We start from the raw sequence: 288358 nt of genomic DNA, 5'->3' as shown, positions 1-288358 counted from the left end.
TGTGCCCCAGTGCTGTCCTCCCTCCTGTGTATCCAGTGCTGTCCTCCCTCCTGTGTGCCCCAGTGCTGTCCTCCCTCTTGTGTGACCCAGTGCTGTCCTCCCTCCTGTGTGCCCAGTGCTGTCCTCTCTCCTGCATGATCCAGTGCTGTCCTCCCTCCTGTGTGCCCCAGTGCTGTCCTCCCTCTTGTGTGACCCAGTGCTGTCCTCCCTCCTGTGTGCCCAGTGCTGTCCTCTCTCCTGCATGATCCAGTGCTGTCCTCCCTCTTGTGTGCCCCAGTGCTGTCCTCCCTCTTGTGTGCCCCAGTGCTGTCCTCCCTCTTGTGTGCCCCAGTGCTGTCCTCCCTCTTGTGTGCCCCAGTGCTGTCCTCCCTCCTGTGTGCCCAGTGCTGTCCTCCCTCCTGTGTGCCCAGTGCTGTCCTCTCTCCTGCATGATCCAGTGCTGTCCTCTCTCCTGCATGATCCAGTGCTGTCCTCCCTCCTGTGTGCCCCAGTGCTGTCCTCCCTCCTGTGTGCCCCAGTGCTGTCCTCTCTCCTGCATGATCCAGTGCTGTCCTCCCTCCTGTGTGCCCAGTGCTCTCCTCCCTCTTGTGTGCCCCAGTGCAGTCCTCCCTCTTGTGTGCCCCAGTGCTGTCCTCCCTCCTGTGTGTCCAGTGCTGTCCTCCCTCCTGTGTGACCCAGTGCTGTCCTCCCTCCTGTGTGACCCAGTGCTGTCCTCCCTCCTGTGTGACCCAGTGCTGTCCTCCCTCCTGTGTGACCCAGTGCTGTCCTCTCTCCTGTGTGCCCAGTGCTGTCCTCCCTCCTGTGTGCCCAGTGCTGTCCTCCCTCCTGTGTGCCCCAGTGCTGTCCTCCCTCCTGTGTGCCCAGTGCTGTCCTCCCTCCTGTGTGCCCAGTGCTGTCCTCTCTCCTGCATGATCCAGTGCTGTCCTCCCTCCTGTGTGCCCCAGTGCTGTCCTCCCTCCTGTGTGCCCAGTGCTGTCCTCCCTCCTGCATGATCCAGTGCTGTCCTCCCTCCTGCATGATCCAGTGCTGTCCTCCCTCCTGTGTGCCCCAGTGCTGTCCTCCCTCTTGTGTGCCCCAGTGCTGTCCTCCCTCCTGTGTGTCCAGTGCTGTCCTCCCTCCTGTGTACCCCAGTGCTGTCCTCCCTCCTGTGTGCCCCAGTGCTGTCCTCCCTCCTGTGTGCCCCAGTGCTCTCCTCCCTCCTGCATGATCCAGTGCTCTCCTCCCTCCTGTGTGCCCAGTGCTCTCCTCCCTCTTGTGTGCCCCAGTGCAGTCCTCCCTCTTGTGTGCCCCAGTGCTGTCCTCCCTCCTGTGTGTCCAGTGCTGTCCTCCCTCCTGTGTGCCCCAGTGCTGTCCTCCCTCCTGTGTGCCCCAGTGCTGTCCTCCCTCCTGTGTGCCCCAGTGCTGTCCTCCCTCCTGTGTGCCCCAGTGCTGTCCTCCCTCCTGTGTGCCCCAGTGCTGTCCTCCCTCCTGTGTGCCCAGTGCTGTCCTCTCTCCTGCATGATCCAGTGCTGTCCTCCCTCCTGTGTGCCCAGTGCTGTCCTCTCTCCTGCATGATCCAGTGCTGTCCTCCCTCCTGTGTGCCCCAGTGCTGTCCTCCCTCCTGTGTGCCCCAGTGCTGTCCTCCCTCCTGTGTGCCCAGTGCTGTCCTCTCTCCTGCATGATCCAGTGCTGTCCTCCCTCCTGTGTGCCCAGTGCTGTCCTCTCTCCTGCGTGTCCAGTGCTGTCCTCCCTCTTGTGTGCCCCAGTGCTGTCCTCCCTCCTGTGTGTCCAGTGCTGTCCTCCCTCCTGTGTGCCCCAGTGCTGTCCTCCTTCCTGTGTGCTCCAGTACTGTCCTCCCTCCTGTGTGCCCAGTGCTGTCCTCTCTCCTGCATGATCCAGTGTTGTCCTCCCTCCTGTGTGCCCAGTGCTCTCCTCCCTCTTGTGTGCCCCAGTGCAGTCCTCCCTCTTGTGTGCCCCAGTGCTGTCCTCCCTCCTGTGTGTCCAGTGCTGTCCTCCCTCCTGTGTGTCCAGTGCTGTCCTCCCTCCTGTGTGACCCAGTGCTGTCCTCCCTCTTGTGTGACCCAGTGCTGTCCTCCCTCCTGTGTGCCCAGTGCTGTCCTCCTTCCTTTGTGCTCCAGTGCTGTCCTCCCTCCTGTGTGCCCAGTGCTGTCCTCTCTCCTGCATGATCCAGTGCTGTCCTCCCTCCTGTGTGCCCCAGTGCTGTCCTCCCTCCTGTGTGCCCCAGTGCTGTCCTCTCTCCTGCATGATCCAGTGCTGTCCTCCCTCCTGTGTGCCCAGTGCTCTCCTCCCTCTTGTGTGCCCCAGTGCAGTCCTCCCTCTTGTGTGCCCCAGTGCTGTCCTCCCTCCTGTGTATCCAGTGCTGTCCTCCCTCCTGTGTGCCCCAGTGCTGTCCTCCCTCTTGTGTGACCCAGTGCTGTCCTCCCTCCTGTGTGCCCAGTGCTGTCCTCTCTCCTGCATGATCCAGTGCTGTCCTCCCTCCTGTGTGCCCCAGTGCTGTCCTCCCTCCTGTGTGCCCCAGTGCTGTCCTCCCTCCTGTGTGCCCCAGTGCTGTCCTCTCTCCTGCATGATCCAGTGCTGTCCTCCCTCCTGTGTGCCCAGTGCTCTCCTCCCTCTTGTGTGCCCCAGTGCAGTCCTCCCTCCTGTGTGTCCAGTGCTGTCCTCCCTCCTGTGTGACCCAGTGCTGTCCTCCCTCCTGTGTGACCCAGTGCTGTCCTCCCTCCTGTGTGACCCAGTGCTGTCCTCCCTCCTGTGTGACCCAGTGCTGTCCTCCCTCCTGTGTGACCCAGTGCTGTCCTCTCTCCTGTGTGCCCAGTGCTGTCCTCCCTCCTGTGTGCCCAGTGCTGTCCTCCCTCCTGTGTGCCCCAGTGCTGTCCTCCCTCCTGTGTGCCCAGTGCTGTCCTCCCTCCTGTGTGCCCAGTGCTGTCCTCTCTCCTGCATGATCCAGTGCTGTCCTCCCTCCTGTGTGCCCCAGTGCTGTCCTCCCTCCTGTGTGCCCAGTGCTGTCCTCCCTCCTGCATGATCCAGTGCTGTCCTCCCTCCTGTGTGCCCCAGTGCTGTCCTCCCTCTTGTGTGCCCCAGTGCTGTCCTCCCTCCTGTGTGTCCAGTGCTGTCCTCCCTCCTGTGTACCCCAGTGCTGTCCTCCCTCCTGTGTGCCCCAGTGCTGTCCTCCCTCCTGTGTGCCCCAGTGCTCTCCTCCCTCCTGCATGATCCAGTGCTCTCCTCCCTCCTGTGTGCCCAGTGCTCTCCTCCCTCTTGTGTGCCCCAGTGCAGTCCTCCCTCTTGTGTGCCCCAGTGCTGTCCTCCCTCCTGTGTGTCCAGTGCTGTCCTCCCTCCTGTGTGCCCCAGTGCTGTCCTCCCTCCTGTGTGACCCAGTGCTGTCCTCCCTCCTGTGTGACCCAGTGCTGTCCTCCCTCCTGTGTGCCCCAGTGCTGTCCTCCCTCCTGTGTGCCCCAGTGCTGTCCTCCCTCCTGTGTGCCCAGTGCTGTCCTCTCTCCTGCATGATCCAGTGCTGTCCTCCCTCCTGTGTGCCCAGTGCTGTCCTCCCTCCTGCATGATCCAGTGCTGTCCTCCCTCCTGTGTGCCCCAGTGCTGTCCTCCCTCCTGTGTGCCCAGTGCTGTCCTCTCTCCTGCATGATCCAGTGCTGTCCTCCCTCCTGTGTGCCCAGTGCTGTCCTCTCTCCTGCGTGTCCAGTGCTGTCCTCCCTCTTGTGTGCCCCAGTGCTGTCCTCCCTCCTGTGTGTCCAGTGCTGTCCTCCCTCTTGTGTGCCCCAGTGCTGTCCTCCCTCTTGTGTGCTCCAGTGCTGTCCTCCCTCCTGTGTGCCCAGTGCTGTCCTCTCTCCTGCATGATCCAGTGTTGTCCTCCCTCCTGTGTGCCCAGTGCTCTCCTCCCTCTTGTGTGCCCCAGTGCAGTCCTCCCTCTTGTGTGCCCCAGTGCTGTCCTCCCTCCTGTGTGTCCAGTGCTGTCCTCCCTCCTGTGTGTCCAGTGCTGTCCTCCCTCCTGTGTGTCCAGTGCTGTCCTCCCTCCTGTGTGTCCAGTGCTGTCCTCCCTCCTGTGTGTCCAGTGCTGTCCTCCCTCCTGTGTGACCCAGTGCTGTCCTCCCTCTTGTGTGACCCAGTGCTGTCCTCCCTCCTGTGTGCCCAGTGCTGTCCTCCTTCCTTTGTGCTCCAGTGCTGTCCTCCCTCCTGTGTGCCCAGTGCTGTCCTCTCTCCTGCATGATCCAGTGCTGTCCTCCCTCCTGTGTGCCCCAGTGCTGTCCTCCCTCCTGTGTGCCCCAGTGCTGTCCTCTCTCCTGCATGATCCAGTGCTGTCCTCCCTCCTGTGTGCCCAGTGCTCTCCTCCCTCTTGTGTGCCCCAGTGCAGTCCTCCCTCTTGTGTGCCCCAGTGCTGTCCTCCCTCCTGTGTATCCAGTGCTGTCCTCCCTCCTGTGTGCCCCAGTGCTGTCCTCCCTCTTGTGTGACCCAGTGCTGTCCTCCCTCCTGTGTGCCCAGTGCTGTCCTCTCTCCTGCATGATCCAGTGCTGTCCTCCCTCCTGTGTGCCCCAGTGCTGTCCTCCCTCTTGTGTGACCCAGTGCTGTCCTCCCTCCTGTGTGCCCAGTGCTGTCCTCTCTCCTGCATGATCCAGTGCTGTCCTCCCTCCTGTGTGCCCCAGTGCTGTCCTCCCTCCTGTGTGCCCAGTGCTGTCCTCTCTTCTGCATAATCCAGTGCTGTCCTCCCTCTTGTGTGTCCAGTGCTGTCCTCCCTCTTGTGTGCCCCAGTGCTGTCCTCCCTCTTGTGTGCCCCAGTGCTGTCCTCCTTCCTGTGTGCTCCAGTGCTGTCCTCCCTCCTGTGTGCCCAGTGCTGTCCTCTCTCCTGCATGATCCAGTGCTGTCCTCCCTCCTGTGTGCCCAGTGCTGTCCTCCCTCCTGTGTGCCCAGTGCTGTCCTCTCTCCTGTGTGTCCAGTGCTGTCCTCCCTCTTGTGTGCCCCAGTGCTGTCCTCCCTCCTGTGTGTCCAGTGCTGTCCTCCCTCTTGTGTGCCCCAGTGCTGTCCTCCCTCTTGTGTGCCCCAGTGCTGTCCTCCCTCTTGTGTGCCCCAGTGCTGTCCTCCCTCTTGTGTGACCCAGTGCTGTCCTCCCTCCTGTGTGCCCAGTGCTGTCCTCCCTCCTGTGTGCCCAGTGCTGTCCTCTCTCCTGCATGATCCAGTGCTGTCCTCCCTCCTGTGTGCCCCAGTGCTGTCCTCCCTCCTGTGTGCCCCAGTGCTGTCCTCCCTCCTGTGTGCCCCAGTGCTGTCCTCTCTCCTGCATGATCCAGTGCTGTCCTACCTCCTGTGTGCCCAGTGCTCTCCTCCCTCGTGTGCCCCAGTGAAGTCCTCCCTCTTGTGTGCCCCAGTGCTGTCCTCCCTCCTGTGTGTCCAGTGCTGTCCTCCCTCCTGTGTGACCCAGTGCTGTCCTCTCTCCTGTGTGACCCAGTGCTGTCCTCCCTCCTGTGTGCCCCAGTGCTGTCCTCCCTCCTGTGTGTCCAGTGCTGTCCTCCCTCCTGTGTGTCCAGTGCTGTCCTCCCTCCTGTGTGCCCCAGTGCTGTCCTCCCTCTTGTGTGACCCAGTGCTGTCCTCCCTCCTGTGTGCCCAGTGCTGTCCTCTCTCCTGCATGATCCAGTGCTGTCCTCCCTCCTGTGTGACCCAGTGCTGTCCTCCCTCCTGTGTGCCCAGTGCTGTCCTCTCTCCTGCATGATCCAGTGCTGTCCTCCCTCTTGTGTGACCCAGTGCTGTCCTCCCTCCTGTGTGTCCAGTGCTGTCCTCCCTCCTGTGTGCCCCAGTGCTGTCCTCCCTCCTGTGTGCCCCAGTGCTGTCCTCCCTCCTGTGTGCCCAGTGCTGTCCTCCCTCCTGTGTGCCCAGTGCTGTCCTCCCTCCTGTGTGCCCAGTGCTGTCCTCTCTCCTGCATGATCCAGTGTTGTCCTCCCTCTTGTGTTTCCAGTGCTGTCCTCCCTCTTGTGTGCCCCAGTGCTGTCCTCCTTCCTGTGTGCTCCAGTGCTGTCTTCCCTCCTGTGTGCCCAGTGCTGTCCTCTCTCCTGCATGATCCAGTGCTGTCCTCCCTCCTGTGTGCGCAGTGCTGTCCTCTCTCCTGTGTGTCCAGTGCTGTCCTCCCTCTTGTGTGCCCCAGTGCTGTCCTCCCTCCTGTGTGTCCAGTGCTGTCCTCCCTCCTGTGTGTCCAGTGCTGTCCTCCCTATTGTGTGCCCCAGTGCTGTCCTCCTTCCTGTGTGCTCCAGTGCTGTCCTCCCTCCTGTGTGCCCAGTGCTGTCCTCCCTCCTGCATGATCCAGTGCTGTCCTCCCTCTTGTGTGACCCAGTGCTGTCCTCCCTCCTGTGTGTCCAGTGCTGTCCTCCCTCCTGTGTGCCCAGTGCTGTCCTCCTTCCTGTGTGCCCCAGTGCTGTCCTCCCTCCTGTGTGCCCAGTGCTGTCCTCTCTTCTGCATAATCCAGTGCTGTCCTCCCTCTTGTGTGTCCAGTGCTGTCCTCCCTCTTGTGTGCCCCAGTGCTGTCCTCCCTCTTGTGTGCCCCAGTGCTGTCCTCCTTCCTGTGTGCTCCAGTGCTGTCCTCCCTCCTGTGTGCCCAGTGCTGTCCTCTCTCCTGCATGATCCAGTGCTGTCCTCCCTCTTGTGTGACCCAGTGCTGTCCTCCCTCCTGTGTGTCCAGTGCTGTCCTCCCTCCTGTGTGCCCAGTGCTGTCCTCCTTCCTGTGTGCCCCAGTGCTGTCCTCCCTCCTGTGTGCCCAGTGCTGTCCTCTCTTCTGCATAATCCAGTGCTGTCCTCCCTCTTGTGTGTCCAGTGCTGTCCTCCCTCTTGTGTGCCCCAGTGCTGTCCTCCCTCTTGTGTGCCCCAGTGCTGTCCTCCTTCCTGTGTGCTCCAGTGCTGTCCTCCCTCCTGTGTGCCCAGTGCTGTCCTCTCTCCTGCATGATCCAGTGCTGTCCTCCCTCCTGTGTGCCCAGTGCTGTCCTCCCTCCTGTGTGCCCAGTGCTGTCCTCTCTCCTGTGTGTCCAGTGCTGTCCTCCCTCTTGTGTGCCCCAGTGCTGTCCTCCCTCCTGTGTGTCCAGTGCTGTCCTCCCTCTTGTGTGCCCCAGTGCTGTCCTCCATCCTGTGTGCCCAGTGCTGTCCTCTCTCCTGCACGATCCAGTGCTGTCCTCCCTCCTGTGTGCCCAGTGCTGTCCTCCCTCCTGTGTGACCCAGTGCTGTCCTCCCTCCTGTGTGACCCAGTGCTGTCCTCCCTCCTGTGTGCCCAGTGCTGTCCTCTCTCCTGCATGATCCAGTGCTGTCCTCCCTCCTGTGTGCCCCAGTGCTGTCCTCCCTCTTGTGTGACCCAGTGCTGTCCTCCCTCCTGTGTGCCCAGTGCTGTCCTCCTTCCTGTGTGCCCCAGTGCTGTCCTCCCTCCTGTGTGTCCAGTGCTGTCCTCCCTCCTGTGTGCCCCAGGGCTGTCCTCCCTCCTGTGTGACCCAGTGCTGTCCTCCCTCCTGTGTGTCCAGTGCTGTCCTCTCTCCTGCATGATCCAGTGCTGTCCTCCCTCCTGTGTGACCCAGTGCTGTCCTCCCTCCTGTGTGCCCAGTGCTGTCCTCTCTCCTGCATGATCCAGTGCTGTCCTCCCTCCTGTGTCCAGTGCTGTCCTCCCTCCTGTGTGCCCAGTGCTGTCCTCCTTCCTGTGTGCCCAGTGCTGTCCTCTCTCCTGTATGATCCAGTGCTGTCCTCCCTCTTGTGTGACCCAGTGCTGTCCTCCCTCCTGTGTGTCCAGTGCTGTCCTCCTTCCTGTGTGCCCAGTGCTGTCCTCCCTCCTGTGTGCCCAGTGCTGTCCTCCCTCCTGTGTGCCCAGTGCTGTCCTCTCTCCTGTGTGTCCAGTGCTGTCCTCCCTTGTGTGCCCCAGTGCTGTCCTCCCTCCTGTGTGCCCCAGTGCTGTCCTCCCTCTTGTGTGCCCCAGTGCTGTCCTCCCTCCTGCGTGTCAAGTGCTGTCCTCCCTCCTGTGTGCCCCAGTGCTGTCCTCCCTCCTGTGTGCCCCAGTGCTGTCCTCCCTCTTGTGTGACCCAGTGCTGTCCTCTCTCCTGCATGATCCAGTGCTGTTCTCCCTCCTGTGTGACCCAGTGCTGTCCTCCCTCCTGTGTGCCCAGTGCTGTCCTCTCTCCTGCATGATCCAGTGCTGTCCTCCCTCTTGTGTGACCCAGTGCTGTCCTCCCTCCTGTGTGTCCAGTGCTGTCCTCCCTCCTGTGTGCCCAGTGCTGTCCTACTTCCTGTGTGCCCCAGTGCTGTCCTCCCTCCTGTGTGCCCAGTGCTGTCCTCTCTCCTGCATGATCCAGTGCTGTCCTCCCTCTTGTGTGCCCCAGTGCTTTTCTCCTTCCTGTGTGCTCCAGTGCTGTTCTCCTTCCTGTGTGCTCCAGTGCTGTCCTCCCTCCTGTGTGCCCAGTGCTGTCCTCCCTCCTGCATGATCCAGTGCTGTCCTCCCTCCTGTGTGCCCAGTGCTGTCCTCTCTCCTGTGTGTCCAGTGCTGTCCTCCCTCTTGTGTGCCCCAGTACTGTCCTCCCTCCTGTGTGACCCAGTGCTGTCCTCCCTCCTGTGTGTCCAGTGCTGTCCTCCCTCTTGTGTGCCCCAGTGCTGTCCTCCTTCCTGTGTGCCCAGTGCTGTCCTCCCTCCTGTGTGCCCAGTGCTGTCCTCTCTCCTGCATCATCCAGTGCTGTCCTCCCTCCTTTGTGCCCAGTGCTGTCCTCTCTCCTGTGTGTCCAGTGCTGTCCTCCCTCGTGTGCCCCAGTGCTGTCCTCCCTCCTGTGTGCCCCAGTGCTGTCCTCCCTCTTGTGTGCCCCAGTGCTGTCCTCCCTCCTGCGTGTTAAGTGCTGTCCTCCCTCCTGTGTGCCCCAGTGCTGTCCTCCCTCCTGTGTGCCCCAGTGCTGTCCTCCCTCTTGTGTGACCCAGTGCTGTCCTCCCTCCTGTGTGCCCAGTGCTGTCCTCTCTCCTGCATGATCCAGTGCTGTTCTCTCTCCTGTGTGACCCAGTGCTGTCCTCCCTCCTGTGTGCCCAGTGCTGTCCTCTCTCCTGCATGATCCAGTGCTGTCCTCCCTCTTGTGTGACCCAGTGCTGTCCTCCCTCCTGCATGATCCAGTGCTGTCCTCCCTCCTGTGTGTCCAGTGCTGTCCTCCCTCCTGTGTGCCCAGTGCTGTCCTCCTTCCTGTGTGCCCCAGTGCTGTCCTCCCTCCTGTGTGCCCAGTGCTGTCCTCTCTCCTGCATGATCCAGTGCTGTCCTCCCTCTTGTGTGTCCAGTGCTGTCCTCCCTCTTGTGTGCCCCAGTGCTGTCCTCCTTCCTGTGTGCTCCAGTGCTGTCCTCCCTCCTGTGTGCCCAGTGCTGTCCTCTCTCCTGCATGATCCAGTGCTGTCCTCCCTCCTGTGTGCCCAGTGCTGTCCTCTCTCCTGTGTGTCCAGTGCTGTCCTCCCTCTTGTGTGCCCCAGTGCTGTCCTCCCTCCTGTGTGCCCCAGTGCTGTCCTCCCTCTTGTGTGACCCAGTGCTGTCCTCCCTCTTGTGTGACCCAGTGCTGTCCTCCCTCCTGTGTGCCCAGTGCTGTCCTCCTTCCTTTGTGCTCCAGTGCTGTCCTCCCTCCTGTGTGCCCAGTGCTGTCCTCTCTCCTGCATGATCCAGTGCTGTCCTCCCTCCTGTGTGCCCCAGTGCTGTCCTCCCTCCTGTGTGCCCCAGTGCTGTCCTCTCTCCTGCATGATCCAGTGCTGTCCTCCCTCCTGTGTGCCCAGTGCTCTCCTTCCTCTTGTGTGCCCCAGTGCAGTCCTCCCTCTTGTGTGCCCCAGTGCTGTCCTCCCTCCTGTGTATCCAGTGCTGTCCTCCCTCCTGTGTGCCCCAGTGCTGTCCTCCCTCTTGTGTGACCCAGTGCTGTCCTCCCTCCTGTGTGCCCAGTGCTGTCCTCTCTCCTGCATGATCCAGTGCTGTCCTCCCTCCTGTGTGCCCCAGTGCTGTCCTCCCTCTTGTGTGACCCAGTGCTGTCCTCCCTCCTGTGTGCCCAGTGCTGTCCTCTCTCCTGCATGATCCAGTGCTGTCCTCCCTCCTGTGTGCCCCAGTGCTGTCCTCCCTCTTGTGTGCCCCAGTGCTGTCCTCCCTCTTGTGTGCCCCAGTGCTGTCCTCCCTCTTGTGTGACCCAGTGCTGTCCTCCCTCCTGTGTGCCCAGTGCTGTCCTCCCTCCTGTGTGCCCAGTGCTGTCCTCTCTCCTGCATGATCCAGTGCTGTCCTCCCTCCTGTGTGCCCCAGTGCTGTCCTCCCTCCTGTGTGCCCCAGTGCTGTCCTCCCTCCTGTGTGCCCCAGTGCTGTCCTCTCTCCTGCATGATCCAGTGCTGTCCTACCTCCTGTGTGCCCAGTGCTCTCCTCCCTCGTGTGCCCCAGTGAAGTCCTCCCTCTTGTGTGCCCCAGTGCTGTCCTCCCTCCTGTGTGTCCAGTGCTGTCCTCCCTCCTGTGTGACCCAGTGCTGTCCTCTCTCCTGTGTGACCCAGTGCTGTCCTCCCTCCTGTGTGACCCAGTGCTGTCCTCCCTCCTGTGTGCCCAGTGCTGTCCTCTCTCCTGCATGATCCAGTGCTGTCCTCCCTCCTGTGTGCCCCAGTGCTGTCCTCCCTCCTGTGTGCCCAGTGCTGTCCTCCCTCCTGTGTGCCCAGTGCTGTCCTCCCTCCTGTGTGCCCCAGTGCTGTCCTCCCTCTTGTGTGCCCCAGTGCTGTCCTCCCTCCTGTGTGTCCAGTGCTGTCCTCCCACCTGTGTACCCCAGTGCTGTCCTCCCTCTTATGTGACCCAGTGCTGTCCTCCCTCCTGTGTGCCCAGTGCTGTCCTCTCTCCTGCATGATCCAGTGCTGTCCTCCCTCCTGTGTGACCCAGTGCTGTCCTCTCTCCTGCATTATCCAGTGCTGTCCTCCCTCTTGTGTGACCCAGTGCTGTCCTCCCTCCTCTGTGCCCAGTACTGTCCTCCTTCCTGTGTGCCCCAGTGCTGTCCTCCCTCCTGTGTGCCCAGTGCTATCCTCTCTCCTGTGTGCCCAGTGCTGTCCTCTCTCCTGCATGATCCAGTGCTGTCATCCCTCTTGTGTGACCCAGTGCTGTCCTCCCTCCTGTGTCCAGTGCTGTCCTCCCTCCTGTGTGCCCAGTGCTGTCCTCCTTCCTGTGTGCCCCAGTGCTGTCCTCCCTCCTATGTGCCCAGTGCTGTCCTCTCTCCTGCATGATCCAGTGCTGTCCTCCCTCTTGTGTGACCCAGTGCTGTCCTCCCTCCTGTGTGTCCAGTGCTGTCCTCCCTCTTGTGTGCCCCAGTGCTGTCCTCCTTCCTGTGTGCTCCAGTGCTGTCCTCCCTCCTGTGTGCCCAGTGCTGTCCTCTCTCCTGCATGATCCAGTGCTGTCCTCTCTCCTGTGTGTCCAGTGCTGTCCTCCCTCTTGTGTGCCCCAGTGCTGTCCTCCCTCCTGTGTGTCCGGTGCTGTCCTCCCTTTTGTGTGCCCCAGTGCTGTCCTCCCTCCTGTGTGTCCAGTGCTGTCCTCCCTCCTGTGTGTCCAGTGCTGTCCTCCCTCCTGTGTGCCCCAGTGCTGTCCTCCCTCTTGTGTGACCCAGTGCTGTCCTCCCTCCTGTGTGCCCAGTGCTGTCCTCTCTCCTGCATGATCCAGTGCTGTCCTCCCTCCTGTGTGACCCAGTGCTGTCCTCCCTCCTGTGTGCCCAGTGCTGTCCTCTCTCCTGCATGATCCAGTGCTGTCCTCCCTCTTGTGTGACCCAGTGCTGTCCTCCCTCCTGTGTGTCCAGTGCTGTCCTCCCTCCTGTGTGCCCCAGTGCCGTCCTCCCTCCTGTGTGCCCCAGTGCTGTCCTCCCTCCTGTGTGCCCAGTGCTGTCCTCCCTCCTGTGTGCCCAGTGCTGTCCTCCCTCCTGTGTGCCCAGTGCTGTCCTCTCTCCTGCATGATCCAGTGTTGTCCTCCCTCTTGTGTTTCCAGTGCTGTCCTCCCTCTTGTGTGCCCCAGTGCTGTCCTCCTTCCTGTGTGCTCCAGTGCTGTCTTCCCTCCTGTGTGCCCAGTGCTGTCCTCTCTCCTGTGTGTCCAGTGCTGTCCTCCCTCTTGTGTGCCCCAGTGCTGTCCTCCCTCCTGTGTGTCCAGTGCTGTCCTCCCTATTGTGTGCCCCAGTGCTGTCCTCCTTCCTGTGTGCTCCAGTGCTGTCCTCCCTCCTGTGTGCCCAGTGCTGTCCTCCCTCCTGCATGATCCAGTGCTGTCCTCCCTCTTGTGTGACCCAGTGCTGTCCTCCCTCCTGTGTGTCCAGTGCTGTCCTCCCTCCTGTGTGCCCAGTGCTGTCCTCCTTCCTGTGTGCCCCAGTGCTGTCCTCCCTCCTGTGTGCCCAGTGCTGTCCTCTCTTCTGCATAATCCAGTGCTGTCCTCCCTCTTGTGTGTCCAGTGCTGTCCTCCCTCTTGTGTGCCCCAGTGCTGTCCTCCCTCTTGTGTGCCCCAGTGCTGTCCTCCTTCCTGTGTGCTCCAGTGCTGTCCTCCCTCCTGTGTGCCCAGTGCTGTCCTCTCTCCTGCATGATCCAGTGCTGTCCTCCCTCTTGTGTGACCCAGTGCTGTCCTCCCTCCTGTGTGTCCAGTGCTGTCCTCCCTCCTGTGTGCCCAGTGCTGTCCTCCTTCCTGTGTGCCCCAGTGCTGTCCTCCCTCCTGTGTGCCCAGTGCTGTCCTCTCTTCTGCATAATCCAGTGCTGTCCTCCCTCTTGTGTGTCCAGTGCTGTCCTCCCTCTTGTGTGCCCCAGTGCTGTCCTCCCTCTTGTGTGCCCCAGTGCTGTCCTCCTTCCTGTGTGCTCCAGTGCTGTCCTCCCTCCTGTGTGCCCAGTGCTGTCCTCTCTCCTGCATGATCCAGTGCTGTCCTCCCTCCTGTGTGCCCAGTGCTGTCCTCCCTCCTGTGTGCCCAGTGCTGTCCTCTCTCCTGTGTGTCCAGTGCTGTCCTCCCTCTTGTGTGCCCCAGTGCTGTCCTCCCTCCTGTGTGTCCAGTGCTGTCCTCCCTCTTGTGTGCCCCAGTGCTGTCCTCCATCCTGTGTGCCCAGTGCTGTCCTCTCTCCTGCACGATCCAGTGCTGTCCTCCCTCCTGTGTGCCCAGTGCTGTCCTCCCTCCTGTGTGCCCCAGTGCTGTCCTCCCTCCTGTGTGACCCAGTGCTGTCCTCCCTCCTGTGTGCCCAGTGCTGTCCTCTCTCCTGCATGATCCAGTGCTGTCCTCCCTCCTGTGTGCCCCAGTGCTGTCCTCCCTCTTGTGTGACCCAGTGCTGTCCTCCCTCCTGTGTGCCCAGTGCTGTCCTCCTTCCTGTGTGCCCCAGTGCTGTCCTCCCTCCTGTGTGTCCAGTGCTGTCCTCCCTCCTGTGTGCCCCAGGGCTGTCCTCCCTCCTGTGTGACCCAGTGCTGTCCTCCCTCCTGTGTGCCCAGTGCTGTCCTCTCTCCTGCATGATCCAGTGCTGTCCTCCCTCCTGTGTGACCCAGTGCTGTCCTCCCTCCTGTGTGCCCAGTGCTGTCCTCTCTCCTGCATGATCCAGTGCTGTCCTCCCTCCTGTGTCCAGTGCTGTCCTCCCTCCTGTGTGCCCAGTGCTGTCCTCCTTCCTGTGTGCCCAGTGCTGTCCTCTCTCCTGTATGATCCAGTGCTGTCCTCCCTCTTGTGTGACCCAGTGCTGTCCTCCCTCCTGTGTGTCCAGTGCTGTCCTCCTTCCTGTGTGCCCAGTGCTGTCCTCCCTCCTGTGTGCCCAGTGCTGTCCTCCCTCCTTTGTGCCCAGTGCTGTCCTCTCTCCTGTGTGTCCAGTGCTGTCCTCCCTTGTGTGCCCCAGTGCTGTCCTCCCTCCTGTGTGCCCCAGTGCTGTCCTCCCTCTTGTGTGCCCCAGTGCTGTCCTCCCTCCTGCGTGTCAAGTGCTGTCCTCCCTCCTGTGTGCCCCAGTGCTGTCCTCCCTCCTGTGTGCCCCAGTGCTGTCCTCCCTCTTGTGTGACCCAGTGCTGTCCTCTCTCCTGCATGATCCAGTGCTGTTCTCCCTCCTGTGTGACCCAGTGCTGTCCTCCCTCCTGTGTGCCCAGTGCTGTCCTCTCTCCTGCATGATCCAGTGCTGTCCTCCCTCTTGTGTGACCCAGTGCTGTCCTCCCTCCTGTGTGTCCAGTGCTGTCCTCCCTCCTGTGTGCCCAGTGCTGTCCTACTTCCTGTGTGCCCCAGTGCTGTCCTCCCTCCTGTGTGCCCAGTGCTGTCCTCTCTCCTGCATGATCCAGTGCTGTCCTCCCTCTTGTGTGCCCCAGTGCTTTTCTCCTTCCTGTGTGCTCCAGTGCTGTTCTCCTTCCTGTGTGCTCCAGTGCTGTCCTCCCTCCTGTGTGCCCAGTGCTGTCCTCCCTCCTGCATGATCCAGTGCTGTCCTCCCTCCTGTGTGCCCAGTGCTGTCCTCTCTCCTGTGTGTCCAGTGCTGTCCTCCCTCTTGTGTGCCCCAGTACTGTCCTCCCTCCTGTGTGCCCCAGTGCTGTACTCCCTCTTGTGTGACCCAGTGCTGTCCTCCCTCCTGTGTGTCCAGTGCTGTCCTCCCTCTTGTGTGCCCCAGTGCTGTCCTCCTTCCTGTGTGCCCAGTGCTGTCCTCCCTCCTGTGTGCCCAGTGCTGTCCTCTCTCCTGCATCATCCAGTGCTGTCCTCCCTCCTTTGTGCCCAGTGCTGTCCTCTCTCCTGTGTGTCCAGTGCTGTCCTCCCTCGTGTGCCCCAGTGCTGTCCTCCCTCCTGTGTGCCCCAGTGCTGTCCTCCCTCTTGTGTGCCCCAGTGCTGTCCTCCCTCCTGCGTGTTAAGTGCTGTCCTCCCTCCTGTGTGCCCCAGTGCTGTCCTCCCTCCTGTGTGCCCCAGTGCTGTCCTCCCTCTTGTGTGACCCAGTGCTGTCCTCCCTCCTGTGTGCCCAGTGCTGTCCTCTCTCCTGCATGATCCAGTGCTGTTCTCTCTCCTGTGTGACCCAGTGCTGTCCTCCCTCCTGTGTGCCCAGTGCTGTCCTCTCTCCTGCATGATCCAGTGCTGTCCTCCCTCTTGTGTGACCCAGTGCTGTCCTCCCTCCTGCATGATCCAGTGCTGTCCTCCCTCCTGTGTGTCCAGTGCTGTCCTCCCTCCTGTGTGCCCAGTGCTGTCCTCCTTCCTGTGTGCCCCAGTGCTGTCCTCCCTCCTGTGTGCCCAGTGCTGTCCTCTCTCCTGCATGATCCAGTGCTGTCCTCCCTCTTGTGTGTCCAGTGCTGTCCTCCCTCTTGTGTGCCCCAGTGCTGTCCTCCATCCTGTGTGCTCCAGTGCTGTCCTCCCTCCTGTGTGCCCAGTGCTGTCCTCTCTCCTGCATGATCCAGTGCTGTCCTCCCTCCTGTGTGCCCAGTGCTGTCCTCTCTCCTGTGTGTCCAGTGCTGTCCTCCCTCTTGTGTGCCCCAGTGCTGTCCTCCCTCCTGTGTGCCCCAGTGCTGTCCTCCCTCTTGTGTGCCCAGTGCTGTCCTCCCTCCTGTGTGCCCAGTGCTGTCCTCCTTCCTGTGTGCCCCAGTGCTGTCCTCCCTCCTGTGTGCCCAGTGCTGTCCTCTCTCCTGCATGATCCAGTGCTGTCCTCCCTCCTGTGTGTCCCAGTGCTGTCCTCCCTCCTGTGTGCCCAGTGCTGTCCCCTCTCCTGCATGATCCAGTGCTGTCCTCCCTCCTGTGTGCCCCAGTGCTGTCCTCCCTCTTGTGTGACCCAGTGCTGTCCTCCCTCCTGTGTGCCCAGTGCTGTCCTCCCTCCTGTGTGCCCCAGTGCTGTCCTCCCTCTTGTGTGCCCCAGTGCTGTCCTCCCTCCTGTGTGTCCAGTGCTGTCCTCCCTCCTGTGTGCCCCAGTGCTGTCCTCCCTCCTGTGTGACCCAGTGCTGTCCTCCCTCCTGTGTGCCCAGTGCTGTCCTCTCTCCTGCATGATCCAGTGCTGTCCTCCCTCCTGTGTGACCCAGTGCTGTCCTCCCTCCTGTGTGCCCAGTGCTGTCCTCTCTCCTGCATGATCCAGTGCTGTCCTCCCTCCTGTGTCCAGTGCTGTCCTCCCTCCTGTGTGCCCAGTGCTGTCCTCCTTCCTGTGTGCCCAGTGCTGTCCTCTCTCCTGTATGATCCAGTGCTGTCCTCCCTCTTGTGACCCAGTGCTGTCCTCCCTCCTGTGTGTCCAGTGCTGTCCTCCTTCCTGTGTGCCCAGTGCTGTCCTCCCTCCTGTGTGCCCAGTGCTGTCCTCTCTCCTGCATCATCCAGTGCTGTCCTCCCTCCTTTGTGCCCAGTGCTGTCCTCTCTCCTGTGTGTCCAGTGCTGTCCTCCCTTGTGTGCCCCAGTGCTGTCCTCCCTCCTGTGTGCCCCAGTGCTGTCCTCCCTCTTGTGTGCCCCAGTGCTGTCCTCCCTCCTGCGTGTCAAGTGCTGTCCTCCCTCCTGTGTGCCCCAGTGCTGTCCTCCCTCCTGTGTGCCCCAGTGCTGTCCTCCCTCTTGTGTGCCCCAGTGCTGTCCTCCCTCCTGTGTGCCCAGTGCTGTCCTCTCTCCTGCATGATCCAGTGCTGTTCTCCCTCCTGTGTGACCCAGTGCTGTCCTCCCTCCTGTGTGCCCAGTGCTGTCCTCTCTCCTGCATGATCCAGTGCTGTCCTCCCTCTTGTGTGACCCAGTGCTGTCCTCCCTCCTGTGTGTCCAGTGCTGTCCTCCTTCCTGTGTGCCCCAGTGCTGTCCTCCCTCCTGTGTGCCCAGTGCTGTCCTCTCTCCTGCATGATCCAGTGCTGTCCTCCCTCTTGTGTGCCCCAGTGCTGTTCTCCTTCCTGTGTGCTCCAGTGCTGTCCTCCCTCCTGTGTGCCCAGTGCTGTCCTCTCTCCTGCATGATCCAGTGCTGTCCTCCCTCCAGTGTGCCCAGTGCTGTCCTCTCTCCTGTGTGTCCAGTGCTGTCCTCCCTCTTGTGTGCCCCAGTACTGTCCTCCCTCCTGTGTGCCCCAGTGCTGTCCTCCCTCTTGTGTGACCCAGTGCTGTCCTCCCTCCTGTGTGTCCAGTGCTGTCCTCCCTCTTGTGTGCCCCAGTGCTGTCCTCCTTCCTGTGTGCCCAGTGCTGTCCTCCCTCCTGTGTGCCCAGTGCTGTCCTCTCTCCTGCATCATCCAGTGCTGTCCTCCCTCCTTTGTGCCCAGTGCTGTCCTCTCTCCTGTGTGTCCAGTGCTGTCCTCCCTCGTGTGCCCCAGTGCTGTCCTCCCTCCTGTGTGCCCCAGTGCTGTCCTCCCTCTTGTGTGCCCCAGTGCTGTCCTCCCTCCTGCGTGTCAAGTGCTGTCCTCCCTCCTGTGTGCCCCAGTGCTGTCCTCCCTCCTGTGTGCCCCAGTGCTGTCCTCCCTCTTGTGTGACCCAGTGCTGTCCTCCCTCCTGTGTGCCCAGTGCTGTCCTCTCTCCTGCATGATCCAGTGCTGTTCTCTCTCCTGTGTGACCCAGTGCTGTCCTCCCTCCTGTGTGCCCAGTGCTGTCCTCTCTCCTGCATGATCCAGTGCTGTCCTCCCTCTTGTGTGACCCAGTGCTGTCCTCCCTCCTGTGTGTCCAGTGCTGTCCTCCCTCCTGTGTGCCCAGTGCTGTCCTCCCTCCTGTGTGCCCCAGTGCTGTCCTCCCTCCTGTGTGCCCAGTGCTGTCCTCTCTCCTGCATGATCCAGTGCTGTCCTCCCTCTTGTGTGTCCAGTGCTGTCCTCCCTCTTGTGTGCCCCAGTGCTGTCCTCCTTCCTGTGTGCCCAGTGCTGTCCTCTCTCCTGCATGATCCAGTGCTGTCCTCCCTCCTGTGTGCCCAGTGCTGTCCTCTCTCCTGTGTGTCCAGTGCTGTCCTCCCTCTTGTGTGCCCCAGTGCTGTCCTCCCTCCTGTGTGCCCCAGTGCTGTCCTCCCTCCTGTGTGCCCAGTGCTGTCCTCCCTCCTGTGTGCCCAGTGCTGTCCTCCTTCCTGTGTGCCCCAGTGCTGTCCTCCCTCCTGTGTGCCCAGTGCTGTCCTCTCTCCTGCATGATCCAGTGCTGTCCTCCCTCCTGTGTGTCCCAGTGCTGTCCTCCCTCTTGTGTGACCCAGTGCTGTCCTCCCTCCTGTGTGCCCAGTGCTGTCCTCTCTCCTGCATGATCCAGTGCTGTCCTCCCTCCTGTGTGCCCAGTGCTGTCCTCTCTCCTGCATGATCCAGTGCTGTCCTCCCTCCTGTGTGACCCAGTGCTGTCCTCCCTCCTGTGTGCCCAGTGCTGTCCTCCCTCCTGTGTGCCCAGTGCTGTCCTCCCTCTTGTGTGACCCAGTGCTGTCCTCCCTCCTGTGTGTCCAGTGCTGTCCTCCCTCTTGTGTGCCCCAGTGCTGTCCTCTCTCCTGCATGATCCAGTGCTGTCCTCCCTCCTGTGTGCCCTAGTGCTGTCCTCCCTCCTGTGTGTCCAGTGCTGTCCTCTCTCCTGCATGATCCAGTGCTGTCCTCCCCCCTGTGTGCCCTAGGGCTGTCCTCCCTCCTGTGTGCCCCAGTGCTGTCCTCCCTCCTGTGTGCCCCAGTGCTGTCCTCCCTCCTGCATGATCCAGTGCTGTCCTCCCTCCTGTGTGCCCAGTGCTGTCCTCCTTCCTGTGTGCTCCAGTGCTGTCCTCCCTCCTGTGTGCCCAGTGCTGTCCTCCTTCCTGTGTGCTCCAGTGCTGTCCTCCCTCCTGTGTGCCCAGTGCTGTCCTCTCTCCTGCATGATCCAGTGCTGTCCTCCCTCCTGTGTGCCCAGTGCTGTCCTCTCTCCTGCATGATCCAGTGCTGTCCTCCCTCCTGTGTGCCCAGTGCTGTCCTCTCTCCTGCATGATCCAGTGCTGTCCTCCCTCCTGTGTGCCCAGTGCTGTCCTCTCTCCTGCATGATCCAGTGCTGTCCTCCCTCCTGTGTGTCCAGTGCTGTCCTCCCTCCTGTATGCCCACTGCTGTCCTCCCTCCTGTGTGCCCAGTGCTGTCCTCCCTCCTGTGTGCCCAGTGCTGTCCTCCCTCCTGTGTGCCCCAGTGCTGTCCTCCCTCCTGTGTGCCCTAGTGCTGTCCTCCCTCTTGTGTGCCCAGTGCTGTCCTCCCTCCTGTGTGCCCCAGTGCTGTCCTCCCTCCTGTGTGACCAGTGCTGTCCTCTCTCCTGCATGATCCAGTGCTGTCCTCCCTCCTGTGTGCCCCAGTGCTCTCCTCCCTCCTGTGTGCCCCAGTGCTGTCCTCCCTCCTGTGTGCCCCAGTGCTGTCCTCCCTCCTGTGTGCCCAGTGCTGTCCTCCCTCCTGTGTGCCCAGTGCTGTCCTCCCTCCTGTGTGCCCAGTGCTGTCCTCTCTCCTGCATGATCCAGTGCTGTCCTCCCTCCTGTGTGACCCAGTGCTCTCCTCCCTCCTGTGTGACCCAGTGCTCTCCTCCCTCTTGTGTGCCCCAGTGTTCTCCTCCCTCTTGTGTGCCCCAGTGCTCTCCTCCCTCCTGTGTGTCCAGTGCTGTCCTCCCTCCTGTGTGCCCCAGTGCTGTCCTCCCTCCTGTGTGCCCCAGTGCTGTCCTCCCTCCTGTGTGCCCCAGTGCTGTCCTCCCTCCTGTGTGCCCCAATGCTGTCCTCCCTCCTGTGTGCCCCAATGCTGTCCTCCCTCCTGTGTGCCCCAATGCTGTCCTCCCTCCTGTGTGCCCCAGTGCTGTCCTCCCTCCTGTGTGCCCAGTGCTGTCCTCTCTCCTGCATGATCCAGTGCTGTCCTCCCTCCTGTGTGCCCCAGTGTTGTCCTCCCTCCTGCGTACCCGTGCTGTCCTCCCTACTGTGTGCTCCAGTGTTGTCCTCCCTCCTGTGTGCTCCAGTGTTGTCCTCCCTCCTGTGTGCTCCAGTGTTGTCCTCCCTCCTGTGTGCTCGTGTTGTCCTCCCTCCTGTGTGCCCCAGTGCTGTCCTCCCTCTTGTGTGCCCCAGTGCTGTCCTCCCTCCTGTGTGTCCAGTGCTGTCCTCCCTCCTGTGTGACCCAGTGCTGTCCTCCCTCCTGTGTGACCCAGTGCTGTCCTCCCTCCTGTGTGACCCAGTGCTGTCCTCCCTCCTGTGTGACCCAGTGCTGTCCTCCCTCCTGTGTGACCCAGTGCTGTCCTCTCTCCTGCATGATCCAGTGCTGTCCTCCCTCCTGTGTGCCCTAGTGCTGCCCTCCCTCGTGTGCCCCAGTGCTGTCTTCCCTCCTGTGTGCCCCAGTGCTGTCCTCCCTCCTGTGTGCCCAGTGCTGTCCTCCCTCCTGCATGATCCAGTGCTGTCCTCCCTCCTGTGTGCCCAGTGCTGTCCTCTCTCCTGCATGATCCAGTGCTGTCCTCCCTCCAGTGTGCCCCAGTGTTGTCCTCCCTCCTGCGTACCCCAGTGCTGTCCTCCCTCTTGTGTGCCCCAATGCTGTCCTCTCTCCTGTGTGCCCCAATGCTGTCCTCTCTCCTGTGTGCTCCAGTGTTGTCCTCCCTCCTGTGTGCCCCAGTGCTGTCCTCCCTCCTGTGTGCCCCAGTGCTGTCCTCCCTCCTGTGTGTCCAGTGCAGTCCTCCCTCCTGTGTGCCCCAGTGCTGTCCTCCCTCATGTGTGACCCAGTGCTGTCCTCCCTCCTGTGTGCCCAGTGCTGTCCTCTCTCCTGCATGATCCAGTGCTGTCCTCCCTCCTGTGTGCCCTAGTGCTGTCCTCCCTCTTGTGTGCCCCAGTGCTGTCCTCCCTCCTGTGTGCCCCAGTGCTGTCCTCCCTCCTGTGTGCCCAGTGCTGTCCTCTCTCCTGCATGATCCAGTGCTGTCCTCCCTCCAGTGTGCCCCAGTGTTGTCCTCCCTCCTGCGTACCCCAGTGCTGTCCTCCCTCTTGTGTGCCCCAATGCTGTCCTCTCTCCTGTGTGCTCCAGTGTTGTCCTCCCTCCTGTGTGCCCCAGTGCTGTCCTCCCTCCTGTGTGCCCCAGTGCTGTCCTCCCTCCTGTGTGTCCAGTGCAGTCCTCCCTCCTGTGTGCCCCAGTGCTGTCCTCCCTCATGTGTGACCCAGTGCTGTCCTCCCTCCTGTGTGCCCAGTGCTGTCCTCCCTCCTGTGTGCCCTAGTGCTGTCCTCCCTCTTGTGTGCCCCAGTGCTGTCCTCCCTCCTGTGTGCCCCAGTGCTGTCCTCCCTCCTGTGTGCCCAGTGCTGTCCTCTCTCCTGCATGATCCAGTGCTGTCCTCCCTCCTGTGTGCCCAGTGCTGTCCTCCTTCCTGTGTGCTCCAGTGCTGTCCTCCCTCCTGTGTGCCCAGTGCTGTCCTCCCTCCTGTGTGCCCAGTGCTGTCCTCTCTCCTGCATGATCCAGTGCTGTCCTCCCTCCTGTGTGCCCAGTGCTGTCCTCTCTCCTGCATGATCCAGTGCTGTCCTCCCTCCTGTGTGCCCAGTGCTGTCCTCCTTCCTGTGTGCTCCAGTGCTGTCCTCCCTCCTGTGTGCCCAGTGCTGTCCTCCCTCCTGTGTGCCCAGTGCTGTCCTCCCTCTTGTGTGACCCAGTGCTGTCCTCCCTCCTGTGTGCCCAGTGCTGTCCTCTCTCCTGCATGATCCAGTGCTGTTCTCTCTCCTGTGTGACCCAGTGCTGTCCTCCCTCCTGTGTGCCCAGTGCTGTCCTCTCTCCTGCATGATCCAGTGCTGTCCTCCCTCTTGTGTGACCCAGTGCTGTCCTCCCTCCTGTGTGTCCAGTGCTGTCCTCCCTCCTGTGTGCCCAGTGCTGTCCTCCCTCCTGTGTGCCCCAGTGCTGTCCTCCCTCCTGTGTGCCCAGTGCTGTCCTCTCTCCTGCATGATCCAGTGCTGTCCTCCCTCTTGTGTGTCCAGTGCTGTCCTCCCTCTTGTGTGCCCCAGTGCTGTCCTCCTTCCTGTGTGCCCAGTGCTGTCCTCTCTCCTGCATGATCCAGTGCTGTCCTCCCTCCTGTGTGCCCAGTGCTGTCCTCTCTCCTGTGTGTCCAGTGCTGTCCTCCCTCTTGTGTGCCCCAGTGCTGTCCTCCCTCCTGTGTGCCCCAGTGCTGTCCTCCCTCCTGTGTGCCCAGTGCTGTCCTCCCTCCTGTGTGCCCAGTGCTGTCCTCCTTCCTGTGTGCCCCAGTGCTGTCCTCCCTCCTGTGTGCCCAGTGCTGTCCTCTCTCCTGCATGATCCAGTGCTGTCCTCCCTCCTGTGTGTCCCAGTGCTGTCCTCCCTCTTGTGTGACCCAGTGCTGTCCTCCCTCCTGTGTGCCCAGTGCTGTCCTCTCTCCTGCATGATCCAGTGCTGTCCTCCCTCCTGTGTGCCCAGTGCTGTCCTCTCTCCTGCATGATCCAGTGCTGTCCTCCCTCCTGTGTGACCCAGTGCTGTCCTCCCTCCTGTGTGCCCAGTGCTGTCCTCCCTCCTGTGTGCCCAGTGCTGTCCTCCCTCTTGTGTGACCCAGTGCTGTCCTCCCTCCTGTGTGTCCAGTGCTGTCCTCCCTCTTGTGTGCCCCAGTGCTGTCCTCTCTCCTGCATGATCCAGTGCTGTCCTCCCTCCTGTGTGCCCTAGTGCTGTCCTCCCTCCTGTGTGTCCAGTGCTGTCCTCCCTCCTGCATGATCCAGTGCTGTCCTCCCCCCTGTGTGCCCTAGGGCTGTCCTCCCTCCTGTGTGCCCCAGTGCTGTCCTCCCTCCTGTGTGCCCCAGTGCTGTCCTCCCTCCTGCATGATCCAGTGCTGTCCTCCCTCCTGTGTGCCCAGTGCTGTCCTCCTTCCTGTGTGCTCCAGTGCTGTCCTCCCTCCTGTGTGCCCAGTGCTGTCCTCCTTCCTGTGTGCTCCAGTGCTGTCCTCCCTCCTGTGTGCCCAGTGCTGTCCTCTCTCCTGCATGATCCAGTGCTGTCCTCCCTCCTGTGTGCCCAGTGCTGTCCTCTCTCCTGCATGATCCAGTGCTGTCCTCCCTCCTGTGTGCCCAGTGCTGTCCTCTCTCCTGCATGATCCAGTGCTGTCCTCCCTCCTGTGTGCCCAGTGCTGTCCTCTCTCCTGCATGATCCAGTGCTGTCCTCCCTCCTGTGTGTCCAGTGCTGTCCTCCCTCCTGTATGCCCACTGCTGTCCTCCCTCCTGTGTGCCCAGTGCTGTCCTCCCTCCTGTGTGCCCAGTGCTGTCCTCCCTCCTGTGTGCCCCAGTGCTGTCCTCCCTCCTGTGTGCCCTAGTGCTGTCCTCCCTCTTGTGTGCCCAGTGCTGTCCTCCCTCCTGTGTGCCCCAGTGCTGTCCTCCCTCCTGTGTGACCAGTGCTGTCCTCTCTCCTGCATGATCCAGTGCTGTCCTCCCTCCTGTGTGCCCCAGTGCTCTCCTCCCTCCTGTGTGCCCCAGTGCTGTCCTCCCTCCTGTGTGCCCAGTGCTGTCCTCCCTCCTGTGTGCCCAGTGCTGTCCTCCCTCCTGTGTGCCCAGTGCTGTCCTCTCTCCTGCATGATCCAGTGCTGTCCTCCCTCCTGTGTGACCCAGTGCTCTCCTCCCTCCTGTGTGACCCAGTGCTCTCCTCCCTCTTGTGTGCCCCAGTGTTCTCCTCCCTCTTGTGTGCCCCAGTGCTCTCCTCCCTCCTGTGTGTCCAGTGCTGTCCTCCCTCCTGTGTGCCCCAGTGCTGTCCTCCCTCCTGTGTGCCCCAGTGCTGTCCTCCCTCCTGTGTGCCCCAGTGCTGTCCTCCCTCCTGTGTGCCCCAATGCTGTCCTCCCTCCTGTGTGCCCCAATGCTGTCCTCCCTCCTGTGTGCCCCAATGCTGTCCTCCCTCCTGTGTGCCCCAGTGCTGTCCTCCCTCCTGTGTGCCCAGTGCTGTCCTCTCTCCTGCATGATCCAGTGCTGTCCTCCCTCCTGTGTGCCCCAGTGTTGTCCTCCCTCCTGCGTACCCGTGCTGTCCTCCCTACTGTGTGCTCCAGTGTTGTCCTCCCTCCTGTGTGCTCCAGTGTTGTCCTCCCTCCTGTGTGCTCCAGTGTTGTCCTCCCTCCTGTGTGCTCGTGTTGTCCTCCCTCCTGTGTGCCCCAGTGCTGTCCTCCCTCTTGTGTGCCCCAGTGCTGTCCTCCCTCCTGTGTGTCCAGTGCTGTCCTCCCTCCTGTGTGACCCAGTGCTGTCCTCCCTCCTGTGTGACCCAGTGCTGTCCTCCCTCCTGTGTGACCCAGTGCTGTCCTCCCTCCTGTGTGACCCAGTGCTGTCCTCCCTCCTGTGTGACCCAGTGCTGTCCTCTCTCCTGCATGATCCAGTGCTGTCCTCCCTCCTGTGTGCCCTAGTGCTGCCCTCCCTCGTGTGCCCCAGTGCTGTCTTCCCTCCTGTGTGCCCCAGTGCTGTCCTCCCTCCTGTGTGCCCAGTGCTGTCCTCCCTCCTGCATGATCCAGTGCTGTCCTCCCTCCTGTGTGCCCAGTGCTGTCCTCTCTCCTGCATGATCCAGTGCTGTCCTCCCTCCAGTGTGCCCCAGTGTTGTCCTCCCTCCTGCGTACCCCAGTGCTGTCCTCCCTCTTGTGTGCCCCAATGCTGTCCTCTCTCCTGTGTGCCCCAATGCTGTCCTCTCTCCTGTGTGCTCCAGTGTTGTCCTCCCTCCTGTGTGCCCCAGTGCTGTCCTCCCTCCTGTGTGCCCCAGTGCTGTCCTCCCTCCTGTGTGTCCAGTGCAGTCCTCCCTCCTGTGTGCCCCAGTGCTGTCCTCCCTCATGTGTGACCCAGTGCTGTCCTCCCTCCTGTGTGCCCAGTGCTGTCCTCTCTCCTGCATGATCCAGTGCTGTCCTCCCTCCTGTGTGCCCTAGTGCTGTCCTCCCTCTTGTGTGCCCCAGTGCTGTCCTCCCTCCTGTGTGCCCCAGTGCTGTCCTCCCTCCTGTGTGCCCAGTGCTGTCCTCTCTCCTGCATGATCCAGTGCTGTCCTCCCTCCAGTGTGCCCCAGTGTTGTCCTCCCTCCTGCGTACCCCAGTGCTGTCCTCCCTCTTGTGTGCCCCAATGCTGTCCTCTCTCCTGTGTGCTCCAGTGTTGTCCTCCCTCCTGTGTGCCCCAGTGCTGTCCTCCCTCCTGTGTGCCCCAGTGCTGTCCTCCCTCCTGTGTGTCCAGTGCAGTCCTCCCTCCTGTGTGTCCAGTGCAGTCCTCCCTCCTGTGTGCCCCAGTGCTGTCCTCCCTCATGTGTGACCCAGTGCTGTCCTCCCTCCTGTGTGCCCAGTGCTGTCCTCCCTCCTGTGTGCCCTAGTGCTGTCCTCCCTCTTGTGTGCCCCAGTGCTGTCCTCCCTCCTGTGTGCCCCAGTGCTGTCCTCCCTCCTGTGTGCCCAGTGCTGTCCTCTCTCCTGCATGATCCAGTGCTGTCCTCCCTCCTGTGTGCCCAGTGCTGTCCTCCTTCCTGTGTGCTCCAGTGCTGTCCTCCCTCCTGTGTGCCCAGTGCTGTCCTCCCTCCTGTGTGCCCAGTGCTGTCCTCTCTCCTGCATGATCCAGTGCTGTCCTCCCTCCTGTGTGCCCAGTGCTGTCCTCTCTCCTGCATGATCCAGTGCTGTCCTCCCTCCTGTGTGTCCAGTGCTGTCCTCCCTCCTGTGTGCCCCAGTGTTCTCCTCCCTCCTGTGTGTCCACTGCTGTCCTCCCTCCTGTGTGCCCAGTGCTGTCCTCTCTCCTGCATGATCCAGTGCTGTCCTCCCTCCTGTGTGCTCCAGTGCTGTCCTCCCTCCTGTGTGTCCAGTGCTGTCATCCCTCCTGTGTGCCCAGTGCTGTCCTCTCTCCTGCATGATCCAGTGCTGTCCTCCCTCCTGCGTGATCCAGTGCTGTCCTCCCTCCTGTGTGCCCCAGTGCTGTCCTCCCTCCTGTGTGCCCAGTGCTGTCCTCCCTCCTGTGTGCCCAGTGCTGTCCTCCCTCCTGTGTGCCCAGTGCTGTCCTCCCTCCTGTGTGCCCAGTACTGTCCTCTCTCCTGCATGATCCAGTGCTGTCCTCCCTCCTGTGTGCCCAGTGCTGTCCTCCTTCCTGTGTGCTCCAGTGCTGTCCTCCCTCCTGTGTGCCCAGTGCTGTCCTCCCTCCTGTGTGCCCTAGTGCTGTCCTCCCTCCTGTGTGCCCTAGTGCTGTCCTCCCTCTTGTGTGCCCCAGTGCTGTCCTCCCTCCTGTGTGCCCCAGTGCTGTCCTCCCTCCTGTGTGCCCAGTGCTGTCCTCCCTCCTGTGTGCCCAGTGCTGTCCTCTCTCCTGCATGATCCAGTGCTGTCCTCCCTCCTGTGTGCCCAGTGCTGTCCTCCTTCCTGTGTGCTCCAGTGCTGTCCTCCCTCCTGTGTGCCCAGTGCTGTCCTCTCTCCTGCATGATCCAGTGCTGTCCTCCCTCCTGTGTGTCCAGTGTTGTCCTCCCTCCTGTGTGCCCCAGTGTTCTCTTCCCTCCTGTGTGTCCAGTGCTGTCCTCCCTCCTGTGTGCCCAGTGCTCTCCTCTCTCCTGCATGATCCAGTGCCGTCCTCCCTCCTGTGTGCTCCAGTGCTGTCCTCCCTCCTGTGTGCCCCAGTGCTGTCCTCCCTCCTGTGTGCCCTAGTGCTGTCCTCCCTCTTGTGTGCCCAGTGCTGTCCTCCCTGCTGTGTGCCCCAGTGCTGTCCTCCCTCCTGTGTGCCCAGTGCTGTCCTCTCTCCTGCATGATCCAGTGCTGTCCTCCCTCCTGTGTGCCCAGTGCTGTCCTCTCTCCTGCATGATCCAGTGCTGTCCTCCCTCCTGTGTGCCCAGTGCTCTCCTCCCTCCTGTGTGCCCAGTGCTGTCCTCCTTCCTGTGTGCTCCAGTGCTGTCCTCCCTCCTGTGTGCCCAGTGCTGTCCTCCCTCCTGTGTGCCCTAGTGCTGTCCTCCCTCCTGTGTGCCCTAGTGCTGTCCTCCCTCTTGTGTGCCCCAGTGCTGTCCTCCCTCCTGTGTGCCCCAGTGCTGTCCTCCCTCCTGTGTGCCCAGTGCTGTCCTCCCTCCTGTGTGCCCAGTGCTGTCCTCTCTCCTGCATGATCCAGTGCTGTCCTCCCTCCTGTGTGCCCAGTGCTGTCCTCCTTCCTGTGTGCTCCAGTGCTGTCCTCCCTCCTGTGTGCCCAGTGCTGTCCTCTCTCCTGCATGATCCAGTGCTGTCCTCCCTCCTGTGTGTCCAGTGTTGTCCTCCCTCCTGTGTGCCCCAGTGTTCTCTTCCCTCCTGTGTGTCCAGTGCTGTCCTCCCTCCTGTGTGCCCAGTGCTCTCCTCTCTCCTGCATGATCCAGTGCCGTCCTCCCTCCTGTGTGCTCCAGTGCTGTCCTCCCTCCTGTGTGCCCCAGTGCTGTCCTCCCTCCTGTGTGCCCTAGTGCTGTCCTCCCTCTTGTGTGCCCAGTGCTGTCCTCCCTGCTGTGTGCCCCAGTGCTGTCCTCCCTCCTGTGTGCCCAGTGCTGTCCTCTCTCCTGCATGATCCAGTGCTGTCCTCCCTCCTGTGTGCCCAGTGCTGTCCTCTCTCCTGCATGATCCAGTGCTGTCCTCCCTCCTGTGTGCCCAGTGCTCTCCTCCCTCTTGTGTGCCCCAGTGCAGTTCTCCCTCTTGTGTGCCCCAGTGCTGTCCTCCCTCCTGTGTGTCCAGTGCTGTCCTCCCTCCTGTGTGCCCCAGTGCTGTCCTCCCTCTTGTGTGACCCAGTGCTGTCCTCCCTCTTGTGTGACCCAGTGCTGTCCTCCCTCCTGTGTGCCCAGTGCTGTCCTCCCTCCTGTGTCCCAGTGCTGTCCTCTCTCCTGCATGATCCAGTGCTGTCCTCCCTCCTGTGTGCCCAGTGCTGTCCTCTCTCCTGCATGATCCAGTGCTGTCCTCCCTCCAGTGTGCCCCAGTGTTGTCCTCCCTCCTGCGTACCCCAGTGCTGTCCTCCCTCTTGTGTGCCGCAATGCTGTCCTCTCTCCTGTGTGCCCCAATGCTGTCCTCTCTCCTGTGTGCTCCAATGTTGTCCTCCCTCCTGTGTGCCCCAGTGCTGTCCTCCCTCCTGTGTGTCCAGTGCAGTCCTCCCTCCTGTGTGCCCCAGTGCTGTCCTCTATCGTGTGACCCAGTGCTGTCCTCCCTCTTGTGTGCCCCAATGCTGTCCTCTCTCCTGTGTGCCCCAATGCTGTCCTCTCTCCTGTGTGCTCCAGTGTTGTCCTCCCTCCTGTGTGCCCCAGTGCTGTCCTCCCTCCTGTGTGCCCCAGTGCTGTCCTCCCTCCTGTGTGTCCAGTGCAGTCCTCCCTCCTGTGTACCCCAGTGCTGTCCTCTCTCTTGTGTGACCCAGTGCTGTCCTCCCTCCTGTGTGTCCAGTGCTGTCCTCCCTCCTGTGTGCCCAGTGCTGTCCTCTCTCCTGCATGATCCAGTGCTGTCCTCCCTCCTGTGTGCCCTAGAGCTGTCCTCCCTCTTGTGTGCCCCAGTGCTGTCCTCCCTCCTGTGTGCCCAGTGCTGTCCTCTCTCCTGCATGATCCAGTGCTGTCCTCCCTCCTGTGTGCCCTAGTGCTGTCCTCCCTCTTGTGTGCCCCAGTGCTGTCCTCTCTCCTGCATGATCCAGTGCTGTCCTCCTTCCTGTGTGCTCCAGTGCTGTCCTCTCTCCTGCATGATCCAGTGCTGTCCTCCCTCCTGTGTGCCCAGTGCTGTCCTCTCTCCTGCATGATCCAGTGCTGTCCTCCCTCCTGTGTGTCCAGTGCTGTCCTCCCTCCTGTGTGCCCCAGTGTTCTCCTCCCTCCTGTGTGCCCAGTGCTGTCCTCCCTCCTGCATGATCCAGTGCTGTCCTCCCTCCTGTGTGCTCCAGTGCTGTCCTCCCTCCTGTGTGTCCAGTGCTGTCCTCCCTCCTGTGTGTCCAGTGCTGTCCTCCCTCCTGTGTGTCCAGTGCTGTCCTCCCTCCTGTGTGCCCAGTGCTGTCCTCCCTCCTGTGTGCCCAGTGCTGTCCTCCCTCCTGCATGATCCAGTGCTGTCCTCCCTCCTGTGTTCCCCAGTGCTGTCCTCCCTCCTGTGTGCCCAGTGCTGTCCTCCCTCCTGTGTGCCCAGTGCTGTCCTCTCTCCTGCATGATCCAGTGCTGTCCTCCCTCCTGTGTGCCCAGTGCTGTCCTCCCTCCTGTGTGCCCCAGTGCTGTCCTCCCTCCTGTGTGCCCCAGTGCTGTCCTCCCTCCTGTGTGCCCCAGTGCTGTCCTCCCTCCTGTGTGCCCCAGTGCTGTCCTCCCTCCTGTGTGCCCCAGTGCTGTCCTCCCTCCTGTGTGCCCCAGTGCTGTCCTCCCTCCTGTGTGCCCCAGTGCTGTCCTCCATCCTGTGTGCCCCAGTGCTGTCCTCCCTCCTGTGTGCCCCAGTGCTGTCCTCCCTCCTGTGTGCCCCAGTGCTGTCCTCCCTCCTGTGTGCCCCAGTGCTGTCCTCCCTCCTGTGTGCCCCAGTGCTGTCCTCCCTCCTGTGTGCCCCAGTGCTGTCCTCCCTCCTGTGTGCCCAGTGCTGTCCGCTCTCCTGCATGATCCAGTGCTGTCCTCCCTCCTGTGTGCCCCAGTGTTGTCCTCCCTCCTGCGTACCCCAGTGCTGTCCTCCCTCTTGTGTGCCCCAATGCTGTCCTCTCTCCTGTGTGCTCCAGTGTTGTTCTCCCTCCTGTGTGCCCCAGTGCTGTCCTCCCTCCTGTGTGCCCCAGTGCTGTCCTCCCTCCTGTGTGCCCCAGTGCTGTCCTCCCTCCTGTGTGACCCAGTGCTGTCCTCCCTCCTGTGTGACCCAGTGCTGTCCTCCCTCCTGTGTGACCCAGTGCTGTCCTTCCTCCTGTGTGCCCAGTGCTGTCCTCCCTCCTGTGTGCCCAGTATTGTCCTCTCTCCTGCATGATCCAGTGCTGTCCTCCCTCCTGTGTGCCCTAGTGCTGTCCTCCCTCTTGTGTGCCCCAGTGCTGTCCCCCTCCTGTGTGCCCCAGTGCTGTCCTCCCTCCTGTGTGTCCAGTGCTGTCCTCCCTCCTGTGTGCCCCAGTGCTCTCCTCCCTCTTGTGTGCCCCAGTGCAGTTCTCCCTCTTGTGTGCCCCAGTGCTGTCCTCCCTCCTGTGTGTCCAGTGCTGTCCTCCCTCCTGTGTGCCCCAGTGCTGTCCTCCCTCTTGTGTGACCCAGTGCTGTCCTCCCTCTTGTGTGACCCAGTGCTGTCCTCCCTCCTGTGTGCCCAGTGCTGTCCGCTCTCCTGCATGATCCAGTGCTGTCCTCCCTCCTGTGTGCCCCAGTGCTGTCCTCTCTCCTGCATGATCCAGTGCTGTCCTCCCTCCTGTGTGCCCCAGTGCTGTCCTCCCTCCTGTGTGCCCAGTGCTGTCCTCCCTGCTGTGTGCCCCAGTGCTGTCCTCCCTCCTGTATGCCCAGTGCTGTCCTCTCTCCTGCATGATCCAGTGCTGTCCTCCCTCCTGTGTGCCCAGTGCTGTCCTCTCTCCTGCATGATCCAGTGATGTCCTCCCTCCTGTGTGCCCAGTGCTCTCCTCCCTCTTGTGTGCCCCAGTGCAGTCCTCCCTCTTGTGTGCCCCAGTGCTGTCCTCCCTCCTGTGTGTCCAGTGCTGTCCTCCCTCCTGTGTGCCCCAGTGCTGTCCTCCCTCTTGTGTGACCCAGTGCTGTCCTCCCTCCTGTGTCCCAGTGCTGTCCTCTCTCCTGCATGATCCAGTGCTGTCCTCCCTCCTGTGTGCCCAGTGCTGTCCTCTCTCCTGCATGATCCAGTGCTGTCCTCCCTCCAGTGTGCCCCAGTGTTGTCCTCCCTCCTGCGTACCCCAGTGCTGTCCTCCATCTTGTGTGCCCCAATGCTGTCCTCTCTCCTGTGTGCCCCAATGCTGTCCTCTCTCCTGTGTGCCCCAGTGTTGTCCTCCCTCCTGTGTGCCCCAGTGCTGTCCTCCCTCCTGTGTGCCCCAGTGCTGTCCTCCCTCCTGTGTGCCCCAGTGCTGTCCTCCCTCCTGTGTGCCCCAGTGCAGTCCTCCCTCCTGTGTGCCCCAGTGCTGTCCTCTCTCTTGTGTGACCCAGTGCTGTCCTCCCTCCTGTGTGTCCAGTGCTGTCCTCCCTCCTGTGTGCCCAGTGCTGTCCTCTCTCCTGCATGATCCAGTGCTGTCCTCCCTCCTGTGTGCCCTAGTACTGTCCTCCCTCTTGTGTGCCCCAGTGCTGTCCTCCCTCCTGTGTGCCCAGTGCTGTCCTCCCTCCTGTGTGCCCAGTGCTGTCCTCTCTCCTGCATGATCCAGTGCTGTCCTCCCTCCTGTGTGCCCAGTGCTGTCCTTCTTCCTGTGTGCTCCAGTGCTGTCCTCCCTCCTGTGTGCCCAGTGCTGTCCTTCTTCCTGTGTGCTCCAGTGCTGTCCTCCCTCCTGTGTGCCCAGTGCTGTCCTCTCTCCTGCATGATCCAGTGCTGTCCTCCCTCCTGTGTGCCCAGTGCTGTCCTCCTTCCTGTGTGCTCCAGTGCTGTCCTCCTTCCTGTGTGCTCCAGTGCTGTCCTCCCTCCTGTGTGCCCAGTGCTGTCCTCCCTCCTGCATGATCCAGTGCTGTCCTCCCTCCTGTGTGTCCAGTGCTGTCCTCCCTCCTGTGTGCCCCAGTGTTCTCCTCCCTCCTGTGTCCACTGCTGTCCTCCCTCCTGTGTGCCCAGTGCTGTCCTCTCTCCTGCATGATCCAGTGCTGTCCTCCCTACTGTGTGCCACAGTGCTGTCCTCCCTCCTGTGTGCCACAGTGCTGTCCTCCCTCCTGTGTGCCACAGTGCTGTCCTCCCTCCTGTGTGCCACAGTGCTGTCCTCCCTCCTGTGTGCCACAGTGCTGTCCTCCCTCCTGTGTGACCCAGTGCTGTCCTCCCTACTGTGTGACCCAGTGCTGTCCTCCCTCCTGTGTGACCCAGTGCTGTCCTCCCTCCTGTGTGACCCAGTGCTGTCCTCTCTCCTGCATGATCCAGTGCTGTCCTCCCTCCTGTGTGCCCTAGTGCTGTCCTCCCTCTTGTGTGCCCCAGTGCTGTCCTCCCTCCTGTATGCCCCAGTGCTGTCCTCCCTCCTGTGTGCCCAGTGCTGTCCTCCCTCCTGTGTGCCCAGTGCTGTCCTCTCTCCTGCATGATCCAGTGCTGTCCTCCCTCCTGTGTGCCCAGTGCTGTCCTCCTTTCTGTGTGCTCCAGTGCTGTCCTCCCTCCTGTGTGCCCAGTGCGGTCCTCTCTCCTGCATGATCCAGTGCTGTCCTCCCTCCTGTGTGCCCAGTGCTGTCCTCTCTCCTGCATGATCCAGTGCTGTCCTCCCTCCTGTGTGTCCAGTGCTGTCCTCCCTCCTGTGTGCCCAAGTGTTCTCTTCCCTCCTGTGTGTCCACTGCTGTCCTCCCTCCTGTGTGCCCAGTGCTCTCCTCTCTCTTGCATGATCCAGTGCCGTCCTCCCTCCTGTGTGCTCCAGTGCTGTCCTCCCTCCTGTGTGCCCCAGTGCTGTCCTCCCTCCTGTGTGCCCTAGTGCTGTCCTCCCTCCTGTGTGCCCAGTGCTGTCCTCCCTGCTGTGTGCCCCAGTGCTGTCCTCCCTCCTGTGTGCCCAGTGCTGTCCTCTCTCCTGCATGATCCAGTGCAGTCCTCCCTCCTGTGTGTCCAGTGCAGTCCTCCCTCCGGTGTGCCCCAGTGCTGTCCTCTCTCTTGTGTGCCCCAGTGCTGTCCTCCCTCCTGTGTGTCCAGTGCTGTCCTCCCTCCTGTGTGCCCCAGTGCTGTCCTCCCTCCTGTGTGCCCCAGTGCTGTCCTCCCTCCTGTGTGCCCCAGTGCTGTCCTCCCTCCTGTGTTCCCCAGTGCTGTCCTCCCTCCTGTGTGCCCAGTGCTGTCCTCCCTCCTGTGTGCCCCAGTGCTGTCCTCCCTCCTGTGTGCCCAGTGCTGTCCTCCCTCCTGTGTGCCCAGTGCTGTCCTCCCTCCTGTGTGTCCACTGCTGTCCTCCCTCCTGTGTGCCCAGTGCTGTCCTCTCTCCTGCATGATCCAGTGCTGTCCTCCCTACTGTGTGCCCCAGTGCTGTCCTCCCTCCTGTGTGCACCAGTGCTGTCCTCCCTCCTGTGTGCCCCAGTGCTGTCCTCCCTCCTGTGTGCCCCAGTGCTGTCCTCCCTCCTGTGTGCCCAGTGCTCTCCTCCCTCTTGTGTGCCCCAGTGCTGTCCTCCCTCCTGTGTGTCCAGTGCTGTCCTCCCTCCTGTGTCTCCAGTGCTGTCCTCCCTCCTGTGTGTCCAGTGCTGTCCTCCCTCCTGTGTGTCCATTGCTGTCCTCCCTCCTGTGTGCCCCATTGCTGTCCTCCCTCCTGTGTGCCCCAGTGCTGTCCTCCCTCGTGTGTGACCCAGTGCTGTCCTCCCTCTTGTGTGACCCAGTGCTGTCCTCTCTCCTGCATGATCCAGTGCTGTCCTCCCTCCTGTGTGCCCCAGTGCTGTCCTCCCTCCTGTGTGCCCCAGTGCTGTCCTCCCTCCTGTGTGCCCCAGTGCTGTCCTCCCTCCTGTGTGCCCCAGTGCTGTCCTCCCTCCTGTGTGCCCCAGTGCTGTCCTATCTCCTCCATGATCCAGTGCTGTCCTCCCTCCTGTGTGCCCAGTGCTCTCCTCCCTCTTGTGTGCCCCAGTGCAGTCCTCCCTCTTGTGTGCCCCAGTGCTGTCCTCCCTCCTGTGTGTCCAGTGCTGTCCTCCCTCCTGTGTGTCCAGTGCTGTCCTCCCTCCTGTGTGCCCCAGTGCTGTCCTCCCTCTTGTGTGACCCAGTGCTGTCCTCCCTCTTGTGTGACCCAGTGCTGTCCTCCATCCTGTGTGCCCAGTGCTGTCCTCCCTCCTGTGTGACCCAGTGCTGTCCTCCCTCCTGTGTGATCCAGTGCTGTCCTCCCTCCTGTGTGCCCAGTGCTGTCCTCCTTCCTGTGTGCTCCAGTGCTGTCCTCCCTCCTGTGTGCCCAGTGCTGTCCTCTCTCCTGCATGATCCAGTGCTGTCCTCCCTCCTGTGTGCCCCAGTGCTGTCCTCCCTCCTGTGTGCCCCAGTGCTGTCCTCTCTCCTGCATGATCCAGTGCTGTCCTCCCTCCTGTGTGCCCAGTGCTCTCCTCCCTCTTGTGTGCCCCAGTGCAGTCCTCCCTCCTGTGTATCCAGTGCTGTCCTCCCTCCTGTGTGCCCCAGTGCTGTCCTCCCTCCTGTGTGACCCAGTGCTGTCCTCCCTCCTGTGTGCCCAGTGCTGTCCTCTCTCCTGCATGATCCAGTGCTGTCCTCCCTCTTGTGTGACCCAGTGCTGTCCTCCCTCCTGTGTGCCCAGTGCTGTCCTCTCTCCTGCATGATCCAGTGCTGTCCTCCCTCTTGTGTGCCCCAGTGCTGTCCTCCCTCTTGTGTGCCCCAGTGCTGTCCTCCCTCCTGTGTGCCCCAGTGCTGTCCTCCCTCCTGTGTGCCCCAGTGCTGTCCTCCCTCTTGTGTGACCCAGTGCTGTCCTCCCTCTTGTGTGACCCAGTGGTGTCCTCCCTCCTGTGTGCCCAGTGCTGTCCTCTCTCCTGCATGATCCAGTGCTGTCCTCCCTCCTGTGTGCCCCAGTGTTGTCCTCCCTCCTGCGTGCCCCAGTGCTGTCCTCTCTCCTGCATGATCCAGTGCTGTCCTCCCTCCTGTGTGCCCCAGTGCTGTCCTCCCTCCTGTGTGCCCCAGTGCAGTCCACCCTCCTGTGTGCCCCAGTGCAGTCCTCCCTCTTGTGTGCTCCAGTGCTGTCCTCCCTCCTGTGTGACCCAGTGTTGTCCTCCGTCCTGTGTGACCCAGTGCTGTCCTCCCTGCTGTGTGACCCAGTGCTGTCCTCCCTCCTGTGTGACCCAGTGCTGTCCTCCCTCCTGTGTGACCCAGTGCTGTCCTCCCTCCTGTGTGCCCAGTGCTGTCCTCCCTCCTGCATGATCCAGTGCTGTCCTCCCTCCTGTGTGCCCCAGTGCTGTCCTCCCTCTTGTGTGACCCAGTGCTGTCCTCCCTCCTGTGTGCCCAGTGCTGTCCTCCCTCCTGCATGATCCAGTGCTGTCCTCCCTCCTGTGTGCCCCAGTGCTGTCCTCCCTCTTGTGTGCCCCAGTGCTGTCCTCCCTCCTATGTCCAGTGCTGTCCTCCCTCCTGTGTACCCCAGTGCTGTCCTCCCTCTTGTGTGACCCAGTGCTGTCCTCCCTCCTGTGTGCCCAGTGCTGTCCTCCCTCCTGCATGATCCAGTGCTGTCCTCCCTCCTGTGTGCCCAGTGCTGTCCTCTCTCCTGCATGATCCAGTGCTGTCCCTCTTGTGTGACCCAGTGCTGTCCTCCCTCCTGTGTGCCCAGTGCTGTCCTCCCTCCTGTGTGCCCCAGTGCTGTCCTCCCTCCTGTGTGCCCCAGTGCTGTCCTCTCTCCCGCATGATCCAGTGCTGTCCTCCCTCTTGTGTGACCCAGTGCTGTCCTCCCTCCTGTGTGTCCAGTGCTGTCCTCCCTCTTGTGTGCCCCAGTGCTGTCCTCCTTCCTGTGTGCTCCAGTGCTGTCCTCCCTCCTGTGTGTCCAGTGCTGTCCTCCCTCTTGTGTGCCCCAGTGCTGTCCTCCTTCCTGTGTGCTCCAGTGCTGTCCTCCCTCCTGTGTGCCCAGTGCTGTCCTCCCTCCTGTGTGCCCCAGTGCTGTCCTCCCTCGTGTGTGACCCAGTGCTGTCCTCTCTCCTGCATGATCCAGTGCTGTCCTCCCTCCTGTGTGCCCCAGTGCTGTCCTCCCTCCTGTGTGCCCAGTGCTGTCCTCCCGCCTGTGTGCCCAGTGCTGTCCTCCCTCCTGTGTGCCCCAGTGCTGTCCTCCCTCTTGTGTGCCCCAGTGCTGTCCTCCCTCTTGTGTGCCCCAGTGCTGTCCTCCCTCCTGCATGATCCAGTGCTGTCCTCCCTCCTGTGTGCCCCAGTGCTGTCCTCCCTCGTGTGACCCAGTGCTGTCCTCCCTCCTGTGTGCCCAGTGCTGTCCTCCCTCCTGTGTGCCCCAGTGCTGTCCTCCCTCCTGTGTGCCCCAGTGCTGTCCTCCCTCTTGTGTGCCCAGTGCTGTCCTCTCTCCTGCATAATCCAGTGCTGTCCTCCCTCCTGCGTGACCCAGTGCTGTCCTCTCTCCTGCATGATCCAGTGCTGTCCTCCCTCTTGTGTGACCCAGTGTTGTCCTCCTTCCTGTGTCCAGTGCTGTCTTCCCTCCTGTGTGCCCAGTGCTGTCCTCCTTCCTGTGTGCCCAGTGCTGTCCTCTCTCCTGCATGATCCAGTGCTGTCCTCCCTCTTGTGTGACCCAGTGCTCTCCTCCCTCCTGTGTGTCCAGTGCTGTCCTCCCTCTTGTGTGCCCCAGTGCTGTCCTCCTTCCTGTGTGCTCCAGTGCTGTCCTCCCTCCTGTGTGCCCAGTGCTGTCCTCTCTCCTGCATGATCCAGTGCTGTCCTCCCTCCTGTGTGCCCAGTGCTGTCCTCTCTCCTGTGTCCAGTGCTGTCCTCCCTCGTGTGCCCCAGTGCTGTCCTCCCTCCTGTGTGTCCAGTGCTGTCCTCCCTCTTGTGTGCCCCAGTGCTGTCCTCCCTCCTGTGTGTCCAGTGCTGTCCTCCCTCCTGTGTGCCCCAGTGCTGTCCTCCCTCCTGTGTGCCCCAGTGCTGTCCTCCCTCCTGTGTGCCCAGTGCTGTCCTCTCTCCTGCATGATCCAGTGTTGTCCTCCCTCCTGTGTGACCCAGTGCTGTCCTCCCTCCTGTGTGCCCAGTGCTGTCCTCTCTCCTGCATGATCCAGTGCTGTCCTCCCTCTTGTGTGACCCAGTGCTGTCCTCCCTCCTGTGTGCCCAGTGCTGTCCTCCCTCCTGTGTGCCCAGTGCTGTACTCCCTCCTGTGTGCCCAGTGCTGTACTCCTTCCTGTGTGCCCCAGTGCTGTCCTCCCTCCTGTGTGCCCAGTGCTGTCCTCTCTCCTGCATGATCCAGTGCTGTCCTCTCTCCTGCATGATCCAGTGCTGTCCTCTCTCCTGCATGATCCAGTGCTGTCCTCCCTCTTGTGTGCCCCAGTGCTGTCCTCCTTCCTGTGTGCTCCAGTGCTGTCCTCCCTCCTGTGTGCCCAGTGCTGTCCTCTCTCCTGCATGATCCAGTGCTGTCCTCCCTCCTGTGTGCCCAGAGCTGTCCTCTCTCCTGCATGATCCAGTGCTGTCCTCCCTCCTGCGTGCCCCAGTGCTGTCCTCCCTCCTGCGTGCCCCAGTGCTGTCCTCCCTCCTGTGTGTCCAGTGCTGTCCTCCCTCCTGTGTGACCCAGTGCTGTCCTCCCTCTTGTGTGACCCAGTGCTGTCCTCCCTCTTGTGTGACCCAGTGCTGTCCTCCCTCTTGTGTGACCCAGTGCTGTCCTCCCTCCTGTGTGCCCAGTGCTGTCCTCCCTCCTGTGTGCCCAGTGCTGTCCTCTCTCCTGCATGATCCAGTGCTGTCCTCCCTCCTGTGTGACCCAGTGCTGTCCTCCCTCCTGTGTGACCCAGTGCTGTCCTCCCTCCTGCATGATCCAGTGCTGTCCTCCCTCTTGTGTGACCCAGTGCTGTCCTCCCTCCTGTGTCCAGTGCTGTCCTCCCTCCTGTGTGCCCAGTGCTGTCCTCCCTCCTGTGTGCCCAGTGCTGTCCTCCCTCCTACATGATCCAGTGCTGTCCTCCCTCTTGTGTGACCCAGTGCTGTGCTCCCTCTTGTGTGCCCCAGTGCTGTCCTCCTTCTTGTGTGCTCCAGTGCTGTCCTCTCTCCTGCATGATCCAGTGCTGTCCTCCCTCCTGGTTGCCCAGTGCTGTCCTCCCTCTTGTGTGCCCCAGTGCTGTCCTCCCTCCTGTGTTCCCCAGTGCTGTCCTCCCTCTTGTGTGACCCAGTGCTGTCCTCCCTCCTGTGTGCCCAGTGCTGTCCTCTCTCCTGCATGATCCAGTGCTGTCCTCCCTCCTGTGTGACCCAGTGCTGTCCTCCCTCCTGTGTGCCCAGTGCTGTCCTCCCTCCTGTGTGCCCAGTGCTGTCCTCTCTCCTGCATGATCCAGTGCTGTCCTCCCTCTTGTGTGACCCAGTGCTGTCCTCCCTCCTGTGTGCCCAGTGCTGTCCTCCTTCCTGTGTGCCCAGTGCTGTCCTCTCTCTTGTGTGACCCAGTGCTGTCCTCCCTCTTGTGTGCCCCAGTGCTGTCCTCCTTCCTGTGTGCTCCAGTGCTGTCCTCCCTCCTGTGTGCCCAGTGCTGTCCTCTCTCCTGCATGATCCCGTGCTGTCCTCCCTCCTGTGTGCCCAGTGCTGTCCTCCCTCTTGTGTGCCCCAGTGCTGTCCTCCCTCCTGTGTGTCCAGTGCTGTCCTCCCTCCTGTGTTCCCCAGTGCTGTCCTCCCTCTTGTGTGACCCAGTGCTGTCCTCCCTCCTGTGTGCCCAGTGCTGTCCTCCCTCCTGCATGATCCAGTGCTGTCCTCCCTCCTGTGTGACCCAGTGCTGTCCTCCCTCCTGTGTGCCCAGTGCTGTCCTCTCTCCTGCATGATCCAGTGCTGTCCTCCCTCTTGTGTGACCCAGTGCTGTCCTCCCTCCTGTGTGCCCAGTGCTGTCCTCCTTCCTGTGTGCCCAGTGCTGTCCTCTCTCTTGTGTGACCCAGTGCTGTCCTCCCTCTTGTGTGCCCCAGTGCTGTCCTCCTTCCTGTGTGCTCCAGTGCTGTCCTCCCTCCTGTGTGCCCAGTGCTGTCCTCTCTCCTGCATGATCCCGTGCTGTCCTCCCTCCTGTGTGCCCAGTGCTGTCCTCTCTCTTGTGTGCCCCAGTGCTGTCCTCCCTCCTGTGTGCCCCAGTGCTGTCCTCCCTCTTGTGTGCCCCAGTGCTGTCCTCCCTCTTGTGTGACCCAGTGCTGTCCTCCCTCCTGTGTGCCCAGTGCTGTCCTCTCTCCTGCATGATCCAGTGCTGTCCTCCCTCTTGTGTGACCAAGTGCTGTCCTCACTCTTGTGTGACCCAGTGCTGTCCTCCCTCCTGTGTGTCCAGTGCTGTCCTCTCTCCTGCATGATCCAGTGCTGTCCTCCCTCCTGTGTGCCCTAGTGCTGTCCTCCCTCTTGTGTGCCCCAGTGCTGTCCTCCCTCCTGTGTGCCCCAGTGCTGTCCTCCCTCCTGTGTGCCCAGTGCTGTCCTCCCTCCTGTGTGCCCAGTGCTGTCCTCTCTCCTGCATGATCCAGTGCTGTCCTCGCTCCTGTGTGCCCAGTGCTGTCCTCCCTCTTGTGTGCCCAGTGCTGTCCTCCCTCCTGCATGATCCAGTGCTGTCCTCCCTCCTGCATGATCCAGTGCTGTCCTCCCTCCTGTGTGCCCAGTGCTGTCCTCCCCCTCCTGTGTGCCCCAGTGCCGTCCTCCCTCGTGTGTGACCAGTGCTGTGGTCTCTCCTGCATGATCCAGTGCTGTCCTCCCTCCTGTGTGCCCCAGTGCTGTCCTCCCTCTTGTGTGACCCAGTGCTGTCCTCCCTCCTGTGTGCCCAGTGCTGTCCTCTCTCCTGCATGATCCAGTGCTGTCCTCCCTCCTGTGTGCCCCAGTGCTGTCCTCCCTCTTGTGTACCCCAGTGCTGTCCTCCCTCCTGTGTGTCCCAGTGCTGTCCTCCCTCTTGTGTGACCCAGTGCTGTCCTCCCTCCTGTGTGCCCAGTGCTGTCCTCTCTCCTGCGTGACCCAGTGCTGTCCTCCCTCCTGTGTGCCCAGTGCTGTCCTCTCTCCTGCATGATCCAGTGCTGTCCTCCCTCTTGTGTGACCCAGTGCTGTCCTCCCTCCTGTGTGCCCAGTGCTGTCCTCCCTCCTGTGTGCCCAGTGCTGTCCTCCCTCCTGTGTGCCCAGTGCTGTCCTCCCTCCTGTGTGCCCAGTGCTGTCCTCTCTCCTGCATGATCCAGTGCTGTCCTCCCTCTTGTGTGACCCAGTGCTGTCCTCCCTCCTGTGTGTCCAGTGCTGTCCTCCCTCTTGTGTGCCCCAGTGCTGTCCTCCCTCCTGTGTGCTCCAGTGCTGTCCTCCCTCCTGTGTGCCCAGTGCTGTCCTCTCTCCTGCATGATCCAGTGCTGTCCTCCCTCCTGTGTGCCCAGTGCTGTCCTCTCTCCTGTGTGTCCAGTGCTGTCCTCCCTCGTGTGCCCCAGTGCTGTCCTCCCTCCTGTGTGCCCCAGTGCTGTCCTCCCTCCTGTGTGTCCAGTGCTGTCCTCCCTCCTGTGTGCCCCTGTGCTGTCCTCCCTCCTGTGTGCCCAGTGCTGTCCTCCCTCCTGCGTGACCCAGTGCTGTCCTCCCTCCTGTGTGACCCAGTGCTGTCCTCCCTCCTGTGTGACCCAGTGCTGTCCTCTCTCCTGCATGATCCAGTGCTGTCCTCCCTCCTGTGTGTCCAGTGCTGTCCTCCCTCTTGTGTGCCCCAGTGCTGTCCTCCTTCCTGTGTGCTCCAGTGCTGTCCTCCCTCCTGTGTGCCCAGTGCTGTCCTCTCTCCTGCATGATCCAGTGCTGTCCTCCCTCCTGTGTGCCCAGTGCTGTCCTCTCTCCTGTGTGTCCAGTGCTGTCCTCCCTCGTGTGCCCCAGTGCTGTCCTCCCTCCTGTGTCCAGTGCTGTCCTCCCTCTTGTGTGCCCCAGTGCTGTCCTCCCTCCTGTGTGTCCAGTGCTGTCCTCCCTCCTGTGTGCCCCTGTGCTGTCCTCCCTCCTGTGTGCCCAGTGCTGTCCTCTCTCCTGCGTGATCCAGTGCTGTCCTCCCTCCTGTGTGACCCAGTGCTGTCCTCCCTCCTGTGTGACCCAGTGCTGTCCTCTCTCCTGCATGATCCAGTGCTGTCCTCCCTCTTGTGTGACCCAGTGCTGTCCTCCCTCCTGTGTCCAGTGCTGTCCTCCCTCCTGTGTGCCCAGTGCTGTCCTCTCTCCTGCATGATCCAGTGCTGTCCTCCCTCTTGTGTGACCCAGTGCTGTCCTCCTTCCTGTGTGCTCCAGTGCTGTCCTCCCTCCTGTGTGCTCCAGTGCTGTCCTCTCTCCTGCATGATCCAGTGCTGTCCTCCCTCCTGTGTGCCCAGTGCTGTCCTCCCTCTTGTGTGCCCCAGTGCTGTCCTCCCTCCTGTGTGTCCAGTGCTGTCCTCCCTCCTGTGTGCCCCAGTGCTGTCCTCCCTCTTGTGTGACCCAGTGCTGTCCTCCCTCCTGTGTGCCCAGTGCTGTCCTCTCTCCTGCATGATCCAGTGCTGTCCTCCCTCCTGCGTGACCCAGTGCTGTCCTCCCTCCTGTGTGCCCAGTGCTGTCCTCCCTCTTGTGTGACCCAGTGCTGTCCTCCCTCCTGTGTGTCCAGTGCTGTCCTCTCTCCTGCATGATCCAGTGCTGTCCTCCCTCCTGTGTGCCCTAGTGCTGTCCTCCCTCTTGTGTGCCCCAGTGCTGTCCTCCCTCCTGTGTGCCCCAGTGCTGTCCTCCCTCCTGTGTGCCCAAGTGCTGTCCTCCCTCCTGTGTAACCCAGTGCTGTCCTCCCTCCTGCATGATCCAGTGCTGTCCTCCCTCCTGTGTGCCCAGTGCTGTCCTCCCTCTTGTGTGCCCCAGTGCTGTCCTCCCTCTTGTGTGACCCAGTGCTGTCCTCCCTCCTGTGTGCCCAGTGCTGTCCTCTCTCCTGCATGATCCAGTGCTGTCCTCCCTCCTGTGTGACCCAGTGCTGTCCTCCCTCCTGTGTGCCCAGTGCTGTCCTCTCTCCTGCATGATCCAGTGCTGTCCTCCCTCCTGTGTGCCCAGTGCTGTCCTCCCTCTTGTGTGCCCCAGTGCTGTCCTCCCTCTTGTGTGACCCAGTGCTGTCCTCCCTCCTGTGTGCCCAGTGCTGTCCTCTCTCCTGCATGATCCAGTGCTGTCCTCCCTCCTGTGTGACCCAGTGCTGTCCTCCCTCCTGTGTGCCCAGTGCTGTCCTCTCTCCTGCATGATCCAGTGCTGTCCTCCCTCTTGAGTGACCCAGTGCTGTCCTCCCTCCTGTGTCCAGTGCTGTCCTCCCTCCTGTGTGCCCAGTGCTGTCCTCCTTCCTGTGTGCCCAGTGCTGTCCTCCTTCCTGTGTGCCCAGTGCTGTCCTCTCTCCTGCATGATCCAGTGCTGTCCTCCCTCTTGTGTGACCAAGTGCTGTCCTCCCTCTTGTGTGACCAAGTGCTGTCCTCCCTCTTGTGTGCTCCAGTGCTGTCCTCCCTCCTGTGTGCCCAGTGCTGTCCTCTCTCCTGCATGATCCAGTGCTGTCCTCCCTCCTGTGTGCCCAGTGCTGTCCTCCCTCTTGTGTGCCCCAGTGCTGTCCTCCCCCCTGTGTGTCCAGTGCTGTCCTCCCTCCTGTGTGCCCCAGTGCTGTCCTCCCTCTTGTGTGACCCAGTGCTGTCCTCCCTCCTGTGTGACCCAGTGCTGTCCTCCCTCCTGTGTGACCCAGTGCTGTCCTCCCTCCTGTGTGACCCAGTGCTGTCCTCCCTCCTGTGTGACCAGTGCTGTCCTCCCTCTTGTGTGACCCAGTGCTGTCCTCCCTCTTGTGTGCCCCAGTGCTGTCCTCTCTCCTGCATGATCCAGTGCTGTCCTCCCTCCTGTGTGACCCAGTGCTGTCCTCCCTCCTGTGTGCCCAGTGCTGTCCTCCCTCTTGTGTGACCCAGTGCTGTCCTCCCTCTTGTGTGACCCAGTGCTGTCCTCCCTCCTGTGTGTCCAGTGCTGTCCTCCCTCTTGTGTGCCCCAGTGCTGTCCTTTCTCCTGCATGAAACAGTGCTGTCCTCCCTCATGTGTGCCCTAGTGCTGTCCTCCCTCTTGTGTGCCCCAGTGCTGTCCTCCCTCCTGTGTGCCCCAGTGCTGTCCTCCCTCCTGTGTGCCCCAGTGCTGTCCTCCCTCCTGTGTGCCCCAGTGCTGTCCTCCCTCCTGTGTGCCCCAGTGCTGTCCTCCCTCCTGTGTGCCCCAGTGCTGTCCTCCCTCCTGTGTGCCCAGTGCTGTCCTCTCTCCTGCATGATCCAGTGCTGTCCTCCCTCCTGTGTGCCCAGTGCTGTCCTCCCTCTTGTGTGCCCCAGTGCTGTCCTCCCTCCTGTGTGTCCAGTGCTGTCCTCCCTCCTGTGTGCCCCAGTGCTGTCCTCCCTCCTGTGTGCCCAGTGCTGTCCTCTCTCCTGCATGATCCAGTGCTGTCCTCCCTCCTGTGTGCCCCAGTGCTGTCCTCCCTCCTGTGTGCCCCAGTGCTGTCCTCCCTCCTGTGTGCCCCAGTGCTGTCCTCCCTCCTGTGTGTCCAGTGCTGTCCTCCCTCCTGTGTGCCCCTGTGCTGTCCTCCCTCCTGTGTGCCCAGTGCTGTCCTCTCTCCTGCGTGATCCAGTGCTGTCCTCCCTCCTGTGTGACCCAGTGCTGTCCTCCCTCCTGTGTGACCCAGTGCTGTCCTCCCTCCTGTGTGACCCAGTGCTGTCCTCCCTCTTGTGTGACCCAGTGCTGTCCTCCCTCCTGTGTCCAGTGCTGTCCTCCCTCCTGTGTGCCCAGTGCTGTCCTCTCTCCTGCATGATCCAGTGCTGTCCTCCCTCTTGTGTGACCCAGTGCTGTCCTCCTTCCTGTGTGCTCCAGTGCTGTCCTCCCTCCTGTGTGCTCCAGTGCTGTCCTCTCTCCTGCATGATCCAGTGCTGTCCTCCCTCCTGTGTGCCCAGTGCTGTCCTCCCTCTTGTGTGCCCCAGTGCTGTCCTCCCTCCTGTGTGTCCAGTGCTGTCCTCCCTCCTGTGTGCCCCAGTGCTGTCCTCCCTCTTGTGTGACCCAGTGCTGTCCTCCCTCCTGTGTGCCCAGTGCTGTCCTCTCTCCTGCATGATCCAGTGCTGTCCTCCCTCCTGTGTGACCCAGTGCTGTCCTCCCTCCTGTGTGCCCAGTGCTGTCCTCCCTCTTGTGTGACCCAGTGCTGTCCTCCCTCCTGTGTGTCCAGTGCTGTCCTCTCTCCTGCATGATCCAGTGCTGTCCTCCCTCCTGTGTGCCCTAGTGCTGTCCTCCCTCTTGTGTGCCCCAGTGCTGTCCTCCCTCCTGTGTGCCCCAGTGCTGTCCTCCCTCCTGTGTGCCCAAGTGCTGTCCTCCCTCCTGTGTAACCCAGTGCTGTCCTCCCTCCTGCATGATCCAGTGCTGTCCTCCCTCCTGTGTGCCCAGTGCTGTCCTCCCTCTTGTGTGCCCCAGTGCTGTCCTCCCTCTTGTGTGACCCAGTGCTGTCCTCCCTCCTGTGTGCCCAGTGCTGTCCTCTCTCCTGCATGATCCAGTGCTGTCCTCCCTCCTGTGTGACCCAGTGCTGTCCTCCCTCCTGTGTGCCCAGTGCTGTCCTCTCTCCTGCATGATCCAGTGCTGTCCTCCCTCTTGAGTGACCCAGTGCTGTCCTCCCTCCTGTGTCCAGTGCTGTCCTCCCTCCTGTGTGCCCAGTGCTGTCCTCCCTCCTGTGTGCCCAGTGCTGTCCTCCTTCCTGTGTGCCCAGTGCTGTCCTCCTTCCTGTGTGCCCAGTGCTGTCCTCTCTCCTGCATGATCCAGTGCTGTCCTCCCTCTTGTGTGACCAAGTGCTGTCCTCCCTCTTGTGTGACCAAGTGCTGTCCTCCCTCTTGTGTGCTCCAGTGCTGTCCTCCCTCCTGTGTGCCCAGTGCTGTCCTCTCTCCTGCATGATCCAGTGCTGTCCTCCCTCCTGTGTGCCCAGTGCTGTCCTCCCTCTTGTGTGCCCCAGTGCTGTCCTCCCCCCTGTGTGTCCAGTGCTGTCCTCCCTCCTGTGTGCCCCAGTGCTGTCCTCCCTCTTGTGTGACCCAGTGCTGTCCTCCCTCCTGTGTGACCCAGTGCTGTCCTCCCTCCTGTGTGACCCAGTGCTGTCCTCCCTCCTGTGTGACCCAGTGCTGTCCTCCCTCCTGTGTGACCAGTGCTGTCCTCCCTCTTGTGTGACCCAGTGCTGTCCTCCCTCTTGTGTGCCCCAGTGCTGTCCTCTCTCCTGCATGATCCAGTGCTGTCCTCCCTCCTGTGTGACCCAGTGCTGTCCTCCCTCCTGTGTGCCCAGTGCTGTCCTCCCTCTTGTGTGACCCAGTGCTGTCCTCCCTCTTGTGTGACCCAGTGCTGTCCTCCCTCCTCTGTGTCCAGTGCTGTCCTCCCTCTTGTGTGCCCCAGTGCTGTCCTTTCTCCTGCATGAAACAGTGCTGTCCTCCCTCATGTGTGCCCTAGTGCTGTCCTCCCTCTTGTGTGCCCCAGTGCTGTCCTCCCTCCTGTGTGCCCCAGTGCTGTCCTCCCTCCTGTGTGCCCCAGTGCTGTCCTCCCTCCTGTGTGCCCCAGTGCTGTCCTCCCTCCTGTGTGCCCCAGTGCTGTCCTCCCTCCTGTGTGCCCCAGTGCTGTCCTCCCTCCTGTGTGCCCCAGTGCTGTCCTCCCTCCTGTGTGCCCAGTGCTGTCCTCTCTCCTGCATGATCCAGTGCTGTCCTCCCTCCTGTGTGCCCAGTGCTGTCCTCCCTCTTGTGTGCCCCAGTGCTGTCCTCCCTCCTGTGTGTCCAGTGCTGTCCTCCCTCCTGTGTGCCCCAGTGCTGTCCTCCCTCCTGTGTGCCCAGTGCTGTCCTCTCTCCTGCATGATCCAGTGCTGTCCTCCCTCCTGTGTGACCCAGTGCTGTCCTCCCTCCTGTGTGCCCAGTGCTGTCCTCTCTCCTGCATGATCCAGTGCTGTCCTCCCTCTTGTGTGACCCAGTGCTGTCCTCCCTCCTTTGTCCAGTGCTGTCCTCCCTCCTGTGTGCCCAGTGCTGTCCTCCTTCCTGTGTGCCCAGTGCTGTCCTCTCTCCTGCATGATCCAGTGCTGTCCTCCCTCTTGTGTGACCCAGTGCTGTCCTCCCTCTTGTGTGACCCAGTGCTGTCCTCCCTCTTGTGTGACCCAGTGCTGTCCTCCTTCCTGTGTGCTCCAGTGCTGTCCTCCCTCCTGTGTGCCCAGTGCTGTCCTCCCTCCTGTGTGCCCAGTGCTGTCCTCCCTCTTGTGTGCCCTAGTGCTGTCCTCCCTCCTGTGTGTCCAGTGCTGTCCTCCCTCCTGTGTGCCCCAGTGCTGTCCTCCCTCTTGTGTGACCCAGTGCTGTCCTCCCTCCTGTGTGCCCAGTGCTGTCCTCTCTCCTGCGTGATCCAGTGCTGTCCTCCCTCCTGTGTGACCCAGTGCTGTCCTCCCTCCTGTGTGCCCAGTGCTGTCCTCCCTCTTGTGTGACCCAGTGCTGTCCTCCCTCTTGTGTGACCCAGTGCTGTCCTCCCTCTTGTGTGCCCCAGTGCTGTCCTCTCTCCTGCATGATCCAGTGCTGTCCTCCCTCCTGTGTGCCCTAGTGCTGTCCTCCCTCTTGTGTGCCCCAGTGCTGTCCTCCCTCTTGTGTGACCCAGTGCTGTCCTCCCTCTTGTGTGACCCAGTGCTGTCCTCCCTCTTGTGTGACCCAGTGCTGTTCTCTCTCCTGCATGATCCAGTGCTGTCCTCCCTCCTGCGTGCCCCAGTGCTGTCCTCCCTCCTGTGTGCCCCAGTGCTGTCCTCCCTCCTGTGTGCCCAGTGCTGTCCTCTCTCCTGCATGATCCAGTGCTGTCCTCCCTCCTGTGTGCCCAGTGCTGTCCTCCCTCCTGTGTGCCCCAGTGCTGTCCTCTCTCCTGCATGATCCAGTGCTGTCCTCCCTCCTGTGTGCCCCAGTGCTGTCCTCCCTCCTGTGTGCCCCAGTGCTGTCCTCCCTCCTGTGTGCCCCAGTGCTGTCCTCCCTCCTGTGTGCCCAGTGCTGTCCTCTCTCCTGCATGATCCAGTGCTGTCCTCCCTCTTGTGTGACCCAGTGCTGTCCTCCCTCCTGTGTGTCCAGTGCTGTCCTCCCTCCTGTGTGCCCAGTGCTGTCCTCTCTCCTGCATGATCCAGTGCTGTCCTCCCTCTTGTGTGTCCAGTGCTGTCCTCCCTCTTGTGTGCCCCAGTGCTGTCCTCCTTCCTGTGTGCTCCACTACTGTCCTCCCTCCTGTGTGCCCAGTGCTGTCCTCTCTCCTGCATGATCCAGTGCTGTCCTCCCTCCTGTGTGCCCAGTGCTGTCCTCTCTCCTGTGTGCCCAGTGCTGTCCTCCCTCTTGTGTGCCCCAGTGCTGTCCTCCCTCCTGTGTGTCCAGTGCTGTCCTCCCTCTTGTGTGCCCCAGTGCTGTCCTCCTTCCTGTGTGCCCAGTGCTGTCCTCCCTCCTGTGTGTCCAGTGCTGTCCTCCCTCCTGTGTGCCCCAGTGCTGTCCTCCCTCCTGTGTGCCCCAGTGCTGTCCTCCCTCCTGTGTGCCCCAGTGCTGTCCTCCCTCCTGTGTGCCCCAGTGCTGTCCTCTCTCCTGTGTGCCCTAGTGCTGTCCTCCCTCCTGTGTGCCCCAGTGCTGTCCTCCCTCCTTTGTGCCCCAGTGCTGTCCTCTCTCCTGCATGATCCAGTGCTGTCCTCCCTCCTGTGTGTCCAGTGCTGTCCTCCCTCCTGTGTGTCCAGTGCTGTCCTCCCTCCTGTGTGTCCAGTGCTGTCCTCCCTCCTGTGTGTCCAGTGCTGTCCTCCCTCCTGTGTGCCCAGTGCTGTCCTCCCTCCTGCATGATCCAGTGCTGTCCTCCCTCCTGTGTTCCCCAGTGCTGTCCTCCCTCCTGTGTGCCCAGTGCTGTCCTCCCTCCTGCATGATCCAGTGCTGTCCTCCCTCCTGTGTGCCCCAGTGCTGTCCTCCCTCCTGTGTGACCCAGTGCTGTCCTCCCTCCTGTGTGACCCAGTGCTGTCCTCCCTCCTGTGTGCCCCAGTGCTGTCCTCCCTCCTGTGTGACCCAGTGCTGTCCTCCCTCCTGTGTGCCCCAGTGCTGTCCTCCCTCCTGTGTGACCCAGTGCTGTCCTCCCTCCTGTGTGTCCAGTGCTGTCCTCTCTCCTGCATGATCCAGTGCTGTCCTCCCTCCTGTGTGCCCCAGTGCTGTCCTCCCTCCTGTGTGCCCCAGTGCTGTCCTCTCTCCTGCATGATCCAGTGCTGTCCTCTCTCCTGTGTGCCCAGTGCTGTCCTCCCTCCTGTGTGCCCCAGTGCTGTCCTCCCTCCTGTGTGCCCCAGTGCTGTCCTCCCTCCTGTGTGCCCCAGTGCTGTCCTCCCTCCTGTGTGCCCCAGTGCTGTCCTCCCTCCTGTGTGCCCCAGTGCTGTCCTCCCTCCTGTGTGCCCCAGTGCTGTCCTCCCTCCTGTGTGCCCCAGTGCTGTCCTCCCTCCTGTGTGCCCCAGTGCTGTCCTCCCTCTTGTGTGCCCAGTGCTGTCCTCTCTCCTGCATAATCCAGTGCTGTCCTCCCTCCTGCGTGACCCAGTGCTGTCCTCTCTCCTGCATGATCCAGTGCTGTCCTCCCTCTTGTGTGACCCAGTGTTGTCCTCCTTCCTGTGTCCAGTGCTGTCTTCCCTCCTGTGTGCCCAGTGCTGTCCTCCTTCCTGTGTGCCCAGTGCTGTCCTCTCTCCTGCATGATCCAGTGCTGTCCTCCCTCTTGTGTGACCCAGTGCTCTCCTCCCTCCTGTGTGTCCAGTGCTGTCCTCCCTCTTGTGTGCCCCAGTGCTGTCCTCCTTCCTGTGTGCTCCAGTGCTGTCCTCCCTCCTGTGTGCCCAGTGCTGTCCTCTCTCCTGCATGATCCAGTGCTGTCCTCCCTCCTGTGTGCCCAGTGCTGTCCTCTCTCCTGTGTCCAGTGCTGTCCTCCCTCGTGTGCCCCAGTGCTGTCCTCCCTCCTGTGTGTCCAGTGCTGTCCTCCCTCTTGTGTGCCCCAGTGCTGTCCTCCCTCCTGTGTGTCCAGTGCTGTCCTCCCTCCTGTGTGCCCCAGTGCTGTCCTCCCTCTTGTGTGACCCAGTGCTGTCCTCCCTCCTGTGTGCCCAGTGCTGTCCTCTCTCCTGCATGATCCAGTGTTGTCCTCCCTCCTGTGTGACCCAGTGCTGTCCTCCCTCCTGTGTGCCCAGTGCTGTCCTCTCTCCTGCATGATCCAGTGCTGTCCTCCCTCTTGTGTGACCCAGTGCTGTCCTCCCTCCTGTGTGTCCAGTGCTGTCCTCCCTCCTGTGTGCCCAGTGCTGTACTCCTTCCTGTGTGCCCCAGTGCTGTCCTCCCTCCTGTGTGCCCAGTGCTGTCCTCTCTCCTGCATGATCCAGTGCTGTCCTCTCTCCTGCATGATCCAGTGCTGTCCTCTCTCCTGCATGATCCAGTGCTGTCCTCCCTCTTGTGTGCCCCAGTGCTGTCCTCCTTCCTGTGTGCTCCAGTGCTGTCCTCCCTCCTGTGTGCCCAGTGCTGTCCTCTCTCCTGCATGATCCAGTGCTGTCCTCCCTCCTGTGTGCCCAGAGCTGTCCTCTCTCCTGCATGATCCAGTGCTGTCCTCCCTCCTGCGTGCCCCAGTGCTGTCCTCCCTCCTGCGTGCCCCAGTGCTGTCCTCCCTCCTGTGTGTCCAGTGCTGTCCTCCCTCCTGTGTGACCCAGTGCTGTCCTCCCTCTTGTGTGACCCAGTGCTGTCCTCCCTCTTGTGTGACCCAGTGCTGTCCTCCCTCTTGTGTGACCCAGTGCTGTCCTCCCTCCTGTGTGCCCAGTGCTGTCCTCCCTCCTGTGTGCCCAGTGCTGTCCTCTCTCCTGCATGATCCAGTGCTGTCCTCCCTCCTGTGTGACCCAGTGCTGTCCTCCCTCCTGTGTGCCCAGTGCTGTCCTCTCTCCTGCATGATCCAGTGCTGTCCTCCCTCTTGTGTGACCCAGTGCTGTCCTCCCTCCTGTGTCCAGTGCTGTCCTCCCTCCTGTGTGCCCAGTGCTGTCCTCCCTCCTGTGTGCCCAGTGCTGTCCTCCCTCCTACATGATCCAGTGCTGTCCTCCCTCTTGTGTGACCCAGTGCTGTGCTCCCTCTTGTGTGCCCCAGTGCTGTCCTCCTTCTTGTGTGCTCCAGTGCTGTCCTCTCTCCTGCATGATCCAGTGCTGTCCTCCCTCCTGGTTGCCCAGTGCTGTCCTCCCTCTTGTGTGCCCCAGTGCTGTCCTCCCTCCTGTGTTCCCCAGTGCTGTCCTCCCTCTTGTGTGACCCAGTGCTGTCCTCCCTCCTGTGTGCCCAGTGCTGTCCTCTCTCCTGCATGATCCAGTGCTGTCCTCCCTCCTGTGTGACCCAGTGCTGTCCTCCCTCCTGTGTGCCCAGTGCTGTCCTCCCTCCTGTGTGCCCAGTGCTGTCCTCTCTCCTGCATGATCCAGTGCTGTCCTCCCTCTTGTGTGACCCAGTGCTGTCCTCCCTCCTGTGTGCCCAGTGCTGTCCTCCTTCCTGTGTGCCCAGTGCTGTCCTCTCTCTTGTGTGACCCAGTGCTGTCCTCCCTCTTGTGTGCCCCAGTGCTGTCCTCCTTCCTGTGTGCTCCAGTGCTGTCCTCCCTCCTGTGTGCCCAGTGCTGTCCTCTCTCCTGCATGATCCCGTGCTGTCCTCCCTCCTGTGTGCCCAGTGCTGTCCTCCCTCTTGTGTGCCCCAGTGCTGTCCTCCCTCCTGTGTGTCCAGTGCTGTCCTCCCTCCTGTGTTCCCCAGTGCTGTCCTCCCTCTTGTGTGACCCAGTGCTGTCCTCCCTCCTGTGTGCCCAGTGCTGTCCTCCCTCCTGCATGATCCAGTGCTGTCCTCCCTCCTGTGTGACCCAGTGCTGTCCTCCCTCCTGTGTGCCCAGTGCTGTCCTCTCTCCTGCATGATCCAGTGCTGTCCTCCCTCTTGTGTGACCCAGTGCTGTCCTCCCTCCTGTGTGCCCAGTGCTGTCCTCCTTCCTGTGTGCCCAGTGCTGTCCTCTCTCTTGTGTGACCCAGTGCTGTCCTCCCTCTTGTGTGCCCCAGTGCTGTCCTCCTTCCTGTGTGCTCCAGTGCTGTCCTCCCTCCTGTGTGCCCAGTGCTGTCCTCTCTCCTGCATGATCCCGTGCTGTCCTCCCTCCTGTGTGCCCAGTGCTGTCCTCTCTCTTGTGTGCCCCAGTGCTGTCCTCCCTCCTGTGTGCCCCAGTGCTGTCCTCCCTCCTGTGTGCCCCAGTGCTGTCCTCCCTCTTGTGTGCCCCAGTGCTGTCCTCCCTCTTGTGTGACCCAGTGCTGTCCTCCCTCCTGTGTGCCCAGTGCTGTCCTCTCTCCTGCATGATCCAGTGCTGTCCTCCCTCTTGTGTGACCAAGTGCTGTCCTCACTCTTGTGTGACCCAGTGCTGTCCTCCCTCCTGTGTGTCCAGTGCTGTCCTCTCTCCTGCATGATCCAGTGCTGTCCTCCCTCCTGTGTGCCCTAGTGCTGTCCTCCCTCTTGTGTGCCCCAGTGCTGTCCTCCCTCCTGTGTGCCCCAGTGCTGTCCTCCCTCCTGTGTGCCCAGTGCTGTCCTCCCTCCTGTGTGCCCAGTGCTGTCCTCTCTCCTGCATGATCCAGTGCTGTCCTCGCTCCTGTGTGCCCAGTGCTGTCCTCCCTCTTGTGTGCCCAGTGCTGTCCTCCCTCCTGCATGATCCAGTGCTGTCCTCCCTCCTGCATGATCCAGTGCTGTCCTCCCTCCTGTGTGCCCAGTGCTGTCCTCCCCCTCCTGTGTGCCCCAGTGCCGTCCTCCCTCGTGTGTGACCAGTGCTGTGGTCTCTCCTGCATGATCCAGTGCTGTCCTCCCTCCTGTGTGCCCCAGTGCTGTCCTCCCTCTTGTGTGACCCAGTGCTGTCCTCCCTCCTGTGTGCCCAGTGCTGTCCTCTCTCCTGCATGATCCAGTGCTGTCCTCCCTCCTGTGTGCCCCAGTGCTGTCCTCCCTCTTGTGTACCCCAGTGCTGTCCTCCCTCCTGTGTGTCCCAGTGCTGTCCTCCCTCTTGTGTGACCCAGTGCTGTCCTCCCTCCTGTGTGCCCAGTGCTGTCCTCTCTCCTGCGTGACCCAGTGCTGTCCTCCCTCCTGTGTGCCCAGTGCTGTCCTCTCTCCTGCATGATCCAGTGCTGTCCTCCCTCTTGTGTGACCCAGTGCTGTCCTCCCTCCTGTGTGCCCAGTGCTGTCCTCCCTCCTGTGTGCCCAGTGCTGTCCTCCCTCCTGTGTGCCCAGTGCTGTCCTCCTTCCTGTGTGCCCAGTGCTGTCCTCTCTCCTGCATGATCCAGTGCTGTCCTCCCTCTTGTGTGACCCAGTGCTGTCCTCCCTCCTGTGTGTCCAGTGCTGTCCTCCCTCTTGTGTGCCCCAGTGCTGTCCTCCCTCCTGTGTGCTCCAGTGCTGTCCTCCCTCCTGTGTGCCCAGTGCTGTCCTCTCTCCTGCATGATCCAGTGCTGTCCTCCCTCCTGTGTGCCCAGTGCTGTCCTCTCTCCTGTGTGTCCAGTGCTGTCCTCCCTCGTGTGCCCCAGTGCTGTCCTCCCTCCTGTGTGCCCCAGTGCTGTCCTCCCTCCTGTGTGTCCAGTGCTGTCCTCCCTCCTGTGTGCCCCTGTGCTGTCCTCCCTCCTGTGTGCCCAGTGCTGTCCTCCCTCCTGCGTGACCCAGTGCTGTCCTCCCTCCTGTGTGACCCAGTGCTGTCCTCCCTCCTGTGTGACCCAGTGCTGTCCTCTCTCCTGCATGATCCAGTGCTGTCCTCCCTCCTGTGTGTCCAGTGCTGTCCTCCCTCTTGTGTGCCCCAGTGCTGTCCTCCTTCCTGTGTGCTCCAGTGCTGTCCTCCCTCCTGTGTGCCCAGTGCTGTCCTCTCTCCTGCATGATCCAGTGCTGTCCTCCCTCCTGTGTGCCCAGTGCTGTCCTCTCTCCTGTGTGTCCAGTGCTGTCCTCCCTCGTGTGCCCCAGTGCTGTCCTCCCTCCTGTGTCCAGTGCTGTCCTCCCTCTTGTGTGCCCCAGTGCTGTCCTCCCTCCTGTGTGTCCAGTGCTGTCCTCCCTCCTGTGTGCCCCTGTGCTGTCCTCCCTCCTGTGTGCCCAGTGCTGTCCTCTCTCCTGCGTGATCCAGTGCTGTCCTCCCTCCTGTGTGACCCAGTGCTGTCCTCCCTCCTGTGTGACCCAGTGCTGTCCTCTCTCCTGCATGATCCAGTGCTGTCCTCCCTCTTGTGTGACCCAGTGCTGTCCTCCCTCCTGTGTCCAGTGCTGTCCTCCCTCCTGTGTGCCCAGTGCTGTCCTCTCTCCTGCATGATCCAGTGCTGTCCTCCCTCTTGTGTGACCCAGTGCTGTCCTCCTTCCTGTGTGCTCCAGTGCTGTCCTCCCTCCTGTGTGCTCCAGTGCTGTCCTCTCTCCTGCATGATCCAGTGCTGTCCTCCCTCCTGTGTGCCCAGTGCTGTCCTCCCTCTTGTGTGCCCCAGTGCTGTCCTCCCTCCTGTGTGTCCAGTGCTGTCCTCCCTCCTGTGTGCCCCAGTGCTGTCCTCCCTCTTGTGTGACCCAGTGCTGTCCTCCCTCCTGTGTGCCCAGTGCTGTCCTCTCTCCTGCATGATCCAGTGCTGTCCTCCCTCCTGTGTGACCCAGTGCTGTCCTCCCTCCTGTGTGCCCAGTGCTGTCCTCCCTCTTGTGTGACCCAGTGCTGTCCTCCCTCCTGTGTGTCCAGTGCTGTCCTCTCTCCTGCATGATCCAGTGCTGTCCTCCCTCCTGTGTGCCCTAGTGCTGTCCTCCCTCCTGTGTGCCCCAGTGCTGTCCTCCCTCCTGTGTGCCCAAGTGCTGTCCTCCCTCCTGTGTAACCCAGTGCTGTCCTCCCTCCTGCATGATCCAGTGCTGTCCTCCCTCCTGTGTGCCCAGTGCTGTCCTCCCTCTTGTGTGCCCCAGTGCTGTCCTCCCTCTTGTGTGACCCAGTGCTGTCCTCCCTCCTGTGTGCCCAGTGCTGTCCTCTCTCCTGCATGATCCAGTGCTGTCCTCCCTCCTGTGTGACCCAGTGCTGTCCTCCCTCCTGTGTGCCCAGTGCTGTCCTCTCTCCTGCATGATCCAGTGCTGTCCTCCCTCCTGTGTGCCCAGTGCTGTCCTCCCTCTTGTGTGCCCCAGTGCTGTCCTCCCTCTTGTGTGACCCAGTGCTGTCCTCCCTCCTGTGTGCCCAGTGCTGTCCTCTCTCCTGCATGATCCAGTGCTGTCCTCCCTCCTGTGTGACCCAGTGCTGTCCTCCCTCCTGTGTGCCCAGTGCTGTCCTCTCTCCTGCATGATCCAGTGCTGTCCTCCCTCTTGAGTGACCCAGTGCTGTCCTCCCTCCTGTGTCCAGTGCTGTCCTCCCTCCTGTGTGCCCAGTGCTGTCCTCCTTCCTGTGTGCCCAGTGCTGTCCTCTCTCCTGCATGATCCAGTGCTGTCCTCCCTCTTGTGTGACCAAGTGCTGTCCTCCCTCTTGTGTGACCAAGTGCTGTCCTCCCTCTTGTGTGCTCCAGTGCTGTCCTCCCTCCTGTGTGCCCAGTGCTGTCCTCTCTCCTGCATGATCCAGTGCTGTCCTCCCTCCTGTGTGCCCAGTGCTGTCCTCCCTCTTGTGTGCCCCAGTGCTGTCCTCCCCCCTGTGTGTCCAGTGCTGTCCTCCCTCCTGTGTGCCCCAGTGCTGTCCTCCCTCTTGTGTGACCCAGTGCTGTCCTCCCTCCTGTGTGACCCAGTGCTGTCCTCCCTCCTGTGTGACCCAGTGCTGTCCTCCCTCCTGTGTGACCCAGTGCTGTCCTCCCTCCTGTGTGACCAGTGCTGTCCTCCCTCTTGTGTGACCCAGTGCTGTCCTCCCTCTTGTGTGCCCCAGTGCTGTCCTCTCTCCTGCATGATCCAGTGCTGTCCTCCCTCCTGTGTGACCCAGTGCTGTCCTCCCTCCTGTGTGCCCAGTGCTGTCCTCCCTCTTGTGTGACCCAGTGCTGTCCTCCCTCTTGTGTGACCCAGTGCTGTCCTCCCTCCTGTGTGTCCAGTGCTGTCCTCCCTCTTGTGTGCCCCAGTGCTGTCCTTTCTCCTGCATGAAACAGTGCTGTCCTCCCTCATGTGTGCCCTAGTGCTGTCCTCCCTCTTGTGTGCCCCAGTGCTGTCCTCCCTCCTGTGTGCCCCAGTGCTGTCCTCCCTCCTGTGTGCCCCAGTGCTGTCCTCCCTCCTGTGTGCCCCAGTGCTGTCCTCCCTCCTGTGTGCCCCAGTGCTGTCCTCCCTCCTGTGTGCCCCAGTGCTGTCCTCCCTCCTGTGTGCCCAGTGCTGTCCTCTCTCCTGCATGATCCAGTGCTGTCCTCCCTCCTGTGTGCCCAGTGCTGTCCTCCCTCTTGTGTGCCCCAGTGCTGTCCTCCCTCCTGTGTGTCCAGTGCTGTCCTCCCTCCTGTGTGCCCCAGTGCTGTCCTCCCTCCTGTGTGCCCAGTGCTGTCCTCTCTCCTGCATGATCCAGTGCTGTCCTCCCTCCTGTGTGCCCCAGTGCTGTCCTCCCTCCTGTGTGCCCCAGTGCTGTCCTCCCTCCTGTGTGCCCCAGTGCTGTCCTCCCTCCTGTGTGTCCAGTGCTGTCCTCCCTCCTGTGTGCCCCTGTGCTGTCCTCCCTCCTGTGTGCCCAGTGCTGTCCTCTCTCCTGCGTGATCCAGTGCTGTCCTCCCTCCTGTGTGACCCAGTGCTGTCCTCCCTCCTGTGTGACCCAGTGCTGTCCTCCCTCTTGTGTGACCCAGTGCTGTCCTCCCTCCTGTGTCCAGTGCTGTCCTCCCTCCTGTGTGCCCAGTGCTGTCCTCTCTCCTGCATGATCCAGTGCTGTCCTCCCTCTTGTGTGACCCAGTGCTGTCCTCCTTCCTGTGTGCTCCAGTGCTGTCCTCCCTCCTGTGTGCTCCAGTGCTGTCCTCTCTCCTGCATGATCCAGTGCTGTCCTCCCTCCTGTGTGCCCAGTGCTGTCCTCCCTCTTGTGTGCCCCAGTGCTGTCCTCCCTCCTGTGTGTCCAGTGCTGTCCTCCCTCCTGTGTGCCCCAGTGCTGTCCTCCCTCTTGTGTGACCCAGTGCTGTCCTCCCTCCTGTGTGCCCAGTGCTGTCCTCTCTCCTGCATGATCCAGTGCTGTCCTCCCTCCTGTGTGACCCAGTGCTGTCCTCCCTCCTGTGTGCCCAGTGCTGTCCTCCCTCTTGTGTGACCCAGTGCTGTCCTCCCTCCTGTGTGTCCAGTGCTGTCCTCTCTCCTGCATGATCCAGTGCTGTCCTCCCTCCTGTGTGCCCTAGTGCTGTCCTCCCTCTTGTGTGCCCCAGTGCTGTCCTCCCTCCTGTGTGCCCCAGTGCTGTCCTCCCTCCTGTGTGCCCAAGTGCTGTCCTCCCTCCTGTGTAACCCAGTGCTGTCCTCCCTCCTGCATGATCCAGTGCTGTCCTCCCTCCTGTGTGCCCAGTGCTGTCCTCCCTCTTGTGTGCCCCAGTGCTGTCCTCCCTCTTGTGTGACCCAGTGCTGTCCTCCCTCCTGTGTGCCCAGTGCTGTCCTCTCTCCTGCATGATCCAGTGCTGTCCTCCCTCCTGTGTGACCCAGTGCTGTCCTCCCTCCTGTGTGCCCAGTGCTGTCCTCTCTCCTGCATGATCCAGTGCTGTCCTCCCTCTTGAGTGACCCAGTGCTGTCCTCCCTCCTGTGTCCAGTGCTGTCCTCCCTCCTGTGTGCCCAGTGCTGTCCTCCCTCCTGTGTGCCCAGTGCTGTCCTCCTTCCTGTGTGCCCAGTGCTGTCCTCCTTCCTGTGTGCCCAGTGCTGTCCTCTCTCCTGCATGATCCAGTGCTGTCCTCCCTCTTGTGTGACCAAGTGCTGTCCTCCCTCTTGTGTGACCAAGTGCTGTCCTCCCTCTTGTGTGCTCCAGTGCTGTCCTCCCTCCTGTGTGCCCAGTGCTGTCCTCTCTCCTGCATGATCCAGTGCTGTCCTCCCTCCTGTGTGCCCAGTGCTGTCCTCCCTCTTGTGTGCCCCAGTGCTGTCCTCCCCCCTGTGTGTCCAGTGCTGTCCTCCCTCCTGTGTGCCCCAGTGCTGTCCTCCCTCTTGTGTGACCCAGTGCTGTCCTCCCTCCTGTGTGACCCAGTGCTGTCCTCCCTCCTGTGTGACCCAGTGCTGTCCTCCCTCCTGTGTGACCCAGTGCTGTCCTCCCTCCTGTGTGACCAGTGCTGTCCTCCCTCTTGTGTGACCCAGTGCTGTCCTCCCTCTTGTGTGCCCCAGTGCTGTCCTCTCTCCTGCATGATCCAGTGCTGTCCTCCCTCCTGTGTGACCCAGTGCTGTCCTCCCTCCTGTGTGCCCAGTGCTGTCCTCCCTCTTGTGTGACCCAGTGCTGTCCTCCCTCTTGTGTGACCCAGTGCTGTCCTCCCTCCTCTGTGTCCAGTGCTGTCCTCCCTCTTGTGTGCCCCAGTGCTGTCCTTTCTCCTGCATGAAACAGTGCTGTCCTCCCTCATGTGTGCCCTAGTGCTGTCCTCCCTCTTGTGTGCCCCAGTGCTGTCCTCCCTCCTGTGTGCCCCAGTGCTGTCCTCCCTCCTGTGTGCCCCAGTGCTGTCCTCCCTCCTGTGTGCCCCAGTGCTGTCCTCCCTCCTGTGTGCCCCAGTGCTGTCCTCCCTCCTGTGTGCCCCAGTGCTGTCCTCCCTCCTGTGTGCCCCAGTGCTGTCCTCCCTCCTGTGTGCCCAGTGCTGTCCTCTCTCCTGCATGATCCAGTGCTGTCCTCCCTCCTGTGTGCCCAGTGCTGTCCTCCCTCTTGTGTGCCCCAGTGCTGTCCTCCCTCCTGTGTGTCCAGTGCTGTCCTCCCTCCTGTGTGCCCCAGTGCTGTCCTCCCTCCTGTGTGCCCAGTGCTGTCCTCTCTCCTGCATGATCCAGTGCTGTCCTCCCTCCTGTGTGACCCAGTGCTGTCCTCCCTCCTGTGTGCCCAGTGCTGTCCTCTCTCCTGCATGATCCAGTGCTGTCCTCCCTCTTGTGTGACCCAGTGCTGTCCTCCCTCCTTTGTCCAGTGCTGTCCTCCCTCCTGTGTGCCCAGTGCTGTCCTCCTTCCTGTGTGCCCAGTGCTGTCCTCTCTCCTGCATGATCCAGTGCTGTCCTCCCTCTTGTGTGACCCAGTGCTGTCCTCCCTCTTGTGTGACCCAGTGCTGTCCTCCCTCTTGTGTGACCCAGTGCTGTCCTCCTTCCTGTGTGCTCCAGTGCTGTCCTCCCTCCTGTGTGCCCAGTGCTGTCCTCCCTCCTGTGTGCCCAGTGCTGTCCTCCCTCTTGTGTGCCCTAGTGCTGTCCTCCCTCCTGTGTGTCCAGTGCTGTCCTCCCTCCTGTGTGCCCCAGTGCTGTCCTCCCTCTTGTGTGACCCAGTGCTGTCCTCCCTCCTGTGTGCCCAGTGCTGTCCTCTCTCCTGCGTGATCCAGTGCTGTCCTCCCTCCTGTGTGACCCAGTGCTGTCCTCCCTCCTGTGTGCCCAGTGCTGTCCTCCCTCTTGTGTGACCCAGTGCTGTCCTCCCTCTTGTGTGACCCAGTGCTGTCCTCCCTCTTGTGTGCCCCAGTGCTGTCCTCTCTCCTGCATGATCCAGTGCTGTCCTCCCTCCTGTGTGCCCTAGTGCTGTCCTCCCTCTTGTGTGCCCCAGTGCTGTCCTCCCTCTTGTGTGCCCCAGTGCTGTCCTCCCTCTTGTGTGACCCAGTGCTGTCCTCCCTCTTGTGTGACCCAGTGCTGTCCTCCCTCTTGTGTGACCCAGTGCTGTTCTCTCTCCTGCATGATCCAGTGCTGTCCTCCCTCCTGCGTGCCCCAGTGCTGTCCTCCCTCCTGTGTGCCCCAGTGCTGTCCTCCCTCCTGTGTGCCCAGTGCTGTCCTCTCTCCTGCATGATCCAGTGCTGTCCTCCCTCCTGTGTGCCCAGTGCTGTCCTCCCTCCTGTGTGCCCCAGTGCTGTCCTCTCTCCTGCATGATCCAGTGCTGTCCTCCCTCCTGTGTGCCCCAGTGCTGTCCTCCCTCCTGTGTGCCCCAGTGCTGTCCTCCCTCCTGTGTGCCCAGTGCTGTCCTCTCTCCTGCATGATCCAGTGCTGTCCTCCCTCTTGTGTGACCCAGTGCTGTCCTCCCTCCTGTGTGTCCAGTGCTGTCCTCCCTCCTGTGTGCCCAGTGCTGTCCTCTCTCCTGCATGATCCAGTGCTGTCCTCCCTCTTGTGTGTCCAGTGCTGTCCTCCCTCTTGTGTGCCCCAGTGCTGTCCTCCTTCCTGTGTGCTCCACTACTGTCCTCCCTCCTGTGTGCCCAGTGCTGTCCTCTCTCCTGCATGATCCAGTGCTGTCCTCCCTCCTGTGTGCCCAGTGCTGTCCTCTCTCCTGTGTGCCCAGTGCTGTCCTCCCTCTTGTGTGCCCCAGTGCTGTCCTCCCTCCTGTGTGTCCAGTGCTGTCCTCCCTCTTGTGTGCCCCAGTGCTGTCCTCCTTCCTGTGTGCCCAGTGCTGTCCTCCCTCCTGTGTGTCCAGTGCTGTCCTCCCTCCTGTGTGCCCCAGTGCTGTCCTCCCTCCTGTGTGCCCCAGTGCTGTCCTCCCTCCTGTGTGCCCCAGTGCTGTCCTCTCTCCTGTGTGCCCTAGTGCTGTCCTCCCTCCTGTGTGCCCCAGTGCTGTCCTCCCTCCTTTGTGCCCCAGTGCTGTCCTCTCTCCTGCATGATCCAGTGCTGTCCTCCCTCCTGTGTGTCCAGTGCTGTCCTCTCTCCTGCATGATCCAGTGCTGTCCTCTCTCCTGTGTGCCCAGTGCTGTCCTCCCTCTTGTGTGCCCCAGTGCTGTCCTCCCTCCTGTGTGCCCCAGTGCTGTCCTCTCTCCTGTGTGCCCTAGTGCTGTCCTCCCTCCTGTGTGCCCCAGTGCTGTCCTCCCTCCTTTGTGCCCCAGTGCTGTCCTCTCTCCTGCATGATCCAGTGCTGTCCTCCCTCCTGTGTGCCCAGTGCTGTCCTCCCTCCTGTGTGCCCCAGTGCTGTCCTCTCTCCTGTGTGCCCTAGTGCTGTCCTCCCTCCTGTGTGCCCCAGTGCTGTCCTCCCTCCTTTGTGCCCCAGTGCTGTCCTCTCTCCTGCATGATCCAGTGCTGTCCTCCCTCCTGTGTGTCCAGTGCTGTCCTCCCTCCTGTGTGTCCAGTGCTGTCCTCCCTCCTGTGTGTCCAGTGCTGTCCTCCCTCCTGTGTGCCCAGTGCTGTCCTCCCTCCTGCATGATCCAGTGCTGTCCTCCCTCCTGTGTTCCCCAGTGCTGTCCTCCCTCCTGTGTGCCCAGTGCTGTCCTCCCTCCTGCATGATCCAGTGCTGTCCTCCCTCCTGTGTGCCCCAGTGCTGTCCTCCCTCCTGTGTGACCCAGTGCTGTCCTCCCTCCTGTGTGACCCAGTGCTGTCCTCCCTCCTGTGTGCCCCAGTGCTGTCCTCCCTCCTGTGTGACCCAGTGCTGTCCTCCCTCCTGTGTGCCCCAGTGCTGTCCTCCCTCCTGTGTGACCCAGTGCTGTCCTCTCTCCTGCATGATCCAGTGCTGTCCTCCCTCCTGTGTGCCCCAGTGCTGTCCTCCCTCCTGTGTGCCCCAGTGCTGTCCTCTCTCCTGCATGATCCAGTGCTGTCCTCTCTCCTGTGTGCCCAGTGCTGTCCTCCCTCCTGTGTGCCCCAGTGCTGTCCTCCCTCCTGTGTGCCCCAGTGCTGTCCTCCCTCCTGTGTGCCCCAGTGCTGTCCTCCCTCCTGTGTGCCCCAGTGCTGTCCTCCCTCCTGTGTGCCCCAGTGCTGTCCTCCCTCCTGTGTGCCCCAGTGCTGTCCTCCCTCCTGTGTGCCCCAGTGCTGTCCTCCCTCCTGTGTGCCCAGTGCTGTCCTCCCTCCTGTGTGTCCAGTGCTGTCCTCCCTCCTGTGTGCCCCAGTGCTGTCCTCCCTCTTGTGTGTCCAGTGCTGTCCTCCCTCCTGTGTGCCCCAGTGCTGTCCTCCCTCCTGTGTGCCCCAGTGCTGTCCTCCCTCCTGTGTGCCCCAGTGCTGTCCTCCCTCCTGTGTGCCCCAGTGCTGTCCTCCCTCCTGTGTGCTTCAGTGCTGTCCTCCCTCTGCTGCGGCTGCCGTGGACACAGCACACGTCTGCACACTGCCACAGGCTGCAGCTCTCTCACACCGCACAGTAAACCAGGAAGGACATGTTGCCTCCCATCGCACAGAGAGCCGCCTCGTCTGCGCAGCTTCCCGCCCATTCTGGTACTGAGACGCCGCCCACGGGCTGGGCAGTGCCTGCCTGTGTGAGACAGAGCTGCTGACGCCCGGTGGGTGAAGAGCTGGTGACTGTGCCCCTCACCATCCCACACCATTTCCTCTTCTCTTTGGGCTGTGGCTTGTAAGCTGCGCGGCTGGCTCTGCTGCACGCACGGTAAGTGGCCGCGGGGCAGCCGCATGGTGTGCACGGTGCACTCGTACAGGTAGTGGCGCTTCGGCTCCCCGTCTTGCTGCGCGGAACATTGCGCCATGGCTGGCGGTGCCGGACGGGGAGAACTTCCGAGTCTTCTGCTCAGTAACTTCCATCGCCGGTGACCGTGAAGTACTGCACTGCATTGGGCATGGGCGTGCGCTCCACAGACCCCACAAGTGTTACATCATGGGGGCCCCGTACACGGAGGGTGGGGGCTGTGTCAGCAGTGCCCCCCAGCGGCTGGAAGGCTCGGGGTTTCCCTGCCCCAGATCTGCTTCCAGTGGCCATTTGCCCCCCTCTCCCTGCAGCTGTGAGTAGTGCAGCACTGATCCCATCTCCATATTGGCTGGGATATCTAGGGCAGCCCCCATAATGAAATACCGCCTGGATTGTGACTCACTGTGGGGAAACCATTGCAGTGTATGCCCACCGCAGACCTATCAGTGACTGTAGTCATCCCCATCCATTTCACCTTGGAGAAACCTTTAACCAGGGCCGTCCCGCCTGGGCTAGCCTAAAGCCCAGCGAGAGAATGTGTTAGTGTTTACTGCTGTCCCTGAAATTCAGTCCTTCATTCTTTCCCACCCCATTAAGATGCATGAAACAGCCCTAGAAATGTCTGCAATGGATGACCACGTGTGACCAAGTGTCCTCATCCATCCTGTGCACCAGAGCAGTGTGCATCTGGCGCTGCTAACCCCTTCATTGCCACCTCTCATCTGCTATTACTACGTGGTGCTGTCTGCCAGGGAACTCCTTGGTAGATTCCTAGGAACGCCAGGAAACAGCGCCTGTAGGCTGATATGTTAATGCCCTTTGGAATTATGACCATGCAACAAATTCTGCTGATCCATCCTTTTTTTTTTTGAAAATCCTCAATTTTAAGGATTAATAAAATTCTTCTAGCATTAATATTGAGCAATTTGTTGCTATAAATCCTTAATACTTTTGTGAACGACCTGTTACTGCACCATAATCTGTACTACAATTGTGACCTTGGCAGGGGATACTGTTAGAGAGGGGTTATTTTAATATTCAGACACCACGTTCTTGCTGTTCTACTGCATACGTGAATTAGGGGCTTTCTGTATATTCACAGGTGCAATCTGCAAAGTGGAACTGCAGTAAAGTCCAATGCCCTCTACACTCCATTGTACTGTGCTGGCAGTTATGGAGGATCGGTAGATATTGGCAGGACGAACCTGTGCTTTAAAAGCAGTGGAGATTAACAAATGACCCAGGGTATAAGAGTAAGGGTTAAAGATGTCACATGAAAACACCTCCCCACCACAAACCTAAAAAGCTGATTGATGTACATGTATTTCCTGAAGCCCTAGTGACCAGCTGCAAGGAAATGTCATGTAATGAATGAGCCCCCATGTGGTAGGTGGACAGGACTGGTCAGCCAGAGCAGGAGCCACTTACACTATTATTATTATTCACTAATGAGCTCCTCTCTCGGGGTCAGCAAAATAACTACTTCAGACCGCTTTAAAGTAATGTGAATAGGGACCTTAAGCCACTTTACATTTTGTCATGTTTACTTTTCACTCCTAGAAAGGAATAGAAAGAACTCTATCATTCCTATTGAGCACAGCAGATTATGCAGCCACTGCCTGGTCCTGGTGTTCAGGGGTCACCAATGGTTCCCACATCTGAGACCTAGGCATGTGTTCTCTGCAGTCAAAGGGCAAAAACTTGGGGGTGCTGACTGTATCAAGGTAGATATGACGTACTTGGAAAGTGTAAAGTCACTAGTAAATAGGGTTATTTCTCGATAAAAGCAAGATACAGATTTTATAGCTTTGCCCCTTCATCAGATCGGAAACTTTGTAGAAACCGATCTATTTAGTTTTACATTTTAATTCTGATAGTCCATGGTAAAGGGTCTGTTCCAGCGTTAAAAGATGTAATAGGTTTTCATGATCATCCAGAGATTTCTTCTGCCGTATGACGGCATTTTTACGTGACTCTAAGGTCAGTGCTGTGTGTAGAATGTACTCATTGCTATCATTTCTCATGTCATGATTATAAAATCACAGCGTGTAAGACGCTGGTAATGTGTTCTCAGGGTCGTCCACCCGCACTGTGCCTCCAGTGTAGTGGGTGACTGCGCTGCCCTCCACAAGGGCACTGGAATCCTGCATAGTCATTTGTTGCCTCCCGCCCTTGTTGCTAGGAAACAAACAGAACAAATGTCACCTAGTAAACAATGTGTATACAAATATTCACTAGTCTGTTTTTCAAAAAGAAAGATTGCAATTTATTCTTATGTATTTTGTATTTGCGAAATCCTACTGTTAAGGGAAACCTGTCACTAGATTTATGCTGCCCAAGCCATGTCTACCATGACTTAGTGCCAGGTATTTTTACTCTGAAACACTTCAACATTAGTTTCAAAAACCAGGCAGAGATTATAGGGAGAGGCCTGAGTAGATGAGTGTGGCCCCTGGCCAGCTTCTCCGCCCCCCGCTCTAGGGACACACATGGGAAAGACCTGTCAATCAGCTAGAGCAATACAGGGAGAAGCTGACCGGTGGCTGCGTCACACTAGATGGGTCTCTTCCTATGGGCCCCGACCGACTTTTCAGATGGTTATCTCTGAAACGCCGCAGTATTTCAGAGAAAGACCACTTTGGCTGCAGTCACACAGCCAGGCTCTGATTCATACCTCCTGGTGTTCAGGCAGCATGAATCTAATGCCAGGTGATGAACTGTGACTCCCCCTGACCAAGCAACACGCGTCAGTACTGGGCAGTGTGAGTCATATGGCCACTAACTATGGCATGCGGTGGTACTTAAGTTGTCCTCTTTGTGGGCTGTTTATGGGGTATTGGTAGTGGTGTGGTTAACCCCCCCATACCGTGTTTCGGACAGCATGAATTTAGCGACAGGTTCCCTGTAAAACGCCCACCCAAACTGGCGCCATTTTGGAGTGTTCTATGCATTCACATGTTGGGACCCCATTTGTATCCAGAAGTGGCTGTTATGAGAACGTCTTGTAGGGCACAGTGGGCTTGTAATTAATATCGTTAGTTATAAATCCTTAGGAGTGTGCTGCCTGCATTTTTGATCTCTTTGAAATCCATGTGTATACGAATAAGCGGATAAATCTCATTGAGCTGTTTTACTGGTAGGATAAAACGGGTCATCCAAAGCTGTACTAATGCTGGTGATCCTAATTATATCAGCTATCAACACGCATATAAGAACAGTATTGCCAGTGTTGTATGGGGGAACAAAGACAACCTTGTTTAGTTTAAAAAGGGGACTCCAAATGATGATTATGGCTTGTCATGTGCTTCAAGAGACATTGCTACTTACACTCATGTAAATCACCACTTCAGTTACAATGTGTGTACAGTGCCTTGTGAAAGTATTTGGCCCCCTTGAACTTTTTTTACCTTTTGCCACATTTCTGGCTTCAAACATAAAGATATAAAATTCTAATTTTTTGGGGAAGAATCAACAAGTGGGACAGAATCGTGAAGTGGAACGAAATTTATTGGATATTTTAAACTTTATTAACAAATTAAAAACTGAAAAGTGGGGCGTGCAATATTATTCGGCCCCTATACTTTCAGTGCAGCAAACTCACTCCAGAAGTTCAGTGAGGATCTCTGAATGATCCATTGTTGTCCTAAATGACTGGTAATGATAAATAGAATCCACCTGTGTCAAGTCTCCGTATAAATGCACCTGCTCTGTGATAGTCTCAGGGTTCTGTTTCAAGTGCAGAGAGCATCATGAAGACCAAGGAACACACCAGGCAGGTCCGAGATACTGTTGTGGCGAAGTTTAAAACCGGATTTGGATACAAAAAGATTTCCCACGTTTTAAACATCTCAAGGAGCACTGTGCAAATGATCATATTGAAATGGAAGGAGTATCAGACCACTGCAAATCTACCAAGACCCGGAAGTCCCTCTAAACTTTCATCTCGAACAAGGAGAAGACTGATCAGAGATGCAGCCAAAAGGCCCATGATCACTCTGGATGAACTGCAGAGATCTACAGCTGAGGTGGGAGTGTCTGTCCATAGGACAACAATCAGTCGTACACTGCACAAAACTGTCCTTTATGGAAGAATGGCAAGAAGAAAGTCATTTCTCAAAGATATCTATAAAAAGTCTTGTCTGAAAGTTGCCACAAGCCACCTAGGAGACACACCAAACATGTGGAATAAGGTGATGTGGTCAGATGAAACCAAAATCTAACTTTTTGGCCACAATGCAAAACGATATGTTTGGTGTAAAAGCAGCACAGCTCATCACCCTCAAAACACCATCCCCGCTGTCAAACATGGTGGTGGCAGCATCATGGTTTGGGCCTGCTTTTCTTCAGCTGGGACAGGGAAGATGGTTAAAATTGATGGGAAGATGGACGGAGCCAAATACAGGACCGTTCTGGAAGAAAACCTGTTGGAGTCTGCAAAAGACCTGAGACTGGGACGGAGATTTATCTTCCAACAAGACAATGATCCCAAACATAAAGCAAAATCTACAATGGAATGGTTCAAAAATAAACGTATCCAGGTGTTAGAATGGCCAAGTCAAAGTCCAGACCTGAATCCAATCGAGGATCTGTGGAAAGAGCTGAAAGCTGCTGTTCACAAACGCCCTCCATCCAACCTCAATGAGCTTGAGCTGTTTGGCAAGGAAGAATAGGCAAGAATTTCAGCCTCTCGATGTGCAAAACTGATAGAGACATACCCCAAGCGACTTGCAGCTGTAATCGCAGCATAAGGTGGCGCTACAAAGTATTAACTCAAGGGGGGCGAATAATATTGCACGCCCCACTTGTCATTTTTTATTTTTTTTTAAAAAAAGTTTAAAATATCTAATAAATTTCGTTCCACTTCACGATTGTGTCCCACTTGTTGTTGATTCTTCCCAAAAAAATTGAATTTTATATCTTTGTTTGAAGCCAGAAATGTGGCAAAAGGTAGAAAAGTTCAAGGGGGGCAAATACTTTCATAAGGCACTGTATGTATTTATATACACACACACATATGACATGTCCAAGTCCTCAAAGGACCCCTTTTTGACGCAGAGAAAAAATGTTTTTTTTACATGTTAGTGGCTACCTTTTAATTTCAGTTCTGAATTTTTAATTCCTTCATTCATTTTCAGACCACCAGATATGCAGCTTCCAGCATGATCCAAGTTTCAGATTTTTCTCTTGTGGAGTGTCCCTCCTGGCAATAAAGTCTACTGAGGCCTGTGCTTAACCAAGGTGCTGCTATCTTCATTAGCTCATGTATCAACATAGCATCTGTCTTCGTTTTATTTAATCTTTGTCCTTTCGGCCACGGCCCTTCTATCAGTATTTGGTCAGTATTTGGTCAGTATTTTTTCTCAGGACTTGGAGAAAAAACCAGGTGAGGAACAATCAGAGAAAAAGTATAATAGAAACAAGTCACCAATTCTGCATTTATCACCCACTCCTGATTTTGTCTCCCACTCCTGAGAAAAAATACTGCCCAAATACTGATAGTGGCCTTACTGCCTTATCTTTAGCCTGTTTTTTTCTGTCTGTAGATTCTTTTCCCTCTCATCAAATTATGGAAATTTGTGTGCAAACCCAGCCCACTCTATGCAGTTATCTCTACAACTGAGATAAGAGATGGGGAGAACAGGGAGTGCTGTTAGGAGCTTGGCACTTCACCCCGGGCCATTTTCCGTTTTTGTGTTTTGCTCCCCTTCTTCCCAGAGCCATAACTTTTTTTATTTTTCAGTAAATATGGCCGAGTGAGGGCTTATTTTTTGCAGGACAAGTTGTACTTTTGAACAACATCACTGGTTTTACCATATTGTGTACTGGAAAACGGAAAAAAACTCCCAAGTGCGGTGAAATTGCAAAAAAGTGCAGTTCCATTGTTTGTTTTTTTTTGTTTTTTGTTTTTTAACCATGTTCTCGAAAACTGACCTGCCATTATGATTCTCCAGGTCATTACAAGTTTGTAGATATCAAACATATATAGGTTCTTTTCTATTTAAGTGGAGAAAAAAATCCAAAGTTTTTTATTTTTTTTTAAACAAAGTCGCTATTTTCTGACACCCTTAGTGTCTCCATTTTTTGGGATCTGGGGCCGGGTGAGGGCTTATTTTTTGCGTGCTGAGCTGACGTTTTTATTGATACCATTTTGGGGTAGATACGATGTTTTGATCGCCCGTTATTGCATTTCATTGCAATGTTGCAGCGACGAAAAAAACCCCCATAATTCTGGCGTTTTTTATTTATTTATTTTTTTTTCTTGTTATGTCGTTTACCCATTGGATTAATTCTTTTTATATTGATTGGGTGATTCTGAACTAGTCTTCCTGCTGGTACTACTCGGACCCATGTGTACCTTGAGAAAAGGCCACACATGTGGTTCTCCTTATTTAAGATGACCTTTCACCAGTTTGAGCATGGTAAACTGGCCACATCATGGAATAGTGGCTGCAGAACACAGTAAAACATACTTTTTTATTTTCTCCTCTCCACAGCTCTGCCGTGAAGTCAGTGAGTAGCTTAGACTGTCAGTCAATACATGTCTCTATCAGGAGAATACCTGTTCTAAGCTATTGTTGGGGTGTGGTCTTTCTTTAGAAGAGTTTCCTGAGATGAATCTCCGGTAACGCCCGGTTGGACTTATCGTAAATTATAACCTAAACATTATTATCTCCACATCAGAGAGGAGACATTTGAGAGAAAATCTGTTCCATCCAGCTTTACAGCCCCTATTCCATGGTATGGCCAGATTAACATGCTCAAACTGGTAAAGACCCGCTTTAATTTTTTTCAAGAGCGCAGAAAATTGGCTACATGGACAATAGATAGCAATAGTCTATAGCTGTTCGTTGACTTTAATAGGAGAGTTTTGTAGGCATTCTTTGGGCAAAGGCCATTGTACAACAAGAGAGAGGAGTGGACCTGTGATTATCACCCTATTGTGAATAGTGTTATCCATTTATAGATGGTATTTCATCACAGGCTGGACTTCAATGTCTGTTGAGGGGACTGCTGAACAGAAAGTGTCCCTTCTATTAAGTGGAAAAGTAACCAGTGAATTATTAATCTTTTTTACCAACTTGAGCTGATGCCTAAAAATGTATGAAATGAATTTTTGTAAAATCTCTTTCCTTTCCAATGTTCTCTTGTTGCCCTTGAGGTCACGGTTGGATAGCTGGTGTCACCTGTGTGTGGCAGATGTCCCATCACCTGCTCTGCTTTTCATGGTCCCTGTCACTGCGAAAGCATTCAAGCAAAGCCAACTAATACAGATTACCACTGTAAAAAATGAAACTTACATTTAGATAAGCTTTACCGTATGGCTAAATGTATAGTAAAATGCTACACGCCCTTTAACTGCTATGAGAAACACACAAAAAAAGAATTTAATAGGGACAAATTGTACTGTGTGCTCATGCCACTATATTTTCCTACAGACACCAACCACATTGTGAAAATTCTGTTTAGGATTCTATGATCATGGGTGCCGGTGCCATCACTAACTGTAGCTTTAAAGGAAATGTTTACCCCATCTGAGAGCTGTAGGGGCAGAGACGGATTCCAGCAATGTGTCACTTATTAGGTTTCTTGCTACAGTTTGATAAATCTGCCAGAAATATCTGATTGATATAAAACTGATAGGTCAGCAATAGTGTTTTGATATGCTGAGCCCTATATAACCCTGCCCACACCACTGATTGGCAGCTTTCTGTGTACACTGCATAGGCAGAAAGCTGCCAATCAGTGGTGGGGGTGGAGTCATAAAGAGATCATGAATATGGAGGAATACATGGCAGTAGGTTTACTAGTCCTCAAGTTATTATCTCTCTGATTTTATCAAAATGACACTAAGCAAACCAGAGACACATTGTTGGAATTGGAGTTTTTGTCTCTACATTATGCTGCTTTCAGATTAGGCAGCACATACCTGGTGACAGATGCCCATTTTGTAATAAATACATGAAAAGAGATGTGGTGCCGACATTTCATTTATTATGCAAGCCTAAATATCAGCTGACAAATGAGCATGTACCTGCCTAGCCACCTGGTGTAGAAAAAAACTGGTAAAAATGTATTTTGCTTAATGGTCCAGTTCTGATGCTCACAGGCATATTGGTAAGCACTTTTTGGAGGGTGGACTGGGGTCGGGATGGGCACTCGAAGGGTATGTGCCAACGATCAGGGCGGGAATAGCAGCGATTTAGACGCATCTCACCTGCGCTGCATCCAAAACACTGCGTTCTATAGTACATGCACAGTACCCGTTGTTCTTCTGTTTGACGCTGCGTAAACTCACCCGCAGGGCGGGTTTACGAGCCGCAGCATTTTAATTATCTGCAGCGGAGACAAACTTGTAGTCATTCATTACATTAGTTAAATCCGCATGGTTCGATGAACACATGCAGATTTAACTGCGTGATTAGAACGCAGCATTTTGGAAGCAGCGAAAATACGCTGCTATTTCCTGATCGTGGGCACATAGCCTTACTGGTCAATGGCTGTGCAACAAGATGATGAATTGATGGGCGCACCTAGGGCCCTGTCAACCTTTCACCAGTTTTTTTTTTTTTTTTTTTTTCTTGGATCAGTTTTTGCATGTACCAACCACTGCATTTCTGAACCAGTCAAGAAGTTTTGGATATGCTTTCACTCAGTTGTCCAACCATCAAAAATAAGCCCTTTGTAGTTTCTCAGATCTCTAAGGGCTTGTTCACTGGTTGCAAATTTGATGTAGATTTCTTATTACGGATTTGGGGACAGATTTCAAAACTTTCATCCATATGCTGCAAAAAAAACCTGTGAGGAAAATGATTTGTGCTGTAGATTTTTAAATGAATATTCACTTGTATTGTGTGGCATCTAGCAAACTTTGGATGCAGTACCCCTCCAAAATTGTGGCAGAATGTAGTTATGAGCTCTGGCCCTTAATCGCTGAGAGGACTGTCCTCATGTAGCAGCCCAGGTCTCAACCATTCTGTTTGCCAAGTCTAACTTCTGAGCCCGGAGCAGCTTGCATCTGTATTATTTCAAATATGTTCTACATAAACTGTACCATATACTGTCTGTGGGATTACATTTTTTCCCATTAACATGCTAGGGCATTCCTCAGAAGGAGAGGAAAGGGAGATCCGGCTGAATAGGGAATTGTCCACCAAGCTCTGAACTTACAACTCCATAAGCAGGCAGAGAAAGAAAGTCTAAAAACAAGCAGAATGAACAATATAGTGCAACTTAAACTTCTTAAAGGGAACCTGTCATGTCCTTTGTTCTATGTAAACTGCCCCCATTGCGTTGTTAGTGATGCAATGTGCATCATTAACATGCTTTTTTCATTAAATTGCGCGGCTCCCAGATCGACAAGCGTGGCTGGCCAATTTACACACTGCGCAAGCATGGCTGGACATGACATACTGCTCAAGCGTGGCATTTAAACGCCAATACTAGTGATGTCAGCACAAATCGCGACCAGTATTCAAATGGTGTGGGCGGCGACAAGCCAGACTGAATGCGATGAATCACACCCCTATGACTAAACGAGCAAGTATGATGTCACGCGTGATTAGACCCAGGGCTGTGGAGTCGGTAAGCCAAACCTGACTCCTCAATTTCCACGACTCCCTCATACATGGCTCATGTTTAAGTGATAAATGTACTGTATCACAGATCCATCTCAGCTAAAAGTCTAGATCCTTAGATCAGGAATAGGACAGACATTTATAGGACACTTCATAACTTTCCCAAATTCTTATGAAAAAATATTCCCCACAAATTGCATTGAATTACTGTATCCAATTTTAGGAGTCGGTCCATTTTATACAGTCTCCAACTCCACTAAAATGGGCTCCGATTCCGACTCCACTGCCCTTAGACCACCGATTTTAATGCAAAAAGCATGTTAGGGCATCACTAACAACGCAATGGGGGCAGTTTAGATACTACAAAGGACATGACAGGTTCCCTTTAATTGCGACTGCAAGAGCATGCATGCTTCTACTATGGAAAAATAGATCCCTCTGGTTTACTAAAATAAATGAGATGATGTTAATGGAGGAGCTCACTTCTACGCTTAATAACTCTTATGGTCGTTTTTACAAAACCTGGTATTATTTTCTGGAGTGTAGATCTTCGGCTGACTATCTGGCCCTTATTGGAGAAATCTGAATGTGCATTCCTTGGGCCCCACCTTTGAACACCTTTCCCTATTGCTTTATCTACCTCCCCTTCACTTTTTCTCTTATTGCTTCATTTGCTTTTCTCTCTTTTCTGCATTCTTTCTTTTTTTCATCTACTCTTTGGACTGGATCACTCCATAGAGATTTTGGCTATGTATGTTCTCATTCTGCTCCTTTTAAAGAAGTTGCTGAGTTCTTTTTTTCAATTGCCACAATGTATTCAGCATGTGCCCATAAGTATTTTTGTAATTACCTTTAGTTGTATGTATTGCCTGTGAGCGGCGCTATCGCTGGCCACTCACAGGCATCACGTGACCCCCGGCTGCAGCCGACTGACAAGTGAGGCATGACATCAGTGACGCGCTCCCCGCGGTGGATGCTGGACTGTGGGCGGGGTTACCCCGCGAGTTACACCCAGCATCCACTGCGTGCTTTCCCGATGAATGAGGAGAGGGAGAGCGCGCGGTGGATGCCGGGTGTGACGTGCGGGGTAACCCTGCCCACAGCCGAGCATCCACCATGGAGCGCAGCACTGGGTGACACCCGACTGCAGCCGGCTCGCACATCCGCTGATGTCACGTCAAGTTCCGGCTGCAGCCATGTGTCACTCAGGCCACGTGACGCCTGTGAGCAACCAGCGATAGCGCCGCTCACAGGCAATACATACAACTAAAAGTAATTACAAAAACACTTATGGGTACAAGTTAAATACATTGGGGCAATTCAAAAAAGTAGTGGACAACTCCTTTAATGCTCATTTTGTGTTATTGTTCTTTCAGGATTTTAGTAGCAAGTTAATAACTATGTTATATCCCTTCCCTCAGTGATTGTTTCTATTTCCCGCCATGGCTAGTGTCTTATGATTTGTACCTTTTCTTCTTTTTATAAATGTAATAAATAAAGACAGACTTTTTTTTTTTTATAATTACTTTAATTGATTAAACTTTTTTTTTTTTTTTTTTTTTAGGGGATATTTCCCCCTATAAGGCTAAATGCTTAATTTATACAGTCCGTTTGGGCTGACAATCTCCCTTTAGTGCTTCTGTCTCAATTTCAGTACAGATAAGCAACTTTGCATTTTACCTATTTATAAAACTCATTGAAGGGATTTTTAATTTAGTGTATAACTCGTTACCTAGGTAAGGAGCTGGATCTGTGCTTTAGCGCCTTGTGCTGCTCTAAAGCTTGCCATATCACAGGATCCGACCAGCCCCAGTGCCCCTGTGCTTCTTCCATTCTGCAAAGCTGCCTCTGCTAGCAGTCTGGGAGAGCTTGGTTTGGATCAGTGGTGGAAGCATGCCTCAGGTCTGAGTCTTCAGGGCCACTCCCAGCAACCAGGAAGGCCAGAGGCGCACTGCTGAAGAAACAGCAGGGGACAATTTCCTACTCTACACAGATGTACACCTTCACATGATAGTTCTGTGGCAGAGGTGTACGTGCACACAAATTCATTGCACAAGGATAAAATCTGTCTTGCATGTGAAGACATTGGTCACTAGATTTTGAAATGACTGCAACTGATGGAACATATTTTCTTGATTTTTCACTTCTTAGGGAAGTGCCCCCAGCTAAGAAAAGTGTAGAGTTGTGTGTCAAATAAATAAAAACTTGTACTTATGATTAGTATTCTCTTCTGAGAAATGTCATCAATGGATGAAGACCACTAAGTTTTTCCCAAAAGAGAAGCCATGGATTTGAGTGATATTAATGACACACCATGACTGGATAGCCAAGGGGTAGGTATGTGAATGAATGAGAACATGCACAAGGTTACTGAATGAGAGTGGATCAAACAGACAGTTTGTGAGCATGAACTGCTAACAGTATCTCCAAAGCTTGGAGCACAATGTCCATCTAAAGGCAGACATGCTTTGACAGCTGCTCAGAACTCCTCCCTGTAAAACTGAGCATTGATCTTTTTCTCTCCCTCTTCTTTCCTCTGTCCCAGATCCACCCTTTCCTTCTTTTCCTGGTATCTCTCAGGGCCAGGAGCCAGCACCCTCTTGTAATTGATTGTTTAGTAACTGTTGCCTAGCATGGTAGATTTAAAAGGAGGAATGGGGGAAAATGAAATGAGAACTGAGGTGGGGAGTGGCTGATAGGACAAGGGGCGCAGTCAGTTTAGACATTTTCCATTAACTGTTTGCTGCTTGGCTTCTCATAAAAAGATTCTGCTGTAAGCAGGACTGTAGCAATTCTCCGGCAGCCTGCCCTGTTCTTTCTACCTTACTTTCTCTGGTTACATTGTATGGCCCCCTCTGTTGTATTGTCTCATGTAGACACATTTATGCTTTAGTCTGCTGTCTCTTCTCTTTCTCTCTCCCTCTCTCCTGTCTCTGACACTGGACCCACTTACAGCATGGAACAGTTTATAAATGGAACACTGCCCCCTCATTCTCAGGAGCAAGGCATGCTGGGAGCTCTGCTTTATGTTTTCCAGACTGTGGTTTGTTTTTTAACTCTTGCAGCACAGAAGAGTAGGGTGTGGTGCAGGCGTAGGAGGCTGAAACCAGCTGGGCAAGTGGCTGGTTCTTTCTGTGCCCTCTTTTCTTGACAGTCTCTTCTTCTCTTCGTATAGGCTGCATTCTGCATGCCTGTCTGATCGTCTTTTCTTATTCTGGTGCAGTTATTCTTGGTTTATCTCTGCACTCTTCCTTGACTCTCCCTTTAGTGTAAACTGTTTTTCTTGAGATCCCTGCTCAAGTAGGACTTACAGGGTGGAAGCAAACTAGGTTCTGTAGAGCATGCTGTGTGAATGATGTTATGCAGCTCATAAATTGTGTGATTTCATCTGGTGCCTTCACTGCTATAGTGCTACAGCTCTACCTCTATTAAATGTAGAGTGTGTGGGCGGCCTTGTGTTCTTACCACAAGAACTTGGGGACAGCGGAGGGCTGGAAATTCAAAATAAATGAGGCTAATCTTTTTCAGATGTGTATCTTTAGATACCTCTCACTTATTCTGTTATTACATTGATCTTCATGGCTGATCATCTATAGGTTTTTAGTGGGAATTCTGCCATTTCCTTAAGTGGTTCCCATTAGAAAAGCCCTTCACAGCATGTCTGGAATAGACTATGCCTTTTCTGGCATGTTTCCACCACTTCTTCTGGGGCAGCAGGGCAGGATTCCCCCTTCTCTTTCTGGCACAGCACTAAAAATAGCACAAAGACCTTCTCAGTGTGTTGCACCCAGACTGAGGGAGGAGGGGGTGTGTTATTAAAGGCATAGACATTAGAAACTTTCTGAGGCCAGCACATTGATGTATAAAGAAAATACATTCCATGATGCTGTGCGTGCTCTGGTTCAAAAGGCTAGGTCAACGCAGCGCCATTGAAATCGCTATGTCATATTGCGACATTGCATCTAATGATTTCCTATAGTGTTGCATTGCGACAGCCTGCGCCTTGGTCACAAATGTTTCCGAATGAGTTGTATTTTTTATTGCCAGCAACTTGTTTGCCTTAGACTTCAATGCAGGTCACTTGCAACTTGGCTGTTTCATTTTACAGCAAAATCAGAACTCTAAAATAGTTGCAAGTTTCACAAATCTTTTTTTGGTGCAACCTTTTTTGAGAATCGCTGCCATGTGACAACTGTCACCTTGTAGCCCTAGCTATAGACCATAAAACTTGGGAAATGCTTTGCAAAAATGTAACCTTCGACTAGGCAACTACAAACTACTAGTTTCAGACAGTCATTGAAGTGATCATGATAACTTTTGTTTTTTAACCATCTAAACAAAAGCAATGCTAAATTAAAGCTAAAGAAATGAATATTCAAATGTTTATCTGGCTTGCTCTGTCAGGTAACGTCCCCACATTGTGACTGCTGCATGCGCCAACCGGAAGGTGGGAGTATACCCAGGATCCTCTTACACGTGAGGATTAATTGGTAGACAGGTGTGCCAATTGACAATATAACTAGTTAAAGCGCACCTGTCAGCAGGATTGTGCTCAGTAAACTACATACACTGTCAGGTGGGAGACATTGCACTGATTAATATGATGCCTTGGTTGATGAAATTCGTCCTGTGGTTCTTTTGTAATTTTTACTTTCAGTTTGGAGATAATGATATGCTCGTGCTTCAGGGCGGCCTGTAGGGGGCGCTCTATCTGGTGCTCTGCTTATATATTCATCTGTATGCTCTTATGGCCGCTCACTGTGCCTTTACTGACTTGCCCCACACTACTAGATGCATTATGTGTATGAGGGGAGCTTTAGACTTTGATCTATGGCACATCCCAAAGCTATTTGGCACCTCATTATCGTTTTACAGGGAGTCGATGAAGTGACAGAGGGAGTGACCTTGCTCTTTCTCCTTGCAAGCAGTGGTCGCTATTGACCATAACATGTAAAGGGTTGATTGAACTGCTGCAAACACTTGATAGTGCTCAATTCCCTCTGTAATGTCTTTGCAAGCTGGAGGAGTTGAATGTTGTTGGGCAGCTGTACCCCTAGCATCATGATCTCCAGGGGAAGATTCACTGGCTTTTCATATTTTGGTGCCTGCCTGAAGTCCTGGCACCTGCGCACAAGATTGCTGTTGGAAAAAATGTAGCCGGGAGAAAAAAAAAGTGCGCTTTGTGGTATAGGTGATTTGCGCATGCGCGGGATCTTTAAGCCTAGACTGCACGTCACTGGGCATGCAGGGGAGGGGAGGACCATTGAAATTGGCAAAGTAGGCGGGGATTTCCTCCCATCCCCCACCCACAAGAATGACAAAACGGACTGAATAAAAACACATTTCACACCAACAAGACCTCTAATATGAGGCATACAGGTATGTGTAGATTTACATTTCTATCACCTGTATGCCCATATTAGAGGTCAGATAAGTGCCAGGGGGGGGGCAGATTCCCTTTAACTATTGGCATTTACGTTGTTCTGTAATCCATGTGAGTAGGGCACAATATGCATTGCTAACCTCTACAGGACAGAAATGATAAAAGGTTGAAAAACGTGCTGAACAGAGCTCCCTTCTGTCTTTATATGTCATGTAGTCATGTATCGCCTCCTTCTGTCACACAGATGGTCATGTGTGCTGACCTCTATATTGCTAGCTCAGTGCCGTGTGTTACCGCCTTCATGGCAGACCCCTGACAGAATATATAATATATATACGCTTCCTACTGCCTCCAAGGTTTGTGAGCGGGAGCAATCAGTCTTCATGGGATTGAATCAATGAGGCCGCTGCTGCCGTGATGTGTTCGGATAATAACAAAAGGTATATGAGAAGCGTTCACAGATGTAGACCTAAATATTAATGGTCACAAAAGGAGTCCTTCCTGCTGCAAAATGTTTCACTGTAGCAAACTAAACTATTTGCTGTTCCCATTCAATGGCAAGATTTAGAGGGGGGCAATGTAAAATCTGGGTATAGATCCAGAAGCAGGCAGAAATTGTGTGCATTAGGGACTGCGGTGTAAAATACAAGGTGCCACCTGCTTGTCCTGATGCCAACCAATGGTTAATAGAAAATGTTATCTCCTTGCTAAAGGCACAGGATGGATTTTGTGACTTCTGGCGTTTTTATACCAGTCCCAGCCAGCTCCGCCAACTTTTAGAAAAGCTTGTGGAACTGGCGGGATGGCGCGGCAGCAAGCATGAACAACTAACTTGTGAGCATTGACACCACTCCCTGAGCACAGTAACATTTCTGGTGGTGGCACATGATGGCTAAAAATGCACCAAATTCTTTAAGAGGTGGATGTTACACCCAGTTCATCAAGGCTGCTGTACACAACGCCAGTTTTGATAAAATGGGTCCAAAATGGCTGAGGAAAACTTGTGTAAAGTTTGTCTCTAGTTTAATTTAGTGTATGTATTCAATGCCTGTTTTACAACTTTAGTATTTTTAGTATACTGCAGTATTTTAAGCACATGCTTCTTAGTCTTTCATATATTTTTGATATTATTTATTAGTAATGTACAGAATATATTAATTTTTTATATATATATATATATATAACAAAAAGGTGGAGGGGAAAAAAATCAGTTTTTTAATAAACCTCTTCCTTATTGTAAAACTTGTTGCAATGCTTGAAATGCTGACCTTGCTGCACAGCTGCTGTTGGCACAATTAGTAGCGCTGTTGTGTGGCAAAAGCACAGAAGACCACAAACATTTCAGAAAGACAGATCTACATCTGATTGTATGCAGCAGTATATGTGGGATTCTGGAGACTCATCGGCTTTGTGTGATATCTGTAACTCTGGATGGGGTTGTCGTCACTGGCTAGCTGCCTCTAGAATCTGGCAGTGCTAATATTGTAGTAATAGGTGTAATTCAAGCTCCTGTTTCTAGATGGCTGATCAGTTTCCTCCTGTGTGGAGTGTGGGGTTGTCAGGAGCCGGAGATCCCTTTTGCAGGGTTTAATATTCTGGGCAGGTTTATCTGCAGTGCTGGTTGAAGCCTCTCCCTCCCCATTAATCACCCCACACCCTCCCTCCTGCTCTTTTTTCTCCACCCACACCCATTGTCTCAGTGTCTCTCTCCTGCACTGACTCATTCACTCACTTCTTACTTTCAAGGAGTTGGGAGGGGGTGCACGGCTGCACAGAAAAATGGAGGCTACGTGCGGATCATAACTTTAGGGTGCAATAAAAAGCCACAAGTCCTTCTGAAATGTACTGTAGCAACTGACAGTTCACTGTTTAAAGCCGAAAGCTTTGTTTCTTTTTTTATTTATGACAATAACACATAAGGGTGTCCCTATGGCAGAAAGCCATGTTGCATGTGTAGTAATTCAGTATACTTCATACAGGGTTTTCCCCTCCTTCTCTCCATCTCACTTTAATTAATGACTCAGCAGTCCAAATATTAATTAATGATCTGCAGAAGCCTCCTATTCAGTCCCTGGGAACTGCTCACAAAGATATTATTTGCCATTTAGCACAAGTCTGGAAGGCAGCACTCATCTCGCACACCAATAATCAGACCCCAGCACCCCTAATTACTGCTCCCGACCCTTTTCTGCAGAAGAACTTTGAGTAGAGATGAAGATATGATGTTATTGTTTTTCTATGAAGCTAATCAGAAATGTTCGGACTATTCTGGTGCTCTGATATCTCCCAAGTCCTCATGTTGCATTAATTGTCCTGTGACTCCATTCTTGTGGACTTTGTATAGGTTTGGAAACTATCATTAGGTTTTATTTACGTTCACCCATTAATTCACTTGTACGCCTGCCTATATGTGACAGATTGAAGCTAAACTCCGATTAGGTTAGAGCAGATTTATTGGTGATTAGCATGCTGACATTTTGGCTGCGGCTGCTTAGGAGCTGCAGGAAGTCGCAGACTATTTTCTCCGCTTTCTCACATCTTCCGGTGCTGAATGCACAGGAAAGACAATGCTTGGCAAAATGGTATGGCCACAGTTATCTTTTTCCTGTTTGATAGAGAATGTTTGTATGTGTAATACCTTCTCACCTCCGCTCCTGTAAATATCCTTCCCCTGACTGAAGGGCTGTATGCACATCACTCTTTATATAATGTATATTAAATGCACATACATTATTTATGTGCAGCGGTCAGAGGGGAGAAGTCATCCGAGCAAATCACTTTGTGCATGCAGGCTGGGCAGAAAGAGATCGAAGGACAAACAAGGACAAATGAATACGAAATATTACTTTTACACCGTGTTTAAAGTAGGTGCTGCAAAGTCTGTGTTTAATGGATGTCAATTAGTAGCACCCACTGAACATGTACATCTGAGGTTTCCAACTGAGAAAGCGCTCTGGAAACCTTGGACAATGCAGAGACAATGTGAAGGAGCCCATGGAATATAAAGAGAATCGACATGTGAACATGAAGCAAGAAACGTGAAATAAAAAAAAGCACATAATTCATACGGTAATCGGATGCATAGCCCTTCCATCGCCAGATGGAGTCCAAAACATTGCCTTTTTAGACTCCATCTGGCTGATGTACATCAGGATATCTGTTTTTTTTGGCTGCATAAAATAGCACGACAGACTGTAAAGAAAAATGTCTTTGTGATGGATGACTCCTTCGGGGAGACTTCGGAAGCATACTTTCAGGCACAGTGTGAAAGGAGCCTGAGGATCATAATAAACATAGAAATCTGACCGTAAGAAAAGCAAAAATGTCATACACAATAGGATGTGAGGTGCTGGAGGCCGATGTAGGCCTAACCCGGCCTTATGGACCTCTGACAGCTCTATTACTGCTTCAACAAAAATAGTGCTGTAATGGGAAAATGAAAGCTCGCTTTCCATCACTGTACACCCCATTCTCCATTACTTGATGGTCTATCGCTCTCTGCGCCTCTGCTGGGGAGGACACTGAGATTCCTCCCCTCTATATTCTCCTAAAAAAGCTAAGGGGACAGAAGTCTGTAGTGAGAAAGTCTGAACTGCAATCTCCTTCATTATAACTGTGAATGGAATCTTTCTAATTCTCATTAGTCAACCCCGTCCCCTCCCATCTTCCTTGATGATCTTGTGTACAATAGTTTAATCATACTGGAAGTTTTGGAGAATTCATGTGCGACCTATAGACACCAATAGACTTAATTGAAAAAGTGTGTCACTGAAGCCTTACCTTTTAAAAAATAAATAAATAAATAATAAATATAATATATATATGTACACAAGAGTTTCTCACTATAAAATGTCATCAAAAAGTTAATTTATTTCCGTTCTTCAATACAAAAAGTGAAACTCCTATATTATATAGAGTCATTACAAACAGAGTGATCTATTTCAAGTGTTTATTTCTGTTAATGTTGATGATTATGGCTTACAGCCAATGAAAACACAAAAGTCATTATCTCAGTAAATTAGAATACTTTATAACACCAGCTTGAAAAATGTTTTTAAAATCCAAATTGTTGGCCTACTGAAAAGTATGTGCAGTAAATGCACTCAATACTTGGTCAGGGCTCCTTTTGCATCAATTACTGCATCAATGCGGCGTGGCATGGAAGCGATCAGCCTGTGGCACTGCTGAGGTGTTATGGAAGCCCAGGGTGCTTTGATAGCAGCCTTCAGCTAGTCTGCATTGTTGGGTCTGGTGTCTCATCTTCCTCTTGACAATACCCCATAGATTCCCTATGGGGTTAAGATCAGGAGAGTTTGCTGCCAATCAAGCACAGTGATACTGTTGTTTTTGAACCAGGTATTGGTACTTTTGGCAGTGTGGACAGGTGCCAAGTCCTGCTGGAGAATGAAATTTCCATCTCCAAAAAGCTTGTCTGCAGAGGGAAGCATGAAGGGCTCTAAAATTTCCTGGTAGACGGCTGCGCTGACTTTGGTCTTGATAAAACACAATGGACCTACACCAGCAGATGACATGGCTCCCCAAACCATCACTGATTGTGGAAACTTCACACTAGACCTCAAGCAGCTTGGATTGTGTGCCTCTCCACTCTTCCTCCAGACTCTGGGACCTTGATTTCCAAATGAAATGCATAATGTACTTTAATCTGAAAACAACACCTTGGACAACAATCAGTCCAGGTCTTTTTCTCCTTGGCCCAGGTAGGACGCTTCTGGCATTGTCTATTGGTCATGAGTGGCTTGACACAAGGAATGCGACACGTGTAGCCCATGTCCTGGATACGTCTGTGTGTGGTGGCTCTTGAAGCAATGACTCCAGCAGCAGTCCGCTCCTTGTGAATCTCCCCCAAATTTTTGAATGGCCTTTTCTTAACAATCCTTTCAAGGCTGCGGTTATCCCAGTTGCTTGTGCACCTTTTTCTACCACACTTTTTCCTTCCACTCAACTTTACATTAATATGCTTGGATACAGCACTCTGTAAACAGCCAGCATCTTTAGCAATGACCTTTTGTGGCTTACCTTCCTTGTGGAGTGTGTCAATGACTGCCTTCTGGACATCTGTCAAGTCAGCAGTCTTCCCCATGATTGTGGAGCCTACTGAAACAGACTAAGGGACCTTTTTCAACACTTTGGAAGCCTTTGCAGGTGTTTTTTGTTAATTATTATAATTTACTGAGATAATGACTTTTGTGTTTTTTATGGTTTGTCACACTCCCTTTAAAAGGAATCTGTTGGCAGGTTCTTGCTATGTAATGTGAATGCCCCATGATGTAAGGATAGAGACACTGATTACAGCGATGTGTTACTTACTGGGCTGGGCTGTGTTTTGATAAAATCAGTGTTTTAGCAGCAGGAGGTTATAACTACAGGACCAGGTGTCTTGTGGCTCCTAGTCCTCTTGCTCTGGGTAACTCCACTCCCACCACTGATTGGCAGCTTTCTGTGTACACTGTGCGTAGAACAGTGCTAATCAGTGGTATTCTGACCCCTCTGCAGCAGAGAAAGCACTGATGCTTTTAAAATGACAGCATACATACCAGTAAGTCATGCATTACTGGAATCAGGGTCTCTAGCCATACGTAGCGCTGCTCTCACAGTACATATCAAAAACCTGCTGACAGATTCCTTTTAAACTGCATATATAAGACAAGAGAAACTGACATGTGGAAAGCTGTAATATGACACAGGAATATTCAGTCGTGATTGGATTTTCCCTTTTAAAGGATATGGACACCGGGTGCTTTTTTCCAAAGATTTTTTTAAGGCAGTTCAGTTAAATTTAAGAAATGTTTGTACAGTTTCTTTTATAGCCTCTGTGCACTGTCTGTTGCAGGCTGCAGAATGAGGCTCTGTGCCCACCATCAGGCTGTAGCAGTGCTTTGGACGTGGTGTATTTTCGCTGCGTCCGATCCCCCAGGTAAATCCGCATGTGTTCATTGAACATAGAGTTACTGCATCTTATCCATTCTATTGTGGAAATTTCTGTTGCGAAGACTAGTGTCTCCACAGCAGAAATTGACATGCTGTGGCTCTTAAAGCCGCGCCGCCGGTGAGTTTACGCGGCTTCAAACAGAAGTACAGGGGGCATAGGATTTCTCTAAATCCCACCACTGTGCTTGTAATGTACATTGCAGTTCTGTAATATAGAAAACTGAAAATTGTCCTGTAAATGATTAATGGCTGCTGCTGTGAAATAACTGATTGCATATGGACTGTGCATGGATGCCAAGTGAGAAAAAAATCATCGCAATTTTCTGGATGAAACTCTGACCAAATTTTTTTTTTTATTATTTTTAAAAATAAATACGCTTGAGTGAACCTAACAGAAGGGTAATTCCAATCTTCAAACATGGATATTGTAAGGAAGGACAAGCACTTTTGTACTGCTTATTAGAATTTTCATCCTTTCTTTAGATATTAACATTCTTCTCTTGTTTCGTTTGCAACTCATTGCCTAGAAGACCGACCAGCGCTGCGATCTATCCTGTAAACACTGTGTTGAAGCTGGTTGGGATTGGGAGGTAACGGCGTTCTCCAGCGGTCATGGCCAGCTTTAAACAATAAAAGTGCTTGTAACACTATTGGCTCTGATGTCTGGCAAGGGTGGTTGGTTTCTAAGGCAACAAGCTGTATAGAAAAGTGTTAAAATGTCAAGAACATCCGAAACCTTTAAGTAATGAAACGCAAAATTGCTTATATTTATAGGCATCATCCAACAACACCCATTAATGAAGATGAGAATAACCCTTTAGCTCATTCTGCAATCAGTAATGTGCTGGGGAAGAACGAGGGTGCAAAAACAAATCAATGCTACATTTTTATAGGTGGTCTAAGGTTATGTGCACACAGTGCATTTTTTCAGCGCGGAAATGGGTAAAAAATGCATTGCTTACTGTGCACATGATCAGGAATCAGCGGATTTCATGCGCAAAAAAAAAATGCAGCATGTCCACTGTGCACTTCTGCATGCGTTTTTGCCTATACAATGCATTGGAAAAAAACGCACAAAAAACGCATGTAAAAAGCTGTGGATTTTCCGCAGCGGTTTGGCTGCCAAGAGGTGCAGAAATGCTGCCGAAATTTCTGCAAGCAGTTCCTGAATGTGCGCACATCGCCTTAGGCAGTGTTCCCCAACTCCAGTCCTCAAGTCCCACCAACAGGTCATGTTTTCAGGATTTCCTTAGTATTGCGCAGGTGATGGAATTATTGCCTGTGCAGGTGATGGAATTATCATCTGTGCAATACTAAGGAAATCCTGAAAATATGACTTGGTGGGTCTTGAGGACTGCAGTTGAGGAACTCTGGTCTAAGGGGTAAAGATTCTCCTTGTGGAGAGTGCTAAGCCAGCATACAGAGACTTGTCTGCCATGAAATGCTCCTCTGGAAATTTAAATATGCAAATATCCACTTCAGAAAGTAAGAGGACCAGAACTCTAGTGCCATTTATTGGAAGTAGCAATCCTTAATGTCAATATCGACCCTTTAAAAAGCCTTGTCACATAACTTAAGATAAGAAGCCAAACTAGAAACTTCATCAGGTGGGAAGGTGCACTTTAAGGCTAAGTTCACACGATGCGTTTTTGATGCGAAAACGCTTGTAATAGGTCTGCCAGGTATTGCAATGCGAATCCATATGTGCTGTGCACATGATGCCGAAATTTCCGCTTCAGATTCGCATTGCGGTAAAAACCGCAGCATGACCATTGTTTTGGCATTTCCGCCGCGAATTCGCGCCCATTGACTTGCACTGAATCACAGTAAACCCGCAGTTATAATATCTATACCTGCGGATATGCTGCGTTTCAATGAAAGTCAATGGGCACAAAATCGCACCGGAAATGCACTGCGGGTGGTACCCGGGTCGGGAGAGACGAGGACAACAACTCCTCTCATCCGACCACTGCTCTCGCTGATAACAGCGGGAATGTCGTGGATGGGAGGAGCAGTAGTTTGCTCTGCCCAGCCCGTGTGCCCACGGTCAAAAAAAGTAAAAAATAAACCTTTCATACTCACCTGTCCGGCGGCCCCCGGTGTCCTCCTGGTCCCCGGCGATACCGTCTCCCCGGCGGGCAGCGGTACACTGCGGGGAGCAGGCGCGCTCCCTGCAGTGTACCGAGCTGCCAGGACCTGCGCTGACTTCACTGATCAGCTGATCGTCACGCAACCATCAGCTGATTGGTGACGCCCGCGATCATTCGCAATTCTATTGAACGCAGGTAAATTCACATGTGTTCACTGAACCATGTGTATTTACCACATTCTATACATTCTAGTGACCAAATTTCTGTTGCAGAGACTAGCGACTCCGCAAGAGAATTTGACGTGCTGCGGTCCTGAAAGATGTGCGGCATGTCAGTGTCCACGGGTGATACGCAACCTCTGATGCACACATAGTGGACATGGAATTTCTAGAGATCCCATCCACTTTACTGTAACATCTGGACACTGCGAGTTTGACGCTGTATAAACGCGCAGCGTCAAACTTGCAGCAGCTCCTGACAAAGGCCACGTACCCAAACCCACCCACAGCATGTCAATTTCTGTAGCGGACACGCCAGTTTCCGCTGCAGATTTTGACCGATTGAAGTGTCATTATATGCGGTTGATTCACATGTACCGACAACTAAAGTGTGGCATTAGAACACTACATTTTGGACGCAAAAAAAATGCGCTGTGTCCAAATCGGTGCTGAGTGCTGATCTGGGGGACGTAACGGCTAACGAACCAGCTGTGAGATGTTATTTAATGGCCAGTGACCATGTTTGCAAATGGCACCTTCCCAGGCTGAAAATAGCAGCTCACAGTAGTCGCATAAATTACATGAATGGAAATACTAATAAAGATTGGGTGAATGGGACTAGCTGACACCCAAGCTCTTTTGTTTGGTGATGACAAGGTGTCAGTCAGACCTAATTAAAGTAAAATATAGAGTTAAATAAACACACAGACACAGAGCAAACACTTTATTTGAAATACAACAGACACATTCTTTAATCATTTAAATTAACCCATAGACTCACCCAGTTCTGAAGGTAATCAGAGGGTTTAAGCAATGTCTCACCAAATAACTTTATTTAGCTCCAAAAAGCATTCATTGATGTACAAAAACGCTTCAAAAACGCTCAGCTTTTTTTTTTTTTGCCAAGGAGATGCAGAAATGCCCAGGAAATTTCTGCTTCAAACCCTGATCGTGCACACATAGCCTAAAGGTTTGGCCATCTGAACAGGATGTGGAACCCTGCCTCTTCTAGTGAGAGAATTGAAGGGGCTGTCCGGGACTTAAGAATTAATGACCCATTCGTTGGATAGGTTATCATTGTGAGAAGAGTAGGGGTCTGGCGCCTGCACTGATCTGCTGAAACTTGCTTCTACAATGGCCAGATATAAGCAGACTCCCACTGATTTCATGTTGATCATCTATCCTGTAGATGGTTTGCCACCCAATTAATGTACTATATTATAGAGGACGTCCATTTGATCAGCAGTAAGGCTATGTTCCCACAATTAACTTTTGGTGAGTTTTGAAGCTACAGAATTTCTGCGCCATATTTGCACCTATTATTTAAATTTGGTTACGTGCATTTTTTTATCGCATTTTACATTGTGTTTTTTGTCTCTTTGTAATGCTTTAAATAAAGCTGCTTTGTTTTTGGTGTATCCTGGTATTTGGCTTTGACAAAACTTAATACTAAGGTGCAAACTACACGTGTTTTTGATGGCAACGCACTAAAAACGCATGAGCGTTTTTTACCTGTGGATTTTCCGTATCTAATGCAAGTCTATGGGGAAAATCCCCACAGAAAACTCAGCTCACTTGCAAGAGAAATTGACCTGGTGCTGATATGAAACACACACCGCATGTCAGTTTACGCTGAGTGAAATAAGCACAGTGGGCAGGAGATTTCTAGAAATCCCATTCACTTTGCTGGAACTGAAAGATGCTTCGTTTTTGGCGCAGCATCAAAAACGCACCAAAAGCTCTTTGTGGGAACATAGCCTAAATGTAATCATTAAGGCTGAGTTCACACAATGCGTTTTTAATGCGTTTCCGCAGTTGCGTAAACGCCACGGAAACGCATTAAAAACGCATGATAGAAGGGCAGCAATGTTCCCCAATTGAAATCTGCATGTGCTGTGCCCATGATGCGGATTTTTCCGCAGCGTAAACGCTGCGCTCAAAAATCCGCAACATGTCAATTAATTTTGCGTAATTGCGGCATTTTCACCGCCAATGACTTGCATTAGAACGCGCCAATTCCGCAAGACTGCATTTGTACTTGCGTTATTGGCGCGTTCTAATGTGCGGATGGTACCCGGGTGTGGAGGAGAGGAGAGTCTCATCCACACCCAGGTACCATTAAAAAATCTGTAAAAAAAAGAATAAAATAAAAAGTAAATGTATATTTACCTTCTGTCGGCCCGCGCACCGCTCCTGCTTGGTTCCCGGCACTTGAGTTGAAGGACCTGCGCTGACGTCAGAGTCATGTGATGGGTCACGTGACGCTGACGTCGGCAGGTCTTTCAATTCAAAGTTGCCGGCGAGGGAGAACGGATTGAGCTGGACAGCGCGGATCATCGGAGGTAAGTATATACACTCTCTCGGGTCACACTGTATAAATCCATGCCGGTTACATGGATTTATATATTGTGACCTAGGTGTCAAGCACTTTCCAGGTGATGCTAAAATCGCCTGGAAAGCGCTTGTCAATCCACATGTATTCTGCAGGAAAAACGCATGCACAATCTGCATGCGTTTTTTCTGCCAGGGAGATGCAGAAATTTTCTGCTTCATTTCTGCATCGTGGGCACATACCCTAAGTCCGGTTTTCTTATGTACGGTAACTCTTGTGTCTGAAGTCACTCTGTTTAAACAAAGATCCATTATGCACAAGAAAGATTTGGAATGACATCCTATGTTGCTTTGTACAGATCATTACCACCATCAACATTGCAGTTTAAGTCATTACAATACTTCTATTAGTCTGTGTCCACCTAGGGTAGGATCACACCGTAAATTCGGGGTCCTTTTTTTGTTTCATGATTATCCAAAATCTCAGTAAAAAAAAGCACCATTTTTGCCACTTTTCAAAGAAAAAAAGTGGGGTGAACATGGTAAGTTTCTACCACGTTTTCAGAAAATTGCAGGGAAAAAACACCTCATTTGTATGGAATGAGCCCAATGATACTTATGGGAGGAGGTGGGGGGAGGGAGGCGAGCAGGGGACAAAGAGCATTTCTGTTGTGAATCCTGCAGTCCAGTAATGTGCGTAAACTTTCCCATACATAGATTAGTGTTTGTCCACACAAAATTGTGGCAAAATGTATGCGTTTTTTTTACCACAATTTCTGAAAATCACTGCAAAAGATGCAATGCAAACGCATCGTCCGAACATGGGGTTGTCAGAAGGGCACTTAGATTCTTGAAACACCCTCCATTTACACAGGTTTGTAAGCAAGGGTTTGTAAAAACACTTGTTCCTAATCATTGGCTTGGTGCCATGCTAAACACTTGTTTGATAGGTGATTTGGGTATTTTGACGTGTAACTCAAGCTGTGCTACTGACAAAATGATGTGAGGACAATCATACTGACCAATCATTCTATGCCCATACAGGGTACTGGCTATTAAAGGGAATCTGTCCCCCCTGGCACTTATATGACCTCTAATATGGTCATACAATTGATAGAAATGTAAATCTATGCATGTGACGCGCCCCCTGGGCCATGTTGTTAGGGATACCCGGAGCCGGATCAGATGGGGGTTGTAGTCTCCGAGTGGCGGTGACCCGGTCCGTGCCCAGGGTGTCAAGCTCAGTGTGTGGCAGTCCTTATAGATGTTACTAGATGTTCTTTTGTGTCGACTACGCCACCCGTTGATTTGCGGTCAATACGGCCGCCGCTGCAGCAGGGTCCACTGAGGCTGGTGGTATGTGTGCAGCTTCGGGTAGTATAACCCCCAATGGGAGGGGTATAGCCTCAGGGGGTCAGGTGTAGAGGATGGTGGTAGTGGTGGTGCAGTGTGGATGTTAAGAAGACTCCGAGCCGGGCTGTGCAGTTCAGGGTTTTTACTTACTGCTGTTCTTGTGGTCACTCTGGCCTTAAGTGACCGCCCGAGCCGTGCTGCGTCCACCAGGTCTTGGACTCGGCCAACCCCCAGGTGATTCTGGAGCGTGGTCCTGAGCTCCCTTTCTGACTTGTCCTTCTCTCTGGCCTTCCCCACCAGGGATCCACCTAAGTCCGGCTCCCTCGGGCCTCTTGTTGGTAAACCCTTGTCTCTGGGTTCCCTGACCCTATTCTTGGTTTGCCTTCCGGGTGGATTTAGTGGGTGGTCGTGGCAAATCCTGCCCACGACCTCCGGTCTCTGGCTAAGGTGTGCTGTAGCCTCCACCAGCTTGGGATCCGGTACCCTGTTGCCAACTCTTCACCCTCTGATCTAATTTTGGGTTCTTGGAGTTCCCTCTTCTCCCCCTTCTGGGTCCTTCTTTCTCCTCTCTCTCTGCTTCTCAGGCTCTCTCAGACTGACCAAACCTCTACAAAAGACTGACGTCTCACAGACTGACCCTGATCTAAGATGGTTCCCACCTTATATACTCCCTCTATGTGTGAGCTCAGGTGACCAGCACCCAATGAGCTCCTAGCTTTACCCAGGCTGCTCCCCCTATCTGCCCCTACACTACTGGGATGTTCCACCCCCCTCCCACTCCAGCCAGGAACAGACACTGTCGTACCTGCACATTTCTCTAGTGGGAGTACCATCGGTCTGTCCCTCGGAAATGGGATGTGTGTAGTGCATGCAGCTTACTGAGCTCAGTTCCACACTCCATCCTTACCCGGGAGTGGAATATCACACCTCTGGGTTGAGGTGCAATACCCCTGTAGCAGCCGAATCCTCAGGGTGCTACACATGCCTGTATGCCTCATATTAGAGGACTTATTGGTGTGAAATGTCTTTTTATTCATTCTGGTTTCTGATGTGATCCTATCTTGGGGCCCACAAGAAATCCCGCATGTTTCCCCCCTCCCAAGACCTCTAATATGGGCCATACAGGTATGTGTAGATTTACATTTCTATCACTTGTATTCCCATATTAGAGGTCAGATAAGTGCCAGGGGGTGACAGATTCCCTTTAAACAACTTGTATATAGTCTCTGCTCATCTATGGCACTGGCCCCTAACATTTCTTACCGTAAGTGCTACTACATTCAGCTCTGACTATGGTCACAAGCCACATGCAAAAAGCCCTCTGTAGTGACACCCAGAACCGCCCTCCAGAAACCCAGAGAATTGTGTTGCCCTGCCTTATAGGCAGCATACTTAAAGGGAATCTGTCACCTCCTGGGAGATATCAGACCTCTACTATGGGCATACAGGGTATAGAAGAGTAAATCTATACCTACCTGTATGGCCCATAGCAAAGGCCTGATTGCAGAGATAAGTGTTTTTATCCACTCTCGTTTTCCACAGGCTTGGTGTCCCCTGGACTCCAAGAAATCCCCGCCTATGTGCGCGCTTTGCTTCATCCCGGCCCCATCTACCTGTGCTCTGCGCCGCAGGGTTCTATTGTGCAGGCGCCGGGAAGTGACAGTGACATTTAGGCAGGGATTTCTAGGCGTCCAGGGGACACCAAGCCTGTGGAAAATAGAGTGGATAAAAACACTTTTCTCTGCAATCAGACCTCTACTATGGGCCATACAGGTAGGTATAGATTCAAATTTCTATCACCTGTATGCCCATATTAGAGGTCTGATATCTCCCAGGGGGGGACAGATTCCCTTTAAATCAAGGTATTCCCAGATTAATTACCACCGTTTGGTATTCTCCCATCAAGCTTTTCCAATACACGATTGCATCCAGCTTCAAGCACTCCTCTGACTGGCCGTACCATCCTACCTCTCCACCGTCATGTCCAGTATACGCACATCCAGATTTGCTCTTCTGGATGGCTATTCAGAGATGTCACCATTTGGAGACCTGCTCTTCATAGCCTCTCTCCACACATCATAGGCTCACGAGGAACATGTGGTTCCCAAGCCACAGGTTGGGCAACCCCTGATTTATAGGTACAAACTGGCCTGTGTGAATACACCTTTTTAAGCCTCATTCAGATGTCAGTGATTTTTCTTGTATGTTATTTGACTGTTTTCCATCAGAACCCTGGATGAGATTTTCGTCAGTGTTTGGTCCGTGTGTCTGTTTTACCGTAAATATTTTTATCAGCGATTTTCTTGTATGCTTAAAAAAATTGATCCAATTCCCCCCACCTATTGCAATATTAAAAACAAACATCACATGAATGGCACCCATGTTCTGTCTGATTGTCACAGACTTAGACTTGTATGGATGATTTTAATTTGTGAGTTGAATAAAAACTGGCAGATGAGAGATGTGCCTAATTCATGAAGTTGTGTGCACCTCTTCTTCATTTATGCGCTTTGTACTCTGCTGGGCCTGTTTATTGACTGGCGTGCGTAACTCCAGTTTTATACGACGGCCCTCTGCCTGCAAAAAAAAAAAATCAGACATGTACCGCTCCATCGAGTACAATTGGTACGTCTTCTAACTGTGAGAAAAAAACAGATTGAACAAGTACATGAATAATGGAAGTCTAAATGAGGCAAAGTGTGTAAAATGTGCTTATACACACAAATTAAGGGCATTATACAGCTATGAACAAAACTGGAGCTGTTTCATTGGGAATCCTAAGGCTGCGTGCCCACGTAGCGTTTTTCAAGCGTATATGCTGTGGAATTTCCGCAGCATAAACGCTTGTGAAACGCTTGGTAATCCGCTCCCCATGGTCCCCAATGACAAGCCGCACTGTCAATGCCCATGCTGCGGATTTTTCCGCAGCGTTTATGCTGTGCTCAAAAATCCGCAGCATGTCCATTAATTTTGTGTTTCCGCAAGCAGAATTGTCTTTGTGCAATGCATTAAAAAACGCAAGGCAATTCCGCATGTGGAAAACGCGCGATAAACGCACGTAAAACACGCAATAAACGCGTGCCGAATTCCGCATGCGTTTTTCCGGGAGAGGACTTGCAGAAATTTTCTGCTTCATTTCTGCAACGTGGGCACATAGCCTAAGTGTGGAAAATTAACACTGTTAAGACCTCATTCCATACGTCAGGATTTTGCATCAGTATTTTTGATCAGTATTTGTATGCCAAAACCAGGAGTGTCTCCAAAACACAGAACAGGTGTCCATCTTTCAGTTCTAGGTTTTCCCCTGTAATTTCCATTCCTGGTTTTGGCCTTAGGGCTCATTCAGACGTCAATGATTTTTCTCCTTTGCAAAAAATCGTTCGCGTTTCATCAGTGTTTTCGATCATAGTATCGTCAGCGTTTAATCGGGAGGGCAGTTTTTACCACCAGAGTTTGGTTGGAGGGTCATCAGTTTTAAGACTCAGACTTCCTTTTTGCTCATACAACTACTATACAGCCATGGCTCTCAGTACCTCTTGATTACTTATACGTCCGAAGGCTAGGACAGTGGTGCCAGCACTGATTGGGCGCAGGGCTCACATGAGCCCCGGGGGCCGAGCGGGACCAAGACCCCGACTAATGGACACTCAACCATGGGGAGCCCCACAAGGGGAAGTAGAATCCTAGACGGTTAGAGTTGGAAAAGACCTCCAGCGTCATCGTGTTCAACCTCCTGCTCAATGCAGGATTCACTAAACCATCTCGGACAAATGTCTGTCCAGCCTCTTTGAAGACTGCCATTGAAGGAGAACTCACCAACTCTCGTGGCAGCCTGTTCCACAAATATGTAATGATGGCCCCATAGTTTCACAATCTCTACTATATGTGGCAATAAACTACATATGACTGTACAGTACTATTTGGTCACACGGCAGGGCTCAGGAGAAAAGGAGCTATTTTATTTTGGAGGCTGGGACTCAGTTTGCAGAGCTCTCCCACGTGTCAAAACAACAGAAACCCTCCTCAAACCCTTACTGGAAATTACACCACTCTGTGTATTCATCTACAGATGTACTGACCATGTGTGTTTTCCAGAAACAAGTATGCAGTGGAAGTTGCAAATCAAATCTACCATTGCAATGCCCGTACATTGTGCCGAGCTTATACTTCTGGAGACATGTACCCCGTAACGTAAGCGAGCTCTCTACAGTAATGCCAAATATGTGCGCACTAACTGCGGTTTAGGCACACCTCAGAAGGGAGGGGGCTTTTGTATTTGGAATTGCAGATGTCACTGGATTTCTTTTAGTGGGAGCCATGTCGCTTTTCCAGAGTTTTTGTGCTACCAGTAACGTGGAAATTCCCTATATTTCTGTTAACAGATGACGACCTGAGTGTGGATTTGCTTTTTGTAGGTTGCGTTGAAGCTCTTAATGGTAGCATTTTGGGATACATAACATTTTGGATAAGTTCAAATTTATTCTGTGCTCTAGGCTGAACACTTACATCCAGGCTTTCTATCTAAATCTTTGAATTACGTTATTTAAATGAAACCCCCGATGGATCCATTCACTAATGAGGCAGCAGAGTTACTCTGGACTCTGCCTGGCCTCTGTTCAGCGATGTCCGTCTTTTCAGAGGACCACAAAATTGCGGCCAACCGTGCTTTTGTGCACGCCTGAAAAGACGGACACCGTCAGGTCATAGGTAAGATGAAGTCCAAAATGACTCCTTCTGCCTCATAGGGAAATGTTCTGTTGGGGATTTTATGTGAACCACGTGTTTCAGAAATTTACACACAAACCCCAGTGTAAGCGCTCAGTGCAGAGTGCAGGATAAATGTGCGCCAAGCTTTAATGCGATCTTTGGGAGGCAGAATGAACAAATCAGCAGCAGGTGAAGAATCGTTCTATTTATTTTTTTACGTCGTTCACCTTGCGCTATAAGGGTTAAGACGACTTTATTCTTTGGGCTACTACGATTACAGCGATACCAGATTTATATAGTTTTTCAGGCTCTCCTTCTATCACATATTAAAGGGAATCTGTCCCCCCCCCTGGCACTTACTTGACCTCTAATATGGGCATACAAGTGATAGAAATGTAAATCTATACCTACCTGTATGCCTCATATTAGAGGTCTTGTTGCTGTGAAATGTATTTTTATTCCTACAAGTTTCTGATGTGTTCCAGTCCCAGGGACTGGAAGAAATCCCCGTCTCCTGTGGTAATTATAATGTTCCCCCCATCCAATGGACGTCACAGTGCCCTGTGCTGTGCAGTTGCAGCAGCCAAGTCCAGGTATTGTGATGTGCAGGGGAGGGGGGAAGCATTATAATTCACACAGTAGGCAAGATTTCTTCCAGTCCTCAGGCCTGCAAGCATCAGAAACTTGTAGGAATAAAAAGACATTTCACAGCAACAAGACCTCTAATATGAGGCATACAGGCATGCATAGATTTACATTTCTATCACTAGAGGTCAGATAAGTCCCAGGGGGTGACAGATACTCTTTCAAACACCTTTTTTAAAAAATAAAAAAAATAAAGTTTTTGCTTCACAATATTTTGAGTTATAATTTTTTTTATTTATTCTGCTGACAGTGTTATGTGAGGGCTTGTCTTTTGTGGGCTGAGTTGGAGTTTTTATTGGTACCATTTTTGGGCACGTGACATTTTTTGATCACTTTCTATTCCGATTTTTGGGAAGCCGAATTAGCAAAAAAAAATCAAGTTAGGACTTGTGTTTTTGTTTTTTTTTTCATGCTGTTCAACCTGGTGTAAAATGTGTGCTTTTTCCATTTTTTTCGGTGCGGGCACTGGCCATGGCTGTGACTGCCGGGGCTTGGCTATCACTTAAGGTGAGCTTATGTGCCAGCATAATCACCATGACATAACTACACGAATTTGTGGGAACCCCTTCCCAGTCATGAAGTACAGCTACATCATATGTCGGGGAGGGGTTATTTTTCCCAAGATGCCAGGCAGATAAACTGACCTGACTATTCTTCAGCCATCTTTCGCTATGGACACTTCATACTTACAATACAAGTGAATGGGTAGGCTCAGAAAATGCTTGGGCCTTTTTGTCAGCATCTTTACTTCAAAAACTGCTAATGGATTCTTCATTCTTCAATGGAGTTGAAAAAAATTGGCAAAGAACACCGGAATAACACTCAGTAAAAACCACTGTTGGTCAAATACTGTATAAAAAAAAAAAAACCCTAAATAGAAAAGTACTTCAGGTCTACAAGACTCCGGAGTAAAGGAGCGATTCCTGAAGCATCTCCTGCTTGAAAAACAGATGTTTTTGGCTGCCTGAAAACGACGTTGTGTGCCCCTTACCAATGCTGTAAAGACAAATAAGTAAAATCTGTGTGGCCATATTAGGCCCAGACCACTGTGTGTATGGTCTTCAGACATAGTCTCAGTTGACTCCACTAAAGGCCTTTTTGGTTCACATCGGGCACATATTAAGTGCAGAGGTTGTGGTGTAATACATTAGCTTAGTAGCCCTGGTTATGTAACCTCACATTGGCATGAAGCTCCCTGTGCCTGCTATGAATCATGTGTGGGAGAAATAATAAAAGGCCTGTTATTTTGGCATTGGGAAAATTTTTAGCAAAATAGAAATGTGGGACTCTGAAGTGTACAATGGTTCCTTTTTGGTTATAATTAAAAGAGTTAACGGCGTTTATTTAAAACAAACAAAACACAAAGTATAGTAGGTGGTATCTGCTTCTCTCAATGGCAGCCAGACTTGGTTTTTGAATACTGATTGAATCGGTGTCTGAGCCTAGTAATCAGGGCTGTGGGGTCAGTAAGCCAAACCTCCAACTCCTCAATTTCCATGACACCGACTCCACAGCCCTGCTAGCAATGTTTATCCTGTAAAAGGGAACCTGTCACCAGTTTTGTCATATACTAAAACGATGACCTTATTCAGTGCCAGTGCTGCATTCCATAAACACTTATATAATTGCCTGACTGCCCCTGTATATCCCCAAAAACCTTTAACTTCTCCCACACTGTATGGAAATTAGGTCGGTCCAGTCCGATGGGCATGGCTTCGGGCCTCTCCTTCCCTCCCCTGACTGCTGCTGGCTGTTTTCCTTTTTTAATGACTCCTGCGCACTATGCTTTGCCCTACTGCGGGCGCATGCGCACTTATGTTTTCGGCTGTGCCCGCAGTAGGGCAAAGCATAGTGCACAGACTTGCACCTGCACACAGTTATCGCAGCTCAAGATCTTGCCCGGCAATGTGGATGGCACGAGGTGTCATCCACGTCAATTAAAGGAGGAGGACGGCCTGCAGCAGCCGGGAGGATGGATGGAGAGGTCCGAAACCATGCCCATCACACTGGAGCGACCCGATTTCCATACGGCGCGGGAGAACTTAAAAAAGTTTTGGGGGAGTCAGGGGTTTATAGAAGCCTTTATGAAATGCAGCACTGGCGCTGAATAAGGTCATCGTTTTGGTTGTTACATGACAAAACTGGTGACAGGTTCCCTTTTAAGTCTGGAGTGTTCTTTTTGTGGTCTATAAGGTTAAGTTCCTACAGTGAGATTTTGATGTTGTGTATTTTCATTGTGCAACAAGCGGCTTACAGCAAAGTGGATGGGATTTATAGAAATCTCATGGCTACCGTGCTTTTTATTTACTCAGCATCAGTTCTGTTCAGCATCAGTTTTGTCTGAGCCAAATACCAGGAAATATCAAAAACAAAGCCGCTTTATTTTATACATGGCAAAAGGAGACAAAAAAGCGCATCGTCAAAAATGCATGTAACTTAATTTAGCTAACGGGCGCAGACATGTTGTAGAAAATTAGCAACATCAAAAACTCTCAATACTCATTGTGGGAACAGAGCCTAAAAGTCATATTCTATTACACTGTAACCTTATGGGTAAAATGTTTACAGTCTGTTCATGCTACTGACTGCTCTTTTATTTTTGCTTCCTCAGCACCTGCTGTCCTCTGTTTTGGGGTCTTCAGGAACACCAGGATTACCTACTAGCAGGTCCCCCGCTGCACCGCCATAACATGTGCATCCTGTTTGTATTGTCGATCCTAAAGCACGCATTGGCAATGTGTGAAAGGAGAGTGGTATAGACTCTAAGGAAGACTTCACATAGAACGCGGGAATACAAGAATATTACAAAAGAAAATAACTAAGCCTAAAAGAAACAGTTAGGTGGTCCACACTCCTGTGGAATCCTATCCACAAAATGGCAAACAATTCCACGGATCATCACCCTTCTAATTCTGTCAATGATGGCAGCTATGAAGGGGACTTTGGGTGCAGTGTGCAGGAACTGCGGGACCTTATGGAGTTGCGGAGTGGAGAAGCAGTGAATCGGATAAGGGACAGCTATGGTGGAGTGAGCAGCATCTGCAGAAGACTAAAGACCTCTCCAGTAGAAGGTATAGTACATGTGTTTTTTTTTTTTTTTCTTCGTAGACAAAATTAACATTAAATGAACTGATTTTTTTTGTTTGTTTGTTTCTTTTTTCTTTTTACCTCGGAAAAAATTGGACCTGTGCACAGCTCCATAGAATAATAGGGGTATGACTGTGATCCATCAAAACCTCAGATTGCACGCGAACGATTTTAAAGCGTCGTGTGCACGAACCCAAAGGCAAATAATTCTAGAATATAGCAAATGGATCTTTGATTATTTGCCTCATCGCTCCAGCACCTACGGACCTGGAGATATTTGTGGAGTTTAGAAGTTATGGTGTCCTGTGGTGGTGGTGGGTTGTTTCTTTCTTTTTTTAGTCACCTGACTTCTGAGGCCACTGATTGGTTGCAGTGGTCAGGTGACTGGAATGGTACTTCATAAAGGGTATGAAGTGACATCTGTATACTAATTGTAGGAGCGAACCTGGAAACAGTGCATCCGCGTGCCTTGTGTGTAGAATGATCTATTGAAGCTTCGGCACATAACAGAACTAATGTAAAGAGAATAAAACTCAAATAATTGTCTGTTAGATATTGGGACTAAATTTACTTTATCCTAGGGAGATCATATTTACTATTTCTGTAATCCCAAACTTTACATATAGATCAATAACCTGCTCTCTTAGCAGTAAAGATGCTGCTTGCTAAAAGTTTTTGCTGCTTTTTTGGTGCGTTTTTTGCAGGGGTTTTTTTGTTTGTTTTTTTTCTTTTTATTTTGTGCGGATTATACGTGTCATTTATCTACAATACTTGTTTAAGAAAGTTAGTTGTATTTACCAAAAATGCATGATTGTGGTTTTAGCAGCATATTTAGCCTTACTCATTGCTTTCTTTGGGGAAAAAACGCTGGAAAAACTCTGAAAGAATTGACATGCTGCAGATTTTAAAAAAACGTAGCAGTTTTTCAATTCAGTCAGGAAAAAAAGTGACATTTCTCAAATCTTACAACTTTTGCTAGTATTGTAAAAAGCAGCTTTAATTTGCATTAAAAACGCATAAAAAAAGCAACGTATGAACGTAGCCTAAGACTACATTCCCATGATGAATATTTTGAGTTTTTGATGCAGATTTTCTGCACTGTTGGTGCACTTATTGTCCATTTTGGTGGAGTCAGAGTCGGTATAAAATGGACCAACTCTTAAAATATATAATAAATTGGGTAGAGAAGTTCAATGCAGTTTTTTTGGGGAATATTTTTTCATAAGAATTTGGGAAAGTTATGAAATGTCCTATAAATGTCTGTCCTATTCCTGATCTAAGGGTCTAGACTTTTAGCTGAGATGAATCTGTTCTACAGTAAATTTATCACATGAACATGAGCCATGTATGAGGGAGTCGATGTCATGGAAATTGAGGAGTCGGAGGTTTGGCTTACCAACTCCACAGCCCTGCTTGTTATTAAGTTACTTGTGTTTTTTTCACTGTGTTTTTAAGTGCGTATTTTCTAAATACTTTTTTTTATCTCGTTTTTCACTGCTGATTTTGTCTCTTGTTTGGGTGTCATGGCTTAAATAAAGCTGCTTTTATTATTTGACTTTGACAAAACTTCATTGATCTAGTCATGTGCAGACCACATGTGTTTTTTAGTGCATTTCTGAAGCAGAAACGCACTAAAAACACATATGAATTTTTTTTAACTTGAGGATTTTTCGCATCTAATGCAATTCTTTGGGGAAAATCTGCAGATAAAACTCAGCGTAACCGCAAGAGAAATTAACATGTTGGGAATTTGAAACACGCACCACAGGTCAGTTTATTCAAAGTTAAAAAGGTATGCTGCGTTTTACTGCGACACAGTGAAAATACTCAGCGTCAAAAACTCATTGTGGGAACGCAGCCTTACTGCAAGTGGACAAGAGCACCCGCTTTGCAGGAAAGAAATATAAACCTCATTCATTCTAGGGATTAGTCACACCTCCAATTTGAGTTTTATATCCCCTTCTTCAAAGAGTCATAATTTTTTTATATTTTTCTCGTGTATTATGCCTTGATTTTTGAGGGATGAGTTGGAGATTTGAATGACACCATTCATTTTACCATGCAATGTACTGAAAAACTGGAATAAGATTTCCAAGTGCATTGAAATGGCAAAAAGAAAACCCTGCAATTTTGCCATTTGTTTTTTGGGTTCTGTTTTTACTGTATTTTTTAAGCAGTAAAAATGACCAGTACAATTATAACAATTCCAAATTTGAGTAGTTTTTCACTTGATTTTAGTGATCGGAAAATTTAAAAAAAAAAAAATTATTTTTCAGTCAGTAGAACTGTATGAAGGCCATTTTTACGACCTTTTTATCACTTTTTATTGCATTTTTTGCGGGGGAGGTCCAGCACCTGAAAGAACATTGTGGCATTTTTCTTTTTTATATATTATGTATTACATTTTTCATTTATAAAAGGAGGAAAGGGTGATATGACTTATTTTTAAACTTTATTCTCTTTAAGTCATTATAGGGGACTTGAATCTGCGACCATCCAATCACTTAACATGAGTACCAACATGACAACAATGGGGACCTTTAGCAAGCGCCCAGCTTGCCATGGCAACCCATCAGCACTCAATTGCCTCATCAGGAAGGCTGATAGGGACAAGCTGATAGGGACCACTGTTCAGAGTACCTGAGATTGCATGTCTTAAAGGGGTATTCCCATCTCCAAGATCCTATCTTAATATGTAGTAGGTGTAATAATAATAATATTAGCAAATACCTCCAGTTAGAAATTTAGTATAGTTCTTCTGTTTTGCTATGTTGCGTACCTCATGAAGGGCATTGCAGTAGCTTAGGCATCCATGGTTACGACCACTAATAGCTATAACTGTCACTATATGAGGGGTCATAACCATCGATTCCAAAGCTAATGCTATGCCCTATGTGAGGTAAGCAACATAGCAAATCAGAAGAACTATGTTAACTTTCTCATTGTAGGTATTTGCTAATATTATTATTATTATTACACCTACTACATATTGGCACTTTTCTGCTCCATGACATGGAGAGCGGTTTAGACTTCAGGAGCATCATTGTTGAAAATTCCCCCTAACAAGTATACTTCCCTGATGACCTCTTTATACTGAGAAAAGAAATGCGTCCAGAGGGATTTTTGATGGGGCATACTTGGGTACTGCCCTTGTCAGGGCGGGAGCACTTGCCGAGGACCCGACAGGGAGGATAGACCTGAACATCTGCCCCAGAGTATCCAGAAGATTCTGTCCTACATGGCAACCCTCTATGGACCAAATGGGTGAGATTGACACTTTTTTGCACTTCTTTATGCACGGTGACACTTTATTATTTGTCCTACTTATTTGTGGTACTTATTGTTAAGGTGACCTCATTCTGTAAGCAGGATTGTCTGCTAGATGTTGTGTGAAGTAGGAGTTTCTATACTTTACAATTAGTACCTATAGGTCAGTTTGACTGTGAATGTGGGCCTTTGAAATCCATTTGTGGACCTAGTAGAATCTCTTTTCTAATGTGTCAATATAATTAGTGATTAGAGCATCCGAGATGTCTTTTGGCTGATGTGTAAGTAAAGAAGCACATTCAATGCATATTGCACAGTTTTTGTTCCCTGTTTATTTTCACAGCTAAATGGCTTTTATAGTGTTACAGTGGAATGTAAAAGTTTGGTCAGAATTACTACTATTGTGAACAGTTAAGCTAGTTGAAGATTAAATGATCTCTTAAAGGCTGAAGTTAAAGATGACACATCTCCCTTGTATTTTAGGCAAAAAAATAATACATGTGTGTATGTATATATATGTGTGTGTATATATACACTGCTCAAAAAAATAAAAGGAACACTTAAACAGCAGAATGTAACTCCAAGTAAATCAAACTTCTGTGAAATTGAACTGTCCACTTAGGAAGCAACATTGATTGACAATCAATTTCACATGCTCTTGTGCAAATGGAATAGACAATAGATGGAAATGATTGGCAATTATCAAGACACCCTCAATAAAGGAGTGATTCTGCAGGTGGGGACCACAGACCACATCTCAGTACCAATGCTTTCTGGCTGATGTTTTGGTCACTTGAATGTGGTAGCATGAGACGGACTCTACAACCCACAGAAGTTGCTCAGGTAGTGCAGCTCATCCAGGATGGCACATCAATGCGAGCTGTGGTAAGAAGGTTTGCTGTGTCTGTCAGCGTAGTGTCCAGAGGCTGGAGGTGCTACCAGCAGACAGGCCAGTACACCAAGAGATGTGGAGCTGGCCATAGGAGGGCAACAACCCAGCAGCAGGACCACTACCTCCGCCTTTGTGCAAGGAGGAGCCCTGCCAGAGCCCTGTAAAATGACCTCCAGCTGGCCACAAATGTGCATGTGTCTGCAAAAATGGTTAGAAACCGACTCCATGAGGGTGGTATGAGGGCCCGACGTCAACAGATGGGGGTTGTGCTCACAGGACGCTTGGCATTTGCCACAGAACACCAGGATTGGCAAAGTCGCCACTGGCGCCCTGTGATTTTCACAAATGAAAGCAGGTTCACACTGAGCACATGTGACAGATGTGACCGAGTCTGGAGACTCCGTGGAGAGCGATCTGCTGCCTGCAACATCCTTCAGCATGACTGGTTTGGCAGTGGGTCAGTAATGGTGTGGGGTGGCATTTCTTTGGAGGGCCGCACAGCCCTCCATGTGCTCACCATAGGTACCCTGACTGCCATTAGGTACTGAGATGAGATCCTCAGACCCCTTGTGAGACCATATGCTGGTGCGGTTGGCCCTGGGTTCCTCCTAATGCAGGACAATGCCAGACCTCATGTGGCTGGAGTGTGTCAGCAGTTCCTGCAAGATGAAGGCATTGAAGCTATGGACTGGCCTACCCGTTCCCCAGACCCGAATTGAGCACATCTGGGACATCATTTCTTGCTCCATCCCCCAACGTCACGTTGCACCACAGACTGTCCAGGAGTTGGCGGATGCTTTAGTGCAGATCTGGGAGGAGATCCCACAGGAGACCATCCGCAACCTCATCAGGAGCATGCCCAGACATTGTAGGGAGGTCATACAGGCACGTGGAGGCCACACACAATACTGAGACTCATTTTGACTTGTTTTAAGGACATTACATCAAAGTTGGATCAGCCTGTAGTGTGTTTTTCCACTTTAATTTTGGGGGTGACCCCAAATCCAGGCCTCCATTGGTTAATAAATTTGATTTCCATTGATGATTTTTGTGTGATTTTGTTAGCACATTCAACTTTGTACAGAACAAAGTATTCAATGAGAATATTTCATTCATTCAGATCTAGGATGTGTTATTCGAGTGTTTCCTTTATTTTTTTGAGCAGTGTGTATATGTGTGTGTATGTATGTATGTATATGTATGTGTGTATATATATATGTATGTGTGTGTATATATATATATATATATATATATATATATATATATATATATATAATATAATATAATTCTCACTCTTTACATTTTAAAAATTACAAAAAGGAAAACTGGCCTATGCAAAAGTTTGGGCACCCTTGGAGATTTGTGTGCTCCGATAACTTTGACCAAGGTTTCAGACCTTAATTAGACTGTTAGAGTTATGGATTGTTCACAATCCGCGTTAGGAAAGGCCAGGTGAGGCAAATTTACCCAGTTTATAAAAACCCAGCCCCCTCTAACCTTGTGCCAAAAAAACAGCAGGTATGGGTTCGTCTAAGCAGCTCCCTAGCACTCTGAAAATGAAAATGGTGGAGGCCCACAAAGCAAGAGAAGGCTATAAGAAGTTAGCATAGCGTTTTCAAGTTGCCCTTTCCTTAGTTTGAAATGTAATTAAGAAAAGGCAGTTAACAGGAATAGTGGAGGTCAAGATAAGGTCTGTAAGACCAAGCCAAATTTCAGTGAGAGCTGCTCGTAGGATTGCTGGAGAGGCAAATCAGAACCCTCACTTGACAGCAGAAGACCTTCACAAAGATTTAGCAGTCTCTGGCGTTGTGGTACATTGTTCTACTGTTCAGAGACACCTGTACAAATATGGCCTTCATGGAAGAGTCATCAGAAGAAAACCTCTCCTGCGTCCTCACCATAAAATTCAGCATCAGAAGTATACAAAAGAACATCTAAACAAGCCTGATGAATTTTGGAAACAAGTTCTGTGGACCAATGAGGTTAAAATAGAACTCTTTGGCCACAATGATCAAACGTATGTGTGGAGAAAGAAGGTGCACAGAATTTCAGGAAAATAACATTTCCCCAACCATTAACCCCTTTACCCCCCAAGGTGGTTTGCACGTTAATGACCATGCCAATTTTTACAATTCTGACCACTGTCACTTTATGAGGTAATTACTCTGGAACGCTTCAACGGATCCCCCTGATTCTGAAATTGTTTTCTCGTGACATATTGTACTTCATGATTGTGGTAAAATTTCTTCGATGTCACTTGCGTTTATTAGTGAAAAAAATGGAAATTTGGAGAAAATTTGGCAATTTTCAAAATCTTAATTTTTATGCCCTTAAATCAGAAATATACAGTACAGACCAAAAGTTTGGACACACCTTCTCATTTAAAGATTTTTCTGTATTTTCATCACTATGAAAATTGTACATTCACACTGAAGGCATCAAAACTATGAATTAACACATGTGGAATTATATACTTAACAAAAAAGTGTGAAACAACTGAAAATATGTCTTATGTTCTAGGTTCTTCAAAGTAGCCACCTTTTGCTTTGATGACTGCTTTGTACACTCTTGGCATTCTCTTGATGAGCTTCAAGAGGTAGACACAGGAAATGGTTTTCACTTCACAGGTGTGCCCTGTCAGGTTTAATAAGTGGGATTTCTTGCCTTATAAATGGGGTTGGGACCATCAGTTGTGTTGTGCAGAAGTCTGGTGGATACACAGCTGATAGTCCTACTGAATAGACTGTTAGCTGCTTTTTTCTTGCCATAATACAAATTCTAAGTAAAGAAAAACGAGTGGCCATCAGTCAGTCAGTCCGAAAAATTGGGAAAACTTTGAAAGTGTCCCCAAGTGCAGTTGCAAAAACCATCAAGCGCTACAAATAAACTGGCTCACATGAGGACCACCCCAGGAAAAGAAGACCAAGAGTCACCTCTGCTTCTGAGGATAAGTTTATCCGAGTCACCAGCCTCAGAAATTGCAGGTTAACAGCAGCTCAGATTAGAGACCAGGTCAATGCCACACAGAGTTCTAGAAGCAGACACATCTCTTCAACAACTGTTAAGAGGAGACTTTGTGCAGCAGGCCTTCATGGTAAAATAGCTGCTAGGAAACCACTGCTAAGGACAGGCAACACGCAGAAGAGACTTGTTTGGGCTAAAGAACACAAGGAATGGACATTAGACCAGTGGAAATCTGTGCTTTGGTCTGATGAGTCAAAATTTGAGATCTTTGGTTCCAACCACCGTGTCTTTGTGCACGCAGAAAAGTTGAACGAATGGACTCTACATGCCTGGTTCCCACCGTGAAGCATGGAGGAGGAGGTGTGATGGTGTGGGGGTGCTTTGCTGGTGACACTGTTGGGGATTTATTCAAAATTGAAGGCATACTGAACCAGCATGGCTACCACAGCATCTTGCAGGGGCATGCTATTCCATCCGGTTTGCGTTTAGTTGGACCATCATTTATTTTTCAACAGGACAATGACCCAAACACACCTCCAGGCTGTGTAAGGGCTATTTGACCAAGAAGCAGAGTGATGGGGTGCTATGCCAGATGACCTGGCCTCCACAGTCACCAGACCTGAACCCAATCGAGATGGTTTGGGGTGAGCTGGACCGCAGAGTGAAGGCAAAAGGGCCAACAAGTGCTCAGCATCTCTGGGCACTCCTTCAAGATTGTTGGAAGACCATTTCCGGTGACTACCTCTTGAAGCTCATCAAGAGAATGCCAAGAGTGTGCAAAGCAGTCATCAAAGCAAAAGGTGGCAACTTTGAAGAACCTAGAATATAAGACATATTTTCAGTTGTTTCACACTTTTTTGTTAAGTATATAATTCCACATGTGTTAATTCATAGTTTTGATGCCTTCAGTGTGAATGTACAATTTTCATAGTGATGAAAATACAGAAAAATCTTTAAATGAGAAGGTGTGTCCAAACTTTTGGTCTGTTCTGTATGTCACACAAAATAGTTAATAAATAACATTTCCCATATGTCTACTTTACATCAGCACAATTTTGGAACCAAATTTTTTTTTATTAGGGATCTATAAGGGTTAAAAGTTGACCAGCGATTTCTCATTTTTCCAACAAAATTTGCAAAACCCTTTTTTTAGGGACCACATTACATTTGAAGTCACTTTGAGGGGTCTTTATGACAGAAAATACCCAAAAGTGACACCATTCTAAAAACTGCACCTCTCAAGGTGCTCAAAACCACATTCAAGAACTTTATTAACCCTTCATGTGCTTCACAGGAATTATTGGAATGTGGAGGAAAAAAATTAACATTTAACTTTTCTCACAAAAATGTTACTTTAGACCCAATTTTTTTTATTTTCACAGGGGTAACAGGAAAAAATGGACCCCATAATTTGTTGTGCAATTTCCCCTGAGCACGCAGATACCCCATATATGGGGGAAAACCACTGTTTGTACGCACGGCAGGGCTCAGAAGGGAAGGAGCACCATTTGACTTTTTGATTGTAAAATTTGCTTGAATAATTAGTGGACGCCATGTTGCGTTTGGAGAGCCCCTGATGTGCCTAAACAGTGGAAACCCCCCACAAGTGACACCATTTTGGAAAGTAGACCCCTCAAGGATTTTATCAAGGGGGGTATAGTGAACATTTTGAACCCAGAGGGTACAACACAGAATTTGATAACATTAGGTCATCATATTGAATAAGTTGTCATTAGTCTTGAGCGCAAGTGCTCACTACTTGAGTTTGCATCCGGTACTCAGGTATGCACCATGTATCGTGCATGCGTGAGTGACATGCTCGAGCCTACGCCCCAATCTCTGACAGCGGCATTTAACGTCGCCGCGACGGAAGCGCGTCACTTACCCCGCCTATCGGTGATCCCATCACGTGATCGCGGGTCACCGATGGGTGGGCATGACAACCCTGGGTCTGCAGCAGATCCCAGTGGTTGTCATGTGAAGATCGCTATGGGCGCCAACTAGTGGTCGGCGGTCATAGCACAGGAGCATTTCTGCTACATAGAGGTGATTTGCTCATCACCTCTATGTAGCAGAGGCGATCAGACAATTGCTGCTTCTAGTCTTCTATGGAGACTATAGAAGCATGCAAAATGTTTAAAAAATGTTTTTAAAAATATAAAAAAATATGAAAGTTTAAATCATGCCCCTTTTGCACCATTCAAAACAAAATAATAAAAAATAAACCCCACATACGCATATTTGGTACCGCCGCGTTCAGATTCGCCCGATTTATCAATATAAAAAAATAATTACTCCGATCGGCAAACGGCGTAACGAGAAAAAAATTCCAAACGCCAGAATTACGTTTTTTTGGTCGCCGCAACATTGCAATAAAGGGCGATCAAAACATCGTATCTACCTGAAAATGGTATCAATAAAAACGTCAGCCCAGCGTGCAAAAAAATAAGCCCTCACCCGGCCCCAGATCCCGAAAAATGGAGATGCTACGGTTCTCGGAAAATGGCGCCATTTTTTTTTTGTTTGTTTGTTTTAGCAAACTCTGGATTTTTTTTTCACCACTTAAATAAAAAAAAACTATACATGTTTGGTGTCTACGAACTCGTAATGACCTGGAGAATAATAATGGCAGGTCAGTTTTAGCATCCAGTGAACGTGGAAAGAAAAAAAACTGTGGAATTGCATTTTTTTTTCAATTTCACCTAACTTGGATTTTTTTTTCCGTTTTCCAGTACACGATATGGTAAAACTAGTAATGACGTTTAAAAGTACAACTCGTCCCGCAAAAATTAAGCCCTCACATGGCCATATTGCCAAAAAAATAAAAACGCTATGGCTCTGGGAACAAGGGGAGCAAAAAACGGAAAATTCCAAGGTCGCGAAGGAGTTAAATACCTGACCTATTTTGGTAACTGTTTTGAACGGCAAACTGGTGTGAATTGCTTCACTGACACACTGAAAAAGAAATTTAATAGAGGCCAGAAATGGCAGTATTTTCAGAAAATGTATATGTGATTCGTGTGACGGAGAAAACACAGTTTTAAATACCTGGCTTGTAGGTAACTAGTTTCAACAGAAAACTGGTGTCAATTGCTTCACTGACACACTGAAACAAATTTTTAATGGATGCCAGAAATGGCAGTATTTTCAGCGCAATTATATGTGATCCGTGTCACGGACAAACCACAGTTTTAAATAGCTGGATTTTTACCGCTGTAATATGGAAAGGACCTGGCTGTTTTCTGCAGTGCCAACAAGCAAATGGCGCAGAAAAACTGTGTTCTCTGGATTGCTTTTTAAGCAAATAATGAGGATTAAGATCCAAAAAAAAAAAATTATTCCTGTTCTCTGAGACGTGGGCCTATTTCTAGAAATATCTAACAGCAGCTGCAGACAAAACTGGAATGGAGCCTCTTGTGCTACATACACTGCAGTCTGCTACATACACTGCCTGCCTGCCTATATACATTGCCTGCCTGATATCTCTGCAGATGGATTAGTCCTCAGAAGGACTGTTTGTTGAGATGGATATTTGTCTCTAATATAGTTTGGTACACTTACACTAACTAGAAACAAGCAAATCTCTCCCTACACTGTCTGATCTGGAGCGACTGTGACGAGCATGGCGGCACCAGATCTGATATAGACCTGATGGACGCTGTGCGGCCAGCCAATCACTGTAATGCCACAACCATCATGGCATTACAGTGGGTGGTAGGCAATCCCTGCATGTTCATTGGCTCTGTAAAGAGCACCAAACATGCAGGGAGGAGACCCGAGCTCCCGCCGAGCAACCCCGGAAATACTCGGCGAGCGCCGAGCATCTCGAGCAGTGAGATGCTCGGGCGAGTACCAAGCAGTAGGGAGCATGCTCGCTTATCACTATTGATTAGATTTATATTGGCCTTCCCTAGAAAAAAAAATGTTTTTGAAGTAATATTTTATTCAACAAAGTCAACTTTCAACTCTACACATTTATTGCATTTATCAAAAAGTGATTCTAATCCTTTACGTTTATCTTGTTCTGCAAACCACGACTACGCAGTATCAACTACCAGTACGTTTGTCATAAGTTTTCATCCTTTCAGTGTTTTTTTTTTTTTTTTTGTGTTAGGGAAATAGAATAATCAGATGGGGCCAAATCGGGAGAATATTGTGGATGATTGACAATTTCACAGCTGACTTAATTGAGTTTGTGCCTGGCAATAAGAGACTGGTAGGTGGTGGGCGGGTGCATTATTCTGCCGAAACAGGAATGTTCCAATCTTCACCTTACATGGTTAATTTTTCTTATTCACAATTTCAAAATGACATAACCTTTTCTGCTAAAACTTAGCACGTGCTCTTGTCAAAGTTAATACTTGTTTCCTTAGCAACGGGATTTATTTTTGTCTGCTAGAAATATTCAAGGCCAACTATTTATCAATACTTCCTCGTACACTTGTACAAAGCTGTGTAAGGAGTTGGATATACTGCCCAAGTTCCCCATTGAAGAATCAAGTGTATTATTGTATTGTGTTATGTGAACTGTGACATGTGTTGATAGTTTTATTGTGCATTGCCCAACAGTAGGGAGAGTGAGAGTTGAAGTTTGAGATTAGCCCACAGTGGGAGGGACTAAGACGAAGGGACAGAGGTAGTTTCCTGTCAGTACATCAGACAGGTCCCATTGTGTATAGAAAGCAGACCTAAGGTCTGATCAGTGAGCAGAGCCGCATGACTTGAGTGTCTCTAACGTGATAGGAGACCATGACAAAGGATGGCGAGATCCTAGTGGAGAGAATTCACCGAAACACAGAGTGATTGATCAAAGATGAGTCCTGAGACAGGATGTCTAGCAGTATGGCCCAAGTTTATAACTCAGAGAGGTAACTGGCCAAGACTGGACAGAGAAGTGAGTTGAAGAGAGTGCCCTGAGTGGTAGTTCCAAGACGTCAGTAGTAGAGAAGATAGTACCGGCCATACTGGCAACATGGTTCCCTTGAAGGGAAAGAAGACTAGTATCTGCTGGTTAAGAATAGCACTCTTATCAGGAGAAGTCCTATTATTAGGTGACTTTAACATGGTGCCTGATGGAGTTATGGACTCTACATCTTCGAGTCGTGCTTCTTCATCTACTCTTAAAATTTGGTTACATAAAAATGAATTTTTTGATGTATTTAGATGCATAAATACCACCTCTAGAGAGTTTACTCATTATTCAGAGGTCAAATACTTTCACTATCTCAAAATTGAGTAAAGTAACCATCCTAAATCTTTCTTGGATCATTCTTCCATTTTGGCTGAAATTTTACTAGGGCCTTCACTTCACAGTCTTTACAGCTTGAAATTATTAAATTAATGCAAGATCTTAAAAGTGAATTGTTCTTAGAATTCAATACTTTCGTCAAAACATCCCAAGCTAACCACTATATTTTCTTTAATAAGCCAACAAGATTCATGGCTAAACGTCTAAAACATGCCAGATCAAAAAATAGGATTAATAAGATTGTAACATCTAATGCTAATATCAAAATTCATCCTAAAGATATCATAGATTCCTTCCACAATACTACCAAAAGCTCTACAATTTAAATCAGGATATGTCAACTCCTCAACCGACGAAGGAATGTGTTAAGAAATTTCTAGAGGACATTAACTTACCAACTATTTCTCAAGATGATTTAAGGAAATTAATGGATCCTTTTAAGGAGGAGGAAACGGCTATTAAAAATCTCAAAGATAAAAAAAAATCTCCAGGCCCGGACGGCTTTTCTAGCGAATACTTTAAAAAATTTCTCTGATCTTTTGGCTCCCCATCTAACATTTTTAACAAAGCATTTGATTTGGGAAAATTTCCAACAGAAATGCTCCAGGCAGCAATAACCTTGATACCTAAATCAAAGGGGGACTTAGAACTGGTCAAAAATTATTGTATTATTGTCCTATATCACTTATTAATACCGATATCAAGATATATTCAAAAATAATCGCCAATAGTTCAAAAAAAATCTGCCAAAAATAATTAATAATGAACAATTAGGTTTTATTGAGGGTCGTCAAACCTCTGAAGGAACCAGGAGGGCATTAAACATCTTGAATATTATGAGTTTGTCGAAGGTTCCTTCTTTGCTTATTACATTAGATGCAGAGAAGGCCTTCGATAGAATAAATAGGGAGTACTTAAAAGCAACCTTACTCAAATTCGATTTAAATAATGACGTTCTCTCAAAGATACTGGACCTATATTCAGAACCTAGTGCTAAAATCTATGCTACCAACCACCTATCTATGTCTATTCCTATATCTAATGGTACAAGACAATGGTGCCCTTTATCACCAATACTTTTCGCATTAGCTATGGAGCCATTAGCACAAAGAATCAGATCTCATCCTAATATAAAAGGAATTATAACCCCCAAACGTCATTCGCTGACGATATACTGCTATCTTTGGTTGCTCCATTCAATTCTATTAGAGAAACTAAAAATTTACTGAATAGCTTTTCTCAGGCTTCTTTCTTTAAAATCAATGCAGAAAAGTCTAACATTTTATATTTCAATATGGATATGACTTTATTAAACAGCATAAAAAATATTTCTTCCTTTAATTGGGTTGAAGATTCTATATCTTACTTGGGGATTTGTCTCACAAGAAATATAAAAACGACTGTTATACCTAACTTGAATACGATTATTGATATCACATCTAAAGATCTGTACAATCTCGGAAAAACTGAATTGACGTGGTTTGGGAAAATCATGGCTCTTAAAATGTTCACGCTCCCCAAAATTCTCTATCTTTTTCGAGCCATCTCTCCCAATCCCTACTCATTTTTTAACAAAACTTCAATCTCTATTGAATAATTTTGTTTGGAACAACAAAAGAGCTAGAATTGCAAAAGAAATCCTATGGAAAAATAAAACTAGAGGTGGTTTAGGTCTTCCCAATTTAACCTGTTACTATTACTCTAATATTATAAAACAAAGCAAACTTTGGTTAAAAGGCGACGATTCTACAACTTGGCTGGATTTAGAAATAGCATCAAATAATGATATTCCTCTCCACGAATTACTGATTAAACATCTAATTAATCCAAATTTGCCAGAGCCTTCTAATCTTATTTTCAAAGCCACTATTCAGGCATGGAAAAAAATGGCTAAATCTAAGAATAGAAAAACAATATTCAAACAAATTAAAAATTTCCCATTGTCTCTTACCGATATTTTGTGCAAATAAAAAATTCCTGAAGCTTGGTCAAAATTGGGAATCAAAAAAATTAAGGACCTCTATGATGGAGAGAGATTTATTCCCTTTTCGGGACTCAAATTAAAATATAAGCTACCTAGCACAGATTTTTTCCACATCATTTTGGTTAAAGATACCATTCAGGTTTTTTTAAATAGTAAGTCACCCTTCTCTGAAATTATTGGCCTAATTGTTGGAAATCCTACCTGCAAACTTTTATGAAATACAAGTTATTTATATTCTCATTTTAACAATATCTCCCTCGAAAAACAAACCCATATGATTAAATGGGAACTAGATTTGAAAAAATAATTCTCTTTAGATCAATGGGAAAAAGCTTTAAAACTTACATACGCTTCAAACATTTGCATGACTTTACATGAGTTGTATTGTAAGATCTTCACTAAATGGTATTTTACACCAGGTGTCTCAACTAATTAATCAACTTCTTAACTGGAACCTACATTTATCACCTCAAATGGCGTTACTCTACTTTGAATTAAAATGTAAAAAAAAAAAAAAAAACATTATACTTACCTCTCCGGTGGCCCCCAGTCTCCTCTCTAGTGGCGTCCTCTGACCTCGGCATCCCTCTGTCTTCTGAAAGGACCTGCGGTGACGTCCTTTAGTCAGCGGTCACATGACGTCAGCGGTCGCGTGACCTGTCAGCTGACTAAATGACGTCACCGCAGGTCCTTTCAGAACACCGCGGGACGCCGAGTACAGAGGACGCCACCAGAGAGGAGACTGGGGGCCACTGGAGAGGTAAGTATAATGTTTTTTTTTTTTTTTTTTTTTTTTACTATTGATGCTGCATTTAAAGCAGCATAAGTTGGTCACACAATATAAATCCATGCCAGTTGCATGGATTTATATTGTGTGACCAACTTGTCAAGCACTTTTCCTTGTGACGCTCAAAATTGCTTGGAAAAGTGCTTGAAAAAACGCATGTAAAAACGCTTAAACGCTTGTCCCTGGCAGAAAAAACGCATGTACAATCCGCATGTGCAATCCGCATGTACAATCCGCATGTACAATCCGCATGCTTTTTTTCTGCCAGGGAGATGCAGAAACGCTCAGGAAAAATCTGCATCAATTCAGCATCGTGGGCACATAGCCTAAGGCTATGTGCCCACGTTGCGGATTACAAGCGTTTTTGATGTGGATTTTCCGTAGCGTAAACACTTGTAAAACGCTTGTTAATCCGCACCCCATGGTCCCCAATGAGAATCCGCAAGTTCTATGCCCGCAGCGTTTATGCTGCGTTCAAAAATCCGCAGCATGTTCATTAATTTTGCGTTTCCGCAAGCGGAATTGCCTTATTCAATGCATGAAAAAACGCAAGGCAATTCCGCATGTCGAAAACGCGCGATAAACGCGTGCGGAATTCCGCATGCGTTTTTCCGGGAGAGGACATGCGGAAATAAAGCAGAAATTTTCTGCTTCATTTCCGCAACGTGGGCACATAGCCTAATACACAGTGGAATAGAATACCGTCTGCTTGGAATATATACACTTGTAGAAATGAGTGCAATGTAGTGAGTTTGTGTTGATGTAAGCAGTGTACCCTGAACAGTGCACTGTCTGGTTTGAATGTATACAGGTGTTTCTATGGTTACTGACGTAACCTCATGCTCCATAATGCTGGGAAAATCCTTGTCCATCACTAAATTGTTCCTGTATGGTTGGGAGAAGTTGCTCTTGGGGGATTCTTAGGTATCATTCTTTATTCATGGCAGTGTTCTTAGGCAAAATTGTGAGTGAGCCCACTCCATGGATGAAAAGCAACCCCACATGTGAATGATCTCGGGATGCTTTACTGTAAGCATGACACAAGACTCATGGAAGCGCTCACTTTTTCTTTTCCACACACTCCTTTTTACAGATGCCCTAAACAATTTGAAGGGAGCTTTATGAGAGAAAATGAACTTTTACCCCTTTACAGAGATTGGATTTCAGAGGAACGTCTCCCTAGCATTCAGGAGCAATTTAGCAATGTACAATGCTTTTCCCAGTATTTTGGAGCATGCGGTCACAAGGAAAAAGTAATAAGTGGCTTGATGAACAAAGCATTGACATTTTGAATCCATGCCAGGAAAGTCCCCAGATCTCGATACCATTGAGAACCTGGTGATCAATGCTCAAAAAGCACGCTGGACTAACAAGCACACAGAGATTGTAATAAACTCAAAACGCTGCAGCTTACAGTACCAGCAAAAAGACCGGCTTATTTTTTCTTTGCTAATTTTAACCATTAATGCATTTTTGTCACCTCTACAACATGTCAGTTCTCTTATTGTTTTTGCAGCGTTTTTCATCCATTCAAATTGATGAGAACGGAAATGCAAGTGAAAACACAATTAAAAATTCATAAAAAACACACGTATTGTATGCTGTATTTTTCCAGACAGCACTCTGGTTTTTGGTGTAGAAAAATCTGCTGCAAATATTTATCATGTCCACATACCTTACATGGTCTAAAACCGTAAAAGCTGCAAACGTGAAAAACAAAATGTGTGTGTCTCAGAACTTTTTTGAACAAGGCTATACACTTGTAGAACGCTGTAATCAGCTGGGTTTGGAGTAAGCAGTATACACTGGAAAGGAATACTGTTGGGTTGGAATATACGGAAGACACTTGTATAAAGCTGTAGTTCTTTGTTTCACTGGACCTCCATGTATGAAAACTTTCATCAAAATAGAAAACTTGACCTTGTTGATTGCAATGATAAACATGCTATTACATTCTCTTTGAGTAAGTAGTACTTCTATTTGGTAGCCTTGTCAGCTGTGTGCCTGCGGTTCCATACAACTGATATCGCCTGCAGTGGCTGGGACAGCGTTGTCTCCGGTCCCCGCAATCCTAAGCATCACACTGAACTGTTGCAGCCCTTACTCCCCTATTGCTTTAGTGGAGTGTGAAAAAATAAACCCCACTCACACCCACTACCCGAAAAGATATTCACATTTTATTTATTAAAACTAGTTAATAAAAAAATCACATAAAAATGATAATACATTGTTTAAGCTGTACTACTCTGCTAATAATAAAGTATATGTACCCCTAAATGATGGCAGAAAAGCTGCAATGCATCTCAAAAACCTAGCTCATATACTGCTGCTTCAATGAAAGATAGAGATACGGTTCTGGGAATGTGACAGTGGGGAGAAATCCTGAAGGCCACAATTGGTCTGTTCTTAAGATGTCCAGAAATAAAAAATAGACTTCTGAACAATTGTTAAGAGCTTTCTTGGTTATTTATTTTTAAGAGAGTTTTCTAAATGAGACCCCACTTTTTATGCTGCTAAACTATTCACTGTAAATGCAGTGCTCACAAAATGCCATCCGTGGTGGTGCTGAGAGAGGCGGCCTGTTCTCAGGGCAATAATTCAGGATTTGGAGCACAGGCAGAATGTCGAGTGCTTGGCTTTGAGCTACATACAGTTCATCTGTCCCGTTTGACACTGGCTCCTAAATTTGGGTAAGCTTTGTTCAGTCATGCATTTTAGTTCACATTAAAATATGAAAACTGTTTTTCAGTATCTGTAAGCATACGATGTTATTGCTTGCAGTAGTCACAATGTTTGATGACAAATCCCCATCTGATTTCTCTCCGATGTGCTGTCATGGAGACCTTGGGTGGTTTCACATCGGTACAGAAACAGGATGTATATCAGGGCTGGGCAATTACTGGTTACCATGGCGAATAAGAAGTCATCATCTGGCATTTAGGTTTACTTTCTGCTTCTTAAATATGTCACTGACCGCATCCAGCTTTATCTCTCCCTGCAGTTACAATCACTGACCAATCCTGCAGGGCAGAATAAGTGCACACGGACTACTCTTCTCTGACATCAGTCTATTAAATTGTGCTGGCAGTCTGTTTCTACAGACTTTTACTGAAAGTAACGAGTCCAAATAGCAGACACACCATATGAACAAAATTATTCAGACACAACTCTTAATAGTTCAGGTTTTTACCATATAAAGCCCCCGTCTCACATAGCGAGATCGCTAGCGAGATCGCTGCTGTGTCACAGTTTTGGTGACGCAACAGCGACCTCCCCAGCGATGTCGCTATGTGTGACACTTTGCAGCGATCAGGCCCCTGCTGTGAGGTCGCTGATCGCTGCAAAATGTCCTGGACCATTTTTTGGTCGTTGCCCTCCCGCTGGTCAGCACACATCGCTGTGTGTGACCAGCGGGACCAGTGATCAGGCTGCTAACCATGGTAAACATCAGGTTACTAGGGGCACACGCGCACTTAGTAACCCGCTGTTTATCATGGTTACCACTCTGCTACGGTGAGCGGTAACCTCCTGCTCACGGTAGCAGAGTGGTAACCATGATAAACAGCGGGTTACTAGGTGCGCGTGTGCCCCCTAGTAACGCGCTGTTTATCATGGTTACCAGCCTGCTCCTGCTTCAGCAGGCTGGTAACCAGGAGCAGGACATCGTGGAAAGATTCTTTCCACGATGTCGCTGCTCCCCTGATCGCTGGTGAGCCTGCCTGTTTGACAGCTCACCAGCGATCACATAGCGACGCAGCAACGATCCCTGACCGGTCGTATCGTTGTCGGGATCGCTGTAGCTTCGCTATGTGTGATGGGGCCTTAAGATTCACCTAGGTTTTAGAGGAGGAATGTAGAAAAAAAATGAAGCAAATCATGTGGTCATGTTGCACGGTTATGGGGGAGAGGGTCTGCTGCTGACACTGTTATAGGGGTAATGTCCCCCAATTCTATACTAATAGCCCCCATCCTGGTATATATGGCATCCCAATCCCCATCCTGGTATGCATGGCACCCCAAGCCCCATCCTGGTATGCATGGCACCCCCAATCCCCCCCATCCTGGTATGCATGGCACCCCCAGTCCCCCCACCCTGGAATGCATGGCACCCCCAGTCCCCCCCATCCTCGTATGCCTGGCCGACCCTCGTCCCCGTCCTGGTATGCCTGGCCGACCCTCGTCCCCGTCCTGGTATGCCTGGCCGACCCTCGTCCCCGTCCTGGTATGCCTGGCCGACCCTCGTCCCCGTCCTGGTATGCCTGGCCGACCCTCGTCCCCGTCCTGGTATGCCTGGCCGACCCTCGTCCCCCTCCTGGTATGCCTGGCCGACCCTCGTCCCCCTCCTGGTATGCCTGGCCGACCCTCGTCCCCCTCCTGGTATGCCTGGCCGCACCTCGTCCCCCTCCTGGTATGCCTGGCCGACCCTCGTCCCCCTCCTGGTATGCCTGGCCGCACCTCGTCCCCCTCCTGGTATGCCTGGCCGCCCCTCGTCCCCATAACCTTGCACACAAAAAAAATAAATGATTCTACTCGCCTTCTTTTTTTTCTGCTCCAGTGCTCCTTCCTGCTCTGCTGCCAGTAGCTGATCTCACCGTGTGAGTTGCGCATGATGTCACTGCTATGCGCCCTCACACTCTGAGATGAGCTGCCGGAATAGTCTGCTTGCCACGCCGTAACGATGGGCGTGAATATTTGTTTTCGTTAATAGCGTGCACAGTGTCAGCCGCCGCTCCTGTAATGGCTCGGCGATCATGTGTGCCTGCTATTCATGCTCTTAACCCTAGAACGCATACCTGGGGCCTCGCAGGCCCGCCCTGTTAATTGTTTTCTATTTTCTGCAAGATTACTTTAGTTAGAATTTTGAAACTCTAGGTATTCCTCAGGTATATAGTTGTTTGTCATTTTTGTTTGAGTTATTCCATGTTATTTGCACACGGGCCTAAAAGGCCCCAGGTATGTGAAAGTGTAGATTTTTATGGTCATGCGTTCTAGGGTTAAATAGCAGGCGCACGTGATAGCCAAGCTGTTGCAGGAGCAGCGGCTGCAGCTGACACTGAGCTCGCTATTAAGGAGAATGAATATTCTTCACACGCCCATTGGCATGGGGAGCAGTGAATATTCATTTTATTCAGCGGGCACAGTTTTGGCTGCAGCAGGCGGCTCCTGCCTCCTGTACCCCACTGCTCTGCCGCTGCCGCCCCCCCCCCCCAACCTCTATCCACAGCCACAGCAACGAGTATAGTACAGTCAGACTATAAAACGCACCCCCCACTTTCCTCCAAAATTTTGGAGGAAAAAAGTGTGTCTTATAGTCTGAAATATACGGTAATCCTGTCCCATTATTTGGAGAACGTTACCTACCTGACTGGATTGTGCCAACTGTATAATTTTGTTGCAGGAGGGGGTGAGCTGTGGGGTTGATTCTCAGGGTTGGCCTGGGCTCAATTAGTTCCAGTGATGGGAACTCTTCCAAGTTCCATTGTTCCAAGTTTTTTGGACAATAGTATGTATTATATGTTCTGTTCCAGCATGACTGTAACCCAGTGCACAAAGCAAGGTCCATAAAGGCATGGTTTGATGTGGGACAACGTGACTGGCTCGCACTGAGCTTTGACCTTAAGGGCACATTCAGACATGAGTTGTTCTCGTGCGCGTTTTAACCGTGGTTTTGACGGATACAACTTGTACCTGTTATATAGTTTATGGTGCTGTTCACATGTCTGTATATTTCTGCAAACCAAATGGTCCGCACAAATTCATGGAGACCTGTCTGAATTTGATCTGAGTCTTGGATCAAACTCGCCAATGGAAGTCTATGGGTCTGTGAAAAAAAATTAGACAACACATTGATGTCATCCGTGTGCTGTCCATTTTTTATGGACTGTCTTTTATGAGAAGTCAACTTCAGCAACCTCCATCAGCTTTTTCTTAAAGAGAATGTCAGCATGCTTTGTTATTTAAATTGAGGATGAGTTAGGGGTTAAACACTGAACTCAACGATGTGTCACATGTCTGGCTGTGTGGTGTTGTGTTTTCTTACACTGAAGGTTAGGCCATGTGCAGACATTGATTATTTGGCCAGTATTTCACATTAGTATTTGTAAGGCTATGTGCCCACGATGCAGAAATGCTCAGGATTTTTTCCTGAGCGTTTCTGCATCTCCCTGGCAGAAAAAACGCATGCGGATTGTACATGCGGATTGTACATGCGGATTGCACATGCAGATTGCACATGCGGATTGCACATGCTTATTGTACATGCGGATTGTACATGCGTTTTCCTGTCAGGGACATGCGGATGTGAAGCGTTCTTCACTTGTCAACCCACATGCGGAAATGCAAGTGCTTTTCCAGGCGATTTTAGCATCACTTGGAAAGTGCTTGTCAACTTGGTTACACTATATAAATCCATGCAACCGGCATGGATTTATATACTGTGACCGAAAGAATGGTGAAAAATAAATCTATACTTGCCCTCCGATGACCCCTGCAGTCTTGCTTCCCTCCGTCCTGGCTGCCGGCATCGGTACACTGAAGGACCTGCCGACGTCAGCGTCGCGTGACCCGTCACATGACTATGACGTCAGCGCAGGTCCTTCAGTCCACCGCGATCTGCCGGCAAGTGAAGACAAGGAGACCGGGGGCCACCAGAAGGTAAATATAATCTTTATTTTTTATTTTATTCTTTTTTTTTTTACAGTTTTCTATGGTACCTGGGTCCGGTGGAGTCTCCTCTTCTCTAGACCCGGGTACCATCTGCACATTGGAACGCATGGAATTCGCATCTACATATGCAGTGATGCGGAATCCATGCGTTCTAATGCAAGTCAATGGCGGCGAAAACGCAGTGCTTCCGCAAAATAATTGGTAGTGCCGCGTTTTTTTCCGCAATGATAATCCGCAGTGGAAATTTCCGCAGCATGTGTACAGCACATGCGGATTATCATTGGGGAACATGGCAGACCTTCTACCATGCGTTTTTTAAGCGTTTCTGCCACTACGGAAACGCTTAAAAAATGCATCGTGGGCACACAGCCTAAGCCAAAACCAGGAGTGGGTGATAAATGCAGACGTGGTGACGCTTTTCTATTCTACTTTTCCTCTGTTCCACTCCTGATTTTGGCTTACAAATACTGATGTAAAATACTGACCAAATACTGAACGTGTGCACGTTGCCTTAATCACCTTGTGATTGACACTGCTGTGGCGAGCAAGTTGTGTGAGCCCTGGTCGGACTCCGCCCCTTTCTGTGATAAGCACCTCACTGTCTATAGACCTTGTATATACTGAGCCTGGTGTGGATGGGGTTAGCTTTCTCAGCTCTGCTGTAATGCGAAGTCTAAAAGCTCTGTGTCAGAAGTTTATTGTTGGATTCAGGGTCTCTTTTCCTACATTATTCTGCTCTCAGATGAGGAAGCAAAAACCTGCTGACATTCTCTTTAATTCAAGAAAAACTGATCAAACTATGGTAAAACTGACACTGCTCAAAAACACTGATGAAACTCACTGTTTTTTTGCGCGCAAGAAAAATCAGACATCTGAATGATCTCTAACCCGCTTGAATACCTTTGTGATGAACTAGAAAAGATATTGTAAGACAGGTCCTCTTGTCCAACCTCAGCGTATCATCTCTCAAATGCTCTTGGATAAATGGTCAAAAATGTCATCAGTGCTTCCCTTCAAGGAATGGATAATAAGTAATTTTTTTTGTCAGTATGTTCATGTAACTGGGATTAAATTATGATGTTGCTCACTTTTTTTTTTTGAATTCCTAAGCTGGGTGGTTTCGTTTTCCGTCTGTGATGACTACATTTCCTCCATTTTATTTTAGCTGCTGTGTTACTTTACATTCATCTATGGTTTTGCGACTGGATTTCTTTTCAAGCATCTAAAATATGAAGTGCTTGTTTGAAAAATAATGCTGAGAAATGGTCTGGCTGCTAATATTCTTAGTTTTTTTTGTGGTTTCTTTCACACAGCTTCTAGAAGTAAATGTTAAGCTGCCCATATACAGTACAGTAATGTTGTCAGATCTGGACCCTTTATTTTACTAGGAGATATGCAACTGCCAGAAGTATCTGACAGCGACTCATCTCCCTTTCAAGCTCAAGGATTTTAATGTGTAAAGAAACAATGTTCTCTTTAAAAAAAAAAAAAAAAAAAAAAAACACTCCCAGTAAAAATTGTATTCCCTAATGTTATGGGCTCACCTCACAATAGTGAGGTGGATTCTCTAAGTCGTAAGTCAGAAACACGGAGCAAAGTCGATGGCACTTACCTTAGTTTTCGGACTATAAAATGCATCGGACCATAAGACGCACCTAGGTTTTAGAGGAGGAAAATAGAAAAAAATTGAAGCAAAAAATGTAGTCATAATGCACTGTTATACGGGCAATGTCCCCCCATTCTATTAATATCCCCCTTCCTGTTATGCATGGCACCCCTCTTCCCCATCCTGGTATGCATGGCACCCCTCATCCCTCACCCTGGTATACATAGCACCCCTCATCCCTCACCCTGGTATACATGGCACCCCTCATCCCTCACCCTGGCATACATGGCACCTCTCATCCCTCACCCTGGTATACATGGCACCTCTCATCCCTCACCCTGGTATACATGGCACCTCTCATCCCTCACCCTGGTTTACATGGCACCTCTCATCCCTCACCCTGGTTTACATGGCACCTCTCATCCCTCACCCTGGTATACATGGCACCTCTCGCCCCTCACCCTGGTATACATGGCACCCCTCGCCCCTCACCCTGGTGTGCATGGCGCCCCTCACCCTGGTGTGCATGGCGCCCCTCATCCTGGTGTGCATGGCGCCCCTCATCCTGGTGTGCATGGCACCTCCATCCTTATCCCCATCACACTGCACACAAAAAAATAAAGGATTCTACTCACCTTCCTTCCCTCTGCTCCAGCGCTGCGTCCTGTTCTGCTGCCAGCAGCTGATCTCACCGTGTGAGCCGCGCATGACGTCACTGCAATACGCCCTCACAAGGTGAGATGAGCTGCGGCAAGATTCACTGCTCTCCACGCCGGGACTATGGGCATGGAGAGTAGTGACTTCATTCTACTTAATAGCGGGCGCACACTGTAGCCGCAGCTGAGGCTCCTGCTATTTAAGAGCATGAATATTTACTACTCCCCACGTCACACGTGACCGCCGAGCCACTGCAAGAGCCTCTACTGCTGCTGACACTGTGCTCCCGTTATTAAAGAGAATGAATATTCAGTGCTTCACACGCCCATTGGCATGGGGAGCAGTGAATTTTCATTTTCTTTAGCATTGGGCACAATGTAGACTGCAGCAGGCGGCTGCTGCCTCCAGTGCCCCGCTTTTCTGCTGCCGCCGTTCCCCCCCGCCATCCACAGCCACAGTATAATATAGTACATTCAGACTATAAGACGCACCCCCTACTTTACTCCACAATTTTAGAGGAAAAAAGTGTGTCTTCTAGTCCGAAAAACACGGTATATCAGTGAGGCCAGGACAGCAGGGTATGCAGGATGGCAAGCAGACAAGTGGAACACGAAATATCAGAAGACAGTCTGGACTGTGGGCATACACCAGAACTGAAGATGTATAGTCAATCCAGGACTTGCAGCAAACAAATGGTTAATGTCAGAGTTGCATGCTATAAGGATACAGATTGCTGATGGTCAATGGAATAGACATAAGCACACAAACCACTGGCAGTAATGATTAACAAGAAAACTGAATACTTGCTGAAAGAAAAGAACATACACTGTTGCAGCAGTGTTGTAGTGTGAACAGCACCAGTATAACAGAGGAGTATTATGCTTATAGCAAATGGTTATCAGCAGGTATGAGCCAGGAAGTAAATGCAGATAATCAATAATGGTACAGGCGCACAGTACACCATGGATTGGCCAAACATTTAAGTGCACCTTCCCACCTACTTGTTTTCCCTCTATTCCCCCCTTAACTTCTTTGATTGACAGTTCTGGCTTCATAGAGCCAAAGAATGACTGAGATATGAGGAAAAGAAGCTGGTGAAAAGATGCACTTAAATGTGTAGCTACACCATGGTGCGCCAACGCCTGTACCTGGTTTGAACAGTCACTCTGTGCTGACAGACTCCCTTCCAAAGCCTTTGTTGGTGATGTCAAAGGAGTTCACCGGATTACTTAAAAAAAAAAAAAAAAAAAAAAACTGCATGGACTACAGCAAGGAGAGCAGGGCACAGCGCTTATGTGGGGACAGGTGAGTGACACCTAGCCCTTTATCAGTATATTTGTAGTGCAGAAATTTTTAATTGCTTACAGATCACCATCTTCTCAGTTTCCTGGTGATTTTTCAATCCTCTTCTAAATCTGACCACTATTTAGCTTGGCAAGTTCACACAGTGTCTCATGTTACATTTCGTTCCCAATGTAGGACTTCAAGGCTCTTGTATGCTTACGTTGAGAAGGCGAATTTGAATACAAATTCTCCAAAATTGTGTATGCAGTTCACGAATTTGGCGCAAAATAAAACTGCTCTATATTTTTGTCTTTGACCAGCTTTTGCGACTTTTTAGTACCAAAAGTCACAAACCCTTTAAAAAAAATACACTAAATTGAAAACTCCTCCAGAATTGTTACTATCTATGTGGTGGGGTAATGGCATGGGATGCACCAAATAAAATGTGATATTTGGAAAAGTCACATTTCATGAATCTGTCTAACATACCTGCATAAGCAAAGTTGTTGAGGAAAAATTTAAGACCATCAAATCAAGACTTAGGCTGTGTGCCCACTATGCGTTTTTTAAGCGTTTCCACAGCAGCAATTTCGCTGCAGAAATGCTTAAAAAACGCTTGGTAGAAGGTCTGCCATGTTCCCCAATGATAATCCGTATGTGCTGTGCACATGCTGCGGAAATTTCCACTGCGGATTATCATTGCGGAAAAATCCGCAGCACTACTACTATTTTGCGGAAGCGCTGCGTTTTCGCCGCCATTGACTTGCATTAGAACGCATGGAATCTGCATCACTGCATCTGTACATGCGGAATCCATGCGTTTCAATGTGCGGATGGTACCCAGGTCTAGAGGACAGGAGACTCTCCTCCAGACCCGGGTACCATAGAAACTGTAAAAAAAAGAATAAAATATACATTATACTTACCTTCTGGCGGCCCCCGGTGTCCTTGTCCTGGCTTGCCGACACCACGCGGTGGACTCTAGGACCTGCAGTGACTTCATTTAGTCATGTGACGGGTCACGCGACGCTGACGTCGGCAGGTCCTTTAGTCTACCGCGAGCTGCTGGCAAGCCAAGACGCATCGGCTAAAGACACCGGGGGCCATGAGAAGGTAAGTATAATATTTATTTTTTATTTTTAACCATTCACTCGGGTCACACTATATAAAGCCATGCCGGTTGCATGGATTTATATAGTGTGACCAAGTTGTCAAGCACTTTCCAAGTGATGCTAAAATCGCTTGTCAACCCGCATGTGAAATCACAAGTGAAGAACGCTTCACATCCGCTTGTCCCTGGCAGGAAAACGCATGTACAATCCGCATGTGCAATCCGCATGTACAATCCGCATGCGTTTTTTTTTCTGCCAGGCAGAAACGCTCAGGAAAATTCCGGAGCAATTCTGCATCGTGGGCACATAGCCTTAAACAAATAAAAAAAGACAACTTAAAAAGTACCACAAGACGTATTGAAAAATTAAGGCGCAAATACTAAAGCCACTAAAAAGGAGCAAATTACTTAAGAAAAGTGGAGAAACCACAATGATGCATTGGGGTCCTTGTGAGCATTGGCTGAAATTAGGTTACATAGTTGAAACATTGTTGGGAACCCAGAGAAGATAATGAAATTTAGATTTAAACTCCTCCACACTACACACATATCGATAAGGGATTAGGGAATACAATTTCTGCTAGGAGTGTTTTTCCTTAACCCCTTCACAACATTGGATGTACCGGTATGACCTATTTAACAAGGTATTCCCACAAATGTAGGTTCTGGTGTATCCAGGTGATTGTGTGGGCACACAAGCTGTGCCTGGCATGATCACCTCCGGTTTAAGGCTATGTGCCCACGTTGCATTTATGAAGCAGAAAATTTCTGCTGCATAAATGCAAGTCCTCTCCCGGAAAAACGCATGCGGAATTCCGCACGCGTTTATCGCGCGTTTATCACGCGTTTTCCACATGCGGAATTGCCTTGCGTTTTTTATGCATTGGACAAAGGCAATTCCGCTTGCGGAAACGCAAAATTAAATGACATGCTGCGGATTTTTGAACGCGGCATAAACGCTGCGGAAAAATCCGCAGCATGGGCATAGAACTTGCGGAATCCCATTGGGGACCATGGGGTGCGGATATACATGCGTTTTTCAAGCGTTTACGCTGCGGAAATTCCGCAGCATATACGCTTGAAAAATGCTACGTGGGCACACAGCCTTACTGACATTTGCGCTTCTCCTGCAACAGCTCCTTCTTTACCCGTGGCTGTAAAGGCAACCGAAAGTCAAGCGGGTTCTAAGAAGCTTTCTACATGTGTAAGGCTAGGGCTACATGACAGCCTATGTTGTGCGACACAGATATTAACATTGCATATAATGATTTCCTATGGTGATGGTGTTGCATTGCGAACTGTGACCTACTGTGGCACGGAGTCAAAAATGTTTTGAAATATTTTTTCCAAATATGTTTGGATTTTTTGTTCTGGTCGCAATTTACATCACATGCAACTCACTTGCCATAGTCTTCAGATGAAGCCACTTGAAACTTCAACTTCCATATTACTTATCTGCAATTTGCAGCTCTAAAATAGTCATTCGACAGGAATTCGCTGAAATGATTTTAATCACACATCTTTGCTGAGAATTTGTCGCTTGACATGTCACTGTATTTCCCAAACCTAAGAAAAAAAAGGGAAAAATGTTTTGCCAACGAAAGTACACGCCATAAAAAAATCTATAACCCTGCAAAAATATTTTCTCATCATGCCATCGTTCATAAAGTGGGAAAAAAAGCAAGCCCTCTCAGCTCTGTCAATGGAAAAATAAAGACTGCAGCTCTTAGATTATAGCAATGCAAACAAAAAAAATTTTTAAGAAAAAAATTGTTCTTAGTGTGCAAAGTAGCAAAACATAAAAAACCTGTAATCGTACTGACCCAAAGAGTTAACTTTAACCCCTTCACGACTTATTACCTATTGGTGCGTTATAGGTCATGTCCCTCCCTTTGATGCGTACTCTCGTGTTAAGCCTGCATCTTTACAGGCACATTTGATCAGCTTTCAAGTGCCCCAAACAGCCGTGGGTGGAATCACGATCCACCTGTGGCTGTTAACATGTTAAATGCCACTCTCATTCTCTGACAGCGGCATTTAACTTGGGCAAACCAGATGCGCATCACAAACCCCGCCCATCTGCGAACATGTCATGTGATCGCAGTGCGCCGATGGGTTCTCATGACAAGTGGGGTCTGCAGAAGACCCATGTGCTTGTCATTGCAGATCCATGAACACAGGAGCATGGCCGGCGTTCATAGGAGATGATGATTTCTGCTACACGTAGCACAAGCGATCGGAAGATCGCACCTTCAAGTCTCCTAACAGAGTATTGAAGCAGGTAAAAAGTAGGAAAAAAAATGTTTTAAAAATGTAAACGTTCAAATCACTCTCCTATTGCCCCATTCAAAATAAAACTATAAAAAATTAAAACAGTTAATCCGACCAGTAAACGACGTAATGAGAAAAAAAATCAAAACACCAGTTACGGGTTTTTATTCGCCGCAACATTGCATTAAAATGCTATAACTGGCAATCAAAACATCGTATCTACCCCAAAATGGTACATTGAAAAGTACAAAAAATTCAATAAAATATCAGAGTAGAAACCAGTCTTACCAACACCTAGTCAGATTACCAATCCACTAGCAGGATGCTGCAGACCCCCATGATATAAGCAGGGGCAGCATAGATGCAAAATACTGAAGCAAACAGCCACTCACAAACCTACCAATTCATGTAGGCGGTGGCTGTGTAGTATTAGACACGCACACCCACCACGGTTATCACTTTGTCCCAGATGATACTGGAGAGATCCCACCGCTGCCACCAGTTGTCAAGGGAACGCACCTCTGCTGCCTCTAATGGTCAGGACAGTTACATAATTGGCTGACAACTGATGGACAAGGCCACGGCTGCTTCCACTACTAGGCCAGTTATTGGGGAACGAACTGTGAGAGTATGGTATATACACCTCAAATTCCAATGCATGGAATATATGTATATACCCCCTACGATCACTGTCAGCTCCACAAAAAAAAAAAAAAAAAGGAACCAATACTAGCTGCCACTACCGATAGTTTATACAGGCCAAATGGACACCCGTTACAGGTAGCATATGGCTTCAGGGGTGCGGGTTACAGAGCAAGAGGAACAGAGCTATTAAATTTTAGATTTAATCCGGAAAGATAGGCAGTGTTTTATAAAAAAAAAAATATAAGATGATACAGAATGGGAACAAAACAATGCGATATATAGAATTACATAAAATTAAAAAGGAATAACCAAAGAAAACTACTAACCCTGATGTAATGGATATGGCTTAATGGAAAGATTCACTCCAATTGGAAAACAGACAAGACCTACAGCGAACTGTGCCTTCCAGATACTGACAATGATCCAAACCCAGATTCTGCTTTTTATTAGCTCTAAATTACGTCCACACACTTCCCCTTCATGACCACACACTGGGTTGTTTGTGGGATGTTCTCAGCCCTTCAGGATTTTAATGAGATTTTCAACTTACAAGCTATCATCGCCTCTGAAGGTCCCAGGCATCAGATATTGACGCCACATTTTCTATCGTGATTTACCTTTATATACAGACCAAATATGACCTGGTTCGCATAATCTATCGGGTCGCTATTAAGTTGGAGGAGTTCTAATGGCCTCACAGCGATGTGAGTGAATACGTCACGTCAATCCCTTTGCTACGACACCGAAAATCTATGTCCAATAATTATCGGATCGATGCAAACCCAAGTATTCCAATCTGAACACTGGCGGGTCTGCAACAGATTCTTTCATGAAGAAGGAAGCTCATCCTGGGGAACACAAATCTCCTCCTTGGAACAAAGGAGCCCCTGCTTCTTGAATATACAAATCTTGGACTCCTTTTCTGATTACCACAGAATCTCATGTTTAATTACCTGTCCACGGCAGGAGGTCTTCTGCTTCAAAGGTTGTGTTAATTAGTTTTGCTGTTACTTGGTCTAATTAATCCCACTTCAAAAGGAGGTTGGATCCTTCAGTTATAGGTAATTTTCCCACTTCCCCATGTTCAATGTGGGAGGAGGGGGCAACATCTCTCTGGAGATGTCTTATGGATTTTAATCTTCCTCTGACAGTGAAAAATACAACTCTTCCTGAAAAAAAAACAAAAGCCTTACACAGCTATGTTGATAGAAAGAAAAGTTAATTAGTTACTGATAGTTTTGATTTTCTCAAACCATGACCGCGCCGCAGAGACGGAGAGAATCAGCCCCCAGGAACAGGAAACCTACGGAATAAAAAGTGCATAACCTCTCCGAACACCTGTGTGCTCACAGAGCAAAAGATGTTGCTGCCTAAAGCTTAAACATAAGGGCAACCCCCCAGAACTCTTAACTGTTTAAGTAACAACTCACAAATTCTCTTTAAATTATGGCTCTTGAAATAAGATTTATGAAGAAAACGTGAACAGAAGAAAAGCAAATTTTGACCTTTTAAGGCTCTAAGGTTCCTACTTAAAGAGTCAATGAATCTCAGATCCTAGGCTACAGTCACATACCTTTTTAAGGGCTTGTGCAGACAACTGTATTTTCAGTCCTAGAGCGATCCGGCAAAACACTGTATTGCACTTGGACCAATATTTATCGATGAGGCCATGCACATGTCCATTATTTATTTATTTTTTTAAACTCAGTCTGTCCAAGGAAAAAAACACAGCGTACACAATTTGCATCCGAAAAATCGGGAGCACTCTACCATGAAGGTCAATGAGCGATTTTTACGGACTTGACAGAATGGAGAAATTTATTTTCCATTTTCTCCACCTTGAAGAAAATTGGATGACACTATGCTCACACTCTGATAAGAAGTTTGCTAAGGTGTGATTGGCATAATTGGCCCAATTCGGATGAGAGAAAATAATGTTGTGTGACCCTAGCCTGAGAGTAAGGTTTTTTTTTTTCTTGCTTCTACACTGTGTTCCAAATTATTATGCAAATAATATTTTCTCAGATTTTCCCAAATTACCTATATGAATTGCAGTCATAGTAATTTTCCAGTCAAATAACTATTAGAGTACAATTGAAAGGTTTTTGTACAAACTGCCTATGACAACAGTATATTTTAAAAAAAATAAAAAACTCAAACTGCACTCAAAATACATGTTCCAAATTATTATGCACAGCAGAGTTTTCAACCTTTTCATTTTAATAAAGAACAAAAATATGGTCATTTTTGAAATTATAAGCATTAGCAGGTTATTACAAACTGAAATCAAACAGTTTTCAACTCAAAACTTTATTCTAGGTGATGTTACATTTGCACATAGGACCCCTTGTTCGAAAGGAGCTTCTGAACTCTCTCGTCCATTGAATTTGTCAGGTTTTAGATGGTTTCTGCTTCAATTGTTTTGCATGAGGACAGAATACCCTCCCAGAGCTGTTGCTTAGATGTGAACTGCCTCCCGCCATCATAGACACTCCTTTTGATGATGCTCCAGAGGTTCTCAATGGGGTTGAGGTCAGGGGAGCATGGGTGCCACACCATAAGTTTGTCCCCTTTTATGCCCATATCAGCCAGAGATGCAGATGTGTTATGTGCAGCAAGAGGCGGGACATTATCATGCATGAAAATGATCTTGCTGCGGAATGCACGGTTCTTCTTCTGGAACCATGGAAGGAAGTGCTGTTTGAGAAACTCAACATACATTATGGAGTTCATCTTTACCTCTTCAGGGATCCTAAAAGGGCCGACAATCTCTCTCTCCATGATTCCAGCCCAAAACATTACTCCACCTCCTCCTTGTTGGCGCCGTAGCCGTGTTTGCATGGGGTGTCCATCAACCAGCCATCCTCCACTCCATCCATCTGGACCATCGAGATCATTTCATCCAGAGAAATGTGCATTCAGCTTCCTATAACACAAGATTGAGCTTAAAGCGCACCTGTCAGCAGGATTGTGCTTAATAAACCACATACACTGTCGGGTGGGTGCAATTACACTAAGTAAAATGATACCTTTGATGATAAAATTCGTCCAGTGGTTCTTTTATAATCTTTATTTCCCCAGGACGTCCATCATGACAGCACGACAGGAGGTTGTCCTGCTCATCCTCTAGGGACAGGAAACACACAAGAGCTTAAAAGCCCCTTCCTTCACCATACTCTTAGTGTTTTTCCTGTCCCTAGCAGGAGAGCTGCAGAGAGGTGTGCATCGGTGCGAAGATTCCCACCTGGGAGCCCAGTGGGATCGGAGGGGACGCATCTTTTCCTTTCCCACTGTCAAGAAGCACCGGGCTGAAACGTCACTAAAGAGGTCCCTCAGCCCGTCAGAAGAGCGGGGTGTTGCTCCTGACGACGCCGCTGCCTCCCTCTCAGGAGGGCTCTCGGGGCCAAGCTACATCCTCCTGCAGGCTTCCTCCATCGAGCGCGCAGCTTGCGCTCCATCAGAGGGCGCACTTCAGGTGGGTATTCCTAGTGATGACACGGATGCTTTCCAGCCTGGAACGCATTTCCGGTTTCGAGGGGAACCTCCGATCCGGTCGGCACAGCATGCGTTGCAAGGTGGTGGCCTCCACTAATCATCTGAAACAAGGTAAGACCCTATAAAAGGGTGCTTATCTCTCTGTGTATTGTGTCTTTTTTAAGACCATGGATCCCAATCCGTCGCATTCAGAGGCACAAACTGAGCAGTCCTGGGCACTGTAAGTTAGCACCAGAGGTCCCTGCTAATACTCCCTAGTATTACATTGGAGTATTTAATTATTAAAATTCTCCTGTTAATTTAAAAAAAAATTTTTAGGAGAGAGGCACCTTGGGATCAAATACATCTTCCCGTACATCTTACCGTAAAAAGCCAAAAAGATGCCCTACATGTAATATTCAGCTACCAAAAGCGCATAAAAAACAGCTTTGCGCAGAATGTATAGCCAAAGTCCTTAAAGAGGAACAATCCACCCTTATGGGTGACAAGCAATCTATGATCCGCAAAGAAGTCCAAAGTACGGTCTCCAGCCTTATGCCCCAGACTGTTCAGTTGTCATCCCATCATAAGAGAGCCAGGTGGGAAATGGAGGAATCATCGGAGGAAGAAATTTCTTACAATTCCGATCAGAGTCTAGAAACAGGAGAAATATCCCCGCAGACCCCTTCTGAGGACCAGAAGAGATATCTCTTCTCATCCAAAAATACAGATGAGTTAATAAGAGCAATGAGAAATACTATGGGAGTTGAGGATACTCAGGTCCCACATACTATATAAGATGAAATGTTCGGGGGTCTAAGAGCCCAAAAGAAGAGTGTTCCCGGTCAAAAAACACATAAAATCCATGATCCTAGAAGAATGGGAGGATGCAGAGAAACTTCTGACCATTCCGAGGGATTTCAGGGCCCGGCTTCCCTTTAACCCAGAGGAGGTCAAGAGTTGGGACGAAGTCCCTAAAATTGACATCCATTTGGCCAGAGTGGCGAAAAAGACCTCAATTCCATTTGAGGATTCATCATGCCTTAAAGATGCCATGGATAGAAAAGCAGATGGGCTCTTAAGGAGAAGTTGGGAAGCCACAGCTGGGGTCATTAAAACCAATATAGCTGCAACTTCGGTTGCCAGGTCCATGTCTTTCTGGATAGACGAACTGTCATCACTAATAAAATCTAATACATCCAGGGAGGTCATCCTCGATTCCCTTCCCATACTAAAATCGGCCACCCGGTTTATGGCGGACGCATCTGCAGAATCTGTAAGGATCTCGGCTTGAAACAATGTCTTATCCCATTCCGCAAGACGGGCTATATGGCTGAAATCCTGATCAGGGGACTCCCATTCAAAAAATAAACTTTGTGCAATCCCCTTTTCAAGGGGCAATGTTTTTAGGCCAGTTCTGGATAAAATTCTAGAAAGAACCTCAGATGAAAAAAAGGGTTTTCCGGAGGAGAAACCCAGAAAATATCACTCCTTTTGTAGGCCTCGAGCGGCCCAGAACCAGGATTACAAAGCGAAGGTTAAATCTGGGAGGTGGAACTATCTCAAAAGAGGTAAGGGGAAATCCACTCGATTTACCTCAGGCCCATCAGGAAGACCCTGATGGCATAGGAGTAGGGGGGAGACGGCAGTTCTTTTCCATGGATTGGCAGGCCATTACGGGAAATTCATGGATTTTGAGAACAGTGGAAATAGGCTGCAGAATAGAGTTTGCCCATCCCCCACCACATCAATATAGACTTACCGTCCCTCAGTCTGCGGATGCCTCAAAGATGTCCGGGGTCTATTAAAAACCGGCGTAGTAAGACCAGTACCACTTTTAGAGAGCGGGCAGGGCCATTACGCTACTCTATTCTCTCTAAAAAAAAAAAAAAATCTAAATCGGAGCATAAAATACAAAAAAATTCAAAATGGAGACTTTAAGAGCAATCATTCCATTAATAAAAAGGAACTCTGTAATGTATACAGTAGACTTAACAGACGCATATTACCATGTGCCCATTCATCCGGCCTGCCATGCATTCCTAAGATTTGCAGGCTAAGATACCAGGGAAGAATTCGGCACTTCCAATTCCAGTGTCTGCCATTCGGCCTATCCTCGGCACCTTGGGTCTTCACGAAGTTAATGACGGACGTAGCAGCCTCCTTAACGAAGGAAGGTATAATCATCATGCCATATCTGGACGATCTGCTCCTTGTAGCAGACTCCATACCACATCTCAATAAACATTTAGCCCTAACCATTCAAATGTTAAAAAACCTAGGATGGTGTATACTGGGAAAAATCCAAACTACGTCCAGAAATGCAGAATTTTTTAGGGGTCCTCCTAGACTCACATCTGGGAAAGTCCTCCCTTTCTATAGACAAGATAAAAGACTTCAGCAACAGAATCCGTCTGTTCCAAAGGAAAGGAACAGTGTCAGTAAGATACGCCATGAGGATTCTAGGACTCATAACATCTTGCATGCCAAGTGTTTGATGGGCCCAAGCACACTCAAGGGATCTACAACAGGCAGTCCTGCAGAACTGGAACAAGCTACCATCGGGTCTAGACAAGGGAATGAAGATTTCCACAGATCTAAAGTCTTTCCTAACCTGGTGGACATCTCCAAGCAGTCTCCGGAGAGGAATATCTTGGACTCAGTCCCCATATATACGGCTTACCACGGATGCCAGCCAATTAGGTAGGGGTGCAGAAGTAGAGTGTCAGTATGTTCAGGGTACTTGGACCCCAGAAGAGAGCGAAAAATCATCCAAATACAGGGAACGAAGGGCCGGATGGGAAGAGCTCCAGGAACTTCAACATGTCCTCAGAGGAAAACACACAAAAAAAATTTCGGACAATATAACAGCCGTCTCGTTCATTCTGCATCAAGGGGGCCCAAGAGGACAGCTGCTACAGGGCCTATCTGCACAGATATTCCGGTGGGCCCCCTCCATAATGGCAATCCACCTCAAGGGGACAGACAACTTGGTGGCAGACTGCATGCGCAGTAGCATCTATCGCTTGCCAATGCTCATGTGAGGGCTCAATTTTGCTAGAGGAAAAAGACACTTGTTTGCAGCAATATGGCCTCCGACACCCGGGCTTGCATAGTAGCATTTCTCGATTGCTGAGAGATGCTACTGCACATGCGCCTGCGGCGGCCATTTTGGGGATGTAAATTTTCACTTTGCCACAGAAATTACAAAGGCAGTTTTTAAAAGAGTAGGCAGGTCACTGAAAGCATAGTGACCTGTCAGAGGCCAGAGATAGGCATACATAATGAGAGCACCAGTTATAGCCCCTCCCTAAAGTCCCGCCCCAGAGCACGAGCATATCATTATGCCAGAACTAAAAATAAAGATTTATAAAAGAACCACTGGACGGATTTCATCAACAAAGGTTTATATCATTATGGCAGAACTGAAAATAAAGATTTATAAAAGAACCACTGGACGGATTTCATCAACAAAGGTTTATATCATTATGGCAGAACTGAAAATAAAGATTTATAAAAGAACCACTGGACGGATTTCATCAAGAAAGGTTTATATCATTATGGCAGAACTGAAAATAAAGATTTATAAAAGAACCACTGGATGGATTTCATCAAGAAAGGTTTATATCATTATGGCAGAACTGAAAATAAAGATTTATAAAAGAACCACTGGACGGATTTCATCAACAAAGGTTTATATCATTATGGCAGAACTGAAAATAAAGATATATAAAAGAACCACTGGATGGATTTCATCAAGAAAGGTTTATATCATTATGGCAGAACTGAAAATAAAGATTTATAAAAGAACCACTGGATGGATTTCATCAAGAAAGGTTTATATCATTATGGCAGAACTGAAAATAAAGATTTATAAAAGAACCACTGGACGGATTTCATCAAGAAAGGTTTATATCATTATGGCAGAACTGAAAATAAAGATTTATAAAAGAACCACTGGACGGATTTCATCAACAAAGGTTTATATCATTATGGCAGAACTGAAAATAAAGATTTATAAAAGAACCACTGGATGGATTTCATCAAGAAAGGTTTATATCATTATGGCAGAACTGAAAATAAAGATTTATAAAAGAACCACTGGACGGATTTCATCAAGAAAGGTTTATATCATTATGGCAGAACTGAAAATAAAGATTTATAAAAGAACCACTGGACGGATTTCATCAAGAAAGGTTTATATCATTATGGCAGAACTGAAAATAAAGATTTATAAAAGAACCACTGGACGGATTTCATCAACAAAGGTTTATATCATTATGGCAGAACTGAAAATAAAGATTTATAAAAGAACCACTGGACGGATTTCATCAACAAAGGTTTATATCATTATGGCAGAACTGAAAATAAAGATATATAAAAGAACCACTGGATGGATTTCATCAAGAAAGGTTTATATCATTATGGCAGAACTGAAAATAAAGATTTATAAAAGAACCACTGGATGGATTTCATCAAGAAAGGTTTATATCATTATGGCAGAACTGAAAATAAAGATTTATAAAAGAACCACTGGACGGATTTCATCAAGAAAGGTTTATATCATTATGGCAGAACTGAAAATAAAGATTTATAAAAGAACCACTGGATGGATTTCATCAAGAAAGGTTTATATCATTATGGCAGAACTGAAAATAAAGATTTATAAAAGAACCACTGGACGGATTTCATCAAGAAAGGTTTATATCATTATGGCAGAACTGAAAATAAAGATTTATAAAAGAACCACTGGACGGATTTCATCAAGAAAGGTTTATATCATTATGGCAGAACTGAAAATAAAGATTTATAAAAGAACCACTGGACGGATTTCATCAACAAAGGTTTATATCATTATGGCAGAACTGAAAATAAAGATTTATAAAAGAACCACTGGACGGATTTCATCAAGAAAGGTTTATATCATTATGGCAGAACTGAAAATAAAGATTTATAAAAGAACCACTGGACGGATTTCATCAAGAAAGGTTTTACTCAGTGTAACGGCGCCCACCTGACAGTGTATGTGGTTTACTAAGCACAATCCTGCTGACAGGTGCGCTTTAAGTGGAGGAGGATAATGAATAATGTTGTTAAAGAAAGACAAACATGGGGAAGCCCACTGGGAGCCACAGGGTCATTTTCTTGGTTACTGAGAAGAGCGCTAGTGAGTGATTAGGGTATAATCTGCGTAGGTTACTGTGAAAACTAGTGCGAGACCAGAAAGTGAGATATGAGGGGGTGGAGAGCAATCTGGTGCAGTACCTGTAGCCCTAATGTACTGCAGCTCCCAGACTCCATGGTTCTTCTGGATGTGTCATGCTAGTGTTAGATTCCTGGCATAAAGCTGCTCTGCTTCTCCGCCTGCCATCCTGGTCCCTGCATAGAGGTATCTGCAGAATATGATCTGTTCTGTTCAGCCTAGGGTAGGGAGAGCCTGAGACTAGCGCTGGTAGGATGGGAGAGGATGTCAGCTGTAGGTCAGCAGCTATGATTTTGCCTTTGGTTGTGGAGATGTGGATGAATATCTAAGTTTCTTGGTGATGGCTGGCTGCACGCAGATAATGCTTAGCATTGCGAGGTGTTAGAAATCCCACTTACGTCAACAGTGTAACAGTGTAAAAATACTGGAGCAAACACCTCTTCAGAGCAAACTTATTTCTGACTTCTGTACTAGAAAAATGCAGCAATTGCTTGGAAACCAGCTGCAACATGGTGACTGTAAAGAAACACTGCCAAAGACCCCGAGCAATCACAGCAATGATGTGCGCACATCTACAGCATTAATGAATTCTGTGTCATGTGCGTTCTGATCAGAAAGAGTTCACACAACATGATGTTCAGGTATTAAATGATGGTCGTGTGAGCACAGGAGCAGTGTCCACACATTCAGTGCAGCAAACTGCTTTACTGACAACCAAACTCTGCAGTGGTCTGTGCCACATTCAATAGCGACTTTGTCATCTAGATAGTTGTGAGAAGGAGGGGGCTCTATATCTCAGCCGATTGGCGCCCTGTAACACGATTGCTGGGGTGCCGATGGCTGCTACTGCAACCTAAGGCCAACGCGTAGCCTCCAGGTCTGCCCACTATGGTGGTCTGCCATAAGCCGGACCGAACAGGCTGTATGTCATATGAAACTGACAAGTCTAGTACCCAGCAATATTCACGTGTTGCTGTGCACTAGACCATCGATCAAAGTGTTACCTTCTCATAGTGGGACTAGGAATATATCTCGGGGCGTAGTGACTATCTATTACAGGAGAACCTGTGCTCCTAAAGTCATATAGTGCACCTTCCCTTCTGAGCTCTGTCGTGTGTCCAAATACGCAATTGCTTCTGCACAGCAACACCCCATATGGTGTCTGAAATTTGTAACAAATTATGGGATCCATTTTCTCCCATTATTTCCCTTTTGAAAATGCTTTTTATTTTCACAGCAAAATGTTATAAAATTCTGACACACACTGTCAAAATGTTCACTTGCATACATGTATTTTTTGGGGAAATGTAATTTCCAGAATGATGTTTCTTTTGTGGAATATCTGCTGTTCTGCCACCTCAGGGGCTCTGTTAATAGCACAGTTCCAGAAGAAGCTGCGTCACAAAAGCCATTCAAAGAATAGTTTCTGGCCACATACCTCTTGTAAAATAAAAATTTGGGACTTAGCAATATTTTAGTGGAAAAAAAAGACTGCTTTTAATTTTTACGGACTAAAGTTATAAAATTCTGTGAAGCCACCTGCATGTTCAAACTAAAAAATATTCCCCATACCTCTAGATGAATTCCTTGACTGGTGTAGTTTCCAAAATGGAAGTCACTTGTGTGCGATTTCTATTTTGGCATTTCCAGGGCACTGCAAATGTGACATGGCGTCCACAATCTGTTCCAGACAAATTTATGCTTCAAAAGTCAAATTGTGTACAAGGCATGACATGGAATGTAAGACGCGCCAACAGATTCTGACCATGTATGGGGCATTGCTACCTTTGGGAGAAATTCCATATTGCATTGTGGGGTTAATTTTCTCCTACTACTGCTTGAAAAATGAAACATGGCTAAAGCCAATGTAATTTTCCAATTTGTAGGACCCTCCAGTCCCGTGTCAGAAACCGGCAAATCCTCACAACGCACAGTGCTTGCGCTGGGCGGATTCATAAGTCTGCAGTCATACAGAGTGACTGCAGACTTATCGATTTGGACCGGACAACCCCTTTAAAGGAACTGCATCCTGCGGTTATTGCCATCCTTAGCTGAATGTGTCTGTGAACCTTGAGTTGATCACCTCTTTCCTTTGCTTCTTTGCACCATGGGGCCCTTGTAAGGGGGCTGGCTTTCACATTTATACATGTGTGCCGTCCAGCGATAGTACTCGCCCATGTGCACCAAGCTTACTTATTGCTTTTTTTTCCGTGTGTATATTGCGGTTTTGTGGCACATGTGCTGTAGAATGCTAACGCCAATGCCCTTAGAAGGGGAACCTTAGAGCCTTTTTTTTTTTTTTTGAGTATTTTTAATGATGGTTTGGTGTATGTACACGGTGCATCTTTCTTTGATATTTTTTGAGTGGTTCTGCTAAAAAAAAAGGTGGAAAAATGGTAACAAGATAATCAAAAGAATGGTTCTAATGATTTGTATAGGGAAACTACTTGCTTTAATGTTCAGGCTTCTGAATGTTCTTTTAAACACTTCAGGCTTTCAAATGTGCAAGCGTTTAACCCCTTTACCCCCCGAAGGTTGTTTGCACGTTAATGACTAGGCCAATTTTTACAATTCTGACCACTGTCACTTTGAGGTAATAACTCTAGAACGCTTTAACGGATCCCATTGAGAATTTTTTGAGAAAATTTTGCAATTTTCAAACTTTGAATTTTCATGCTCTTAAATCAGAGAGATATGTCACACAAAATAGGTAATAAATAACATTTCCCACATGTCTACTTTACATTAGCACAATTTTAGAACCAACTTTTTGTTGTTGTTGTTGTTAAGAAGTCTTTAGGGTTAAGAGTTGACCAGGGATTTCTAATGTTTCCAACAAAATTTACAAAAACATTTTTTTAGGAACCACATCACATTTGAAGTGACTTTGAGGACAGAAAATATCCAAAAGTGACACCATTCTAAAAACTGCACCGTCAAGGTGCTCAAAACCACATTCAAGAAGTTTATTAACCCTTCAGGTGCTTCACAGGAATTTTTGGAATGTGGAAGAAAACAATGAACATTTAACTTTTTTTTTTCACAAAAATTTTACTTTCGACCCATATTTTTTTATTTTCTGAAGGGTAACAGGAAAAAATGGACTCCAAAATGTGTTGTGCAATGTCTCCTGAGCATGCCGGTACCCCATATGTGTGGGAAAACCACTGTTTGGGTGCACAGCATTGCTCGGAAGGGAAGGAGTGCCATTTGACTTTTTGAATGTAAAATTTGCTTGAATAATTAGTGGATGCCATGTCGCGTTTGGGGAGACCCTGATGTGCCTAAACAGTGGAACCCCCCCCCCCCCAAAAGTGACCCCATTCTGTACCCATAAAGGAACTTATCTGGATGTGTGGTGAGCATTTTGAACCCCAGAGTGTGTCTCAAAAGTTTAGAACGTGAAAATAAAAAAATAACTTTTTTTCCACAAAAATAATTAGCCCCAATTTTTTTAAATTCACAAGGGTACATGAGTAATTGGGCCCCAAAAGTTGTTGTGCAATTTCTCCTGAGTATGCTGATGCCCCATAAGTGGCAGAAAACTACTGTCTGGGTGCATGTCAGGGCTCGGAAGGGAAGGAGTGATGTTTTGGAATGCAGACTTTGGTGGAATGTTCTGAAGGCGTCATGTCGCGTTTGCAGAGCCCCTGATGTGCCTAAACAGTGGAAATGCCCAACAAGTGCCCCCTTTTTGGAAACTTGAAACCTCCCAAGGAATTTATCTAGATGTGTGGTGAGCACCTTGAACACCCAGGTGCTTCACAGAAAATTATAACGTTGACTTGTGAACATAAAAAAAAAAAAAAAAAATCATCACATTTTTTTCCACACAAATATTATTTTAGTCAAAAAAATATATATTTTCACAAGGGTAACAGGAGAAAGTGGACCCCAAAATTTGTTGTGCAAATGTGGTTGAAAACTACCGTATATACTCGCGTATAAGCCGAGTTTTTCAGCACATTTTTTGTGCTGAAAAAGCCCCCCTCAGCTTATACTCGGGTATATACATATTCCTGTGGTGGATAGCGGAGGTGCGGGGCACACGCAGTAGCCGCTGCTGCAGCTACCACGTGTGCTCGCTGCTAAAGGTGAATGAATATTCCCTTTGCCCCACCCACTCCCATGGGCGTGGAGAAGAATGAATATTCATTCTCTTTAGTAGCGGGCACGGAGGAGCGCTGAGCCGTGGCTCCTGATGACAGTGCCCGCTACTAAAGAGAATGCATATTCGCTCCTCTCCATGCCCATAGTCCCAGCGTGGAGAGGAGGGGATATGCCAGCAGCTCACAGCAGCGTCTGAGAGCGTATGGCTGTGATGGCATGCGCTGCTCAGATGCTGACATGACCTTCTACAGCAGAACAGGATGCAGCGCTGGAGCAGAGGTGAAGAAGAAGGTGAGTATGTGTTTGTGTGCAGTGATGGGGCCATGCATACCAGGATTGGGGGATGAGGGGTGCCTTGCATACCAGGATTAAGGATGAGGGGGCCATGCATACCAGGATTGGGGGGATGAGGGGTCAATACATACCAGGATTGGGATGACTGGTGCCATGCATACCAGGATTGGGGAATGGGGGGAGCCTTACCTACCAGGAATGGGGGATGATGGGGCCAGGCATACCAGGATTGGGGGATGAGGAATACAACAAATACCAGGATTGGGCATGAGGGGGCCACACATACCAGGATTGGGCATGAGGGGGCCACACTTACCAGGATTGGAGATGAGGGGGGCCACACTTACCAGGATTGGAGATGAGGGGGGCCACACATACCAGGATTGGAGATGAGGGGGGCCACACATACCAGGATTGGAGATGAGGGGGGCCACACATACCAGGATTGGAGATGAGGGGGGCCATACATACCAGGTATGGAGATGAGGGGGGCCATACATACCAGGTTTGGGGACGAGGGGGGCCATACATACCAGGATTGGGGATGAGGGAGCCATGCATACCAACCAGGATTGGGGAGGAGGGGGCCATGCATACCAGGATGGCGAAATTTACCAGTAGCTGCTGCATTTCACACCCTAGGCTTATACTCAAGTCAAAAGGTTTTCTCATTTTTTGTGTGGTAAAATTAGGTATCTCTGCTTATACTCGAGTATATACTGTACTTTGAGGCACAGTGCAGTAGGGAAGAAACGTCATATTGAAGTTCATATTTTGCTGCGCTGGTTTGACGGTGCCATGTCACATTGGCATAGCCCCTAAGGTGCCAGAACAGCAGAAACACCCCACCCCCCATAAGAGACCCCATTTTACAAGCTACACCTCTCAATGAATTCATCTAGGGGTACAGTGAGCATGTTGACACCACATGTGCCTCACAGAATTTTACACCATTGGGCGGCGAAGAAAGAATAATTAGATTTTTACCACCAAAGTTTTTTGTTTTTAGCCCCAGATTTTACATTTTCATACTAGGAAATGGGTAAAAATGGTACCAAAATTTGTCACACAATTTTTGCTGAATGTAGAAATACCCCATATGTGGCTGTGCAGTACTACTCAGCCATACGGCGAGACTCAGGATGGACAGAGCGAGATTTGCCTCCTGGAGTTCTGATTTTCCTAGAATAGTATGCAGACCCCATATACAGAGACCCTAAGTGCTAGAAGAGCAGATTTCCTCTTCAAGTGACCCAATTTTGGAAATTATACCTCTTTGGGAATTTATCTACAGGTGTGGTAAGGATTCTAACTACGTGGGTATTTTCCAGAAACAAGCAGCAGCAGATGCTCCTGAGTGAAAATTGCAAACTGCCATTGTAGTAACCAGTACGTTAGGCCCAGCTTGTGCTTCTGGAGACATGCACCGGTAAATTAGGCGGGCTGTCATTGTTACAGAAATGTGAAACATGTGGACTCTAACTGCGGTTTAGGCACACCGTGGGGCTTAAAAGGGAGGTGGGCATTTGCATTTGAGAGCACAGAATTTGCTGAATCTCTTTTGGGGAGCAAGGGCCATTTCACTTTTCCAGAGCCTTTGTGCTACTAGTAACATGGAAGCCTCCTATATTTCCTTTAACAGATGATTGACCTGAGTGGGGACTTGCGTTTTTTTGTGGATTGAGTCGAAGCTTTTATTGTGATTCAAAATGTTATGTAAAATGTTCCCATTTATCCTGTGCTCTTCGATGAGCACTGATAACAGGGTTTCCATTTAAATCTCTGCGTGATGTAATTCAGATGATAACCCCCGATGGATCCATTCACTATAAGGAGACAGCAAAGTTAGGACTCTTTAACACGTCATTGTTTCCATACGTACCGGAGACAAATACAAACGCAGACCCATTCAAATGTGCATATGTCTGTGTGTTTCCACGGACCGCAAAATATCCCACACTTGTGACACAGGGATGACCATCCCTGTGTCATCAGTGTGACACGTACCGACAACTGGGAATTAGCTTACAGTTAGCGCTGTTCCCAAGCAACGGGTGTTGAGCGCTGTCCTCCTCATTGTCCCCTGCTTGCGCTGCGATCAGCGCGAGCAAGGGACAATGATGACAGTAGGGTCATTCCATGTCAAGTGAACCAATGAATATTACCACTATATTTTTAATTCCTTAGAGAATTTGTTCTTTGGTACTACTGTAAGAGGATGCAAAATGTGGAAAAAAAATCTATTTTTTTTTTTTTTTTTTTAAATAGTTTTCAAAGTTGTGAAAAACCGCAAATTTCTGTGTTGCATGCCTTTACATTTCTCCTCATAACTCAGGCAACAAACTAGGAAACAAGGATGGGGAAATGGAAAAAACACCATTCAACTCGGAGCAGTACAGGCTTTCAACATATATGTAACAAGAGTATCTTTAATATTTTACTCATGCGAAATCAAACTCAAAATTTCAAAACATATTTCCGAAAAATCAATATGATATTCAATTTGCAAAAAATTCACATGTGCCTCCTATGATCCTAGCCATATCTGTACCAAAATTCAAGTTGTGCTCTCAATGGGATCATACTCTCTTTATCTTATTTCTAACCCGAGATATGATAATAAATGTAACATCACGCAAGCTCAAAATTCAGAATTTTTTAAAACTTTTCTTTTGTAATTCACTTAAGTAGTACTTCAAAAAAAGTAAAAGGAAAAAAAAATCCAAAGACATCGGGTAAAAAAAAATGTTCAGATTTGGATCACTTGACATGGAATGACCCAGTAATATTCTGCACCCGCTGTTTCCTGGTGTAAAAGGGGAGAAAGGCTCGCTCCAGCGAGCGGGCCCCTGCTCTGTGCTGAGCTCAGTGAGTGACAGGACACTGCTTGCTGAGCGCAGCCCTGGGGCCGCTCGCTGGAACGAGTCATTCTCCCCGGCTTCCCAGGTGACTATAAGAATTTTTTAATTTTATTCTTATTTTTACACCAGGACAAAGTGTGAGCAGAATACTACTCTCAACATTGTTTCTTGCTCTCGCTGATCGCAGCCCCGGCACGGGACAATGATCAGGGCAGCGTTCAGCACTCTGCGCTTGGGAACAGTGCTAACTGATTACCAGGCGCCGGTAAGTGTGCTTTCCACACGTATGCCACACATGGACACAGATATCTCCGGTACTGTTTTTTCCGGTACCGGAAAAAACATCAGGACGTGTGAATCCCGCCTTACTCTGGACTCCGTCTGGCGTCTGTTTAGGGGTGTCCTTTATTTCAGAGGTCCATAAAGCTGTGGTCAACGTCACTTTTATGCACACCTAATAAAAAGATGGACACTGTGTCATCACAGGCCAGACGGCGTACACGGTGCCTCCATCTGCCTCATTACAGGGAATGTTCCGCCTGAATATATATATATATATATATTTCACTGCAGAAAGTGAAAGTCCCATAGTGGTACGAAGTAAAGAGGTAAACAAAAAAAATATATGGGTATAAAAAAGAGTTGTAAAAATAGTTTTTTGAAAAAATGTATATGTATATTTTTTTTCTTTTTTTTTTCCTCTTCTTTACTTAGTCCCACTATGGGACTTTTACTTTCGGCAGGCTGATCGCAGTTATAAGGTATAGCAGTGCATGATAACAGCTATGCCTTATAGCGATCAGCCCTGCAGACACAAGATAGTTTGATCATGCACTGCGCATGATCAAACTACCTTGCTTAATGCAAGGTACAACATCGGGTCACCATGGCAACGATCGGGACCCCGCGATGACGACAAAATACATAATACCATTTTATTATTTAATATTAAAGCAGCATTAATTCCATGGCGCTTTACATGTGAAAAAGGGTATACACACCAAACAACAAGTACAATAATTTGAACAAAAACAAGTTACCGACTGTTAAAGGAGGAAAGAGGACCCTGCCCTCGACGGCTCAGTCTACAAGGGATGTGAGGATACAGTAGGTTGCGGGTAGAGCTGGTCGTGCAGCGGTATGGCGGAGCGAGGGTTACTGCAGGTTGTACGCTTGTCGTAAGTTGTAGATCTTCAGGTTCCTTTTGAAGGTTTCCATGGTAGGCGAGAGTCTGATATGTTGGGTGCCACAGTTCCAGAGTAGGGGGGATGCGTGGGAGAAATCTTGTATACGATTGTGGGAAGAGGAGATAAGAGGGGAGTAGAGAAGGAGATCTTGTGAGGATCGGAGGTTGCGTGCAGGTAAGTACCGGGAGACTAGGTCACAGATGTATGGGGGAGACAAGTTGTGGATGGCTTTGTATGCCATGGTTAGAGTTTTGAACTGGAGTCTCTGGGCAATGGGGAGCCAGTGCAGGGATTGACAGAGAGGAGAAGCAGGGGAATAGCGGGGGGGACAGGTGGATTAGTAGGACAGCAGAGAATAGGATAGATTGAAGGGGTGTAAGAGTGTTAGAGGGGAGGCCACAGAGCAGGAGGTTGCAAAAGTCAAAGCGGGAGAAGATTGTATTTTGTATATTTTGATCTGGCTTTTATAGATATGATTTCATATGTTTCTTTTTTTTTTCTTTATTTTTGAACTGGGAAAAGGGAGGAGATTCTAACTTGTATTTATTTATTTATTTTATTTATTTTTTTCGGACCCTTGAGGGACCATTTGAGGTATTGCAGTATATTGTAAAAGCGATCAGAGTTGCAGTATATAGCTGAATTAATGTTCTCTGCTTAATAGGAGGACCAACAGGAGGACCTTTAGCAGGACTCCTGATGTCATGGTAAACATAGTTTGTAAAGCCGAATAAAGATTTGCGTCCATCAAGTTCGACCTGTTAGTTCTGTAATTGCTAAAGTTGATCCAGAGGAGGGCAAAAACCCCAAATGATTTAGCCAATCTTCACCTGAGGAAAAATTCCCTCCCGACTCTGAAGCCAGCAGTCAGAATAAATCCCTGTATCAACCTACTATTTTATTTTATTTTTAAGTATATGCAGAAATCTGCCTGGTATCTAGAAATGCATCCAGTCCCCGCTTGAACTGGTGTAGTGAATCCGACATTACCGTCTCCTCACTCAGTGAATTCCATATTCTCACTGCTCTTACCGTAAAGAACCCCTTCCTATGCTGGTGCTGGAACCTTTTCTCTTCCAGTCTTAGTGAATGCCCTCTTGTTACCGTAATATCCCTCCTTTTGAACAAATCCCTGGCAAGGTCTCTATACTGTCCCCTAACATATTTGTACACATTTATTATATCCCCCCTCAACCTTCTCTTTTCCAGGCTGAATAGTCCTAGTTTTGCCAACCTCTCTGGGTATTGCAGTCCCTCCATTCCCTTTATTAATTTTGTTGCCCTCCTTTGTTCCTTTTCAAGCTCATTTATATCCTTTCTATATATTGGGGCCCATAACTGAGCACAGTATTCCAAGTGTGGTCTGACCAGTGCTTTGTACAGTGGAAGAACAATGTTCTCATCCTTTGCAGCTATACCTCTTCTGATACATCCCATTACCCTGTTTGCCCTTACAGCAGCGGCCTGACTTTGGGCACTCCAATTTAGTTTGCTATCAATCAAAATGCCCAAGTCCTTCTCCATCTCTGAATTCCCCAATGATTTCCCATTCAGTGAGTACTGGTGACTTCCATTTTTCCTTCCCATATGTATGACCTTACATTTCTCCTCGTTAAACCTCATTTGCCATTTAATGCTCCACCTACCCAGCTTATCCAAGTCCCTCTGTAGGTCTGCACTGTCCTCTTTTGTATTAATTGTTTTACATAACTTTGTGTCATCTGCAAATATTGATATTTTACTATTTATCCCGTTGACTATGTCGTTAACAAAGATATTAAATAACATTGGGCCTAGTACAGACCCCTGTGGTACCCCACTAGTGACGCTTACCCATTCTGAGTATATTCCATTTATAACCACCCTCTGCCTTCTATCCCTTAGCCAGTTAGCTACCCACTTGCAGACATTTTCCCCCAGCCCCATCATTCTCATTTTGTATACCAACCTATTATGTGGCACGCTATCGAACGCTTTTGAGAAGTCGAGATACACGACATCCACTGGTTCCCCCTGATCTACTCGAGAGCTAACCTCCTCGTAGAAGTCAATCCGTTTTTTTTGGCACGAGCGATTCCTCATGATTCCATTTTTGGTCGGGATTAAAAGATTATTAGCATCAAGATGCTGCGTAATTACCTCTTTAATGAAGCTTTCAAAAATTTTGCCCACAACGGACGTCAGACTCACCGGCCGATAGTTTCCGGCGTCACTTTTCGCTCCCTTTTTGAATATTGGCACTACATTCACCTGTCGCCAATCAAGTGGTACAGACCCAGTCTCAACAGAGTCCTTAAATATAAGATATAACGGTCTGTCTATCACATTACTTAGTTCCCTTAGTACCCGTGGGTGTATGCCATCAGGTCCTGGTGATTTGTTTATTTTAATGTTACTGAGGCGTTTCTGTACCCCAACTTGGGTTAGATTTGTCATACTTAGTGGAGGATTAAGCTTGTCACTTCTCATTTCTCCTGTTAGTTCTATTTCCTTTGTGAAAGTTGTCGAAAAAAAATTATTTAATAGATTAGCTTTATCCTCATCTTTCTCTATGATTTTGCCTTCCTCACTTTTTATCGGTCCAATATTATCCGATTTAATCCTTTTACTATTTATATACGTAAAGAACAGTTTGGGATTTGATCTACTTTCCCTAGCAATACGTCTCTCTGTTTCCTCCTTCGCTATTTTTATTTGTTTTTTACAGGTTCTCGTTTTTTCCTTGTAACACATTAGTGCCTCCTTACTGTTTTCCTGTTTTAATCTCTTGAATGCCTTTTTTTTGCTATTTAACGCCCCTTTTACGTTCTTGTTCAACCCTATTGGTTTCCTCTTATTTCTGGCCCTTTTATTCCCATACGGTATATACCTCTCGCACTGAGTATTCAGAATTCTTTTGAAGGTTTCCCATTTACTATTCGTATTCCTTTGATTAAGAACTTTGTCCCAGTCAATAAGTTGAAGGTTTTCTATCAGCTGATCAAACTTCGCCCTCCTAAAGTTTAATGTTTTTGTTGTTCCCTTATTGATAACCCTACTGAAGGGCATTTTGAAGTCGATAATATTATGATCGCTATTACCTAGGTGCCCCCCTATCTGTACCTCAGTTATTCTATCAGGCCTATTAGTCAATATTAAGTCCAACACGGCCTTCCCTCTCGTTGGTTCCTGCACTAGTTAGGAGAGATAATTATCCTTAATATTTGTCAAGAACCTTTTTCCTTTCTGAGATCTACAGGTTTCTGTTTCCCAGTCAATATCCGGGTAGTTGAAATCCCCCATTACGATCACTTCATTATGTTTTGCTACTTTGTCTATTTGTCCTAATAGCAGATTCTCATTCTCCTCTGTTATATTTGGTGGCTTATAGCAGACCCCCAGTAATATTTTATTATTATTTTTTGCCCTCTCTATCTCTACCCACATGGACTCGACCCCCTCTTCTCCCTCTCCTATATCTTCCCTTAGTCTGGGTTTTAGACATGACTTGACATATAAGCAGACTCCTCCGCCTTTCCCCTGTTTCCGGTCCCTTCTAAATAAACTATAATCTAATAAATTTACCGCCCAGTCGTAGCTATCGTCTAGCCAAGTCTCTGTTATACCTACGATGTCATACCTCTCCTCCGATTTAAGCGCCCGCAGCTCATCCGCCTTATTGGTCAGGCTTCTTGCTTTGGTCAGCATGCAAGATAAAACTTTGGGGTTATTTAGCATCCTATTCTTCTCTAACGATCTAACTGTACTATCCCCACCCCCCTCTCCACCCTCATTATATTCACTTCTCCCCTTCCCCCTTGCTTGCCTCACATCCCACCTATTTCCTTGGTTTCCCCTCCCCCGTCTCTAGTTTAAAAACTCCTCCAACCTATTAGCCAATTTCTTCCCCAGCACCGCTGTACCCTCCCCATTGAGGTGCAGCCCGTCCCTACGGTAGAGCCTGTAGCCGACCGCGAAGTTGGCCCAGTTCTCCATGAACCCAAACCCTTCTGCCTTGCTCCAACTCTTTAGCCACTTATTCACCTCCCTAACTTCCTGTTGGCGCTCCTGTGTGGCTAGCGGGATTGGTAGTATTTCTGAAAAAACTACCTTGGAGGTCCTTGCCCTAAGCTTCCTACCTAGGTCCCTGAAATCATTTTTAAGGACCCTCCATCTACCACTCACTTTGTCATTGGTGCCGATGTGGACCATGACCGCTGGGTCTTCGCCAGCCCCACCCAGTAACCTGTCAACCCGATCCAATTATGGGGTGCCAGTTTGAGTCGCGGCATGCACTTAACGGAAATCCATTTATTTAAATGCCACTGTCTGTGATCAACAGCAGCATTTAAATGGTTAGACAGCAGCAAACAGAGCTAGCTTGGGTCACTGCTTTACAGGCTGGTGCTGGCTATGTAACACAGCCACCATGTGCCCAGTGTGGAGTGGTGTCGTTGAGAAAAATTAAAAATCTATAAAGACATCTCCATAGAAGGGACATAATACTCTCACAGTGAATTTATGGGATTAATTATACATTGGGGAAAATAAGTATTTGATACACTGCCGATTTTGCAAGTTTTCCCACCTAGGTTCACTTCAACTGTGAGAGACAGAATCTAAACCAAAAAAAATGTGGAAAATCACGTATGATTTTTACACAAATACAAATAAGTATTTGATACACTAGAAAAACAAAACTTAATATTTGGTACAGAAACCTTTGTTTGCAATTACCGAGGTCAGACGTTTCCTGTAGTTCTTGACCAAGTTTGCACACACTGCAGCAGTGATTTTGGCCCACTCCTCCATACAGATCGTCTCCACATCTTTCAGGTGTTGCTGGGCAACATTGAGTTTCAGCTCCCTCCAAAGATTATCTATTGGGTTCAGGTCTGGAGACTGACTTGGACACTCCAGGACCTTGAAATTCTTCTTACGGAGTCACTTTTTAGTTGCCCTGGCTGTGTGTTTCAGGTCATTGTCAAGCTGGAAGACCTAGCCATCACCGATCTTCAATCCTCTTACTGAGGGGAAGGAAGTTGTTAGCCAAAATCTTGTGATGCATGACCCCATCTATCCTCACTTCAATACAGTGCAGTCGTCCCGTCCCCTTTGCAGAAAAGCAATCCCTAAGTATGAGGTTTCCCCCACTATGCTTCACGATTGGGGTGGTGTTCTTGAGGTTGTATTCATTGTTCTTCCTCCCTCCAAACACGGCGAGTGGAGTTGATACGAAAAAGTTCTATTTGGTTTCATCTGACCATATGATCTTCTCCCATGCCTCCTCTGGATCATCCAGATGGTCATTGGCAAACCTCAAACAGGCCTGGACAAGTGTTGATGTGAGCTGGGGGACCTTGCATGCCCTGTGGGATTTTAATCCATGACTGCGTAGTGTGTTACTAACGGTAATGTTTGAGACTGTGGTCTCAGCTCTCTTCAGGTCATTGACCAGGTCCTCCCGTGTAGTTCTGGGCTGATTCCTGACCTTTCTCAGAATTATCTTTATCCCACAACACGAGATCTTGCATGGAGCCCCAGACCGAGGAAGATTGACAGTCATCTTGTATTTCTTCCATTTTCCAATAATTGCACCAATAGTTGTTGCCTTCTCAAGAATCTGCTTGCCTATTGTCCTGTAGCCCATCCCAGCATTGTGCTTGTATACAATTTTGTCCCTCGTGTCCTTAAACAGCTCTTTGGTCTTGGCCATGGGGTGAAAGGTTGGAGTGTGATTGTGTGTGTGGACAGGTGATCCGTTTATTCATAGGCTGAGAAGTACACTTCTAAGGCAAGAGCTTCCCCTGTTCAAAGGGCTTGTCTGAGACACTTTGGAGCAAGTGGTCAGTGATGAACATTGGGGTTTGCACCTATCCAATATTTCTGAGAGATATATCTTCGGCTTTGTAGCGAAGGAACAAGCATAACTCACATTACCGTAAAGCCATTCTAACACCTACAACTTAATATCGGTCCAATGGATGATGCTATCCATGCCATGTTTCATCTTTGTAGAAAGGTAAAATCGTGATAAGTAATAAAACAATATCTACCGCTTTGGACCTCTAGGGACGAAGATATTCTGAAAATTAGGGATCTCATAAAGTTTTAACAGACCTAGCACATCTCACAATCCGCCCCCATTTGAACTCGCCATAGAGGAGGCATGAGGGCGTAACTTTGAGCTAATAAAAATCTGAGTTTGGGTTTCTGTCATTCTTCATTTTTGGATGACATAGTTCGCTGTGAGAATGTTCCATTTTCCTAATCGAATTGCTTCCCTCTATGAAGATAAGAGCCATTCCTGTAGTATCAGGTTGTGAAGAATATTCTAGAATAATCACATGTGCCCTGGTTGTCAGGTTTCCAGGCACAGCGTAACCCGACTCCCAGCTGTAAGAGAGAAGGGAGGGGGGCTTCAGTGCCAGTGTCCCTCTGCAGCTGTGAGCGGAGTTGACAAGCAGGCCTCCTGCAGTGATCCTTTCCTTTGTTCACGAACATGTGCTGTTTTGTTAAGGTACTATATTATTACCCGAAATCCCCACCTATCTGCTTAGTTAGCATATTCCCCCTCCTCCTCTGCACATCACGGCCCTGTGACATGCACTGTGCTCCCTGACTTCCTGGGTATGCACAAAGCACCGCTCACATAGAGCGCGCTTTACCTCATCCCAGCCCCGTCTCTCTGTGCTCTGCGCTGCAGGAATCTATTGTGCAGGCGCCTGGAAGTGACAGTGACTCCCTGGCGCCTGCGCAATAGAACCCTTCGGCGCAGGGCACAGTGAGACGGGGCCGGGATGAAGCATAGCGCGCTCTATGTGAGCGGTGCTTTGTGCATGCCCGGGAAGTCAGGGAGCACAGCTTCATCAGGGGGCAGAGGCTGCGGTCACTGCTGCAGCCCCTGCCCCCTCCCTGAAGTGAAATCATGACACTCGTTTCAGGGGCCGGGCTAGTTTCTGCTCTGTCACTGTGTTCTGTGCGATGTGCCCAATCACAGTGCACGGTCTGTTGTCGGCACAGATAAGTAGAAATGAGCCAGCAACAGAGCGGTGTCAGAATACCCAGGTTACAGAGACATGCACCCCCCCTGCAGGTGACATTACTGGTCTCTGCACGCCAGGGATTCTGACACCGCACTGTTGCCAGCTCGTCTCTGCTGATTTGAGCCGTCAGCATGGCACACACTGTGATTATGCACACTGCGCAGGGACTAAGCCCGCCCCTGAAACGAGTGCCACTGATGTCGCTTCATTTCAGGGAGGGGGCAGGGGCTGCGGCAGTGACCACAGATTGTGCCCCCCTGAGGTCACCCTGTTTGCGTATCCCAGCATGCAAAGGGTCATCAGAAAGGAAGTGAAAAAATTAATAGAAAAGCAGTTAGATATTATAGCAAGGGAGCAGTAGGGAATTTTTAATGCAAGTATATTAGAAATTAGTTTATATTATAGCACTAAATGGATAAGGATTTAAAATATTCCTCTGACATCGGATCACCCCTTTAAAATGCCTTTAGCAGTTTGGAGGTAAAGAATGTGGACAACTCCACTTGTAACATATGCAAAAGACACTCATGTTGTCCTAGGTGTATGTCTCTTTTGAAAGCTTGAAAGATACATTTACAATAGCTGATAATCCTTCACATTCTAATGTTCACGATAATTTTGTAATGTAAATGGGTTGAGCGAACAGAAAAATTCTTGTCCTTCTTTCAAACACTGTGTAATGTTAATGGAGATTGTTCGCTCATTCAATGATTAGATCGGCAAAAAGGAAGATCCGAAATTCCCATTGTGCCTGGGCCCAGTGCTGCTTATGGTGGTTGATGGTGCTACGAGGCAATTGTTCAGTAGCAGTTGAGCTTTGGAAGGAGAACATATCCGTGTCATATTGTTCATTGATATTACAAATACTACTGTTCTTATCAAAACATGACCTTATCGAACATTTTATCGCTTATTCAGTTACATTTTCTTGGTGCAATACTTTATGAATTCTAAAAATTAAATGTGATCACGAGATTTATATCTGTGAACACAGTGCACCATGTTCTGATGTAACAAAGGCTATTTTCATCCTATATAAACATTTGTCTGACATTGTTTGCTAATCGGGAATTATGATCACAGCGCTTATCATTTAAATAATTATCCTCTTGTGTAAATTAACTCTTTGCTGCTTGCTGCAATTTTGATTAAAAATTGTTTTCCCTGAATGCTGAGCTCTGTATAATCCCGCCCCATCACTGATTGACAGCTTCCTGTGTACATTGCAATCAGTGGTGAGGGTGGGCTACACTGAGCAGAAAGGCTACTTTGCAGGAGACACCTAGTCCTGTAGCAATTAAAGTCCAGTGTTTTATCAGCAGGAGATTATTGAAAGAATAACGCACAGCTCCGTAAGGGAGACCTTACTGGAATCAGGCTCTCAGCCAGTGCATTGTGCTGCTCTCAGATTGCATAGCAAAAAGCCTGTTGACAAATTCCCTTTCAATGAGGCCATTGAAATTAATGATATCCATATGTATTATGGGGTCTGCCACAGCCAGCACCACTAGTGACACGCTGCTCTGGCTCATCAAGGTGTTTTTTCTCCCCTCCCCCATGACATCCATAACATTTGTTAAGGATTATGGAATGGGTTGCTTGTTAGAATATCCTGAAACATATGTAAAATGCAGCTAATAAACACTCACGAATGGTTCTAGCTTGTTCATTCTGCACTCTGGTCAGAAAATGTGAGCCACATCAGACTGAAGACATAGAAGGAAAATCCATCAAGCACTCGGACCACTTAAAAACTTTCAGCTTTATTATTCTAAATAGGAAAACATTCATGCAACAAATACCGCAAACGCATTTTACACCAGATCAATGCTTACTTGTGGCTTCATTAAAATCACTATACACCTCACTTCTCACATAGCCTCATTCTTCCCCCACCTAATCATACAGGTTTAACCATGTGAAGCCCAAAAGAGGGATTTTGTCATGGCAAAAAAACAATTACAAATCTGCATAAAAATACATCCAGAACTCCTGGAGGACAAATAAAAGAAAAGGCTATATTAATTATGTAGGTGATTACATACACATGTATGAAGAAATGATTATATCCTCTCTTAGGGTTTATTCACATGTAGCATTTTTCGTGTTTTTTTTCCTGTGCTTTTCTTTATGCAGAGAAAATGCAGCGATTTACAGTCACCGCAAAATAAATCACTTTCTAAACCGTATACTTTGCATTGCTGATTTTGATGCAACGCTCGGATCAAAATAAGTCTTTTCCAATTTTTTGGAATCCTGTTGTCCGATTAAGAGAATCACTGACTGTTTTGCTTGTCCTGGAATCATAGCTCTAAACCCATACAAAGATATAATACAATCTTGTTTGTAATATCAATTGTTTTACTACGCCAACATTCAGGCTGTGTGCCCACTATGCGTTTTTTTAAGCGTTTCCGCAGCGCAATTCCGCTGCAGAAACGCTTAAAAAATGCATGGTAGAAGGTCTGCCATGTTCCCCAATGATAATCCGCATGTGCTGTACACATGCTGCGGAAATTTCCAATGCAGATTATTATTGCAAAAAAATACACAGCACTACCAATTATATTGTGGAAGTGCTGCGTCTTCGCCGCCATTGACTTGCATTGGATCGCATGGATTACACATCACTGTATATGTAGATGCGGTTAGAAGATATTCTTGTGCTGAAAGTGAATGAGGGCATGGTTTTCACACGGGATGACTTGTCTGGCTCTTATCTGAGAAGTAAGTAAACTTGTATACAGCCTAGTAACCCCTTTATGACCTTCGACATATCCATCGTATCATCTGGTACTTACCGACCTTGGACTTATGGGTACCTCATATGTTTAATGCGGCCCACAGTCGCAGTGATCACATTGTATATCCGACGTCATCTTACCTCAAGGTAGATGGCAGCGGCGTCCCAGGGCGTTAGCACGTCCCCCCTCCCCCGCAACTACGATTGCTGTGATTGGCTGTTCAATTTTGAACAGCCAATCGCAGCATTTCTCAGTGTTTCAGGCAATCAGATTGCCTAAAACCACTGATGTCCAGCCTAGGATCGGTGCTGTCTGTTTTCCATGACTTTTTTTAGTCCCTGTCAATTCCTCCCCACCAGGGCTGTGGAGTCGGAATCGTGGAGTTGGAATCGGTATAAAATGGACCGACTTCAACTCCTAAAATATATAATAAATTGGGTACAGAAGTTCAATGCAGGATGTGGGGAATATTTTTTCATAAGAATTTGGGAAAGTTATGAAATGTCCTATAAATGTCTGTCCTATTCCTGATCTAAGGGTCTAGACTTTTAGCTGAGATGAATCTGTGCTACAGTAAATTTATCACTTGAGCCATGTATGAGAGAGTTGGAGTCATGGAAATTGAGGAGTCTGAGTCGAAGGTTTGGCTTACCGACTCCACAGCCCTGCTCCCCACCCCTTTGCACCATGTGTGCATCCAGCAGCAGCCGAGCTTTGGTCAGTGATGCAAATCACTGATCCGTGCACGTGCTCGCTGTTTTCCACAACTTTTTTTTTTGTTTTACTATTTTTTCTCCCCTTATCCATTTGTACCACTCCGCGTGTGCATCCTTCAGCCGCCGAGCCGCTTGATCAAACGTACACCGCAGATTAGCACCCATGCTCGATTTTAGCTAGGATTTTTTTTTCTGTTTTTGTTATCCCCTTTTTGCACCACATCCATGCAAGCGTCCTTACAGCCATCGAGCGCTGGTTGGTAATGAACATCACTGACTGGCCTCCAGTTTATTTGTTGTTGTTTTTTTGTGAAAAAAAATCATTTAGATTAGTTGATAGGATTAGAGTAGTGACAGTAAAAATATACCGTAGTAATCGTCGTCTACTACGGTATTTTTTATTGAATTGAGTTTTTGTCAACTTGGAAAAAAAGAATCATCCATGCGGCTGTCCTACAGCCGTCGAGCACTGTTCACTGACCCACATCAGTAATCAACCTCCAGTTGTTGCTTTTTTTTTGTTTGTCTATTTCTTTTCTAAATAATAGAGTTTACACCAAGCACTCACACACACAACTGAATAATATTTGGTACTCACACAAACATCACATACATAAAAAAAAAAATTTGTCCCGCTCGTCCCAACCCTGGTATTCAGTGGAGAAGGCATTCGCCTTCCTTGCTTCCAGACACGGTCAGTGAGGGGAGAGGATCCCACCTTCCTTTATTTTTCCTTCTCCTCTTCTTCCTCAAGTGATGCTGAACTGCCATGCAGATGCCCCAGGACAGAAACGGAACCGTATGGACCTCACCTCCTGAAGATTATGAGCCACTGATTCCTGATTTTGTGGCGCAATCAGGAATCAAATTTTAAACCCCCGGCCTCACTGAAAGACTTTTTCAAAGTCTTTCTCTAAGGATTTTGTAAACCTCATGGTGTCCCAAACAAATTTGTGCGCCCAGCAAATTGTGGCACAAAATCACTCTTCATTATTTTCTAACTGGACTCCTGTAGACACAGTAGAAATGATGACTTTTTGAGTCCTGGCCTTCACATGGGAATCCTTATGAAGCTCAAACTTCGGCAATATTGGAGTGTTGATGTTTTATACAACACTCCACTGTTCCGAATGGTGATGACCCGTAAACGTTTTGAGGCCATCCACAAATTCTTGCATTACAGTGATAATGCACAGTGTCCTCCCCGAGATGACCCCAACTTTGACCGTCTTCTCAGAGTTCAGCCGGTCATTGACCACTTCAGCAACAAGTTTGCTGAGGTGTATGTGCCTCAAAGAGACATCTGTGTGGATGAGTTCCTAATCCATTTTTAAGGGGAGGTTCAAATTCCAACAGTACCTGCACAGTAAGAGGGCTAGGTACAGAATTAAGCTATACAAAGTGTGTGAGAGTACATCATGGTACACCCACAAGTTTAGGGTTTATGAAGGAAAGGACTCCCGGATTGAACCCTCTGAATGCCCCCCCCTGTCCTGTGAGTGAGTGGGATAAGTGTGTGGGATTTGGTGCACCCACTGCTAGATCAAGGTTGTCAACTGTACGTGGATAACTTTTATACCAGCATCCCACTCTTCAAGTCCCTCTCCGAGCGAGCTACCGCAGCTGCGGTACTGTCCGCAAAAAACAGAGAGGCCTCCCTAAGATGCTTATTGGGCAGCTGCTCAGAAAGGGTGACAGCAGAGCCCAATGTAGCGACAACATGCTGGTGGTCAAGTACAAGGACAAGAGGGATGTTCTTTTCTTGACCACCATACATGGTAATGGCAGCACCTCCAGCACCTGACGAGGTACCTCTGCACAGGTCCACAAACCAGACTGTGTACTGGGCTACAACAAAAACATGGGGGAGAGTTGATCTTTTTAATCAAGTCCTCCAGCCATACCGTGCCTTGAGAAAAGCCCAGGTGTGGTACAAGAAGCTGGCCGTGCACATCGTACAGATGGCAATGCACAACGCTTTTGTGCTAGCACGATGTTCAGGCCAGACCTTCAGTTTCAGGAGGTAGTGATCAAGGCCCTGATATTTGGTAGTCACTTCAAATGTAATGTGGTCCCTAAAGGAGTAGTTTTGTAAATTTTGTTGGGAAAATGAGAAATCGCTGGTCAACTTTTAACCCTTATAACTTCCTAACAAAAAAATGTTTAAAAAATTGTGCTGATGTGACAGATCTCTCTGATTTAAGGGCATAACAATTTCAACATTTTTGCCAAATTTCTGTTCTTTTTCACAAATAAACGCAAGTCAGATCAAAGAAATTTTATCACCATCATGAAGCACAATGTCATAAAAAACAGTCTCAAAATCCGTGGGATCAGTTGAAGCGTTCCAGAGTTATTGCCTCATAAACTGACAGTGGTCAGAATTGTAAAAATTGGCCCGGTCATGAACGTGCAAACAGCCTTGGGGGGTAAAGGGGTTAATGATTCGTTGCTGCCTCACACTGCAGCTGACCACTTAAACAAAGCTCTTCCCACTTCAGAAGGACCAATGGTCACACAATTGTGAAAGAAGATTGTTCAGCAATTGATTATCATGGCAGGTGGAGTTTCGGCTGCATGTGGATCAGGGCTGTGGAGTCGGTAAGCCAAACCTCTGACTCCTTAATTTCCACAACTCCGACTCCCTCATACACGGCTCATGTTTAAGTGATAAATTTACTGTAGAACAGATCCATCTCAGCTAAAAGTCTAGACCCTTAGATCAGGAATAGGACAGACATTTATAGGACATTTCATAACTTTCCCAAATTATTATGAAAAAATATTCCCCACAAACTGCATTGAACTACTGTACCCAATTTATTATGTATTTTAGGAGTCTGACTCCACCAAAATGGGCTCAGACTCCGACTCCACAGCCCTGAGTGGATGTTGCATATGGTCCCACCCTTATGAATGAAACATCTGGGGCTGAAGACTTGATACATTTAAGCAAATGGAATTGTGCAAACAGTTGTGTTTAGTTCACAGAGAAATGCCTGGAGGTGATACATATAGAAAGCAACCCTTAGTTATGTTCACGGACACTTTTTTCCCATGGATTTTTCTGGCTAAAAAATCCATGTCCAAAAGCATAAAAATGATTTTTTTTTTACCTTCAGTTTTTGTTTCTGGGGTGGATTTTTTTTGTGCCTCTGTTGATTCAGTAGTCAAATTTGGAGTGAATTTTTCTGGAAGAAATGCCTTGAGAACTGACATGTTAAGAAAAAAAGAACAGTAACGTGTGCACGATAGTTGTACGTTCACATTGACCTGAATTGAAGCTTACTAAAGAGTATTTGAAGTGGTGTTCCATGTTGATTTTAGAGGAGAATTCACTATAAAATCCACGTAAAAAAAACTAGGCGAACATGGCCTTTCATTCTCCATACAATACTTTTGATACACCTTTGAAGTACGGTAATTAAAACCCCAGTTATCACAGGGTGTCTAGGCCATGAAGCACCTAATCAGCCCCACACCATACTACCCCCAACATGTTTCTAAGTTGGGATGAGATTTTGATGTTTGTGTTTAGTGTTCTTTATTTCTCCAAATACAGCATTATGTATTTGTGCTGAAAAGTTTTACTTTTGTCTCTCCTGTCCATGGAACATTTTTCCAGAAGTATTTTGGAACATCCAGGTAGTGTCCTGGACCCTTGAGATGGGTAACAATGTTGGTTTTTGTTTTTACAGCAGTCACTTCTTTAGTGATGTCCTTCTGTGAACACGATTCTTATTATTTTTCCAAAAGGGAACAAATGAACGGAGATTTGTGCAGTTTTTCATTCAGTATATTGCTGTTACCTTGGGGTTATTTCTCACTTTTCACAATTGCACGTTATATGTAGTTAATTTGTCTAACCACTGTTCAATGTACATCAATGTCTTTAGCAATTCTTTTGTACCCTTTTCCATTGTAAGGCTATGTGCACACGAAGCGTTTTTTTGTGCGTTTTTGCTGCGGTTTTCATGCTACGAAAACGCTTGTTAATAGGTCTGCCAGCTATAGCAATGGTAATCCTGATGTGCTGTGCACATGATGCAGAAATTTCCTTACAGGATTACCATTGCGGGAAAAACCGCAGCATGACTATTGTTCTGGCATATCCACTGCAAATTCTCTCCCATTGACTTGAATTGAACCACAGCAAAACTGCAAGTATAATATCTACCGGATTTGCTGAGTTTCAATTAAAGCCAATGGGCGCGAATTCACGCCGGAAACGTGCTGCGGGTGGTACCCGGGTCGGGAGAGGAGGACGACTACTCCTCTCATCCGACCGCCGCTCCCTCTGATAACAGCGAGAGCGGCATGGCTGGGGGGAGCAGTAGTCTGCTCTGCCCTGCCCGTGGTTAAAAAGAACAAAGAAAAAAAAAATAACCTTATCCTCATCTGTCCGGCCCTCCCGGTGTCCTCCTGGTCCCCAGCGGCGATCCAGTGCTCCCGGCGGAAAAACACTGTGGAGAGTGGGCTCGCTCCCAGCAGTGTACTGATCTGCCAGGACCTGCTGTCACGTGACCTCACCATGGGAGCATTCTCAAGAACGAACGATGGTGGTAAGTTCACCGGGGCAGATTAGCTGATGAACCCCAGTGACCTCCTGCAGCAGCATGTATACTGACAGGGGTGATTTTACACTCTTGTCAGTATACAGTGCTATCTTCTACAGAAGTGACATCAGTGATTGCTGATGTCACTGCTGTAGAAGTGACCCAGATTACCGTGGGACAATCGTTGGCGATACGTGGACTACGTCGTTGACGCCGGACAGGTAAGGGATATGGTTGTTTGTTTTATGTTTTTTTTCAGAAGATCGATGGCTTCACGGACCAGGGGGTAATAAAAATAAAAAAATAAAAAATGTAGAACCGTGTGTTTATTTCATTAAAATACTTTATTCTGGCTGTCTTTTATTGAAAAAGCGGCGACTATTTTACTACGTGGTTAGTAATGGGGGCGTTTTATAGATGCCCTCCATTACTAGCCTGGGCTTCATGTTAGCTTCCAATACAAGGCTCACGTGAACCCCAACCCCATTATCCCACTCGCCACCGCTACAGGACAGTGGGAAGAGCGGAGGCTAAGCGCCAGATTTGGCGCATCTTATGGATTCGCCATTTCTGGGACTGCTGAGGGGTGATATTAATGGCCACGGAAGGGGCTAGTATTCATGGCCCCTTCCTTGGCTGTTAATATCAGCCTGCAGCTGTCTGTTTAGCCTTTTCTGGTTAGATTTTATAGGGGACCCTATTTCAATTTTTTTCTGTGGTCCCCCTGTAATCTAGCCAGTAAAGGCTAAACAAACAGCTGTGGGCTGATATTAATAGCCAGGGAACATTGTTGGCTAATGGCCCCTTTCCCGGCTCCTAATGGCCCCCAGCGATTGGCTTTCCCTCTGCTGGTTATAAAAATGACGCAGCAGCCCTCGTCATTTTTTTAAAAAAAATTTAGGCTCCGTGCCCACAATCCGGATGTAGCAGCGCTTTGTACTCATATTTTTGCTGCATCTAAAACGTTGCATTCAATTGAACGCAGGTAAATCCACATGTGTTCACTGAACCACGCAGATTTACTGCTTTTAATATATTCTAGTGGTCGAATTTCTGTTGTGGAGACTAGTGACTCCGCAAGAGGACTTGAAATGCTGCGGTCCTGAAAGATGCGCTGCATGTCAGTGTCCACGGGTGTTTCGCAGCCTCTGATGTACGCATAGTGGACATGGGATTTCTAGAGATCATAAACGCAGTGTCAAACCTTCAGCAGCTCCTCATCGTGGCGATGTACTCAAACTCACCCGCAGCATGTCAATTTTGGTAGCGGACACGCTAGTCTCCACTGCAGATTTTGATCGATTGAAGTGTCCTTATATGTGGTGGATTCACATGTACCGACAACAAAAGTGTGGCATTAGAACACAGAGTTTTGAACGCAGCAAAACTGCTGAGTGCTGATTGGAGGGACACAGGGGCTAATGAAACAGCTGTGAGCTGGTAATTATAGCCAGGGACCATGTTTGCAAATGGCACCTTCCTGGGCTAAAAATAGCAGTTCACAGCTGCGCATAAATTACATGAATGGAAATGTTTATGAAGATTGGGTGTATGGGACTAGCTAACACCCAGCTCTTTTGTTTGGTGATGACAAGGTGTCAATCAGACCTTTTCATGACCAAACCTAATTAAAGTAAAATATAGAGTTAAATAAACACACAGACACGGAGCAAACACTTTATTTGAAATACAACAGACACATTCTTTAATCATTTAAATTAACCAATATATTCACCTAGTTCTGAAGGTAATCCGAGGGTTTAAGCAATGTCCCACCAAATAACTTTATTTAGCTCCAAAAAGCAGCATTCATTGATGTACAAAAAAACACTTCAAAAGCGCAGCAAAACCGCACAGTTTTTCAGCAGCGTTTTTCCTGCCAAGGAGATGCAGAAATTTCTGCTTCAAATCCTGATCGTGCGCACATAGCCTAATGCATATGTGGTCTTCTAAAAGTTGTATGCCTTGAGACCTGGTTCACACGAACCAGTTTGTCAGATAGCAGATTTAATGAGCATGTATAATTAGAGCACCCATGAAGCCCACATTTTCAATCAAATCTCCCTAGGGAGATTTTCTGATACTAATAAACATTGTATTAATGGGCACATAGGCATGTTAAAATAAAACAAAAACAACAAAACATACTCACCCACCCCAATAGCCCCACCTCTCCTCCGTTCTGCTTAGTCTTCTGGCTTCCTTTTTCCGACTTGGGTGTAAAATAACAGCTATAGCCAATGTCCTCCAACTTGCTACAGCAATATTCTAGTGGTCCGCCACTGGTCTTTGAGAGAAATGCTGTTCTGTACAGGCATACGGTGACTCTATATAATGCATGGATTCTCTGGTGAGCACTGGCTCCTGCTGGCACAGCGAAGTGTGTCTGTGATCATGCGTACACTGCTTTCCCTGGTCATTTAACTCTGGGAGTAGCGGTGACATAAAAGAAATGATGACGGAATAGCGTTCTGTTCCTTGCAAATAGTGAGCTGTAGTCTGGAGCAGGCGAGCATGTAAGCAGTGATGCGTGCACTGCTCTCCCGGGAGAGCAGTGCATGTATCGCCTGCTTCAGATTGCAACTCACTATTTGCAAGGAACAGAAGTTCCATCATCATTTCTTTTTATCACTGCTTTTCCCTGCGTTGAACAAGCTGGGAAAGTGGTGCTGCTGTTAACGCTAACACTGATTGGCCCCAGCATAGCCACTCATTTAGTTTTGTTTTTGTTTTCTCCTCCTCTGCTGTACAGACAGCACAGCTTAGGTAATGAGCTGTGCTGTGATTCATAAAGTGCGCTCTCCCCTCCCCCGTACCATCACAGGTGCAGTGTAAGGAGCCGAGGGAGGTAGTCTGCTTCCTGGTGAAGTACAAAATTAAGTCTGATCTATGCACCTGAGCATCACCTATAACTGAGGGGAACAGTGAGTGAATGTAAATAAGGGGCCTTTAGTCAGGGGTGGTTGAAGGGAGGGGACAGGTCACTTATGGATGAATGAAGGCACCATTCCTTCATTTCTCCTTTCACCCTTAACTGAGCCCCCTTCCTCTGTCTTCCCTAATTGCCTGAGCGCCTTTCCTATGAATGACCCCCGACTGACTGAGCCAACGCCTCCTGTATCACCCCGGAATGACAGTGACCCATCCCCTTGTATCACGCCTAACTGACTCATCTCCCCATGTATCACACCTGACTGCCTGAGCCTGCTCCTCCTGTATTACCCCTGACTGACTGAGCCCCCTCTCCCTGCATCACCCTGGAATGACAGTGCCCCCTCGCCATGTATCACCCCCAACTGACTAAGCTTGCTCCTGCTGTAGCACCTCAGAATGACAGCGCCCCCTCCACATGTATCACCCTGGATTGTATTGCAAAGAATGAAATCGGTGGTGAATATCCGCAGTATAAATTGTTCATGTCAAATCCGCAGCGTCGGTCAATTCTGATGAACAATTGCTGATGAACAATTACTTTATATTTTTTTGGATTGCAGGATGCACTTTTTAGTAAGAGAAAATCCTGTTAATAAATTTGTGTTCATCGTATAGGCAGTGTCTCTGCGTCATATGCAGCAGCATCGGTGCGAGACCTGAGCGGAGGCTGCCAGGAACTGCACGTCCTTACTAGCTATTAGGAAAATATGTTTTTCCCATTTTTTTCTGTCTAAATCTGGGATGGGTCTTCATAGTAAGTTGCATCCTATAGTTGGAAAAATGCAGTAATCCAGTGCATTTGTTTAGCCACAACTGGTTGCTACTCACGCTCTTCATTCCTATGGTGTATGTAATTTTTTACAAACTGCTTCAACATTTTGCCTAGTTTTTGTTGATGGTAACCCTGCAGCTTATACATGCTGCATGATCTCAGCCAGCCATGTTTGACCCTGAAACACTGCAGGATTTTAGAGAAAACATACTTTAGAAGCCCTTGGGGACCGAGCTGCATGGGTGACTAGTTGAAAAGGTGGGTCCTTCTCCCTGCCCTCTCCTCTTCAGTGACAGGTCTCTCCCAGCCAGGGCTGTGGAGTCGGTAAGCCAAACCTCCGACTACTCAATTTCCACGACTCCCTCATACACGGCTCATGTTTATGTGATAAATTTACTGTAGCACAGATTCATCTCAGCTAAAAGTCTAGACCCTTAGATCAGGAATAGGACAGACATTTATAGGACACTTCATAACTTTCCCAAATTCATATGAAAAAATATTCCCCACAAACTGCATTGAACTTCTGTACCCAATTTATTATATATTTTAGGAGTTGGAGTCGGTTCATTTTATACCGACTTAGACTCCACCAAAATGGGCTCTGACTCCACAGCCCTGCTCCCAGCGTATGTATAGGCAGCAGGTGTGAGGGGGTTTGTTTTGTGGTGGTTTGGGGTTTTTTTTGTTTATTTTGGGGTGGGGGTGGATTGTGAGAGAATGATTAAAGTTCCACTTGGAGATTTCAGTCTGAGTGTTTAGCTGTCATAGCCCATGGTACACTGCATGCATGTCCTTTGTAGGCTGTGTGAGCTGTATTGGTGCATCCAGGAACATCCTCCTGACTTTTGTGCCACGTTGCTAGGCAGCTGGTGTGTGCTGCAGGATACCATGCGATCTCCCGTGGCCTGCTCGAGTCTGCATTTGTTCCTTAGTTCCTCCTGTGTTGGTCTGGCTTTATTGCACTCCCACACGCAGTAAAGCAGAGATTACCTCTTCCTTTTCTGAGTTCTGTTTCCCTGCAGCACAATCTGCTGCTTGTGATGAGTTTCTCAAGGCCCACTATTTAACTCTTTAGTAACTGAGAAATTATTGACCTTAATGACCAATTTACATTTTTTTTCAAATCTGAACGTGTCACTATATTAAGTTAAACCTCTCTCTGGAATGCCTCTTCCAATGCCAGTGATTCTGAGATTGTATTTTCGTGACACTTTGTTAGGCCTCATTCAGATGTCTGAGAGTCACATACTTCTAGCCGTGGTCTTCAAGGCTAGAGGACATACTTGTTAAAGTCTATGGAACTATTCAAATGTCCTTGTTTTTTGTTGTGGTCCAAGTGGTCTGGTGATTTACCACGACAGCTCCTATGCCCACACTGTAGATTTAATCCATTATGCAGAAAATACTTGCCACTCGCACCATAACTGTTCAGCGTGGAGAAACGGGAAGCTAGATTATTTTATATGTACACAGTAAAGGTTATAGTCAAGACCTCGCATATCTACTGCAACGATGTGTCCGGCGCCCCTGCACGCTCTCCCCTTGTCCCTGCTTGCAGGGATTCTGGTTTATTCACCGCCGCGGCATGGCCCCTAGCGTGCTCCTGCCTCCTTCCTTCCCCATGCAGGCAGCACTCTGTCTCAACAGCATTGCTAGGGCAATCGTACTCCCTTGTTCTTAAAGGGGCAGCGCCCGCATATGGTAAATGCTCCCAGCAGCTGTTGCGAGGCATTTAGTCAAATGTTTGTTCACCTGCACGGTGTCTCCCAGCCAGTAGCTGGGAGACATCTTGTATAGAAGGCACCCTCCCCTATTGGGAGGTGCCTGAGCAACCACTATAGTTTTGTAGGTGGTTACATTGAGCAACTGTATGTTGGTAGGTCCCCTGTCCCTAGCCTGATACAGTTACCGTGTGTCCCGTATCCTGATTTTTCAAGGTCTAAAATAAATCTGTCAGCAGGTTTTTGCAATGTACTTTGAGATCACCATAATGTAGGACCAGAGGCCCTGATTTCAGTGATGTGTCATTTACTGGACTGTGTTTTGCTGTTTCAATACAGTGTTTTATAAGCAGGAGATTATCACCACACTGGACAACTGGCCTTGTGCCTCCTAGTCCAACCATGCCCCCAGCACTAATTTTCAGCTTTGTGTCACTATACAATGTACACAGAAAGCTGTGGAGTGGAAGGGGTTATACAGAGATCAACAACAATTGAGCTCTGCTATAACTGCAGCAGCGAAAACTGTGACTATCATAACTGCTCACCCAGTAAACTAAGTGATACACCCAGTAAACCAAGTGATACATTGCTGGAATCTGGGTTTCCGTTCCCATCTCGTGCTTCTGTCTGATTAAATAGCATAAATCTGCTGTCAGATTCCCTTTAAAAATGTAACTAATACAAATGTTTGAAATACTTGTGTGTAAGATTTAACTTGTTTTATGTTTTCCATGTACTTTACTTCTTCTAACCTACCTTCCTATCTAGCTAGTACCTTTCTATAACGAGGTTCTTTAATTAATGAGTTCAACTCCCCTTCATTCCATGTCAGTTGTTCTTAGTAAGCCATGGCATCATAATCGGGACAGGTATAAGCAACAAGCTGTCTGCCTTACTGTTGTGCCAATATAATATGAAGCTTTAGTAAACTGTCTAATTGTTATTAGTTTTACCATATTGAGTCCCACGACATAGCTACCCTCGTTCATGATCTTGTTTTAGTATTTAGTCATTTTAAATGACCCTTCTTATCTTTTACTATCTTTGCTATTAAGAGATCTGTTTATGCCCTATTTCAGTTTTCTGTTGTGTTTTCTCTACATAAGTGTTCTTATAGCTAAAACCAGTATTTATAACTACTACAGGTTTGTCCGGAAACCTTGCAGACTTGGAAAAGAGAAGACAAACATTTGGAAAAAATTTTATTCCCCCAAAGAAAGCCAAAACATTTTTGCAACTTGTATGGGAGGCATTGCAAGATGTAACCTTAATCATCCTGGAAATTGCAGCCATAATATCACTTGGCCTATCCTTCTACCATCCTCAAGGGGAAAATAATGAAGGTGAGTGACCTTTTCCATCTTCTTTTTTTTAGTCAATATTCTCCATGAGGTTACAGCCTCCTTCAAGTGGTCTCAGGCTATGTTCACATGTTGCGTTTTTGCAGTGTTTTTTATGCAAATCTTCAGCTGCGTTTCACAGTACCAGCAAAGTGCATGAGATTCCTTACTGTTTTGTCATAGCTGCGTTTTTGCAAAATGCAGCATGTCCCTTCTTTCAGCGTTTTTCACCCATGTAAAGCAATGGTTAGTGCAAAAACACTGTACACAACGCAGGTATCAGGTTTTGCTGTGTTTTTGGTGCCAAAACCTTTTTTATGCACTAAACTTTATCAGCATGCACAAGAGACAAACATACCCTGACAAAATTGCAGTAAAAAAAAAAGCACCAAAATATCAGCAAAAACTAAGCACTATGCACCACATCCTAAGCAAAACCTGCTTTTTGTAAGCAGCTTAAACACAGCTTAAAGTTTGCATTAAAGATGCTACAAAAACTCAATGTGTGAACATAATCTAAGGGGGAACATTTTAAGGGTCAAGCCAGTTTAAGGAGACTAAATGGCCATGCAATGCTCCTCTAGGAAGAAAATATGCAAATATCCTATATTTATCTACTATATAATTGTCTTATCCCGTCTGTCTGTCTTTCTGTCTGTCTGTCTGTCCTGGAAATCCCGCGTCGCTCATTGGTCCGGCAGCGGCCAATCAGCGCCTCGGGATTTCTGAAAAAAGATGGCCTTTAGCGGCTCATCTGGCGGACGGAGGTCAGCGGCGATGCAGCGGGGAGATGAGCGGCGCTAGCAGCACAACTACCCCGACCGGCGCCGCTGACCTCCATGCGGCTAACGTCGGAAGATCAGCGGCTTGGCCCGCTGATCTCCCGACAGCAAGTGTGAACGGAGGACCGGGGAGCGGCGCCGCCGGTCGGGATGCTTCTGCTGCGAGCAGCCGCTCATCTCCCGGCTTCTCGCAGCAGAAGGAGCCGCACAGGCAGCGCCGCTCCCCAGTCCTCGCTAATACGGAGCCGCACAAGCAGCGCCGCTCCCGGGCCCACACTAATACGACGCTGATTGGTCGCGGTGGCCGGCCGCGACCAATCAGCGAGATGGGCGGCAAATTTAAACGCCGCTCTGCTGATTAATCGCGGCCAGCCACCGCGACCAATCAGCGAGATTGGCGCCAAACTTAAACAACGCTCTGCTGATTGGTCGCGACCGCTACCAATCAGCGATTTTGTCGCAAAATTTAAACACCGCTCTGCTCATTGGTCCCGGCCGCCGGCCGGCCGAGACCAATCAGCGAGATTGCCGGCAAATTTAAACAACACTCTGCTGATTGGTCGATTTTATCGCCAAATTTAAACAAGCTCTCCGGTCCTCACTAGCACAGTTCGCTGATTGGTCGCGGCCGTCAACCCTGACCAATCACCGATATTGCCGCCAAAGTTAAACACCGTTTTGCTGATTAGTCGCGGTTGCCGGCCGCGACCAATCAGCGATTTTGGCGCCAAATTTAAACAACGCTCTGCTGATTGCGCCCGGTCGGCCGCATACCTATTCTAGAATACCCGATGCGTTAGAATCGGGCCACCATCTAGTTTTACTTATATAGCACTATTAATTACACAACACTTTTACAGCCCTCATCATTGCTTTTCTAATTGGAGCTCACAATCTAAAACCCCTGTATGCGAGTAAACCCACCCAAACACAGGGAGAACAGACAAACTCTTTGCAAAGCAGTAGTCCTAACCACTGAGCCATCATGTTTCCCTATTAGTAGCAATCCTAAAAGCCAATATTGTTCTTTAATGAGCCTTGCCACATGACTAATGATGAAAAGCCAAACTGGACACTCCATTTGCAAACAATGTATGTTGGAATGCAAGCCCCTCATCAGTGCAAAGCCAGACAACCGATTTGGCTAAAAATGTAAAATAAAGGTTTTTAAAAATATAAAAAAAATTATAAAAGTTTAAATCACCCCCCCTTTAGCCCCATTCAAAATAAAACCATAAAAAAAAACACACATATTTGGGATCGCCACATTTAGAGTCGCCCGATCTACCAATATAAAAAAATAATAATTTGATCGGTAAACGGCGTAACGAGAAAAAAATTATAAACGCCAGAATTAAGTTTTTTTGGTCGCCTCAACATTGCAATAAAATGCAATAACAGGCGATCAAAACATCGGATCTACCCCAACATGGTATGAATAAAAACGTCAGCCCAGCACGCAAAAAATAAGCCCTCACCTAGCCCCAGATCCCAAAAAATGGGGACGCTATGAGTCTCGAAAATGGCGCTTTTTTTTTTTTATAGCAAACTTTCGACCAAATACTGATAGTGGGGCCATGGCCTTAGACTAAGACTATGCGCACCAAAATCACATTTTGAGTACACAATAGCTTTGAAACGTGAACCTAATGTATGGCTTTACCTGATTCAGCCACACTAAGAGACTAAGCCCACAGCCCCACTATCAGTATTTGGTCAGTATTTTTCTCAGGAGTGGGAGCCAAAACCAGGAGTGGGTGATAAATGCAGAATTGGTGACTTGTTTCTGTTATACTTTTTCCTCTGCTCCTCACCTGGTTTTGGCTTCCACTCCTGAGAAAAAATACTGAGCGAACACTGACCAAACACTGATCTTATATAGATAGAAGAATAGTCCACCTAAGGGCCCCGTCACACTAAGCGATGCAGCAGCGATCCCGACAACGATACGACCTGTCAGGGATCGTTGCTGCATCGCTAATACATCGCTGGTGAGCTGTCAAACAGGCAGGCTCACCAGCGATCAGGGGAGCAGCGATATCGTGGAAAGAATCGTTCCACGATGTCCTGCTCCTGGTTACCAGCCTGCTGCAAGCAGGAGCAGGCTGGTAACTATGGTAAACATCGGGTTACTAAGTGCGCGTGTGCCCCTAGTAACCCGCTGTTTACCATGGATACCACTCTGCTACGGTGCGCGGGAGCCTCCGTGCACCGTAGCAGAGTGGTATCCATGGTAAACAGCGGGTTACTAAGTGCGCGCGTGCCCCTAGTAACCCGCTGTTTACCATGGATACCACTCTGCTACGGTGCGCGGGAGCCTCCGTGCACCGTAGCAGAGTGGTATCCATGGTAAACAGCGGGTTACTAAGTGCGCGCGTGCCCCTAGTAACCCGATGTTTACATAGTTACCAGCCAGATCGTTGGTCCCGCTGGTCACACACAGCGATGTGTGCTGGCCAGCGGGAGGCCAACGACCAAAAAATGGTCCAGGACACTTTGCAACGATCAGCGACCTCACAGCAGGGGCCTGATCGTTGCAAAGTGTCACACACAGCGACATCGCTGGTGAGGTCGCTGGTGAGTCACCAAAACCGTGACTCAGCAGCGATATCGCTAGCGATATCGCTATGTGAGACGGGGGCTTTACACTTTCAAAAAACACTACAATGATGGGGGGAGGGGACAAAGATTAGGAATGGTGAGGAGACGTTCCAAAGAGAGATTTGGGGCCAAAACCATTCCAAGAGAACTGCTGGGATGGGATTGGTCAGTCCGATCAGTGTATAGGAGTTCTGACAAAAGGAGGTTACTGTTCTATTATGTCCAGGTGGCTCAGACCCATTCAAACCCATCTACATTATCGTTAAACAAGGCTATACATTTTTCATTAATTATGTACCAAAATCGCGATCTTTTCACTTCTGAGAAGTTCTGTCCTGGCTTCTTCCAAGCCTAAGCACTGGTTTGTTTAGCAGTTGAAAATGTGGAAAACATGAGGGTTTGAGCGTATCTGTGATTAAATTTGGAATTCAAAGCATTCCAGGGGGGTTATTTTTTAAAAGGTTTTGTCGGTAAGCGAGAGAAAATAAGTGTGTAAACCATTATCCAAAGCCTGGGCACTTTCCTGAAAAAGTCAACATGTATGTTATACAGTATATTTCCTGGGACCTGACCACTTCTTAAACAGGGGAGTGGTTTGGAAGTGCCATTACAGTTCTAAGGCTAGGGATAAATGGGTTGTCCACTACCTGGACAACTCCTTTTCAAACAAGTTCCAGACCACCCATAGACTTTAACCATCCAGGCGGTCTGCGCTGACTTTTTAAAACGTCAGTGCAGTGTTAGCTGCTGACTTACAATTGTGCAGGAGCACACAACTGAACTCTCCATAGGGAAGTAAGAGATAGTTTATTGCCATCTCTGTTTTCCTGGACGCTGTATACACAGTGCTGAACAAGCGCCGAGTATACAGTAGAAGAAGCGCTGTCAGCGATTCATCCTCCAGACCCCGTGATCATGTGATCGCTTGGCGTAGGGAAGAGAGCAGGAGCTGCTGGGTCCTAAGACTCCTAATCAGCTCTGCTATGCAGCCAGAAGGCTGAATTTCCCCTGTAACTAGTGCTGGTATATTAGCATGCAATAAAAATAATATGTCAATATTCTCCCACCCTCTCCATTTCCAAACACCACCAGTCGAAAAAAAATGGCCAATATTTTAAAATATTTTATATGGAAAGGTGACCATCATTTAAAATATTTTTTAGCTGTATTTTGGGGTCGTAATAAATAAAAAAAAAAAATTAAAGGTGAAATATTCACATATTTCCTATTTTACTTTACATTTTTTACCAGTATCAACAAAAAATTTTTTTAGCCCCATGTATCGTGAAAAAGAGCTACAAATTATTTGAATATCCAAGCAAGCAAGAACATTTTTTAAAGCCATTTAAAATATATATATATATCTATATATGTATATATCTATATATGTGTATGTATGTATGTATATATATATATATATATATATATATATATATATATATATATATATATATATATATATATATAAATAAAATAAAATGCGCCTGGTCAGAAAGAGAGAAAATGGCCCAGTCTGGAACCAGCTAAATCAAGTAGTCCCACTTGTAAAATGAAAATCACAAACACTTGCCTCCTACACCAGCATCATGAATTGTTCTAGTAATGCCAGGGCTCACTTGACATTGCTATGCTATGCTGAGCCTCACTGCCAATTAGCGGCCACTATTGGGCTGCCGTGCTTTGACTACTTCCAGCCCAATAGTGATCACTAACTGGTTGCAAGGGTCACGTGGCACAATACCAGCAGACCCAATGCCAACATCGCTGGAATGGCATTGGTGCGGGAAATGATACCCAAACGAATATACAAGGATAGGAGCCATAAGTGAAAAATCACAGAAAATCTTTATTACATATATCAAAAGCACATAAAAAACATTAAAAGAAGAGTGTAATACAAAGGCAAAACCATGCCAATAGGTCATGTGAAAAGCAGCAGTAATGGTCACTATATGTCTCAGTATACACACAAAGAACAAGTTCCACACTTGACCGTTAATAACTGTATGGTGGAATAAAATCCTACCTAACACAATGAAGACTGACAGAAAAGGAAAACAATGTCCATAAGGCAAATATCTGCCAAATGCATGTATAGAAAAGGGTTTAAAACCTATAACCCTCAAGGTCCAGGTTTCAGCCCTAAGTTCTGCGATCAGAACTTGTCAGATCATCGTTGGATGAAGAGATTCATGTTGCAGCCTCCCGGTTACATCTGAGAGCACCCAGCTTAATCCCATTCTGTGATCTGAATATTGTCCTCAGAGGCCTAACATTGCCTCCATTTGAACCAGTAGCCTCACTGGACTTAGACTAACTATCCTGGAAAGCACCTTTCCTGGTAGCAATTGCAATGCTAGGAGAATTGGTGAACTTCATGCCTTCTTGATCAGGGAACCCTGTCTGAAGATTCTGGAAGACTAGATTATTTTCTGCTTGGACACTTCATTCCTGCCAAAAGTGACATCAGAGTTCCACATGTCTCAAGAATAAAAGGAGATCACGCTGCTGCTGGAAAAGCAGTCATTCCACGCTGTGGTTGTATTTTCATGTCTCAGGTAATCATTATTGCTTCCTTTTTGCCAAAATCCATGTAACGATAGAGAAACAGAGTTTTGTTCCTTTTAGATGTATGAAGAGTTCTCCTTTTACTATCTTCAGCACTACAGTTAAAACAAAGGAAAGAAGAGTCAAAAAGTACCACTGCTCACTGAATTAAAGGGGTTGTCCACTACTTTGACATTGATGCCTTATCCTTAGGATAGGGCATCAATTTATGATCGGCCTGGGTGCGGTGCAGTGGTTGCCGTTTGTTTCTGCACATCCGCGTCCTATTCAGTTGAATAGGAGGCAGATGTGCAGTTGCAAGCGGCATCCATTACAACTTGACGGGCAAGCACTGCAGGTAAAGACTTCCGGCTGCCACCTGCACTAATAGCTGCTGATTGGCGGGGGAGCCGCTTGCTGGACCCTGGCCAATCATACATTAATGCCCTATCCAACGGATAGGGCATCAATGTCAAAGTAGTGGACAACTTCTTTAAGAAAGCAGTTTGCAGAGCATATAAAAACCAGGATCTATCACTTCTGGAAAAACTTATAGCTCACTCTACTAGGGTCGTATCTGTCTCCTGGTCCGAAAGGGCAAGCGCTTCCATGAAGCCGATTTTCCGAGCCACTAACTGGTCCTTGGTTCATACCTTCTCTAAACTTTATAGATTAGACTTAATGTCCAATAAAGACTTGTCATTTGGGAGAAAAGTTCTCGAGACTATCGTCCCTCCCTGATATATTCTTTGTTATTCCTCCTGTGGTGCTATTGTGGGGGGTGATTGGAGAAAATAGAATTAGATTTACCAGTAATTAGTTTTGTAAGAACTCTTCACGACAGCACGGTTAGTTCTCGCCCTTCTATTTGGTTGTATTCCTTTATTCTTTGGTGTTAAATAACTATTTGAAGTATTCATACCGGTGTGGACCTTTTAGAAGAACACTGGAGATAGGGTGAGTCTATTTGACCTCTTTGGGTTTCCTGTCCCTATTAGGACGGGAGTCAACATCTTGTGGTACTGTTGTGGAGGGTTCCTAGAAAACAAATTATTGGTATGTCTAATTCTATTTTTTCATTTTACAAGAGGGCTACTTAATTTAACCCCTTAACAACATATGACATACAGGGTACGTCATATACCATCTCCCTGACTCTGATATAGGCTTGCAAGCCGAGCCAAAAACTTTGCCAAGAGATGATTGCTGAGTTAATTAGCCATCATTTGCCTGTACCAGCTATGGGTGGAGTGAAGCTCAATCTATGACAGCTGTATTAGCAGTGCATCGGCAAGGGGCCCGCTGTTCTGTGCGCCCATTGACGCAATTGTGATGTTATCACAGGAAGGTGGTGGTGGGGGGGTGATGGGTTGCCATGTCGACCAAGGAGTTTGCTGAAGACCCCTGTGCCTGTCATATTGGTACTCCTGTGAAAGTATATGGTATTGCTGTATATAGTACAAGCAACCAGTGTCTACTAAGCAAAAGTGTCTACTAAGGGGAGATGTGCATCTGAACTGGATCATGGAACAATATGACCTGCCATAGTACAAACATTGTCCAGGAAAGGGCTGAAAAATATGACAGAGAGTTTAAAATGTTGTCTTGCCATCCAAATTCTCTAGTTTTCATTCTGATTGATGTGCTGGGTAAAGCAGTCCCTTCCATGAAGGCCCAGGTGGAGACCCAACTTCCAGGACTGCTAAGTAACCACAGCACAACTTTGGAGGTGTGGTGAGGTCCATGCTTTAATAGGTCAGAACTTTTGAGGTGGTATGAGGAGATAGAAAATATTAGGCAGTACTTTGGCTATAGTTTTTATTAGAAAAAATGGTGATATGACAGGGCTACAAGTGGCTTTGTTTTCTTAGCGACAGACTGTTAAAATGAAAATGCAATTCCAAATTTGGTTATCATGAAAGTGAATGTCACTAAGTTTTTGCTGTGTTATATGAGAGCAGCATGATGTAAGAACAGAGACCCTGATTCCAGTGATGTTTAACTTACTGGGCTGCTTGCTGCAGTTTTGATATAATCCCTGTTTTTTCTGCTACAGATCTAGCAGTTTTCTGAATGCTGAGCTCTGTATATCCCCGCCCACACCACTAATTGGTAGCTTTCTGTGTACACTGTGCATAGGCAGAAAGCTGCCAATCAGTGGGGGAATGGTTACACAGACCGTGAGGACTACGTAGCACAAGGCAGTTACTCCTCTAGTCATAATCTCCTGCTGATTAAAGCACTGATTTTATTGAAACAACACTACAACCCAGTAAGTGACACATCGCTGGAATCAGGGGCTCTCTCTCTACATCATGCTGCTCTCAAAGCTAAACCTTCTGATATATTCTTTTTTAAGAGGAAGTTGTAAAAAAATTCTATATTGCAAAAAAAAGTTTTAGCCTTGCAAAATCCTGTTCTGTTCTTAATTTAGCAACAGTGCAGGAAACATTTGTATAAACTCTGATTTTCCAGTATATGTCATCTTCTGCATTCATCAATGTCTCACAAAACACCACTTTTTTGTTCCCAGCATGTGCGGAAGCAGCTGGAGGAGTGGAGGATGAAGGAGAAGCACAAGCTGGTTGGATTGAGGGAGCGGCCATCTTGTTCTCGGTCATAATTGTAGTTTTAGTAACTGCCTTCAATGATTGGAGCAAAGAGAAGCAGTTCCGTGGCCTTCAGAGTCGGATTGAGCAGGAGCAAAAGTTCACTGTTATCCGAAAAGGACAAGTCATCCAGATTCCTGTGGCAGAACTGGTTGCCGGGGATATTGCACAAATAAAATATGGTAAAAACAAATTACCCAAATTGCTGAATATTTTTTTAACTATCTATCTGCGTGTATCATGTTAACAGGGAGTGTTATTTATACCACCAGGGGATCTCCTGCCTGCAGATGGCATCTTGATCCAGGGTAATGACCTGAAAATTGATGAAAGCTCGCTAACAGGAGAAAGTGATCAGGTGAAAAAATCCCTTGAGAAGGATCCCATGCTACTGTCTGGTAAGGAGTAGCACTCGGTAGGAGTATTGCACGCATGCACACTAAGCAGGCTTTATACTCCGCTTTGTCTCCCTGTAGGCACTCACGTGATGGAAGGCTCCGGACGCATGCTTGTTACAGCCGTAGGCATCAACTCTCAGACAGGCATCATTTTTACTCTTTTGGGAGCAAATGAAGGGGGAGAGGAAGAGAAAAAGTCTAAGAAAGGTAATTATCTGCCGGGAAGTTGGGTAAGATGGTTGATGCATATTGTGAGACTATAAAATATTCAGTGGTTATCTCAGTGGAGAAGTGATGGAGATAACCGTGGCCTAAGTTTAGATTACTATTGTGCATGGGGAGCTAGGGAATACTTAGTCACTTAGCGGTCTGTGATTCCCATGCTAGTTGACCTTAGATCCGCAGGCGCAGACCTGGGCTCCCCTAGTGATCAGTATACGTCCATATTGTTCCCAGACTCAAGATGGTCCACAGACGCTTACTTGTCTCTTCCTAAACTGTTCTTTCTTTTCCTTTACTTCTGCTTCTCATTTTATTGTAAAGTAACCTCTATTGTTCTGGAACAGTTTCACGCTTTGTTTTTTGCATTGTTGTGTGTTTTTGTTGGCTCTTCTTTCATAATGAGATCTGTATGTCTGATTTCGATACTCGACTTTTTCTTGAGCCTGCATGTCTTACAAATGGACTGTAACCTTATGGGACTTTAAAACTTGTGATTTTGGATCATTTGTTCAACTTTGGAACATATCTTTCTTCTCCTGAATATAAATTTGCCATACCTTAAAACTTGAGTTTTTTTGATCTTTGGGTGTCATTCTTTCTTCATGTTTCCTTCTCTTAACATCATGTCTTTCTTTTACTCAATCTCATAGCCTATCATTTTTATCCTGCACTTTTTGCTGTATGTCTTTCACCAGCATCTTACCAACATTTTACCCTACAATAACATATCTTTATCTCTTTTTTTTTTTCCTCTCTTTTCGTCCCATTCTCTCCCTTCTCGTTCTCTAACATCTAACAATAATCTGGCTTCAGTCTTGTCTGTTACGTATCGTCCTAGCACTTTCTCTCTCCAACTTGGTTGTAATGTCCACTTCTCTCCATCCTGTTCCTATTAGATATTATAAAGGTACTACTTTTCTGCAGGCTTTTCCACTGATTCTGTACTCTTTTACCACTATCCCTAAGCTTCTTTTTTACACTTTAGTCTGAGTCTGACCATCTTTCTGCTGCTCTCACATTTAGTTCCCAAGAGTGGGTTAGTTATTCCATTTCTTCCATCGCAGTGGGGGGTATGATCCTCCTCTTTCATACAGTCAAAGTGACCAGAATCCCTCCTCCTTTTTTTTTTTTTTTTTTTTTTTTTTTTTTTTTCTTTTTTTCTTTTTTTTTTCTCTATATCTAAACAGGTAAAAAACAAGGACCTCCAGAAAATCGCAACAAAGGTAACCAATTCATCTCTTCACAATCTCCTTTCCTCTCACAGGGGCAGCTCCCGCAACCTCTCACTTCTGTTCACCCCATGTGAGCGGCTTCACCTGTACTTACCTGCTAAGCTTACAGCTGAGTTTCATTTTGCGGCATTTTTCAGTCTCTTACTTTTCTTAAATGACCGTCTGGACATTTGCTTCTAATATATGATGCATCTCTAGCCTAGGACATCTAGTAGTGCTTTGTATAAATGGCCATTTATTCATGTGAAAACCTACCAAAACACAGGTTCATTGAGGTCTCACTTACGGCTTACTTTTGTGAAGGAGACTAACAATAGTACATGAGCTAAATTATTCATTAAATACACTTTGCATTTGTGACCTAGAACATTATTCTTGTTTGCTGATTACACATGGAAAACTAGAGGGGAATTGTAGCACCCCCCTTTTCATAGCTGTGACATGTATTTCATGCATGTGCGTCTGGAAATATAAAAAACAATTTATTGCAAGTACTGAAGGCTAAAGCAAGCAAACGTCAGGCAGGGGTCTGGACTCCGTCCTGATAGATATATTTATAATACATTTTAAGCTCACTACGTGAAAGGTTTTTTTTTGTTTTTTTTTAAACAATGACCATTTTTTTTCTATACAAATCCTCTAAATATTTCAGCAAGCTAAAGTGTAGTTGCCATGATGTAGCATAATGAGATCATATGGGAATGCCATAACAGGGTGGGATTGTTCCAACTTCTTGACAAATGCTAGCTGCTTGCAGGGGCAAAGCCGTCATGTCTTCTGCACCTCACCCCCCTTCACATTTGCAGAGCTGGACGAGCAGCATCTTTCTTGTTTTGTGGTTTGTAGCACGTGATTTGTACTAGAAGTTTCCGCTAGACGTTTGTCTTGTCCTTTAGTGTATATGCACATCCCGTGTCCTGTCTGCCTTTTCACATCAAGAGTTTTCGAAGTTTCATTCCTTCTGAGGCGTCACATTCAAGCTCTTTGCCTCCTTTTAACCACATCTAATGGACATATGCGCTCTCTTCATCTCTCTTTTGCCGTCTAATTTAAAGGCATTTTGCCTCCTGAAGAAGTTTGCACCCTTGCCTTCCAAAGCAGTTGTTGTGATTTAGACTATGCTCAGACGTTGTAACTTCACTATTTTTTTAGATAGATAGATATATCTATATATCAAGGACCACGTGTTTATCTGACATAGAGCCTTCTGTCCTCTAGGGCTGTTTTCCAAACGACATAAAAAAACAGCCCTCAGTTTATTTTAGTACAATACTGTGGTTGTGAATTTCTGTGTCAGCAGTTTTAGAGACACTACTAATTAAGGGAAAAAATCCACAACTTAAGCACTGTGCAGGATAGCGGACTACTATACCACTGCAAACTAATGATGAGGTCCCAAACATCATATATTGGTAAATCAGAAGTTAGAATGATTATATAGCATGTTAGAGAGAACCTCTAGTTTCACCCTTATTAAGTCTGATTTGCTCTGGCGCAAGTGTAGAAATAAACTGATAATCATATTGTTCTTTCCAGTAGATTAGCAAATTGTCCTTAAAGGCAACCTGCCATGTCTCAAAATGATGTAAATTTACAGGTTAATACACTGTGTGCAGAATTATTAGGCAAGTTGTATTTTAAAGGATTATTTTTATTATTGATCAACAACTATGTTCTCAATCAACGCCAAAGACTCATAAATATTCAAGCTTAATATTTTTGGAAGTTGGAGTGTTTTTTTTTAGATTTGGCTATCTTAGGAGGATATCTGTTTGTGCAGGTAACTATTCCTGTGCAGAATTATTAAGCAACTTAATGAAAACCAAATATAATCCCATCTCACTTGTTTATTTTCACCAGGTAAACCAATATCAGTGCACAAAATTTAGAAATAAACATTTCTGACATGAAAAAACAAAAAAAATTAGTGATCAATATAGCCACCTTTCTTTATGATGACACTCAACTGCCTTCCATCCATAGATTCTGTCAGTTGCTTGATCTGTTTTCGACCAACATTGCGTGCAGCAGCCACCACAGCCTCCCAGACACTGTTCCGAGAGGTGTACTGTTTTCCCTCCCTGTAGATATCACATTTTATGATGGACCACAGGTTCTCTATGGGGTTCAGATCAGGTGAACAAAGGGGGCCATGTCATTATTTTTTCTTCTTTTAGACCTTTACTGACCAGCCTAGCTGTGGAGTAGTTGGATGCATGTGATGGAGCATTGTCTTGCATGAAAATCATGTTTTTCTTGAACGATACCGACTTCTTCCTGCACCACTGCTTGAAGAAGTTGTCTTCCAGAAACTGGCAGTAGGTCTGGGAGTTGAGCTTCACTCCATCCTCAACCCGAAAAGGTCCCACAAGTTCATCTTTGATGATACCAGCCCATACCAGTACCCCACCTCCACCTTGCTGGCGTCTGAGTCGGAGTGGAGCTCTCTGCCCTTTATTGATCCAGGCTCTGGCCCATCAAGAGTCACGCTCATTTCATCATTCCATAAAACCTTTGAAAAATCAGTCTTAAGATATTTCTTGACCCATTCTTGATGTTTTATCTTATGCTTCTTGTTCAAAGGTGGTCATTTTTCAGCCTTCCTTACCTTGGCCATGTCCCTGAGTATCGCACACCTTGTGCTTTTTGATACTCCAGTAACGTTGCAGCTCTGAAATATGGCAAAACTAGTGGCGAATGGCATCTTGGCAGCTTCACGCTTGATTTTCCTCAATTCATGGGCAGTTATTTTGCACCTCTTTTGGCCAACACGCTTCTTGCGAACCTGTTGGCTATTTGCCATGAAACGCTTGATTGTTCGGTGATCACGCTTCAAAAGTTTGGAAATTTCAAGACTGCTGCATCCCTCGGCAAGACATCTCACAATTTTGAACTTTTCAGAGGCCGTCAAATCTCTCTTCTGACCCATTTTGCCAAAGGAAAGGAAGTTGCCTAATAATTAAGCACACCTTATATAGGGTGTTGATGTCATTAGTCAACACCCCTCCTCATTACAGAGATGCACATCACCAGATTTACTTAATTGGTAGTTGGCTCTCAAGCCTATGCAGCTTGGAGTAGGACATGTATAAAAAGTATCATGTGATCAAAATACTGCCTAATAATTCTGCACACAGTGTAATGTTACAAAGCTGTTCTGCTATCTTACTGAAAGCATATGCTACCAGGCGAATAAGAACTTTATTCCTCCCGGGAGCCCCATCGCTGGAGGGGCTACAGCCGCCTGTCATCGCTCAGTGAGTGGCAGCTGTAAGCACAACCTGCACTGTGACAGCTCGTCCTGCACAGATGTACTGAGGAGGAGCTGTTAATTAAAGTGCTAGTGCGTGCTTACAGTCACAGCTCACTGTGTACTGACCAATGACTATAGAAGCTAAGAACCTACATCTGTGACTAAAAGGTGACAGCTTCTGGGAGGAATAACATTTCTTTTCTCCTGGTAGCCAGTAAGGTATCCAGACAGCTTTGTATTACTATTACCCAGTATCTGTAGGTTAATAGTGTTTGCCAATGTGGACGATACAGGGGAATTGCGGCAGTGTATGCATTAAACAATGTCACAATTCAGCAGTCTACAGTCCTATAGAAAGGCTGCAAACTTCTCTTCCCAGACTAGGCAACCACTTTCTTTGCTGACTCTTAATGGAAATTGGCTCTACATGCACTGATTTCCTGGAGAGTCTGTTGTAGAGCAGCGTTCATACCCAGCAGCCAGTCAGAGGAGGCAGATCTGCAGGGAGGAGAGATAAAGCCTCAACCAAGGTGTGTATCAGGCTACCCCAGACTTGGTGTAAAAACTAGATGAATTGTTGTCACAGATCACGGAGTTAACAGAGCTAAGGAACAAGATGGCAGGGAAGTAAATATCAAGTAATATTGGTCCTGACCTACATACTGGTTAAGCTCCCGATGGCACAGTCACTTCAGTTTTATTTACCTGCAGCAGTTGCAGCAGTTTTTGCAACAATTAGAACAAGTGCTGACTTATTGAAACTGACAATCAATTGTCATTCTGTCAGTATTTTTCAAGAAGTTTTAAAGTGACAGTGGACAAATAAAGAACTTATGAAAAATTCAAAAAATGATGTCCACTATGGCCAAAATTCCTATTGCCTCTATAGCAAAAAATACCACCACAATTGAATAGAAAAAAGTTAACTTCTCTGTAAGTTAGAAAAAAAAAACACAACAAAGAAACTTTGACTAATGCTCTAACTTTTGCTTTAACTTTTGATGTACTAATATATGGGTATACTTCTGGGTATACACTAATATATCTACCTAATCACTATTACAGTAACATTACACAGATCTGTTTTTGAAGTCTATTGTCATGTCCGATTACCACTTTGCTGAACTGAAACCTTAGGAAAAGGCCAGCACCTGGGTTTCACTTTCCGACATCCACCATACATGTACTGCAGATGTTCTCACTGTATGGAGTATGTTCAGGAGCTGAGCCTGCCCCATACTGTGCTGCTTGTTTTATATAGCTGGCATTGAATCTAACTGCTGGCATTGGAGCTAGCGGTCATATGGCTGTGGCATTTGAAAGGTTAGAAGTGGGAAGAAGGTGTTCCTTCTGACCCCCATTGGCCCTCACAGGGGACGTACTAAAGGCCCCCATGTCTTCCTTGCTTATACACCTGTGAATCCAAGTCTGTGGCTGGACTTCATAGGGGATTGTTAGTTAATTGTTCAATACACTTCAATAATGTTAAATATCTTGTATTGCTGCATCCGTAACTGACCTAACTAATCAAATATATTATTAACACTTGAAATACTGACAAACAAACAAAAAAAAAAGGGCAAAATATATATATTTTTTCTTTGTCACTTTGCCTTCCAAAAAATGTTATTAAAAAGAGAGCAGAAAGTTGTATGGACCCCAAACTATACTCATACCACAAAAACAAGCCATTCATACAGCTTTTGTCGACTGAAAAATAAAAAAGTAAGTTCTTTTGCAGGTGAGGATTAAAAGTGGAAAAAGAGGGGCCCACTATAGACTGTCTCCCAACGGAGTTACGGTACAAATTTTTCGTGGACTAGATGCCCCTTCTCTAGATGAAGGATATCTATAGCTGTATATTTGTGTATACTATTGGGATTGATGTACTACACTATGGAGGAAAACCAATGACCGCACTGATCCTAATAGTTTTGTATGGAAATTTTGTGTTCAGCAGCATCAATTGTGACTTCGGATCTCTTACTTAGCGGAACAAAAAAAAAAGTTCCATTCTTTATTTCTCTGTCCAGCTATAGACGCTGAACCGGTACACACCTTTAGCCATTAGTTGTGTCCAGTTTAGGCATAAACCAGGCCAGAGACTACTGATATATGTGAACCCAGGTCATTTTTATTCACTTACTGACTAGCATTTTGCTTTATTTCTCTCTCTTTTCTCACATAAACTCATATTTACCTTTCTTGTAACTTATTTCTCCTGTTGTTCTCTGATTTACTTTACAATTAATGCAATGACCTCTCCATTGGTTGTGTTTCGTTGTCTAGTGGTATTATGTTCCGGTGTTGCTTTTTTTGTCTACATCGTCTCTGATGTGTCTTTTCCTCTTATTTGATGTTGTCATGGCTTTGCTCTCCGTTTTTTTTTTTCAGCGAAAGCACAGGATGGTGTGGCCCTGGAAATACAACCTCTAAAGAGTGAGGAAGGCGTAGAAAGTGAAGAAAAAGAAAAGAAAGTGGTCAAAGTACCCAAGAAGGAGAAGTCTGTCCTACAGGGAAAACTGACCCGGCTAGCTGTGCAGATTGGAAAAGCAGGTGCTTAGTGGCTTCAGTGTGGGGGGTTTTGTTTCATAACAGCACTAACGGTACAAATGTTTTTGAGCAGACCACTCCTGATGCAGACCTGCTATTTTAAGTGTCTTAAATCTTATATGTTTTGGCATTCTTTTCCATGTAAGTTTTTGAGGTTCATTTCATAAAGGTTTTACTGAAACATAGTCTACTATGTCTAAATTTGATTGGCCACGTAGTGACCAGACATGTATCCCAGATTTCATTATTAGGGGTATGTTCACAAATGCCAAATTTCTACTTGAAGTCAAAATCCCCTGCACTGCAATGGGATTCTGCTTTATTGTTAGCATTCGCTGGATTTTTTTGTGCCATTTTGGAAATAAGTAACAGAAATTCATTTTTTCAGTTGCTGCAATATTGCAGAAAAAAAAAGCAATGAGAAGCCATTAAAATGTCTTAGTGACCCCGAGATTGCATAATTAAAAAAGTAGTAGTTGTGCCTACACATTACATGGATCTATTTAATCTTTTTAGAAAAGCATAACCCCATGGTCTGGTGGTGCAATCTGTTTCCCCTTAGTGCTTATCTATTCAAAACTACAACTCGTCTGGCAAAGAAACAAGCCCGCCTAAGCATATGTTGATGGAGAATTAAAAAAAGATATGGCCATTTGAAAAAAGGAAAGAAAGAGTAAAAACACAAAAACTGTCAGGACCCTTGCAGGGAATTTGTCATCAGGTTTTTGCTATGGAATCCGAGAGCAGCATGATGTAGGGGAAGTGACCCTGATTCCACAGATGTGTCATTTACAGGACTGATTGGTACAGTTCCGATAGAATCCCTGTTTTCTCTGATATAGATCTAGCAGTTCTCTGAATTGGGCGCTCTATATAACCTCGCCCACACCACTTGTTGGCATCTTCCTGTGTACACTGAATTGTCAGCAGGCTGTCAATCTGCTGGGGGCGAGGTTACCCAGATTAGCTGGACTGACTGACACGTGAGATGTAGTCCTGTAGTGATAATCTCCTGATGATAAAACTCTGTATTGAAACTACAGCAAGCTCCCGAGCAAGTGACCTATCCCAGGAATCAGGCTTTCTGCCCCTACACTATGCTGCTCTCATATCTCATATTAAATAGCCAAAACCTGTTGACAGCTTCCCTTTTAAGGGGTTAATAAAGATATATTAAGAAGTTATATTTTATATGTTCCAACTTCTCCTTTCTGGCAATTACAAATGTTGTCTTGTCATTAACAGGTCTTATCATGTCTGCCATCACTGTGATCATTCTGGTGCTGTACTTTGTCATTTACACTTTTGGTGTATTGGGGCGTCCATGGCTTGCAGAGTGCACCCCTATCTACATTCAGTACTTCGTTAAGTTTTTTATAATCGGTGTCACAGTGCTGGTGGTGGCTGTTCCTGAGGGACTTCCCCTTGCCGTGACCATTTCACTGGCATACTCTGTGAAGGTGAGAAATTGCTCTTTCTTTTCTTGCTAAATTTAAGGCAAGAAATACTTGAAGTCAGCGATAACCTAGAGGAAAAGCTTCCAATAGCTGTCCAGCCAGTGCACTAACCTTAGACTGCCGCCTTACAGTTTTGCATTGTGGGAATAGGCTAGCATCAATCCTTTTGTCTTCTAATCAGCAGGGAAAACCATCTTACATGATACAGTTCGAGAACGCTTTGCTAGTAATAGAAGATGTGCACTTAAGCAGTCATATCAGTTGTGTAGCGGACATACAGCAACGCTTTGTTGGAAACAAAGCTGGTTTCCATGGCAATAACTTGTTGCCATGGTCAGGTATCTTTTAAGTAGGAGTTGTAAATGAGTTGGATATAAGAAAGTTGCTAGACAGTAAGCAGCTGTGATTTACATGGAGTCACACTGCCACTGACGTGTGACAGCCCCTGAAACTTACAGAACACTGTTCAGAATGTTCAGCGAGGTGCTGAGTTTTGTTTGATTTCAGTGATTGTTCTCACAGGAAATTTTTGAAGACATAAACATGGATAACTAACAAATAAAGTAGCACGCTGTAGCGCTATAGCATGAAATTTGAATTGCATTACTGCTCTAGAAAATAGGAAAAATTGAGAATACTTAACGCATAAATTGCCAATTCATGTGTACAGTCATGGCCAAAAGTATTGAGAATGAGACAAATAGTAATTTTTCCAAAGTTTACTGCTTCATTTTTCGTAATGGCAATTTGCATATAATCCTGAATGTCAAAGAGTGATCAGCTTAACAGCAATTACTGTACTTGCAAAGTCAATATTTACCCAGAAAATGAACTTTAACCCCCAATACACATTTCAACATCATTGCAGTCCTGCCTTAAAAGGAGCAGCTAACATCGTTTTAGTGATTGATCGCCAGCCCTGTCCTCATCAACACCCACACCTGTGTTAATGGATCAATCAGTCATGATTAAGTAAGAATGACATCACTGGACACTTTAAAAGGAGGCTGGTTCTTGGTATCATTGTTTCTCTTCAATTAACCATGGTTATCTCTAAAGAAACACTTGCAGCCATCATTGCACTGCACAAAAATGGCCTAACAGGGAAGAGTATCGCAGCTACAAAGATTGCACCTCAGTCAACAATCTATCGCATCATCAAGAACTTCAAGGAGAGAGCTTCCATTGTTGTCAAAAAGGCTCCAGGGCGCCCAAGAAAGACCAGCAAGCGCCAGGACCGTATCTTAAAACTGTTTCAGCTGCGGGATGGGACTACCAGCAGTGCCGAGCTTGCTCAGGAATGGCAGCAGGCTGGTGTGAGTGCTTCTGCACGCACTGTGAGGCGGAGACTCTTTGAGCAAGGGCTGGTTTCAAGGAGGGCAGCAAAGAAGCCACTTCTCTCCAGAAAAAACATCAGGGACCGACTGATATTCTGCAAAAGGTACAGGGAGTGGACTGCTGAGAACTGGGGCAAAGTCATTTTCTCTGATGAATCCCCTTTTCGATTGTTTGGGACATCTGGAAAACAGCTTATTCGGAGAAGAAGAGGTGAGCGCTACCACCAGTCTTGTCTCATGCCAACTGTAAAGCATCCTGAAACCATTCATGTGTGGGGTTGCTTCTCAGCCAAGGGAATCGGCTCACTCACAGTCTTGCCTAAAAACACAGCCATGAATAAAGAATGGTACCAGAATGTCCTCCAAGAGCAACTTCTCCCAACCGTCCAAGAGCATTTTGGCGCCCAACAATGCCTTTTCCAGCATGATGGAGCACCTTGCCATAAAGCAAAGGTGATAACTAAATGGCTCATGGAACAAAACATAGAGATTTTGGGTCCATGGCCTGGAAACTCCCCAGATCTTAATCCCATTGAGAACTTGTGGTCAATCATCAAGAGACGGGTGGACAAACAAAAACCAACAAATTCTGGCAAAATGCAAGCATTGATTATGCAAAAATGGACTGCTATCAGTCAGGATTTGGTCCAAAAGTTGATTGAGAGCATGCCAGGGAGAATTACAGAGGTCTTGAAGAAGAAGGGGCAACACTGCAAATATTGACTTGCTGCATTAACTCATTCTAACTGTCAATAAAACCTATTGGTACTCATAATATGATTGCAATTATATTTCTGTATGTGATATAAACATCAGACAAACACTAATAAAAACCAGAGGCCAGCAGATCATGTCAAAATATAATTTTGGTGTCATTCTCAATGCTTTTGGCCATGACTGTACACATTAGCCAGATAAGGCATTTCTCTCTGCTGGTCATCACTTCCAATCAGAAAACAGGTGTGTATAGGTGTTACAAAGAGCAGCCATCTCCATATATGTACACACCTGTTCTCTGTTTGGAAGTGACGGTCAGTCTTTTGATATTTGTATGCATAAACTTTCTGATTGAGCACTCCACCCCTCAGCCTCTGCCGGTTTTAATTGCAGCAGGATCCTACCTTCTCATATACAGTGGGTATGGAAAGTATTCAGACCCCTTTACATTTTTTACTCTTTGTTTCATTGCAGCCATTTGGTAAATTCTAAAAAGTTCATTTTTTTTCTCATTAAAGTACACTCTGCACCCCATCTTGACTGAAAAAGAACAGAAATGTAGAAATTTTTGCAAATTTATTAAAAAAGAAAAACTGAAATATCACATGGTCATAAGTATTCAGACCCTTTGCTCAGTATTGAGTAGAAGCCCCCTTTTGAGCTAGTACAGCCATGAGTCTTCTTGGGAATGATGCAACAAGTTTTCACACCTGGATTTGGGGATCCTCTGCCATTCTTCCTTCCAGATCCTCTCCAGTACCGTCAGGTTGGATGGTGAACGTTGGTGGACAGCCATTTTCAGGTCTCTCCAGAGATGCTCAATTGGGTTTAGGTCAGGGCTCTGGCTGGGCCACTCTAGAATGGTCACAGAGTTGTTCTGAAGCCACTTCTTTGTTATTTTAGCTGTGTGCTTAGGGTCATTGTCTTGTTGGAAGGTGAACATTCGGCCAAGTCTGAGGTCCAGAGCACTCTGGAAGAGGTTTTCATCCAGTATATCGCTGTACTTGGCCGCATTCATGTTTCCTTCAATTGCAACCAGTCGCCCTGTCCCTGCAGCTGAAAAACACCCCCATAGCATGATGCTGCCACCACCATGTTTCACTGTTGGGATTGAATTGGGCAGGTAATGAGCAGTGCCTGGTTTTCTCCACACACACATCTTAGAACTATCATTAAAAAGTTCTATATTCGTCTCATCAGACAAGAGAATCTTATTTCTCACAATCTGGGAGTCCTTCATGTGTTTTTGAGCAAACTCTATGCGGGCTTTCATATGTCTTGCACTGAGGAGACTCTTCCGTCGGGCCACTCTGCCATAAAGGCCCGACTGGTGGAGGGCTGCAGTGATAGTTGACTTTGTGGAACTCTCTCCGATCTCCCTACTGCATCGCTGGAGCTCAGCCACAGTGATCATGGGGTTCTTCTTTACCTCTGTTACCAAGGCTCTTCTCCCACGATTGCTCAGTTTGGCTGGACGGCCAGGTCTAGGAAGACTCCTGGTGGTCCCAAACTTCTTCCATTTAAGGATTATGGAGGCCACTGTGCTCTTAGGAACCTTGAGTAATGCAGAAATTCTTTTGTAACCTTGGCCAGATCTGTGCCTTGCCACAATTCTGTCTCTGAGCTCCTTGGGCAGTTCCTTGGAGCTCATGATTCTCATTTGGTCTGACATGCACTGTGAGCTGTGAGGTCTTATATAGACAGGTGTGGGCCTTTCCAAATCAAGTCCTATCAGTTTAATTAAACACAACTGGACTTCAATCATAGAATCATAGAATCATAGAATGGTAGAGTTGGAAGGGACCTCCTGGGTCATCTGGTCCAACCCCCTGCTCAAAGCAGGATTCACTAGATCATCTCAGACAGATGTCTGTCCAGCCTCTGTTTGAAGACGTCCATTGAAGGGGAACTCACCACCTCTCGTGGCAGCCTGTTCCACTCATTAATCACCCTAACTGTCAAAAAGTTTTTTCTAATATCTAATCTGTGTCTCCTCCCATTTAGTTTCATCCCATTGCTTCTAGTCTTTCCTTGTGCAAATGAGAATAAAGATGATCCTTCTACAATGTGACAGCCCTTGACATATTTGTAGACAGCTATTAAGTCTCCTCTCAGTCTTCTTTTTTGCAAGCTAAACATTCCCAAATCCTGCAACCGTTCCTCATAGGACATGGTTTGCAGACCAGTCACCATTCTGGTCGCTCTTCTCTGAACTTGCTCCAGTTTGTCGATGTCTTTTTTAAAATGTGGTGCCCAAAACTGTACACAGTATTCCAGATGAGGTCTGACCAAAGAGGAGTAAAGACCGATAATGACTTCACGTGATCTAGACTGTATGCTTCTGTTAATACATCCCAGAATTGTATTTGCCTTTTTTGCTGCTGCATCACACTGTTGACTCATGTTCAGTCTATGATCTATTAGTATACCTAAGTCTTTTTCACATGTACTGTTGCTTAGCTCTATTCCTCCCATTCTGTATATGCTTTTTTCATTTTTATTGCCCAGATGTAGTACTTTGCATTTTTCCCTGTTAAAAACCATTCTGTTGGTTGCTGCCCACTGCTCCAGTTTATTTAGGTCTTTTTGAATCCTCTCTCTCTCTTCTCTAGTATTAGCTATCCCTCCTAGCTTTGTGTCATCAGCAAATTTAATCAGTTTACCCTCAATTCCTTCATCTAAATCATTGATAAAGATGTTGAACAATACAGGTCCCAGGACGGAGCCCTGTGGTACCCCACTTGAGACATTCATCCAGCTGGATGTGAAGCCATTTACAACCACCCTTTGAGTCCGATCACTAAGCCAGTTATGAATCCACCTAACAGTTGCCTGGTCCATTGCATACTTGGTCATTTTTTCAATAAGGATGATGTGAGATACTTTGTCAAATGCTTTGCTGAAGTCAAGATATACTATATCTACAGCATTTCCCTGATCCACCCAGTCAGTGATTCTGTCATAGAAGGAAATTAAGTTAGTCTGACATGACTTGTTAGTTACAAACCCATGCTGACTCTGGTTAATCACTTCATTCTTATCCATGTACTTACATACATGTTGTTTAATAATTTGTTCAAAGATCTTTCCTGGTATAGAAGTCAGACTCACCGGCCTATAGTTCCCTGGGTCCACCTTCTTCCCCTTTTTGAAGATAGGAACAACATTTGCTCTTCTCCAGTCTTCTGGGACTTCTCCTGTTCTCCCAGAATTTTCAAAGATTATGGAGAGTGGTTCTAAAATTTCTTCTACAATCTCCTTCAGTACTCTGGGGTGTAATTCATCTGGACCTGGAGACTTGAACTCATTTATTTTAGCTAAATATTCCCTCACAATCTTTCTGTTTACTGATAACTTGGATTCCTCTATTCCTTTAAAAGGACAGTGAATATCAGTTGATGTTACATTTTCTTTCTGAGAGAAAACAGATGCAAAATAGGAATTAAAAAGTAAAAAGGAGTAGAACCATCTCAAGGAGGATCACATGGAACTGGACAGCATGTGACTTAAATATGAGTGTCGGAGCAAAGGGTCTGAATACTTATGACCATGTGATATTTCAGTTTTTACTTTAATAAATTTGCAAAAATTTCTACATTTCTGTTTTTTTTCAGTCAAGATGGGGTGCAGAATGTACTTTAATGAGAAAAAAATGAACTTTTTAGAAATTACCAAATGACTGCAATGAAGCAAAGAGTGAAAAAAATGTGAAGGGGTCTGAATACTTTCCGTACCCACTGTACATATAGTCTCCAGCCTAAGAGAGGATTCACATTAGGATAGGTCCCAGCAGAGACTTTTGGCTGCCTTTTATACATGAATTGGCCAATTTATGTGTTAAGTATTCTCAATTTTTCCTATTTTCTAGAGCAGTAATGCAATTCAAATTTCATGTTTGCATGCTATAGCGCTACAGAGTGCTACTTTATTTGTTAGGTATATATGGAGATGGCTACTTTTAGTAAGCACCTGTACACACCTGCTTTCTGTTTGGAAGTGACGGTCAGTCTTTTTATTTTCATATACTTTACTGAGGTAGTTGAGTCAATCTATATATATTTACTCCAAAAATGAATCCTGCAATTGTCCTGTGCATAGCTGTGCCGAATATGTATATATTGTTTAACCTACGATGACAAATGCCACTACGCAATCACTGCCATCATGTTAGCCTTCAATGAGTGCTCTCGCCAAGAGTTTCACAGACAAGGAAATTCTATTTCCATACCCTGTCGCCATACGGAGTGCTAGTGTGCGCATGTGAGAGCAGTGACATCAAACAAAACTTTTTTTCCACTTAATATATTGCAATCATCATATTATATGGCACTGTGTAGTTACAATTGCTCATTTTGTCCTTCTACCCAGCTAATTCTTCTGTTTTCCATTAGGTCTATGACATCATGTGATTAAGAACTGGCTAGCTGCATTTTTCTAAGCTCTTTGTAGAAACAGGAGATCAATTTTCCCTGTATGAGTCATAAGTCCCTGGCAGAGGGAAGAAAGGAGCAGCTGGGTCTGGAGGTGAAAGGGGGAATCATAAATGCAAAGGAGAAGAGACTTCCTGTTTCTACGTAGAGCAGAGAAAAGAGAAGAATTTACTGGGTAGAAAGGCAAAATGAGCAATTGGAATACACAGTGCTATATAATTTAATGACTGCAATTTATTAAGTGGATAAAAACTTTGATGAGAGTGCTTCTTTTAAATGAAGGCAAGTATTAAGGGGTTAAAAATCAGTTAATTTTCACTAAATGTAAGTGTATACTGTGTAAAAGCTTCTCTCTTTTATTGACTACTGCCGTCTCAGAATTATTTAACCTCTTCAAGACAAGCATCTTCATTACTTAATAGAGTACGTTTTGACTGTTATCTGCTGCAAATGTGGAGCAAAGCCAGATGCCAGCTTCTGGCAGCGTTCCTTAGGAATCTTAGCCCATTCCTCATAGGCCATGGCCTCCACGTCACTTATATTGTTGGGTTTGTATGCTGGAACCTCCTTCTTGAAATCCCATCAAACATTTTCTATGGGGTTCAGGGAGGGAGACAGTGACGGCCATTCCAGTATTTTCCAGGACTTCTGAAACCACAACTTGGTGGATTTTGAGGTATGTTTAGGATCATTGTCCTGTTGGAAGCTCCAATAACGTTTAAGGTTTAACTTCCCCAGATAATGCTTGATGTTTTCTCCTAAGATTTCTTGAGATTGCTCTCCATACTCAGCATGTTTTCAGTGCCAGAGGAAGCAAAGCAACCCCAGAGAATCACAGATCCTCCACCATCTTTCACTATAGGTGATTTTTATTTAGTCCTCCATATTCATGAGCTCTGTATATCCCCATCCCCACCACAAATTGGCGTCTTTATGACAATGCACAGTGCACATAAAAAGCTGCCTATTGTCGTGTGTGCATTTTAAAAAAAAAAAAAGGTAGATCCGCAGCAGAGAAAACTGATTTTGTTAAAAATGACAGCATGGAGCCCAGTAAGTGACACATCGCTGGAATCAGGGTCTCTGCCCCTATATCATGCTGGTCTCAGATGGGGTAGCAAAAACCTGTTGACCAATTAGATTAAATTGTTCTTGTTAAGTTTAGTGTAAACAGCAGAAAATTCACAAAATTTGCTAATAAACCTAAATTGAAATGGAGGTTTGAATAATTTTGGTTGTAGCTGTATGTAAAGTTTACCACTACATCATTTTTTTGGCATGCAAATTTTTCCCTGTTATTCTTCTATTGTGTTTTTTAGAAAATGATGAAAGATAATAACCTTGTCCGTCACTTGGATGCTTGTGAAACTATGGGTAATGCTACAGCTATATGTTCTGACAAGACCGGCACTTTAACCATGAATCGTATGACTGTGGTTCAAGCATATGTGTGTGGGACTCACTATAGACAAATTCCTGACCCCGAAGCACTGAACCCAAAAATATTAGACCTGGTTGTCAATGGAATATCTATTAACTCGGCATATACATCAAAGATCCTGGTAAGTAGGCCTAAGAGCAGAATAAGAATTCTGTAGAGAATAAGAGTTTGGTGTATGCTATAAACAGTATGGTGACAGCTGCTCCTAGGAATGGGAACACACTTTGGGGTTGGTTATTGTATTCCAATAGAAGACAGTTTTTCCTATAAAAAATTACTATGTTAAAAAATGATCCTTTTAAGGATGACTTGTCGCCTCCCAGTGCCATGTGCTTCACTAAATTGCATAAATTCAAAGTACATATACTTTCCAATAAATGCAGGTCTGAAGGTGGCCATACGTCTTAAACTGGTCATACACATTGGGTAGCTGTCAGATGAACGTTTCATCTGTCAGACGGCTATCCTGACTCCTGCACACACTTCAGTACTTGGCCCAGCTAAACAGTCATGTATTTTCTACAAGGAGAGAGGAGAAAGCCTCTGCTAAACATCTGACTGCAGTGAATTTCTCTTCATAACAAGAGGATCTGGCATTCCAAAGGACAGTCCTTCTCTGCCCAATCCTTCTTTCCCTGACGTCCTCTGTGGGGAAGTTGGCATACACCTCAGATGTTTAACCGGTGTGAAATTGATGGGTTTGGCTGACTTTCATCTAATGTGTATGGGGGGGCCTTTAGATAGCTGCATGCTAGACCCCCACCATGCAAATGTCGGAAGGAAGGGGGAATAAGCTACTGTCAGACACTACTAGTGACTGATCTCTTCGCTAATGAACAGACAGACACCTTCATTATAGTCATGTGACGGACGGAGGAGGGAACTGCCTGCCTGTATCAGAATGACGCTTGTAGTGGAGGAACTGAAATCTGTCTGTCTTGATAAAGCGCCACTCCAGGATTTTATTTTTTTTTTAAATTTCAGAGCTGGAGTGGCGCTACTAATTTAAGTTTCCTGACCCTAATCTTATACTCACCAGCCATTGTCTTCAGCTTTTCCCGGCACCACTGCTTTCCCAATCCGTCGTCTTGTGATAGCGGCTTCTGACTGACCGGAAGTCATAGGTAACTGCTACAACCGCTCAATGTAAGTCTATGAGAGCCTCGTTCTGGCCTTGTTCTGGCTCTCATAGACTTACACTGAGTAGTGACTTCCGCCTCATCCAGCACACACTGGAGCGATCTGCAGTTTACAAGCTGCTGGAGACCGCCCGGAGCGGCACCGATAAGATGAAGACAGCGGCTGGGGAGTACTATAGACATGGAACTTAGATTGGTATCACCACTCCAGTGCTGCAATAAAAAAAAAACGCTTGAGTGGTGATTTAAAGTATATTGATAAGTGATTTTGTTTTACATTTGTCAAACAAGAAATAGTTTTTTCTATCGTTAGACAACTTCTGTAATCTAATGTTACTGGGCATCATATCCGTTCCAGATCTCCATTACTACATTACCTGCAGTTAGCGGTGTCTGCTACTGAGGTATGTTTGGGGCATGCCAAGTCTACGGTCTAGGAAATCTCACAAATAAGACGAGAAATTCTTTGTTTTATTTAGCTTCACAGTATTACAATACTAACGTTCTACCCTTATCTGTGTTAAAAAGCTATTTTATCATCATCTTCAACCAATTTATAGCCCCCAGAAAAAGAAGGTGGTCTTCCAAGACAAGTGGGTAATAAGACTGAATGTGCTCTGCTGGGATTTGTTTTGGACCTGAAGCAAGATTACCAAGCTGTTCGTAATGAGATTCCTGAAGAGAAACTCTACAAAGTGTATACCTTTAATTCAGTGCGCAAGTCCATGAGCACAGTACTCAGCGAGTCTGGAGGGGGTTTCCGCATGTACAGCAAAGGCGCCTCTGAAATAATTTTACGCAAGTAAGAACTGAGGGCAACTTGTTACATAGGTTGAAAAAAGATCTAGGTCCATCAGATTCAACCTTCCTCCACCAATTACACATTTTTTGTCATTATATTATCTATAACCCACAATGTTATGTCTACTGAGGAAATCATCCAGCCCTTTTTTAAAAGCTGTTATAGAATCTGCCATCACTACCTCTTGTGGTAGGGCATTCCACAGTCTGACTGTAAAGAACCCTTTCCTATTTAGTAGCTGGTATTCCATTTCTTCCACCAGTAATGAGTGCCCCCTGGTCCTTATTATGGTCTTTGGAAGGAATAAGTCATGTGCCAGTCCATTGTATTGACCACACATATATTTATACATGTAAATGAGATCTCCTCTGAGACATCTTTATTCTAAGCTAAACAAGTCCAACTATTCCAACCTCTTATCATATGAGAGGCCTTCCATCCCTTGTAATAATGTAGTTTACCACCTTTAAAGTGACACTTAACTTCTGAATATCCTTCTTAAAATGTGGTGCCCAAAACTGGATCCCATATTCCAGATGTGGCCTCACCAAGCATTTCTAAAGGGGTAACAATACTTTTGGATCACAGGAATTCATCTTCTTTTTTTTTTTTTTTTTTTTTAATACACCCTAAAATCTTGTTTGCCTTTGTGGCTGCTGCTTGACATTGAGTACTGCTGCTCGGCTTACTTGTAACCAGAGTACCCAAGTCCTTGTCCTGTTCTGTAGTCCCGAGTATACTCCCAGTTAATGTATATGCAGCAATAGGATTACTCCATCCTAGGTGCATTATTCTTTATTTATCTACAATAAATCTCATCTGCCAAGTGTTTGCCCCTTCAGTCATCTTATCCAGATCGTTCTGCAATATCATAATGTCAAGATCATTTTAATATCCTACATAGTTTGGTGTCGTCAGCAAAGACTGACACTTTACTCTCATACCCATCCCCAAGCTAATTAATAAAGAGGTTAAAAAGAATCGGTCCCAGCACAGATCCCTGCTATACCCCACTCCTCACTATGTCCCATTTAGAGAATGTACCATTTATGATGACTCTTTGTTTCCTGTAATTTAGCCGATTCCTTACCCATCTGCAATATAGTTCCCCCAAGTCCTTGTTTCTGTAGCTTCAGAATAAGGCTATTATGTGGTACAGTATTAAATGCCTTCGCAAAGTTCAGATAAATCACATCAGCCGCATTACCAACATCCAGATTTGCACTTACCTCCTCATAGAACCCCAGCATGTTGGTTAGATACAACCTATTTCTCATGAATCCGTGCTGATTATCAGTTATTATATTATTCTCTGCGATATTATTTATGCAGGTTGTCTCTTATAATGCCCTCAAAAACTTTGCACACTACTGATGTCAGAATAGGATATTTTTCCTACATACTTATGTTTTTTCTTTTTGTTGCATAGATGTACAAAAATTTTGGATCAAGGTGGGGAGGTATGCCCATTTAAAACTAGAGACCGGGATGAAATGGTAAAAAAAGTAATTGAGCCAATGGCGTGTGACGGTCTTCGTACTATTTGTTTGGCATATCGTGACTTCCCAGCAGGCACTGAACCTGACTGGGATAACGAAGCTGACATCTTGTCTGACCTCACTTGCATTGCTGTGGTGGGCATTGAAGACCCTGTTCGTCCAGAGGTAACATATTCTTGGAATTAATTTTCTTCCATAATGCACTTTGAAACGATCAATGTATGCTTTACATGCTTGGGTAATGCAGACATTTACACAACTTCAGTAGTCTATTCTGATCGCTATATACTATCCATGTATTATTATTATTTATTATTATAGCGCCATTTATTCCATGACGCTTTACATGTGAACGGGGGTATACATGCAAAAATAATTACAATAATCTTGAACAAAACGTGAATGGCGACTGGTACAGGAGGAGCGAGGACCCTGCCCACGAGTGCTCACACACTACAAGGGATGAGTGACGATACAGTAGGTGAGGATAGAGATAGTCATGCAGCGGTGTAGTGGAGCGGTGGTTACTGCAGGTTGTAGACTTGTCGGAAGAGGTGGGTCTTCAGGTTCCTTTTGAAGGTTTCCACAGTAGGCGAGAGTCTGATATGTTGGGGTAGAGAGTTACAGAGTAGGGGGGATGCACAGGAGAAGTCTTGTATGCGATTGTGGGAAGAGGAGATAAGAGGGGAGTAGAGCAGGAGATCTTGTAAGGATGGGAGGTTGCGCACAGGTAAGTACCAGGAGACTAGGTCGGAGATATATGGAGGAGACAGGTTGTGGAAGACTTTATATGCCGTGGTTAGGGTTTTGAACTGGTGTCTCTGGGAAAAGGGGAGCCAGTTTAGGGATTGACAGAGAGGAGAGGTTGAAGGTGTAGATGGAGAAGAGCAGGGGTCCTATAACTGAACCTTGGGGGACACCGACAGATAGGGGGTGAGATGAGGAGGTGGTGTGTGAGTGGGAGACGCTGAATTTCCTGTCTGTTAGATATGAAGAGATCCAAGATAGGGCCAAGTCTGTGATGCCAAGAGATGAGAGAGTCTTTAGTAAGAGGGAATGGTCCACTGTGTCAAAGGCAGATGACAGGTCTAGGAGGAGGAGGACAGAGTAGTGTCGCTTGAATTTGGCGGTTAGTAAGTCGTTGGTGACTTTAGTCAGGGCAGTTTCAGTAGAATGGTGCGGTCGGAAGCCAGATTGGAGGCAGTCAAAGAGGGAGCAGGAGGAGAGGTGGGAGGACACTTAAGAGTGAGCATGTTGTTCCAGTAGTATCTACATAAAGTTACAAATAACCAATCTCCTAGCATGCAAATGATGACTGTGACCTGTTGTCTTTTTGTTTATTTTTTTTTAACTTTATCACAATATTGTTTAGTTGTTCTACAAAAACATCTTTGTAAGTTTCCTGCATGATCAGGAGCTCTAGTCAAGCAAGTGGTTGAATCCTGAAAGCATGTAAGCCTTCCTTTAGGCTGCATCCGCAATAGGATTTGTAGCAAACTTTGTCGTTTTGTGTTTTTTTGTGAACCTTTATTTCCACCAGATGATATTTAATAAAAGTTTATAATAAAATATTAAATGTCCACATACACAGTGTTTCAGTTTGACAGTTTTTGTTTTTTTGGGGGGAGGGGTTGAGGTCAGGGCTGTTATTAAAATGCTGCATGCTATAGATATGGCATTTTTTGACATTTTTCTCTGCATGTTGTTCTAGTGAACTCCCAAAACATCTAGAAAAACAATTGTAAATTCCATAAAAAGGCATAAACAAAACACTAACTAGGGGAGATATTGCTGGTATCTCTATCTTTCTGCACGTATCTGCTCTATTCCTTTTTTTGTTATATTCTGCCTCCTAACATTTCATCTCTCCTGTAGGTGCCAGAGGCTATACTGAAGTGCCAGAGAGCAGGGATTACTGTACGCATGGTTACTGGTGACAATATAAACACAGCTCGTGCCATTGCTACAAAGTGTGGCATCCTGCAACCTGGGGAAGACTTCCTGTGCCTCGAGGGAAAAGAGTTCAACACGCTAATTCGAAATGAAAAGGGGGAGGTAAGCAAGAAAGAGATTCTCTACTAAATAAAATCCAGCTTTACCACAACATTAAAGATATTTATTCTGAAAAAATTTCACCTACAGAAATACTTTGTTTCATTAGGAAGCTATTTATGAATTTAGCAATTAAAGAGAAATCATGAAAGTGAAGACCAATTTGTAGGCTCAATGTAATAGAGGAGGGGAAGCTGTGCGGATTGATTGTTTAGTTTTTTGAGAATAGATTCAGTGTAACCTGTGATTTGTTAATTTAATCCTCTGCTCTTTCTGGAATTTTTGATCCAATGGGCGGTTTTGTTACAGTCCTGCTCATGGTTATTGGCACCCATGAAGGTTAAGTACATAATGTGGATTATCGCCTGAAAAAAATGAATCAAGTGAAACCGTTTTCTTGTATAGAGCACTCGTGTTAAATACAAAAGAGCAAATGATAATCAATAATTTATAACAAAAAACAATGGGAGGGGAAAATAGAAAAACCTAAAGCTTACTGTGTCACTGGTATTGGCACCCATGTGACATGAATTAACAAATGAATGATGACTTCTGTGTTTTAAAAAGCCACATGTTCCTTTGTCACAATGGTGAAGACAAAGAAGCTGTCTGAGGACATCAGAACTGCTATTATTAGCAAAAACAAGACTTCCAAAGGGTATAAGGCCATCTCCTAAGACCTTGGTATCCAGGGCTGTGGAGTCGGTAAGACAAACCTCTGACTCCAACTCCGACTCCTCAATTTCCATAACTCCGACTCCCTCATACATGGCTCATGTGTAAGTGATAAATTTACTGTAGAACAGATTCATCTCAGCTAAAAGTCTAGACCCTTAGGTCAGGAATAGGACAGACATTTATAGGACATTTCATAACTTTCCCAAATTCTTATGAATAAAATATTCCCCACAAACTGCATTGAACTTCTGTACCCAATTTATTATATATTTTAGGAGTTGGTGTCGGTCCATTTTATACCGATTCCGACTCCACCAAAATGGACACCGACTCCACGACTCCGACTCCACGACTCCGACTCCACAGCCCTGTTGTTATCCCAGTTTCAACAGTGCAAAATGTTAAGAAGTTTGCGAAGCATGGAACCGGTAACAACTTCCCTGGACATGGGGGAAAGAGGAAAATTGACAAGAGATGTATTTGACGTTAGTGCGAATGGTGGAAAAAACACCACGTGAAACATCCAAAGACCTAAAGGCCAACCTGGAACGATCTAGGGTCATGGTTTCAACAAGTACCATATACTGCACACTATATACCAAGCAGAGCTTTATGGGCGGAGGTCAAGGAAGAAACCATTGCTGAAGAAAAGACAAAAAAATGAACGACTGATCTTTTGACAAATAGTGCCTTGACAAACCACAATCCTTCTGGGAAAATGTTCTGTGGACAGATGAAACAAATAGAGCTTTTCGGCAACGCAAAGCAACATTTTGTTTCCAGACGGCGCAAAGAAGCTTATAAGGAAAAGAACACCTTACCAACAGTTAAGCATGGCGGATCCATAATGTTGTGGGGTTGCTTTGCTGCGTCTGGTACTGAAGGCATTGACCGTATCACAGGAATCATGAAATCAGAGAATTATCAAGAGATTTTAGAGCGAAATGTCCTACTCAATGTAAGAAAACTTGGTTTGATTCGAAGATCATGGGTCCTCCAGCAAGACAATGACCCAAAGTACAGTTCCAAAAGTACACAGGAATGATTGAAAAATAAAAAAATGGACTGTTTTAAAATGGCCAGCAATGAGACCTGACCTCAATCCCATTGAAAATCTTTGGAGTGAGCTGAAATCTGCAATTGAGAAAAAGAACCCTGCGAACATTCAAGAGCTTGAACAAAGGAAGAGTGGGAGAAAATTCCAGCTGAGAAGTGCAAGAAGCTTATAGATGGCTACAAAAAAACATTTGGAGGCTGTCATCAGTGCTAAAGGGTGTGCAGTGTGCAACCAGGTATTAATTAGGGGTGCCTTTATTGCTGCACATGCTGTTTATTCTGTTTTTTTCTTTGAAATTGCAACATGGAAGTTGAAAAACAATGTTTTATTGTTGTATTACTTTGAACCACTAATTAAAAAATCCTGAGGATATAACTTTGGTACATTTTTATTTGTTTCTGAATATATTGTACAGTCTATGAAAAAAAAAATGAAGGGGTGCCAATAATGGTGAGCAGCACTGTAATAACTGACAGCTTTTCTTTTTCAAGTGTACCCACTGGACCAAAATTCCCAGAAAGTGCAGAGGATTAAATGACAAAAACACAGGTTATAATGAATCTATTCTCTCTGATCTACCATTCTCAATCTGCGCATGCACCGCCTCCGGCAGCCATTTTCCTAAAACCCACTGCAGGGAAATCAATGGGAAATGTGGGGACTCCACTCACCGCCAACATTTTCTGAGAACCCAGGGCCTGCAGCTTCGCACAGCTGGCTGGGACACCCCCTCCTCCCAGCTTAGGGCCCGCAGCATTGCCCCATTCCTGCCGCCGCCAGCGTCCTGCAGCAGCGACCCTGCCTCCTGTGAAGCGCGCCTTTGCCATTTGGTATCGCCGCGTTCAGAATTGCCTGGTCTATCAATACAAAAAAATAATCCGATCGCCAGAATTAAGTTTTTTTGGTTGCCGCAACATTGCCCATTAGTGCATTTTAATACAATCAAAACATCATATCTACCCCAAAATGATATTAATAAAAACGTCTGCTCAGCGCACAAAAGATAAGCCCTCAGCCAGTTCGTGATCACGAAAAATGGAGATTCTACAGGTCTCGGAAAATGGCGCCTTTTTATTTATTTATTTTTTATACAAACTGCACTTTTTTGCAATTTTACTGCACTTGGAATTTTTTTCCCATTTTCTAGTACAAGATATGGTAAAACCAATGGTGTCGTTCAAAAGTACAACTTGTCCCGCACAAAATAAGCCCTCACACGGCCATATTGACTGAAATATAAAAAAAGTTATGGCTCTGGAAAGAAGGGGAGCAAAACACGAAAAACCCAAGGTGGTAAAAGGGTTTAATACTTTGTAGACAATCCTTTGCAGGCAATGACTACCTGAAGGCTGGAAGGCATGGCGTCACCAAACGCTGTGTTTTCTCCTTTGTAATGCTTTACCAGGCCTTTACTGTAGATGTCTTCGGTTGTTGCTTGTTTGTAGGTCTTTCTGACGTAAATTTTGTTTTAAAGGGAATCTTTCAGCAGGTTTTTGCTACCTCATCTGAGAGCAGCATAATGTAGGCAAAGAGACCCTGAATCCAACTATGTAGCACTTCATTTACTGGGTGCAGCAGTTCTGACACAATCAGAGCTTTTAAATTTAGCAATGTAGCAGAGCTGAGAAAGCTAACCCCGCCCACACCAGGCTCTCATATAAGATAAGATAGGCATTCCTGAAATCTGTGTTTTAACCCCTACCTCATGCTGTCTTTAGATTTCATAGCAAAAACCTGCTGACAGATTCCCTTTAAACATGTGAAATGCATGCTCCATGGCAGGGGTCCTCAAACTTTTTAAACAGGGGGCCAGTTCACTGTCCCTCAGACCATTGGAGGGCCGGAATATAGTTTTAAAAAAAAAGCTATGAACAAATTCCTATGCACACTGCACATATCTTATTTTGAAGTAAAAAAGCAAAATGGGAACAAATAAAATATTTAAAATGAAGAACAAGTAAAGTTAAATCAACAAACTTTTTGGAATTTCAATGGGAACTATGGGCCTGCTTTTGGCTAATGAGATGGTCAATGTCCGGTTCCATATTTGTCACTGCTAGTGGTAACAGGTGATGCAAGTGTGCATCAGTTAGTCTGGATCTGGTTGTAGATTTCAGATGTTTCATTCTGGAAAAAGTCTGTTCACAGACATAAGTGCTGCCAAAGATGGTTGCCATTTTGAGTGCATGGTTCCTGAGATTAGGATATGTCTCAGAGGGGAGAGATGCATAGAAATTAGGAAGGCTGCTTGACTTGAATGCGTCTTTCAGAGAATCACAATTCTGCAGTTCAGCCAGTTCCATTTGGTAATTGTATCCACATTTTCAATGTCAATAGAAAATGGGTTACAGAAAAGCTGTATGTCCTGTTCATGGAGATGAAGCTCTTTAAATCTACATTGGAACTCCTTTTGTAACTTTTCCAGTGAATCCACACATGTTTTGTGTGGGAATGCAACTAACGCTAACAGATTTTGAGTTGTGGGGAGATGGCAGAAATTTTCCTCCTTCACTTGTTTGATGAGGAGGCCTAATTTTACTTCAAATGCTTTCAGATGTGATTGCATATCACAGATGAGCTTCCCTTTTCCTTGAAGTTGCACATAGAAACTGTAAGTAACTCGGTTACATCTGTCAGAAAGGTAAGGTGCCATTTCCATTCTGCATCATTGAGCTCTGGTACTTTGTTTTTTGAAAGCAGAAAAGCTGTAATCTGTGGAAGTAAGGCATAGAAATGTCTCAAAACTCTCCCTCGACTCAGCTAACGGACTTCTGTGTGGTACAGAACATCTTCATAGGCAACATTTAGCTCAGATAGAAATTCCTGAAATTGTCTGTGGTTTAATGCATTAGCTCTAATGAAGTTAACACAAGATACCACAATTTTCATAACAGTCCAACTTCAATGATTTACTACACAGCGCCTGTTGGTGGATGAGACAGTGTATGGCTATTGGATGAGAATGGTTATGTTTGTCCATCTCTTGGTTAATGCGAGCAATTACTCCTTCCTTAGACCCCACCATGCTAGGAGCACCATCAGTTGTCACACTGGCTAGTTTAGCCCAGTCCAGCTCCAAACCATTCACAGTTTGGCAAAGCTTTTCATAGATCTCCTCTCCTGTAGTTGTTCCTTTGATGCTTTGCAGTGCAGCAAGATCTTCTGTGACTTCGAAACAGTCATTCGTCCCACAAATAAAAATTAGAAGTTGTGCAGAATCACAAATATCATTACTTTCGTCACGTGCCAATGAAAAATAGGAACGTTTTGCAAATGCAAATTGTCTCCCCATTTCTTCAATCCTTCATGTAATTGTAGGTCCTGAAAAACTCACTGTACTAAATAAATCTGCCTTCTCTGGACACATCTTTGGCAACAGAAAGAAGGCATTCTTTAACAAATTCTCCTTCCACGAATGGTCGGCCCGTGCACGCTATTAGCTTGGCAACTTGAAAACTTGCTCGCAGTGATGAAATATTTAGCTGCTTCTGCATCACAAAAGTATTTTGCTGAGTTGTCAATGTATTTTTCAGTTTTAATATTTTATCCTTTCTCCAACCAAACAATCATATTTATCTTTATGTTGAGTTTGATAATGTCGACGCAAATTGTATTCTTTGAACACAGACCCCATATTCTGGCATATCAAACACACAGCTCTTTCCTTGTACTGCATGAAAAAGTAATCATAAGTCCACTGTTTAAATATCCTACACTCAGAGTCAATTTTTCTTTTTCTTGATATCATTGTTTCCTAGGGATTCCAAATTGCTATTGGTAAAATACCAATATATATACAGCGCTTCAAAAACAATATACCAGCAATAAAATTGCCCATATAGAGACATACAGACTGCACTGCCCATCAATGCAGTCTGATCAGTGCCCATCAATGAAGCCTTGCCAGTCCATATCATTTCAGCCTCACCAGTGCCCATATTGGTGGAACTCCACTTTTACCTCAGGCTCAGAGTGGTGTGGTGCGAGAGTCCCCAATAGGCAGGTAAATGTCCCAATGTAACGGGTCCGGGAGGCGGACTGTAACGGGTCCGGGAGGCGGAACCTCTGAGCTACTATACAAGGGGGCGGCCCTTGTAAGGGAGCGGGTGGCAGTCTCTGGGTGAACGGACAGGGAGTTACGGCAAGTGATCAGGGCAGTCTCTGGGTAAGGGGTAGGTACGACCTGTGATGGCAGAGCCTCCGGGTAGGCTAGCAGGCAGGTGGTAGATGTGTGCTCCCAGGTGAGCAAGCGAGAGTCTCTGGAATAGCAGGTGGTCACGGCACGTGACGGCGGAACCTCCGGGCTGGCAGGCAGGTAGGTAACGGAGAAGCGCTCCCAGGTGAGCGGGCAAGAGTCTCTGGAATAGCTGATGGTCACCGCACGTGACAACGGGACCTCCGGGCTGGCAAGCAGGCAGGTAACGGAGATGCGCTCCCAGGTGAGCGGGCAAGAGTCTGGAGTAGCTGGTGGTCACAGCACGTGACAACGGAGCCTCCGGGCTGGCAAGCAGGCAGATAACGGAGAAGCGCTCCCAGGTGAGCGGGCAAGCTGGTCCATAGACAGACTGACCGGAGTAGTAAGGCAGACCGTCGGACCTCAGGCAAGCAGGCAGGTAGCTGATATGCGCTCCCAGGTGAGCGGGCAGGCTGGTCCTTTAGACAGACTGACAGGAGTAGTAAGGCAGACCGTCGGACCTCAGACTGGCAGACAGGTAACAAGTATTCAGGCAGGAATCAGGCAGGTAACTGGCAGGTACTGGCAGGTAACTAGCAGGAAACTGGCAGGAAACTGGCAGGTAACTGGCAACGGGACCTGAGGGCTGAAGCACAGGTGAGACACAGGTGCAAACAACATTGCTCGGGCACCTCCATTTTGGAGGAGGTGCCTTATATATGATGAAGTCCTCCGGCCATTGGCCGGGGACTCTTTAGGGCGGCGCGCGCGGCCCCTTTAAGAGGAGGGGAGCGCGCGCGCGCCCTAAGCACAGGGGCCGGGAAGGAGCGCGCGCTGAGAGCAGAGCAGGAGGAGGACGCCGGGACGGAGCGCGCGCTGACAGCAGAGCGGGGGGAGGAAGCCGGGCACGGAGCAGAGCGGTGAGAGGAGCAGCGTCCCTGCCTAGCAGAGGGCAGGGACGCCGGCACTACACCCAATAGGCAGCATAGGTCCCCAATAAGCAGGTAAATGTCCCCACTAGGCAGCATAGGTCCCCAATAGGCAAGTAAATGTTCCAAATAGGCAAGTAAATGTCTCCAATAGGCAGGTAAATATCCCCAATAGGCAGTATAGGTCCTCAATAGGCAGGTAAATGTCCCAATTCCCAGCATAGGTCCCCAATAGGAAGGTAAATGTCCCCAATAGGTAGCATAGGTCCCCAATAGGCAGATAAATGTTCCAAATAGGCAAGTAAATGTCCCCAGTGGGTAAGTAAATGTCCCCAATAGGTAAGTAAATGTCTCCAATATGCATGATAGACCTGATCCGGCATTAAAAATAAAACCTTACCAAACACTCACCTGTGTCCCCCGCTGCTCTGAAGAGGCGCCCCCTCGACTCCGTCTTCTTCTGCTGTGTACGGAGGGCCGCAGGTCTTCCCGAGTGGCAGCGCATCACCTTTACTCGCCGCCTCGTTGTTCCGATTTGTAGTAAATCAAATCACCTTTTGTCACCCCGTTAGTTAGATAAATAAAAATATATATCTAGGGTGGTGTTAGGGTTGTGTAAGGGTTAGGGTTGTGTAAGGGTTAGGGTTGTGTAAGGGTTAGGGTTGTGTAAGGGTTAGGGTTGTGTTAGGGTTAGGGTTGTGTTAGGGTTAGGGTTGTGTTAGGGTTAGGGTTGTGTTAGGGTTAGGGTTGTGTTAGGGTTAGGGTTGTGTTAGGGTTAGGGTTGTGTTAGGGTTAGGGTTGTGTTAGGGTTAGGGTTGTGTTAGGGTTAGGGTTGTGTTAGGGTTAGGGTTGTGTTAGGGTTAGGGTTGTGTTAGGGTTAGGGTTGTGTTAGGGGTGGGGTTGGGGTTAGGGTAAGGTTGGAGATAGGATTGGGATTTTTTTCAAACGTAAAGAAAAAAACATAATGACGATCTAATGACTAGTGTCGAGCATTTAGAACCCAGAGGTGTGACACAGAATTTCATAACAGTAGGGCGTCATACGGAGTACGTCGTCATTAGTGTTGCTCACTTCTCGAGTATGCACAGAGTATCACAAGTACTCGAGTGACATGCTCGAGGCCCCGCCCCACATTTTTCGCGGCTGTTACGACACCCCAAAAAAACATGCAGGGATTGCTGGCCATACACGGGCAATCCTTGCATGGTTTTTTTTGCCTGTCTAACTGCCACAAAACATGCTGGACGGGGACTTGAGCATGTCACCTGAGCACCCGCGATACTCTACGCATACCCGACCGAGCACCTACTGCAAACTCAAGTAGCGAGCAGCACTAATGACGACGTATTCAGTATGACGACCTAATGTGATGACGTGTTAAATATGATGACCTACCTCTGGGTTCAATGCTCACTATACCCTTTGATAAAATCCTTGAGGGTTCTAGTTTCCAAAATGGTGTCACTTGTGGGGTATTTCCACTGTTTAAGCACATCAGGGGCTCTCCAAACACGACATGGCATCCGCTCTCAATTCCAGACAATCTTGTGTTCAAAAAGTCACACAGTGCTCCTTTCATTCTGTGTGCCCAAACAATGTTTTTTTGCCACATGTGGGGTATCTGCATACTCAGGAGAAATTGCACAACAATTTTTGAGGCCCATTTCTTCTTTTACCCTTGTGAAAATAAAAAATTTGAGGCTAAAGGGTAATTTTTGTGGAAAAAGTTAGATTTTTTATTTTCACGGCTCTACGTTATAAACTTCTGTGAAGCATCTGAGAATTCAAGGTGCTCACCACACATCTAGATAATTTCTTTGTGGGGTGTAGTTTCCAAAATGAGGGTCTTCTACTGTTTAGGCACATAAGGGGTTCTCCAAATGCGACATGTCGTCCGCTAATGATTCCAAACAATTTTGCGTTCTTCCCTTCTGAACCCTGCCGTGCGCTTAAACAGTGGTTTTCCCCACATATGGTGTATCGGCTTACTCAGCAGAAATTGCACAATAAATTTTTTGGTCCATTTTCTCTTGTTACCCTGGTGAAAATAAAAAAATTGGAGTCTGAAGTAAAATTTTTGTAAAAAAAAGGTTAAATGTTCATTTTTTTCCTTCCATGTTGCTTCAGTTCCTGTGAAGCAAATGAAGGGTTAATAAACTTCTTGAATGTGCTTTTGAGCACCTTGAGGGGTGCAGTTTTTAGAGTTTTGTCACTTGTGTGTTTTTTCTGGCATATAGGCCCCCCCAAAGTCACTTTAAATGTGATGTGGTTCCTAAAAAATGGTTTTGTAAATTTTGTTGTAAAAATGAGAAATCGCTGGTCAAGTAGTAACCCTTATAAGTTCCTAACAAAATAATTTTTTTTTCAAAAATTGTTCTGATGTAATGTAGACATGTGGGAAACATTATTTATTAACTATGTTGTGTAACATAACACTCTGATTTAAGGGCATAAGAATTCAAAGTTTGAAAACTGTGAAATTTCCGCCAAATTTCCATGTTTTTTTTACAAATAAACCCAAGTCATATTGAAGAAATTTTACCACTAAAATGAAGTAGTACAATATGTCACGAAAAAACTGTCTCAGAATCAGCGGGATTCGTTGAAGTGTTCCAGAATTGTTACCTCACTAGATGGTGGCCCGAGTCTAACGCATCGGGTATTCTACAATATGTATGCGGCCGACCGGGCTAATCAGCGAAGCAGTGTTTAAATGGGTTGTGCACTACTTTAAATTAACCCTCCAATGTATCCCCCCGGGGCCCCTAATGAATTTTGTAATTACGTCATGTTGTCAATATTGCTTGTGACAACATCGCTGACGACGCACAGCCAGCACTTAATTCCCCCGGCTGCAGCCGGCTCTTGCTTCCGCTTACATCACGACTATTTGCGGCTGCAGCCAGGGGTCTCCTGGTGAATGACGGGCAGTGGGCGAGGTTATCCCCCAGCTGCATCGCCGCTGACCTCCATGCGGCTACCGTCGGGAGATCAGCGGCTAAGGCCACTGATCTCCTGACGGCAAGTGTGAAGGGAGGACTGCCTGTATCACTCCGCAGAAGCCAAGCGCTGGGCAATAGAGTTCAGCTTCCCTTTAAACCTGCTCCTCAATTGACAAAACTACTGAGAGATGTGGAGGAGACGAAGTAGTGTGCCAAGGGACAAGGCTGATTATGGAAAATATTAACCCCTTCACCTCGGGCCATTTACCGCTTTTGTGCTTTCTTATTTTGCTCCCCTTCGTCCCAGAGCCATAACTTTTTTTTATTTTTCGGTCAATATGGCTATGTGAGGGCTTATTTCTTTATCTCTTCATTGGGGGACACAGGTAACCATGTGTCCCCCAATGAAGGCTCCAAGAAAGAGATTTTATGGTAAGTACTAAAAATCCCTCTTTTTTTGCGGGACGAGTTGTACTTTTGAACGACACAATTGGTTTTACCATATCTTGTACTGGAAAACAAGAAAAATATTCTAAGTGCGGTGAAATTGCAAAAAAAAGTGGAATTCCACAGTTGTTTTTTTGTTTGTCTTTTTTTTTAATCATTTTGACTATATGGTAAAACTGACCTGCCATTATGATTCTCCAGATCATTACGAGTTCGTAGATACCAGACCCCTTAGCGTCTCCATTTTTTGGGATCTGGGGCCGGGTGAGGTCTTATTTTTTGCGCGCTGAGCTGAAGTTTTTATTGATTCCATTTTGGGGTAGATACAATGTTTTGATCGCCCGTTATTGCATTTTATTGCAATGTTGCGGCGACCAAACAAAACTAATTCTGGCGTTTTGATTTTTTTTCTCGTTATGCCGTTTACCGATCTGATTAATTTTTTTTATATATTGATAGTTCTGGCGATTCTGAATGTGGTGATACCACATGTGTATATGTGATTTTTTTTAATTGTTTTATTTTGAATAGGGCGAAAGGGGGTGATTTAAATATTTATATTTGATAATATTTTTAAAAACATATATTTTTTTTTTTACTTTTCACTTGCTTCAATAGTCTCCATGGGAGACCAGAAGCTGCGTGTTCTGATCGCCTGTGCTACACACACATGATCATAAGATCGCCTGTTTGTAGCAGAAATGCTCATTTGCTATGAGCGGCGCTCATAGCATCCTGGCAATGACAACCACAGGGGCCTCGTGCTGACACGGTGTTGTCATGCCAACCCATCGGCGACCTACAGTCATGTAACATGGGAACTAATGGGCGGGACTTATGACGTCCTTCCGCCACGGCCATGTTAAATGCCGCTGTCAGAGATTGACAGTGGCATTTAGCATGTTAACAGTCATGGGTGGATCGCGAATCCACCCGTGGCTGTTAGGGGCACATGACAGCTGATCAGATCAGCTGTCATGTCCCGGAAAGGTGCAGGCTCCTGCGATGAGAGTGACCTTACCAAAGTTGGAAGCTAAACATAATGCCACACAAGCAGCATCTTTAAAAAAAAAATTAAATATAACAAAATTCTCTGTAATTTAGGTCACAGAATTGGTATGAGCATAGCCTGATTGGTTGTCCCCCTGCTTCAGGGAAGAAGTACATGAGGGTGCACACTTAAACATCAAATAATTAATGAATAAGCTTTAGTTTGATTACAATATATTGTTTTTCAAGATTACAATTTTCAATGTTTTTAAGCTAAAGAAAACTGCAGTTGATTTATATAAAACTCCTAGAATCCTTGGTCTGCTCTAGTCTAATCCGCCATCTTCCAGATAACTCTCCTTTTGACCCTTTACATTCTACAGAAACTGCCCTTACTAAAGTCCCTAATGATCTAACAGCTAAATATCATGGTCATTACTCCCCTCTCATTCTCCCGGATCTCTCTGCAGTATGACATTGTGAATCACAAACCCCTCCTCACAGTGCGCTACTCTATTGGACTCAATGACAATGCTCTCTCAATGCATCCACCGCGCGCTTTCCCTCTCCTCTGCTTTCGTTGGGAAAGTGCACGGTGGATGCTGGGCTGTGACGTGCGGTGAAACCCTGCCCACAGCCCATCAATCAGGGGGAGCGCGTCACTGGGTCACCCCCGACTGCAGCCGGAATTTCACGTGACATCAGCGGATGTTGGAGCCAGCTACAGCCGGGGTCACAAGACGCCTGGTGAGTGACCAGCGATAGCGCCCCTCACAGACAATAAACACCTCGCAAGGTAATTACAAAAAGACTTGTTTACACAATTTAAATCAATGGGGGCATTGTTAATAGTACTGGACAACCTCTTTAAAAAAACGGCGTGGGACCCCTCTATTTTTGATAAACAGCCACAATAAAGCTGACTGCTGGGGGGCTGCAGCCCGCAGCTTTCAGCTTTACTTGCTCTAGTTAGCGAAAATAGAGGAGGACGCATATCATTTTTTTTAAAAATTATAATTTATAGCACAGGCGCCGGCTGATGAATACTTTGATCAGCCTCGCCTGCTCTTGCTGCTATCAGCAAGACCAGGCGTACGCTGATGAGAGTAGTACTCTGATCAGCCGACGCCTGTGACCGGCGGTAACCTTTTTACCGCCAGTCACAGCTGCTGCTGGTTCACACGCTGTCATCTGTATGATATATGATAGTGTGGGAACCACAGTGCTCTGACTGGCGGTAACGAACTTACGGCCGATCAAAGCTGGTGTTTCTCACACTGACATACAGATGACAGAGTGGGAAACACCGGATGTTTGGGCTGCTGAACCTGAACAGTAACATGGACTTCAGGGAGAAGTCCGCGTTCGGTGTCAGTGTGCGGACACTAGTTGTTTGGTACAGACCCCGAACTTTATTGTTCGGGTTCACCCATCCCTAGGAATGATAGAAAATGGATTCCACTATTTATGCAATTGCGACAACACCCTATTTGTGTACAATCATATCACAATCCAGCGACATTCAAGTTGCGCCAAAAGTCGCTTGATGTTGCCCCCTTTGATCCCACAGCGCAGTCTGTCAATACCTCGCAGCCTAAAGCCTGTATGTTCACAGCCATGACAGGACTTAAAATGTTTAGGGATAGTTTTCAATGTTGATATATCCTCAATTTCACATGCTGCCAGGTGTGTTCATAATGACCAACAGTGTAAGATTAGCTATTTAGCCTGCACAGTAAATGCCATAAAAAATAGCCAGAATTTGTTTTATGATCATTTAGTTTAAAAAAAAAAAATGCTTAAACAGTAGTCAAAAAACTCATTAACCCCAAAATGGTACCAATAAATACTAGTTCTTAACGCAAAAAATAAACTCTCGTACATCTCGCTCAACAAAAAAAGAAGTTACGGCTCATAAAATATGGCAACACAACAAAACATATATAAAACAAATTTAAAATGAGCATGTTATTTTTCCTACCCAATGAAGACCATAAAAAAGGCAAAAAAAAAACAACCCTCTGACAGTGAAAGGATTAATAGTTCTAATAATCATGGCTGTGCATCCTAGTATAATGGGGTATGTAAGCAGAGATTTCACTGTTCTATCCACCAGGCAAAGCGGCTATAATTTCTATCATGTGCAGTTCTTTGGTTCCTTACAATGCAAGACATAAAAAGTATCCGTCACTGTGAGGGGGTTAATGTGTTCATGCTGCACAGCACAGTGACACTTCAAGATGGCTTTCTGGGTGTATTGATGTTTAGCAATGCTTGGGATCCCATTGCTGTTATGAGTAAAAAGAGGACTTCTCTTTATGTATGAGATATTAGGATTTTGTATTTACTCCTATAGAGGGAACCCAAAAAGATTCCACTTTCCCTTCCCTTACAACAGGGATGTCAAACTCGAACACACAGAGGGCCAAAATGAAAAACTTGGACAAAGTCACGGGCCAACCCGTATACAGAATAATGGGCCCCACAAAGTCCTTCTTACACAATAATGGGCCCCACAAAGTCCTCCATACAGAATAACGGGCCCCACAAAGTCTCCCATACAGAGTAATGGGCCCCACAAAGTCTCCCATACAGAGTAATGGGCCCCACAAAGTCTCCCATACAGAATAATGGGCCCCACAAAGTCCTTCTTACAGAATAATGGGCCCCACATAGTCCTCCATACAGAATAATGGGCCCCACATAGTCCTCCATACAGAATAATGGGCCCCACATAGTCCTCCATACAGAATAATAGGCCCCACATAGTCCTCTATACAGAATAATGGGCCCCACAAAGTCCTCCATACAGAATAACGGGCCCCACAAAGTCTCGCATACAGAATAATGGGCCCCACAAAGTCTCACATACAGAATAATGGGCCCCACAAAGTCTCCCATACAGAGTAATGGGCCCCACAAAGTCTCCCATACAGAATAATGGGCCCCACAAAGTCTCCCATACAGAATAATGGGCCCCACATAGTCTCCCATACAGAGTAATGGGCCCCACAAAGTCTCCCATACAGAGTAATGGGCCCCACAAAGTCTCCCATACAGAATAATGGGCCCCACAAAGTCTCCCATACAGAGTAATGGGCCCCACAAAGTCTCCCATACAGAGTAATGGGCCCCACAAAGTCTCCCATACAGAGTAATGGGCCCCACATAGTCTCCCATACAGAATAATGGGCCCCACAAAGTCTTCCATACAGAATAATGGGCCCCACAAAGTCTCCCATACAGAATAATGGGCCCCACAAAGTCTCCCATACAGAGTAATGGGCCCCACAAAGTCTCCCATACAGAATAATGGGCTGGTGGTTCTTGTCTCGAGGGCCAAATAAAACCATCCTGCAGGTCAGATTTGACCCAAGGGCCGGAGTTTGACACGTGTGCCTTACAATGACAACACTAACTCAATATTGGTTTTGTACAAGGCTGTTTATGTGCTTCACCTACTTCCAGTTTCCGTACAGATGAGGAAGTGGCCCAAATTGTTCTTAAGAGATTATTAGCTTGATTTTATTGTTTTACCATTCTCAGGTAGAACAAGAAAAGCTGGACAAAGTTTGGCCAAGGCTTAGAGTGCTGGCACGATCATCTCCCACAGACAAGCACACATTGGTGAAAGGTAGGTAATGCAACAGGCTTTATCAGGGGTTATCCAGGACATTTTTTTTTCTTTTGCAATGTGCCTAAGAGCTAACAGGCAGGTAGTTGCTAACTGCCTGCCTGTTACCGATACCTGCCAGCACAGATCAGTCGCAGACCTCTCCTGCCTGCGATTTTGCGACTTCTGCTGATGTCACGTCAACAGAGAGGTGGCTTATCTTCTGCTCATGGTGATTGACATCTGGCTCCCCGCTGCCTAACTGCGGGAAGTCGGCTGTCAATTACTATGATGTCAGCAGTTACTCCCAATCAAAAAAGCAGCACGCTCTGTTGATGTGGAGCAGCTGAATCACCGATGGCAAGAGTGGTCGCTTACTGCTCTGAGCGGGCACCGAGTATAGCAGGCAGGTAGTTAGAACCAACACCTGCCTGTTTAGTTTTTAGCCCATAGTAAAAAAAAAAAAAAAAAAAAGTCTTGGAGTCTTGGACAACCTCTTAATCAGTGTAGCTTCTAAAAAGACATTAAATTCTCTCCATTCCATTTCTTACTCTGTTTGAGGTCTCCTTTTGTAAATGTTCTTCATTGTATACCTATTTTAGGCATCATTGACAGCACAGTGGCTGAACAGAGACAAGTGGTAGCAGTCACAGGGGATGGAACTAATGATGGACCAGCATTAAAGAAAGCAGACGTGGGATTTGCCATGGTACATTAGAATAATACAGTGAACTGCCATTGAAATATTGCTTTACAAGAACATTTCTCATATTACACTTTCTGTAGTAGCTCAAATTATGAGCGTCCACATTCTAAAACCATACGTCAAGACTCGACATGTATTTTCTTTTATAGGGCATAGCTGGTACAGATGTGGCAAAGGAAGCATCAGACATTATCCTCACAGATGATAACTTTACCAGCATTGTAAAGGCAGTTATGTGGGGACGCAACGTGTATGACAGCATCTCCAAGTTCCTTCAGTTCCAGCTCACTGTTAACGTGGTTGCTGTGATTGTTGCTTTCACTGGAGCCTGCATCACTCAAGTAAGGAAATGTGTGTTTTTATATCTTATTGTGTCAGCATATGTCTAAATTACTCTCTAACTTTTATTTACTCATGTCAAAATGAGTGACCTTTTCAAAACAAAATTCTAGATATTTTAGGTATTTAAAAGGGATTTCCACTTATGGAAAAGTGTGTAAAATTCATTAAATGACAAACTGATGAGGTACCGAATGACCTGGGGTCCAGCACTGGATTCCCGCCATTGCTACTGTCCTAGTGTTGTGACTAGCCAGCCGGTCAATGAGCTCAGCAGCTAGAGCTAGCGGTGAGTGGTTAGAGCGGTGAAGCGCACTGTTGATGTGATGTCACTGCTTTAGTTACATCACTGGGGCCGCAGCAACGGTGTACACCCCCTTTAAGTCATTAAATTGTCCACTTCTGGACAACCCCTTTTTAATAGCTTCTCTGCACAGAACAAAATAAAATCATACTTGTCCCTCGGACCGGCAGTCACGTGACATTCTTATGTCACGTAACTGCTGTGACCAATCAGTGTGCACTTATTGGCGCAACGGTTACATGACATAATATGTGATGTGTTGTGACAGAAATTGCTTTTTAATGATTTGATCACTTGAAAAATGAGCGTTTCACATGTCTACAGGGTAGTTGGCGTGTCTACACTGGCTGATCGAGAGTGAGCGTTCTTGTGAGTGTTCATTGACCAATTATTGGCCTGTCTTCCTCCAGAATTGTAATCCTGATGTACAGTACAGACCAAAAGTTTGGACACACCTTCTCATTTAAAGATTTTTCTGTATTTTCATGACTATGAAAATTGTACCTTCACACTGAAGGCATCAAAACTATGAATTAACACATGTGGAATTATATACTTAACAAAAAAGTGTGAAACAACTGAAAATATGTCTTATATTCTAGGTTCTTCAAAGTAGCCACCTTTTGCTTTGATGACTGCTTTGCACACTCTTGGCATTCTCTTGATGAGCTTCAAGAGGTAGTCACCAGAAATGGTTTTCACTTCACAGGTGTGCCCTGTAAGGTTTAATAAGTGGGATTTCTTGCCTTATAAATGGGGTTGGGACCATCAGGTGTGTTGTGCAGAAGTCTGGTGGATACACAGCTGATAGTCCTACTGAATAGACTGTTAGCTGCTTTTTTCTTGCCATAATACAAATTCTAAGTAAAGAAAAACGAGTGGCCATCATTACTTTAAGAAATGAAGGTCAGTCAATCCGAAAAATTGGGCAAACTTTGAAAGTGTCCCCAAGTGCAGTTGCAAAAACTATCAAGTGCTACAAAGAAACTGGCTCACATGAGGACCGCCCGAGGAAAGGAAGACCAAGAGTCACCTCTGCTTCTGAGGATAAGTTTATCCGAGTCACCAGCCTCAGAAATCGCAGGTTAACAGCAGCTCAGATTAGAGACCAGGTCAATGCCACACACAGTTCTAGCAGCAGACACATCTCTTCAACAACTATTAAGAGGAGACTTTGTGCAGCAGGCCTTCATGGTAAAATAGCTGCTAGGAAACCACTGCTAAGGACAGGCAACAAGCAGAAGAGACTTGTTTGGGCTAAAGAACACAAGGAATGGACATTAGACCAGTGGAAATCTGTGCTTTGGTCTGATGAGTCAAAATGAGAGATCTTTGTTTCCAACCACCGTGTCTTTGTGCGACGCAGAAAAGTTGAACGGATGGACTCTACATGCCTGGTTCCCACCGTGAAGCATGGAGGAGGAGGTGTGATGGTGTGGGGGTGATTTGCTGGTGACAGTGTTGGGGATTTATTCAAAATTGAAGGCATACTGAACCAGCATGGCTACCACAGCATCTTGCAGCGGCATGCTATTCCATCCGGTTTGCGTTTAGTTGGACCATCATTTATTTTTCAACAGGACAATGACCCCAAACACACCTCCAGGCTGTGTAAGGGCTATTTGACCAAGAAGGAGAGTGATGGGGTGCTACGCCAGATGACCTGGCCTCCACAGTCACCAGACCTGAACCCAATTGAGATGATTTGGGGTGAGCTGGACCGCAGAGTGAAGGCAAAAGGGCCAACAAGTGCTAAGCATCTCTGGGAACTCCTTCAAGATTGTTGGAAGACCATTTCCGGTGACTGCCTCTTGAAGCTCATCAAGAGAATGCCAAGAGTGTGCAAAGCACTCAAAGCAAAAGGTGGCTACTTTGAAGAACCTAGAATATAAGACATATTTTCAGTTGTTTCACACTTTTTTGTTAAGTATATAATTCCACATGTGTTAATTCATAGTTTTGATGCCTTCAGTGTGAATGTACAATTTTCATAGTCATGAAAATACAGAAAAATCTTTAAATGAGAAGGTGTGTCCAAACTTTTGGTCTGTACTGTATATATTTCTGTCAAGCTTTAATTTGCACACCCCAAACCCTAGATTGTTAACTGTTCTTAATTGCATTTTTCTGCAGGACTCTCCATTGAAAGCTGTGCAGATGCTTTGGGTCAATTTGATCATGGATACCTTTGCGTCCCTTGCGCTTGCCACTGAGCCTCCCACAGAATCACTACTTCTGCGTAAACCATATGGTCGTAACAAGCCACTCATCTCACGTACTATGATGAAAAATATTTTGGGACATGCCATATATCAGTTGACTATCATCTTCACTCTGCTCTTCGCAGGTCAGGATTGTGCCCAATTTGAATAAAGTAACCTATTTTCTTCATATGGACTTCTGTTTGTTACATGTTGGTTTGTACAACTAGTCTAGTTGGCAATTAGGATATAAATAATAGGGTAATTAGCGGTTTACTTGTTTGGTTTCAAGCCATGAGATATTCTAGCAGGATCGCTGTACATCATTCTCGTATAGTTTTGTATTATTTTTGGGCTTTAAAATTCTTAACCTTGTAGCTCTGATTGCTGCTGTTAGAAGCAGGTGCTGGCTGTGTGGAGTGTGCGCAGTTATTGAGCCCACTGTAAATGCATGCACCCACTATATATTGTAATAATAACATACTTTAACGGGAAAAGGTTAATATGAGTTGAGTTCTAAAATATAACTTAATTGTCTTGAATGAGCAACAGATCTCAAACCATATAAAGAAAGACAGTCAGCTCACCTTCAGCATTCTCCGGCCATGTTTGTTAGCTAGAAGGCGATATATAGGAGGAAAGAAATCACACTGGATTTTTTATTGTCCATCACCCAGAACATGACTTAAAACATGCTATTTTTTTAAGTTCCATATTAAACGCTTCATGGCAGACATGGCTTACACATTTAAATACATTTCCCATAGTCTTTTTTTTTTTTTTTTCCCGGAGAACTTTAAGCCCCAGCTGTCATTTTTTTTTTATTTGTAGATTAATAAATAGTATGTTTTAACCCACATCTTGAGTGCTGATCCTTTTTTACATGAAAAACTGCAAACAAACATATAATTTGATATAGACAATCCAGCTTATTTAGCCAAAATACGATGGAATGAGTATATCTTCTAATGGCTGGCAAACGTCTGGTAGGTTAGAGGGTCCTAAGGAGCATGCCTGCTCTTTATTATCACTCACAAGTTCCTTGTTTTCTTGCACGTGATCTGACAATAGTTTTTGGAAGAATGCCAGAGAAGGCTTTTTAAAGAACAACCCATTAGCATACACATTGGCATTTATCTTGCTTAAAGAAGTAAAGTATTAAAAATAGTTATTAAATCTTTCATTTTGCTTTAGTTTAAATGATAGATTTTTTTAGAATAAATTGCAAATATACACTGCATCTTGTAAGATCAGGCAGACTAGCTTGTGAAAAACAGGATTTAATTGGCAGTGGACATTATTGCTCCACTGTTTTTTCCTGGGCTGTGGAGTTGGAAAGCCAAACCTCCAACTCCAACTCCGACTCCTCAATTTCCATGACTCCGACTCCCTCATACATGGCTGATGTTTAAGTGATAAATTTACTGTAGCACAGATCCATCTCAGCTAAAAGTCTAGACCCTTAGATCAGGAATAGGACAGACATTTATAGGACATTTCAGAACTTTCCCAAATTCTTATGAAAAAATATTCCCCACAAACTGCATTGAACTTCTGTACCCAATTTATTATATATTTTAGGAGTTTGTCGGTCCATTTTATACTGACTCTGACTCCACAGCCCTGGACTTTTTTCTACTTCAAAACAACGTGAAAAAAATGCAGAAGTGAGATAATGATGTCTATACTTTAAGTTTTTAACCACCACAATTTACCAAAAAGAATATAGATGGCATTTGTTCAGGTACTAAAATGAAGGTATAATAGTCGACTTACCTTGCATCTGTTACAATCTGTTATTTAAATGCATAAGTGGGCATTATAATCTGCTGAATAAGTAGCAGTAGTATCCTGCCAAGGGAAGAAACTCAATCAAGCACTGTCCTTATCATATTAGTGCGTGAACCAAATTAAATATATACAAATTGTCAGGAACTTGAATAATCTGTTAACTATACATTAAAATGTGAAGAATTGGACTTAACAATTCCAACACTCAATGAAAAATGTATAGATTCTTTATTGTTATTGACTTTCTGTGAGACATCAGCCTGTCCCTGGAAGTCCTTGTGCTACCATTGCTGACACGGCTGTCAGATTCTTGCCTCTTGGGCAAAGATTTGTAATGCGTTAGAACTTTCCTTTCATAAGAGTATGTGCCCACAATGGCATATTTTCGCTGCTTTCTACATGAATGTGTGTGTTTTTGAACTTTTTGGATCTACCGCATCTAATGACAGTCATTGGGGAAAAATAAGCACAGAAGACTAGCGTCTCCGCTGCAGATAACTGACATGCTGCGGCTCGTAAACCCGCACCGCCGGTGAGTTTATGCAGCGTTAAAAAGAAGCACAGTAGGCACAGGATTTCTATAAATCCCATCCACTGCGCTTGTAATGCAGAACGCAGCGTTTTGGGCGCAGCCAAAATACACTGTGTCCAAAGCGCTGCGATTCCTGTTCATGGGCACGTACATTAATACAATGAGTGCATATAGTCGTTATAAGTGTACATTATTTTATCTATTAATGGGGGTATATGCATTCTATAATTCCCAAAATGTAATGAATGAGATTTCTCTTTTTGTTTATTTCCGTTTCACAGGAGAGACATTTTTTGACATTGACAGCGGAAGAAATTCACCCCTTCATTCCCCTCCCTCAGAACATTACACTATTGTATTCAACACATTTGTTATGATGCAACTTTTTAATGAGATCAACGCCCGAAAAATCCACGGAGAACGTAATGTTTTTGAGAACATCTTCCGAAATCCTATCTTTTGTGCAGTTGTTGTGGGGACTTTTGCAGCACAGGTATTTGAATCTCAAAAAAACACCTTTTCACACTCTATAATTTCTCCTTTTGGTATTTTAAAATGTGTTTTTTATTGCATTTTGTATTTGTATTCTTGCAAAGTAGTATACAAAGTCGAGTTTGTAAGTAAAGTTTTATATTATTTCATATAATCCTCAGGACACAAAAGGCTAAAAATCTGTTATTTTATTACGGTGGCAACCCTACAGGGATTGTACACTTTAAAAGGCAATATATATCCTAAATATTTCCTCAAAGCCGACCACATGACGATTGCTGTTGTCTTGACCTGCTGTTGATAGCCATACACACCTTCATACAACTTTTTGACTAACGAGAATTATTTTTTTTTTAAATACAATGAAAGATACGTTTGTGCCTACAACTTAAGTACGATCTGCATTCTAGGTCTAGGAATTTGAGCTTTAGAAGAAGACGTGGATTGTGGCTCTAATTGAAATGTGGCCTGAGAAGCCGCACTTAGTAACTGTCTGATAAGCCCTATATCACGGCTTATTTTATCATTTATTATTAACTTTCGCTTCCATGGACATATCTTCTATGTTCTTGGCTGCTAATATTCCGCCTCGCAAGGCTATGTGACTTCCTTAGCAGAGAAAGAGTAAACTTACTTATTTTAAGCAATTTTTTTTATATTTATTTTTTAGTTGCATATTGACACTTATATTAAAAAACAATCATGACCTTTTGTAGTTTTCACATTGGTCACTATCATAATATAATATCCTGGCACGTGTGAGCAGTGATCTCATTGTTATCACAGGTAGGATTACAGTAATATACAAGTATATATGTATATTAATTAAGGATCCCATCACCCATGATGGGAGTTATCACAACTCTCTTACTCCCCCCTGCAAAAAGTGACCTCTGTACACATTCTAATGTCTAAAAAAAATTTCCATAGATGTCAATGAGTTAGTTCCAGTCTACAGATTCCTATTATTGAATGCTATTGACAGAGATAAAAACAGATAAACCATAAATATGTTCCGCTATAAGCTAGTAGCGTAAAATTACCGCTATGTCACAATATAAATATGTGATGGTGGATAGATTCTGTTGTGAGCTGGTACTGGCTATTTTCTATATGTATTTATTTTTAAGATAATCAGATCTGAAATTAAAGACTGTAAAATGTATAGTGAAAGATAAAAAAAATGGCAACTCTGGGCTTTGCTGTTCTTTTCATTAGGATATCTTGTGATCTTCAGACTTTTCTTTTCCGTGTTCTAATTTTAACAGAATTAAAAAATTTTTGTAACTCTGTAAAAGCCACTGTAAAAAACATTAATATACTGTAGATAAAATCTAAACTGATGTCCTGTAATGGGAAGAACAGAAATATTAACTCAAAGCTCAAACACCTTGCCAAAATACAGCAGTGCATCTTGGAACGTATATATCTAACATGAAACAAATGGGACCATGGGCATGACTTAAATCTATTTTTATTGTCAGATTGCTAATAGATGTAATAAATCTACCTATATCCTTTTTCTGCGTTTTGACAGATTGTGATTGTAGAATTTGGAGGCAAACCATTCAGTTGCTCTGGCCTAACTTTATCACAATGGTTCTGGTGCATCTTTATAGGACTTGGAGAGCTGTTATGGGGCCAGGTGTGTTTCTTATTTCTGTTTATTGCCATATAAAGATGTTACTGTATATCCTGCACATAGAATGATATGATCATCTTCTTATTGATCTGTTCAGTTAATCTGCACAGTTCCCACAAGCCGACTTAAGTTTTTGAAAGAAGCCGGCCACGGGCCCATGAAAGAGGATATTCCCCATGAAGAGCTGCCAGAGGATGTAGATGAGATTGACCATGCAGAAATGGAGCTCCGAAAAGGCCAGATCTTGTGGTTTAGAGGCTTGAACAGGATACAGACTCAGGTACTGCTGCTATTAGTTGTTCCAGTTTAACCAATGACCTTTTTTCATGTAGGAAAATGCATTAGCAGACAGAACTTTACATGATATACTGTACATGATGTAAATTCAATTATCTGTAGCAGAGATCAGCCACCTTCGACACTGCTGACATGTGAAACTACAACTTCCAGCATTGACAGACTGCCAGAAAACTGAAGGACCATATTGGGAGTTGCCAAAGGTTGCTGATCCCTCGTCTAGGCTAAATGGCACAGTTTTTCAATGTGGTTTTTTTCTCAAGTGTTTATATCTAGGTAATACTCAACAAAATTAAACTCAAAACATGTTAAGAGGCTTCTGAGAAATTAGCAGACATAATTTAGAATTGAGTTTTAATATTTAATGGATTATTGCCTTTAATTCTAAAGAGATTTTATTATGCCTGATGAACAGAAGAATGTCTTAGAAGATTGGCTTCTTATTTAAAAGTACATTTGCAGTTTCAGGACACTTTAAAGTATCCTTTATTGTAATATAGCTGTACTTTTTTGCCTCGTCCATCTCCTGTTTGTTCCTGTTTTCACTCCATCCCTTATCCCTAATTGTTGATAAAGGTGGGATCTATATATTCTTTTATTTGCCTATAGAGTACCATTAATTTCCTCAGCACTTTACAAACCTCATCGCTGTCCCCGTTGGGGCTCAGAATCTAAATTCCCTATCAGTATGTCTTGTGTGGGAGGAAACCAGAGAACCCGGAAGAAACTTATACAAACTCCTTGCAGATGTGGTCTTTGGTGGGATTTGAATCCAGGACCCCAATGCTGCAAGTCAACAGTGCTAACTACTGAGCCACCATGCTGCCCACAGTTGTTTCTGTTTGCCTTAAACCATTTCCAGGAGCCTTCACTTACTAATGCTAATAATTTAAAGGGGTATTCCCATCTCCAAGATCCTATCCCATTATGTAGAAGGTGCAATAATAATAATATTAGCAAATACCTTTAATTAGAAATGTAGCATAGTTTTTCTGATTCGCTATGTCTCTTTCCTCATGTGCAGGCATTGCAGGACCTTAGGTATCCATGGTTACGACCACTAGCAACTAGCTAACGGTCACTATATCAGTGGTCGTAACCATAGATAACTAAGGTCCTGCAATGCCTGCACATGAGGAAAGAGACATAGCGAATCAGAAAAACTATACTACATTTCTAATTAAAGGTATTTGCTAATATTATTATTACACCTACTACATATTGGGATAGGATCTTGGAGATGGGAATACCCCTTTAAGTAGCTAGTGTTCTACTTTACATAAGGTCAGATTCACACATCCATGTTTTGTGGTCTGAGTACGGACTGCTAATCACGGACTGGCTGCGTTTTTTTTTAATGTTTGTGCAGGCTTGTCATTTTTAGTGAGCACGCTCAAAAGTACTTGCATCAAATCTACAGACATCAATGTGACAATTTTAAGAATCTGGTACACATCCAATAGTTTGTGCTCATTTTTTTATGAACAAAGCAGCAAAACACTTATAATACAAATAGGGCCATAAATCTCTGTGTTCTGGCTCAAAGAGTAAGTTATACATTTCTAGCTGTCTGTAGCCAGTTAGTGGGAGCTTACTAGATGATAATTTTAGAGTTTAATGAGCGCTTTCCAAATTTGTGTTCAGGAAGCTCCCGCAAGAGATAGCTCAATGTCAGGTATGGATTTGTGACAAAAAAACACTGGGAATGTGAGCTCTGTTGCAGAAAAAAGAGCTTTAACCTTTAAAAATATATTGTGAAACTAATTAGTACAGTAATTTGAACCTTTTTAGAAACACTTAAAGTAGCTCTACTATTTTTGCCATGCGATTAGATAAGAGTAAGTAAAGTGCTTTACAGTCCAGAAAGGTTAACATTTCTTGAAGTCACACATGGCACAATAGTCAGAATCCAAAAAATTGCAATATGAACCACATAATACTATCAAGGATATTGTTCTTATATTAGCAAGAAATGTAAATGACCAACATAATAAAGAAAAATTACGGTAAACCCTCAAACCTACGTCATACTGCAAAATGTAGACTGCCGCTTATAACAGCTCCTAGTATATTGTCTGATGCTACAGACACAAGCCAATGTAAAATTGATTATTTCTACTAAAGGGAAAACCATGAAAACTGTGGTTCCTGCTATTTTAGTTCTCAGAATGTTTTACTTGTTAGGAGGGAAGACAATCTGAAAAAATTAGTTTTTTTTTATTTACCATAAAATCTGTTTTTCGTAGTCTTCATTAGGGGACACAGAACCATGGGATAGTCTGCTGTCACCATTATTGCAATTAAATAAAATTGCCTCCTCCCCAGCAGACTATACCCTGCCTGCTGGAGCAGGCTTCCTGTTTTGTGAGAAAGTAGTAGAAGGAGAAAATAATTAAGACAATAAGAAACAGAACTATTCACCCAACCGGGGAACCATTGAGGGACCTGTGTCCTCCAATAAAGACTACGAGATACAGATTTTATGGTAAGTAACTTTTTCTTGTTCGTCTTATTGGGAGACCCAGAACCATGAAACGTCCTAAAGCTGGTGGACAGTATTAAATATCATACCATTTCCACCTGGTTTTCCTCAGTAACCTAAGCGGACGACTGCCACTGCTGCCTGCAGTATCTTCCTACCAAGACTTGCATCTGCCGAGGCAAAAGTGTGCACCAGTGCCCAAGTAGCTGCCCAAGTATCTGCTTTACACAGCTGATGACGAACCGCCCAAGTAGAGTGCGTCCTAATCCTAAATGGGTCCACCCTGCCTTAGTCTTATAAGCCTGGATAATGGCAGTCTTGATCCAGTGGGCAATGGTTGCTTTAGAACCGGCCTGACCACTACAAGGGCCCTGTGGTATAACAAACAAGGAATCAGAACGCCTAAATGAGACAGTAGCCGATAAATAATATCTTACGGCTTTAACAACATCCAACCTGTGCAGAGCCTTCTCAGAAGGATGAGATGGTGCCGGACAAAAGGAAGGTAAAACTATCTCTTCATTAAGGTCGAAACGCAAAAACGCCTTCATGAAAAAAGATGGAACCGGCCTCAACACTACTTTATCATGATGAAGAATAAGGTAAGGGGTGTGACAAGACAGAGCCACAAGCTCCGAGACAGACCTTGCCTCCAACTGACACCACACTAAACTGAGGAAGCCTGCTCCAGCAGCCAGGGTATAGTCTGCTGGGGAGGAGCCAGTTATATTTAATTGCAGTAATAGTGTCAGCCTCCAGGTAGCAGCAGTCTATCCCGTAGGTCTGTGTCTCCCAATAAGACGAACGAGAAATGGGTTATTAGGGAACTGCAGCTTAAGCAGTTTCAGGTCACGTGTAAGGGTATCCAAAGGAAACTTACAGTTCTTATCTATTTAAATGTAGAGATATACACGTGTGTGTGCATACAGTGGGAACAGAAAGTATTCAGACCCCTTTAAATTTTTCACTCTTTGTTTCATTGCAGCCATTTGGTAAATTCTAAAAAGTTCATTTTTTTTCTCAGTAAAGTACACTCTGCACCCCATCTTGACTGAAAAAAACAGAAATGTAGAAATTCTTGCAAATTTATTAAACAAGAAAAACTGAAATATCACATGGTCATAAGTATTCAGACCCTTTGCTCAGTATTGAGTAGAAGCACCCTTTTCAGCTAGTACAGCCATGAGTCTTCTTGGGAATGATGCAACAAGTTTTTCACACCTGGATTTGGGGATCCTCTGCCATTCTTCCTTCCAGATCCTCTCCAGTTCCGTCAGGTTGGATGGTGAACGTTGGTGGACAGCCATTTTCAGGTTTCTCCAGAGATGCTCAATTGGGTTTAGGTCAGGGCTCTGGCTGGGCCAGTCAAGAATGGTCACAGAGTTGTTCTGAAGCCACTCCTTTGTTATTTTAGCTGTGTTCTTAGGGTGCAAGATGGGGTGCAGAGTGTACTTTAATGAGAAAAAAAATGAACTTTTTAGAATTTACCAAATGGCTGCAATGAAACAAAGAGTGAAAATTTTAAAGGGGTCTGAATACTTTCTGTACCCACTGTGTGTGTATGTATAGATCTACATATATATGTGTAGATATCTACATATATATATACAGTACAGACCAAAAGTTTGGACACATCTTCTCATTTAAAGATTTTTCTGTATTTTCATGACTATGAAAAATGTACATTCACACTGAAGGCATCAAAACTATGAATTAACACATGTGGAATTATATACTTATCAAAAAAGTGTGAAACAACTGAAAATATGTGTTATATTCTAGGTTCTTCAAAGTAGCCACCTTTTGCTTTGATGACTGCTTTGCACACTCTTGGCATTCTCTTGATGAGCTTCAAGAGGTAGCCACCGGAAATGGTCTTCCAACAATCTTGAAGGATTTCCCAGAGATGCTTAGGACTTGTTGGCCCTTTTGCTTTCACTCTGCGGTCCAGCTCACACCAAACCATCTCGATTGGGTTCAGGTCTGGTGACTGTGAAGGCCAGGTCATCTGGCGTAGCACCCCATCACTCTCCTTCTTGGTCAAATAGCACTTACACAGCCTGGAGGTGTGTTTGGGTCATTGTCCTGTTGAAAAATAAATGATGGTGCAACTAAACGCAAACCGGATGGAATAGCATGCCGCTGCAAGATGCTGTGGTAGCCATGCTGGTTCAGTATGCCTTCAATTTTGAATAAATCCCCAACAGTGTCACCAGCAAAGCACCCCCACACCATCACACCTCCTCCTCCATGCTTCACGGTGGGAACTAGGCATGTAGAGTCCATCCGTTCACCTTCTCTGCGTCGCTCAAAGGCACAGTGGTTGGAACCAAAGATCTCAAATTTTGACTCATCAGACCAAAGCACAGATTTCCACTGGTCTAATGTCCATTCCTTGTGTTCTTTAGCCCAAACAAGTCTCTTCTGCGTGTTGCCTGTCCTTAGCAGTGGTTTCCTAGCAGCTATTTTACCATGAAGGCCTGCTGCACAAAGTCTCCTCTTAACAGTTGTTGAAGGGATGTGTCTGCTGCTAGAACTCTGTGTGGCATTGACCTGGTCTCTAATCTGAGCTGCTGTTAACCTGCGATTTCTGAGGCTGGTGACTCGGATAAACTTATCCTCAGAAGCAGAGGCGACTCTTGGTCTTCCTTTCCTGGGGCGGTCCTCTTGTGAGCCAGTTTCTTTGTAGCGCTTGATGGTTTTTGCAACTGCACTTGGGGACACTTTCAAAGTTTGCCCAATTTTTCGCATTGAGTCACCTTAATTTCTTAAAGTAATGATGGCCACTCATTTTTCCTTACTTAGCTGCTTTTTTCTTGCCATAATACAAATTCTAACAGTCTATTCAGTAGGACTATCAGCTGTGTATCCACCTGACTTCTGCACAACACAACTGATGGTCCCAACCCCATTTATAAGGCAAGAAATCCCACTTATTAAACCTGACAGGGCACACCTGTGAAGTGAAAACCATTTCCGGTGACTACCTCTTGAAGCTCATCAAGAGAATGCCAAGAGTGTGCAAAGCAGTCATCAAAGCAAAAGGTGGCTACTTTGAAGAACCTAGAATATAAGACATATTTTCAGTTGTTTCACACTTTTTTTTTTTTATACACACACACACACACACACACACACACACACACACACACACACACACACACACACACACACACACACACACACACACAGTGTTCCAAATTATTATGCAAATAATATTTTCCCAGATTTTCCCAAATTACCTATATGAATTGCAGTCATTGTAATTTTCCAGTCAAATAACTATTAGAGTACAATTGAAAGGTTTTTGTACAAACTGCCTATGATAACAGGATATTTTTAAAAAAATAAAAAAACTCAAACTGCACTCAAAATGCATGTTCCAAATTATTATGCACAGCAGAGTTTTCAACCTTTTCATTTTAATAAAAAACAAAAAAATGGTCATTTTTGAAATTATAAGCATTAGCAGGTTATTACAAACTGAAATCAAACAGTGTGTGTATATATATATATATATATATATATATATATATATATATATATATATATATATATATATATATAAATATATATATATATACAGTAATATAATATATGCTCATCTCTACATTTAGCTAGAGCAGTGCTGCTATAGGCTTCCTTTGATACCCTACACATGGCATGTGATGGCTTATACATACACACTTTTACAGCTTATTTCCTTATAGATCTATGTCATATTCGAATGGTTTCAAGTATTCATGTATATGAAGTCTTTCTTACTATTGTACATATAAAGCATGAATGAACTCATGAGAACAATTGCAGTCAAGTATTTGCAGCGGCCATTACAGTCCCGCATTATTCTTCATTATTCTTGCAAACTAGGTCTGCTAAAAAGAGATAAGGTCACTAAGCAGCTTAGTGGCCACTGACTAGGGATCTTTTTCTGGCTCTTGAATCTGCTGTTGTCTTGGTAATCTCATCTCACTTATGGAATAACAGTGTTCAATTTTTCTATGTTGTTTAAAAAATGTATCTTCAAGTGTCTTTTCTGGCTTTCCTGCTGAACCCTTTTGCTTACTTAATCCTCTGTGACCCATTTTACTGTATTTTTTTTTTATATATTTTGAAGCCTAAATTCATATTGTAGTATATACTTTATAAGGTAAAATAGATAAAGGGGTATTGCAGTTTCAGTGAACTGAGTATTATTTGTATTATGAAAAGTTAAAGGGAAACTGTCAGATTATCAGTGCTGCCCAAACCATCGGCTGCTTGAAACAGGAACAGCTCACTCATTGCAGGCATCTGTGTTTCACTTTGAAACACTGCAGCATTTAAAGGGGATCTGTCAGCAGGTTTATGCTATGTAATCTAAGTGCAGCATGATGTTGGGACAGAGACCCTGATTCCTGCGATGTATCACTTCCTAGGCTGTGTGTTGCGGTTTCAATAATATCATTGTTTTAGCAGCAGGAGATTATCACTACAGGACTAGGTGTCTCATGCCATGTAGACCTCCTGCTCTGTATAACCCAGTATCCAGAATTTATTAGCAGCTTTCTGTCAGTGCACCATGTACACAGAAAGCTGCCCATCAGTTGTGAGGGTGAGTTTACACAGGGCTCAGCATTCAGAGAACTGCCAGATCTACAGCAAAGAAAACTGATTTATCAAAACTGCACCAAGCAGGCTAGTAAGTGACTTATCACTGGAATTAGGGGCTTTGTCCCTATATCATGCTGCTCTCAGATTACATAGCAAAACCTGCTGACAGATTCCCTTTAAACTAATCCATTGTTTAAAGATTAGCTGGTAACGAGGAGAGCAGGCTCCTCTTCATTGACGGATCTTTCACTATTTGTGTATAGGGAGTTACCTCCATGGTATATGAAATAAAAACCTGTCCTGGACATGTGGTGGAGAGACGGGTGAAGGACTGGTTACAGGTACACTACCATTATCAGAGCACCTGGGTGTCACATGACCATTCACAGATTTTTAGCCCCTGGAAATAAACAGGGAAAGTAGAGACCTTAAACTAAGGAATCGATGGAAATTGTATGTTTTCATGTTACAAAGTGTACCCTATTTGCCAAAATTGTAATACCCCTTAAATTTAGGATATATACCGGTCTTTAAAAAAAAAAAGCGCCTAGAAGAGTGCAGAGGGCTGTACAGTGCATCCATATGCTTCGGACTGCATACAGAAGTTTTATTTTGTCCAAGGAAAAATCTTGGCAGATTTAATGCATGCCATGTAATGATGCAAATATTCTAAGCGTGAATAGACTGAGTATTACATAGTGGCACATGGAGACCCGCTGTCACTGCTCCGCAGTATGCCTGAGTTCTGTGCCCCTTAGGGCCTCATTTGTCCATAGCAGCTAATCAGAGCTAAACTTTTTTTTCTTTAACTTCTCTGGTAAATTTAAAGTTGTGCTCTGATTGGTCGTTATGGGAGAAGAAAAGAGTTTTCTTATAGACTTGTTTAATAGCTTCCACAAGAGAAGTAACCTCTTACACTTGCCAGATTTCCATAGATGTGCAGGTATACTCATTCTTCGCCAATAGCTGACTGTTATATTCTACATTCCCATAAGCACTGAATGTTGTTGATCTGTCATAAAATGTGTGTTTTTGGGCGTTTTTTTTTCCAGTATTTTCCTTTAACGTCTTAAATTTGCAGTTCTGTAATATTTAAAAAAAAATCATGTAGAAGAAATATTCAATAACCCATAGGGCTTTAGAAATGTCAAATTCCATTAGTTGCCATGTGATTCAATCAACAGTTGTCCTGTGAATCCAAGCAAGATGGAAATCTAACTGCTTTACGACTCAGCAACAACAGAAAGCTAAAAATCCAGCCTTGCCCTTTGTTATTGCAAAAAAAAAAACAATATTCCATTATTAATAAAGTATGATACAATACTGGTTGATTTAAAAGTCTCCACACATAAATATAGAGAATTCCTGGGTTGTTTTAAATGGTCTCTTAATGCTAACCTACTTAATTTTTACTTTGGACTCTTGATTATGTTGTGCCATAAAAACAAAGACCTGAATGAAAGAGCACATTGCAATTGCAATGAAGCACACAACACTAGATGTGTTAAATGGTTATTCTCAAATCGCTTGGATAGGGGATAACTTGCTGATCGTGAGATTACAGCTTGGAGCCCAGAGAACTGAATGGAGCGGAGGTGCACATGTGCAGCCTCAACCCCAGGGATCTCCAACCTGTGCCTCGGGAGCCATATGTGGCTAGCGGGACTATGATGTGCAGCTCGTGGCTGATTGTCACCTTGGTGCATTATTACCAGGTCTGGAAAACAGCTGTGAACAGCGGGTCTCCAGATGGTGACTTTCGTGAGTAGCCCCACACAAGAGCAGATCTGAGTGGGGCTTGTTGGAGAGAGACATTAAGTAAGTGCTAAGCTGAACATAGGTCAAGATAGAGGTGCTTGAAGTTGGATGCGATAGTGTGGTGGGAATGCTTGATGCAAGAATTCCGAATGAGGGTAAGGTGGGAACCTCTGGATGCAAGTATACTACCTCAGTTTTATTTCTGTGGGGAAACTTTGGCTGTCGTTATACCTATAATGTGGGTTTTGCGTGTCATTACTGTAAGGGAGGCCGGAGCTGGCTGTCACTACTCAGGTAAGGGCTCTGGATGTGGCTTGCGACCCTCGCTCAGGGCTGAATATGGCTTTCAAGGTAAAAAAAATGGTTGGGGGTTCGCTGCCTACCCCGTTTATGGTCTACTGCTGAGCACAGTTCTTGGCCATTTCCTGCAGTCTCTCCTGCGCACATCCCCTCCATTCAAGGCAGGGCTGGAGAACCTTATTCTCAGGGACCCAAAGCACCGATCTCAAGTTCACTGGTGGCCAAATGGTTGGACTCCCAGCAATTAGCAAGTTGTCCCCTATCCTATGGGAAAGCTTGATTTGTTTGGTAATAACCCTTTTCCACAACGTCTCCAGAAATGGGAGAGACTGTATTTGTATTATCCGTGAATGACACCCATATGTAGCATGTTTTGGGAGGTTAGTTTGTTTCTTTATGTATCCAGACTTTCAAACAACCTTTACGTATATGTATGCATATCAAGATTTATCTTTACACTTTTGTCTCTATTGTTCTGTTTAATAACACTTTATATTCTAGTAATATTTACCTTTTTCTGTTTTGTTCAGAATGCTGTAATGTCTCAGTCTTCCTTAGCTCTCTTTATTTCTCATCTGTTTCCTCCTCTGACTTTAGTGTGTCTCCCTCTGATTCCTTACAGATGGACGTAGTTTATACATTCCAGACGGGCGGTACCTCTTTACAAGGGGCTCTGAGGCGCCAGCCTTCCACCATTAGCCAGCACCTCGATGCTAAACATGTCTCTAGCCCAACACATGTAGCTCTGTCCTCTGCTACCTCTCCCCCAGCCACCTCTGCTGCTGCTGCTTCTGTGGGCAGTGAGTTCAACACTATTACAATGCATGCTGTGCACTTGGGCTGCTGGTCACTTCTGTCTGTCTCCTAACACTGTCACTATCCAGACGACCAAGTCATCTAACCCAGGGAAGGGTGTGATGGGGATTGCTCATTCTCACTTTTTGCCTTTTTCCCTATTTATTTGTAACTTTTCTCTTGTGATACATTTATCCTGCAGGTGACAGTCTGTTTTTGTTTGTTTTGTTATGCTTTTGTTTGCTTTTTTCTAAAAGATGAACTGTAGAGCAAAGGGATGGCCACTTAGTGCAGCCTTACTTGTTTTCTGGGCCATGGTGATATTTAATAGAAAAGCCTGTAGTGGAAGGGCCAGTTACTTTTTCAGCTTTGGAGAGTCCTAGAATTTTAGATTTTTTTTTTGTAGCAAAAAGAAAAGATATTTGTAACAATAATAAGTGTGTATGACATTATAATAAGGTGGTTATATATTAAAAGATAAATTACATTAAAATAAGTATCATGCCATGACTGATAATTGTAGGCATTGCAGGCACTATTGCCTGATAGAAATAGAATAGTTTAGCATTAATTAAATGATAAAGATTCGTAAATGGAAAAAAATCAGCAGAACATATGTAGATAAGAAAAAAAAAACCTCAAACCTAGCAAGTGTTCATATTTGGTTCTGTTAACACCATGTCTGGGCTGTTTTATTAAAGTAGCATTCCATTACTTACAGGTGTTTCTCACTAAATTAGAATATCATCAAAAAGTTAATTGATTTCAGTTCTTCAATAGAAAAAGTGAAACTCATATTATATAGACAAAGCAGACAAGCTGAAGGCAGCTATCAAAGCACCCTGGGCTTCCATAACACCTCAGCAGTGCCACAGGCTGATCGCCTCCATGCCACGCCGCATTGATGCAGCAATTGATGAAAAAGGAGCCCTGACCAAGTATTGAGTGCATTTACTGAACATACATTTCAGTAGGCCAACATTTTGGATTTTAAAAACATTTTCAACCTGCTGTTATAAAGTATTCTAATTTACTGAGATAATGACTTTGTGTTTTCATTGGCTGTAAGCCATAATCATCAACATTAACAGAAATAAACACTTGAAATAGATCACTCTGTTTATAATGACTATATAATATGAGTTTCACTTTTTGTGTTGAAGAACTGAAATAAATTAACTTTTTGATGATATTCTAATTTAGTGAGATGCAACTGTATATGATTACTCTGATTGAACCTGAATACCTTAAAGTGACACTCAAGCGGGGTATTTTATTATTTATTTCCCCATCATTTATGTATGTACAGTATATGCAGTAAAATATTTGCTGGTTACTGTCCTCTGCCTTTCCAGAGCTGCTCCTGGGCTCTTCTGAATCCATATGACTGCAACACTTTCTTGCCTTCTCACACAGCGGGCTGTTACTACTTTTTAATGTAAGTCTATGTAACCCTTGTTCTGAGTCTCATAGACTTACATTACGAAAATGACTTCTAGTCCACACAACTGTGGTCATATGATGTAGAAGACCGGAGCAATGCTGGAAATGACAGAAGACAGCGACCAGAAAATATTTTAATACGTACACTGAACATACATTACTGATGGCAAACGGATAGGGAAGTGGAAAAAAAAACACTTGATTGGTACTTTAAAGTATTTCGGGTGTTCAGTCAGGGTAATTATACCTAAAAATAAGTATACTTAGGTTATATTCATATGGAGGTTTTTTTACGAGATTTTTTTGGAGGGAATCCTCTCCAAAGTCCTCATAAAAAAAACACATAAGTGCTTGGAATACTTTTCATATTTATTTTTAATGAAATCCACTTTGCTGTTCACGTTAAGGATTTCCTGAAGTGGTTATTGGTTGAAAAACTTGTAGTTTCTTAACGCTTAAAAGACTAAACCTGCACAAAGCCTAACGAGTACTAGTTAACATGGTAAGCAAACATAAACCCATAGATTTGTGTTCTAAAACATAGTATTCTTAATGCTATTTAATATACAGTATATATATATATTTAACTTGTGTTTTTTTTGTTTTGTTTTTGTTATAAAGCATTCATACTCACCATACTTGCCTAAAACATTTGCACGATACCGAATATAATACGTGTGTGTATATACATGCGCGCACACACACACACACACACACACACACACACACACACACACACACACACACACACACACACACACACACATACATACACATATATATATATATATATATATATATGTACGCATAATTTATTTTTATTTTTTTCATACATACAAAATCTTTATAATCTCTTTACCCGTTGATTCTTGTAATTGTATCTGTTCAATTATTGTGTCTGACCCCCTGGATACTCTGTAGGCCATTTTTCAACATGCTTCCTTGTTTTGCACGGCCTCTTTCAATTGTTTGATGAACAAGTGCATGTCACTCTTTCGTTTCCCATTTCCTTTTACCAATGACCATTCCAAGTAGCATCCCCTTTTCTAATGAATTTGCGCTCATCACATGTCCAAAATAGATCAGTTTCTGCCTGATGATCTTACCTTCCAGGGACAATTTCGGATTTATATGTTCAGGAACATCTTTGTTGGTGATCCTAGCTGTCCATTAGATTTGTGTAGAAGTTTTCTCCAGCACCACAGCTCAAAGGCATCAAATTTTCTTTTTCTGCATTCACGAGTGTCCATGTCTCAGTCATACAATAAGTTGCAATTGAAAACAAAATTGCATTGAACAGTCTTGTTTGGCAATGACTGAGACGTCATTGTACTTCCATATTTGGTCCATGCTCACCATTGTTACATGCGCTAATCAAAGTTTTGAACTCTGCTGTCAAACCATCACTATGATTAATGAGAGTCTCAAGAAAAAGCTGTCAACCACTATTTTTTTTTTATTGTTGATCTTTGTGAATTTCCTCGTTCATAATTTTGGTCGTCTTGATATTCCGGTAAAGTACCATCTTCCCTCTCATTTTTCTTCACTTTCTGCCAGCAAAGTTGTATAATTTACATATCTCAGATTACTGATGGTTCTTGTGCCTGTTTTCACTCCAACACTCAAACCTAAGTCCAGCTTTCTCATAATTACTATTGCATAGAGGTTGAAAAGAAGAGAGGATGCACCCTTGTCTTGTGCCCTTTTTTTGATCTTCAACCATTCTGTATCCTCCATACCATGTTTGCACTGTAGTTTTTGATCATCGTAGAGTGACCTGAATAAACTAATCATTTGCACCGCTACTCCTACCTCACTCAGTGTTTCCCAAACTTTTCGTGCTCAATACAGTCCAAAGCCTTGATAAATTCAATGAAGCATGGGTAAAGCTTCTTCTATTACTCCCTCGTCTTTTCTATGACCCACCCCAGGTTGCCCTTACAGAATCCAGCTTGGGTACCAGACAGTTCTCCATCATGGATGTTGCCCAAGTGCTTTTGAATGATCTTTAGAAGCACCTTGATGGCATGGTGGATCACAGTGATTGTTCTATGGTTGGCATAGTTCCTGGCATCCCCTTTCTTTGTCATTGGGATGAAAACTGATCTATTACAGTCCCTTGGCCATATGCAGGTCCTTCAGATCTTCTGTCATAGTGCTGTCATTGTGGCTCTTGGGACTGGTTTAAGCAGCTCTGCAGGGATATCACCAATGCCAAATGCTTTGTTTGTTATATACAGTATTGTGCAAAAGTTTTAGGCAGGGGTGGAAAGTTAGAATGCATTAAAAATATTTGGTGCCCATCCTTTGCCTTCAAAATAGGTACAATTGCACACAGGGATTTTGTAGGATTATTATACCAAATAAGTGATCATCGTTTTCATATGTAGGCTGAAACAGTCATTAACTGAAACAGCTATGCAGGAGGCTTAAAACTATGTAAAGAACAGCAAACTCTGCACTCTGCAACCTCACCTAACCTCGATCAGTTTCATGTCACAGGTCATGCACCATGGCAAGACACAAGATAGTTGTACTGCATCAGTAAGTCCTCTCCAGGGAAAAGATTGCAAAGCAGACTGTGCTCTTCCATTATAAGATACATGTTTATTTTGTTTAATTAGTAATTTATTGAAAAACATGACATGAATTGTTAAACAGCGTGCAGAACACAGTACTATTAGAGGTAAAGTATTACCATAGCCACTAAATGGCAGAAGACTCACACAAAATAGTGGTAGTTCAAAAAGCAGACATACAAGTTCTGTCTAAAGAATGGTGTAATGTAATACACTTAAGTAGGTCAACCCCCATATAAAGTAGGGATGAAACGCGTGTTGGGGTTTAGGTGGTGGCTGATGCGGACACACTTTTACTTAATATGAGTGGTCAGTATGTTTATTATGACACATGCTCTTTTTTTTTTTTAAAACCAATTATTTTTATTTAGGTTTCAAAAATTTACAGCAAACAGTTATCAATATACATATAACAATTCACATAACGTGTAGTAATACAGTCAAAACCCTCTCCCCCCTCCCGCCAATACTCCTTATGCCGGGCATACCTGGGAACATTGACAATCATATTACCGCCATCCATGCGGACCATATTTTCCCAAAAGTTCTCTCTCCATGCCTCCGCCTGTAAATGCTTTCCTCTAAATGCATTACCGTACGTGTCTGAGCAATAAATTCCCTCCTAGTGGGGGGTTCCGAATCTGTCCATTTTTGTGCTATTAGTTTGCGTGCCACATATAGCAATCGCGCTATCGCCACTTTGTAATGTTCTGAGACAGGTATTCCATCCACCTCCCCCAAAACACACAGCACCGGGTTTCTGTCAATTGTACATGTATAAGCCCTCTCAATTTTGTTAACAACGACCAACCAATAAGCCACTAGCCGTGGGCATGACCATAGCATGTGTAGCAGTCCGGCCTGGTCCGTGCCACATCTAGGGCAACTGGAATCTCCCCTCAAGCCCGCCTTGTACAGGCGCAGCGGTGTTTTGTATGTCCTATGTATTATGTATAATTGGGAGATCCGTGCCTGCTCGCTTAGAGAGATCTTCGGGACATATTCTAGAATTGCCTCCCATTGTTCTGTTGTGAGGGTACCCACCTCCCTTTCCCATTTACTCTTTGCAATGAAGTGATTTCCCCCCAGATAGGAGTGCAGTAGGTCATGATATAAGCTCGATATGACTCCCCTCGTCCCTCCCTTCATACATACAGAGTCTAGTACAATGTCACCCTGAACAGTCATGGCTCCCAATCCACACTGTGCCCTCCAAGCATGTCGAAGCCTATAGTATTGAAATCCCCATACCAAAGGCAAATCAAATTCTTCTCTCAATTTCTCAAAGGTCTTCAGGTCCGTTCCACTCTGCAGCTGGCACACATATCTCACTCCTTGCGCCTTCCAATTGCCCATTTGACACAGCTTATTAAGTTCCGGCAGATGTTCATTGCCCAACACCGGTGAGTACTTAGTCAGCCCGTCCACCCCCCTGATCTTTTTAATAGTGTCCCATACCTTCTGAGTCAAGCCTAAGGTAGGATATATTGCTCCCAATTTCTTAAAGGTACCATCTTCTAACGCCTGGACCAGTGGGCGTCTCCCCGACACATGTACCAACACCCGGCAAGCTGCCCCTCCACAATCGGGTTCTCTCCATCCCCTGACATGCTGGCCCTGTACTGCCAAGAAATAGACCCAGGAATTGGGTGCGGCCAATCCTCCCTCCTCCTTCCCATTTTGCAGCGTTCCCAATTTAATCCTTGCCTGCCTCTTGCCCCATATCAAGGATCTGAAGATAGAATCAATACCCTGAAACCGTTTTTTTGGTAGCCATATCGGTGAGTTGTGCAAAACGTACATTAGTTGTGGCATAAGGACCATCTTAATCAGGTTAGTTCTACCCGTCACCGTCAAAGCCAATTGGCACCATGCGCCTATTTTCTTTTTAAATTTCTCTAGCAGAGGAACTAAATTCAGATCCGTGAATCGTGTCAATGGAAGCGCCACCCATATCCCAAGGTATTTAAATTGTGAAACCAGCTGGAGCTGCTTCCCCCTCTCATCTATCTCCTCCGCTTTTATTGGTCTATCTACAGCCATGACATAAGACTTGTGCCAGTTTATCTCCAGTCCCGAAATGCTCCCAAAGTGTTTAATTACATCCATCGTGCACCCCAATGCCTCTCCTGCATTTTCCAGAAATAACAGGATGTCATCGGCATACAGTGATATTTTTTCTTCCAGCCTCCCAAATTTAAATCTGACCACCCCTCTTTCAGCTCTTATTTTGGCCGCCAGGGGCTCCACTGCCACCGCAAACAATAGCGGGGACAGCGGGCACCCCTGCCTTGTGCCCCTATGTAAGTCAAACATCCCGGACCGTTCACCATTCACCTTAACTACCGCCCTTGGGGATGAGTACAATAACTTCACCCAGGCCATGAATGCGGGGCCAAATCCCATTATTTCCATGATTTTCCATAAATATTTCCATTCCACGCTATCAAATGCTTTTCTAGCGTCCAATGACATCACTATTCTCCCGCCACCATTATCAGCAGGCAGCTGCATATTAAGAAATAATCTTCTCAAGTTAACAGCCGTGGAGCGGTTGGGCATAAAGCCCGACTGGTCCTCGTGAATAACAGTATGCGCAACCCCGGTGAGCCGGGTGGCCAGGATATTAGCGAGTATTTTGACATCCGTTGTCAACAACGATATGGGCCTATACGACTCCGCATCCATGGGGTCTTTCCCCTCCTTTGGCAGAACCACTATCACCGCTTCCTCCATTGATCTCGGTAACGCCCCCTTCACCAAAGCCTCATCAAACACCGATTTCAATTTTGGAGCTAGCAGTTCCACCAGCTCCCTGTACACCTCCCCAGGTAGACCATCAGCACCCGGTGATTTGTTATTGGGCATAGACAGAATTGCACATTCCACCTCCTCCACACTCACAGGTTCATCCAACCTCATCCTATCTTCCTCAGACAATTTAGACAGTGAGATGCCTTCCAAAAATTCCTCTACGGCCCCCTCCGTGTCCCGTACTCTTGAATTGTACAGTGCCATGTAATATTCCTTGAAGACCTCCAATATGTCCTTTGTGTCTGTCAGAGTCGTCCCCGTTTGGTCTCTCAACCTGTACACCCTGGAAGACTCCCTCTGTGCCGCAGATATCACCGCCAACAAGTGACCCACTCTCTCTCCTTCCTCAAAGAATTGGGCTTGCTGAAATGCCCTTTTCCTCTCAGCTTGCATCATGTGCAGTTTATTAACTGCCTCCTGTGCCAATTTTAGTCAATTGAGAGCTACACTCGTTGGCGCCAAAATCATGTCTGCCTCTGCCCTTGTCAAGTCATCCTTTATTTGTTGATCTGCCAATTTAGTTTTGGTCTTACACCGTGAGATCTCACTTATAAAGAGTCCCCTCGTAAATGCCTTCATAGCCTCCCACACCACTGTGGCCTCAGCACTCCCTTCATTCACTTGGAAGAAGTGCTCTAGTTCTTTGGTTATGCCACCCATATCCACCACTTTAAGCCACGTCGGGTGAAGACGCCAACCTCCCCTCTGACCCTGAGCAGATCCCACTAGAAGCGTGACAACCATAGGACTATGATCCGATAGAGTCCTCTGTAGGTATTCCACCTCCCCAACCATCCCATCCATAGCAGTATCCCCAAAAGCCAGGTCTATCCTTGACAGTGTTCCGTGTGTAGCCGAATGACACGAGAAGGTCCTCTTACCCTCATTTCGTACTCTCCACAGATCCACCAGCCCCAGCTCCCCCACGTAGGTGCCAAATGCAGTCATTCCGTCCCGTCCAGCTTCCATACCTGCCGGACGTACTTTATCCCAGTAATCATTCATGGTGTTGTTAACATCTCCCATAATCAACATCGGAGCCTCCCCCCATCTGGCCGTCAAGTCCATTACTGCTTGAAGTTCCTTTTTAGAATAAGGTGGAGGGATATATAAAGCCACTAAAATCATTTTGTGTCCATACAATCTGCACGCAATCCATACATACTGCCCTTCACTGTCTACTTGCACTGCCAGCTCTTCATAATGTGCGTTTTTGTGTATTAGGACTGACACCCCCCTGGAGTACGAGGAATAAGTGGAATGATATGTCTTTAACATCCACCCTCTCGATAGCCAGTGCCTAGTATCTCTAGTGAGATGGGTCTCCTGTAAGCACGCAATCATAGGATCACAAGATCTGATGTGATTCAGAACTGCTGCCCTCTTAATCCTGTCAGATATACCACGTACATTCCAACTTAAAATCCGAACCGTACGGTTACTCATTGTGCATTAGAAAAAACAATCCACCATCATCAAGTAACATCTTTCCATTTTGTTCCCAAGCATACCAGGTCAAACAGCATAAGCAACCCCATTTTCCCGCAAATCCAACCCATCCAACTCCCCCCCCTCCCTCCCCCTCCCCCCACCCCCTCCCCCCACCCTTCTCTTGTCACTCTCTTCCCAACGTGAGAGTGGGAGCTCAAAGAACCTGAGCAACATCGTAGTATACCGCATATCAACATGCGCCGTGTCCTCCTCCAGCATTGGCAGTCTCTCCACCACATAATCAATAGTATGCATAGTCCCGAACCATTAATCAAACAAATTAACTATAAAACTATAAAACGTAGATCCCAGCGGGGGTTTCTCCCCCTCCTCTGCGGTTTCGCAGAGCAATGCAGAGCCACAACCCTGTCCAGTGGTCAGGATAGCAGGGTCGTGCATTCACCGTGCCGAGTCCTCAGCTTCTCTCAATTTGCTCCGGTTCCGCTCCAACCACGAGGCGGCCTCTACCGGTGACGGGAAAAAATTGACCTTTCCAAAGGCTTCCACTCTTAATTTGGCAGGATAAATTGTAGAGTATTTCACATTCAAAGAGCGGAGCTGTTTCTTCACTTCACCATACCGTAGCCGCAGCTTTTGCACCTCAGCCGAGTAATCCGGGTATATTTCAATGCGTTTGCCCTCCAGGGTAAGATCTGTCAATTTTCTGGCCTTACGTAAGATAGTGTCCCGGTCTCTGCAGTTCAGGATTCTGGCTAACATCGTACGAGGGCCCTCTCCAGGCACTGGGGGTCTCATGGGCACTCGATGGGCACGCTCCACAGCAAACACCCTCGGCAGGATATTAGACCCAAACTTTCCCAGCAGCCAGGTTTCAACAAAGGTCGTGGGGTCAGCACCCTCAGCTCTTTCAGGGATGCCCACAATACGCAAATTGTTCCTGCGTGACCGGTTTTCCAGGTCATCATTTTTGTTAGCCACTACCGTGATCCTCTGAGTATGCTGTTGCTGCGTCTTTTGCACTGAGGTTAAATGATCTTCTGTTACACCAACTCTGCCCTCCACCTCAGTCAATCTGGCTGTAACTTTCTGCATAGAAGCCTCAATGCCTCCCATGTCGGCTTTCAGACCGTTCACCTGCTTTGTCAGAGCAGTTAAAGCAGTCTTGCAGTATAAGACAGCCTGGAATACATCTCGCAGAGTCGGCTCTGCCTCATCTGAACTTTCAGCTGCCAGCACAGTGTCACCATCCCCCTCCTCCTGCTGTTCATTATGTAGCACAGGCACAGGCATCTCCTCACCATCTTCCTCCTCATCTCCATGCTTCTCACTGCCTTCACTTCCTTCTTCATCTGCCTTCATGCCCCTCGCATACCTGTGCAGCCGTGCTGAAGCCTCCAGCCTCCGTGCATAGGCTGTGTTCCTCCTTCCCGCCTCTTCCTCTGTCTCGGTGCCATCTTGGGCTGAGGCACTGCTGCAGGCCCCGGCATCCTTCTGCCTTTTGCGGCCCATGTTGGACTCTCTGAGTCTGGCAGAAGCTCGCCTCTGACTCCCGGGACCCTCAGACAGCAGTTCCTGATAAGGGATTTGGCTGGTTCGGGCTCTGTGCAGGATAATTGAAACTAATGGTGGTGGAGAGGCACTGCCACCCGACCTCTCACATCAAGAGCTAGGCCACGCCCCCATGACACATGCTGTTTACCCAATTTTTTTTTGCCAAACTAGGTAGATTTAAGTGTACAACATTACACCATTCTTCAGGCAGTACTTTCACATACCACGGTTTTGTGTGAGCCCTCTGCCATCTAGTGGCTTTTTTATGGCAATGCTTTATCTCGAATAGTACTGTGTCCTGCATCAGCATCCCCCTATTTGTTGTGCTTTTATTTATACTTATTTTTAACAATTAAGGTCATGTTTTTCAATATAATACATATTTTGACTCATTTTGTTTAATAATTGAGTATATCATATATGTATATATTACTTTTGGCTCATTTTAATGTCATATCAAGAGAAATGCTTAAATTGAGCAAACTGACATCATTATGCTCTGAATGGTTAAGGGACAAAGCAAAAATCTATTTGTATTTCATTTAGGCTGTGTGCACACATTGCAGATTTGCCATGCAGGCTTGCTAACAAAACCTGATGCCAGCAAAGTGAATGAGAAACCTGAAGTGTCATACACACGTTGAGTATTTTTGATTTTCAGATTTGGTGCAGAAAATAATCCGCAGCATGTCAATTCTCAATGTTTTTGAGGCTGCGTTTTCCTGCCAAGAGATGCGGAAATTTCTGCACATAAAATACTCAGCGTGTTCAGGGAAGCTTTTCTTTTTACACCTTTATGGATGTAACACTTTTATATTGCACTATGATATAATTCCATTTGGATTCCTGTGCTGTTAACCCTATTGTTGACCTTTAATGAACAAAAAGGAAACTTTTCACAATGTGCTTCTAAGACAAAAGAAAGTATAAATAATGCAGATCACAAATGTGGTGTTAATAGATCCGTGTAACACACATAATATTACAACATTTATTTTCTCATTTAGCCGACCTCTGCTGCCAATTCTACCTTTGTAAACATACTTTACTATTTAAAACTTTTTTTTATCAAGTATAGTACATTGTATTGTCTATTAGAATAGAATAGTAAGTTCTTTAGAATAGAATTTGCCTCTATACATTACAGATTATTTTTTTAGCGTTTTTGCAATATTAATGTTCTTATTTACTGGCAGTGAATATGTTTGGCTCATAGCTTTAATCAGTATAACCACTAGATCACTGGAGTGGGTTAGTAGTCCAGACATCAGAAGACTGAGCCCAGGTCCGTAGTTTACCAAGCTGTGTGATGTCCTTAATGTTGGTATAGCTATTAAACGCACATTGATATATTAATATCAATTACTAATGCCTCTTTTAGTTTTTTTGTAATATCCATATTCACAGCAGTCCTGGACTTTTGCTTTGAATGGGCTCTAACTTGCTGTTTCTCTCACTTTCTGTGCTGCTTTGATTTTTCAGCTCATTGTCTGCATGGGGGTCCTGATGCCTGCACAGAATGCATGAGTGAGCATGCTAACGCCTTCTTTGGAAGATGCTGTTGTGCAGTGAAGGGTTTAGATCAGTGTGTTGAGTAGGTATTAAAGGTGCAGACCCTCTTGGAATACCCATCCAGATAGCTTACAATAACTTAAACCGTAATGATTGAGAAAGTGTTTCCATTGTTCAAATTAGGTTGAATATGTCTCTTTAATATCACTGAACTTGATGAATTCAAGGACGACACTGTATGTCTTTTTCTCTGATTCTGAGTGGGACTGCAGCTTTATCAATGCTTTACTATTATGACTATAATGTACTGAATGCATAAGATTTTTTTTGTACCAAAGATTTCATTAGTGTCTTGATGTTAGTAGTCTGAAGCCATTAAGAAACATTCATATTTTTTTTATTTAGTCTTCTGTTATGTTTTGTATTTTGTTTTATTTTGATGCCAATAATTACTGTCATTGTGAATTTTGTTCTTGTAAGTCTTAGGCTCTGTGCACACCACGTTCTGGCACATGCTGAACATAGCTGTAGCGTGTCATAGAGCCAATGAATGCAAAGAATGTCTTTTAGGCATCTACCTGGGAATTATACATTGCTATGCTCCACCTCTGCTCCCAATCACATGGTAACATATGCCTCTATATTGGACCTTTGTCTTTGGCACATAAGCGGGGGGATGTGAGCATGATGTGAACAGAGCGTTCTTCTGGAATAATACAGTCAACAACTTGTATGAAATATTAATAAATTCCTACAAAATGTGTTGTACAGTGCATGGCCAAGATTATGATGATATCCCTGTCATGTTTTAGCTGCACCCGTTGCTCACACTTGCATACAGATTAGTGCTTCTAGTAAACCAGCATAGTGTCCCTCTAATCCAGCATATGGCCTGTTAGGGAACATGCCAATAATCCCACTTGTTCCTGATTATCAGCTGGTGTACATGGGCCCTTAGCAGTAGAATGCACCACTTATGAAGAGCTGAGTGACTGGCACCACCAAGGGGCTGTGTTAAATGTAGAGTAAGTCCTCAAGAGTTTCAGTGCCGCTGCCTAGCGCTTAGGAACGAAGGTGCCTCATCCGTGTGCGCCACACTGTTCTGCTGATAACGTTTTGTCCAGAGTGTGGTGGGGGGAGATATGACCATGTGTGTTCACTAATACCATCTGGTTTCACCCATATTGGAGTGACTTTAATTTAAATTTCTCAAAAACCTATGGCTACCTGTCATTTTGTTTGAATTTTCAAGAAATAACATACTGTAGGCAATTTACTGAAAAGCTAATTAAAAGGTAAAATCTCATAAAATTGCAGGCTGTTGCCGTTTTTACACAAATGATATCTCAAGCCAAACAGCCAAACTGTGATAATTCATGTTTTTTGGAGATAGTGATATTGGCAACCCGTCTCCCTTCTGTGCTCACAATATAGGGGTAAGTGTTAGATGGAGATTTTGTTCAAAGCTAGATATAAACCACATCTGATATGAGGATTTTGTTCTCACAACTTCATTGCAGAAATGTGGAGACCAGGTCTTTTCATTTTTAGTATGTATCATTTGGACAAAGCCTCATACAAGCCCAAATCTGGCCTCCGCTACATGCAGGACCTTGTGCTTGTTGTTGCCCTTGCAATAATGGCATCTGAAACAAAACCGCATAACTGTGATAATTGTTGGAGTTGGATATATTGCCTTGCTTCTGACTTAACCAACACACACATATATATACATATATTACATATAAATCTACTTAAAAATTTGAAAATGACTCATGAGCACAAAAGTGACCTTAGCTGCACTTCAATCTGTACCTTTAGGTTGCATCAGACATGTCCGAGAATCACATATGTGTTCTATCCATGCTTCTCGCAGATAGAACATGTACCCATTATAATCTACAGTGATGTTCACATGCCCATGTGTTTTTTGCTGACCGAGTGTCCAAAAAAAAATGACACCAATTTTGTCCCTTTTTGATTCGTGTCACAGATCAAAATAACCCATACAAGTCTGGGTCTGTGAAAAATCACTAACCGCACACATTGCCATCCGTGCCTTGTCCATTGAGTAACATTGTAATGCGGCAGGAGAAGCTTTGCAATTTAATTATATATATTTGTTCATAGGAGAACATGACTGATGAAACTCTGATGGTAAAAACTGACACACTGATGAAAATCTGACTTTTTTTTTTGCTTACCATAAAAATCATTGATATATGGATGAGCCCTAAATTCCAAAATTTAGTGGAAAGTCCTAGAAAAAATAAAGCTGTCATAAAAGAAAACTGAAACCCAACCTGTACGTCCAGAGTTTTCTAATGGTTAATAAGTACATTTGGGTGCACGTACTCTTGGCCTTGTAATGTATGACTAGTTGATATTTTAAGTAATTGAGCGTAAAATAACTCCTGTGAAGAGTGTTTGTGTATATAGAGGTTCAGGTTTTATACACACACATATTCTTTTTGGTAATATTTTTTTTTTACATCACAGATTTTCTTTTTCAGTCCTTACTTTGATATTCTCATTGTATTCTATATCTATTTCATATTCAATTTAGTTCTCTGATTTCCTTCTTTCTCTTGAAATTTTAAGTATCTGATTCTTTTAAAATATTTATTTTTAATTATTTTTTTTTCCATGGAACAGATTAAGGTGGTTAATGCATTTCGCAGCTCCCTGTATGAGGGACTTGAAAAGCCACAGACCCGCAGTGCCATCCATAGCTTCATGACCCTTCCGGAGTTCACGTCACAGGAGTCAAGGCCTGATCCCCAGCTAACAGACAGCGACAGCGAGGGCGAGGAATCGCAGGATCTTCTGAAAGGACATACTGTACAGACGCACAATCACAATAACAACTCCTCTGCTGACCCTCGCCCATTGGACATCACAGTATCACCGTCTGAAAGCCCAGTGCACAGTATGGAGACCTCCATTTAACACCAGAATGAAAGCCCTATTCAGCTGGGACTTTGGATGAGGTCACAGCTCCTTCCCTTGCTGTCCTGTCCTTTCACTATTCTTTACCCAACAAGCCCACAATAGCCATCTTCATCACAATTCGCAAACACTACCCCATCCTAGGTCTATTCAGCCAAAAATTCATGGTCATTGCTTCAATGGATTAGTCATAAAGCCATACCGACACTGAACATGATGTATCTAAACTATCTGAGAAAAAGTGTCCTTATTTGCCCATAGCAACCAAGAAGATTCAACTTTCATTTTAAGAACACTGGAAAATGAGATCTAGATTCTGGATTGGTGCAACAGGCTCACTTTTTCTTTGAACAGTTCAACATAAGCCCCCCCATTGTGTCGTATCCCATAAAAGCAGACATTTTAGTATAGAGTCCTACACCTCCGCTTTGCCAATATTCCTCTAAATACATAACTGCTAAATAATTACTTACAGCTCTACCCACCTATTCACTCTCATGGTCTTAGTAACTCTAATTGTCCATTTGGCCTATTCTTCCTCTGTGCATTCATTGTGTAATCATTTAAGTCTTCAACACTACACCTTATTCTAGAGCCATGAGGAAATGTATTTATTTAATACATATAATGTCTTAAACACATACTCAAGATACTCTCACATTGGAAAGCTATGTACGCTTCATCGAATTGCTTTTTTTTTGTTTCTACATAAATTTGATCATATATTCACAATTTACACAGGCGCTTGGTAATGTGAGCATAAACACAGCGCATGTGAGTTTACGCTTTTAACTCCGTTTCCCTTTGTCTTGTGTGTTTGCATGTTTAACTACATGTCCCCTGTCCTGTTACTCCCTTATATCCTATATAACCTGCTTGTTCTCCTACCCGATATGTTTTGTCTTTACCCAAAGGTGCCACTGAAAAAGGGAGCTGGTCTTAGGTTTCTATTTCCAACCAAAGTGTGCCATCCCTTTGTTGCTTCACCCAGGCACAGCACCCAAAGCACCTGTCTTCCACCTGTAGGACTGCATTTTCCCACAGCTTCTCTGCCCCAGACTGTCTGTGAAGCTGTGAACTTTTGCAGCATGCCAACTGCCGGATATCTCCCAGTACCAAGGAGTAAAAACTGTGCCATTCTGCCAGTATAGCTGGTGTTTGTACCCCCTGAATTTCTGATCCTTAAACCCGGAGGTCATCAAACTCTAGGTGGAGGGATCCCAGGGTGTGTTATTGGAAGGAGGGCTACACTGCCATTGAAAAAGCATGTGTGTGTAATAAAGGTCTCTAGATATAAGTGATCACACATACATACACCAACACTAACATTGGTACGTTTACAATCTCTGTTCCTGAATGAGGGCTAATGAATATGTGGGGAAGTTTTGCACTGCTGCTGACCTTGTTCTGCTGCCGGGAAATGAGTCTATGATGGGACACAGTATGCCAAAGGGAATAGCTGGACTGTGCGCTATCATATTGACACTAAGTACAGCGGGACAATGGATTCATGAGACTGGCACCGCTCTTATTGAGAATTGAATATGGTGGTAATTAGACCAGGGCTGGCCACAATGTACATTAAACCAGCATGGATAGTGTGCTCTTAAGAGGTAACTGGGCATTGCTGCTGCCTTTACCTATGCATGCGACAGTGGTAACATCTTCCTACTCACAAGTCCTGAAGGACGCAGATGATCGCTTCAGCAGAGCATGCTATCCATTTGCTAAGTTGTGTCCACCTACATTACTCCTTTTTTTTCACTGCCAGAAGGGGTTTACAACTAGCAGTGTAGGGGAAGAAAACCTTTCTCTGTCTCCGTGTGAGTGGATTTCTTTTCCCTTTCTTGTGCCTTTTTCTAGTTCCTGCACAACTCCTAGTATTTAAGTGTTCCTTATAAAGGGAAATGTTTTTAAGATCTCTCCCCTGCCTCCCCTGCAGCCTATGACACTTCTGGAGTGGGTCAAAGTGCCGACCCCACCGAGCTGATCAGGATTGGAATGATTCAGATGGAGGGGTTGAATTGTTGCTGATTGTCTACGCTAACCAATCATTCCAGTGAGCTGGATTCTTCTTCCAAGCACTGCACATAGGATAGTTAGTTATGTCTGTTGCCGGAGTAAAATCTAAAACTCAAGTTTTAAGCATCATACTGAAAGCCGAAGTGTTTAACTTTTGATGCTTTTGGCTCAGATACAAAATTAATATATTGCAAAATACTAATAAGATTTTACATAATCAGGAAAGATTGTGAATACTGGCAGCTAAAGGGGTTCACTGACATAGCGTTGTAATAGATATTTCTCAGTGTATTGCCAGCAGGTACTGAATGTGCACATGGAAAGACACCGTAGTACTGTTAACCCCATATAACCCTTTTCTACTTTGTAAATTGCAGTTAAAATATTGAATTAGCTACTGGGTAAGTGATATAGGTAACCTCTTTGTAAGCTGCTTGGCTTAGTTGTAAAATAATTCTTAACATTGTAATGTTTATTGCATTTTTTTATTTGATATTTTTATGCTTTCAGGAGAAAAAAAAATCATGATGTTATGCAGAACCTTATTTTATTAGTTTAGAGAATGAAGAAAGCTTTGGGGTTGTGTGCACAATAGATTAAGATCCAAGGTGAATCACAGAGGGTGCAATGCTAGTCTCATGACCAGCAGGTGGTGCAAGTGGTACAAAAGCCAATCTTGTATTTTTGATTTCTCATACCACTGTCGGCTCAGTGCTCTGTAGGCATGGAGCTGTCGTACAGAAATGTGTTTTTATACATGCATATATATAGATATATAAATAGAGATATAAATTATGTTCATATATGGCAGGGCATTCTGCAGTGTACGCTTTTTATGTGCTGAAGTTTTTTTTTATGTAAAATAGGTTTTTCTATTTTGTTTTGATGTCGCGTACACCACAGAAATCCTGAATTTTTTTTATTTTTTTTTGTTGGGGAGACTGTAAGGAATACAGTTTTGGGAGAATTTTTTCTGTTATTTTTATATAAGTCGTTAAATACTTCATTGCCAAGGATAATTTGACATATGTGGTTACAGAGTATACAGCAGATGTCTCTTGGCAGTGAAATGCTTAGCCATATGAAAGGTAGTCTTACAAACCTTGTGCTGTGGTGGACAACGAAGAGAAGAGGAATGTGTAGTGCATTTGGAGATTGCACACTAAAGTGCGCTCCAGCTGCTGCAGATGGGGTGCAGAATTTCCACCAGAATCCTTCTACATTCCAAACCTCGGACTGGATTCCCATTGTCGTCACCTGAAATCATGACATGTAAAGGGCAGAGCAAGGATTTTCTTCACATGGAAAGGGGTTTTTGAATGGGGTGCTACTTCTACAGCATGAGTCCTACTTTGTCAAAGAAAGGGAGAGTAACCTTAAGTTACATTTTAAAAGACAATGCAATCTACCATCTTAAATAGCTGCTTTCTTTTTTCCCCAAAAAAGTATACAGTGATGTCCACCATAAACCTGAAGTTCACATGACCAATAAGATGTAAAGTCTTTTCCTTGCACGATATGATAAAATTAAAGCCGTATGTCCACCTTCACATTTATTTCGTAATTCTCTTACTGTAAATAAAATGAAAAATGACAACTTTGCAATAAGTCTTCACTTCCCACCTTTTTTCCCCATAGCTCCTGTACAGCTTGTTTCTCTATGGCAGTGGTCAGCAAACAAACTGTATAATATCTTGCGGTCATATTTCTTTTCTGCAACTCTACTTGTGGCTAACCTGTTAAATAGGCACACGCAGAAAGAAAGCGACAATTGGAAGGAAGTATGAGAATACACTACATAAAATGTGTTTGATCACAGAGACTCCGACTTTGCATAGCAGATGTAAGTACTAGAGCTATACATACACATACATAGACACTTGGTCACTTAGTTTTGTGCAGGGGAACAGTAAAATAGATTGCCGCAGCACCGGCCTTCTGTGGTCCTGACACAGCACGGCTGATGCTGGTTAATGCAGCCTTATTGCAAAGTTGATTTATTTTTCATTTTGGAGTTATTGGGACAATGAAAGAATTTGTTGCACAGTTGGTAATAGACTTGTTAGCATTTGTTTCAAAGTCTCATGACACGTCACACTATCCCAAGAGAATAAATGTACTGCTGTTAATGTATGCCACAATCCCTATTGGCTTGATACAGAACATCAGAACAAAAGTAATACGTTCTAAATGGCAGAGAATGTGTCTGATCTGTCCGTGCTAGAGACATTTGCAGCTAATAGCATTTTTATGCGTTGTCTTCTAATATAACATCCACCAGGTCTCTCTTTTTTCTAATCATAAAGTTGTGATACCTGGTCATGGTATTACAATAGTTGTAATGTATCATTATATGGGAGAAAAATCTGATACAATTGTATTGCATTTATTATACATAATGGTCTCATACAATTAAAAATGCAGCTCTCACAACCCCAGGAAAGGTAAAATAAACAATGTGGCCACATACACTCTATTCCCCTATATTCTCCATTGTTCTTAATATTTCCATATGTCCTACAAGTCTTTCACAAATCTTGTAAACATTTATCTGTCGCCCGGAAAGAGCATGCCTTATTAAACTTGGGTTTCCTTACTTGTTTTACTTTATCTTTTTTGCGTTCAGTAATTGGTTAAGCGAGCACTGTTATTTTGTATAAAACAACTGACTGACTCTGAGTTTTGTGTGCATGATATTAAACAACTGGTGTTATATTTTTATTATTTTTAAGTCCATTTGTATCAGATAGCAGCATAGTCTTAATGTTTTGCTGACACTGGATTCTGCAGTGTGTGCATTATGAACTCCCTCCACCTTCCCCCTATAAAATGCAGCCTGTGCATGGACCTCTTGGATGCTGGGCAGAGAACTTACAATACTGCCGTCTTCAGGACTTCGAGGTTGTACTGTCTATGACGCAGCTTGCAGTCACGCCGTCATGATTCCCATGTATTCCCCATGTGAGTTTGCAGTCATGTGACCACATATATGTGATTTGCATTGTTGTGAAATGTAAATTAGATTCTCCAGGACTTTTCTCAGTAGAAAAGAATTGAGAGAAGTCCGATGAGTCTAGTTGGCATGTGACCTCAAGTATACAAATCATAAACAGTACAATTTTCTAGCGATACTACCAGATTTCCACTCTTTCTTAATTAATTTTTTTTTTTGCACACTTAAAACACTTTTTTTTTTACTTTTTTTATTTTGATAGTTGTAACTTATCTGCCAGCAAAGGTTTGTTAGTGATTTTTTTTTCCTTCAGGGCAGGTTACGGTTTACAATTACACCATTTTGGGATACATATGAAATTCTATAACTTGTTTTATTTTTTTAGTGGCAATATGATAAAGTTAAAATTTGGCATGTTTTTATTTTATTTTTTTAATCTGTAGGGTGAAAGAGGAAGCCTCTTTTTTTCTCTGTTACCTGAATGCCAGTTATACAGCCAGTATCTGTTCTGATACTGCCTGTAGTTGCAGGAGATTGCTTGTCAGGCTACATTCACATATCCATATATCTTGTCATCCAAGAGAAACTGAACAATTTTTGTCATGTGTCATCCTAGATGCTTCGGGGTTTTTTTCCTCATCCCTTTTTTTTCCACTGAAGCAGAAAGACTTTCTGGACTTTTTTTTTCCATGGACTCTTCCAATGTATAAGATAAAACTAGGATGAGAAGAAAAATTGTCTTCCTGTACTAGAGACATAAGCTAGTTTTTAAAACTGATGTGTACAACTCCTGGAGGATGTTCATTCAGTTGTTTAATGTTGTTGAAAAAAAGCAGATCACAGACATGGCACAAAACTAAAGTCATTTCAAATGGCAACTTTAGGGCTTTAAGAAACACTAAAAGAAATCAAGATTAAAAGTGTGGTACTCAGTAAGGGTAATTGTTTTCAGACCAGCAAAGGGAAAAAATTATGGAATCGCTCAATTCTGAGGAAAAAATTATGGAATCATGAAAAACAAACACACAAAAGAACACTCCAATACATCACTAGTATTTTGTTGCACCACCTCTGGCTTTAATAACAGCTTGCAGTCTCTGAAACATGGACTTAATGAGTGACAAACAGTACTCTTCATCAATCTGGCTCCAACTTTCTCTGATTGCTGTTGCCAGATCAGCTTTGCAGGTTGGAGCCTTGTCATGGACCATTTTCTATAACTTCCACCAAAAATTTAAATTGGATTGAGATCCGGACTATTTGCAGGCCATGACATTGACCTTATGTGTCTTCTTTCAAGGGATGTTTTCACAGTTTTTTCTCTATGGCAGGATGCATTATCATCTTGAAAAATGATGTCATCATCCCCAAACATCCTTTCAATTGATGGGATAAGAAAACTGTCCAAAATATCAATGTAAACTTGGGCATTTATTGAAGATGTAATGACAGCCATCTCCCCAGTGCCTTTACCTGACATGCAGCCCCATATCATCAATGACCGTGGAAATTTGCATGTTCTCTTCATGCAGTCATCTTAATAAATCTCATTGGAACGGCACCAAACTAAAGTTCCAGCATCATCACCTTGCCCAATGCAGATTTGCGATTCATCACTGAATATGACTTTCATCCACAGTCCACGATTGTTTTTCCTTAGCCCATTGTAACCTTGTTTTTTTCTGTTTAGCTGTTAATGATGGCTTATGTTTAGCTTTTCTGTATGTAAATCTCATTTCCTTTAGGCGGTTTCTTACAGTTCAGTCACAGACATTGACTCCAGTTTCCTCCCATTCGTTCCTCATTTGTTTTGTTGTGCATTTCCTGTTTTGGAGACATATTGCTTTAAGTTTCCGGTCTTGACACTTTGATGTCTTCCTTGGTCTACCAGTATGTTTGCCTTTAACAACCTTCCCATGTTGTTTGTATTTGGTCCAGATTTTAGACACAGCTGACTGAACAACCAACATCTTTTGCAACATTGCGTGATGATTTACCTTCTTTTAAGAGTTTGATAATCCTCTCCTTTGTTTCACTTGACATCTCTCGTGTTGGAGCCATGATTCATGTCAGTACATTGGTGCAACAGCTCTCCAAGGTATGATCACTCCTTTTTAGATGCAGACTAACGAGCAGATCTAATTTGATGCAGGTGTTAGTTTTGGAAATGAAAATTTACAGGGTGATTCCATATTTTTTTCCTCAGAATTGGGTGATTCCATAATTTTTTCCCTCTGCTTGGTCTGAAAAAATTACCCTTACTGAGTACCAGATTTTTTATCTTGATTTCTTTTAGTGTTTTGTTAAAGCCCTAAAGTTGCCATTTGAAATGACTTTAGTTTTGTGCCATGTCTGTGATCAGCTTTTTTTCAACAACATTAAACAACTGAATGAACATCCTACGAGCTGGTGATTCCATAATTTTTGCCAGGGGTTGTATATGGCTCAATGAAACTCTAAAATTCTGTGTGCTGTTTGAGAAAAAAAACGGACACCCCTAGGACTTGTCACATGACTGTGTATGGCGCCTTAATCCAAGCTTCCATGATGATCGTATTAGGCAAATCTACCTATAGCTGCCTGATCATCATTATGTCAATATGCAGGAAGACTTTCCTGATCAAGGCATACAGGTGCATTCTTTGATAGAAAGGTGTTAAATGCTACTAGTTCCTTTTGAAAATGCCAATTTTCAGGTGGATATTGTGAAATGAGTATAACAGACTGTTTCTACTTATCCTCAGAGCATGATGGGCGCTCCTACCTCTGTATGCATGAGTGTGTCTACTGAGAGAGCTGTCAATCACGAAGTAAAATTGCTCAAGGCTTCCAAGTTCCCTATCAAAAAAGCAGAGTTTTATATAAATAAGTTATACTCAACAATTAAAAAAAAAAGATGAATCAGTTACGGATCTCAAAAAATGGTCGCCAAAAAAAAAATTCCCAAACATTTTTTTTTTTTACTAGAATAACAAAAAAAAAAAAGGACATGTTTGGTATAACTATAATCGTACTGATGAGAAGAATCATATTCCACGGTCAGTTTTACTACACTGTGTACGCCAGAAAAACAATTTTCAAAATTGCAGGGGGAAGGTGGGTTCACAGTTTCACTGCATTTGGAATTTGTTTGTTTTCCAGTACATTATGTGGTAAACTGAATAGTGTCATTCAAAAGTACAACTCGTCCCCCAAAAACCAAGCCCTCCTACATCTATGTGGTGTAGGAAAACAAGGTAGGACTGGGTTAATTCCTAGCACTGCAGGTCTTAATTAGGGGTACCTGGCTATCTATGTCTAGAGGGTTAGTCAGCTGGGGAGCTGAGCAGTCTGGTGTTAGAGAAAAAAAGACTTTAATGGTAGACAATCTAGAGAGCCTGGGAGGTGTTGGAGCTGGTGAGTAACCAGTGAATGTGAAGCACACTGAGCTTGGTGTGGAATCTGATCTGTCTGGGAAAGGCTGGCATTGTTTATCCTGCAGTGAGAGAAGGACTGATTCCTGAAAGTGTGAGCCTCTCTGGTAGTCATTACCTGCTAGTGCATGAACTGTTTATTTGCTGTTATAAGTAAATCAAACTTCTGTGAAATCAAACTGTCCACTTAGGAAGCAACACTGATTGACCATCAATTTCACATGCTGTTATGCAAATGTTATAGACAACAGATGGAAATTATTGCCAATTATCAAGACACACTCAATAAAGGAGTGGTTCTGCAGGTGGGGACCACAGACCACATCTCAGTACCAATGCTTTCTGGCTGATGTTTTGGTCACTTTTGAATGTTGGTTGTGCTTTCACACTCGTGGTAGCATGAGACGGACTCTACAACCCACAGAAGTTGCTCAGGTAGTGCAGCTCATCCAGGATGGCACATCAATGCGAGCTGTGGCAAGAAGGTTTGCTGTGTCTGTCAGCGTAGTGTCCAGAGGCTGGAGGCGCTACCAGGAGACAGGCCAGTACACCAGGAGACGTGGAGGGGGCTGTAGGAGGGCAGCAACCCAGCAGCAGGACTGCTACCTCCTCCTTTGTGCAAGGAGGAGCACTGCCAGAACCATGCAAAATGACCTCCAGTAGGCCACACGTGTATGTGTCTGCACAAACGGTTAGAAACCGACTCCATGAGGGTGGTATGAGGGCCTGACGTCCACAGATGGGGTTGTGCTCACAGCCCAACACCGTGCAGGATGCTTTGCTTTTGCCACAGAACGCCAAGACTGGCAAAGTCGCCACTGGCGCCGTGTGCTCTTCACAGATGAAAGCAGGTTTATACTGAGCAGACGTGACAGAGTCTGGAGATGCCGTGGAGAGCAATCTGCTGCCTGCAACATCCTTCAGCACGACCGGTTTGGCAGTGGGTCAGTAATGGTGTGGGGTGGCATTTCTTTGGAAGGGCCGCACAGCCCTCCATGTGCTCGCCAGAGGTAGCCTGACTACCATTAGGTACCGAGTTGAGATCCTCAGACCCCTTGTGAGACCATATGCTGGTGCGGTTGGCCCTGGGTTCCTCCTAATGCAGGACAATGCCAGACCTCATGTGGCTGGAGTGTGTCAGCAGTTCCTGCAAGATGAAGACATTGAAGTTATGGACTGGCCCGCCCGTTCCCTAGACCTGAATCCGATTGAGCACATCTGGGTCATCATGTGTCACTCCATCCATCAACGTCAAGTTGCACCACAGACTGTCCAGGAGTTGGCGGATGCTTTAGTCCAGGATTGGGAGGAGATCGCACAGGAGACCATCCGCAACCTCATCATGAGCATGCCCAGGCGTTGTAGGGAGGTCATACAGGCACGTGGAGGCCACACACAATACTGAGCCTCATTTTGACTTGTTTTAAGGACATTACATCAAAGTTGGATCAGCCTGTAGTGTGTTTTTCCACTTTAATTTTGGGGGTGACTCCAAATCCAGGCCTCCATTGGTTAATAAATTTGATTTCCATTGATGATTTTTGTGTGATTTTGTTGTCAGCACATTCAACTTTGTACAGAACAAAGTATTCAATGAGAATATTTCATTCATTTAGATCTAGGATGTGTTATTTGAGTGCTTTATTTTTTTGAGCAGTGTACTTTTGTGTCAATAAGAGGCTGTTATTGTTTTGTTTGTTTTTAATCACTTGGAGTTTTATGAAGGCAATAAAACTGCACGTTTGGAGCAGACCAAATTGACTGTGAACGTTACCTGGTAAAGCGAATCCCTAATGTGGACAGAAAAATAAAGGTATGGCTCTGGGAAGAAGGGGAGAAAAAAAGAAAATGCAAAAATGGAAATTGACTGCATCAGGAAGGGGTTAACCAACTGGGTCTATACCATAAAACTTCTCTGTGACCATTTGACCAGGGTCAGAGGAGAAAAAGTATTCAACACATCGTCCACCCACTTGGTTGAAGAGAAAATCTGTATTTTTATTACCGGTGGGTATAACTTTGGAACAGAGGAGTACAGTAGAAATAGAAAATTTTTCAGAGTCTGTGGAGTAGTAATTATTAATCCTCTATAAGCAAGAACTGCAGTTGTAATGTAATAGTAAGTCCGTCCGAATATCAAAATGATTAATACCTACAAAATATATCAATAGACATGTTAACTACTTGTAAACTAGTCCAAGCTATTCAAAAGAAAGGTGTTTCGCCAAATACTACACCTCATGCAGCTTATACTTCAGAGACTGGACTGCATGTTGTGGGGGTTTGGTACTCAGCCGCTGTTCAGGTAGGACCAGGAAATGGTTCAATAAAAATGTTCTGGCAGGTTTATTCGGACTTCATAAACCGCTTAGCATAGGCAAGCAAAAGACAGTTTTTTCCGGCACAAAGGGAAAACACAAAGCAAAATGTACATGCAATGCTGCGGGTTTGCCCACTTACAGGTCAGTGTCCAGTTCTCATGGCCTTAGCACAGACCAACACACTGGAGATCCACACGTCTCCAGACACGGACCCCAAATGAGACACTTGGCCTCCATTTTATTTACAACAAACCGCCCCGGGGTTCGGATATGTGAGCAGCCACTCTCACCCATCTCTTATGACTGCTCATAAAAACCGGCCCTGATGTGCTCTATTAACCCTCAGCACTATACGTGCTGGAGCATACTTTTCCAGTTTCACATCACTGAAGCTACCAACCTTGGTGATACACATCTCCAGTTAAGGACCTGTCCAGCGGCCATCTTACATACCCCCCCCTCTGCCCAAAGCCGGGGGGCTAACAAACAGTGGACCCTTGACAGTGCGTCAGCATTGCCATGCAGTTTCCCGGGCCTATGCTCTACATGGAAGCTGAAATCCTGAAGAGCTAGGAACCACCTGGTCACTCGGCATTGTTCCCCTTCTCGCGCATCCATCTGAGTGGGGCATAGTCTGACACCAGGCTGAACTTCCTGACTAAGAGGTAGTATCTCTGTGTCCAACACTCACTTGATGGCCAAACATTCCTTCTCGACTATGGAGTAATTCTTTTCACAAGATGTCAGTTTCCAGCTTAAATACTGTACATTATAGAGTGCTCTTCCCCATTAATCTCTTGTGATAGGACATCCTCCAATCCAACATCTGACGCATCCATCTGGACCACAAACTCCGAGAAATCCGGTGCCATCAACACTGTTTACACAGGGCTTGCTTGAGTTCCTGGAAGGCCGTCTCCGCTTCTGGAGACCACTTAGCCATAGCCGATTTTGTCCCTTTAAGGAGGTCTGTCAAAGGGGCAGCTGTCATGGCAAAGTTAGGTATGAATCGACGGTAGTAGCCCACGATGCCCAGAAACGCTCTGACCTGCTTTTTTGAGAGAGGTTGTGGCCACCCCCGGATCGCGTCGACTTAATTTATTTGGGGCTTTATTACGCCTCGCCTATGACATAGCCCAAGTATTTGGCTTCATTTCTTCGGGTTTATGGAAAACCCCGCCTTCCGTAGAGCATCAAGTATCAACTGGACTTTGCTCAGATGGCTTTCCCAATCCTGACTGTAGATCACGATGTCATCTAGGTAGGTCGCTGAGTACTTCTTGTGAGGAGCTAGGATCCGGTCCATCACTCTCTGGAAGGTGGCTGGTGCTCCTTGTAACCCAAACGGCATCCTTGTGTACTGGAAGCCTTTTTGTGGGGTCAAGCGTGATAATGTACCTGGCCGATCCTAACCTTTCAATCAGTTTGTCTACCCTGGGCATTGGGGAGGTGTCAAACTTTGAGACCTCATTGAGTTTCCTATAGTCATTGCAAAACCGCCATTCTCCATCTGGTTTCGGCACCAAGACTATGGGACTGGACCAGCCACTCTTGAACTCCTCAGTGACTCCCAGGCTCAGCATCCGCTTCACTTCCTTTGAGATCACCTCTCGGCGGGCTTCCAGAATCAGATATGGCTTCATGTTTACTCGGACATGAAGCTCCGTAAGAACCTCATGCTCTATAATTTGGGTACAACCTAGTAATTCAGAGAACAGATCTCTGTTCCGATGTAGCAACTCTCGGCACTGTTGCTTCTGGGCACGTGACAGTGACTCTGCCACCTTGACTTCCTCCACGTCGGCTTCAGTCTTCGCCACCAAACACGGAGCTTCCATGGGCTCCCTATCTTGCCAAGGTTTAATCAGGTTGACGTGGTACACCTGGTAGGGCTTCTTTCTCCCTGGTTGGTGGACTCTATAGTTGACATCGCCAACCTTTTCGAATACTTCATAGGGGCCCTGCCACTTGGCCAGGAATTTTTTCTCCACCGTAGGTACCAGTACCAATACCTGATCCCCAGGGTTGAAGTGTCTCACCCTCACCGATCTATTGTACACCCTCGACTGTGCCTCTTGTGCTTTGAGGAGGTGTTCTTTCACAATGGGCATCACCTCTGCAATCCTCTCTTGCATCTGAGCCACATGTTCGATTACACTCTTGTAGGGTGTAGACCCCACCTCCCAGGTCTCCTACGCTACGTCCAGGAGTCCGCGGGGGTGTCGGTCATATAGCTCAAATGGGGAGAATCCAGTAGAGGCCTGTGGGACTTCTCTAATGGAGAACAGAAGGTATGGCAGTAGACCGTCCCAGTCCCAGCCGTCTTTCTCTACGACCTTCTTCAACATGGCCTTCAAGGTTTTATTAAACCTCTCCATCAAGCCATCTGATTGTGGGTGGTAGACTGAGGTCCTGAGTTGTGAGTTTTGCACAGCTCCCTCATCCCTCTTGACATAAATGGGGTCCGTTGGTCCGTTAGGATCTCCATAGGCAACCCTGCTCTTGAAAAGATGTGGACTAGTTCCAGGGCTATGCACTTGGCAGAGGCGTTTGGTAGTGGTACAGCCACCGGGTAGCGTAGTCCAGTACCACCAGGATATACTGATGTCCTCTGGCGGACTTTACCTGGGGCCCCACTAGATCCATGGCGATGCAATCGAATGGGACCTCAATGATGGGTAGTGGCACTAAGGGGCTACGGAAGTGAGCCACAGGGGAGGTCACATTAACCCCCGAAATGCGATCGAAATAGAGTCCGGTCCCGGATGTTGTCATGGTGACCCGATGTCATTATGGCAACATCCGGGTCACCAGGAGGCAGGAAGTTACTTTGGGCATGCACAGTGCGCGACCAAAGTAACTTCTCCCTGTGCAGCGCTAACAGGCTGCATAGCACAGGAATGGTGCTGCATTCCTGTGCTATACAGTCGATCAGGCTGTGCTATACAGCCGATCAGGCTGCAAAAAGTGAAAGTCCCATAGTGAGACAAGATCAAAAAGTGAAAGAAAAAAAAATTTGTAAAAATATATTGTACCCATAAATAAATAATCTTCTGGAAAAATTTAAAAAAAAACAATAAAAATACACATATTTGGTATTGCCTCATCCGGAACAACCTGACCTATAAAACTGTCCCACTAGTTAACTTTAGTGAACACGGTAAAAAAATAAAATAAAAAAAGAAACATAAAACTATGCTTTATCATACCGCCAAACAAAAAATGGAATAAAACGCAATCAAAAAGACAAATGTAAATAAAAATGGTACCGCTGAAAACATCATCTTGTCCCGCAAAAAACAAGCTACCATACAGCTCCAACGCCCGAAAAATAAAAAAGTTATAGCTCTCAGAATCAAGCGATGCAAAAACAATTCTTTTTTCTATAAAATAGTTTTTATTGTGTAAAAGCGCCAAAACATAAAAAAAAATGTGATACCTCTGTAAACATACTGACCTGAAAAATAAAGCCGCCTTATCAATTTTACCACACGCAGAACGGCATAAAAAAAAAAATTCCTGAATTATTGGTTTTTGTTCTGCCTCCCAAAAATCGGAATAGAAAGCGATCAAAAAATGTCACGCGCCCGAAAATGGTACCAATAAAAATGTCAACTTGTCCCGCAAAAAACCAAGCCATGACATGACTCTGTCGGCCAAAATATTGAAAAATTATAGCTCTCAAAATATGGCGATGCACAAACTAGTCTTTGCAAAAAAAAAGCTATTTTTAGGGTGTTACAGCTGTCAATTATAAAAACCCGATATGAATCTAGTATCGCTGTAATTGCACCGACCTGAAGAATAAAGTCATCTAATCACTTATACTTCACGAGGAACAGCGTAAAAAATAAACTCTATGGTTAGGGTTGCGCTAGGGTTAGGGTTGCGCTAGGGTTAGGGTTGCGCTAGGGTTAGGGTTGCGCTAGGGTTAGGGTTGCGCTAGGCTTAGGGTTGCGCTAGGGTTGGGGTTGTATTAGGGTTGGGGTTAGGCTAGTGTTGGGGTTGAGATTTTTTCAGAAGCAAAGAAAAAAAATGACAATATGGCAACTAATGTTGAGCGCAAGTGCTCGCTACTTGAATTTGCATCGGGTGCTCTGGTGACATGCTCGAGTCTACGCCCCATATGTTTTGCAACTGTTATACAGCCAAAAAAACGCAGGGATTGCCTGCCATGCACGAGCGATCCCCACATGTTTTTTTTTTCGGGGTGTCTTATAACCGTGAAACATGCGGGCGGGGACTCAAGCATGTCACTGGAGCACCCGCGATACTTGGTGCATACTAGAGTACCCGATGCAAACTCAAGTAGCGAGTACTTGCACTCAAGACTAATGACAACTTATTCAATATGATGACCTAATGTTATCAAATTATGCGTCGTACCTGTGGGTTCAAAGTGTTCACTATACCCCTTGATAAAATCCTTGAGGGGTGTAGTTTCCAAAATAGTCACTTGGGGGGGTTTCCACTGTTAAGGCACATCAGGGACTCCCCAAACGCAACATGGCGTCCGCTAATTATTCAAGCTAATTTTACAATCAAAAAGTCAAATGGCGCTCCTTCCCTTCCGAACCCTGTCGTGCGCCCAAACAGTGGTTTTCCTCCACATATGGGGTATCAGTGTGCTCAGGAGGAATTGCACAACAAATTTTGGGATTCATTTTTTAATAATACCCTTGCGAAAATAAAAAAAATTGGGGTCTAAAGTAACATTTTTGTGAAAAAAATAAATGCTCATTGTTTTCTTCCACATTCCAAAAATTCCAGTGAAGCACCTAAAGGGTTAATAAACTTCTTGAATGTGGTTTTGAGCACCTTGAGGGGTGCAGTTTTTAGAATGGTGTCACTTTTGGGTATTTTCTGCCATAAAGGCCCCTCAAACTCACTTCAAATAGGATGCGGTCCCTAAAAAAATGTTTTTGTAAATTTTGTTGTAAAAATGAGAAATCGTTGGTCAATTTTTAACCCTTATAACTCCCTACCAAAAAAAAATTTTGGTTCCAAAATTGTGCTGATGTAAAGTAGACATGTGGGAAATGTTACTTATTAACTATTTTGTGTGACACGTCTCTGATTTAAGGGCATGGAAATTCAAAGTTTGAAAATTGCGAAATTTTCGCCAAATTTCCTCTTTTTTCACAAACGCAAGTGATGTCGAAGAAATTTTACCACTGTCATGACGTACAATATGTCATGGCAAAACAATCTCAGAATCAGTGGGATCCGTTGAAGCGTTCCAGAGTAATTACCTCATAAAGAGACAGTGGTCAGAATTGTAAAAATTGGGGTTAATACAATGGTACCCATATGTGGTCAGAATCTGTTTGGGCACACAGCCTGGCTCCGAAGGGAAGGAGCGCTATTTGACTTTAAAAACGTAATTTTGGCTGAAATTGATTGTGGACGCCATGTCGCATTTAGAGAGCCCCAAGTTGCAAAAACCGCCCAGGAGTGGCCCTATTTTGGAAACTACACCTCAAAGAATTAATTTAGGGGTGTATTAACCTTTTTGGACCCAGAGGTGCTTTTCAGAGTTTAAAACATTGGGACTTGAAGATGAAAAACTTTTTTCCCACTAAAATTATGCTTTAGCCACAATTTTTTCATTTTGATGAGGGTTAATATGAGAAAATGAATGCCACAATTTCTCCTGAACACAGTAATACTCCATATGTGCTTTAAAACTACTGATTGTATGCACGGCAGGGTTTTGAAGTATTTTCTGTGGGATATATTGAGATTTTCATTGGCACAATTTTGGACTATATAACACTTTTTTATCTATTTTTTTGTGGCAGAGTGAACAAAAACAGTTATTGACTTTAACTTTAAAAAATATTTTCCCGCCATTCACCGTGCGATAAAAGATTTTATAGTTTTTTATATTTTGCTACTTTTGCACAGTAAAAATTTTTTTTTGCAAATAATTTGTTTGCATTGCCATAACTTTATTTCTTCTCTGACAGAGCTACATGATCGCTTGGTTTTTGAGGGACGAGATGATGTTTTCAGTGATACCATTTTTTTATACAATTTTTTTTTTTACACTTTTTATTCCATTTTTTTCCTGTCATTATGGTAAAAAAAGCTGTGTGCTGTTTTTGTGTTTTTTTGGGGTTCTTTTAGTTATTTTTTACGTTATTCACCATGCAAGTTAAATAATTGGACAATTTTATAGTTCGGGCAGTTGTAGACACTGCGATACCAATTATGTACTTTTTTTTGTTTACTTTCAGGGCAAAACATTCCTGTTTATATATATTTTTTTCTTAAGTTTGTTTACATTTTTTTTCCCTACTACTTCAAATTGTTTTCAGACTTTTGTTTAACTTAGTACTTCAACTTTGATATGTCTGACCATTGTATTAATATTCTGCAAGACTTATGCATTGCAGAACATTAGACCTGTCAATTTGACATGGATAAGGAGGCATGTTAGATCCCAAAAGGCCACCGTAGCTGGCTGACATCAAGGCCGTTACTCAGACAGGACGCCATTGCAACCATCTGCACTGCGTGATCACGAACAGAGGGAGCTGATGGAGTTAAACAGGAAACCGCCTCCTTCAAATAACCATCTAGATGTCATTGTTACAATTCACAGTGCCATCTAAGGGTTTAAAATGTCATAATCACTGCTGCTAACACCATGCCACAACACCCAGCTCTATGATATACAGCTAACACCCGCTGACTATTTTACCGGCTTTACTTATGAGCCAGCAAGATCATTGTACTGTACATGTTCAGCGGTTTTGCAGAACGCCCTGATGTGCCATCCATGTATGGTGTGAAGGGGTTATGCTGCTGATTCATGATGTTCCTAGTTGCCCTACTCTGTACTTACCAAACTCAAACCTCAAAAATTATCCTCAATCAAATAGTGAGTATGTTAAAGGGGATTATGCTAAGTTATAAAAACATGTCTGCATGGGAACTGCCGCAATTATGTCCCGTATGTGATCTTTGTGTTAAGGAGTCAAGGTTCACTTACTTTTTAATTGCAGATTATTTCACAACAATTCTAACCAGTAATTTGAAAGGAAGTTTTTAAAACATACATGCCGAATCGTGTGGATATTTGCAGATGTTGATTTTCTTGTGCTATGAAAAAAAAGAAAAAATAATAATTTTGAAATTTACATCAAAATATACAATACATTGCACTTAATGCGTCCCTCAGCTTCTGCAGAACCTCATAATCCACCCCTCAGCTTCTGCAGACGGCCATAGTACTCATCACAGCTGCTGCAGAAAATCATAATACACTTCAGCTGCTGCAGAACTTCAGTATAGACCCCCTGGCTGCAGAAAAACATCATAATGCACACCTCAGTTGCTATCATCAAATTATAATTCTAGAAAAGCTTTTATTTCCACAATAAAGGAAGCCTGACAGCAGATACATGCCTCCCAAACCATAGGCAGCATGTATCGGGCACTGGCTCTATCATTTCAGCCATGCACAGTATGTTTGACTCTGAAATGTTGAGGCATTTCAGAGAAAACATACTTTCAGTTCCAGCCAGGGACTGTAACTAGCCAAAAAAGCTGATCCTCGACGGCTTCTCCCCACCAGCTCCCCTTGAGAAACATCTTGGCTTACGTTCGTGTATAGGAAGAGACCTGTCAGTCATGGGCAGCAGGCAGGGAGAAATTACTGGGACCAGACTTCTTGATTACTCAACCGACTTCTTTTAAAATGTTTTTCTCTGAAATGCAGAAGCATTTCCGAGTCAAACATAAATAGCAGAAATCATATAGGCAGGGCTTGATGCCCTTATACATTCTGCCTGTGGTTACCTTTAAACCAGGGGTGGGGAACCTTTTTTCTACCAAGGGTTATTTGGATATTTATATCATCATTCTCAGGCTCTACAAACTTATCAACCTAAAAATTAGCCTACTATATTTGGTCAAACATTTAATTTACTCACCCCTAATATGATGGCTGAAACTGCTTGATGTTAGGTGGTATTGATGATGGTGCTACTTGCGACTGATTTTCCAGGTTTGCATCGGTCTAAAGCGCAGACTTTTTGCATTGGTGAGTTTTATGAAGAACTGCTCACAGCCATAGCGGAATTATAATGAGGACGATCTGGGCTACCGCCCGGGGCCCGAGGCTCCGGCAGAGGCCACGGCCAGATCGCCCTCATTATAATGTTTTCTGGAGAGGCAGGGGCAGGGGGACCGCACATTACCATTAGATGCTGGCCGGCCGCATCAGGGAGACAGACACGCCCCCTGCACGCTGTGGCTGTGTCTCCAGGACTGACGTCACACAGCAGCGCCTGGAGCTTCTTCACTTCATCCTGCCGGAGAGGAGCTCGTGCATCAGTGGATGGCGGTAAATACGAGGTCGAGGTCGGGCCCTGGGCAGGATGTCTGGAGTGAGGAGGGGGCTGCAGGACGCTTCTCCCCTCCTGATGAGTTCACACGGATCCCTTAGTGTCAAGTCGGCTGCCGCTCTGCTGGGGCCCTGTATGACTTATGGCCGGAGTCTGACCTTTGCTGCAGATCAGGTCACTCTGGGTCATCGGCTCCAGAGTCACCGGATCTGCAGGAAAATGTCCTGCAATAAATCACACTGAGCCCCTGCAAAGCGACCACAGACAGCAGCAGAGCGGATCCTGCACTGACTGATAAACCCTGAACCTACAGGATGTAACATACTATACTGCTCCATATATAATATGTGAGGTCCTGTAGGCAGGTCCAAGTGTGATCAGTACAGTATATACCCATGTACAAAAAATGTCATCCAGTATATCGATTACTGTATGGTATACTGTGGTACAGACATCAGATGGGATATAACAATGTGTATAGCATATAACATCTAATGTCTGTATCACAGTATATCATAATAGCTATTGAACCTGTTCTACACCCGGGTGGCAAGCTTTTTTATTGGTATATGCTCTCCCATCCTGGCCCCGTATCCTGGTATATGCTCCCCTATCCTGGTATATGCTCCCCCATCCTGGTATATGCTTCCCCATCCTGCTTCCCCATCCTGGTATATGCTTCCCCATCTTGGTCCCCCATCCTGGTATATGCTCCCCCATCCTGGTATATGCTTCCCCATCCTGGTCCCCCATCCTGGTATATGCTCCCCCATTCTGGTCCCCCTTCCTGGTATATGCTTCCCCATCCTGGTCCCCCATCTTGGTATATTCTCCCCCATCCTGGTATATGCTCCCCCATCCTGGTCTGCCATCCTGGTGTATGCTTCCCCATCCTGGTCTCCCATCCTGGTATATGCTCCCCCATCCTGGTCCCCCATCCTGGTATATGCTCCTCCCATCCTGGTATATGCTTCCCCATCCTGGTATATGCTCCCCCCATCCTGGTATAAGCTCCCCCATCCTGGTCCCCCATCCTAGTATATGCTTCCCCATCCTGCTCCCCTATCTTGGTATATTCTCCCCCATCCTGGTATATGCTCCCCCATCCTGGTCTGCCATCCTGGTGTATGCTTCCCCATCATGGTCTCCCATCCTGGTATATGCTCCCCCATCCTGGTGTATGCTTCCCCATCCTGGTATTTGCTCCCCCATCCTGGTATATGCCTCCCCATCCTGGTCCCCCATCCTGGTATATGCTCCCCCATCCTGGTGTATGCTTCCCCATCCTGGTGTATGCTCCTTCATCCTGGTCCATGCTTCCCCCCCCATTATAGTATATGCTCCCCCATCCTGGTCCATGCTTCTCCTCATCCTGGTATATGCTCCCCCCATCCTGGTCCATGCTTCCCCCATCCTGGTATATGCTCCCCCCTCACTCTGGTCCATGCTCCACATGTCTTCATAGCGCGATATCTGGTTTCATTTGAATGAATACAAATGTGCAGAGTGTATTCAACAAAATGGCGCCAAAGTACGCGCATGCGCATACCACGCTGTCCATTTTGTCAAAGACACTGTTCATATCTGTCTTCACTAAAATATCGCCGGAAATCGGCGCCTGCTCCACACTCCTCCCCTGGCCTCTCCAGAGATGACAGGACCGAACACGTATATGTTTATGGTGCAGGAGATCGCGGTATGCGCTCAGTGCTTATGCATACCGCGATCTCCGGCGCCACACTCCTCATCCCTGTCTGGGATGTGGATGTGTCTTTCTGTCTGTGGCCAGACTGCGCAGGTATTGCGCTTGCACAATCTATAGAGGCTTATGGCAGAAGGACACATCCCTGATTATACTATAGATACCAGTCATGTATTGTCATATAAACTATACAGGGCCATACCTAGGGGAATCAGGGGGGGGGCATGTGACCTGGGTACAGCCGTCAGGGGGGTGCCTTCGGGCCAACTCATGCGGTGGTCAGAGGTGTCTCCAAGGTAGCTGCATTTTGCATTCGACCATTCTCTGAGCTGGCTGTGGAACCGACAATCGATCAGAGAAGGGAGCTATGTACGGGCTCATATTGTATGTAGAGAGCTATGTGGGTGCTCATCCTGTATATAGGGAGCTATGTGGGGCTCATACTGTATATAGGGAGCTATGTACAGGCTCCTACTGTATATAGGGGGCTATGTGGGGGCTCATACTATATATAGGAGGCTATGTGCGGGCTCATATTGTATATAGGGGCTATGCGGGATCTCATACTGTATCTAGGGAGCTATGTGCGGGCTCATACTGTATCTAGGGAGCTATGTACGGGCTCATACTGTATCTAGGGCGCTATGTGGGGCTCATACTGTATATAGGGAGCTATGTACGGGCTCATACTGTATATAGGGGGCTATGTGGGGGCTCATACTATATATAGGAGGCTATGTGCGGGCTCATATTGTGTATATAGGGGCTATGCGGGATCTCATACTGTATCTAGGGAGCTATGTGGGGGCTCATACTGTATCTAGGGAGCTATGTGCGGGCTCATACTGTATCTAGGGAGCTATGTGCGGGCTCATACTGTATCTAGGGAGCTATGTGAGGGCTCATACCATATCTAGGGAGCTATGTGAGGGCTCATACTGTATCTAGGGAGTTATGTGGGGGCTCAAACTGTATATAGGGGGATGTCAGCATACTTAATTCTGCTCAATATTAAGGCTTTGTGCCCATGATGCGTTTAAGCGTTTCCGTAGTGGCAAAAACGCTGCAGAAACGCTTAAAAAACGCTTGGTAGAAGGTCTGCCATGTTCCCCAATGATAATCCGCATGTGCTGTGCACATGCTGCGGAAATTTCCACTGCGGATTATCATTGCGGAAAAAAACGCAGTACTATCAATTATTTTGCGGAAGTGCTGCGTTTTCGCCACCATTGACTTGCACTGGAACGCATGGATTATGCATCACTGTATATGTAGATGCGGAATCCACGCGTTTCAATGTGCGGATGGTACCCAGGTCTAGAGGACAGGAGACTCTCCTCTCTAACCGGGTACCATAGAAACTGTGAAAAAAAGAATAAAATAAAAAATAAATGTTATATTTACCTTCAGGCGGCCCCCAGTGCGCTCTTCCTCTCATGCCGGCAGATCGTGATGGACTGAAGGACCTGCACTGACGTCATAGTCATGTGACTGGTCACGCAACGCTGACGTCGGCAGGTCCTTCAGTGTACTGCGAACTCCCGACAAGGGAGAATGGAGAGAAGCAAGACTTCAGGGGCCATCAGAAGGTAAGTATATATTTATTTTTTATTTTTAAACATTCTTTTCGTCACACTATATAAATCCATGCCGGTTGCATGGATTTATATAGTGTAACCAAGTTGTCAGGCACTTTCCAAGTGATGCTAAAATCGCTTGGAAAGCGCTTGTCAACCCGCATGCGGAAATGCATGTGAAGAACGCTTCACATCCGCATGTCCCTGGCAGGAAAACGCATGTGCAATCCACATGTACAATCCGCATGTACAATCCGCATGCGTTTTTTCTGCCAGGGAGATGCAGAAACGCTCAGGGAACAATCCGGAGCATTTCTGCATCATGGGCACATAGCCTGAGTCATACAATTAATATATTTTTTTATTATTTTGTTAATATTATTAATATTGAGCAGAATTAATTTCAGCCTATTGGTTTGGCTTCCACAACAGTCATGGTCTCTCATGTGGCCCCTCAAGGAAATTAATCTCCCACCGCTATATATAAATCACAGAATACACCAAGTCTGCTTCAGATACATCACAGGAGACAGAGACTGATACACACACATACATCAAATAGGAGACAGTTTATCCTTTCCCATCCTTCAGTTGAACTTGATGTACATGTATTTTTTTTTAATCCATACTGTCACGGGTGAATCAGAGGTGACAGTCGCCCTGCAGTTGGTTGCAGGAGATCTCTACGTTTGGCATTACAGACATCTTCTTAGATGAGAGGCTGTCTCTAGGACCTAGCAGCTACCTCCCTCTGGCTAATTAGCTCTCTGGCCGGGGTGTATAAATACCTGGTGTGTCTGAGAGGGAGATGTCGGCTATATTCATTACTACTTGAAAAGGCTTAGCAAGAGCAGTACTTCGTCCTCTCTGGAGCTTGAGGCCGTGTGCATGTAATGGTGAGGAAGGGTGTAACCTTCCCCTGGGACTGAAGTAGTTAGAATTACATATCCCCATAGCAGTTCAGAGAGTGCCTAACTATTAGGTCAAGTTAATTGGGTTAATTTCAGTGGCACAGTCAGTACAGTAAGGGGTAAACGTAGTGACAGGGATAGACATTGGACATGTCTAGAGGTTAGATATTCCTTGTGGGGCTGCAGTACTTTTTATCAGCCATAAGATGCCATTGCTGGGCATAGTTGTCAGTGAGAGGTAAGGCAGTTGCTAAGCAGATGGCTTAGTGGGTGGAGCCTCTGGGTGTGCTAAAAATAGCTGCAGCCATTATTTTTGAATTCAGTTGAAGCCCTGTCAGGGACGTGACAGGAACTCTTACGTGCGGACATTCAGGGAAATTGGCTGCTAGGGTAGACGGGGGCTCTCTACCCTCAGACAGTGAATCCATAGTGTGAATATCTCCTCACACAGGAGTCCCATTAGCAGGCCAGAGAAACTCAATGGAGGTATTGAGGACCCAGGGCACTTCTAGTCTGCAGGTAGCAGAGGAAAATAGGACTCCAGGATAAGCCGTGAGGGAGATAAAAGATCTAGGCACACTGTCGCTGGTGAGGAACCGTCTCTTAGGCTAAGGAATAGAAACAGAGAGATGCTTCACCTAAAGAGGGCACCAGGGCTGAAGATGATTTTAGCACCTGTATGGGAGACAAGAACCTGTTGGGCCTTATCCAATCTACCAGACTGTAAATATTGTAATTAATCCTTTCCCCAAGTAAAACCCCAGTTATGGTTAATAACTTTGTGTCCTCTGAAATTATTACTGCCCTGGTCCCAGAAGAGAAATGTCTGGAGACAGCTGCGACCGGATGGTGTGAAGTAAGTGAAGAATGTCACATGCACAGCCACACATCAGAGGGAGGACATGAATTGTCTGTAAGGTGCCAAAGCGAGCAAGGGCCACAACTCGCCCACGACTACCTCGCTGGGGCACCTTACATGCACATTTGTCTGGAGTTCGTCTAAAGCTAAGCAATCTCCCTGTTTGTCTACCCTTGTCTATAGAGTTTAGTGAGATCGACTAGTGCTCACCCCCTCCCGTCCCTAGCCTTAGCCATACGCCAGGGAAAATCAGGGTGAGGCACGCGTGTGGCGATTGGCAAGGAGTTAATGTAGGGACGGTAGTTGAGACAGGGTGACACTAGACCAGACTAGGAGGTCTCCACTCCCCCTTTTCCCTAGTGTCTGTGCTCCATTTCCCTCTTCCCTCTGTGTTCACTCTTTCCCACACCTGGCGTGACACATATGGACTATGTAACTATGATAAGTGATGCAATGTAATGTAACATAAAAGGATGGACTTTCATGCTTTGTTTTACCATTGAGGGGCTCTCTTAAATTGCTCGCTACAAGCCATTGGGTTTGGTGCAGAAACCTGTAACACAGTGCTCTCTACACAATATGCACACTCTAATCACTCCAGATGCACATTGACCGATAGCATGCTCTGAACACATGCTGTCCAGCAGGTTGCCAGCCAGATTCATGGGGAATAACAGCCCGATCACAGTGTAGTGAGTAGTGATGGGCGAGCACTAAAATGCTCGAGTAGAGGGCCTAAAAATTGCCGAAAACGATAAGAACAGTGCTCAAATGACATGGAAACAGCATGGGGAAGACCCCTGGAAGCATCTCTGACTCCCAGGTCTCTGCTGTCAACAATGTTGTCAGAGTATTACACCACATTTATGAACTCACAATAAAACATACAAAAACTAAACCAAAATGGATTTTCCTGGGAAATATGTTAAGGAACATCCTTTCCAAGGTAATGACTTGTATATAAGGCTAAATAAATAACCAAAAACAAAAATGCTCCTCCATACCTTGGGCTATGTTCACATGTAGTGTTTTTGATGCGTTTTTGCACTTTTGCATTGCTTTCAACGGTGAAAAATACATTCACCGGTAAATGTCATTCACATTTTACTACCTTATCTGGCCATGTGGTGTGTGAGACATGATCAGACACATCCTGTTTCATTTATGATTGAGGTACTCTGAAAGTCACAACGCCTATTTTTATAGGCCCTTACTATTCTTAAAGGGCCAGCAGTCGGCCCTCGCTATTGTTAGAGAGCCATCCATCAGGTGGCTATGCTTTGTTGTTCCCATTATTAACAAGTGGGTCTCCTATACTGTTATTGCGTATGCAGTGACTGCAAGGGCGGTCAAAAATTTGGACGCACCCAAATACCCCTTTGAAGAGACATAGAGTAGGGCCTCAGTAGAAAAAAAATGTTCCCCTTTATAAAAGAGTGGGTCTCCTATACTGGTAATGCCCATGCAGTGACTGCAAGAGCTGCCAAAATTTTGAAAAAAACTCAATACCAATTTAAAGACACATAGATGTGGGCCTCATTAAGACATGTTCCTATTAGAAATGAGCGGTTCTGCTATACAGTTATAGAGTATGCAGTGAGTACAATGGCTGCCAAAATTTAGGAACAGCCCCAATACCAATTTAAAGACACATTGAGATGGGACATTTTGAGGCACTTCAATGCCCCTTGCAAGAGACGTAGATATGGTAGATATGGTGGTGGAGGATGAGGAGAAGGAGGAGGGCAAGAGTAAATAGACAAAATCAAGAAGTGTATACCCATGTATGGGTGTGAAGACAGAGGTACATGGGAATAGAGTTAGACCTCCCAAAAAAAGACACTGTATTTGAGTTTGTTACGCTGCTATCATTCGATGGTGTTGAGAAGTCTGGCCCAATCCAGCCCTTGTTCATTTTTATAAGAGTTAGCCTGTCGGCAATTTAAGTTGACAGGCGGAAGCGCCTATCAGTTATAATTCCCCCGGCAGCATAAAATCCGCTCTAATAAAACGCTTGCGGCAGACCAGGACCTCCAAGGCATAGAGAGCAAGTTCATGCCACGTGTCCAGCTTTGATACCCAATAATTATAAGGCACAGAGGAATCACGGAGGACATTGGTACGGTCAGAAAGGTACTCCTTCAGCATCTTCCCAAACTTTTCCCTCCTTGTAAGACTACCCCGCACATCAGGGCTTGTGCGATGGGAGGGTCTGAGAAAACTGTCCCAGAACTTTGACAGTATTCCCCTGCCTCTGCTGGATCGGATTTGTGTCTTTCTCACTTGTACTCGTTGGTTGTCCAACAAACTGTGACCTCTGCTGCCAGCGTTTTCAGATGGGAATTTTTTTAATAATTCCGCAACAAGGGCCTTCTGGTACTGCCCCATTTTAGCAGACCTGTCCGCCGCGGGAATAAGAGATGAAAAGTTCTCCTTGTAGCGTGGGTCTAAAAATGTCACCAACCAGTAATGACTGTCACCGAAAATTTAGACAACGCGAGGGTCACGGGAAAGGCAGCATAACATAAACTCAGCCATGTGTGCCAGACTGCAAAGAGGCAAGAATTCCGTGTCCTCACCAAGAGGACAACTGACCATGCTATCCTCATCCTCCTCCTCCTCTTCCTCCTTCTCCCTGTCCTGGCAATTCACGCTGAACAGACAGTATGACAGTTATGCAGGTAGTACCATCTATAGCACCGAAAACTAGCTCCTGTTCTTCCTCCTCCTCCTCCTCCTCTTCCTCATTGTCACCCAATCCACATTGGTATGAGATGAGGCTGGGCTGTATGGAATCACCCTGTATGGTTCCTTGCTCCATCTCATCGTGCTCCGCCTGCAATGCCACCTCTTTAATTGTAAGCAGCGAGCGTTTGAGAAGACAGAGAAGCAGGATGGTGACACTAATTATGGTGTCATCGCCGCTCACCATCAAGGTGGAGTCCTCAAAGTTTTGGAGGATGGCACAGATGTCTGACATCCTTGACCACTCCTGATGTCTTATGTGTGGAGGTTGACCTGAATACCGACGACCGTGTTGATGCTGGCAGTCAACAACGGCCCTCTGCTGCTCACAAATCCTTCCCAACACTTGCAACGTTGAGTTCCAATGTGTGGGGACATTGCACACCAGTCGGTGATATGGAAGCTGCAAACACTGCTGAAGCACGGAAAGGGTGGCAGAAGCTGTAGCTGACTTTCTAAAATGGGCACATATGTGGCGTTCTTTCACAAGTAGATCCGGGTAGGTTTTGAGATACAGCTGAACTACGAGATTAAGCACATGGACCAGGCATGGTACGTGTGTGAGCTCTTTCAGAGTGGCCACCAGGTTCCGGCTATTGTCACACACGACCATGCCTGGCTGTAGGTTCAGTGGTGTCAGCCACAGATCTGCCTGCTCTTTCAGAGCTGTCCACAACTCTTCAGCGATGTGCAGTTTGTCACCTAAGCATATTAGCTTCAGCACAGCCTGTTGCCGCTTGACCGAGGCAGTGCTACAGTGCTTGTAACTGATGTAGTCATTTCGGAGATGGAGCCTGAAGAGGAGGAAGAGGAGGTGCAAGAGCTGTAGAATGTGGGGGGCAACCCTGATTGACCCAGGGCCCGCAATACTCGGAGTCAGGAGGACGTGTTCCATCCCAAGTTCCGACTGGGTCCCGGCTTCCACTATATTAACCCAGTGTGCCATCAGCGAGATGGACCGTCCCTGCCCACAAGCACTTGTCCACGTGTCCGTGGTTAGGTGGACTTTACCAGTAACTGTGTTGTAGAGGGCACGGCTAATGTTGTGCGACACGTGCTTGTGTAATGCGGGGATGGCACACCGAGAGAAATAGTGGTGGCTGGGGACCGAGATTCCCGAGGGACGGCCACCGCCATCAGGTCGTGGAAAGCTTCCGTCTCCACGAGACTAAAAGGCAACATTTCGAGTGCAAGCATTCGCGAAATGTGTGAATTTAGTAGTGTGGCCTGTGGGACGTTGGCTGCATATTTGCGCTTGCGTTCCAAGGACTTGGGTAGAGACAACTGAATGCTGTGCTGGGACAAGGACGTGGTTGCTGATGGTGCTAGTTGAGAGTGTGCAACGACAGGTTCAGGGCGGGAGGCATCTTCGCATGCTCCATGGACAGGGTATTGGCATGCACACACAACAGCGGAACAAGCAGTGGTGTCACCCGCAGACACTGTTTCTGGACCCTGGCGTTCCGCCCACATAGTCGGGTGCTTTGCTCTCATGTTCCTGATCATGCTGGTGGTGGTCAGGCTGGTAGTTTTGCTACCCCTGCTGATGCTGGCCTGGCAGATGGTGCAAATGGCCTTTTTGGGGTTATCGGCAGAGTCTTTAAAAAACAACCAGACTCAGGAAGACCTAACAGTTGTACTGGCAACTTCCATCGTGTTGGTGTTATGGGGAACGCTTGCCCGCCTTGTGTCTGTGGCCACCACACTTCTTCCTGCCTGTTGTGGTGCTATGCCTCCCTCCCCTTGTGTGCTGCTGTCCTCGCCCTGCATGTCCCCCTGCCAGGTTGGGTCAGTGACTATGTTGTCCACCACCTCCTCGTCCACTTCCGCACCCTGGTCCTCCTCCTGACTTTCTGGAAATTGTCTTATCATCATCCACCTCTTGCAACAGTAATTGCACTTTCCCACTCTTGCCTTCGAATGACCATGGCTGCTCAAATATTTGAGCATCGCTACACATGTTCTCCTCTTGAAGCTGGTCAGGCGAGAAGCCTGAATCTACAAATGGAAAAGTTAACAGCTCTTCTGAGTGTCCAAGTGTGAAATCAGTTGTCTCCGGGCACTCGGCATGGTGGGAGGAAGGAGGATCAGGGTGAGGAATATGCGGTCCAGACTCACGGCTACTGAGACTTGACCGTGTGGAAGACGTGGTGGTGGTGGTGGCGGCAAAGTGACTGGAAGCATTATCTGCTATCCAACCAACAACCTTTTGACACTGCTCTGTGTTCAATAATGGTGTTCTGCAGTCCCCTAGTAATTGGGACAGGAAGGTCAAGCGACCAGATGTGAGTGTTTGTTGCGGCACAATTTCAGGTTGCCCATGGCCTCGGCCTCTGCATGCACCATCATGTCCACTTCCCCGTCCCTTGCCATGGACCTTGCCCATTTTAAATGGAGGACAATATTTTCCACATTCACTACAAATGGCTGAATACAAATAGTGGGCGTGTAGTTTACTATTCTTCACAGCGAGCACGTGTGAATAGCTTCACTGACACACTGCAACAAACTGTAAATGGAGTACAGAAATGGATAAATTTTGACCGCAGTTATATGTGATACGTCTGAAGGACAACCACAGTTTTAAATAGCGGGCCACTACAAACAAATTGTAAATGGAGGCCAATATTTTCCATGTTCACTACAAATTTCTGGATTTTTATCACTGTAATATGGAAAGATCTGCCTGTATTCTGCAGTGCTAACAAGCAAATGGAGCAGAAAAAATGGTGTACTCTGGATTGCTTTTTAAGCAAATAATCAGGATTAAGATCCAAAAAAAATTAGCCCTAGCCCCTGATATCTGGGGCTATGTCTACAAATATCTGTTACAGCAGGAGCAGACAGAACGTGCAATGGACCCTCTTGTGCTGCATATACTGCCACAAACCCTGCCTGCCTTGCTTTTTAGGCAAATAATCAGGATTAAGATAAAAAAAAAAGCCCCAGATATCAGGGGCCAGGGCTATTTTTTTTTTTTTATCTTAATCCTGATTATTTGCTTAAAAAGCAAGGCAGGCAGGGTTTGTGGCAGTATATACAGCACAAGAGGGTTCATTGCACGTTCTGTCTGCTCCTGCAGATATTTGTAGACATAGCCCTGGCCCCTGATATCTGGGGCTATATCTACAAATATCTGTAACAGCAGCAGACAGAACGTGCAATAGACTCTCTTGTGTTGTGTACACTGCCACAAATTCTGCCTGCCTAACTCCTGCTCTCACCATTGAATATATGCAGCTGGATTAGTCCTCAGAAGGACTGTTCGTTCAGATGGATATATAGATATGTTGTGGAATACCTACACTAACTAATAAACAAGCAAATCTCTCCCTCACGCAGCAGCATCTCTCCCTACTCTGCCTGTTTCCGGGGTAGACTTTGACAAGACTAGTGGCACCGGATCTTAAATAAACCCAATGACTATATGCGGCCAGCCAATCACTGTAATGCCACAAATGCTAAAGCGCACCAAACATGCAGGGCGGGGACCCGAGCTCCTGCCCAAGCAAGTCGGAAATACTCGCTAAGTTTGTCGAGCACCATGATGCTCGGGGGAGTACCGAGTAGTGGCGAGCACGTTGGCTCATCACTAGTGGTGAGTGCTAAATGTCAGAGGTCTTATTACTGCCCCAATAATTGGAAGTGAGTGGCTGCTGGGAGAATGTAACATAATTTTCTCACTATAGTTGCTCTTCCAGTTAGAAAGTCGAGCATGTTTAAAATAGTATTTAACTGCAGATTACCACTACCTCTGCAGGTATATTCAATTTTTTTAGCTAACAAACTCACTTTAAAGGTTACTTGTCAGTTGATTTATGCTGACCAAGCCACTGTCTGCATTAGTCAGATCATGGTTGCACGATTGCATTGCAGTCAAGTATGTTTTTCTCTGAAATGCTTCAGTGTTTCAGAGGAAACATACTTTAAACATCCAGTCGGTAACAGTAGGGAACGGCGTCATTAGTCCGGTACGTGCCCCAGCACCCCTCTAGTTGATTTATCGATTTCTCCAATGTAAGAACGCACATGGGAAAGACCTGTCAATCATCTGGAGGAGTGCAGGAGAAGCTAGGGGCAGCGCCAAACTAGTCTGAGCTCTCTCTATGATCCCCAGCTGGATCTTTAAAGGGAACCTGTCAACTCACAATATGTTCTTAACCTGCATATATAGGGTTAATCTTCAGGTAAATAAAGTTACAATGCTCTCTAGCCACCTTCCTAAAAGGCTACTGGGAGAAAGAGCTTTCAGTCACCGCTTACAGCACTGCTCACTATATTGTGAGTGACAGCGGTAAGTACGCCCCAGCGCTTTAATAGCTCGCTCTGCAGCACATCTGTACAGAAACAGCTGTCAAAGTGCCGAGGAATGCTTACAACTGACGCTCACAGTTGGGAGTGACACAGGATTTGATTGCAAAAATTTCTGCAGCATTTCTGCATCTTGGCAGGAAAAACGCCGTGGAAAAATCTCACGCTTTGACGTGATTTTCATGCGTTTTTTTAATGTGTTTTTAAATGTGTTTATTGATGTGTTTTTGTACATCAATGCTTTTTGGAGTTAAATAAAGATATTAAAAAAAGGAAACGTGAGACATTGCTTTAACCCTTGGATTACCGTCAGACCTGGGGTGAGTATATTGGTTTATTTAAATGATTAAAGAATGTGTCTGTTATATTTCAAATAAAGTGTGTTTCTGTGTGTGTTTATTTAACTCTTTAGTTTACTTAGGTGTAGTAATGAAAGGGTCTGATTGACACATTTTCATCACCAAACAAAAGGTCTAGGTGTCAGCTAAACCAATGTTTCATTCATGTAATTTCTGGGGCAGCTGGGAGTTGCTATTTTTAGCCTAGGAAGGTGCCATTAGGCAAACATGTTCCCTGGCTATTAATAACAGCTCATAGCTGTTTGTTTAGCCGCTACGTCCCCCCGATCAGATACCAGCAGCGCTTTGGACTCGGCGTATTTTCGTTGCGTCCAAAACGCTGTGTTCTATTGTTGTCAATTCCTTCGGATCCACCGCATATAATGAAATTTCAATCGGTCAAAATCTGCAGCGGAGACTAGGATGTCTGCTTCAGAAATTGACATGCTGCGGGTGAGTTTGGGTATGTGTCCACGATAAGGAGCCGCTGCGGGTTTGAAGCTGCATGTTTATACAGCGTTGAATCCGCAGCATCCAGATGTTACAGCATAGTGGATGGGATCTCTAGAAATCCCATGTCCACTATACATGCAGCTGAAGCTGCAGATCACCCGCAGACAATGACATGCGGCTTGTCTTTCAGGACCGCAGCATGTCAATTTCTCTTGCGGAGTCGCTAGTCTCCGCAACAGAAATTTGACCGCTAGAATGTATTGATCGTGATAAATCCGCTTGGTTCAGTGAACACATGTGGATTTACCAGCTGTAATGCACACGCCCGGACTGACTGGCGTGTGCGTGTTTATGTAGTGATTCCACTGTGCCATGAACCGGAGAGTGCCTGGAGGGGCGTAACTAAGTATCTGCCCGATCCGACCAAGGTCGCACGATGGCATACGACGCCAGTGCACCAGGGTGGAACCGAACAGAGGAACCAGGGTCTACTCCAGGTCAGACTCCGGACACGGCTGTTGACCCACACCGGGGAACACAGGAACAGGCAGACTAGAACGCAGGCTGGGTAGGGTCCAGTACAGACTGGGAGACAAATTCGAAACCGCAGACGCGGTGGACAGAGCTGAGCAAAGCGAAAACCGCAGACGCGGTGGACAGAGCTGAGCAAAGCGAAAACCGCAGACGCGGTGGACAGAGCTGAGCAAAGCGAAAACCGCAGACGCGGTGGACAGAGCTGAGCAAAGCGAAAACCGCAGACGCGGTGGACAGAGCTGAGCAAAGCGAAAACCGCAGACGCGGTGGACAGAGCTGAGCAAAGCGAAAACCGCAGACGCGGTGGACAGGGCTCTGTTCACACGGAACAGACTAGAAGGGAAAGGCAGAACCAGATACCCACAGGGTACTTGCAGAGAAGTAGCGAGTGGACCACAAACTCACAAACGGAAGTACAGTGACAACGAGCAGGAGTTAGGTACGAGTTCAAACTCTGCAGAAAAAGGGAAAGTACGGACATAGAGAAAAACAAAACAGGCTAGGAGAGTATTCAGACAAGAACAGACACAGCAGCAAGATACAGGAGCGGGTCTAGGTATGCGGCCCCTAGAAAGCGGAACGAACAGGCAGGAGCGAGTTCACACAGGCCTGGAAATACAGCCTCCAGGATAGGCAGAAGACAACAGGCTAGAAGATAATACAGACAGGACACAGTTCAGACACGGGAACTGATACCGAAGGCAGGAAACATAAACGGGACCTGGCATATCAGAGACCAAAGGCCAACTGACAGAACACAATGCTCAGGCAGGGATTCATTGGAGCAGCCGGGTTAAATACCAGATGACAGACAGCAATAGGCTGAGGACGCACAAGGGGTGTGCCTACAGCAGGTACAAAAAGCAGGAAGTGATCGGGCGCCGCCCTTAAGCAGCAGACACAGAGGCAAACAGACAGCATGGAGGGAAGCCAGGCTAGCAGACTGGACTGGAGATCAAGTGCGCGCTCTTGCACAGTGGGAGATGGACCACTATGCAAGGACGCCGCCAGGTATGTTACACCAGCGTTCAATAGAACTCAGCGTTTTGGACGCAGCAAAAATATGCTGCATCCAAAGCGCTGCTACGTCCAGATTATCGGCACATAGCCTAAAAAATAAAAAAAAAATGGCGTGGGCTCCCGTGTCATTTTCATAACCAGCAGAGGGAATGCAGACCGCTGGGAGCAGATATTAGTAGTCGGGGAAGGGACCATTAGCCAAAAATGTTCCCTGGCTATTAATAACAGCCCACAGCTGTTTGCTTAGCCTTTACTGGCTGGATTACAGAGGGACACCAAAAAAAAAATTGGCTTAGGGTCACCCTATAAAATCTAACCAGAAAAGGCTAAACAGACAGCTGCGGGCTTATATTAATAGCCAGGGATGGGGCCATGGGTCCTGGCCCCCTCCGAAGCTAATAATATCAGCTCTCAGCGGTCTCAAAACTGGCGCATCCCTAAGATGTGCTAAATCTGGCACTTGGCCTCTGCTCTTCCCACTGCAGTGTAGCGGTTGGGGTTCATGTCAGCCTTGTATTGGCAGCTGACATGAAGACCAGGTTAGTAATGGAGAGACGTCTATAAGACGTCCCCATTACTAACCCCGTAGTAAAGTTTACAATGCTTTTTCAGTAAAGACACCGCCAGTGTACCGCTGGCCGCCGCAATGATCGGGGGACATCGGGAGGACGCCGGACAGGTGAGAATAAAAAGTGTTTTTATTTTAATATTGATTTTTATTTATTTTTTTTACACCGCGCACACGCCGGCTCAGCTGAGGAGACTACTTCTCCCCACAGTCGCACCGCTCTCGCTGCCATCAGCGGGAGCGGCAGTCGGATGATGGCAGAAGTAGTCTTCTTCCCCGACCAGGGTACCATTCTTTCTGCGTTTTTGCAGCAAACAACCATAGCAAATCCGCAAATATATTTACACCTGCGGGTTTGCTGCTGTTCAATTGAAGTCAATGGGCGGGAAACGCTACAGAAACACTACAAAGAATGGACATGCTGCGGATTTAAACGCAATGACAATCCTGAGCGGAAAATTCCGCATCATGTGCACAGCACATCAGGATTGTCATTGCATTAGCTGGCACACGGATTACCTAGCATTTTTGGTGCATTTCCGCACGAAAAAAACGCCGCGAAAACGCATCAAAAACACAGTGTGCACTCAGCCTGAAAGTCAAAGTTAATTTTCTCATTGCTTTCGGTAATGCAATTAACCTACAGATTAAACAAATATCTGCAGGTAAATAAAATTTTCTGAGATGGCAGGATCCCTTTAAACTTTTTTTCTCTGGAAAGCATTACCATTCCTTGCTGCAGTCTTGCAGCGAAGCTCACATCCATGCTGCCAATAGTTTGGGTAGAATTAATTAATAAGTTCCCTTTTATATGTCTGCATTTTTGTATTTCACTTTTGAATTATTTTTTTTTCTCACAGTTCCGCCCTTTCCAAAATGGACCGACCAAGAAATGCTCTGTGCACAGTTCGCCCAAAAACAGCGGCAACAGGCTGTGTATGTATGTGTTGTATGGATATCAAATTTGACTAGTACAACAAGTAGTTTATGATGGGCAAACTTAGTGAGGCAGACACTCACAAAATTACACAATTACACACGTGGACAAAATTGTTGGTACCCATCTGGTAAAGTAAGAAAAACCCACAATGGTCACTAAAATAACTTGAAACTGACAAATGTAATGACTGTCAACTAATGAAAATCAGACATTGCTTTTGAATTGTGGTTCAACAGAAAAAAATTAATACAAGCTAATGAAAATGGCCTGGACAAAGATGGTGTTACCTTTAAATTAATATTTTGTTGCACAGCCTTTTGAAGCCATCACTGTTAAGGATTTCTGTAACTGTCAATGAGACTTCTGTACCTGTCCACAGGTATTTAAACCAACTTACTATGATCAAACTGCTTCAGTTGCGTCAGATACTAAGGGTGGCTATTCCAGCCTGCATGGTTCAGCACCTTGCATAGATGTTCAATATGATTTAGATCTGGGCTCAATGCTTTGGATGTTTTTAGCTGTGTTTGGGGTTATCCTGTTTGAGAACCCCTGACCTATGAATCAGACCCAGCTTTCTAACACTGGGAAGCACATTTCACTCCAGAATGCCTTGAAAGTCTTCATTGTACACAGCACAGATTCAAGACACCCGGTGCCACATGCAGCAAAGCAGCCACAAATCATAACCGAGCCTCCTCCATGTTACACAGGAAGTACAATGTTCTTTTCTTTGTATGCTTCATTTTTGTGTCTGTGAACATATAGAGCTGTTGTGACCAAAAAGCTCTAGTTTTCTTATCTGTCCAAAGGACATTTTCCCAGAAACTTTGTGGCTTGTCAATCTGAATTTTGGCAAATTCCAGTCTTGCTTTTTTTTTAAATATGCTTTCAACAGTGGTTTTCTCCTTGGTCATCTTACAATGACGTCCACTTTAGCCACAAAAGCAACGGAAGGTGTGATCTGACACTATTGGCCAAAATATCACGATAAATTACCCCGGCCATCCTGCCTTCAATATTGTGCAGTCATAGTGTCCCCTTTGCAGAAAAACACACCCAAAGTATGATGTTTCCCCCACCATGTTTCACGGTTGGGACGACATTCTTGGGATTGTACTGATCCTTCCTCCTCCAAACACCGCGAGTGGAGTTGATAACAAAAAGTTCTATTTATCGGTCGACTATGACACCATCACAAGAGAGGGGATCCGCCCACCAAGGACAGGAAACCTACAGGCTTAAAAATGGCGGCACCTCTCTCCTGCCTCAGTTTGGTTTCCTGTCCTTGATGGGGGAACCTGTGACAGGCTTACCTGTTGAAGATGGTGTCCGCTGCTGTGCCCCATGGAGCTGACACTGTAGAGGAAATGCTGGCTGTTGAGCGGCGCCCCTGCCTGGGGTTGGCAGCTCCAGCATCACTTGGCTGAAAAAGCAGGCTGTCAAAGCAGCGTCCCTGCTTTGGGTTTTCAGCACCAGCGCTGCAGTGTGCTGCGGCTTCCGGGTTCCTCTGTAAAGTGGCCACGAGCCTCTGAGCTCTGTAAGAAGCTGAGGGCACGGCCTGATGAATGCGGATTCAGGCTCAACTACCAGCAGGTGGCGCACCCAGAGGGCAGTCATGTTTTCAGGAGAGATGCTTACCTGGAAGTGGGTTTTGGAAAAAAAAAAAAACACAGTAAGAGAGCAGGTGCAGATATTTAAGCAATCACACACCATGACTCTGTGCTTCCAAGAAACTTTGGCCCCTTTTGTGAAATGGAGTCAGAAAGTGAGCAGCAGCTGCAACTGCCGTCACCATCTCAGCAGCTGCTTGGGAAGCCCCAGGAGAAGCAACACCTTCGGGTTACTGGAGACACCAGGATCTCAGGAAGACGAGGATCTGCAAGCAGGTCCAGTCATCATAGCTCCTCCAGGATGGACGAATCTGCAGCCTCCAGGGAAGATTTCCCGGCTGGGAAAGGTTCTTCCTCCAAACCAGCGAAGAAGTGCATCACCAAATCTAAGCACAAGGAGTGTGCATTGTTTAAGGCACAATTGGTGGATTCATACCCAAAAAGGCTGTGCCAGTCCTGTATCAACCAGACTTTGGCAGATGAGACCTCTAGTTTCGCTTCAGGGTTAAAAACCTTGGTCAAGTCAGAGATCAGCAAGGCCCTCTCTAAAAAAGTAAAGAGAAAGGTGGATACGGATTATGAGGTCTCCCCAGTCTCTGATGTTTCCCTCCCATCAAACTATGAGGAGGACTTGGGTGGTTCATCTTCTTCCTCATCCTCAGACAGCGGTACAGGACAACATTGTTTTCCGCTAAATGAAATTGATGGTCTGGTTAAAGCTGTCTGCTCAACTAAGAGTATTGTGGACACTAGACCAGAAAAATCGGTCCACTATGTTATGTTCAAGGGCCTGGGTCAAAGGAAGAGAAGGTGTTTTCCGGTTAATGATAGACTCCAGGGACTGATACGTAAAGAGTAGGAAAGACCAGAGAGAAAGGGAGCTCTTCCCCCTTCCTTTAAGAGGAAATACCCTTTTGAGGACTCTGCTTCATCCTCTTGGGAGAAAGCCCTGAGGCTAGATGTAGCCATAACGAAGGCATCTAGAAAATCATCTCTTCCTTTTGATCATATAGTAGCTTTTAAGGACCCTTTGGACAGAAAAGCTGATACCTTTCTTTAAGCAACTTGTACGGCCAGATCCTTGATATGGCTGGAGCAGATTGAGTCCCATCTAAAGGATAATACATCCAGGAAGGAGATTTTGTCCAACATTCCGCTCATGCAGGGGGCTGCAGCTTTCCTACCAGATGCCTCTGTGGATTCTCTTAGATTGGCGGCAAGGTCGGCCGCAATGTCCAATACAGTCCACAGAGCCTTATGGCTTAAGTGTTGGCCGGGAGATATCCAGGCCAGAACGAGACTGTGCTATATCCCGTGGGGAACACCTCTTTGGTCTGGCTCTGGATGAGATCTTAGACAAGGTGAGCGATACGAAAAAAGTTTTTCCTAACCTATCCATGCCTGCGTACAAACGTTCATTCCTCAAAAGAAGATTTGTAGGTAAAAGACCACAGAAAGATCAAGATATGTGGGAGGATCGCAGGCTGAAAGGTAGATCGCTTCTGTTCGGTTCTTCTTCTCAGGGGCCCCAGAAGCCAAGTCAATGACTTGTAGCCCAGGTAGGGAGGAGGCTATTGGGCTTCTTACCTGCATGGACCAATATTTCAGCCAGTAACTGGAACCTTGATCTGATAGGTTCGGGTCTGAGGTTCAAGTTCCAGGCAATCGACAGATTCATCTTGACCCCGGTCCGTTCCTCCGAGTCAGAGCTACTGGCCCTACAAAAGAAGGGGCTGAGGTTAGTCCAGAAGGCTGTTCTGGTGGAGGTCCCAGCGTCTGAAAGGGGGGCTGGGGTTTTACTCTCCCCTCTTCCTGGTTTCTAAGCCTGATGGCTCCTTCAGATGTATAATTAACCTAAAAGCTCTTAATAGGTTTCTTGATTATTCCCACCTTAAAATGGAGTCTGTTAGGTCAGCAATAAAATTGGCTGTTACATGGTAGTATTGGATTTGAAAGACGTTTATTATCATGTGCCTAAACATGACGAATATCAGAAATACCTGAGGGTGGCCATAGTCTTGAATGGGGAGATTAAACATTTCCAGTTCAGGGCCCTGCCAGTCGGTTTAGCCATAGCCCCTCTGGTGTTTACTAAGGTTATGGCGGAGGTCATGGCTCATATTCGGGAACCTGATATTTTAATCATCCCTTATCTGGATGATTTCTTAGTGGTAGGGAATTCTGCCTACCAATGTTGTATAGACCTAAAAGAAGTAATGACCATCCTAAAATATCTGGGCTGGGTACTGAATTTAGAAAAATCCAGATTAGTCCCCTCAAAAGTTCAGCAATTTTTGGGGATTATGCTTGATTTGGAAACTCAAGAATATTACCTCACAGAAACTAAAATTCAAAAGATTAGGAGCCAGGTGGAGAAAGCCATAGCTAATCCGGTCAAGTCCCATAGGGGGGCAATGTCTCTGTTGGGTACCCTGACATCGTGCTTTCCAGGGGTTCTGTGGGCACAATACCACTCCAGGGTTCTACAGTGGGATGTGTTACATAATGAAGATTCTCTTAAAGAGCACTTAGAAGGGAAGATGCCCTTATCACTTTGGTCAGTAAAATCTTTACAGTGGTGGCATGATGAGACAAACCTATCTTGGGGAGCTCCCTGGGTACTTAGGATCACTTTAATTACCACAGACACGAGTCCCAGAGGGTGGGGAGCCCATCTGGGGGATATGGTTGCTCAGAGGACCTGGTCAGATAGCGAAAAGGGTCTCTCCTCCAATGCAAAAGAACTGCTGGCAGTAGACAAGGCGGTGAATAATTTCTTAGTTTTCCTTCAGGGCCAGAATGTAAAGATCCTCTCGGATAATCGAGTTGCGGTAGCCTATGTGAACCACCAGGGGGGTACACTGTCAAGATCGCTGATGCGAGTGACAGATCATCATTTCCAGGTTGCAGAAAGTCATCTCCTTTCCTTGACGGCCCTCCATATAAGGGGGAAAGAAAACACCAGGGCAGATTACCTAAGCCATTATCCTCTGGTGCAAGGGGAGTGGGAACTAAATCAAGAAGTTTTTACCCAAATAGTCTGAAGATGGGCTCTCCGGTGGTAGACCTGTTTGCCACAAAAATAAATTGGAAGACAAGGTTTCTCTGTTCGCTAGATCCCAGAAAAAAATCCCCTAGCTGTGGATGTTCTCCTGGTGCCCTGGGATTTCAGCCTAGCGTATGCCTTCCCTCCCGTTGGCACTACTTCCCATGGTCATAAGGAAGATCAGGGAAGACAAGGTGAGGGTTCTACTGATCGCACCCTTCTGGCCCAGGAGACCCTGGTTCTCATGCCTGAGGGGCATGTCTGTCTCCGATCCTTGGGTCCTATCCGAGATTCCGGATCTCCTCTTCCAGGGTCCGATATTCCATCCTCAAGCAACTGGCCTCCACTTGACGGCATGGAACTTGAAAGAACATTGCTAAAGCATAAAGGTTTTTCCCAAAAATCTGGTAACCATCCTGATGCATAGCAGAAAATCGGTTACAACCCAGATTTATGCCAGAACCTGGAAAAAATTCTTATCCTTCTCAGGGTCTAGAGTTGACAAGGGGGCACCGATGGGGAATATCCTGGAGTTTCTACAGAAGGGTCTTGAACTAGGGTTGTTCACCAGCACCCTAAAAGTTCAGGTATCTGCCCTGGGCGCTCTGTATAGCTGCGATCTAGCAGGTAACTACTGGGTTTCTCGGTTTACCAAGGCAGCTTTTAGGTCCAGACCCATTGTTAAAAACAGTTTGGTCCTTTTGGGATCTAAATTTAGTTCTAACAGCCTTGACTCGCTCGCCGTTTGAGCCAATAGAGTCAGCAACTCTTAAAACCCTCTCCCTTAAAACAGCTTTACTAATAGCTTTAACCTCGGCCAGGTGGATTAGTGTCATTCAGGCCCCGTCTATGGTCTCGCCATTTACACAAATCCTGGACAACAGAGAGATTTTTAAGCCAGATCCTGCCTATCTCCTTAAAGTAGCCACTCGCTTCCACAAGGTTCAGGAAGTCATCCTACCCTCCCTTTGTCCCAACCCAAGTAATCAGAAGGAGGCGGAATTACACAAGTTAGATGTGAGGAGATGTGTGGTTAGGTACCTTTCAGTCACCAAAGACTTTAGGAAAGATAGCTCATTGTTTATATCTTACCAAGGTTCTAAAGTCACAAAGTTCACCATAGCTAGATATATTAGGAAGGTAATTTCTTTAGCATACACATCTAGCGGTGAGGAAGTGTCAGAAGGGTTGAAGGTCCATTCCACCTGGGCTGTAGCGACCTCCTGGGTTGAGAGGACAGGTGTCTCGATAGAAGACGTATGTAAGGCTGCTACCTGGTCCTCTCCCTCTGCTCTCTATAGACACTATAGATTAGATATGGGTGTTTTGGTGACCTCACCTTTGGGAAAAGAGTGCTTCAGGCTGTGGTCCCTCCCAAGATTACTTCATCTCTGTAATTCTCTCGTGGTGCTGTCATAGTCGACCGATAAAGTCTTGAGTTACTTACCGGTAACAGGATTTTTCGGAGACCATGTCAGCACCCTTATATTCCCTCCCTTCACGTTTGTGGGAGCACTCCCTTTATAATCTGACACTTGATAGGTGTCGTGTGATATGGTAATTTTGTAATTGTTTGTTGTGTTTAGTAACCTGGCAGTCCTCTCAATGTTCTGTAATCCAAACTGAGGCAGGAGAGAGGTGCCACCCCTTTTAAGCCTGTAGGTTTCCTGTCCTTGGTGGGCAGAACCCCTCTCTCGTGGTGCTGTCATGGTCTCAGAAAAATCCCGTTACCGGTAAGAAACTTAAGACTTTTGGTCTCATCTGATCACATGACCTTTAAATACAGTTAACGAGTTCAAACAGGTGCAATTAACACGTTAATGACCACCCCAAGTTTTACAAATCTGACCTGTCACTATGAGGTAATAACTCTGGAATGCTTCAACGGATCTGAGATTGTATTTTGAGACATATTATACTTAATGATAGTGATAACATTTCTTCAATATGACTTGAGTTTATTTGTGAAAAAAAATGGAAATTTGGCAAAAATTTTGAAAATTTTGCAATTTTTAAACTTTGAATTTTGATGCCCCTAAATCAGAGAGATAAGTCACACAAAATAGTTAATAAATAACATTTCCCACACGTCTACTTTACATCAGCACAATTTTTGAAACTATTTTTTTTTTGTTAGGAGTTATAAGTTGACCAATGATTTCTCATTTTTCCAACAAAATTTACAAAATCATTTTTTTAGTAAATTAGTCACATTTGAAGTGACTTTGAGGGATCTATATGACAAAAAATACCCCAAAGTGATACTATTCTAAATACTGCACCCTTCAAGGTAGTCAAAACTACATTCAAGAAGTTTATTAACCCTTCAGGTGCTGCACAGGAATTTTTGGAATGTGGAAGAAAAAAATGAACATTTAACTTTTTTTTCACAAAAATTTTACTTTGGACCCAATTTTTTTTAATTTTGCAAGGGTACCAGGAAAAAAAAGACCACAAAATTTGTTGTGCAGTTTCTCCTGAACATGCCAATACCCTATACATAGGGGAAAACCACTGTTTGGGCTCATGGCAGGGGTCGGAAGGGAAGGAGCACCATTTGATTTTTGAATGCAAAGTTTGCTGGAATAGCTAGCGGACACCATTTTCGTTTGGAGAGCTTCTGACGTGCCTAAACAGTGGAAACTCCCCCACAAGTGACACAATTTTGGAAACTAAGTAACCTGAAGGGTCTATCTAGATGTGTGGTGGACATCTTGAACCCCCAGGTGCTTCACAGAAGTTTACAACATTGAGCCATGAAAATAAAAATGTCACATATTTCCCACAAAAAATGTTTTTTACCCCAAATTTTGCATTTCATAAGGGTAACAGGAGAAATTGCACCATACAATTTGTTGTGCAATTTCTCCTGAGTACGCCGACACCCAATATGTGGAAGAAAACTACTGTTTGGGTGCAAAACAGAGCTTGGAAGGAAAGGCGCGCCATTTGACTTTTTGAATGCAAAATTTGCTGGAATAATTAGCGGACACTATGTTGCATTTGCAAAGCACCTGATGTGCCTAAACAGTGGATACTTCCCACTAATGAAACCAATTTGGAAACTAGACCCCTCAGGGAACTTATCTAGATGTGTGGTGAGCATCTTGAACTCTCAGGTGCTTCACAGAAGTTTATAACATTGAGCCATGGAAATAAAAATTTCACATTTTTCCCACAAAAATGCTCTTTTAGCACCAATTTTTTTTATTTTCACAAGGGTAACAGAGAAAATGAACCCCAAAATTTGTTGTGCAATTTCTCTTGAGTATGCAGATAGCCCATATGTGGTCAAAAACTACTTTTGAGGCACAATGCAAAGCTCAGAAAGGAAGAAGAGCCATATTGGAGTTCATATTTTGCTGGACTGGTTTGACAGTGCCATTACATATTGGCAGAGCCCCTAAGGTGTCAGAACAGCAGATCTCCCCATAAAAGACCTCATTTTAAAAACTACACCTCTCAATGAATTCATCTAGTCAAGTGACCCCATTTTGGAAACTATACCCCTTTGGGATTTTATCTACAGGTGTGATGAGGATTTTAACTACATGGTTGCTTTCCAGAAACAAGCAGCAGTAAAATTGCAAATTGCCGTTGTAGTGACCAGTACGTTGTAGTTACCAGTACATTATGCCCAGCTCATGCTTCTGGAGACATGCACCCGTAAATTAGGCGGGCTCTCATTGCTACAGAAATGCCAAACATGTGGACACTTAATATGGTTTAGACACACTGAGGCTCACCAGGGAGGGGGGAATTTGTATTTGGGAGCACAGAATTTGCTGAATTTATTTTGGGGGGCAAGGGCCATTTCGCTTTTTCAGAGCCTTTGTGATACTAGTAATGTGGAAGCTCCCTATATTTTCATTAACAGATGACGAACCTGCTTTTTTGTGGATTGAGTCAAAGCTTTTATTGTGATCCAAAATGTTATGTAAAATGTTCTCATTTATCCTGTGCTCCACGCTGAGAACTTATATCGTGGTTTCCATTTAAATCTCCGAGTGATGCAATTCAGATGAAACCCCCGAGGGATCCATTCACTATAATGAGGCAGCAGAGTTACTCTGGACTCTGTCTGGCCTCTGTTCAGTGGGGTCCATTTTTTCAGATGTTCACAAAACTGTGGCCGACAGCACTGTTATGCACGCCTAATAAAAAGACGCACACTGTGGTATCACAGGCCAGATTGTGTCCATGGTGCCTCCATCTGCCTCATTGTAGGGAATTTTCCATTAGGGGTTCCATCTGAGTCACGTATTTGAGATTTACATGGAAACCCCAGTGTAAGCACTCAGCGCAGAGCGCAGGATAAGTGTGAGCCGTGCCTTACTGCAATCTTTGGGAGGCAGAATGATCAAATCAACAGCAGGTCAAGAATTGGTTTTATTTATTTTGTACACCATTCCTCATGCGGTGTGATTAGACGACTATATTCTTGGGGTCGGTGCAATTACAGCGATACCAGATTTCTAGCATGTTTTTATGTTTGGCTGCTGTCACACACTAAAAGACACTTTTTTTGTTGCAAAAACTAGTTTTTGCATCGCCATATTTTGAGAGCTATAATTTTTCCATATTTCGGCCGACAGTCATGTAAGGACTTGTTTTTTGAGGGACGAGTTGACGTTTTTATAGGTACAGTTTACGGGCACATGACATTTTTTGATCTCCTTCTATTCCCATTTGTGGGTGTCAGAATTAACAAAAACCAAAAATTCAGGAGTGTTTTTTTTTTGTTGTTTTTTTATGCCGTTCCGCGTATGGTCAAATTGATAAGGCAGCTTTATTGTTCGGGTCAGTACGATTACAGCGATACCACATTCATATAGTTGTTTTATGTTTTGGTGCTTTTACACAATAAAAACTATTTTATAGAAAAAATAATTATTTTTGCATGGCTTTATTCTGAAAGCTATAACTTTTTAATTTTTTGGCTGATGGAGCTGTATGGTGGCTTGTTTTTTTGTAGGACAAGATGACTTTTCAGTGGTACCATTTTTATTTACATTCGTCCTTTTGATTGCATTTTATTCCGCTTTTTGCATGATAAATAGTGATGAGCGAGCATGCTTGCTACAGCTCGGAGATCACCCGAGCATCTCACTGCTCGAGAAGCTCAGCGCTCGCCGTGTATTTCCGGGGTTGCTCGGCGGGAGCTTGGGTCCCCTCCCTGCATGTTTGGTGCTCTTTAGAGCACCAAACAACATGCAGGGATTGCCTGCCACTCATTGCAATGCCGCAGCCATGGTGGTTGTAGCATTACAGTGACTGGCTGGCCGCACAGCATCATCAGGTCTATATCAGACCTGGCGCCGCTGTGCTCGTCACAGTCACTCCAGAATCAGGCAGAGTAGGGAGAGGTGCTGCTGCGTCAGGGAGACATTTGCTTGTGTATTAGGTATTGTAGGGAGAAAAACCATACATTACACATATACATCTTAACAAACAGTCCTTTTGAGGACTAACTAATCCATCTGCAGAGATATCGGGCAGGCAGGGTATATAGGCAGGCAGGGTATATAGCAGACTGCAGTGCATATAGCAGAGGCTCCATTCCAATTCTGCCTTCTGCTGCTGTTAGATATTTCTATACAAAGGCCCAGGTCTCAGGGGCCAGGAATACTTTTTTTGGATCTTAATCCTCATTTGCTTAAAAAGCAATCCAGAGAACACCCTTTTTCTGCGCCATTTGCTTGTTGGCACTGCAGAATACAGCCAAGTCCTTTCCATATTGCAGCGCTAGAAATCCAGCTATTGAAAACTGTGTTTTCTCCGTCACATGGATCACATATACGTTGTCAGAAAATACTGCCATTTTTGGCCTCCATTCCAATTTTTTTTCACTGTGTCAGCGAAGTTTTTGACACCGGTTTGCTGTTTAAACTAGTTACCTACAGACCAG

The 288358-nt window shown here is 46.7% G+C and overlaps 1 protein-coding gene across 6 annotated transcripts; it reads left to right on the top strand.

The window, feature by feature from the left end:
- Positions 1-60455: 60455 nt before the first annotated feature.
- ATP2B4 (ATPase plasma membrane Ca2+ transporting 4) lies at positions 60456-247388 on the top strand. Of its 6 annotated transcripts, none has more exons than XM_073666569.1 (22): positions 60456-60638; positions 95537-95996; positions 164143-164340; positions 172801-173058; positions 173149-173274; positions 173353-173481; positions 174684-174719; positions 180376-180537; positions 181780-181994; positions 189795-190037; positions 191616-191857; positions 193287-193521; positions 195232-195411; positions 210172-210259; positions 210841-210947; positions 211094-211285; positions 213721-213934; positions 216393-216604; positions 218141-218248; positions 218343-218525; positions 228298-228414; positions 242477-247388. In XM_073666569.1, exons 2-22 carry the CDS (start codon positions 95801-95803, stop codon positions 242768-242770), a joined length of 3735 nt encoding a protein of 1244 aa, XP_073522670.1. In that variant the 5' UTR covers positions 60456-60638; positions 95537-95800; the 3' UTR covers positions 242771-247388. The 6 variants fall into 6 exon arrangements, with proteins under 6 accessions (XP_073522670.1, XP_073522668.1, XP_073522669.1 ...); XM_073666567.1 differs by having other exon boundaries at positions 228298-228475; positions 242477-242616; XM_073666565.1 differs by lacking the exon at positions 228298-228414 and adding an exon at positions 65810-65912 and having other exon boundaries at positions 60457-60638.
- The last annotated feature ends 40970 nt before the right edge of the window (positions 247389-288358 follow it).

This window comes from Phyllobates terribilis, unplaced genomic scaffold (assembly GCF_046119375.1).
Source record: "Phyllobates terribilis strain yellow unplaced genomic scaffold, ASM4611937v1 Scaffold_2__4_contigs__length_985480577, whole genome shotgun sequence".
Taxonomy (NCBI): domain Eukaryota; kingdom Metazoa; phylum Chordata; class Amphibia; order Anura; family Dendrobatidae; genus Phyllobates; species Phyllobates terribilis.
This window is presented reverse-complemented; position numbering and strand designations above follow the sequence as displayed.

Excerpts from the sequence above, each read along its gene's own strand:
- ATP2B4 (XM_073666569.1), top strand. The coding sequence starts at position 95,801 with ATGGCAAACAATTCCACGGATCATCACCCTTCTAATTCTGTCAATGAT. Across the intron at positions 174,720-180,375 it reads TCCAGAAAATCGCAACAAAG|CGAAAGCACAGGATGGTGTG; the intron begins GTAACCAATTCA and ends TTTTTTTTTCAG. Across the intron at positions 218,249-218,342 it reads GAGAGCTGTTATGGGGCCAG|TTAATCTGCACAGTTCCCAC; the intron begins GTGTGTTTCTTA and ends TGATCTGTTCAG.